The sequence below is a fragment of the Cucurbita pepo genome, chromosome 14 (assembly GCF_057944985.1).
Source record: "Cucurbita pepo subsp. pepo isolate OVF chromosome 14, ASM5794498v1, whole genome shotgun sequence".
Lineage (NCBI taxonomy): Eukaryota > Viridiplantae > Streptophyta > Magnoliopsida > Cucurbitales > Cucurbitaceae > Cucurbita > Cucurbita pepo.
In genome coordinates, this window is record NC_141811.1 from 3,172,371 (window position 1) to 3,406,078 (window position 233,708).

Genomic DNA, 233,708 nt, shown 5'->3' on the forward strand with positions numbered 1-233,708 from the left:
AGGGGACAGTGACACCTTAGAACATGAAGTTCAAAATACACCACCAAATCAAAGGATGTTATTTCAGAGATAAAGTAATCAGAAGGGTCATAAACATGTAAACAATGAATACCATCTATCATTACTAATAAAGGAGATTATTTGTTTAACATGTAATCAAAATTTCCAAACAAAAGTCAAGAAACGAAATTTAGCTCTAGCTGCCCAACTTAATGAACATTGGTATGGACTAAACAGATAAACACAAATGAAAGTATATGACATAAATCTGAACAATCAATATCGAAATGAAGCACGCGACAAACGTATAAAACTTGAGTTTTTTATAGCCTTGACGATACACACCAACTGTAACAAAAAAATCACCCTCCATGTATAAGCAAGCACATGAAATTCTAACCAAAGAGGTCTACTCAGCCACAAAACACAAGTACTATAAAACCCTATAAAGTACAACTCAGCAGGCTTGTAATTTGGTGAGAGATTGAACCATCATATAAGAATACAGACATCCATACAGAATTAACCTAAACAAAGTAAAGTTCAACCGCTTCAGATTCACTATACAACATGTTACCTGCCCACCAAATGACATTCAGATCTTTTACTTTGAGACTAATAGGATTTCTGGTTTCTTATCTTTGCTGGGTGTATTAGCATTAGAAGAAGAATTTGCTGATGCTGCAGCCTTTGCAGCCGCACGAGCTCTGTTGTCAAGTTGAATGAGACTGCGAGTTGCCAATATTACCTGCGGTACCAAATCATGAGATGCCCTCGCATATAAACACCTGACAGCAACTGAAGCGGCATCCTTGACATCTTGCGAATTCAAAGGAGCCAGTAAACAATGTCCTAAAATTCTAAGCACTGGCTGCAAAAGCTCCCACGGCAGCGGAATTCTGAACCTCTTAGGTTCTGGATCATCTGAATTGCTCCCATGTTTCTCAATTTGTAGTTTACCCATTTCTTCTGAAACATCTTCTATCTCATCCTCAAACTCCAACGCCCTTTTCTCCGAAAACCCACTAATTTCCAAATCATCCTCTTTATCAAACTCTCCCTTGCAGCAACAATCTTGCCCAGCCCATGACGCCGCAGATCGGCAGAATTCAAGCTTCGACCAGCTCGGCATATGCGAGATCTGCTTGTAATAGCAATCAAGAGCAACGCCAACAATGCAAGCTCTTTTGGTTGACTTCACCGCGTTCTGTGGTTCAAGTGAAGGGGAAAGAACCCCAACAGACGGCCTGGATTGAGCTTGGGCAACAGAATCGGGCTTATTCCGAGGAGAATGGTAGAGAGAAGGCTGCGAAAGATCAGGAATCGATACCAAAACAGGCTTCCCAGCCCGAGACTTAACCTCAGAGGAATAAAGCGCGAGAAGTACAGCCTCAAAGCCAGCGAGGGAAGGGAGAGAAGGGGAATCGGAGGAAGTAGAATGGACTCGAGAAAGGTATAAGGAGGAAAGAAGAGGAAGGAAAGAAAGAACAACAAGGCGGAGATGGGGATCGGAAGAGAGAAAAGTATCGTAAAGCCAGTGGCAAAGAGGGTCAGAACCAGATCCAGCGGCGGAGGAGGAGAGGGCAGAGGAGATAGCGAAGTAGGCATCATGAGATGATAGAAGAGAGAGGGCCGGGCGGTCGGAATCGGCGACGGAGGAGAGGAAAAAAGAATCGGAATGAGGGGGAAGGATAGAGGAAAGGACATGGATACGAGAGCGAGCTTTGGAAACGGACTCCCACCAGGAGTGCATAGGGTCGCTGTCGGCGGTGGCGGTAGCGGTGGTGGCAGAGACGGAAGCGGAGGGATTGTGAGCAGCGGTGGTGGAGGAGGAGGAGGAGGAGGGGGAGGAGGAATGGCGGTTGTTGAGGGAGGGATTCCGGTGGAAGTCCATTGGGTGTAAAGGCTTCTAGTGCTTCTTCTTCAGTGGCGTTGATCTGAGCCCCCTGCCTCCAGGGGGGCGACGAAGCCAATGGGTCAATCGTGGAGACAAATACACAACTGATTCCTACTTTCGGATTAACACTTCTTTTATTTTTTTTTTTCAAAATTGACCTTCTACTTTTCAAAAGTCTCAAATTTGCCCTCAAACCAAGTTTTTTTTTTTTTTTTCTTTTTTCCCCTCTTTATTTTTCTTTTTCTCAAATTTGACCTTCTATTTATTTTTGTTATTGCGTTAGCCATTTCTTTTGATCCTTCAATTTTAATTTAATTAAATTTTAATTAATGGTTGAACACTCACTTTGAGAGGAAGCATGTGATTGTAAACATAGATGTCGTCTCGGGTGATGATCCTCAATCCTCGTTGAGTATGTGTAAGGATAGTATTTTACCGCTAACAGATATTATCTGTTTTGTTTTAAAATGTGTACTAGGGAGAGATTTCCACACCGTCTCCAACCAATGAGGCAGATGTTACAAAATTTGTAGTTCTCACGATAGGTAATTCGAAATTTCAAAAAGAAATACCAATTATCAACTACAATGATGCTAAATCATGGTACATAGTTTTTGTAGTTCATAAAAAAAAATAATAATAATAACTTAGAAATAGAAACACGAGGCATATGAAGTCATAAGATTTCCTCCTATCCTACACGCCACTTTTAAACTCCTTTTGGCATGAATGGTGTATGCGAGGAAGTTCCACGAAGAAAAAAGGAAGCTTACCTCAGTCAAAAATTCTCTCACCTGTTGAAAACAGCAAAAATACAATAGAGCTAAGAACGCAGAGCAGCCCCGGTATGGAGAAAACTGCTCTCCAGCTTTCTGGACTTGAGAGATCTGAATTGGCAGCCTTCGCAGCTTCCAGTAGTTTTCCAGTTAAATCAACCCCGACGATACCAGCTAACGTACCAGCAGTGTTCGAGACTCCCATGACGATACCAGCATATCGAGGAGCGATATCCATATGATTCACAGCAAATCCTGCTCTCCCTAAAGCTAAGAAACCAAGAGCCACAGATGAGCAGAAGATAGCCCCACCAGAAGTTCTGAAGATGGGGATAGCCATCAGTGCCATTGATGCTACAGCAAAGCCTATGGTATTCAAGAATTTCCGGGTTCGAGTAACAGATAGAATTCTTTTAGTGACCAAGTAATCAGCAGCTATCCCACCGACATTCGAGAATAAGAACATGTTAAGATAAGGCAACATCTTAGAGGAACCCATCTCCTGGAGGCTAAGTTGAAGACCAAGCTCAAAGTAGGTAGGCAGCCAGTTCATCAACACATATAAAGCATAATGGAAGGTAAAATTGTTTACCACGATTGCCCAAACTGGCAAACTCAACAAGATTTTCTTCCACGGGATGTTTGAGGTTCGTGTTGAAGTTCCTCCGCTCTCTACTCTTACTTTCTGGTTTCCTTTGATTGGCAGCAGGGGTTCACCAAAACCTGCAGCAGCAGCTTTGGGATGTTCGGAACGTGGAGGGTCGGTTGCATACTTGAGCCAAAGCACAGACCATGTGGCACCTAACAATGCCTCAGCAGCAAATACTGACTGAGGCCCTCTATACTTTACCAGGCTAGGAAGGATAAGCATGCCTGCAGCGGCACCTAGGTACATTCCAGAGGTTGTAAGAGATACAGATCTTGATCTTTCATGAGGAGGAACCCACTGAGCTAAAACAGTGTGGATTGAAGGAAAGATGAAACCTTGAGCCACACCGACAAGCAACCGAGCAATTACCAAGACCATCACCCTACTCGGATCCAGTGGAACTAATGCACAGGTAAGGGACCATAAAATAAATGAGATCAGAAGAACCCTTCTACCTCCAATTTTTTGAGCAGCCCATCCTCCAGGAACCTGGGAACAGGCATATCCATAGTAAAATGTTGAAAGAATAGTGCCTTTGCTTGATTGGTCTACCCCCACAGCATCAGCTGCAAAGGTATAAGCAATCGAGAAGCCAACACGTTCCACGTAACAAACAGATGTGCAGATGAAGGTTAAAAGAACAATCCAATAACGCTTCGGAATTTTCATTATTGACATACTTCACCAACAAATGTACGCATGCTTTCAAGAACCTTTACTGTTGAAGATGGAGCAAAATCGCCCATGGGTCAGAGGATATTGAAAACTTCATATCTTTGAACAGTATCTAGAATTCTAAAAATGGCCTGAAAAAAGGAGAGGAAAAATATAGGACATGAAACATAAAATGGAAACCAAGTTCTTATTGTGAACAAAATAATTGCACCAAATCAACTACAAGTTACTTTGCACATCAAGGAAAACTAAGCAAACAGTACGTGTCGCACGTTCGTAGGTGATAAGAGAATGTCTCGAGCGAGAGATGAAAGGACACATTTATTTTGAGTCTCACTGCACTTTTCCTCTTAGAAGAACCAGTAGAAAGGATACTACCAAAAGATGGAAATATAGCTGTTCTACCTTTTGTTAATATTGTTCATCTCTTACTTGACTATAACTTAAGTATGAATAAGAAAGTTACTCATTACTTCTCTGCTTAGAAAGAAGATAAGTTAGCACAATAATAGACTAATGGATGATAGATGACTTCTTTCCTCAACGTTTCATTTAAACATTTCGTGTAAATCGATATTGTAACCGCTCAAGCCCACTACCGCTAGCAGTTATTGTTCTCTTTGGGCTTTCCCTTCCAGGTTTCCTCTTAAGGTTTTAAAACGCGTCTGTTAGGGGAGGTTTCCATGCCCTTGTAAGGAATGTTTCGTACCCCACTCCAACCAATGTGAGATCTCACAATCCACCCCCTTGGAGGCCAGCGTCCTCGCTGGCATACCGCAAGGTGTTTGGCTCTAATACCATTTGTAATAGCTCAAGTATACTCCTAGCAGATACCGTTCGGGGTGGATACCATTTGTAACAGCTCTGATACCATTCGGGGCGGATTGTGAGATCCCACGTTGGTTGTAAAGGGGAACGAAAACCTCTCTTTAGTAGACGAGTTTTAAAACCTTGAGGGGAAGCTTAGAAGGGAAAGTCCAACGAAGATAATAACGGTGGGCTTGGGCTGTTACAGAAATATTCCTATCAACAAATGGATTCATTGGCAGATAGTATGATCTTATTCAACACCAGATCTAAGAATTGCAAAAATCATCATTTAAACCCTCTCTGATCAGTAAAGTCGATGGAGTGACTACAAACACATTCATCGAAATCTAGCAATGTGGTCCGGATTTACGAAGAAATGAGAAAATTCCTCTGGAAACGAAAAGTAAAACGGCTCCAGAAAGTAGTAGTGGAATGAATTAGAGGAAGTGCACATCGAGTGAAGAACAAGGACTGAAAAGACACTAAAAATGAAAGATAGTTCATGCTCTAACAATCTAGATTGATCAAACAGACGATTCCTAATCGAAGCGACAAACAAGCAGAAAGCAGACATTGTAAGGGAGGAGAAATAAATCCACGAATTAAAAGTAAACCTCAAGGACGAGGAACAATTGCAGTTCATACCTAAAAATGGTTCCGATTCAGCAGAGGAAGAACACAATTCAAGCAACAGAAACCCAATGCAGAAACGTGGCTTCCAGCAGAGCCAAAACCAGCAAGTCAACTGAGCTCGTTGAATGCTAGAAGAATTCGGAAGCAAAATTGCACTGTGAAAGAACCATTCGAATTCACGTGCAAAAACGCGGAGAAAATAGGGGTTTAAGCACCGCGATTGGGCTTCTCTAGGGGAAAAAAATCAAATCGAAATTGCGACTTTCATAAACAAATTCCAAAAACCCCGTTCAAACCCCGACCCAAACTTTCCCACCTCTTTTACCTCTCAAACAAATCCGGCACCATGCGATAAAGACCCCCCACCGGCGTTCGGCATAAACAAAAGAGCACTGATCGGAGGTATGGCCGGCGGCGATGTCCGGTAGTAAGGAAGAGATAACCGGCGGCAAGTTTTTCTTCCTTTTTTTCGTTTTTGGCACAGAGATCTGATTAGAGAAGGTAAGGGTGGGGCAGAATTATAGGAATTGGGCCCCTTCTCAGGAATCGATTCCCCATGTCTTTGAAGCCAATCCGAGCGAATAAGGCATTAATTTCCATGGTCAAGATCGATGCTTTCATACTCCACCTCCTTATGTATTTGTTCAAGAATGAACTGATGTTGTATTTCTATATCATTTATTTATTTAGTCTAAACTTCAAAAAAAAAAAAAAAAAATTAAAATTGACAGATATACTAAATACAAATTTATATATAGTAAATAAATTATTTTTTTTTATATATAATTTTAAATTTGTTAGAAAGTATTAGATACTTAAAAAGTAAGATCGAAATTAATAATTAAAATATTAATGATAATAAAGTCATTATGGAAAAGATTTGGAAATATTGATGGATAATATCTCCAAAATTTTTATAAATACACCTAATGTATATTTCATTGCGAGTATAAATACTAATAACGAGCTCTATAACTTATTTTAAAATAAAAACAACTCAATCATTAATTTAAATATTATTTTAATTTTCAAATATACTTATTTTAAAATAAAAACAACTCAAACATTAATTTAAATATTATTTTAATTTTCAAATATATTTCTGGACCTACTATTAGCCCGACTCCCTTTGTTTATCTAGAGTGTCATGATTGATAATAGAAAATTCAATAGAAAATTCATTTTCTGTCGTAGATAAAAACATTTCATCAATATATTCATAAAATTGGCAGTATCTGTTATATCTTGTTCAACTCTGTTCTTAGTTTATGATACAGAAGATTCAGAACTAAAAACTCAACTGAGCTTGTAAACTGAGAATCTGTAGCTGAAGAGAAGGTTGAAGCCAAGAACAGCTATTATAACCCAATGGCTAGATAATCAAAAGGCAGAGTTTCACTGGAAAAACATTTTGTTTTTGTTTTTCTTATCAAAATGTGTAACGGCCCAAACCCACTACTATCAGATATTGTCCTATTTGGACTTGGGAGAGGTTTCCACACCTTTATAAAGAATGTTTCGTTCTCCCTCAACCGATATGGGATACAATCCACTGCCTTCAAGGCCCATTGTCCTTGCTGACACTTGTTCCTTCCTCCAATCGATGTGGGACCACTACCAAATTCACCCCCTTCGGGGCCCAGCGTCCTTACTGGCACACCGTCTCGTGTCTACCCCTCTTTGGGGAACAGCCTCATCGCTGCCACATCGCCCGGTGTCTGGCTGTGGTACCATTTGTAACTGCCCAAGTCATCGCTAGCAGATATTGTCCTCTTTGGGCTTTCCCTCTCGGGCTTTCCCGTCTACTAGGGAGAGGTTTCCACACCCAAAAAGGGTGTTTCGTTCTCCTCCCCAACCAACGTGGGATATCACAAAATCTAAATCTAATCTAATCTAATCTCTCAAGAAAATAAAGAAAAACAAGACAGGAAAGGGCAAACGACTTGATGAATATAAGAATATGTACTCTGGGATCTCCAGAAATCAAGATACAAACACTGTTCTTGTATGACAAAATCTAATCCTGAGAGAATAAATTGTGAGAATTCAATGATTCATCAAATTCAATCCATCAAAGTGATGCAATATAAATTTATCAGTAGAGAAGGAAGGGATGCCAATAGATTTATGCAGCATCACTTTATGAGATCAAATTTGAAAAATGAACTGAATTCTTAAAAATTAAAAGAGTTGTTTGAAGGAGGGAGGAGAGTGGCAACCTATTATCTCTCCTGCATTGTGCAACCTTGTTGGTTTGTTGGTAATTTTGATTAGCAACCCCTCTACAAATTTTGCTTAAACTCAGATATGTGATACAAGATGAACAGGGAAGAAGATTATGATAAAATTATTTTTTTCCAGCAAAAAAAAAAAGAAATGAAAACTATATGCACAAATGTGATATATGTGTGTGTATGATAGATATACACATATATCACTTTTAACTTACAGGAGGGGGGCTTCCAGAAATCATCTTGGACCGGACAATTCATCGGGAGGAATTTCAGCAGTAGAGTCGAGAATCCACGTTGCACTCGGGTGGGGATTGCGGCTTACGTCTTGATGAAACCGCTCCTCTTTCTGCCATTCTTCCCATCTTTCAGCTAAACCATCGCCCTCGAGCATCCGTACGACCTCTGACATCTTAGGCCGCTCTGTAGGAGTTCCTTGTGTGCACAACAATGCAACTTGTATAAGCTGCTCGACTTCGTCGTCAGGATATTTTCCCGCAAGATCGGGATCAACTAGTGTTTCCAACCTCTTGTCTTTCAGAAGTCCTTTCACCTGTAAGTTCCCCAGCGTGAAAATAAAAATGGATACTTCCATAGAGTCCAAGCTACTTTGTATGCAGATCAAGTAACTACAAAGGCTGAATGATACAACTATTAAGGCATCCAAATTCATACCCGTCTATTTCGATACTAAGGAGATGAACAAATACTTCTTACGACGCCTTAATGACGTACTCCTAAATGGTTGAGGAAGCAACCTTGAGAGATACTGATAAACTAAATTATGAAAACCCTTTAATTTATTGTACTTGTATGAAGTTGTCACGCTTTAGTGTACTAAACTAATAAACTAAACCATATATTCATAGGTGCCAAAATATTAATGAAGAGAATCCAAAAATATTGAGGTACGGCAAAACATACCCAATCAAGAAGCATGACATCATCATCATTTGCAAGCCGGGCAAGATCGAAGGCTCTCTGTCCAGTTATGAGTTCAAGAAGCATGACTCCATACCCAAAAACATCGGTCTTTTCAGAAGATTTTCCTGTCGAAAGGTACTCGGGCGCTATATGCCCAATTGTTCCTCGTACAGCAGTTGTGACATGCGTATCTTTGTAGTCCATGAGTTTAGCCAACCCAAAATCACCAACAACGGCTTCATACTCCTCGTCAAGCAAAATATTTGCAGCTTTCACATCGCGATGAATAATCTTAGGATCACAATGATCATGTAGATAAGCAAGCCCCCTTGCCGATCCCAAAGCAATGCGTTTTCGATTCAACCAATTAAGTGGAGGCTGTGAATCTCCACGTTCTGCAATAATATAAAACCAAAAACAAAAGTATCATGCGAAAATTCAGCATGTGCTATGAATGTGCAGAACATGATTTTCATTCATTGATCTCGCAGTATGTAATATTTTTTTCTGACTGCAACCCTATTCAGATGTTTAACATCCATAATATATATACAGTATGCTATGAAACAGTACCTCGTAAACACGATGCTACACTTCCATTAACCATATATGGGTAGACCAGCAACCGTTCAGTGGGTGTCATACAAAAGCCACGTAGGCGGAGCAGATTACGATGCACAGCCATACTGATCATCTCTACTTCTGTTTGGAATTGCAGCTCCCCACCCTGTGAACGTTCCTCTTTAAGTCTTTTAACTGCCACTAGAGATCCATCAGCCAGCCGTCCCTTATAGACCTTGCCAAAACCACCCCTACCAAGAATATGTTTGTTGCTAAAATGATCTGTTGCAACTTGTAGTTCACGAAGAGAGAACCTCTTGAGCTGACCAAGATGAACTTCCGGATCCTCTTCGGCTGTAGAAGAATTGAAATGGAATAAAGAATCCTCTAAAATGACGTAGGAACATAACATTGTTATAACTTTGCTGCTAAGTACACTGACCAGGTACATCAAAGAAATGATCTTGTGGTTTCTTCCGACGCCACAGAGCAACCGCAACAGCTGGTGCAGCAAACAGTAAAGCAGCAGCAGCAGCAACTCCACCAGCAATAGCTCCAGTGGCACTATTGCCTAAGGCCATGCACCAAATTGAACAGAAAGATAATAAAGTCATAGAAAGAAGCCAAAGTTAGAGCAAGTCATAGTTTAATCAACAGTGACAAATGACCATATATATCTTTCGTTCTGTTTTTAGAAACAAATTTTTGGTTGATAATTTAGAAGTAACAACAAAAACAAGAAAGTAAACTTCAATTAAGAGAATAAAGCCAAAAAACCCAATTCATAACAAAATTTACGCAGAAAATAAAAATTAATAATAATAAATAAATAAAAGGTTTCGTGTTGTATAGTCGTTGCTGAACAAAGAAAATGAAGAACGCTAAGCAACAGCTTTATTTATATTTAACTACACCCATCTATCACATCACTCAGATTGTTCGTCTCCTAATATCTTATGGGTTATCTCAAACCATATTTCCAAAATAAATTCTTTAACCACATAAAAACTTTTCTTCAAATGCCAAATTTGAACAGTCGAGTATTGACTATAGCTATTTGAACACGTTTAGTATTGTAAATGGCAGCTAGAAGAACACAGGAAATAATTGTGTTCTAAAAAAATGAACAAGGCATATGGTACAGAAGTAAATAAGAAATAATTGAAGTTAAAAGATTACAGTTACTGCCAGCAGGACAGCTAGCTGAGCAAATATAATTGAAGTTAAAAGATTACAGTTACTGCCAGCAGGACAGCTAGCTGAGCAAATATATTTACTGCTTCCATGTGTTTTCACTTCATTCTAAAATGATTAATCAAGTATATCCCTCATATTTTTAAATTGCTAAAATTTATTATATATTAAATTAATGTAAATAGTAAATAAAAATATAAAAAAGAATATCCCCTTCGAAACAACTTCCTGATGAAACAACCACAAGAAAATATCGGAAAATAGAAGTCAAAATGTACTGAGCCAATGACGCATTTGAAGACCTTAAAGCTTTTAAGAGGCTTGGGAACACACACACACAATAAACAAGAACATCAGTAACATATGTGATAACTAACCTGATGAGGGGCTTGGTGAAGAAGGTAAAGGAGGTGGTGGTGTACGTGCAGTCGATTCATTAAGAAGATTATGAGCAAAACTGCATGGAGAAGGATTGTCAGCAACTCTAATGAGCTACTGCAATATGATAAAGAAGACGAATAATACAAATACAAAGCTTATTACCTGATAGGGGTAAAAAGAGAAAAAGAACCATTGACCGGAATATCTCCAGTTAGCTGGTTGTATGAGAGATCCCTGCAGTACAGTTGAATGATAATGTTACCTAAAACAGAAAAAGAGCAAGAATTACTGGTCCTTAGGATAAATATTATTCATATTACTCACAGGACTTGCAAGGATTTAACATTAGTTAATGACATTGGAATCGTTCCCGTTAAGCTGTTGTTGTTAAGACGCCTATTTTCACATATGAAGAAGAAAATCATGTTAGAGATCCACTTAATAGTGAGTTCAAGAAAAGCACAGAAATATAACAAAATAATTGGGGGGGGGGGGGGGGGGGGGGGGTATAAAGCAATCGAGTTGGGCATGATCGAGCAAGAATGACACTTTGACATATAACTTACGAAGCAGTAATTCAGATTTAGGGATGACAAAGGCATGATGTAAAGTAAAGCAGAAAATACTTTTGGAAGTACAACATTATTTTTTCCATCGTAAGCTGGTACAAAGCCCTCCTCTTTTCAGTCACAAACGAAATGCTTCCATATTTGTCATGATAAAAGCCACTTCATAGGAGAAAGCAGAGTTCCCATAGACATCTTTGATTGGATGGAGACAAATATACATATAAAGCATGCAGTGAAGGTGGATGTAGATAATACCAAAATGTATATTCTTTCTCTGGTCTCTTTGCTTGGAAGTAAGCACAAAGAAAGCCATTATGCACTACCCTCATTGTAAAAAATTAGAACATTAAATTAAAAAACATGTATAAGGTAGATGTGCTTGATTCCAACTAATCACATCTTTTTTACGAATAGTTAGAATAACACACATCTACTTTATACATATTTTTCAAATCTGACATTAATTACTACCAAGCCGAAATAAAAGTTAACTACTCTCTTGAAATTTTTTTTCTTCTTCCTAATGAAATCACATTACTAGTTAAAGATTAAACAAAACAAAAATTCATTCTCAAAAAAGTAAATAAAACAGCTAGACCACGTAGCAAAAGCATGAGGAAAAAAGAAGAAAATATAAAGCAGACGCTAAACAAGATTACTAAATGGGGAAAAGATTAAGGATGTGTAACCATACAGGAAACGCAGTTTTCCAAGCTCCCCAAGTGTGACAGGTATTTGACCAGTTAAATTGTTCAAGTAAAGGTCCAAGCTCACCAAGTTTGTCAAAAGCCCAATTTCTCGCGGAATTTCTCCAGTAATATTGTTACTATATAGTTCCCTGTCATATTAAACGAGTTCAAATTATTTGCAACAAAGATAATTATCATAAATAAATTGCATTCCTCACTTTTCCTTTATAAGAATATCCAGTCACTTGGATCTTTTAGATAGTTTCTATCACTTCTTTCTAATCCAACCCTTGATAAAGGCATAAAGACTAAGATGTGTAACAATTATGAGAAATGTAAATCATGAAATTTGGTAAACTAGATGAAAAGATAACCTTCATCAATCAGAAAAAAATAAATAAATAAAACACAAGTAAACTTGATCTATAAATTCCTTGAACCACCACAACCCGGCCAGGAAGAGAGAGGAGAGACAGGGAGAGACATAATCAAGATGGAGAATCAAAAATAAAAAGATCAGTGGAAGCCCAAATTGTTGAACACTCACAAATATTGCAAACTCGGAAGATCACCAAGTTGTGGAACTAACGTGCCAGATAGATTTGCATTTCCAAGATCACTGGACAAATAAAAGGGAAAAGATTGAGGGGCAGCATTCACAATAATAAATTCCAAAAACAACATTTGTTCCAAGCTCCTAGTAGGCGTAGAAGCTTACACTCGAGTGACACTATTATCACTGTCACAGGTAACATGGAACCATGTGCAGGGATTAACAAGCGTAGGATCCCAACTCTGCAGTACACCGTTAGGATCTTGTAAATTTGACTTCAATGCATTCAAAGCATCGCCTGCCCCCATGAAAGTTCATAATAGTTAGTCTAATAAACAAGCACGCACATAATCACAGCCCAGTTCATGCATTCAAAACTTTAACCAAACATGAAAAGTTAAGGGATAAACAAACAAACTTGGTACAATGGCGTTGCAATCTTTAGAAAGCCAGTCTCGAACCAACAAAACTTCTTGTTCGATTAAATTACCAGATTGTAAGGTTTAGCCAATAAATTAGCAACATACTGAAAAATCTCCAGCAAAAAACCTAAACCATGCTTCTCATTCCAAACTGTGCATTGCTATCCCAAAATGTAATCGCATGTGTCGACCTGTACTAAAGTTATGTGCAATATAATGGAACCAAAAGAAAAAATCTAGAACTGTTTGATTTGAGCTATGCCCAGATTGCTAAATAATTCCCAAGCATCCTAATCTACGTATCAGATTTCCGGGCGAGCAAACAAGCGAAACGACACAGATGGGTCACATTCATATTGTCATTATCAACAGCATCAAATGGTCAAACAGAAACAAAACTGAATGAGCAAAGATTAGCCACGCGGATGAGAAACAACGAGAAGTTGAAGAAGCAAATACCTTCGGTATTAGCAGAGAGCAGCGAAACAAAACCGAGCGTCAAAATGATCCACAGAGAAGACGAAGAAGCCAACATCCCCAACATCAGGCAGACCAAAATCAGGCACTAAAATCTACACTAGAAACAAATTCACATAACGAGGCAGAGGGATTTCGAAGGAGGAGGAGCGCAAAGAGATCAATCAAAGCCCAGCAGAATCCTCGAACCAGAGCTCCGCCCTCGTTAACCAAATGATTATGAGGGAAGCTTCGAGGAAGCTGCTGAAAACGTAAGGGAGCCCCGTTGACCGCAACAGGACCAATGAGAGCTGAAGTAGAGAAATGAAGGAAGTGCTATAGGGGAAGAAAAAGAGATGACATTGGGAATATGCAGAGGTTGGAGGGTTCCATAAGGAAGAAGCTGAAATGGGGTAAAGAGAGGAGGGAGAATTGCAGAGAAATTGGGATGGGTTGAAATGAAACGGAAGAAGAGAAGGCTTAAGGGCTTACCTTTCTATTCTGTCATTGTTTTGGTTTTTGGTTTTTCGTTTTATTTTTCCATTCTACCGTTTGAACGGTCAAACCACCTTCCCACCGGCTACCGGCTGCCAGCCCCGCCCTTATCCCTTTTTTCCCCACCGGTGTTTTCTTCTCTTCATCTATTGTGGGTTCATTCTAATAATTGGACTGCAAAATTTAATCAACATTCATGTTTTTCTTATATATATATATATATATATATATATATATATATATATATATATATATATATGAATTTATTAAATATATTTTAGATATAAAATGTGATTTTTAATCTAAATTAGTTTTATTTTATTTTATGAAATTTAATTAAGGAGTAAAAACAAAATGAAATTATGAGCATTTAAAAAATTCCAAAACCACCAAATAAAAATGCCCTAGGGAAAGATTAAACAAAATTATTTAAAAAATGGTTAATTAAATTAATTTAATATGGTAAATTACAAGTGTATTGTTTTAAAATTATTTAATTAGACCTTCCCTCCTAGAATTAACAAATTTATTGAAAGTTAATTCAAACTCATATATCTAATAAATCAACTAATTTTTTTATATAATTAAACACAAAATGGAAAGTTAACTACTTTTTAAATGCAAAATTCCAACATTTGACTTTTAAAATAATAAATACAAAATTCAAACGTTTGACTTCAATATATTTTATGTCTTATAAACGACACAAAACTCGAAGTTTAGAAATTAAATTTGTCGATGAAGAATAAAGCTCGAGATTAGCATGTGAATATTTGTAAATGTCCACTTGGAAGCAACAAATGCGCATGGGAATGGAATTGCTTTTCAAAAAGCATATTTTAGAGTAAGAAAATAGAGAAACCAAAGATGTTGGAATAAACTCACTCTCTTCTTCTTTTGGTAGAAAGAACTTTAAATATTCCTTTTTGACCGTCGCATAATTGCTTCAAAAGAGACGCCAAATTCAGCATTTACAAAACCAACCAACCAATACGGGGAAGAAGACTGCTTCTAAAAATATACCAAAAACATCTTCCGTATACAAAAAGAGATATCTATGTCATTCTGAACCTCTGCAGTCTTGTATTATTACACAAATATAATTATATGCACATCATTTCTTCTATCTCATCGAGAATCAGATGACGACGGCGATGGCGACGACGAGGAGAATGCTACACTTTTCCCTTTCTTATCTGCCTCACCTGCTCCTGAGCTTTCCTCAACTTCTGGTTTACGGAGATGTTGCAGCTGATTCTGTAGGATCTGTTGGAAAACATGAAATTTTGAATTTCAGAAATCCTCAACCTCTACTAAAACTAGTTTGAATGAAGTTGTCAATGACTTTGAAAGAATTGAACGAAGAGCCGTATTTACGGTGAAAGAAAAGAAAAGAGAACGAATGAATTTCATATGCTTTACCTAATAAATACAAATTTATATATTAACAGAACATCTCCTTAAGTATCACAATTTTTTTTTTTTCTTTTTAACTGTTTATGGTAGCTCATTTTCAAACACCCCAACGGTAAACCACGAATATAAAAGCAAAAAAGTTGGCTTCTCGTCGTTGAACATCAGAGGTCAAGGAAACAGCACAAAGGGGAAAACCAAACAACGCTGAGAATCAAGTACCTAAGCACATGTCATGACCACAATTCAATATTTACTCACGGCCATGTGCATACTAGTAAACTACTGTTCACATCATTTGAGTTTTTTTTTTTTTTTTTGGTCCCCTTGAAAAACTGAGCTGAAGAATATACAGAGAGGCCCAGGCAACAAGAGCACAAACGAAACATACACTGACCAAACAAGAGAGTTCATTGGGTAATGATATTTTTTAATGAGAAAAAAAATGAAAGAATACAAGGCAACCCAAAAAAACAAGACCACAAAAGGGAGCCCAACTAGAGAAAAAGGCTCCATCAAGAAGAATGAGACCCAACTAGATAATGTTGATGCAACAATTAAACAACATACCTCAATCTGTTGCTGGAGAAATCTTTGTTGAGCTTCAAGATGTAAGCCTGATACATTTTGACTACTGCCCAATCCGTCCGTACTGCTTCCAGTACCCTCTCGTGGCTGAAAAGGAACAAAAAGATTCTGGGGAAATTGAGTGAAGGACAGGTTGGAAGGGCCGCCAGTAAAAGAAAATTGTTGTGGATGTCCATTTGGTTCTATGTTATTGGAGTCAGGCAAAGGTCTTTCAACCTGAGGAACTACTGCATATCCAGGAGACCTGTAAATAAATAAAATAATTAAAAAAATTTGTCATACTCTTCTCCTTTTGGTGGGTGCGTGTGTGGGATGTTTGCAATAAAAACGCATACCATACTAATGTGCTCGCACAAGGATAAACATATGATTTCTCATATACAGAAGCTGCAGCCGCAGCAGCTCGGACTCTAGCCTGATGATGGCTCAAATTATCATTAGCAACACCTGTATCACTCGTACCTTGCGCGGATGAACTTGTGGTTCCTGCTCCTGTTTTCAACAGAAAGATCAGTCATTGCATTGTATCCAAGTTCCAGCATGGTATAACCCCATATTGAAAAATAATCAAGTAAAACCATCAGTTCAATGATTTGAGTAAAAAACTTCTATTAAAGAAAGCAGATACACTGAAGGGAATGCTTTAAGAATGCACCAAACAACAAAACATTTTAATCCAAAACAATTAGATCATGTAAACTTGGAAATTACTTCTACACCTTATCTAAATTACTCCTACACCTTTTCTAACACAACAAAAAAGTTAAAAACAAAACAAGAAAAAAATGAAGCGCCCAATTTTTACGGAGGACCAGAGGCCCAGTTCAAGAATAATCATCCTTCTCAAAGAGATATGCTAAAGTTCATAGCCGGTTCTTCAAACTATTTCCTTTTGAAGAGATTGAGTTGTAGGACAAAAAAATATAAAAAATAAACGACAACTTCAAGGACAGTCTCATAAGAAAAACAATCATGAATACAAAAGAAATAATAATAGAGAAGAGAATAGAGAGAAAGTCAACAACCATGAAATGAATTGTGAGAGAGACCCAAATTTCAACTCTTTCACACTGATAGGGAGGTATATATATGGAGAAGACTTGGAAATACTATACTGATGCTTATTTTTGCATGGTTATTAATGGTCTAGATTATTTAATAGTTTTGAAACGTTAAACCAAATTGGGTTACTAGATGCCAGATACAAAGCACCACTTGTAAAAAAGAATCAGAGATGCAGGGGAAGCATTGCACAAACAAGATACTAAAAAAGCATTGCACAAACTAATTCGTGGGAGACAAGGCAGGTGGAAAAGATATTTTCCTGTCCCTAGAACATTGAGAAGATTCATATTTCCTATCTTTAGGTTTCTGAATGAAACATAAGCAACATCAAAGAGTACTCTTTTAGCTTAGATCTTCTGGATCTTTCATTCTTTTCCTTAGTCGAAGTTTCAGTTTCCTCAAATGAAAGATTCCAATAAGGTTCACAACCAGATGAAATATACACGGAAGAAATTTATAAACTTATCATAATTGTACAAGATGTAGGATCCTTTAGCCAGGCAGTAAATTGAAATGAATTGAATTCTTATTGGTGCAATTACCTTGTTGGTTAGCATCAGATTGTGGTCCATGATGACCGGCTGCTGTGCTTGAACCTTCAGGTGGTACAACAAGGGCTCTGCAGGTTGGGCAAGTATGTTGTCGCTCCAACCAGGATCGGAGGCAATGGACATGAAAAAGATGTCCACATACTAGTTTCTTTGCAACTGTCATCTCTTCACGACAGATAATGCATGTTGCATCACTTCTACAATTGCATAGAAGGAATTTTAGTAGCCAATATAAAAGTACTGGAAGCATAAAAGAAACAACAAGTTGACCAAGCATGTACACACGAATTGAGTTCTTCAGGCGTTGCATCGGGAAATCGATCATTCATGTTTGAAGTAATCTTTCTGTAACGGATGTAATCTGCAATACGAATCCTAAAATTCCTAAAGATCTCATAGAGCTCTCGGATCAAGTGCAAAGGCACACCATAGGTCCTGCAAGAGCAAAGTCAAAGTCAGCAAAATCAAGATGTGAAATGGGGATGAAGTTGATATGGATGTAACTTCAACTTTTTAGGTTGAGGATTGAACCATCAACCTTTGGGATAGTAATTGACTTATTTAGAAAAACAACTGCCGCTTTCAATCTTAAAAGAGGAAAGAAATTAAGAACAACGACTGATTGGAAATAAATGAAAAGGATATCCAAACAAACAACAAAGACCATGTCAGTCATAAGACACTACTGTTATGACTTATGAGACTTCTCCCACAATTAACATGAGAGCAAAATACGACAGCCATTGATACATGTAAGGACACAAATCCCAGTAACCACATTCGTTTTTTATTGGTTTGCATAGTATTTCTTTAGAAGAACCAATGTTCTACTACTTTAACAGTTGGGCATACGCAATATGAGCACATATATGCAGAAGAAATTAATTCTGAACTTCCAGTTCACAAGAACGAGATAGCTTAACAGGTGTAGCTAGAGTACTTACATGAAAATCACAAGAAAGAAACACAGGTACATTGACAAGTGAAGTAAGTCTCGGATAAGTTCCAAGTAAAATGTATAGACGGGCTTCCTTTCCCATTGTCCCTCCATGAGTACATCACTGACGTAGAAAATATATTTTACAAACGTTGACACAGCCGTTGTTGCAAGAATCATATACCTGAAAAACAAGTCATTGACTTTATTTTATGATGATATAAGAGCTTCTAAGGGTCATAAGAAAACATCATAGGATATTTGAAAACTTAGCTCTAGCAAACAAAGACTACAAGATAGTATTCCAATAGCCGCAATTCTCCACTAAGAACTTAAATAACAAATATAAACAATAGTTTGTGAGTTCATCTAACATGTCCTTGGCATCTCTGACATTCTAACCACAGATAATGCCTTGATGAAATTTTAGGGTACCAAACGTTCAATAAATTTCAAATCTATGAACATCATAATTTAAACTGGTATAAATATAGAATCAAGATATAGACCAAATCTCATGACCAATTATAGGTTAAAAATCCCATGATCAATTGGAAACGCTTTTTGTAATCCATTGGATAGGACTTTCCTCTTGTAATTTCATCATATCAATGAATTATTTATGTTTGTTACAAAAGAAAAATAAAAAAGAAGAAGAAGAAGAAAGATAATATAACATACGGTGGAAAATGACAACTTACTCAAATGAAAAGAAGAGGGAAACCGAGGCCTTCCTTGTCTGTATCAGAGATTCTATCGAATTATAAAAAAACAGACTATCTAGAACAAAGAGGAAGCCTAAGAAGGAAACTATCCGGATATGAGACAACAACGGCACCGATGGAGTGGTTTCCATGTATTCAACCCTCTTCTGAGCCAACCAATGCAAAGCTTTGATCAACAACAGAGCCGTAACCATACCAAGGAATGAAACAGAAAAATCTTGCCGGAAAATAGTTATGGCAAAGAGGATTTCCATCAACTCCTTCCATGATTGCTCGTTGAGCCTCTCAACCTCTGCTTCTCTAAGAGAACCGAGAAATATTTTTTTTGTTAGCTGCCACAAAATGCACATGATGACTAGACCCATATTGAGAAGAAGCACTAGATTTATCTTGGAAGTCGACAAATAGACCAGTGCTGGGTAGAACTGGCCTCTACTGTTGAAGGCATGATAGATAACCACTATGGTTGCAATGAAACTAATCCCCGCATATGTTTGCAGCTTCATCATTCTCGACTGCACTGCCATATGAGAAGTTGAAATATCAGCCAAATGAAACAATATATGTGATGCTAAAATATCATCGGTACCCATCCTAAAAATACAGTAAATTAGTTATTTGTACGTAAGACATTTAAATTTAGAAGTAATGCATAAAAAGCTTTGACAATGTAAGGATTTTCCTTCTCCAAGTTATCCGAGCTTTCCTGGATTGGCTGAAGGAAAGTAGGGATTTTTCATTGATGAAGATCTTCTATAGGAAAGTTCATTCTCTGGTTTCTATCTCATGGACTTCAATGCCAAAGGCTATAATAATTTCCATTTTATGCTTAATTCCGAGATTTGATAACAGGTCGTCAATTACATCTCATCAATCCATAGCGCCAGCCGGGCAAGGCATTTTATTTTCCCTCCAATTTTTTCTAGCCCCGACGTTTCTTCGTTATTGATTCAGGCCGTGTAATGTTTTTGCAACATGATCAGATTAAACTTGGTAAACCAAAAACTCGTAATCTTGATGTTACAAAACCAATTGACTGAGCAAATCCAAAGATATCAACAGAGAAGTTGTTTTTTAAAATGAAATCTTGCCTGATTGATCGGCGTCTACGGCTACCTATGGCCGGCTGGATCCCGACGCTAATCCAATTCGGAGACGATGAAGATGAGACGAACCAGAAATTTTGCAGAATAGGGAGAGCTGAGGAAGAACCAATGTGAAATTCGATGTTAGGTTTTCTCTTTCAATACTTTTTCCGATGAATTCTCAGATGACATGGTCTTTCCAATCAACATCCGCCACGTATGCTCGCAGTCAATCCAACTCACAGCTCTGAGATTTTGATAAATAACTTTTAATTTTAAGTTTAATTTATTTATTTTTTTTCACTATTTTCCCCCTTTTTCCATTTTTATAATATATTCACAAATAAAAAAAATTATAATCATATTTTATGTTATACTTTTTGTATATAAATGGTTTTCTTTTCTAATTTAAAACACCCACAATTTCAAGTATATTATAAAAAATTTGTGTATCTAAAAATATTTAAATAAATAAATATTTGAATCGTCAGTCTAAATAAGTTAAAACCCTAAATCAAATATTTGATTCGTTTATTGAGATGTAACGTCTTGTCACTCAAATTACGTATAAATACATGTTTATAAAACTGTGAATTATTCATGAGTTATTATCCTTCTGATATGAACCAAAAGACATCAATCGTACAAAATACTTATCCTTCTGATATGAACAAAAAGACATCAATCATACAAAATACTTCAATTAAGATGTAAAGAAAATATTGTTGAAATCATCCAAAGATATTTCGATTCATGCAACATTGAAGAAAAATAAAGTTTCATGTTATAAATTTTGGGTGGGTTACAATTTAGAGTAATTTAGAGTTATTGTATTTTATTAATGTATTTTACGACTTTTAATTCACACTTTATGTTACAATTACATAATGGTTAATTATGAGTACGAATGTTACAACTTTTGGAATGTCTTTACTCGTTTCATGTTGAGGCTATATAAAGCCATATATATATTGTATTTGTAACAGACTTGTAAGATATAGTAAAAGAAGCATTGGTGTTTTTCTTAGTCAATGGCTAAATTCCTTTGCAATTCTATATAATTTAGGTTGAATCATTCAAGCTTGACATGTTTGTGGAGTGATTCGAATCTCAAAAGTGTTCTTGCGTTGAGATATTTGATCAACAAGAATCATTCAAGCTAAACATGATCGATCTTGCTCGTGGAGTGATTCGAATCTCAAACAATATTCTTGCCTTGAGATATTCGATCAACAAGGTAATCCGAATCTTACTCCCCTTGTAGTGATTCATCACATATCATTTGGTATCAGAGCTTCAGGCTCAAGATCGGATATATGTTTCATTGCGCTCATCTTTTTTAATTCTCTTTGTAATTTATCCGTTTGTGTAGAATGTTAATATTCTATCACATATATATTGAAATATATTGTATGATTGATGTCTCTTGGTTTATATCACATTAAAAAAAAAATAATCGATTCGAGTTTTTATATATATACACGACTATTATTATTACTTGTAAAAGCAAATTTTAATAATAATAAAAAGATATATTTAGCTTTTATTACAACAAATAAATGATATATTTAGTTCTTGAAGATCATGAATTTTTGACAATGGATGTCCTAATGACGAACAGAAATTGGAAACATATATACATTATTTGCGTGTGTTGTTTTTTGTTGGCTTAAAATGTGGAGCTTACAGAAACAAAACACGAAGCCGTAGCCGTTTAGAGCGTTGGAAGAGTTTGGAGGACAGTTCTTCCTTGTATAAGAAAACCCATTTTCCCTCCTTTCCAAACCCTCCTCTGGTCCCTCACACCCACTTTTCCCCAACCCTCAAAGGCCCCATTTCAGCCCCCTCTCCTTCAATACCCAGAAACCCATTTCAGGATTCAGCTTATTTTCCTGCAAATCGTGAGCTTGCAGCTCAAGGGCACATGGGTACAAGGACACAGCAACAATGCCGAGAAGACAACGAGGATGACCTCCCAAGTGGCCCTGGTGCCGCCACAATTTCGAGTCAATCTGTTTCCATGAGTGGCAGTGTGGGGTCTCCTTCTAGCCGCAGCGACCAAACCATGGCCACGCCTGCCAGCGACAAAGCGTTTCTTCGATTGAACAACCCCGACATCCATGGCGACGAGGCGGGGTCGCAAGGACCTATTGGGTGAGTTTTTTTATGTTGCGATTGTGCTGAAATTTTGCCTTGATGGCTGTGAATGTGTGGTTTTAGCTTTGGTTATTTGAATTGAATTGTGGGTTTGATTTGGTTTCTTGAATGGGATGTTGTTTTGGGATAGTAACGTGAAGAAAAAGAGGGGTCAGCGTGCTGTTGGAGGGGACAAGAGTGGAAGGGGACTTCGCCAATTTAGCATGAAAGGTGTTTGGCTTGAGCCATTGAGCTGGTGGATCGTTATGCATAACATTGTTTTTTCTTCTTATTCTTTGATTGTTTGACTAATTTGGTTTGCTTGCAGTCTGTGAGAAAGTGGAGAGTAAGGGGAGAACGAACTATAACGAGGTTAGGTTGTTTCTTAGCTTCGTTGATTTGTAAGGAAATTCATTGATTTGAATGCTTCTTGGGCGCCATTTCATTGTTCCATGTGCTCAAATATACCTTCTCTTCCCTTATGAGAGGAACTCAGTGGGATTTATTTTGCCTACCTTTGAGGCTACAATTGACTAACTAAACTCACTTATCAGCTCCTAGTTAATTCTAAAGTTAGTCGATATATGAAAATTTTAGATACTTGTGGAAACTGAATTGCTAGTTGTGAGATATCACGTCGGTTGGAGAGGGGAACGTTTGTAAACCTCTCCCTAATGGACACGTTTTAAAACCTTGAGGGGAAGTCTGGAAGGGAAAACTCGAATGAGGACAATATCTGCTAGTGGTAGGCTTGAGCTGTTACAAATGACATCAGAGCTAGACAGTGGACGGTGTGCTAGCGAGGACGCTGGCCCCCAAGGGGGGTGGATTGTGAGATCCCATATCGGTTGGAGAGGGGAATGAAACATTCCTTATAAGGGTGTGGAAACCTATTCCTTCTGGACGCGTTTTAAAACCTTGAGGGAAAGTCCGGAAGGAAAATGCCTAAAGAGGACAATATCTGCTAGCGGTGAGCTTGAGCTGCTACAAATAGAATAAGAGCCTGACATTGGGTGTGCCAGCGAGGATGTTGAGCCCCCATGGGGGTGGATTGTGAGATCTCACATTGGTTGGAGAGGGGAACGAAGGGTGTGGAAACCTCTCCCTAATGGACGCATTTAAAAACCTTGAGGGGAAGTCCGGAAGGAAAAGCCCATAGAGGACAATATTTGCTAGCGGTGAGCATGGGCTATTACAAATAGTATCAGAACCAGACACCGGGCGGTGTGCCCGAGGACGCTGGGCCTCCAAAGGGGGTGGATTGTGAGATCCCATATCGGTTGGAGAGAGGAACGAAGCATTCCTTATAAGGGTGTGAAAATCTCTCCCTAACAGAAGCGTTTTAAAACTTTGAGCGGAAGTCTAGAAGGGAAAGTCCAAAGGGGACAGTATCTACTGGCGGTGGGCTTGGGCTATTACACTAGTAACTATTCATCGCTGTTTAAAAAAAAGAAGAAGATGGTAGAGCGCTTTTTATGATTGTTTCGAGTTGTAACGAGAAAGCTGCTTAAACAAGCATCGAAACTCGACCCTATAATGCATTGGCGCATCGAGATATTTCGTTTCACTTTTCAGTCTCGTGTTCTCGATTACACCATTCTCAGTGTGAGAAATGTGTACTTTTCAGGTTGCAGATGAACTTGTTGCCGAGTTTGCAGATCCGGGCAACGGTCTCGCATCGCCCGATCAGGTTTCTTACTCTTCATATTTTTGCTAGTTTCTTTAACGTGTGTGTGGGAGGTTTGATGTCATTATATCTTTCATTCTTTTTGAACTCAATCCGACAGCAACAGTACGATGAAAAAAACATCAGGCGAAGGGTATATGATGCCCTGAATGTTCTCATGGCAATGGATATTATATCAAAGGATAAGAAGGAGATACAATGGAAGGGTCTGCCACGTACCAGCGCGAATGATATTGAAGAACTAAAGGTTTCACTGCACTCTGCATATCTTGTCTCATGCATAAGCATTTAACTTCATTGTTGCTTATATCGTCTCATTCATCAATGCAGGCCGAGCGTCTTGGACTTAGAAAAAGGATTGAAAAGAAAGCGGCATACTTGCAAGAGCTGGAGGAACAGGTACTAATAGCTGCCACTATATTCTTGCTGTTTGTTTATCATGATTATCATGGTGTTATTCTCTTACCGTCTTAGTATCATGTGTGAGATCCTACATGTGTGAGATCCTACATCAGTTAGAGAGGAGAATGAAGCATTCCTTATAAGGGCGTGGAAACCTCTCCCTAGTAGACGCGTTTTAAAACTGTGAGATTGACGACGTTACGTAACAGACCAAAGCGAACAATATCTGCTAGTGGTAGGCTTGAGCTATTGCAAATGGTATTAGAGCCAGACACCAGACGGTGTGTCACTCTGGCTCCCCAAGGGGGGCGGATTGTGAGATCCCACATCGGTTAGAGAGGGGAATAAAGGGTGTGGAAACCTCTCCTTAGTAGACGCATTTTAAAATTGAGAGTCCGAGGACGTTACATAACGGGCTAAAGCGGAAAATATCTGCTTGCGGCGGACTTGAACTGTTACAAATGGTATCAGAGCTAGACACCGGGCGGTGTCCCAGTGAGGACGCTGGCCCTCAAGGGGTGTGGACTGTGAGATCTCACATCGGTTAGAGAGGGAACGAAGCATTCCTTATAAGGGTGTGGAAACCTCTCCCTAGTAGACGCATTTTAAAATTGAGAGTCCGAGGACGTTACATAACGGGCTAAAGCGGACAATATCTACTTGCGGCGGACTTAAACTGTTACAAATGGTATCAGAGCCAGACACCGGGCGGTGTCCCAGTGAGGACGCTGGCCCTCAAGGGGTGTGGACTGTGAGATCTCACATCGGTTAGAGAGGGAACGAAGCATTCCTTATAAGGGTGTGGAAACCTCTCCCTAGTAGACGCATTTTAAAATTGAGAGTCCGAGGACGTTACATAACGGGCTAAAGCGGAAAATATCTGCTTGCGGCGGACTTGAACTGTTACAAATGGTATCAGAGCCAGACACCGGGCGGTGTCCCAGTGAGGACGCTGGCCCTCAAGGGGTGTGGACTGTGAGATCTCACATCGGTTAGAGAGGGAACGAAGCATTCCTTATAAGGGTGTGGAAACCTCTCCCTAGTAGACGCATTTTAAAATTGAGAGTCCGAGGACGTTACATAACGGGCTAAAGCGGAAAATATCTGCTTGCGGCGGACTTGAACTGTTACAAATGGTATCAGAGCCAGACACCGGGCGGTGTCCCAGTGAGGACGCTGGCCCTCAAGGGGTGTGGACTGTGAGATCTCACATCGGTTAGAGAGGGAACGAAGCATTCCTTATAAGGGTGTGGAAACCTCTCCCTAGTAGACGCATTTTAAAATTGAGAGTCCGAGGACGTTACATAACGGGCTAAAGCGGAAAATATCTGCTTGCGGCGGACTTGAACTGTTACAAATGGTATCAGAGCCAGACACCGGGCGGTGTCCCAGTGAGGACGCTGGCCCTCAAGGGGTGTGGACTGTGAGATCTCACATCGGTTAGAGAGGGAACGAAGCATTCCTTATAAGGGTGTGGAAACCTCTCCCTAGTAGACGCATTTTAAAATTGAGAGTCCGAGGACGTTACATAACGGGCTAAAGCGGAAAATATCTGCTTGCGGCGGACTTGAACTGTTACAAATGGTATCAGAGCCAGACACCGGGCGGTGTCCCAGTGAGGACGCTGGCCCTCAAGGGGTGTGGACTGTGAGATTTCACATCGGTTAGAGAGGGAACGAAGCATTCCTTATAAGGGTGTGGAAACCTCTCCCTAGTAGACGCATTTTAAAATTGAGAGTCCGAGGACGTTACATAACGGGCTAAAGCGGAAAATATCTGCTTGCGGCGGACTTGAACTGTTACAAATGGTATCAGAGCCAGACACCGGGCGGTGTCCCAGTGAGGAGTGAGGACGCTGGCCCTCAAGGGGTGTGGACTGTGAGATCTCACATCGGTTAGAGAGGGAACGAAGCATTCCTTATAAGGGTGTGGAAACCTCTCCCTAGTGGACGCGTTTTAAAACCTGTGAGGCTGACAATGTTACATAATGGGCCAAAGCGAACAATATCAGCTAGCGGTGGGCTTGAGTTGTTACATCATGTGTCTGATATGGGGGAGCTGTAAGATATGGGTTGCTTTCATGCTTCTTCTCGAGTTCTTAAATCCAAAAATAAAGTTATTGATGTGGCAATGCTATTATTTTATGGACCTTCTTTGTACTTGTTTTAATTATTGCATTCAAGTGATAGACAGCAGCTTACGGTCTCTGGCTATCAGTATGTAGGCCTTCAGAACCTAATACAGCGAAACGAACAGTTATTCAGTTACGAGAATGCTCCGAGTGGTGGCGTGTCTTTACCTTTCATCCTCGTGCAGGTAGATTTTCTTTCTATATTATTCAACGCGTTATGGTCCGACCTTTTCGTCAAAACCTTATGATACGTGGGATGCTTTTTTGATCGAACAACTAGTCATCTAAAATTTTCAGAATCTCAAATTCCAAAACGATATCGTAGTTGGTGTGAGATCCCACATTGGTTGGAGAAGAGAACGAAACACTCTTTATAAGAGTGTGGAAACCACTCCCTAGCAGACACGTTTTAAAAAACCTTGAGGGAAAGTTCGAAAGGAAAAGCTCAAAGAAGACAATATCGGCTAGCGGTGAGCTTGGGCTATTACAAATGGTATTAGAGCCAGACACTGGGCGATGTGTCAGCGATGAGGCTGAGCCCCGAAGGGGGTGGACACAAGGGTGGGTGCCAGTAAGGACGTTGGCCCCGAAGGGGGGTGGGTTGTAGGGTCCCACATTGATTGGAGAATCAAACAAGTGCCAGCGAGGACGCTGGGCCCTGAAGGGGGTGGACTAAGGGTGTGGAAACCTCTCCCTAGCAAACACGTTTTAAAAATCTTGAGGGGGAAGCCCGAAAAGAAAAGTCAAAAGAGGACAATATCTACTAGTGGTGGGCTTAGGCGGTTATATTTGAAGCATAGATGCATTGAAGCAAGTACACTCTTGTACACCACATGTCTGCTTCATGCTGGTCTGTTTTTGTTCTTTTTCCTAAATGAGAAGAACTCTAACACATTGTATATTCGTAGAATTTCCATTCGTCGCCTTAGTTTTCGAATGGACGAACATTTACTTGTACTTATATTAAGTTTACTTAATACACATTATCCACCATGGGTCAATTTAGCACGGGAAGAGCACGCTATAAATCGTAGTACTTTGAAGTCTTGTGTTGAAGAGGGGAACAAAACATTATTTATAAGGGTGTGGAAACCTCTCCATAATAGACGTGTTTTAAAACCGTGAGGTTGATGGCGATGTGTAACAGGCCATAGCGGACAATATCTGTTTGCAGTGGGCATAGGCTGTTACAAATGGTATAAGAGTCAAACACCAAATGGTGTGCCAGTGAGGACGCAGCCCCCAAGGGGGTGGATTGTGAGATCCCATATCAGTTAGAGAGGGGAATGAAACATTCTTTATAAGGATGTGGAAACCTCTCCATAATAAACGCGTTTTAAACCCGTGAGGTTGACGGCGATACGTAATGGGCCAAAACATACAATATCTGTTAGTGGTGGGCTTGAGCGGTTACAAATGATATCAGAACCAAATACTAGGCGGTGTGCCAGTAAGGACGCGAGCCCCCAAGACGGGTGGATTGTGATATCCCATATCGGTTGGAGAGAGGAACAAAGCATTCTTTATAAGAATGTGGAAACCTCTTCATAATAGATGCGTTTTAAAACCGTGAGTCTGACGGTGGTACGTAACGGGCCAAAGCGGACCATATTTGTTAGATGTGGGCTTGGGCTGTTACAAATTTGAACTAAATTTCATGTTGTTCTTTTACTTGTAGACACGGCCTCATGCAACTGTTGAGATAGAAATTTCAGAAGACATGCAGCTGGTGCATTTCGACTTCAACAGGTACGTCGACGTTCTGCTCGTAGGAAAGTAACTTCGAAAGTCATTTGATTTTCATTGTGTCATGTTGTTCTTGCAGTACTCCTTTTGAGCTCCACGATGACAACTATGTTTTGAAGGCAATGAAATTTTGCGACAGACCGCAACGCGACGACACGGCACAAAATTTTACTCCGGATGGGGGGGAGGGCTCTAGCATGTATCGACCACACCGGACCCCTCTTCCTTCAATGTCTAACACGCCGATTAGAACTCCAACCTCACCACCACTTCCCGGAATTATAAAAGCTCGCATCAAACACGAACATTGATGATCAGTTAGGCTGAGCTCGAGTTTCTTCTATGTGCATTAATCTCTGCATGATTGTGTATATTCTTCATGTCCTTACTGCCATGGCCTTCTCGATTATTGTTGCTTCATATAGGATGGATAGTTCATTACATCACAAAACTTCATACAATCAAATTCATTTAGCTAACTGGTTGAAGTCAGTTACTGTATTTGTGAGATCCCACGTCGGTTGGAGAGGAGAACGAAACATTTCTTATAAGGGTGCAGATACCTCTCTCTAATAGACACGTTTTAGAACCGTGAGACTGACGACGATACATAACAGGCCAAAACGGACAATATCTACTAACGGTGAGTGTGAATTATTACAATGATATCAAAGCTAGACATTTGACGGTGTACCAATAAAGACGCTGGGCCTCATTGTGAGATCCCACATCGGTTGGAGAGAGGAACGAAACATTTCTTGTCAGGGTGTGTAAACCTCTAGTAAACGCGTTTTATAATCGTGAGGCCGATGACGATACGTAACAGGCCAAAACAGACAATATTTACTAGCGATAGCTACCTACACAACTCTCAGAACTTTTATATGTACATTTAACCTTTCGTAATGATTTTTTTTTTAATAATTCCATGTTTTTTTATAGTAAATAATTTCAAATATTGCTCTTCAACTTTTGGGTTTAGATAATTATTAAAATTTATTCAAAATTTATTAATTTTTAATCAACCTAAAAAAATATTTAATAAATTTTCAAAATTTGATTACATTATTAATCTTATATTCAAAATAATTAAAAAAAAAAAAAATTTATCTATTATAAAAAATTTAAATTTATATCTAATGTAATATTGAATTAAAAAAAAGGTTAAATAAATTAAAAAAACGTATTTTAATAAGGAAAATTTTAAAATTAAAAATTTATCTGGTATAAAATTAAATGTTTAAAGAATTAATAGTTTTTTTTTTTTTTTAAGTTTAGGATTTATTAAATAACATTTCTTTTATGTTACAAAATTTAAAAACCTTCTCAATAAACCCCACATTTAACTAATATTTAATATATTTAAAAAAAAAAAAAAAATCATAGTTGGAGCTTGGAAATTTGGGACTGTGGTGTCTCGATAAACCCTTCACACTCTGCTTCGTTTTAAAGCAGTCCTTCGTCTTTCGTTTCATATAATCTCTACGTATAATCCTTCTCCTTCTTTCTCTCACCTCTCTCTAATTTTTTTTCCCTCCCCCTCCATTGTTCTCTCGCACTCGCATTTTCTCTAGGGTTTGGCAACTCCGTACACTACCCTATATTCGTCTCTACCGCTCGGAGGCTTTTGGTCGGAGTTGGTGCCTGTTTGGACGTTCTCTGTGTGATCTTGAACCATGGCAGCAGAGAAGCTCAGGGATTTGAGCCAGCCGATTGACGTTCCTTTGCTCGATGCAACTGTTGCGGCCTTCTATGGCACTGGATCTAAGGAAGAGGTGAGTTAACGCCGTTTGTTTATCTGTTCTGTTTGTGTTTTGTTCACTTGGAGAAGGTAGGACATTTTCTTTAAAGGGTAGTTCGAGTGCAGCACAGATTGAGGAGTTGCGTTATTAGTATGTGGTGGTTGAGGGCATTGTTTTCTAATTTCGTTTGGAATCCTGGCGAAGAGGTTTTGGAAGTTTAGGGTTTAGTGTGTGTGGTTTTAGGGTAGCAGTTTAGGGTTTTAGTCGTTGTACGAGATGACTGTGAGTTTATGCCAATGACATATCCTCCGCCTCAAATTTTCCCCTCAGGCTCATGCCGCGAAAATGCTCCTTTGTTTGCTTATGCGGCTGTTGAAATTTCTGTTTCGCGTTTTACGTTTTTTTTTTTTGTATGATTTCACATACCCAGGTCCCCTGCCATTGTCGTAGTTCCTACCTTAATTGTTGCATTGTACTTTAGAGTTGGAAAATGATGGTTGGTTGACTCGTATCTGCGTCTACTTATTAACCATGCAATGCACACGCTTAGTGGGAGTCTACCTGGAAAAGGCTATCTATTCCGAGTTCCAATCTCCCGCAATACTTGCATCGTTTGGCAATATCACTGAATTGTCTTCTGTCATCTAATGTGATAATTTATTTTTTTGTTTAAATTATCGACCTTCTAATTTTTCTCGTGCATGTTATGTCTATTCAGAGGAGCGCCGCAGATCAAATTTTAAGGGACCTACAAAACAATGCAGATATGTGGCTGCAGGTTGTGCACATTTTGCAGAATACAAAGAACTTAAATACCAAGTTCTTTGCCTTACAGGTATGGTTCTCGTAAAAATATTTAGTTTTGATGAGTTTCTCCCCCCTCTCTCTTAGCTTTTGGCAATTGGAGTGGTTATCCATGATCTCCTTGTTTTCAGGGAGATGGCTTCTTCTCTCTTCTTTCTGTATCTCTCTGTGTCATAAAATTCAGTTTCTAATGTAAAGAGTTTGGAAACGACCTTTGTGACACTTTAATATCTGAAATGCACGAATTGGAGTTCATCAATTTAGTTTGTTGCTATAATTATTAATTAATCTCTCTAATGTCTTAACCCCTCCTCCTGTACCTTTTAATCTGTCTCCCGTTCATGGTCTCTTATCTTCCCCACCTCCCTTTGAAAACGGGTTTGTTAGTCCAACTATTATCAATAGACTACTAGATATTTACATTCTTTTATTTTTTTAAGAGAGGAATAGATGTGTTTACATTCCTTTATCAGTTGGTCATATATAATAAGCTATGCTGGTTCCCATATTGACAGGTTCTAGAAGGTGTAATCAAATATAGATGGAATGCGTTACCGGTTGAACAAAGAGATGGAATGAAGAATTATATATCTGATGTGATTGTGCAGGCATGAATTGTGTAGTTCTCTCTCTTTTTGGTTGTTTGGTATTGACTATGCTATATTTCTTTTGAATTCATGCTGAGAAATAAGGTTTTGTTCTATGATTGATCCTGTATAGCTTTCAAGTAATGAAGCTTCTTTTCGAGTGGAAAGACTGTATGTCAACAAGCTTAACATCATCTTGGTTCAGGTATTTCTTAGTTTTCTCTCAGAAAGCTTGAAATTTTCTTTTTCATATTAAGGATCTCCTCAACTTCGGTTGCATTAGTTTATAATTTTTATATAATAATTTCCTTTTGGCTTGTCAGAAGTTTTCCCCCTCTCTTGCTCTTTCCCGATCAACTTTTCTGTAGAGGAATAATTTAGGGTGTTTCATTTTTTTTTATTTATTTCTGTGGTATTAATGGCAGTTGAATTGTTGGCTTGATCCCATAAAAACACATCCATTGCTCTTTACTCTTTCCTAGGTGTATTATTTTCAGCTGTTACGTTCAAGGCAGTGAAGACCTTTTCCTCATTTTTATTTAATGACTATAGGGTATTATCTTAATTTTTATCTCATACCTACTGCAGATTGCTAAACTCTTGAATACTTTTGGTATCTCTTACCGATTCCGCAATGGCAATCATGATTGTGTGGTCCTACCTCTTTATGGATGTCTCTTTTAATGAAGGCTTAAAATTTATGGTCTTGTGACTTGTACAACCATGCCTATTGGCTACCTTATGAAATCCTACTGGAAAGGAACTGGAGAACTTTTGAGAATCAAAGTAGAAAATGGGACGATCATTGGGAGATCATCAAATTATTGAAGTTCTGTTGATGCATACTGTATTCATTTATAATATTTTTTTGTAGCTATAGTTACTTCTTTTTTTATGGCAATTAAAGTCATTTTTCTGTGAACTTTGTTGGATTTGAGTGTTTTCTCTCCTCCTTATATTTGTTTGTTGGAAGGAAAGTTTCTGTCATGTTAAAAAAAGAGAAATTTATGACATGCATCGCATGACATGGCCATTGTTAGTAGGGGTTGATGAATGATGAGTTTGAAACTTTGTTTTTGGTGCACTTATTGAGATGATATTTTTATTTGACATCAGATATTAAAGCATGAATGGCCAGCAAAATGGAGAAGCTTTGTTCCGGATCTTGTTTCAGCAGCTAGAACTAGTGAAACAATTTGTGAGAACTGCATGGCGATTTTAAAAGTAGATCTTTAAACTTTTGTTTATTCGACTATATGTTGCATTTTACGTGAATGACATTCGTTTTTGCTTTTATAATTTTTTTCAGCTCTTGAGTGAAGAGGTCTTTGATTTCTCTAGGGGAGAGATGACACAACAAAAAATCAAGGAGCTTAAACAATCTTTGAACAGGTAAATTGCTTGTATTTTTTCTAATACGTTGAATCTCTTGTCAAGTGTTGCTTTGCGTTTCACTTTAGTTCTGTTAAATTGGTTCTGAATCCTTACGCACTGTATATTTCATTGTTATCATTACTTAATGAATGAAACTTGTTAAGTTGGGATGCACACAAGTCCATTGTTGAATTGTCAGCTTCGTTCCAAATTGATTATTTTCAATTCTTGGCTTAAGTTACTACTTATTTATTTAATTTTGAAATGCACTGAAACTGTGATTTTATGTTGTTAACATGGTTTTTAATTTAATCTCTTTTCTGTTTACCTTTCATTGTTCACAGCGAGTTTCAGCTCATCCATGAGTTATGCTTATTTGTGCTATCAATATCTCAAAGAACTGAGCTCATCCGAGCAACATTATCAACATTACATGCTTTTCTTTCATGGATTCCTTTGGGATATATATTTGAATCCCCATTGGTTAGTTTGATATTTCTTCACATGATGAGTTTTGGGTGGACCACTTTGAACAATTATCCACTTTGCATTTGTTTTTGCAGCTTGAAACATTACTGAAGTTTTTCCCGGTCCCATCATATCGTAATCTTGCTCTCCAGTGTCTAACTGAGGTACATTGTTTGTTCAATTTATTAAAAGAATGTATTATCTGATACTCTTGAGAATTCTCACCCTTTGTTTTCTTTATGTGCATGGGTGCCCATGGGCAACTTTAGGTGGCAGCTCTTAATTTTGGGGATTACTACAATGTGCAGTACGTTAAGATGTATAATGTATTCATGGTACAATTACAGGTTTGTTAAGCTTTGTCTCTTGGATCTTCTATGTAATGAGCAGCTATGGTTGTCTCTTGGGTCTTCTCAATGAAAACTTGGTTCGTTAATAAAAAAAATATTTCAGTAATTTTTCCTCTTGTAACCAACCTTTTTTCTTTTGTTCTTTTATTTTTTCGACTTCTGAATGATGCTTCTTTAAAATCAGACAATTCTCCCACCTGGTACAAACATCCCAGAGGCCTATGCTCATGGATCAAGTGAGGAACAGGTATCATTAGTAATTTCTTGAAACAACTGATAATTCTTTTTCTCACTGCTGGCGAAGGAAATTAAATTTGGCTTCTATGTTATTTGACCAGGCTTTTATTCAGAACTTGGCACTATTTTTCACTTCATTTTACAAGGTAATTTTTTTCTCTCTTGATGACGTGATTCGAGAAAGTGAATGTACTAAATTGGTAAATTGACACAGGATGTTCTTTGTATGTTGTCTTTTTATATTTAAGAAATTGGTAAGTTAGATCTTATTAAAAAAAAAAGGAAAATTGTAAGTTAGATAAAAGAACAAAGAGGATGGACTGTACAGAACAAGGCCATATCAACCAAATAGGGCCAGTTATAGAGATGAATATAATAATTACTGGTTCCTTGAAAATGGAGGAAATTTTGAATATCTCAACAATTTACAACAGGAAACCCTAATTAAAAATGTTTTACAAAGCATAGATTCATCCATCCTTGGGAAAACAGTCCCGTTTTGTATTGTAGGGTGGTATGGGATCTGTAAATCAGAGTTTAAATAGCTATGGTTGCACTCCTGATCGATAATCTCATAATGTTAAGATAGGAGTTGGACTCATTTTTATCATTTGTGTTTGTTTTATTATAGTTTGTGGGAACGTTTGTTTTTCCTCAGTTTTATTAACATATTTCTTTTAATTTATGTAGTCGCATATTCGAGTTCTGGAATCCACTCAGGAGAGTGTATCTGCATTGCTGATGGGTCTTGAATATCTTATTAACATCTCATATGTTGACGACAATGAAGTTTTTAAGGTAGCTGATTAGTATTTTTTTTTTTTAATCTCAATTCCCCCACATTCATAAAAGTAAACTTGTATGCATATGGTTATGCAAACAAAATACACTATTTTTTTTAACTTGTGAATATCTTGCTCTTTTGCCAATAAACAGGTATGCTTGGATTATTGGAACTCCTTGGTCCTGGAACTGTTCGAGGCACACCATAACATGGACAATCCAGCCGTGTCTGCAAATATGATGGGATTGCAGGTATGGTTGCCAGTTGCTACTCTGGTTAATGGAAAATTTGTGTCCTTGAATTTGTGCCGCATAAGTTTCTTTGTTCAATTGCTAATCTACCTCAGTTAGGATTTAAGGTGGATTTGGATGTAAAATATAAATGTCTTGCTGGAATAATATTGAATTTTTAAATACCTGCAATGATGAATTTTATTGTTAGTCCATGCTGACCTTTTTATTGCATTGTGTACATGATGCCTTCTTACGTATATTTTCATTCTTTTTCAATAGAAATGACTTCCAAAAAAAATTTGAATCATATGCCTACCCTTTTCTTTTTTAAAAAAAATTTGAAAATACTTTCAAAATACATTCATTTCTCTAGGAACATATTTTCCAACCTGTCCTCTATTTTGTGAATTTCAAGTTCAACCATGATTTCCTCGATGTGGTACATTTGCAGAAATATGTGAAAGTATTTCTTACATTTGAGTTCTCTGACTTCCTCCATCGAATTTGATGACTAGGTGCCTTTGATTTCTGGTGTGGTTGATGGCCTTGGCTCACAACTCATGCAGAGGAGGCAGCTTTACTCTGGTCCTATGTCAAAGTTGAGAATGCTTATGATATGCCGCATGGCTAAACCTGAAGAGGTTCTCATTGTTGAGGATGAGAACGGTAACATTGTTCGAGAAACCTTGAAGGATAATGATGTGCTTGTTCAATATAAGGTTGTCAATCTAAACTACTAGCCAATTATTTATTATTATTATTATTTTGTTGTGGGGGGGGGGGGGGGGGGGGTTGGTTGAGGGAAGTAGTAGTGTGAGTGAGTGATTCACAGAGGTCAAGAATGAACCTTAATCACTTGCAATTTGAGCAACCATGGATAAGGGATCCTTTCTTGAATGGTTTTGAACTCATTTTAGGTTTCATATTACGGGGCCCATTGGCTTGTTATTTTGGGATGCTGGTTTTCAATTTGGCATGATTTTGTATGACATTGTACTTCAGTATTTGGCGCTAGAATGTGCTTCTCTGTAGAAAGCTCCCTTATGATTTGTAGTTGTAAATTCTTTATAAAATTTCATTGCTGCTTCAGTAATGTTTTTCAATATACAATATTCATTTTTATGCGGTGTTCTGCATTTTAAGGATTGGTTTTGCTGTTTTTTTAAGACAAGCGGAATAAGCATTTCTTTTCCTTATCTTTGGTTAATTATATTGTTGTTGCAGAGCATGCGAGAGACATTAATTTATTTGTCGCACCTTGATCACGACGACACTGAAAAGATGGTAACTATTTTACTTTTCGGCTAAACGTACTTTATTTTCTGTCTATTTTGACCTCAGAACATTCCTAATCCATGTATGTTTTTTCCCTTCATTGAAAATGGATGCAAAAGTTATTTATTTATTTATTTTTTTAAAAAACTTTGAGTGGGGCTCTTTGTAGTTTTTTCCCTCTCAATAATGTGTTGATCTATATTAAAATGTCATGGAAGCTCCTTCTTGCAGATTCCTACCACTTTTTAATTTCAAGTTATATAACTTGTAAGGATACTGTATGCTCATGATTAGAATCTCTCTCTATCTTTATTAAATATCAGTCGGTTAAAATATGTTGTTTTGATACAGATGCTGAAGAAATTAAGTAGACAACTAAGTGGTGAAGATTGGTCATGGAACAACTTGAACACTCTATGCTGGGCAATTGGGTCTATCTCGGGTTCCATGATGGAAGATCAGGTATTTTTTCTGCATTTATTTTGGAGAAATTGGTCTTTGGTTATTATTATTATGATTTATTTATTTTATATCATAATTTCTCTATGTTGACTATTTTCACTTTTGGACATTTTCAGGAGAACAGATTCTTGGTGATGGTCATACGTGATTTGTTGAATTTATGTGAAATCACCAAAGGAAAGGATAATAAAGCTGTTATTGCTAGCAACATCATGTAAGGATTATCACGTAGCTCAATGGAGCTACTCCTTTTTTGAGCTGTACTTGGCTCACATGTTTCAAATGGGAACGCACGTTATTTTTTTTTATTGTATGTGTTTCACATTTGACTTTGGCATGAATTCTTATGGGAACAATGCAATATTGTGATGAATAATCAATACGCAAAATCTAAGGATTACTAGTTTCACTATTCATTTTTTTAAAATTTCAAATGTCTTGATGATCTTTTTAGACTACCTATTCACATAAAATGTTCCTTTGGCAGGTATGTTGTTGGTCAGTATCCTAGATTTTTAAGAGCTCACTGGAAATTCTTGAAAACCGTTGTGAACAAGTTGTTCGAGTTCATGCATGAAACACATCCAGGAGTGCAGGTTATTGTTGCTTTTCCTATAGTACTTGAGGACATAATTATTGTCATTTTTTAGTGTTGGTCGTAGGACTTTTTAAGTATTACAATTAGTAAACGTGACAATGCAAACGTCCATATGGGGCTCTTTTGATGCTGTTTTCTTTGCACATTATTTTCCTGATCTGTTTTTCAAGTATTTATTGCTAAATAAATTTAATAAGCCTCTGCTTCTAATTCTAAATTTTCATATATTTCAGGATATGGCTTGTGACACATTCTTAAAAATTGTTCAAAAGTGCAAGCGAAAGTTTGTCATTGTACAGGTATTTCACGTTCATTTTGCGCCACCCTTGGCCCACGTGTTTATCCTTGGTAGATAAAGATTTTTGTCTTTTAAAGAAAAGATTATTTGGTTTATGCCTTTTTATTTGTTTTTTGTAATATGTTTTGCTTCTACTTTTCAGGTTGGAGAAAATGAGCCATTCGTCTCTGAACTTCTTACTAGTCTTCCGACAACAGTTGTTGATCTTGAGCCTCATCAAATTCATGCTTTTTACGAATCTGTATGTCTATAGAATATTTCCTGTTTATAATCTGTTTGAACTATACATTTTAATCACTCAATGCTTGTCCAGGTTGGTAATATGATTCAAGCAGAACCTGATCCACAGAAGAGAGATGAATACCTTCAGAGGTTGATGGAGCTTCCAAACCAGGTTCTTTTTTAACTGAAATTGTCTTGTTTAAAAAATCATTTGTCTCGACCATTATTGGTGATATTTTGTTTGTATGGTTTGTGTGACTACTCGCTGTACAGAAATGGGGTGAAATTATTGGTCAGGCACGCCAAAGTGTGGATTTCCTAAAAGATCAAGATGTAATAAGAACGGTGCTCAATATACTACAGGTATAATTAAACTTGTGAATTTCGTTTGAGGCATCCTCCACAGGAATTAGATAAGTGTCAATAGTGCCTTTTCCAATCCATTTGCTTCTCCAATCAAAGCTCATCAAAGTTAATTCAGTGTGTGGCTTTTAGATGGAATTCATGTCAGATTACTTAGTGCTCATTAAAGTATAACTTTGTTTATCGACATTTTTACATGCAGACAAATACAAGCGTTGCCAGTTCTCTTGGAACCTATTTCTTACCTCAGATATCTTTGATTTTTTTGGATATGCTCAACGTGTACAGGTATCGATAACTGTGTTCATGTCCCATGGTGTCCTCTTGAAATTGCAAGATACTCAAAATACATTTGTCGTCTGTGTTCCTTATCATAAGTGGTTTTGGTACATGCTTACAGAATGTATAGCGAGCTTATATCAAGTAGCATCGCTGAAGGAGGGCCATACGCATCTAAAACATCCTATGTTAAACTTCTACGGTAAAATTTTATGATGGTGATTCTTCTTAAATTCTGCTTTGGTAATTTGCTACCTAAATCTTGTCATGAAAGAGAGAACTGATGAAACAGATCAGTGAAGAGGGAAACTCTAAAGCTTATTGAAACATTCTTGGACAAGGCTGAAGATCAACCACAAATTGGCAAGCAGTTTGTGCCCCCAATGATGGAACCCATTCTTCTTGATTATGCTAGGAATCTCCCAGATGCTCGTGAATCAGAAGTCTTATCTCTTTTTGCTACAATTATAAATAAGTATGTTGGTCTTCTGCTTCATTATTTATTAATATTTACTACTTGAATTAGAGTATGCTTTTGATTTTAGTGCTGTTTTTATTAAAATATAATTGCACCAATTTGCAATTTTTATATCTCGTTGTCACTTTTTTCATAGGTATAAGAATACAATGATTGAGGATGTGCCTCGTATATTTGAAGCAGTCTTCCAATGCACGTTGGAGGTGAGGATTTGTATAAGAGATGGTTGCATGATTGAGAGTCTTACAGAATTCTTTACTTTTGATTCAGTCCAATGTGTTGGTCCTTTTTTTTTTTGGTGGATTATTTTACGCTTAAAATTGTGCTTTGTGCGTTTTTTTATTTTTAATGTGCTTCATTATTCATTTGATGGGAGTGCTCTGATTGTGTGCCTTCACAGATGATTACTAAAAATTTTGAAGATTATCCAGAGCATCGCCTCAAGTTCTTTTCACTTCTACGTGCCATTGCTACGTATTGTTTTCCTGCCCTGATTCGGCTGTCAAGTCAGGTTTTACACAAACATTATCCCTTTTATTGAGTCTGTAAAACTTCCTTACTTGTTGCATTTGCTTACTCTTCTCGTTGAATGCAATTCACTATTATTTTCATCTGGGACGTGGGGTCTTCTCATCAGCAATTAAAGCTTGTTATGGATTCAATTATATGGGCATTTCGGCATACAGAGAGGAATATTGCTGAAACTGGGCTCAATCTACTACTAGAGATGCTAAAAAATTTTCAGGTGGGATGTTTTGATGCATTCAGTTTTTACATGTCCTGATAAATGTTGTCTGATATTCTAAATATTAAATGTTTTTGTTGTGTGCAGGCTTCTGAGTTCTGCAATCAATTTTATCGAACATATTTCTTGACCATAGAGCAAGAAATATTTGCAGTCTTGACGGACACGTTTCATAAGCCTGGATTTAAGTTACATGTCTTGGTCCTGCAACACTTGTCTTGCTTGGTAATTTTTTGTGTTTATGCCACAGCTTATATGATAAAATCATTCTCTTAATAATGCCTTTTTAACTAAAATATCTAGACTGTATGTTTATTTGATTACTTTACAGGTTAATGTTTCATTCATTAATTTTGGATTAAATATATGTTCATGGTTGTTTTTGTGGAAAAAAATATGATGTATCATTTTTATATTTCAGGCGGAGTCTGGTGTATTAACAGAACCTTTGTGGGATGTTGCAACTGTTACTTATCCGTACCAAAATAATGTGGCCTTTGTTCGGGAGTACACTATCAAACTGCTGAGTTCTTCATTCCCCAACATGACTGCAGCAGAAGTATGAGATTTTGGATTGTTCATTTTGGTCCTCTTGTCTTCATTGTTTTGCGCATTCTATTAATATCAACTTTAATGGGAGTTTTCAGGTTACTCAATTTGTGAATGGACTGTTTGACTCGAGAAATGACCTCTCTGTGTTTAAGGATCACATTCGAGACTTTCTAGTGCAATCCAAAGAATTTTCAGCACAGGTTAGCCTGCCTTTAATGTTGTACCCTGTCCCTTTAAAAAAGAGGAAGATATTGTTCTCTTTTTTTGCCTGGTTTATTATTGCTATCATTCATGATGAGTATCCTCTCTTACCAAAAAAACAAAAAAGTGCTCTCAACCCAAGTGTCCTACAGTACTTATCAACTTTGCTTATATTGTGAGAGAGGAAGGGAAGCAATAATACTATCTAGTTAACTCAGGCCAGAATCAAAGGAGTTCATAGAAATATTTGATGGTCGCAGTTCATGCTTTTGGTCATAAAGTAGTAGCATAGGGTGGTAGACAGGCCTCTGTGATGTCCTTGAGCCCTATCTGTTAATCTTCTTTTCTATTTGGGAATGATGCATGCTGAATTAGGTACCGATTCTGTTTGCAGGATAATAAAGATCTTTATGCTGAAGAGGCAGCTGCTCAGAGGGAAAGAGATCGGCAACGGATGCTTTCTATTCCAGGGCTTATTGCTCCAAATGAGATTCAAGACGAGATGGTCGACTCGTAAATGTGTCTAGTTTTGTGCAGAAGCAAAAGCTCATGGACTTTGACGAGGTTGAAGTGGGCATTTGATTTGCAGTCCCCCAAATCTTCTGTGCATGTGAGCTTTATACGGATATTTTTTTGCTAATTAGTTTTTCCAGTCGTCTGCAGAATTTTTTCGTCCTCCACAGATGGAAATGATTTTCTTGAAAAAGACGCTCATGGCACAGTGGCAGTTTGAGTGCTGATGATGAGAGTAATTCCTATAAAAGATTGAATGTAGAGTAAGTATTTAGTATTTAGTTGGCTGATTTTAGGGTTATAACACATCATAGGAGGTGCGTGATTTAGTCGCAGGATTCCCGAGCCCGATTGATATTGTATTGCAATGTTAGATTGCAACGTTTTGAGGGACGACGACGACCCATTTTCCATCTAATGATGATTCATCCTATAGGTGTAACGTATACGATTAGGCCTCGGCGCGGGTTGTGCAGAAATTATTCCCCTTTTGCCTTTTGTTCGTTTTGGTTGAGGATTACTTTTGCTTTACAACGTTGTTTAGAGAAAGGCTGTTCTATTTTTCTTGGATACAGATTTCTCTCTATTGGGTTCACATCTTTCTTTGTATTCAACTATGGATACCCCTCTTTTATAGGTATAATATTTGTTTCAATGCCCTTATCTATCTTCTGCTTCTCTGCTCTCTCGACTCATCTCCTGCTTTATTTTTATTATTTATTATCATTGAATTTTCACTTCATTTATGAACTCAAAATTTATATTTTCTCATATTTTTACGTTTAATTTTTAAATTTATTTGACAATTTTTTACTCTTATCATATTTTATTTTTCTCGAAGTAAAGTTCAATAAATAGAAAATGTAATAGATTTTAATAAATATGTTTTATTTTTGATTTTTTTTTTTCTTTTCAAATTGTTAACCATAGCTTTAAAAGATTATTTTTTTCATGCTTTTACATTTAATTTTAAAATTTATCAAACAATTATTGAGTTCAAATAATTATTTAAACTGAGTTTAATAATTAGAAATTTTAATAGATGCTCTATGTATTGTTCTGATTTAAGGAAAATTTTCTCATTAATTAAAATACATAGTACAGGTTAATCATGCCACGTGTCATAATAAGGTGAGTGGTGAAACCAACATAAATCTTGGAACCTGGCCGCCGTCATTCTTACATTCACCATGTCTTTAACCGTTGCCTTTTCTTCCCACATTAATTTTTCCCGGGAAAATATCAGCGAATAATCGGAGTATTTACAACCATGGATTCCCTGTAACTTTCCCAACCACTCACTCTCCCACTCCGATTGTGAAAACGCGGTTCATCGATTTCTCCTCTTCTCCACAACAAAATCGCACATACGATTTAACCCATTTCCCCCTCGATTCATTTTTGGTTCTGGATCACAGCTTTTTTTAGTTTTTGGATTCTCTTTGAAAGGAGAGTCATCTGCTAGAATGCGCTCATGTCACCTTCCGAGCGCAAGCACAGCCACTTTTTCCACTACTGCGATGTTCCCTCAAAAGTTCTACTTCTGTTTTTCGCCGATTTTCCGGCCGAGGGTACTCGGCCGCTCCGTGAAATTCCGACGCCTTTTTGACCGAATTCGTCCTTTGCCTGTTGTTACTGCATCAATCAACTCCGTCATCGCCTCTGGAAATGTTATTGCAGCTGCTGCAGCCGTGGCCTCCGGCTCTGGATCTGTTCATGGTGCTGTCACTTCTGCAATCACGCATGTTGCTGTTACGGCCGTCGCTATTGCCTCCGGAGCTTGTCTCTCTACCAAAGTCGATTTCCTTTGGCCCAAAGTGGAGGAGAAACCAGGTCCCTTTTCCTTATCCAATTCTATCTTATTATTATCGTTATTGTTGATATTCATTTTAGAAATTGGGACAAGTTGTTAGAACTTATGTCGGTACTGATTAATGTAGGACTTTGTCCACATCTCGACTAGAAAATCAAACCTTCCACTATCTGGTATCTTTGGTTTTATATTCAGGATGCTCTTGAATTCTTCTCCGAAGTGATTCCCCTTGCTTCCTCTTGTTTTACTGCAACTAATCTTTGTTGTGTTAAGTTCTTACATTTTCTTATTTAATATACACTACTCAATTCTTAGAGAGTTCAAAACTTACTGTGAAAATGTTAACCATGATGGAAGCAAGTTTGAATTGGTCCTGACCTCTTAGTAACATGCATATAGTTAATACGCTTGAAAAGTTACTAAACTTTTAATTGTTTTTCATGAACTAATTTTCATTTTTCCTCCTTGTGCTGAAGTTGTTTCTTGCCATAAATTATATGCCCGTACAGGTTCTCTTGTATTGGATGGAGTTGACGTAACTGGACTTGTTATATTTGAAGATGCCAAGGTTTTTCACTTTACTCAAAGCTAGTTTGTGTTTTGTCATGTTCTGCTCTCAAGTTTTCCATCTATGAAGGCAGGTGCAAAAGGCTATTGAATTTGCAAAAAAGGCTCATCATGGGCAGTTACGGAAAACTGGAGACCCTTATTTAACTCATTGCATTCACACTGGAAGAATCTTAGCCGCTTTAGTTCCACCTAGTGGCAACAGGGTGCGTAAAACATAACATTATTTATTATGGTTCTTTTCTGTGGTTGGAATGTCTGAATTGTAATTAGTTATTTTTTGAGAGAGAGAATACCAGAAGCCATATCTTTCTACGTATAACAAGTTGCTGAAGTTTCTGTGAGGCATTCCTTATAAGTGTTTTTTTTTATTTTTTTTAACTTCCTCGGGATAGTGGCAAAAACACATTTTTTTTACAATTTTTTTAAAAAAATTAAAATTGATAGTAAGTGAATTAAAGTTATCTTAAATATGTTGTTGAAAAATAACAGAAAAGTGACATACAGATATTTATATTTGGAGCAGAAGTTGAATGGGAAAGGATTTATGGAATTAAGAAGGAAAGAGATGGAAGAAACATATACTAATTTAGTCTCTGAACTGGCTGATAGTGTACAGCTGATAGTGTGTAGCTTTATTTTCTTATTATGTTTATGATTTTTTGGGTGGATTGCTTTGTTGGACCCTTGAAATTAGCTGATAGTGTGCAGCAGGCAATCTCATAGGAATGCAATTAGGGTATAAGTGAATATTATAAGGTATTAAGGATGCTTTTTTTTTTTTTTTTTTTTTTTTTTGAGCACTTGTTAGTGGAGATTGGGTATAAATAGAGGAAGGAGGAATGAAGGCAAACAATAATTTAGTCAGATTAGGGCTTGAGTTAGTCTACTCGAGAAAGGAGAGGTTCCAAGTACCTCGAGTACTTGGGGAAGTTCGGTTCTATCACAATCTTTTATTCCATGTCACTCTCGCGCTTGCTCTTTCTTATCATGTAATATTCTTGTGCTGCTGACAGCAAATGGACAACTTTTCCTCTCATGGTCTTATTAATTTGAAGTAGTTCACACTAACAGGCAGTTGACACAGTTGTGGCTGGGATTCTCCATGACATAGTTGATGATACATGTCAAAATTTGCACAGCATAGAAGAAGAATTTGGCGATGAAGTAACCAAGTTGGTGGCTGGTGTCTCCAGGTTGAGTTACATAAACCAGGTATTATGAACAGAATATTGAGGTTGAAACAGATTATTAAGGTTAGGTTATATTTTTCATTAATGAGAGCGTAGCGTTTTTCTACTTTCATTTTTTAATTTTTCTAATTTTTAAGGAACAAATGCACGAATATTGTTACAATCTCGAATAAAAGCTCTATTTTTGAAAACTTATCATCTTATCATTCATCATACTATTGTTCATATATATATATAAAAAATTACCCTTTTCCATGTGCACTTAATAAAAACAACTCCTATTTCTTCACCTTGCGCTTTAAGCCCCAGAGGCCTATTTCACTTTAGTGCACCTCGAGCTTTAAACAACACTATGTGACCATATTATATACTTTCTGCAGTTGTTGCGTAGACATCGTCGAGTAAACGTGAACCAGGGTTCCCTAGATCATGAAGAGGTATTGACTGTTAAATTAACCAAATAAGATATGCTGGAACGGTATGAATGAAAATTTCCTCAAAGATGGATAAAGTATAATTTTTACAGTCCAGATTTTTTCTTGTGCATTAAATTACATTGTGTAAGCTTATTTGGATGCTTTTTGTATGTCCCCACTAAATTATATGTAATGCAGATAATATTATATGGAAATATGTTTTCCTATTGTTTGTAGTGCTTAGAACTTAGTTAAACTTGTATCTCTTTTAGGATATGTCTTTCCATGGATCAGAGATTTTAACAAGGCATGCATTTGTTCATCAGTTAGCCATGTACTTTTCTAAGTGCATTTTATTGCATTATGTAAAATTCGGTTGTACCCTAAGATATTTTTCTGAACCTAATGAGCGTGAAAAAGTTTAGGGAAAATTAGTTGGTAAATATACTTATGTTTATTTTTTCCACAACTGCACACACTATTACTACCTTGAAAAAGAACGTTTGGTCAACTAGTAAATTTCCATTTGACATCAATATGTATGGATGGGTTCAATATTCGTCCATCACAATGACCTGATTATATCGTTATAATATGATCAACCTTCTTTAGATATTCATTCTACCCACCTATCTATGACTTCTGGGTCAATCTTTCTCATGCTTTAACTATTCATTTTAGGCAAATAAATTGCGAATTATGCTCTTAGGCATGGTTGATGATCCACGTGTTGTGCTCATCAAGCTTGCAGATCGTCTTCACAACATGAGAACCATGTACTAACTCTTCACTTAGATCTGATAATTCGTTTATGTACAATGGGTGGGATTTAGTTTCCTCCCTTATTTTGTTCGCTTTTCCCTTTAAATTCATGAAGCTAAATTCTTATCTTCTTCAAAATTTTCAACTTTGTCTTTTGGTTTTCTAGAGAAAATGACTTTTTAAATAGATAACATTTGACAGTAACATTTCTTTAGATGATAAGAAATTACAAAAGAAGGGGGATAATCTAGGCTGCATACCAAGGAAGATTGAAAAAAGATTTTCTAATTTTCATCAAGACCATTTGAGCTATTGTAACTTTTTGAGATAGTAATTTTCCATTATCATTTTTTGACAGTTATGCTTTGCCACTGCCTAAGGCTCAAGCTGTTGCACAGGAGACCTTGGTTATTTGGTGCTCACTCGCTTCTAGATTGGGTTTATGGGCACTGAAAGCCGAACTGGAAGATTTGTGTTTTGCAGTTCTTCAGGTTTATCTTAGTCTTTTTGGGTCACAACTTATTTTCACACATATGTATGACTCCCTAGAAAGCTCATTAGAAAAGGAATATTATGACGAAAAATAATTGATTTAATTATATGTACATCTGAATGTAGTATGAGAGGACTTGCTTATATTGATCATTTAAGTACGCATTTGATTTTTCATTTCTTCTACTGCTGTCTAATTTTACGATACTGTTTAGACTTGGATCTCCTGGTGTTTACTATCTGTAAATTGACTCATTTCTCATTGGTCATTTTTCAGCCCCAAATGTTCCTGAAGTTGCGTTCGGAATTAGCTTCCATGTGGATGCCTAGCAGCAGAGCTGGAAGCTTTCGGAAAGTATCTGCCAGAGCTGACTTACCACTGTTGGATAAAGACAGTTCAACTTGTTACCATAATATGCCAGTAACTACGACTGATGAGGCCACAAACATGAAGGCAAGTATCTTGAATGGAGGATAAAATTTTCTTCTTGTTTTATGAACATTTTTTTAGAATGTCTCATACCAAAAATTTAAGCTAAAATGGTCATTTTCCTTTTCGAAGGCACTTCTTTCAGTTTATTTATTTCACAACCTTCTTGTTTACTCACTTTGTTGTACATGACTTCAACATGGTTTCATAAAGTAATGAAAATCATTTTTTTCACTTGTTTCTTCAATTGTTATCCACAATATTCAACTAAATGTTAAAAATTCTATGAGAAATTATGTTTTCTGGGGAATCTTATGCTTGTGACCTAACAAGCTTAAATTTTAGAAATTGAGCATTTGGACGGTATTTGAATGGTCTATCACTGTTTGCTCAGTCTGCCTGGCTGTGGTGTATCTCGTGTATCCACGGGGGATGGGGTGTTGGGGGGGGGGGGGGGGGATTGGGAGCTCAAACTCCTTTATATAGTTTGTTTTGGGTTTGTTTCTTTGGCAGTCCTGTGATGGGTGGGTTCGACCTTTTTATATGGTCTTCCTTTGTACTTTCATTTATTTTATTGAAATCTGATTGTTCATAAAAAAATGTATGCGTTTGAAGGAGAAAACTTGGAACATCTGCGTAAAATGTAATGTTGAGATTTTATAGTCTCTGTGCCCAAGTGCTGGGGCCTGGGCCATATATTTAGTAGTTCTTGAAGAAATATAGATTAATAAAATTTTCATCCTTGCATTCTCTACTTTCAGGAACTTTTGGAAGCTGTAGTACCATTTGACATCTTGGCAGACAGAAGAAAACGGACAAATTATCTAAATAATCTCCAAAGAAGTATAGATACTTGTATACAGCCAAAAGTCGTGCAAGATGCTAGGAATGCTTTAGCATCTCTGTTGGCTTGTGAAGAAGCATTAGAGCAAGAATTGATTATATCGGCCTCGTATGTCTGCATCTTTCTCTTTCTGATCTCTATTTTATTTGTGTGTATAGTGCTGCTCATGTGTGCATTATGCTTCCCCGCCTATGCTTGCAGTTATGTTCCAGGGATGGAAGTAACTTTGTCCAGCAGACTAAAGAGTTTATATAGTATATACAGCAAGGTAAAAATGGAATCGTCTGAAGTTTAGCATTGTACTGATATGACTAAATCGTAATCGATTATTGTCCCATTGTGCGCAATTTTAGGATGGGTGCTGTTATTGCACTTGAAAATTCTCCCTGGAATAACGAACAGGGCAAGTTATTCTTGCAGGATGTCTTCTATCCTCAATTATTCATCCCAGAGACTTTGCATTAAATTTTCACCAAATGTTAGATATGAGGCCAGTTTAGCTCAGACAACTTATTGGATGTTGAAAAGTTGTCTTAAATTTTCGTAGGTTGTTAAGTAACGGGTCGTTGAGTTGAAAGGATTAAAATTGCAGTTTTGGTTGGCTCCTCTCTGGTTCTCATTACATCTCTTCTCTGCGTCCTATGAACTGATTTCGAGTTGGAGCATGATCACCGACTTAGTTTCTCATTTTCCGTCTGATGTGTGACTCAGAAAGGGTTTGGTATATGTGCTCTGGGTACATGTTGAACGTTTCATGACTTTGTCCTGGACTCTATAGACAACGATATTTTTCTGTCATTGAGCACTGGTCTGGCATCTTAGTCGCTAACTAGCAATCCAAACAGTATTAATAAATCAAACATAATATACTCTTTTCATGCCAGTGCTAGTAGTTATGCATAGTTCTAACTTTCGACCATTGAATCCTTTTTGTGTCTCCACTCTTCAGATGAAACGAAAAGATATCAGTATCGATAAGGTATATGATGCCCGAGCATTAAGGGTAGTTGTTGGAGACAAGAATGGAACTCTACATGGACCTGCTGTTCAGTGTTGTTACAGCCTTCTCAATACTGTACACAAGTAAATTGAAACTAAACTTATCACTTCTTATTTACCACGTGAAGTTTCCTCTATCCTTTAAGCTCTATATTGTGTGGATGAACGACTTTACCATGAGAAAAATTCGTGTTGGCAGCTCCTCTTGAACTGAAATGTTAGTTATTATTTTCTAACATATTTTTTACTTTGTGATTTTGAGAAATATATTTATCTTATTTGTTAAAACTTGTTTATACATCAAGCAAACACTTGCAGAAGATGCGAACTTTATTCGATTTCGTTGAATAACATACTCTGCAATTTCTTCATGGCACTGATTTTGATCTGTTAATTCCTCATTGTATTATTTAATCTCCAATGTGCAGGTTATGGTCCCCCATTGATGGTGAATTTGATGATTACATTGTTAACCCAAAGCCTAGTGGTTACCAGGTTAAGATGTTTATGCTTTTTTGTTCTTCTTAACAAGAAATAGCTTCTCATTGATATAATAAAAATGATTAGAAGTTCAAGGGATACAAACTCACAAAGAGAGTGAAAATGAAAAATCAAAAACAGCAAAGACAACCATATAGAGAACAGCCGTGAACAGACCTTTTCATAGACCTAGCAAAACACACTCCAATAAAAAATGACTCTGTTATTGACTTTTGCTACCATTTTGAGAAGCTTGAGAATACTAGGGAGAGCCTTCTACATCTATTGCTATAGCTTTTTCTTTGGACTTAAAAAGGTGGAATAAGCATCATTGACCTCTTACTTGTCATGGAGTAAAATCTTTAACTTCTTTTGAAGATATTCTACTCTCCAAAAAAAAAAAAAAAAAAAAAAAAAAAAAAACCATTTCATGACGAATTACAACTCCTACCATATGCAATCCAAGCTGATAGTTTATGCTATTTTGTTGTTAATGAAGTCATCTTCCTTATGATTAGTGCTTGATTACCAAACAAAAGCCTGTATCTCACCTTAGCAATTTCAATATGTTTTAGTGTTTAAAGTAGATTCAACAAAGTACACTATTAAACAAAGTTCTTTTGGAATATGCATTTTTAAAAAGCATTGAAGAAGGAGCAGGTCCCAATTTTCTTAGATATTATGGAAGAGGTCAAACTTTCGTGATTAACTCAATTGGACATAAAAGATTCTTGAATTTACAAAAATTATAAAGGTCAATATCTTGAAAGTCCTTATTTCATTACCTCGTGGCCACCCTTTAGCAGTTACCAGGCCAATATCTTGAATCATTTGGACGAGGAAGAATCCAAAAGGATAAAGGTCTTTTTTAGACATTATACTTTGCTCTTTTTTTCTTTTTTTTTTTTTTTTTTACTATAATAAGAAATTAATTTCATAGATGAATGTAGTGAGAAAAGGTTCAATCCAAAACTCGAAGGAATTTACAAAAAGTTCTTATGGTGCATAAACTAGAATGAGTTTAATTCCTGTTAGTTTTGCACCCTTTACCATGTACAAAGGAAATGTTACTCAAAATAAATTTAAAAACTACTAAAATTTGGGAATTGAAATATATTAAGCTGCCCCTTTTTTTCTGATAAGAATCAAATTTCATGGGTGTATGAATTTTACAAATGAAGGGTATAGCCCAAACCAATGGAGTTACAAAAGATTTCTCCAATTGGTCAAAAGAGTAAAGAGTTTATATTAAGTTTGTTCTCTGCATATTGTTAATAATAATTTACAACTGTGTGGGTAGATAATGGTTCACATGAATTGAAATCACATAATTTAAGAATTTTTTTTTTTCACTCTGACATGTAGTCCTGATTTATTCGTGGCCTCTGCATAACTTCCAATTTATTATTTCAGTCTCTGCACACTGCAGTAATAGGTCCGGATAACTCGCCTTTGGAAGTTCAAATAAGAACGCAGGTATTAAACTTCTTTCGTGATATAGTTTGTGAGTTTCTTATCAGTCTTCATTTTGATCATTTAATTTTTACTTACTTTTTTAGAGGATGCATGAATATGCTGAACATGGGCTTGCTGCACATTGGCTTTACAAAGAAAATGGAAACAAAATCCCGTCATCAAGCAGCAAAAATGAATCTGAAAGAGATGTATCCCGGTGTTTCTCCGATTCAGAGTTCCAGAATTCCATCGAAGATTATTCTCGTAAGTACGGTTTTCTGAAAGCTGGCCATCCGGTTCTTAGAGTGGAAGGAAGCCACTTGCTTGCTGCTGTTATTATTAGGTATGCCCCTTAATCTAGTTTTATGCTACAGCAAACAATTCAATAAGTTACGTTTACATCTGATAATGTATTTGCAGAGTGGATGAGGACGGAAGGGAACTGCTTGTTGCTGTGAGCTTTGGACTTGGAGCTTCTGAAGCGGTGGCTGACCGAAGATCTACGTTCCAAATAAAGCGTTGGGAGGCTTATGCTAGGTTATACAAAAAGGTTTGGTTCCTTGACTTTCCAGATAATTCAGAACATAATAATGGGGAGAAGTTCGTGAGCCGCAACTAAAGTTTGATCAGGAAAATAATATTTCTGGGAACTTTTATGATGATTTGGTCGGAGGAGTATTAAACGTCTGAATGTAATATGAACTGAAAGCAAGACCGACCAGATTCAAATACAAGCACACTATAAACTGTTGATCTAATGGTCCACTTTACACTCAACTTAAAGCACACCATAAAATGTTCAATCCTGTGTGGAATTCTTTTCTCAAAATTTTTATTCAGATTGAGATTTGTTCCAGTGCTGCTGCTGATTCATTTCCAGGTATCTGATGAATGGTGGTGTGAACCAGGTCATGGGGATTGGTGTACTTGTCTAGAGCGGTATACGCTCTGTCGGGATGGTATTTACCATAAGGTATGCATTAAGATTTATGGGTTTTTACTTCTGATATCAGCTTTCATCTGATTGCTGCTGCTATTCCAGCACAGAAAGTCAAAACTTGGATCATGAGAATCTAATATGTTACTTTACCGGTTTTGTTAGACACTGCTTTGACTAGTTCATAATGATTGGTTTCTGCCTTCTCATGCAGCAAGATCAATTTGGTCGGCTACTTCCAACCTTCATTCAGGTCATTGATTTTACAGAAAGGGAAGAATCCGAATATTGGGCTATAATGTCTGCCATTTCTGAGGGCAAACAGATTGACTCTACTTCGTCTCGGACAAGTTCAGTCTCAGTCGCATCAATTTCCCCGGACGCTAGCATCAATACAAAGGTTTTGTTCTAATCACTAGTCAAAACCATTTTTACTGTCATATACCTGTTTGGAAAACCTTTTGAAAGATCTGCAAAGTACATCATGTAATTTAATCACAGAATCCTATTTTTGCAACATCCACCCACCTTACAACTGCATGAACAGAAAGAAAAATTAAATTTTCATAAAATTGTGATTACATATGGAAGTATTGACGGGTAGTGATATAATGTTTAGAACTTAATTCAGGTACATTTTCTAAGGACAATGCTTCAATGGGAGGAGCAACTACTTTGTGAAGCTAGTAATCTCCGACAAGCAAAACACGGAGGAGAATATTATGTTTGTCGAAGCTCCTTCGCGCTCGAGGAAGTGGTAATTGTTTGCTGGCCCCTCGGAGAGATAATGAGGTTAAGATCTGGTAGCACCGCCGCGGACGCCGCTAGAAGGGTTGGATCCGAGGGGAGGTTGGTCTTGATTAATGGTCTGCCAGTCTTACCCAGTACTGAACTGAAAGATGGAGATGTAGTTGAAGTGAGAGTGTAAATAGTTCTTCAATTGTACAGTTAGGCCAATGGGGGGGAGATCAAGTTGTGGTCTAGTGCATTGCCGGTTGATGTGTGAATATTAGTTGTGATTTACAGCAGGAATAGTTCGAACAATTTCATCATTGGTGAACTTCCCCTGATACTCTACCTTTGGCTGCAAATTTATAGAAGCCATGAAAACGAAAGGCTTTCAGCTTTGAAAGCAACAGGAGCCGCACTGCATACTCAACGGCCTCTTCAATAAGCAAGCGAGTGGAGCTTGGTTATTGCAAATGGTTCATTGGAACTTCAGGTGCCTAAAAAAGAATGTTAAAAGTTTCAAGTGCTTATACTGTGATGTATTTATCACATAGAATTCGACATTGCTTTTTGAACTGTGAATGATATGAATGAATATAAATGATTGTCAAACAGGTGAGAGTTTAATCTTCCACCTGCAGGTCGAGTAATTTCTTTTTCATATATTTTGTATTTATGCTTCAGGTTTCACCTGCATAACCTGAATAACCTGAATGTTTAATCTAATATAAACGACCTATAAAGTCGTAAGACCATGTATGGAAGGCTGATGCCTACTCAGTGCTGGAAGGTCACGGAAGTCCGTGACCAGAACGTGCAATATGCAAAAATTGTAATGGTGGTAGTTCTAAAAATCTTTTGAAAACTGAGCTAGAAATGTAAACATCACAAGAAATCTAAAGACCATATGAAAATGTTCATACTATCCTGCATCCGCTAGATAAATCAGAAGGAATCAACAGTTGCAAAGAGGGCAAACCATTTACATTGGCCAATGGGGTGTGCCATATCAAAAGTTTAGAGGCCAAGAACATCGGTTGTCACTCATATTTAATCAAGAAAACATCCAAGCAAAAACAGTAGCTCATAATTGTTGGCTAATTCCATGTACCAGCGATCTGTGTCGTACCCAACCGCCAAAACTCCCCGAGTGTAAAATAACCATCCCTGCTGAATTACATTGGAATGAAGAAATTGACATATTGAAGAACTATGAATACAATTATAGTTCTTCAATATTGGAATGAACGATCTATGTTGTACCAGCCATGGCTCTTCCCCAAAAGAGATTAGCAGAACTACAGCAGCCAGCTTAAGGTGCGTCATGAAGGCTAAGAATTATTGTTCGCAGCAGAATTTGTTTCAGATGATCCAACTAAGGCTTCCATGTCCATCGTCATACCATCATTCATATCGGCCTCTTCAACCTCTGCCATTACTTCATCCCTGTCTCCAGCTATAGGTTCAATTCCGTTTTCAACTGCATTGGAGAAATGCTTTTGTTCTTCCACAGCTATCTCTGGCTCTTCTAACTCGTTTGGCTTTGAGTCGGAGGACGGTAAACGTGGGTCAGAACTGATGGCAAGCATGGATGTCACCAAAAGATTCTATAAACGTAAAGTTAGAATAATTAGACATGATATTAAGCATTACCTATCAAGATATGAACGGTTATGATTGAATAATAATGCGACCAACATTTAAATACAAATTAGAATATCATAATACTTCCGTTCCTTTTACAAGGAAAGAAAAGTGGATGAAATGGAGAAGCACAAGTTAGATACATGAGGAAGAAAAAGACCTAAATATAAAAGAGAATCAACCCAAACAAAGCTCCCAAAAAAGATTTTCCATAATATTTCCCCTTTATAAAATTAGAAATTTAGTTTACATTAATAGTGAACCAACAAATAAGTATCACCTTTGAAGATAAAACACTACATATAAACAGTTCAATGAGGGGCCACAAATGAGAATTTTTAAATGAACAATGAAAAAAGGAAGAAAAACCAGGCAGCATTCAGATATGCCAAATAAAATACAAAACGAGTCCATAAAAAAAAATAAAAATAAATAAAACACAGAATATCAAGAAAACTCCATCATACCTTTTCCAGAGCAAGCGCAAGCTTTGAGAGATTGGGATAAATGCTACGTGCATCTAATAGGATCTGTTTTGTCATCAATTTTGGAGAACATATTTAAACAATCATGAATATCATAATTTTGCTAAATCAATTTAATACGAATTCTTGTCATGCTAATATGAGCTCTAACTGTAACTTTTTCTGTCTTTGAAATTATTAGGACCAGTGGGGAAGGGGAAAAAAAAATTAAGATATGGTCGCTTCAAATCGATATTTGGCAAAAGATTTTGTAATGTTTGAATAACAAGAACTAACAAATAAGATGTACAAGAGTGCTAAGGTTGGTAACAATGGCATTCTTTAAAGCAATTATTTGCAGTCTCACTGACAATTAATAAACGAAAAAGTAAAAATGAAAATTTATAGGAAGAAATTGCATTGTAGTGAATATGGATAATCACCTCACAAATCCTCTGAAGGGTAAATGGAGGACCATCAATGAAGCTAAGAAGTGCTGCAAAAAAAAAAAAAAAAAAAAAAAAAAATCTTAATTACGTCTGGCTCATAAAGGAAACTTTCTTTTATTGAGATCAATCCGGAGAGCTTTTTGTAATCTCAAATTACTAGGACAACTGTTCGACTGGAATTTGTAGTAAAAGGACCGGTAGTATATTTTATACACTAGATAGGTGACTCCAAAAATGCATGACCACTTGAATGATTCAAAGTGTAGTTTACTGCCCGAACTTGGTTTTTCAAATAAATCTACAGTAAACAATAGGAAGTGGAGAAGCTCACAAACCTTCATCCAGCCGCTTTACCAGTTCCGGGAAGGTTTCTCCTAAAGTACTTTGTTGTTCACCAGACGCTTTAGCTTCAGGATATTCTGACAGCACCTTCAGAGGCAGGCAAGAAAAAAAAGAGTCAAAATTTTCACTAAAAAACTGGATACATCAAATATGATATGCATGCCCCCTATGCAAGAACTTTAAAACATCCACTGCTAAAAGTCACAAGAAATGCATTCATGCGTACCTCCCCATACCTGCTTCAGTTGAAAGGAAAGCATGCTCTTCAATTTCTCCCAATCATGCCTGAGAACATAAAGTACGTACACACATATATATTGTAAGTTCATAACAAAAAGAAAACTTTAAACTGATCCACACAGTTCATATTTTATGTAGCTGATTGTGTGCCATAAGTTCCATGGGTAGACCTACATCCAAAAGAGCATACTAAAGAAACCTCCAATTAAAGTTTCTATAAGGGGACAAATTACAGTGTTACAATAGATTTATTCTTCCAATTTTAAGGGTTTTTTCATGAACAACAATTCTCCTATTCTTTAAAAAAAATAACCTCCCACAAACCTAGTCTAGCAGAATTCAACCAATGAACCCCTTGGCCTCCCTATTTAAATTGCACTTGGTAAGCATTCAACATATCGAAGTGCTTTAGATTCTGTTGTATAAATTCATACACTTCCAAAGTCTGAACTGTATCAGATTTTTGATATAGCGTCTTCATATTCATACCTACATCAACAGAAATTAGGTGGAGAAGAAAGATACCAGAATTTCCCTGCGGATGCAATCGCTTCTAGTGTCCCTCTTACTTCTACCTCAGTGATTTCTTGCTTCTGCTCCATGGTTCTGGAAATTACAGGTACAAAAATACTTTTACAACACAATATATATAACTCACTGGATAAACAAGCCAGAACAGCTGGACATGAAATGCTCATCTTAAAAGTTAAGGATCCTCAAAAAAACCATACTCTATCATCCTCTCTACAAAAAGTTAATCAAAGAACAAAAAGTCGGAAGGCAGAAAGAGATCACTTTTTATGAGTTGCTAAAGGTGTTCTTGGAAAATGAAATGGAATTCTAGCCATTTGAATGTAACCCATACCTGTCCCATTACAGCCGTGCAAACATAAGCCAAGTAAAAACATGCAATTTGAAACTTCATTGCAGTTGTAAATTCACAAACAGAGTAACAAGTATTCTATGCGATTTGGAAGAAGCTACTACAAAAATATAAGAAAACAAGATCACAAACTAACATCGTGAACCAAAAATAAAATTACAGGAAATAAGAGAAATGATGTGCTTATATACCCGCCATTTATGGTATCAGGGAGAACATTATCCAGTTGTTGACGAACGGAATTGGCAGAAGCTGGGAGCTCTGAATCTTCATTTAGTGGCACCTCCATCTAGCGATGTCTACTTTCCACCTGCTTACGATGTAACCAATGATATAAATATTGCAGTTCCATTGGCATAGTGACTACTAAAGCATAGTTTAAAAAAAAAAGTCATAATTATAGTAAGACTTCCATACAGAAATATGGAAGTACAGAGAGGATAAATAACACTGCAAAGGGGGACCCCAACGAAACCGAAAAAAGCTAAATAAAAAGAAGCCTGCCAGAACAAATGAAACGCAATTCCAATTAATCCCGAGGGCACCAATTATATACATCAAGAACAAAGGACTATCAATGAAAGCAAAGAAGGAAACAGAGACATAATTGGTAAGCGTAGAAGCCATTTTGATAACAAAACTCATTTCTCTTTTAAATTCTTCCAATACCAAACCCACCAAAGAATAAAGAGAGAGCCACAGTCTTTCAAAGCACTGGATGACCACCACCATTTACGTTTTTTTCCCCTAACTATTTACAAATGCCGAAAGGAGCTTCTTTAGCGAGCTCTTTTCTTGAATGGGTACATATCTTATCTATTCCCTATTTTTTGCAATTTTAATCGATGGAAATCAGTTCTAGCATCTAACACAACTATTATCCCGTTTTTAGAAGTAAGAATTCGCTAAACCAAACATGAAGCATTAATCTGATCTAGAAGAAAATGAAATAGATGATAGACTAATTCTATAGGAACTCAGGCCTCAAAAATTAGATTATGGAAGAACTTAGACGCCAGATCTCTAAAACTTAACTTGGACCATAATATCATCACTTCAATACAACTGACTAAACCCAAACACAAATATAGAAACAAAATCGAAATAAAAAAGACGCCAGTTCCTTGAAGCTTACAACTTCACTTCACTAACAAAATAAGCCCAAAGCAAACACTATTCATAACATCGCCATCATCGTACAGTATACAGCTAAAATAAAGGGGCACCGATTCAGCAGCAAACAAGGAAAAGATAATTCGTTAAAGCAGCATTTCAATTATTTCTAATTCCTTTACATAGTGACCAGACAGAATCAAGCAAGCGACGGAACTTACCTAGTGAGCTTGAAGATGATCTCAACTGAAGCGAGCTACAGCCGAGACGCTCGGACCGACTGGGGAAGCAAATGAGAGCAAGTCTCCGGTGAGGCGATTTAAGGCCCAGGCCCGATGCCGCCAAAAATTGGGCCAAACTTTTTTCATAGACAGAAATATAAATTAATTTAAAATTTAATACATTATATAATTAATTTAAATTAATTAATAGAAATTAAATAATACAATATTAAAATCTAATTATTATTTAATTTAATATTTAAAATTAAATAATAAATTTTGTACATAATTGAAAATCAACGGCCCCTCAACTTCTTCAAATTTGAAAATGGCCCAAGTAATTTAAAAATTTACAAGAGATTAACTGAAGGGGGTAAACGGTAATTTGATTAAAATTAAGGGCCTAAAACGACAATAAGATAAAATGGTTTAAAAAATAATAATAATAAAATTCGACGTTGACTCATTTACACGTACATCCAAATCCGGTAATCGTTATTTCATCATTTTCATCGAATTCACGTTCAAGACACGTTGGCCCGACTGATCGACCCGACCCGATCGTATCAGACCCGAATCATCGGTTCCTGAGAGTTTTCTTTCTGATTCTTCATCTAATTACGCATGAGAGTGTATGAAGAACCAGTTCTAGATAGAGAAAACGGAGTCTTGAAGGATCTGAAACTTTCGATTGAATTGGTAGAAAGAGATACGTAGAGGGGGATTTTTTTAATCAGGAACCCTAGAAATGAAAAATCCCCAAATCTGAATGGAAACCCTAATCATAACCCGCATCGATCTCTGCGGATCCTCCATCTCCGCGCAGTGTCGGATCATTCTCCGAACCTCACTCTTCTTCGCCGGAGGTTGACCTGATATTGCGTGTTGTTTTACTGAAGCTAGGGGGTTGGGGGGGTGAGAGAAAGGGGCTTAGATAGGTGAAGAGAGAGAAAAAGTTGGACAGAGAATGGGGAGTCCTGGATCTGGTGCGGTTGATTATGCTGTGGGATCGATCGTGTGGGTCCGAAGGAGGAATGGTTCATGGTGGCCCGGTAAAATCCTGGGTTCCGACGAGCTTTCATCTTCGCACCTTACATCACCTCGATCTGGAACTCCAGTCAAGCTCCTTGGAAGAGAAGATGCCAGTGTGTAAGTTAGGATCCTCCTTACGATGTTTGAATTCTCTACTTGTTGTTTAGTGAGCTTCCTCTGTTTCAATGGTTTATGTCTTCACCTATACTGGCTTACCTCTGTTTCTTTGTTTGAAGTTTGAATACTGAAGAAAGCTGGGAAATATCCAATGCGTCCAATAACAAGTTGAGTTTTAGATGACGGAAATGCATATTTAGGGATAGAACCTCATGCCTTAGTATCCAAGATCTGACTATATCATCTCATTATTTGCTATGGTAAATTGGAAAGTAAGAAGAAAAGTATGCCAGAAAGGTTGTGAATAAGTTGTATGCTTGTCTCAGTTTGCGGAGGCTAAGCTGTAGTCAATTGTGTTGGTGAAAGACATCTATCCTTGTGCGAGAAGATGGTGTAAAAACTTAGTTGCTTGTTCTTAGTAGGAATTAGGATTTAGCATTTCATGAAGTCTTGAAATTCAAGCTTTCAATCCCTATGAAGTTCGTTATATTTAATTTCTGTGCCAAGGGAACATTGTCATCTTAGTTAGGCGGTTTCTTTCCAACCAGATAGCTCAATGAGTGCACACACCAAATAGCCACTGATAGGTTTTCCTCTTTTCAAATAAGTTCATGCCAATCAACATTTGTGCCTAGAAAACAAGTGTTTCATAAGATTGAAGCGAAGAATCCAGTAACAGCAATATGGCCCAAAGTTTTTGTTGCTGGCATCCATAGGGTGGACTGGTTGGGTTGGAATGCTATAAGTGTCCCTCTGGGTAGCTTTCCAGAGCCCCTTGGTCTGCTATAGCCAAGTGCAGAAATTTAGGAAAAATAAATTTGGCCTTCAGTTTAGAGGAAAGGAGCCAAGGTCTGGCTCCAGGATTTGGGAAGATCAGTGGCTGCCAAATTCTCCTCTTTTAGTCCTTTGTCTGAGCCTTTATGCTATCGCTTGAACGGTAAATTGGTGGCTGAGGATTTTGGGATTCTAATTACTTAGATTGGTTCTCGATTTAAGAAAGAATCTACAGGATAGAGAGTTTGAAGATTGGCTTTTTTTTATGGATAGATTGTTCTGTTACTACTCCTCACCTACTGTAGCCAAACCTGGTTCTAATCTAGGAAATCCCTTTGCTGTTTCATCCCGTTAAATAGATTTCCGATCACACGTTTGGTAATTTATTGGGTTCAATATCATTTATAAGCAAGAAAGTTGCATACGTAGCTTTTGTGCATCTCTTCTCTTTTTTATTGTTTATTTATTATTTTTACTATTTATTTTTTAATTCTAATAAAATTATTGTTATCATTAGTACATAATCTTCATCTACTTTTCAGGGATTGGTACAATTTAGAGAAGTCCAAGCGTGTAAAGCCATTCCGATGTGGTGAGTTTGATGATTGTATTGAAAGGGCAGAGTCCTCGCAAGGAATGCCAATAAAGAAAAGAGAGAAATATGCACGTAGGGAGGATGCCATCCTTCATGCTCTTGAACTTGAGAAGGAGCTACTGAAGAAGCAAGGAAAACTTAATTTATGTTCTGATCAAATGACTATTGAATCATCCGGTGTCACTGCAAAGAAGGAAATACTTTCTTCAGAACATATAGGAACTGACGATATGAACGATGGGCATTCTGAATCACATCAATTTTCTAAGATAGTAGATGTAAATTATGACAGTAAAATTACGGATCCATGTCATAAAGCAAGTGAAGGAGCTCAACTTAGTGGTGAGGATGACCATTCTGAAGCAAGGCCGAGAATGAGAGGCTTGCAGGACTTTGGGCTCAGAATTACTCCTTCAAAAAGAAAGGTTCCATCTTCTTCTGTTGTCTCAAATGGTTCTGAAATGCTTGCAACTGATACCAATGCTTTGGCTCCTCGTGATGGTGTTTGTAGCATTGGAAATGATAGCGATGCAAACGGTAAGCTAAATTTTAATATATTGAATTGATAGCGATGTCAGAACGGTCTCAAAGTAGACTGCCACAGCTAGATTGACTGCATCATGTGTTTTCTTCTTTAGGGATGCAGCAAATTGATCGTGTGAAGAGGAGCAAGTGTATGTATCTTCCAGCTGATTCTAGTGATTCATTGGAATACAGAGAACCTTCTCTAGGTCAGGTTGAGATGTCAACACCCCATTCAGGAACCCGGGTTATGCCTTCTCGGCCTGATTCCCTGGTTGAAGAAAATGCTTCTGGTTCATATGAAAATGATTCTTCTGACTCAGAGACTGATTCTGATTCTTCCAGGTCAGATCAGGACGTGGATAATGACACGGCTGCACTTTCGGGTAATTATGTATATGTATATCATATATGGATGGATGTTTCTCGTGTGGATATCATTCTACTAATTTGTGTGCTACAGATTTCAATGATGTATTTTACTCGAGTGCTTATCCTAATATGAATAGTATCGTCTCATTTTTTCTTAAAACGATCTATACCACCTAAAGGCACCTATTAAATATTTTGGTCTTTCACACCTCCAATGACTGAGGTACAATATACAAAGTCGCTGTATATTTTGCTTCTAGCATTTGTTTGGTTGAGGTATTGTTCTTGGTAAGGGTAGAAATGGAAAATTTTGAATTACTTACTAATTCGGTGTTCTGGATGCGAGTTTTTTTTCTTTCCCTTCTTTCATTCCTTTGGTTGCAATCTTAACTTATTACTGCAAATGAAAAACACAAGTTAACCTTCCTTGAGCTGTAGATTGTTAGATCTCTCAACTGTAGGATTAGTTTGCAGTTAGTATAGTGTTCCTATTGGTTGGTTAATTTATTCCATATATATTTGGTTTTTTCAGATTCCACTTTGCCTCCAGAAAAGGAGCCGAGTACATTTGAAAGAACGGACGCACAAGAGCATGTAAATATGAGCAGCGAGGAGCCTGATGATTCTGTGCATTCTGGTGACATGTCTCACCTGTATCATCATGAACCCGTGTCTACTAACGAAGCAGTGTCTAAGTGGCAATTGAAGGGGAAAAGGAATGTTCGTAATCTTTCTAAGAGGCCTGTCGGAGTAGACGACGAACCATCAAGCCACCTATGGGTACATGGGAAGACAAGACTTAATAACAAGAATTATTATTTTGATGATAGCATGGAGGGAGATGCTGATGCATTGGAAGAGGAATATTATTTGGCCTCAAAAAGAGTTTCAAAAGATCAGTATCTTGCCAGAAACTATATGCCTGACTGGGAAGGTCAGCCTGCTTTGAAAGGATATTGGGATGTCAAAAATCCCTTGTATGGTATCCGTCATCATTTTGGTGGGAGGACAAGAACTATACTAATAGATGTTGATCTGAAGGTCCATGCAAGTTACCAGAAAGAGCCTGTTCCTATAGTATCACTCATGAGCAAGTTAAATGGGCAGGCTATAATCGGGCATCCAATTCAAATTGAAACGCTCGAAGACGGGTTTTCTGAAACGCTTCTTTCTGATGGTCTAGGCAACGGACCCAGTGAAAATGATGGAAGCACAGCACTTCAACCAGCTTGGAGGACGGCAAGGAGGACAGCAAACGTTCGCATCCCTCGCCCTCATCTGCCAACAGTACTGGATGGTGAAGAAGCTGGCTATGACTCTCCTTTTGGTGATCAAGAAAGGAAAACAAGGTGCAAAAGAGTGAAAACCGGGGTCAACAGTCATAAGGCAGGCGCGGGGCAGGGGAGGGGCCAACCACACATTCCCCGAGCTTCTTCTTCTTCTCATGAGAGAAGGCTCCCAAGAAAGATGGTAAAGAAAGTAAGCATATCATCTAATAACCAGAAGACTAAGACTAGAACTTTGTCTTCAATAGGCGTTGAGCAGAACCATAGTAACATGGCAATACATGATAGTGTAACTTGTCAAATGAATGGATTGATGAAACCAGAATCATCTGGGCCACCAACTGTAGCATGCATACCTGTAAAATTAGTGTTCAGTAGATTATTAGAGAAGATCAATAGGCCACCCTCCAAAGCCACCACCACTAATAACGTGGTATTGTTGTTAAATAATAATAATTCTAATACAGATCCTTGACAAGTTACTCACTTGTAGTGTATACTCATGACAGCCCCAAATAAATGTATATCCCCTGGTGCTTGCAAATTGGTAGTGGATATTGCCAGCCCTGATTCTTGAGAGGATGAAGTTGAACATGATGGCCTATATTAGCTGTAATAAGTAGTAATTAGGGGACCGTATTCTTTTAAGTTGTTAATTGTGGGATTTATATAGGAGAATGTATATTTTTTGTTCAATACAAGATAGTTCTTTGATCTGTCTGTTTTACCTTGTATAGAAGTTCAGCTTCACAAGTCCACAAGAAATCTGGAGACTGAATTCACTGTAAATCTTTATTTAGCTGTTTCCAAGGGCCACTTCATTTGTAAATGACTCTGGCCCTTCGCCTTTTTTCTTTGTTCTTCTTTGTATGATTACAATACAGGCATGTTTTTAGTTTGTGTTCCTTTTACATTCACCAATTGCTTGAGAATGTTTGTATGAACATCTATTATCTAATTCTAATTCTATTCTCATTTCCTTCTCTCTCTCTCTCTCTCTCTCTCCCTTATTTTTTTACTTTTTATTGACATTGATAACTCTGAGTTCTAGATATCGTCCCGTCCCAATTCACTTGCATAATGCTCGATCCCTGACAAAACAATGGCTGGCATCCATTGTCCTTGCTTTCAGATAGAGCAGAGATTCCAAATGAGTGACCGCCAAGCTTGAACTTCAAGGAGTAAATCATGAAGAAGAAATTCAAATTTTGCTCAAACTTGATTACGAATCATTTTGATAATCTTCTCAACTAGATTAATAAGTGGTCAGAATTATAAGATAGCAAATAAATTGTCCATGTTGATGCAACTGTGTAAGCTCACTACTAGTAGATATTGTCCGCTTCGGCTCATTACGTATCGTTGTAAGCTTCATAGTTTTAAAACGCATTTACTAGAGAGAGGTTTCCACACCTTTATAAGAAATGTTTTGCTCCTCTCTCCAACCGATGTGGGATCTCATAATCCACCTTCTTGAGGGCTTAACGTCCACCCATGGCCCGTTGTCTGGCTCTGATATCATTTGTAACAACCCAAGCTCACTACTAGTAGATATTGTCTGTTTTAGCCCGTATCGTCGTTAGCATCACAGTTTTAAAATGCGTCTACTAAAGATACGTTTCTACACCCGTATGAGGAATGTTTCATTCCCCTCTCCAACCGATGTGGGATTGTATAATAGGTAAACTCGGAAGGGAAAGCCTGAAAACTTTGAAAGGAAGCCCAAAAGGGAAAGCCCAAAAAGGTGGTATTTAGGTTAGTACAAGTTCCACTGCGTAACTAAAGACGCGTTTTAAAATCATGAGGCTGACGACGATATATAACAAGTCAAAATGAACAACATCCGCTAATGGTAAGCTTGAGTTGTTGGAATTGATTAGTCTAAAAGATAATAATTTAACATGATGTGACGAGAAAAGAATCAACTATATATGTGGGGACAAAGCTAAAAAGAAATCATCATAAACATATAGTTTCAATTTCTAAACATAAATTTTGTAGTATAAACATCCTTTGGGCGGTTGAATCGGCTATAAGATAAAGGACATGGAGCCAAAGATTTCTCTTGTTACATTAACGTTCTTTGTTTTTGGTGTCATGTTTATTCTTTTCCACATGCTTATTACACTTCGGGAATTTACTACAATCAAAAGGCTTCGTATGTCCGGCAATGCAAATCTACTCACCAACGACAATGAAAGGAAATCAAACATTAGTGCTCGGACCTGTCTTCGAGACAGGATCCGAAGCACCAAAACAAAACGTACTAACTAGCATCAGTAAAGATCTGCATAATTTTTAGACAACAACAACTAATAAACAGATAGCAGAAACAAGTGAGAGTGGGAATTTGACCTCTTAGTTGAGGCCATACGCTTTAACCCGTTGAGTTGTGTTATAAATTTTTTTGTTGGAGTCTCGGTTTACCGATTTCTCATCTTTGGCTTAAGCGCAAAATGCATTTTTTCCATTGAGTTTCAGGGCATTTGGAAGCTTGATGACATGTGTTGTAAAGTACAAAACAGAACAAGAAGAAGCACATTGCTCAGCTATGTGAGTTTGTGGCATACAGAAGCTAAGTACCTAAAGTACTTTACTCTCCAAGCCTTACTGAGTAACAATGGACCCCAAATCCCCCAAAACCCAAACACAAACCCAATTCCCAAACTCAGATAAAACCACTCATCAATAATACTTCCTCCCTCACTTTCTTTTCCATTTTCATTCCCAAATTTTGGGGTCACACCCTCCATTCCGCAGCTCTTGTTTAATGGATCTCCACACAGCTCATTGCCAATAAAGCTAAACTGAGTAAACCTTTGGAGCTGAGTGCCTGTCGGAATTGGACCCGACAAGTTATTGTAAGACAAATTCAAGTAATCTAGGAACGTTAACTCGGACATGGACGGTGGTATTCGTCCCCAGAGTTGGTTCCTTGAGAGATCAAGAGACTCCAAATCCTTCATGCCTCCGATTCTGTCTGGTATGGTTCCTCTTAGATGGTTTCCTGAGAGATTGAGAGACCTCAATGCAAAGAGGTTGGTGATTTCTTCAGGGATTTCTCCGGATAAGCTGTTGTTAGAGAGGTCGATGCTAGTCATGAGTGACAAGATGGTATCATAATTGTGCTCGCTTCCTTTAGTACTCACATATGCATTCTCGAAAAACGTGGAACCGGAGTTATTGCTAGAGATAAGATTACCACCTACTAATAGGTCCCTCTTGGTAGCCATGGACGTAAAATTGCGAAAACAATGAGGTATAGACCCACTTAAGTTGTTATTGCTGATGTCCATGATTTGAAGATCTGAAAGATCACAAAGTTCCTTCGGGATTACACCACTTAACTCATTAGACCGAAGGTTGAGAGTCATTAGTTCCAATAGGCTCGTCCCAATCCATGCTGGTATTTTTCCGTGGAAGGCATTTAGACTGATATCTAAAGCTCCCAACTCCAAGCAACTCTGTAGAGCCTGAGGAATCACTCCGGAAAGGCTGTTGTTTCGTAAATGCAAGGATTTTAATATGGTTAGAGACCCCATGGAGGTTGGTATCATTCCAGACAAATTATTGTTGTCCAAGCTTAGAACTTGTAGTGATTCCCAATTCTCCCAGCAGTCTGGAATGTTTCCTGATAAAAGATTGTTATCAAGATGAAGAATAGTCATCAATTGGATCTGAGAACTGCATAGGAAATGGGTAATGCTTCCAGAGAAGAAATTGTTTGAAAGATCAAGCACTGCAATGTTTGATGATACTACAGGAGGCAATGAACCATGGAGAAGATTGGAGCGAAGGTCCATCCGTATCATATCACCTGTGAAAAGAATATGAGGAAGTGTACCAGAGAGTTGGTTGTGAGAGAGATTCAAGCCACCAAACTGTGAAGACAAGCTCCAAAACCAATCTGGAATGGTGTCTGAAAGTTTAGCATTAGAGAGATCAACCCAACTTAACTTTTTTTGCGATTTGAGCCATTTGGGGAATTGGGGGCGTAGGATGCAAGATCTCAGCCTTACTACAGAAAGATTAAAAGGAGGAATCCATTCTGTTGCAAAATTCAATGTGAAATTATTATCATCCATTTCCAAAATCTCTAGATTTGCTAGATTTGCAAAGTGATCCTCCGATACAGTGCCTTCCAAGTGATTATGAGATACTGTAAGTACTTGCAGACTTGATAGGAATCCCATACTCTTTGGAAGAGTTCCACTTAGTTCATTGTAGTGAAGGTTTAGCGTGGTTAATGAAGATAAATTTCCTATGGACTCCGGAATAGGACCAGTGATCGAGTTTCGAGTGAGGTCAAGGACTGACAACTTTTTTAGTTTTGCAATTTTATCAATCAAATGACCTGAAATTTTATTATTTGACAAATCCAATGAAATCAAACTATCCATGAAACAATCAGAGAAGCCCTCAAAGATTTCTGATATATTGCCAGTAAGTTTATTGCTTGAAAGATTGATTTCTTCCAAGTTGCAAAGGTTTCCTATCAATCTTGATATGCTTCCATCCAGTTCGTTCACTGAAAGGTCGATCGAAACAAGATTTGTTAGGTTAGCAATATCATCTGAGATTCCCCCATTTAAGCCAAGAAAACTAAGAGTCAAATATTGAAGATTGTGGAGAGTGTAGAGACAACTGGGTATGGTTGAAGAATTGAAACCAGAGAATGATAGGTCGAGATATGAAAGGGCTGACATGTTTTGAAGAGCACATGAAATTGGATCTTGAAAATGATTATAACTTAGATCAAGTGAAACAAGACTACTGAGATTTGATATCCATTTGGGTAGGAAAGACATGAAGTTGTTCCTCGAAATGTCAAGAACTGATAGAGAAGTGAAATTGAGATGATCTAGCGGAGCAAAATCAACGAGTTCACAACCCGACAAATGTAATTCTTGAAGTGAGGGAAGCTTATTAATGTCTAATAACCAGGAAAATGCCTTACTAAGGTTTGTATAGCTCAAATCTAGCTTCAATAAAGAAGGCAAACCATGAAGCCATCCAAGATTTTCAGTATATAGCTCTCCGTAGTAATCTCCCAAATCAAGATGGTTCAAGTTTGATAGATTTCCCAGTTCATGAGGTATCAATCCATTAAAGCGTGCATTTGAGAGGTTAAGATAACGCAAACTCACCATTGATCCTAAAAAGCTTGGAATTCGTACCCCTCCAAAATCATTGTTACTAAGATCAAGGTGAGTTATGTACTTCAAATTCAAGATAGAGTCGATTACATTTCCCTTTAATTGGTAAGCTTCCAAGAATTCATTATTTGCAAGTATGAGCTCTTTGACATACCCGGTCGAGTTGTCACACCTGATGCCAACCCATTTGCAGCAATCTTGTTCAACATCCCACGACCAGAGACGATTCAAAGGATCTACAAGCTCTTTCTTGAATCTCAAAAGCGCATCTCTCTCACTTTCAATGCAAAGAACTTCGGATGGATTTCCAGAGCTGCTGAGAATGTTTGTTCCAATGAAGAGCATTAGAAGCAAAAGAAAATTTTCAACCATGTTGCTTTGGAGTATGCCTTGGAGTATGCCTTGGAGTATGCCTTGGAGTATGCCTTGGAGTATGCCTTGGAGTATGCCTTGGAGTATGCCTTGGAGTATGCCTTGTCGAACAAGTATTATTTTATAGACACTTCAGCAAACCTAATTTGATTGGTTATTAGCTCTAATTCAGTCCCAAATAGTAATTTCAATGACTTCAAAAAAAAAAAAAAAAAAAAAAAAAAAAAAAAAAAAAAAAAAAAAGAAATCAGCTGGAGTGATAGGTATATATATGTGTGTACTATTATTTTTCTAAGAATTTATTAAAATTCTTTTTCTTTTTGACGAGTTGACTTAGAAATATCCAAAAACATGAAAATAACTTCTACCCAAACAGATTTTTCTTTGTGACGTATTAAACTTTTATTTTATTTTGTTATCCCATCATTAAATGACTTGGATAACCCGATCTCCACGAACGAAAAAAAATTATTGTGGAAAATTTGATCCCACGCAATGGGGCAAAAAATTCTCGTGGAAAATTTGATACCCACCAACCAGAAATTAATTCTTGTGGGGAACCCAATTTCACGAACTTGAAAATATTTTTTTTACCTTGATTCGGATGAGAATAAATGAATAAATTTATTGGAATGGAAAATGAAATAGGAGGTAGAAATGGGATGAGAAAATCTTCCAATTGGACGAGGCTAAGGATAATTTCACATTTTAAATCTCTATATTATTTCGGTTCTAATTAGATGGACAAATTAAAGAAAAATTAAATTATTAAAATTTCTCTTGTTCTTGGATTCATTTCTTATTAAGAAGAGACGAACACACCATATCAAAAAACGAAACTTGATCAATGAGCTGATTTGGATTCATGGGTTTGTAAATGATAATTTTAAACTTGATATAAAGATGAAACAAAAACGAAAGTTGGTGAATTTCGTAAAGTTTTGGCTGTTAAAGAAGACTTGAGACTTGGTCAATGCACACACTCCTCAACTGTCAACACAAGGGGTATTTGAAGGGACCAAAAAATAAAGGAACCAGTCCCCACATGGCTTCTTCTACTTCGGACTGTTTTCGATATTTAAGTTTCAGACTTTTATATGGAAATTATTGGTGGGAATTTTCTGGGAAGTTTTTTTTTTCTTTTCGATTGTTTATGGTTGAATCAATCTAATGGATTTTGGTCTTTGTTTGGTCTGGGTGTGAGATCCCTTTTGTTTGGTCTGAGTGTGAGATCCCGGGTGGAGAGGAGAACAAAACATTGCTTATAAGATTAAAAACTTTTCCCTAATGTAATGGGAAGCCCAAAACGAAAAACCCACAAACCTTGAGGGCAAACTTGAAAGGAAAAACCCAAAAAGAACCGTATCTGAATGAGTATCAATTCAAAAACATTCTTATCTCTTTCCTATTCCGAACTCTATATGGTAGAGAGAGGACGATAGAAAAGGAAAAAGATACATTTAGAAGAATATGATAAACATCGAGCGATTGAAAGATGAAAGACTGAGGATAGCAGACATCTACTATAGCATAACGATCTCACATAGGAAAGTGGTGATATTAGCATAACCACAAACCAAATATTTAAGAAAGGAATAATTAACCAGGAGGGAGCGTGTGGTGAAAAAAAGTTACTTGCTCAAATTGAAGAACCAGATTTGCCCACACTATATCCCTAGTAATAGCAAATTAGATCAATCAAATTTGTCCAACGTCCACTTGGTTAACTGATAGGCAACTTGTCAAGTTTACTATACCAGGGCCCAAAAAATAGATTGCAGGTGGGGAGGAAGTGAATGGCTTGGGTTTAGCTAAGAAGCATCAATGTCTCTCACAATCATGTAGTTGGAGGTTTCCCAATGAATGAAAATTTACCATTCTTCTACTTTGGTTGATATTGCAGTGGTTGAGCTTACCAACTCGGCATCCAACCTCTGTTAGAGGAAGATACAGTAGATGTTGAAATCATGGATGGAGCGTTGGGAAGATGAGAGGTGTATGTCCACGAAGAAGATTGACAACAAGAGGCTTTCCGTGAGATCCCACATCGATTAGAGAGGAGAACGAAAGATTCCTTATAAGAGTGTGGAAACCTATACCTAGCAGACGTGTTTTAAAAGCTTGAGGGGAAATCCAAAAGAGAAAACCCAAAAAAGACAATATCTACTAGTGGTGGACTTGGGCTGTTACAAATGGTATCAGAGCTAGACTCCGGGCAGGGTGCCAGCGAGGATACCCCACATCGGTTGGAGAGGGGAACAAAGCATTCCTTACAAGGGTGTGAAAACCTCTCCCTAGAAGACTATTTTAAAAGGAAAAACCCAAAGAAGACAATATCTGCTAGTGGTAGATTTGATCCATTTCAAAAGGATAACGGCTCAATAACTATATGCAGAAAACACTTAGCTAACAATCTCGCATTGTATAATTCATCAACAATATAATTATACAGCCAGTATTCTCAAGGCTTAGATCAAGTACAAGCATAGAGAAAGCAGTACATATAACATGATAGACTCACAAAAGCATTCACACCTCAATTATTACATCAACGCAACACCTAATAGCAAAACTAAAATCTATCTCCAAAGCTGATATCAGTCAAAGGTTTCATAGAGATCTCATAATCAAAACTCGAACCGTGCAAGATCTACCTAACACCACAAGGGACAAGCTCCACTTTTACAGCACAATCTCTATAAATGAGTAATAAGGGTAAAGACATAGCACATAATCCAGAAAAAAGTGTGGAAAGTGGGACCTCAGTTACCTAACGCGCATGCACTCAATCCTGGGAGATTCTCCAAATTGCTGGAAAAGGTGGGGTCTTTAATTTCTCAGCATAACCCACCACTATCACATCCCATGCGTTCAAATCTTTGTGACTTTCCCCTGATCTTTAGTCCCTTAAAAGCATCAAACATAATCATGTCTTGTCAACGAATAAAAATGGCAATAATTCATACATTACCGGCTGGGTTCAATGTTATCCAGACATTATACCTCCATTTGCTAACCCATCACAAACTGATCTTGCATCCATCAAAATCCAAAATAAGAATTCTTAAGTTACCACACCATCAACATCTAAATTCGGGGCATGCGATCTAATAGCAGCTCACACCTAGAGCGCTAGCTTCATGTTTTAAGGACTTCAAGTAATCAATAGCTTCATCAATAACCAACAATGGGTCCTTTCCCTTAGCATCAGGAACTAAACTCTCAAGTACTCTCAACGTCTCCTTGATCCTGTCTTTCTTGCAAGAAGAATGGCAAAAATCAACATCTGTTCCAGCCTCTTCCTCATGGACCATGCCACAGCTAGATTCTGCGTCATTGACAATTTTCTGTAATTCAACTCTTGCAGAAGAAGCCGTAGTACTTGGCAGTGATTTTACGTAGCCCCCATCATGCACTCTCTGCCTTTTTCTTGGGCCATTAGAACTAGCAGCTTCGGTAGTAGTTTCTTGACATTGTTCGTCCTTCTCACAATGCTCATGGATCATCTCTGGAGAATGTCCTGTGCTAGTCACTTCATCGTCACTACTACAACTAGTACAGTCGTAGTCTGAGTAAAGTAATGCATCTATTTCTTCCGTGTTTTCATGCATTTCACTCTCTCCATCAGCTACATAATTCTCATTGGACAGAGTATTTGGAAAATACTTGACAGAATTAATGTCTCCAGCTGCCCCTTCTTCTTCAAGCCAACCACAACGCTTGGTTTCAGCAAAAGTTGAGGGAATATAGACAGGAGGACACATAGGAGCATACATCAATCTCTTCTGGTTTCCAGATTGATCAAAGATAAGAAAACCTTTCGGATATGAGCCATTATTTGATTTTGACACAGGCATCCCACTAGGTCCAGCATGAGCATAATGCATAGATTCCTTTCCTTTCTGCCAAGGCATTGGAGTACCAAGTGAGTTCTGGAAATGAGGGGGTAAGCATTGACGTGACTCCTGAACAACATTTAGCTGTTCCACTTTAAAACTGGGTAATGGTGGAATTGCAAACCCTTGCATTCCTCCCACACGTGTGGGAAGTATGCAATTTCCACAGTTGATATTCCTTTGTAAGCTTTCCTGTTGCTTGATCTCTACTGGTGCATTCATGGAATCACGATTGTGCAGTTGCCAAGCAAAATGCTCAAAATCAAGCCGAGAGTTATCAGTCCCAACCATACCGCAAAACAACCACCTAATCAATATTTCAAAATATAACTATTTCGAAACAACCAAAATAACATAAGGAGAATAAACTTAGCAAGCATGTGGCAAGAACTACCTCAAAATGTTGTGCTCTAGTTTGCTATGGGAGTTATCTGCAAAATGCTTTCAGGAACAAAGAGAAAAAGAAGTTCGCAAGAGTCCAGCTTAAGAGAAATAAATGCTACTCAATCTACGTGACAGGCTTAAGCAATTGTCGAAAATACTCGGCCTGGAACAGAAAAAACCAAAAGTTTAATCAATGGTAGTGAATGAGCCAAGTTCAGGGGGAACAAGCAGAGGGATTCAAATAATTCAATTGTTAATCAACAAGGAAAACCACGATGCAGAGACTGAGTTGACAAACCTGACAATTCTGCAAAGGTTGAAAGCATGCGATCACTCTAACAATAATTGTTGGTTTTCCTGCAATTCCATTCTCATGTTTCAATGCCCGAAATCTTGTCTGGGTTGCAGCTTGGCACACCATAACTACTTCTGAACCTTAAACGGAGAATATTCACTGCAGAAAGAACTATTTAACTGGAAATTTAATGAGCTATCTAGATTCCTTGACAAAGGGGCAGAAAAAGTAAGACTAAAACAGAAGACCAAAACCAAAATGGTGTTTGAGGACAGGAAGTTTTTCAGCTAATGTAGATATTACAGGAAATGATAAAAAAGTGATTGGAACCCATGGCTGATTGAAAGAAGGAGCTCAGGGAGGAACAATTCAGTGTTATCTCTACAAAAAAGTGATTTACAAAATAACCCTGCAATAGACGTTCAAATGCACAACTCTACGAAATACATCAATGGATGTGCTCAACCAAAGCATATTATTCTCTCAATACGTAAAGTTAACACATCCACAACTTATATAATGGTGCCCCTGCAAAAACATGAAAAATTACAATAAATACAAAGGATTGAAAATAACAAAATAAAATCTAAACAAGAAAAAAGCAAAGAACTCCAACAATCTACATTCATTTAAATATTTGACAAAAGAAACAGGATACCCAACTATTTGGGAGGAAATTTATAGCTTTTTCTAAGCTGCAAAAGAGAGATATGTCAATGTCCACAGAACATATATACAAAATCCAAAAAGAACTTTAAGAATGTGAAAGAGAATTTGAAGCAGAATAACAATATTTCAATTTTCAAAGAGAAATTTCAGAGAATCTTTTTGGAAAAATAAGCCACTCTTTGATCCCCAAGAAAACGAAGAAATTAGATCTTATTTTAAAACAGAAATTTTAATGATCCGTTTCGGCTTAGTTCCCAAGACAATCAAATCAAAATTTCCATCTAGCAAGCAACAGAACCGACAAAATCATTCGGCATTTTCTACTTCCCAAAGCTCTGAACAACTATTTCCATGTCGATTAATTCTCTTCAGATTCTCAGAAACCTTTGCCAGGCAACAGAATCAAAAAAGCGCGAAAGCAAAAATACACGAGAGAAACAAGCAGGAATCAAGATATGAAATTGCTAGAAAATGAGAAAGAATCTTACAGAAGAAAATCGGAAGAGAATTTCCAGAGAGAGCCAGATTTGCGAAGATGGATCAGATCTAAACCAAACCACTCGAAGAACAAAGGAAAGTATGAAGGGGCCGAACGAACAATCAAAGCCTATACTTCTATCAAAGACAAGACTTTATAGACACTAGATGACATTTTTACCCTTCAACAATCTTTTGAAAAAAATATCAATGAGAATATATGTGGAAGGGTAAAAACGTGAATTTATTGAACAATTGGAATAAATACAATATTGAAAAACATTAATTAAAATAAGTTACCATTTAATATAAAAAAAATTAATCTTTATACTTTATAATTAAAAATTTATGTTTTTTTTCCCTCTCCTATTACTTTTCCGTTCTCTTGGTCTTGTGTAATCATGTTTAACCTAAAAAGGTGTTGGGAGTAAAGAAGACAACATCACTCCCTCTTGATTTGAAGATCCCAAAAGCTCTTCAATGGCACCGAACATCACCTCTTCGAAACGGGAACTAAGCATTCTTCATAAAAATGTAGAAATCTCTCTTTAATAGATACGTTTTAAAATCGTGAAACTGACGACAATATGTAACGGGCCAAAGCGAACGATATTTGCTAGTAGTGGGCTTGAGTTGTTACAAATGGTATCAGAGCCAGACATCGAGCGGTGTGTCAGCGAGGACGCTAGCCCTTAAGGGAGGTGGATTGTGAGATTCCACATCGATTGAAGAGGGGAACGAAACATTTCTCATAAGGGTGTGGAAACCTCTCCTTAGTAGATGCGTTTTATAATCGTGAAACTGACGATGTACGTAATGGGTCAAAGCAAACAATATTTACTGGTAGTGGACTTGTGCTGTTGTTCCAGATGGTATTAGAGTCAGACACCGAGACGGTGTGCTAGCAAGGACGCTGAATGTCGACATGTCGCCCATGACCATTGTCAAGAAAGGGCGATTGTGACACTAGGCCTCTAAGGGGTGGATCGTGAGACCTCACATTCGTTGGAGATGAGAACGAAACATTTCTAATAAGAGTGTGGAAAACTCTCCCTAGTAGACGCGTTTTATAATCGTGAGGTTGACGACGATACGATACGTAACCGGCTAAAATGGACAATATTTGAAATTTACCATTTTATTAGTTTACCTAATTCTACTTTTTTTTCTTTCCTTAAAATTATCCTATTTTTTTCCGAAAAACAAACCAAACACTTTATCTTCTCAACTTTGGTGATCTAATTCCCAAGTTCGTGGCATTTTGTCAATTAGTTGTTGAACTAATTAAACTAAAGGGTTTCTTCAAGATCATATCAAATTACCTTAAACCTCCAACCTATATAAACAAACTCTCATGATGCCTTCCATATATCACCATCTTACAAAACCTTCAAAACCATCTCAATGGCTTCTTCCAAGTTCTTGATCGTTGTCTTCATGGCTACTTTGGCTCTTTCGAGTATCGACATCGGCCAAGCTGCCCGCCATCTCTTGCAAACTACTCCGCCCTTGGTGCCGAACTTGCCCGTCGTTCCAACGGGGATATCTCCATTGCCTGCTCTTCCAAATCTACCACAACCCACATTGCCTTTTCCGAGCTTCCCGGTTAACATCCCGAGCGGGGCTGCACTGCCCCCGCTCCCGACGATGGCGCTTCCAAACTTTCCGTCAATCCCTACCATTCCAGCTTCATTTCCTTCCATCCCATTTTTGTCTCCTCCGCCTGCAGCTTCGTCTTCCCCCTAAGCTTGGTTGGTTATTTGCAGCCATGATTCTTGTTGGGTAGTTTGTGTGTGGAGTTTAAGGTTTTATTATTATCACAATTGTTGTGTGTTTTCAATATTGGTGTCGGTTTGTAAGATTGAAGTTCATTCTCGTTATTATATTGTTCGAGCTTTTAAATTTCGATTCAACGGGATCTCTTTCTTTTTCTAGTTCTCTCTCACACTATAAAAAATAATAGATACGATCGACAACGAAAAATGTTCATTCTAACATGACGATAACTTAGGGTTAAAATGAAAATTAGAAACATATCTTAAAGTTTAATGATATAATTAAAACATGTCACCTTTATTACGTCAACGTGTACCATTATTTTATAGGTCATTGTCACGTTGTTTTTTCATCTTCATTTAACAAAAAAGTTACGTTAATTTAAAGTTTAAAAAATGATATTTGTAAAGGTTGAGGAGTATAATTAAAAATTTAAAAAAAAAAAAAAAAAAAAAAAAAAAAAAAAAAAAACCTCTTCCAAGTTCTTGACCATTGCCTTACATTGTTGCTTTGACGCTTTCGAGCATCGACGTCGGTCGAGCTGCCCGCTATCTTTTACAAACTGGTTCGCCCACGCTACCGAACTTGCCAGTGGTTCCAACAGGGTTGCCGCCGTTGCCTGCCTTGCCAAACCCTACTACTCTTCCAAATTTGCCACAACCTGCATTGCCTAGGGTTAATCTCCCTCCGCTTCCGAGCTTCTCGGTGAACATCCCGACTGGGGTAGGGCTACCTCCGCTTCCGACAATGGCGCTTCCAAACTTGCCTTCATTCCCTACTATCTCCTCCACCAGCAACTTCTTCTTCCCCATAAGCTTGTTTGAATTTGAGAGTGGGATAGCGTTTTATTCTAACCAGAATTGTGTGTTTTCATTCATGTCTTCTCGTAAGATTGGAGCGTTTTTCTCCATAAGATATCGTGTTTCATTTAATGAACCTTATTACACGTGTATGATTGTTTTGAATTTTGATTTTTAAATTGACAAAATAATAGAATTTGTATCAAACGTACGACACACGAACCAAACATCATTCAGCTGATTAAAACATATGTCATCGACCGAATGAAATAATGACATGACAACTAATTATTGTCCAATTGGTCGAGACACATATCATCGATTAAAAAGGTGGAAGTAAAAAAATAAAAAATAATAATAATAATATATAATAAAAAAATATTTTCGTAAACGGTAGCTAACCTACAAATGCTTCCCCCTGGTTGGTAAGCTGATATGGTGGCCAAACTCACCCAACCCTTTTATTTCTTAAGCTATATAAACCCAATGTTAACCCTTGGTTTGCACCATATCCCAACCCACAAACCCAACAAAATGGCCTCTTCCAACTACTTCATCATGGCTTTCATGGCTACTTTGGTGTTTTCAGCCCTCGACACCGGCCGAGCCGCTCGTCGTCTCCTTCAAACCGCTCAGCCGAGCGTGCCAGGGTTGCCCTCGTTGCCGCCTCTACCGCCCTTCCCGACGGTACCGGGAATGCCCTCTATTCCTAATCTCCCACAGCCTACGTTGCCAACTACTCAACCTTCTCTCCCTAAGATGCCTCCTCTTCCTAGCTTCCCCGGTACCATCCCGACCGGAGTGACATTGCCTCCACTCCCGACTCTACCGTCCTTCCCAACGACTTTCCCGTCGATCCCTTTCCTCACACCGCCCCCGGCCGCTACCTCTTCACCTTGATGGAGTCCTAGCTAGTTCCTTTGTGTGATTGTTCTTAATTATACTTATGGTTTTCATATACCATTCTATCCTTTCATGTTATTGGTTATATTTGGAGTTTGTTTAAAAGTTTGTCTTGTACTGTGTTCTATTTTTTTATGATATGATATGGAATTTTCTTTTATTTATTTTTTTTTTTTTTTTGTTAAATACATTATTAAATAACTTCAAAAAAATTTGAGTTCTATAATCTATTAGATCGCGTATTTCTCACTCGGACTGATTATAAATTTATAGAAAGTCAATAAGTAGAAATAAAAATTAATTAGAGAGAAAATGACATTACAAATTTTCAAACACGAGACGTGACCTCCATACTATAAAATTCAACGTCAAGATTAAAATAAATAATAATAATAATAATAATCTATTAGATCGCTTATCAATCCATCATAACCAAGAATGAAAATGAGTGAGCAAGAGTAGTCCATAGCAGCCCAAGCCTACCGCTAACAAATATTGTCCGCTTTGACGCATTATGTTTCGTCATCAGCCAACGTGTCTGTTAGGGAGAGGTTTTCACACTCTCGTAAAAAATGTTTTATTCCTCTCTCCAATCAATGTGGGATCTCACAATTCACACTCCAACGGGGGCCAGCGTCCTTGATGGCACGCCGCCTCGTGTCTGGCTCTGATATCATTTGTAACAACTCAAGTCTACCAACTGATAGTGTCCACTTTAGTCCATTATGTATCACCGACAACCTCATGATTTAAAAACGCGTCTACTAAAGAGAGATTTTCACTCTTATAAGAAATAATTCGTTTTCCTCTCTAACCGATGTGAAATCTTACATTATTTTAAGTTGCTAACGTTAAATTTCAAGTCTCGTTAAATTTTACTTTTAAATCTTTAAACTTTAAAAATACCAAACCGATCTCTAAACTTTTAATTTTGAATTTTTGTGTCCAAAAGGTTCGTGAATTTCGAGCCAGAGAGTCGTCGTAACTGGTTTGGTCACCTACGCTGGTCGAGCCACTCGACATCTTCTGCAGACTGCTCCGCCTTCGCTCCCAACTCTACCACCAATGCCATCGCTTCCTAACCCATCTGCGCTACCCCTTCTTCCTGCATTGCCCATATTGCCAAACCCAACAACCGGATCGAGTATTTCATCGCTCCGTTACCGACATCTTCGCTTCCAACCTTGCCATCCCTTCCATCGATCCCGACTACACTTCCGTCGCTCCCGTTCTTTCCTCCACCTGCAACTTCTTCCCCTTGAGCTGGTATAGAATAGTTGTTGTTCTTTCCTATTGTTTTCATGTATTTCAATGGTGATTCGTTGTGTGTGTTGTTTCACAGTGAGAGATCAAATCATCTGACCACCATCTTTCATTTCAACTTTGCCCATTTAATAAGAATCTTATATGAACGGTTGTGCTTGGGTCGTTAATCTCTATCGATAATGACTAGTCAATCTGAATAGAACAATCTTTCAAAATCATATATTCTCTCTTCATGAAAGAACTACTCAACGTTGCTATCTCTTTATTCGATCTAGACCCAAAATTGGTCCATCTCTAATAACTATTCGATACAAGTTTGAATTACAGTTTTCATATTTCCACGTCGTTCTTTGTGAGATCCCACATTGGTTGGAGAAGAGAACGAAACATTCCTTATAAGGGTGTGGAAACCTCTCCCTAGTAGACACGTTTTCAAACTCTGAGACTGACGGTGATACGTAACGGGCTAAAATGGACAATATCCGCTAGCGGTGGGCTTGGGCTGTTATAAATGATATCAGAGCTAGACACCAGGCGGTGTGCCAACGATGACGCTGGGTCCCAAAGGGATGGAGTATGAGATCCCACGTTGGTTGAAGAGGAGAACGAATCATTCATTCTTTATAAGGGCATGAAAACCTCTCCCTAGCAGACGTGTTCTAAAACTGTGAGGCTCATGGCGATGCGCAACGGGCTAAAACGGACAATATCTGCTAGCGGTGGGCTTGGGCTATTACAAATGACATCAGAACCAGACACCGGGCATTGTGCCAACCAGGACGCTGGGTCCTAAGCGGGTGGATTGTGAGATTTCACAATGGTTAGAGAAGGTAACGAAGCATTTCTTATAAGGGTGTGGAAACCTCTCCCTAGCAGATGTGTTTTAAAACCGTGAGGCTGACAGTAATACGTAATAGACCAAGGTAGACAATATTTGCTAGCGGTGGGCTTGGACAATTACAAATAGTATCAGAGCCAGACATCAAGAGGTGTGCTAGCGAGGACACTGGGTCCCAAGGGGTGTGGAATGTGAGATCCCATATCGGTTGGAGAGGAGAACGAAACATTCCTTATAAGGGTGTGGAAACCTCTCCCTAGTAGACGCACTATAAAACCGTGAGGCTAACGACGATACATAACAGGCCAAAACGGACAATATCTACCAGCGATGGACTTGAACTATTAGAAATGGAAGGTAAAAAAGTGAAGTATAATGCAGAAGTTGTAAACAAGCACAAAAGCAGCAGTCAATATATTCTCAAACTCAATCTTGCTATAAGCAAATTATTCTTCCATGTCTTTTCATCACAAGGCTTCAAAGGCATACGTGAAAACAGAATCATAAGGAACACTATAAAGGGATAGAAAAGCATACTTTAAAAGCTACGACCAAAATTCTCGGTTTTTTACAGCCAGTCGACGAGTATCCTCTTTAACGCAGCTCGCTTCGTAATCAAGAGTCCATTTCTCGAACGTACCGTCGACAAAGTCGTAGTAGCCACCATGAATGGCAAGGCTTCCTTTCTTCACCTTTTCTTCAATCCAAGGGTATGTCAGCAAGTTCAGCAGCGAATTGTCGAGCGATTCCTGCCAACGATGAACAACAAGAACGAGCTTTTAAGGATTGTACTTTCGAGTTTCGACCACTTATGACAAGAACACGACCAAGAACACAGTGTTAGTTCGAACAGTTTTTAAGGATTTTGTAAATAGAGAGACAACCTTTTCACAGTGTCGGCATTGCTGGTCGAAGTTGAGGTTGGAAGCAGCAGCTTTTGTTCTTATTTTTGCAGTCTTTCCATTAATAACCCAATTTGTGATAAAACAGCTGCATTCAGTTCCGAAAAGTTTACTTTTCAAGAATCGTATATAGCGTTTTCAAACAAAAAGTATTGAATTCAGCTCGATCGAACCTCGGTTTTTCGTCTTGCATACTCATAAGTGCGCGAATTCCCCCGCAACAGCTATGACCAATGACGAAAATGTTTTCAACCTACAATCGAACAAAATCGCATGTTCAACGCATTACACAGTTTAATCAACGAACATTGATATCGATATCGTTTAAAAGATAACTTACTTCGAGCGTGTTAACAGAGAATTGCAAAGCAGCTTGTGTTTCTGATGGTCCTTCCTGTGATAATAACAAGACTGAAAAGTTTTAGCAAATAAACAAGATACGAAATTTGTTCGACAGTAATTTATTTTAAAACTTCGACGAATCTACTTGTTCCGTTCGTTCATGAAAAGTTTCTTTGTTTCGTTCCAACAGAGTTACGAAAAAACAGCCACAACGATATGAACTGATGCAATTCAAAGTCATAGACTACGTGCCTCGAAGGGTACAACCAAATTCGCAATATTGCGAACAAGAAAGGCTTCTCCGGGTTGGAAACCTAAAACGTTCGAGGGACAAACTCTAGAATCTGCACAAGAAATCACCAAAAACTGTCTTCAAAATGTCAGTTGACGCGATCGTCTCTTAAGCTAAGAGCAATCCATTTTAAAAGTTGTCTAGAAGCCATTGATATCGGAAGATGAATACTCACTTTCGGAGATTGAGCATCGGAAAGACGTTGAAAATGTTCGAAATTTTTCCTGACAAATGGAAGAAAGTTATTTGCTTTCGAAGTTTTGTAACGCCAAAAGAAGAGTAGCTCGTTGCTTACATATATGTGTTCCTTTTAAAGCTTAGAAATCGATGCTTGATTTCCTCGAATAAGTCTTGCCGCGTTTCGGTTTCTATCACAACGTTCATCTTGTTACTTTCAACTTCTTGAGTCAGTCCAGGGTGGCTGCAGCTGCATGTGGAAAGAAAAAAGTTGAAAGCATGAAACAGTCGAAGTTCTTTACTCGAACCACCAAAAATACTTCTTTCGTTTTTCTTAACGAAAGCTTCGACCCTTTTATCCACAACGGTGAAAATCGCTAAATAACGTAAATTTGAAACTTTAAACTGACAGTCAACGGATGTAACAACCTAAGCTCACCGATAGCAGATATTGTCCTCTTTGGGCTTTCCCTTCAAGGTTTTAAAACGTGTCTACTAAGGAGAGGTCTCCACACCCTTAAAAGAAATGTTTCGTTCTCCCCTCCAACCGATGTGAGATCTCACAATCGTCTGGCTCTGATACCATTTGTAACAACTCAAGCCCACCACTAGCAGATATTGTTCTCTTCGGGTTTTCCCTTTTAAGCTTCCCCTCAAGAAACACGTCTACTAGGGAGAGGTTTCCACACCCTTATAAGAAACGTTTCATTCTCCTCTCCAACCGATGTTGGATCTCACAATCCACCCCCTTGAGGGCCCAGCGTCCTCGCTACCACACCGCCCCGTGTCTAGCTCTAATACCATTTATAACAGCTCAAGCCCACCGCTAGCATCCTCTTTGGACTTTCCCTTCTAGGCTTCCCCTCAAGGTTTTCAAACACGTCTACTAGAGAGAGGTTTCCACACCCTAACAAGAAATGTTTCATTCCCCTCTCCAACCGAGATCTCACAACAAATTTTCAGACATCCTTTTGTATTTATTACACAACAGATAAAGGATGAATGAACACAAGAGAAGCAGCTAAAGAATAAGTAGGCGTTGAAACAAGTTTCAAACTACGATAAATGATGTTGTTCTTAAACTTGTAGTGCACTCAAAATCATGAGCAATTGAGCATTCATGTGAACTTTCCATTCCATTATCACTCAACGAACATCACTAATATACATCACAATGGATACAACACTGTCGTTCTAACACAAAACATGATTAGAACAATCCCATATGTTTGGAATGTAAGTGCACAGATTTCATAAGCTTATTAACATTCTCCCTTATGTCAATTTCACCTAGAATTACAAGGAAAACAACACAAGGAGGTACAAACAGCTAAAGCATTCAAGAAAACAAGCAAATCAAAGAACCAGTTCCAACAAACAGGGGAACTTACTTGACAGAGGTAGCCAATTTCAAATGGGTATGCTCCATTTTCCTCGTTCTCAGCTTAAACTCAAAGATCTGCAACAAAAAAAGAGCCAAGAAATGAAGAACAATCATGACAGAAAAGGAAGAACACAGAACAAGAAGAAGAACCAAAAAGAAAGTACATGTGAGGTATTGAAGAAGCTCCTGTGAGGCTGCTGAGAAGAAGAGGAAAAAAGGGAGTAAGAAACTGAAGAAGAAGCAGAGAGAGCAGTTTCCATGGCAGAGATCTACCAGTTAGCTCAAAAGAGTGAAAAACCAATGAAAGAAGAAGATGGGATCTGGAACATTCGCACAAAGGGGGAATTTCCCTTTAAAGAAGTGGGTGAGTTGGTTGGCAAAACAATGGCCATTTGTTGTTCTCCAAGAAAGACGGAGAACTCGAAGCTCCAACAAATATTAAAAACAGAGAAAAAATCGAAAAAGATTGGGACAAAAAATTCAGCTCATCTGTTGACTAACGATGATAATAATCAAAGCCGCTTGATTTGATCACCGGTAATAATGGAAGCTTCAGATTGTGCTTCGGATCTTCCCTCTTTAGAACACCAAATCGCGCGAGAGACGAATATAAAATGAAGGACCCAATTTTACCCTAATGTCAATTCAAGTTTGAACTCCAGAAAAGATTAATTTTTTTTTCAGATTAATTTAAACCTTAAGTGAAACAATTAATACCTATAACTTATTGTGATTTGATAGATTAAAAATGGGTTTAAATACAATTTTCATTCTACCCTACTTTTAGCTTTTTCATTCTTTTTTGGTTATGTATTTTTAAATTTGATTTAATTTTGTCCCATTTTGGCACTTTCTATAGAAATATAATATAAAACTTAGGGGTAAAAATGAGAGATCGGACATCCCTTTGGGAGATAAACGAAAATTCTTTATAAAATTGTGAGAATGACGACGATGTCTAATAGGTCAAAGCGGATAACATTAAATTAATGGTTTGCTAGCACAAGTCACATTGGACCCACCAAGTGGGGTGGTACACCACCCCAATTTTACGGCTTGTCCTCTTTTGGGCTTTCTGTAAAGCCCCAGATCCACCACTAGTAGATCCACCACTAGTAGATATTGTCATTTTTTGAATTTCCCGAAGGGAAGGATTTTTTGAATTTCCCGAGGGAAAGGTTTCCACACCCTTATAAAGGGTGTTCGACAAAATCCACCCCTTTGGGGGCCCAACATACTTATTGACACGATACCATTTGTAACACCCCAAATCCACCACTAGCAAATATTGCCCTCTTTGGGCTTTAAAACACGTCTACTAGGGGAGGTTTCTACACCCTTATAAAGGGTGTTTTGTTCTCATCCCCAACCAATGTGGGACATCACACTTTCTCTCTCGGGCTCCCCCTCAAGGTTTTTAGCATGTATTGTTCTTTTTAACTTTCCCTTAAGGTTTTTAACGGATATTGTTTTTTTTTTTTTTTTTTTGTGCTTTCACTTTCGGGCTTTCGGTGTTTAGCATATATTGTCTTAGACTTTCCTTCAAGGTTTTAGCAGATATTGTCATTTTTTTTAGTTTTTAGTTTCGTACTTTCTCTCAAGTTTTTAAAATGTGATGATTCGGGATAAGTTTTCACACTCTTATAAACAATGTTTCATTCCCTTCTCGAACCGATATGGAATCTCACAATCCACCCGGCTTCTGTTGTTTAGTCATATCATTCAAAAAAAAAAAAAAAAAAAAAAAAAAAAAAAAAAAACTCAAAAGATAGTTTCTAAATATTTAAAAAAATCCAAAGGTATTATTGTTATTTTTCAAAGGAGTTTTAAAAACAAATATGGAAGTTTTAACGGTATTTTTTTACGATTTAACCCAAAAAAAATAATCCCAATCCCAAGTAGTCTGAAATATTTCCCACCGGTAGAGGCACGCATTGAATTGACAACCCAACCAGATTCTGACACGTGACAGGTAAAGTAGGGCTCGACCAATCACAGATTGCCATTGACACGTCCTTGAGGGCACGAACAGCACCGTCATGTTACGGTTTGTAGGGTTCCATATCGTCATCCTCGCGTTGCCCTTTTACAATTATTAAATATTTCCACTCAGAAAAAATATATATTTATAAACTTAAAAATTTTATTTTAATTTTTGTATTTTAAAATTATTTTTTTTAAAAATACAACCGTAAAATGATTTTACACGTGCTCCCTAATTTTTATATATCACATTGTAAAAAAAGAAATTAAGGAGATCACCCAACATAGCATTAGTCGGAGTTTCTCTTATTCAGATCTATCAATATATTTATACGCCCCTTATTTACTCGAGCGTCATATTAATTTAAATATAATTTTATAAATATCCATAAATTTTTAAATTTGTGTCTAATATTTGACTCACGTACTAATTATTTTTAAATTCACAAATCTATCCGACCCAAAACAAAAATTTTAATTTTTTTTAATAGAACAGTCTATTAAACACAAAACTAGTTCAGAAATAAATGTCTAAATAGATATCGACCCTTAAAAATTAAAAAATAAATATCTAAATAAAAACATATATATATATATATATATATATATATATATATATATATATATATATATATATAATATCTTTTATGACATGTTAGCCCTACCTCTGAAAATGATGGATGAGAAAATTTAAAGATAATTATGAACACAAATATTTCTTTGGATTCTTTTTTTTTTTTTCTTTAAATAGAATTGACTTATGAAGCTGAGCATCACAAAATTTATCTTTTTTCTATTTAGTTTTTAAAAATAAAAAAAAGATTTATATCGATAAAACCCTGTCAAAAAATGTCAAATCCTTAACGTGAAGGAAAAATGAAGAAACGATACCATTTAGGGTTTGAATCGATTATCATCTTCTCTGAAGGAAAAAAAAATCATTAAAATTTATCGAGTATTATCTCATTTTAACGATCAAAATTTGAACTTTGTACCGCACAAAGTTGAAAAAGTGTTTAAAGAATACTGAACAAGCTAGTACGAGACAAACGCTCCCACGTGATGCATACTGTGAGATCTCACATTAGGGTGTGAAAACCTCTTCATACTAGACGCGTTTTAAAATCGTGAGATTGACGACAATACATAACGAATCAAAACAGACAATATTTATGCATAACTAGCTCGATTTTACTCGTTACAAACCACCGAAAAAATACCCTAAAAACACACACAAACAACCTTGAAAATACTCAGAAAATTATCTAAGCTGTACACCTCACAAAACCCTAAATCACCATTCAAAATTTATAAAAAAAAAAAAAAAAAAAAAAAAAAAAAAAAAAAAAACAATGGCAAAGAAGGATGTGATTGGGTACGAGGGTACAAAATTGTCATAAATTATGTCAGTGATAAGCCTGTCAGTATGGCTTACTTGTACGAACAGATAATATTTATTATTATTATTATTATTAATATTTTCCCCCAAAAAAGGTAATTAAAAACAAATTTAATCCATTAATTCAAAATGAAATTCTTTTTCTTTTACCTCTTTTAGCATCACCCATTAACAAATTTGCTCATAAACCATTCCATTCCCTTTCATCTGTCCCAAAAAGGAAACCCTTTTTCCCCTTTTTCTCTCTCCAAAAATCCATGGCACCTGTTCATCAAGCTTCATAATTTGCAGCTCACCACCAAATCTGTAAGGAATTCACCTCTTTTTTTGCTCTCAATCTCTGTTTTCGTGTTCTTAATTGACCCGATCGTTGTTCTAACAATTAGGGTTTTTTATTTTTATTTTCGTAGATCGAGCAAATTTATACGGTTTATATGTTCGTAAATTCATCGTTTTTCATGCAAATTACAGAAAATTTGGATCTGGGTCGAGTTGGATTGAGTTGAATTATGACGAGACAAAAAATTCAGATTAAAAAAATCGATAATATAGCAGCTAGGCAAGTGACGTTTTCAAAGAGGAGAAGAGGGCTGTTCAAGAAAGCTCATGAACTTGCTACTCTCTGTGATGCTGATATTGCTCTCATTGTTTTTTCTGCTTCTGGGAAGCTCTTTGATTATTCTAGCTCAAGGTAATTTTCTCTCTCTCTCTCTCTCTCTCTCTAAAAATTTACTGTTTTTTTGTTTATTTTAATGAATTTGTTCTTGATTTTGGCTTGGATTTAGGGATTATTGAATTAAATTAGTAAGGAATTTGATATAAAGATTGGGTTTTTAGGCTTTTTTTTTTTTTTTTTTTTGTTGAAATTGTGTGTTTTTGTCTAAAAAAACATGTTTTTTTTAGTTAAAGATGTGATTTTTATGGTTTGAATTATTGTAAAAAACATTTATTTATTAGTAAAATGAATTTAATTATTATTTTTTTCAATATAATTCTTTATTTTTTTGATTTTATTAAGCAAATAATGTTTAAATTCATATTGTTTTTATAATTTATATGGGAAAAAATGGTATTTTGAAATGACCTGCAGACACATGACATCATAAGTGATATGTTAATGTCTTAAATTTTGTTCCAAAAAAACATGAAAATTGTTTGCAACTTGTCCAAGAATCTCTCTCTCTCATAATGTTTGGTTTTCTCTCCCTCTAATTATGGGGTTTGTCTGTACTAATTTGTAAATATCAAAAGTTTCTATGTAAAGAAAAAAAAAAAAATTATCTTTTGAAATTGTACGGAAAATTATTTATATAACCAAAACTGTATCGGTTCAAGTTCACTGTTAGTAGATATTGTCTATTTTAGTCCGTTAGTATCGTTATCAGTCTCTCATTTTTAAAACGAGTCTACTATGAAGAGGTTGTCACACCCTTATATGTAATGTTTTATTTCGCTCTCCAACTAATGTGGATCTCGGATGTTATGAATAACCTTAATTCTTACACAGTCGTTGTCATATCATTTTCCGTCTTATTTAATCGAATTCTCGAGAAATATTTTTTAAAATAATTTCAAAGTTCAAAGGAAAAAATGAAAATATTTTTAGCTCGTTTACAAAGGTAACCGGTTAGGTGGACTTTGACTTTTTAAACGCTACGTTGGACCGAGTGAAGAATGAAAAACGTCCGCTAACGCCTTTTAAAAGGGATAAAATCTTTTTTAGATCAGCAGAAATCTCTCTCTAGCAGACGCATTTTAAAACAGTGAGGCGGAGGGCCAAAGTGAAAATATCTACCAGTAGTGGCTTTTAAGCTGTTACAAATTTGAACTCCGACCTTAGAAAAGGAGTATGTATCAATTATCGTTGAGTTATATTATATAGTTTTATCATATTCTCGAAAAATGTTTTTTTATCGCATGAAGCATGCACGAGTTACTTGGAAGACATAATAAGCTACCAGAGGTGAATAACTTTTGCCAACCTCTATCTCAGGTGAGTTCAAATTCGAAACTCCGACCTTTTGATCGATGATATATATATATAGTCATACCCATATGCTTAGGTTGGCACCGTAAGACGGTTGTTGCTTCGGTTAATCGTTTTTAGGGTTTATCTAGCAGATGGAAAAGAGTGTGTGTGCTAATTTGAGAGAGGAATTTGCAGCCAAAACCAAAGAACTTAGGTAACATTACTAAAATCTTTGTAAATTATAAGGAAAAAAGAGTCTGATTTTGTGTTAAAACTATGAACAAGGCATATGAAGGGAGAAGAACTTGAAGAACTTGGAATAGAAGAATTAAAGCAGCTCGAGAAATTGCTCGAGATTGGTTTGAATCGTGTCTTAGAGACAAAGGTTCGTAATTCTTAACAAGTTTTATTCGATAATTAAGCTTATGATCATCAAATTACGTTATAATTCGGAGATTTTGTGTGTTGTTCATGCAGGATGAAAAGTTTCTAAAAGAGATCGATGCTGTTAAGGAGAAGGTCGATAATCGATTTTTGAAAATTAAGCTTATAATCACTACTTCTACGTAATAGAACAGCTTCCGAACTTTGTTATCTACTTTTTTACAAATATAGTTCGAATTTGGCTAAGAATTCAAGTGTTTACATGATTTTCAAGAACAAAATGGATTATCGAAAAGGGTCTTAAATATTATCGAACACGAACGATAAAAATGCGAACCCGCTTCAAATAATACATGAATATTGATTGCAGGAAGCTTTGCTGATGAAAGAGAATCAGAGACTGAGGAATCGAGTGAGAGCTTTGAATAGAGATGAGCAAGAACAGCAAGCAGTGGGTGTTGGTGGGAGCTCCTTGGGCTCAAAGTCAATCACTAGCAATAGCAGCTCCTCACCAAACCCTAGTTCTCAAGATTGTGATGATATTTCTCTCAAATTGGGGTTAGTAGTTTTCTTACATGCACTATATAAAAGGCCTTTGAATCCCGTTTTTTTCGGAGATTAAAAGACGATAGATGAAAGTTAAGGGTCGATTTGAAATGATTGTTTAAGTGTTTGAGAATGGGGTTAGCGTTAAGAAAGAGATTTTTAGTTCATGGAAATAAGACGTTTCAGATAAGCCCTAAGATAGGTTCATTGGTGGTCGAACATTTCTTTAGAAATGGTTACTTAAAGATCTCTTTAGAGGGAAGACTATCTCCACATATCAACATAGGTCATTTTAGTATGTTTTGTCGTCATTTATATGTTTTTTTAGACAAATATGAGTCATTTTAGTATGTTTTGTCCTCATTCACATGTTTTTTAGACTGATACAAGTCATTTTAGTATATTTTGTTCTCATTTACATGATTTTTAGACAAACACATTTACATGATTAAGCATCATTTTAGTATAGAAAATTCCTAGAATGTCGCTCAACATAGAATTGCTCCAGTCAAAGCATGTTTAATTTTAGAGTTTTTATGGTTGAGCCATCAAAAAAAGGGAGGAAGATACACCTTCTTGGTAAAGACAGTAACTTTCAATTTTTTAAGTCTGTTTTAGCTATCACATCCTCAAAATCGCTCTCATTTGGATCTCGATTCATTCATATACCTGTCTTTTACTCGGGTGTCAAATTTGAAATAACTATACCAAATAACAGTTCAAAATGTTCTAGAAAGGTAGCTAAACAACTTTCAAAAGTACTATAACCATTCAAACAAAGTTAGTTTCTTGCAGAGAAAAAGGATCTGTGTGTACAAAGAGATGACAATTAATATATGTTTGCCTCTATATGCAGTCTTTGAAGGCTCAAAGTATGCGATTCTCTGCAGCAGCTTGGCAATGCAAGCTCAGCCTTCTCTAATGGAGCTTTTACTAATCACTGGACTGCCAAAGCCACTCCTATTTGCATACAGATAATAAGGATGTGAAAAGGCCAATTCATTCAATATCATATCATGTTTTCAAAGCAGAAATGAGTTACATACATGAATATTGTTTCTGCATACCAATTGATCAAGAGTTTATTAAACTTTCAAAGGGAGTTTTATAAAGAAAATGACACTTCTCAGACCAAGTAAACGAACCTGCTTGCCTGCTGCCCTTTGTAGCATCTTGAAGAAGCACATACATCATAAATATACTTTTGTAAAGGCCCTAGGCTATCTCTCGCCGATATTGTCATCTAACATGTCTATTAGGGAGAGGTTTCCGTACCTTTATAAATAATACTTTGTTCCTCTCTAACCGATATGGGATCTCACAATTCACCCCCCTTCGGGGCTCAACCTCCTCGCTGGCACATCGCCTAGTGTCTAGCTCTGATACCAACTATAAAGACCCAAGTCTACCGCTAGTAGATATTGTCTTTTTTGGGCTTTCCCTTTCGAGCTTCCCCTCAAAGCTTTTAAAACGAGTCTATTAGGGAGAGGTTTCCACACTCTTAGAAAGAATGTTTCGTTCCCCTCTCCAACCAATGTGAGATCTCACATATGTGATCCTGCTGGATTGAGACCGTTCATCAAGATGTCGCTGGGATTGTGGCTCTAAATCAATGAAGTCACAGAATCAATTTAGAGAGCAAAACACCATTTTCTTGGTCTCAATAAACAGATTCTTTTCATAATACAGCAAGACAATTGTCAAGACAGTCAGAATACATGATAACTGCAGGGACAAATTGTCAAGTTAGACACAATTTACATGATTAGATCTCTATGAGGGGGCAATCATAGTAGAATTAAAAATGAAGCAATACAAATGCTCGTACAGTCCCAGAGGCGAAACGAGAATCGGGTGGGTGCAGTTATATTCTGATGCATGGGGATGTCTTTAAATTGTTTCACACAGAGTCTGAAATGAGCAACTGTTCAAGTTCTTGCTTTTGTCTTTCCAACTCCTGCAACACATTCATGGCTTCCTTAATATCAAATTATGTAAACAAATGGTTTACTAATATGTCTTAATGTATTTCATTACAAAAATGACAAGACAGTGTTAGTATCCCTCCATACTCCCCACTGAGTTATGGAACTATCCGATAAAATAACGGTTACCTGAAGATCTTTGACGACCCTGTCCTTTGAAGTCTCCTTCTCTTCACGAGCACGTTTGAGAAACCCAATGCACAGTATTCCCTTGAGATTCGTGGGAAAAACTAGAATCAGTTGGTTCATGACAGAATATTTCAAAGAGATGCATTATTCCTCTTAGTGTCATCCATGGAAACAAGCATGTAATCACATATTTTATACACTGTTTGCATACTTGCATGGGGATAATAATTAACTGATGTTTGATAGCATAGCGCACACACATATGACTTGGCATCTTGGTGCGCAGAAGGTTCACGAATCAACTTGCACCTTCCATAATTAGTCTAATACATACTGAAACTAAAATTCAGTGCAGTCAAAGACATACTAAGGATGAAGAAAGGCACATATTTTATACGCTTTTTATTTTGCTAACTTGCTAGTGGGCAAGTGCATGAACAGGTAACATAAGTTTTTTTTGTTGAAACTAAGTGAAACACGAGTGTAAAAGTTGTGTTCTCTTGCTGTTAGCCCAACCACAAAAAATATGGAACATACCAAAGAAAGGAAAATATGTAAATCTCCATTTAACCATTATAAATATTGCTTTTCCTTCGGAGTTACCAGAACTACACAGATCACGCAACAAGCAAAGAGCAGAAACATATAAAACATCTTTTCCAAGCCTTAGGATTAAATTAGGAAACAAGGTGTTGTTCACAAGGCTCACCGATACAACATAGACTGCACCGCAGGCAAGGAGGAGATAACTTGCAGCCTCTTGAAGAAGAATAAACTCTCTCTGCTCTACAGAATACGCCGGGAAAGCTCTTGTCATTACTGCAACACTGCAAAAAAAAAAAAAAAACTACAACTTAAAACAAATTGAATATCCATGATACAACAAATCCATGCATTTAATGGATCTCATGTGGAATTTATTTGATCAAGGTGAGACTTTCTGTAACAGTCCAAGCCCACCACTAGTAGATATTGTCCTTTTTGAGTTTTTCCTTTCGAGCTTCCCTTCAAGGTTTTAAAACGCGTCTGCTGGAGAGAGATTTCTCCACCCTTATAAAGAATGTTTTGTTCCCCTCTCCAACCGATGTGGGATCTCACAGTCCATCCCCCTTCGGGATCCAGCGTCCTCGCTGGCACTCGTTCCCTTCTCTAATCGACGTGGGACCCCCCAATTCACCCATCTTCGGGGCCTAGCACCCTTGCTGGCACACCGCCTCGTGTCCACCCCCTTCAGGACTCAGCCTCCTCGCTTCGTCTAGTGTTCGGCTCTGATACCATTTCTAACTGCTTAAAGAGGACAATATCTGGTAGCGGTGGGCTTGGACAGTTCTATATTTATAATCTATATTTATAATCATGGTAAGTACACATCTCTACTGCACAACAAAATCTCCTATTGGAGTAAATTTCAGAAGTCTCAGTCTAACATCCTAGGAAATGGTCATCCGTCCATTGAACTAACAAAATGGCAACTAACCAACAACTGATGTTGCATGTATAGGTATAATTTTAATCGTATGCTTACAATTCAGTAACAAAATAGACCGAGTGCATGCAAGATTCTCAAATAGAAACATATGCGCATAGGAACAAGACAGGAAAATAAAAAGGAAAAAGTTTCAAATGCTAATCAAAATAAAACCTTACAAGATTTGCAACATGCCCCGGCCAGCCCAATATTCCAATACCTGAAATGCACAAACCCAACTGAATTAAATGATGCAGCAGGCAAGTCCTAATTAGACATCATATGCATCTTTGAGCTTCAAAGAATATAGCGAACTTTAGTACTTCATGGCAGACTGCAGTTACAGTGACATCCCAAAAAAATTAGGCAGGGAATAAACTGCTATGAACGAATATATAATTCCACTTGATAATTCCTTCAATAGGAGTTTCTATGCCAAAAAGTAATGTTTCATACTTGCTAGCAGTATGACATCCCAGAGAATGGAAGGGAGTGAAACATTTACCATGAATATATGTATCAAATAAAATAAAGAAATTTTGCCGTAACGGTGAGCAACATAGACTGAAAAATTAAGCCGACCATCGAAACCGTTCGAACCAACTTCGATCAGTTAGCTTAAGTGTATGAGTGAGTCTGGGTCAGTTTTGCAAGGTCGGTTAGTAGGCGAGCCCAATAATGCTCAAACTGACCAACCAACTGATATTCTCTCCTCTCCCTATCAGTCAAGCTGTTTCTCTGTGCACTGTGTCTCCGTATGCTTTGCGAAGTTTCAAGAAAAGTGTAATTGTAACACACCACACCCCCTCCCTCGATTCTCTCTCTCCCCCTCCCTCGCCACTCGTCTCACCCTCTCTGCCATAGCTCTCGCCTCCGTCAGTTGTCGTCCCATTCTTGCCTCCTCAATCATTTCACTCGTCTCCCTCATTGCTTTGTACTTTGCTATCCATCTCCTATATCCAACAGCGTCCCCTCTGCCCAAACAATCCCAAATACACACACACACACATACATCAACTGGTCGGTTGGTTGATGCAATCAAACATGAAAAACCCGTCATTTTCCAATATATGGAAACCAACGTGGTCAGTTTCAGTCGAAAACCGACCCCGACTGACTGCTGCACCTTCAGGATAAATTTGTGTAAAAGAAATGCTTTGTGTTGATAGGAACCGATGAATGTAGAATATGAAAAGGCCATCATAAGTTTCCCTTTTCTTCAATACAAAAAGTCCTCTCCTAGACACTAAATGGACCACCAGACTAATAAAAACTTAAGACTCCCTTAAAATCCCACCCCAGCAGCAAACAAACACCAGTTTTGACATGGAGCCAGAGCACTGTATGGATGGAGGGGGCAGATTTCAAGCTTCAATGATCAATTATTGCCTAGCAAACTATAAAGAAACCATATATCCCTTCATTTCTGATCATTTTAAGAGTAAAATCACTTCAGAAATTAAGAATTTAGGGTTCAAAAGCAAAACCTTCCAGTTGTTGAGAATAAACTCCCATTCTGTCTCAGCAAGAACCACGAAGAACGCGATCACAACTGCATAACACCGAAATATACCATCGAATATCTGCCAAAAAGTTACACAAACACATGATCCCGCTTTCAATTGAAAAAATTACTTAACGAAGAAGCAACAGAGTGAGTACATCGGATTTGTTCTTAAAGGACCGAATCGCAGCGACAACGTTGGAAACAATGCAGAGAATGGCAGTGAGAGCAGTTACAACACTGAAAAACCTGCAAGTTACAAGCAAAGGATCCACCCTCCTACCAGGTCTGCTGGTCTGAGAAGACGATGCCGCCGTCGCCGCTGCCGTCGTCCCCGTCGCCGCTCCCTCACCGCCTCTCTCCATTTTCTGAGTTTCCCTGAATTTCCCTCTTACGGTTCAGCTTACTGATTGGGCAAGATGATTGAATCGACGAACTTTTTCCAAGAATTCACAGCGTTAACGGAACCTGCTCCGCCACGTGTCAAAACATTAATCATCAGATTAACTCTAAAATTAATTTTAACACGATAATAATTCAGTTAATTAAGACCTAAATAATAAATATTTAAAAAAATACCATTTGTTTTCAAAATATCTTGAGATGATAATTGTTATAATCCATGCCAATTGCCAGCCATTGAAGGGTCCCTCCCCTGTCTCTTCCCTTTTTATGCCATTTTATTTTCTCTGAAGTCGTGAATTGTTGTTGAAGAGGAATCGAGAGCACAGTGAAAGATCTGAAGCCATGAATGTCGATGAGGAAGTTGAGCGACTCAAGGAGGAAATTCAAAGGCTTGGTAAGGTCCAAGATGATGGTTCTTACAAGGTATCTACGATTTTTACATCTATAAACAGGATTCCATTCTTCTCTCTTCTTTTTGTGGATCTTTTCCCGTTTTCCAGGTCAACTGTTCTTGTTCCATGTCGATCTCTCTCAGATGCAGAGATTTTTACCAGTTAGGCTTGGAAATTTGGCGGTTCTGAGTTGGATCTGGAATTTGAAATTGAGTTCTAAGATTATTTTTCTCGTAGTTTCAGGACGAGATCTGCCTGCCTATTACCTGTTTGATGTTTTGCTATTGTTGGTTCTGATTGTTTATGGCGAAAAATCTGAACTAAATCGAAACGATTGAATTGTGTTGTGTTACTAGATTCATTGAACCATTTGAAAGCCAGCTTGCCTTGCATTTGGATGTCTTTTAACTTGTGAATCAGCCTCTCTTCATTGGATAGAAAGATTGAAACCCTAAATCTTATGATCCAGATAATGCTTCAGTCGTTTTTAGAACTGAAATGCAACTAGTTCTTTGTTCTGATCATTAATTATTGTCTTGTTCTAATCAAATAACTAGTTCTTGATTCTGATCATTCATTATTGTCTTGTTCTAATCAAATAACTAGTTCTTGATTCTGATCATTCATTATTGTCTTGTTCTAATCAAATAACTAGTTCTTGATTCTGATCATTCATTATTGTCATGTTCTAATCAAATATTTAGAACTGAAATGCAACTAGTTCTTCCGTCTGATCATTCATTATTGTCTTGTTCTAATCAAAGATTTAGTGCTGAAACTAGTTGTTTGCAGCTGAAATGTCAGACATGGATATGAAACTCCTCATGAACCAAAATGTGCATATGCATATGCCATTTCATTTCACCATATGAATTTGGGGTTTTCAATTTGCAGGTAACATTTGGGGTGCTGTTCAATGATGACAGATGTGCTAACATATTCGAAGCGTTGGTCGGGACGCTACGAGCAGCAAAGAAGAGAAAAATAGTGACTTATGATGGTGAGCTGTTGCTGCAAGGAGTCCATGATAATGTTGAGATCGTCCTCAAAGCCACTCCAGCAGCAGAAGTTGCAACCACTGCAGCTGCGAAGGCTTGAGTAGTGATCCATATGCAGCATTTAAAACAGTGTATGCATCTTGAATTTCTATGTTCCATTATCACAATTTTCATTTAATAACATTTTCTCAAATTTGCACTAAAGTTGCCTCGCATTCTAGATCCAATACCATCAAGAACAGCTTTTACTCTTTGATCAAGAACAGCTTTTACTCTTTGTTCCTTGATCGAAATTTCATCAAAGGGTGAATTTATGTTCCTCTTTACATATTCGTATGAGTTCTTGGATTTTGAAGATAGTGCATAAAAATAGATGTTTTGGATTATTACTATTTGACTCGGGACTACCTATACATGCTTAGTATTTCTTTTTTCTAGCCATTATTCGTCATTGATCCCCTTCAACAAGAGATCACATAGTTCCCTCTCAAAGTTCACATTTCTAACATCAACTAGAACGTCCGTTGATCCCCTCAAACAAGAGATCACATAGTTCCCTCTCAAAGTTCACATTGGGATCAACTAAGAGATCACATAGTTCCCTCTCAAAGTTCACATTTCTAACATCAACTAGAACGTCCGTTGATCCCCTCAAACAAGAGATCACATAGTTCCCTCTCAAAGTTCACATTGGGATCAACTAAGAGATCACATAGTTCCCTCTCAAAGTTCACATTTCTAACATCAACTAGAACGTCCGTTGATCCCCTCAAACAAGAGATCACATAGTTCCCTCTCAAAGTTCACATTGGGATCAACTAAGAGATCACATAGTTCCCTCTCAAAGTTCACATTTCTAACATCAACTAGAACGTCCGTTGATCCCCTCAAACAAGAGATCACATAGTTCCCTCTCAAAGTTCACATTGGGATCAACTAAGAGATCACATAGTTCCCTCTCAAAGTTCTCATTTCTAACATCAACTAGAACGTCCGTTGATCCCCTCAAACAAGAGATCACATAGTTCCCTCTCAAAGTTCACATTGGGATCAACTAAGAGATCACATAGTTCCCTCTCAAATTTCACATTTCTAACATCAACTAGAACGTCCGTTGATCCCCTCAAACAAGAGATCACATAGTTCCCTCTCAAAGTTCACATTGGGATCAACTAAGAGATCACATAGTTCCCTCTCAAAGTTCTCATTTCTAACATCAACTAGAACGTCCGTTGATCCCCTCAAACAAGAGATCACATAGTTCCCTCTCAAAGTTCACATTGGGATCAACTAAGAGATCACATAGTTCCCTCTCAAATTTCACATTTCTAACATCAACTAGAACGTCCGTTGATCCCCTCAAACAAGAGATCACATAGTTCCCTCTCAAAGTTCACATTGGGATCAACTAAGAGATCACATAGTTCCCTCTCAAAGTTCTCATTTCTAACATCAACTAGAACGTCCGTTGATCCCCTCAAACAAGAGATCACATAGTTCCCTCTCAAAGTTCACATTGGGATCAACTAAGAGATCACATAGTTCCCTCTCAAATTTCACATTTCTAACATCAACTAGAACGTCCGTTGATCCCCTCAAACAAGAGATCACATAGTTCCCTCTCAAAGTTCACATTGGGATCAACTAAGAGATCACATAGTTCCCTCTCAAAGTTCACATTTCTAACATCAACTAGAACGTCCGTTGATCCCCTCAAACAAGAGATCACATAGTTCCCTCTCAAAGTTCACATTGGGATCAACTAAGAGATCACATAGTTCCCTCTCAAAGTTCACATTTCTAACATCAACTAGAACGTCCGTTGATCCCCTCAAACAAGAGATCACATAGTTCCCTCTCAAAGTTCACATTGGGATCAACTAAGAGATCACATAGTTCCCTCTCAAAGTTCACATTTCTAACATCAACTAGAACGTCCGTTGATCCCCTCAAACAAGAGATCACATAGTTCCCTCTCAAAGTTCACATTGGGATCAACTAAGAGATCACATAGTTCCCTCTCAAAGTTCACATTTCTAACATCAACTAGAACGTCCGTTGATCCCCTCAAACAAGAGATCACATAGTTCCCTCTCAAAGTTCACATTGGGATCAACTAAGAGATCACATAGTTCCCTCTCAAAGTTCACATTTCTAACATCAACTAGAACGTACTTTTATCTAGGCTATCTTTTCTTCTTTTTAGATACCCTCCATCTTAGTCTCGGATCATTATATGATTATGTCATCAAAGTTTACCACTTTGTTCTTCACTCAAAATTGCACCTATAGACATAGCTAAATTTAGGACATGACTTTGATACCACTTGTTAGAATCAACAACTTTCTACATATCTCCATAATGGTAGGACACTATCATGACTTCACTTGTCCTCATATCTGTTGAAATATTTGTTGAAATAGTCATCAGCTCACAATTCTAGTGAGATAATTAGTTAATAACAAATATGTATCAATTTGTTGAAAATAAACAAGTGGTAAGATACGAAAGATAGGTAAGGCTTCTTAACCTTATATTAGATAATTATTACTCATATAAGTGTGTAATATAGGAGGAATTGGCTCCTAAAATCTAAGTTTACATAGCTCATATGATTAGCATTCACACATTAAATCTAAGTCCGATGCTCCACAACTTCCATTTTTGTTTCTCTAAAATCACAACCCACCCTTGAGAAAGTTGATGCAAAGCCTCTTCCATGCTTCCCTATCTGCTTCACCTTCTTCCAAATTGCTCCTCATCTCCTCACCAAACTCATCCTAAGCCCAAAATATAAACTCCATCAACTTCGGCCAAACTAAGCATAGTTCAACTAGTTAAGGCATATGTCATTGGTTAATGATTTAAAAAAATCACGAATAGTATGACCCAATATTCAATATTGAAATTTCTTCGTAATGAACTTACCGTGATGAGTTTTCGTAAGACAAGGCGGTCAATTAGATGTAGGAGAATGTCTTTGGTGTACTCGGGATGGCCTTGAATGCCTAGGATATGATCTCCATACTTGAACATTTCTATGCCATACTTATCTGACCGCCCAATCACTTCGGCCTTGGTCGGAAGCTCATAGATCTATGTCATTTTTTCACGACCAAATTAGAAGATATCAACTTACAAATTTGTATTGTAACCATTAATTTCAATGAATCTTAATTTACAAAATTAAGACCAAGAAAATCTATTTATATTTTTTTGAAAATATAAACACATATTTAAATTACATAAATTAAAATAAAATAAAATAAGAAAAATAATATTTTAACCTAATACAAACCTCATCGCGATGACATTCGATCACAGAGAGTGCCGTGGGTATTTTGAGGGATGAGAAGAGCTTGTTAGATGACGACACGTGTACGGTTGTGATCCCAATGTCCCATCCAGATCTCCCCCTGCCCGTTTTTCCCCCCAAAGCACGTCCCAGTATCTAAATAAATACCAACCCATCAAACAAAATTTATTTATTTATTTTTCTTATAAATTTAATTTCTCTATTAATAAAAACAACAAAATAATAATAATAACAAAAATAGGAGAAATGCAAATGAATTCCAACTTAAATGAGGAAAGCTAACCTGACCGGGACCGACAAAAGTCAGTGGACCATGACCAATCAGAAACGAACACGTCATAAACATTTCTTTAATGAACCACGTGCCGTCAGCCAAAACAACCCCACGTAATTCCATTTGTTCTTTTATGATTTTTTTTTTAAAATAAAAGTTTTTAAATATATTTATTGTTAAATTCTAAATTAACTTTGGTGACATTGATTGATTTGACCTATTAAAGGAAATTAATAGAATGGAATAAAGAAAAAAAGATGCTATATGATAATTGATAACTACATTTTAACTAAATATAAAGAATATAGTTGTAAAATAGCTCGAGAGCTCGCTCAATTGGATAAGATATTCTTTAGATCACAGGATATCACAGGTCCTATTCTAAAATAAACACGGTTCTTACATTCTTAGCTTCAGCTAAATTTTAGACATTTGAATCCCGACTTTACATAATTGTTCAAAATATTTTAAATGAGATCTATTATGCACTTAAAATATAAAAATTCAAGAAACTATTAAATAATTATAAAGTTTACTTATGGGTAAAAGTTTAAATTAAATTTAATTATTTTTAATGTTGGACTTTTTGAAATCACATTTATTAACTCATAATTATCATTTAATTATCATTAACCACTCTTTAAAGTCTTTAATAATGAATATATACTCTAGTTTTTGAGATCGGAATGGGAAATTAAAAGAATTTAAAAAATTATGTTAAAAAGTAAATAAAGTTATTAACAAAAAGAATAAAAAATTTATAAAATCAATTTTAAAAATATTTATTAATCAATTTAAATCAATAAAATTAAAAGGTATTTAAAAAAAAAAAAAAAAAAGTTAAAATTTTAATTATTTCGAGAAAAAACTGAGAAATGTTAAAAACAAATGAAAGAAGGGAAATTACGAAAATACCTGATGGCCGAAGCAAATGCCGAGGATTCGCTTGTTTAAGCACGCCAATCTCTGCAACAAAACGATCAATCGGCGGACCCAAGGATCGTCGCCATGGGCGTCGTTGCAGCTGCCGGTGATCACAAAGCCGTCGTAGGCGGAGATCTGATCGTCGGTCGGAAACTCGCCGGAGGCCACACGGAAAAGGTCCCAAGCCTCGCCTTCTTCGCCCAACATTCTGACGAACACTCCAAAATATCCTCCGTACTTGATTTTCACGTACTCGGAATCTTCTGCGCAAAGAAGCACCGCAAATCTCTTCATCCCTATCCTCCACAATGGATCCGGTTTTGCTTCCGTCGCAGATTCTCTCCGTCGTCTCCGGCCGATGAAATGGGGAGGGGACCTTTCTTAGGTCTCAATGGCCGTTTCTCTCTCTAACTGCGATTTGAGAGAAAGAGAGAGAGAGAGAGAGAGAGGGAACGACAGATGGGTTCTTGTCGGGTTTTTATTTCACATTTAATTAGTCATTGGATCGACACATCGGTTATATGTGTTGTTCATTCGCTCTGAAAATGTTTAAAAATTAAAAGTTTTTTAAATTTAATTTTTAATTTTGTATGTACTTCTAGTTATGCATAGAAATATTTTAGAGATTAAACTTATTCCATTTGCTTTTAAGGAAATGGAAAGGAAGGAATGAGAATAAAACTTTTAATTCCTTTTAAGGTGTTTGCTAACATTGGAAAGAAAAGGCTGGAAACATTGTCGGGTCGGTCGTGTGTGTTTACTTTGGGTCGAATGTCGAACCGAGTGAATGACACCACTTGAAGGCTGATCTTAAATCAAGTGATGCATACATTATTATTGGAGGAAATAACGAAAACATGTAATCCAAACTGTTGAAGCTGACCAAGAGTGTGCAGGACCGAACACTCCATCTATGTTTTTCAGGTCGAAGGTTTTTGCAATTTGCATCTGCCTGTCCACGAAAGAAAGTGGGCGTGTGAGGTGGGTTGGCCCTTCGGTCAAGAGGCGGGATAGCAGAGTCATACATGTGCGAAAGAACGAAAGCAGATCTAACAGTTTCGATAAAACCAACTTCCAGAGTATGAAGTAGTACTAGCGGATCAGTATGCCATCGAACCATGGTCGTTTGTCTCCAGTTTTCTGGGACTCGGATCAAATAGTTAAGCCGAAGCCAAAGCCATTGACAAGTCTTGTCAAAATCAGAAAAGAAAAGAACTTTGCTTAAGAATGGAGGGATTTGCAAAAGGGAGGTCTGCCTAACACATTGCCATTCATTTTGTTTACAATGCAAGTAACTGGTATTGGGTGTGTTTACTAACATTTCTTCCTGATGATCGTTCTTAAAACAAGGATGGCCTGGTAGTAAGGTCCTGTACCCTTTGAAGACCTGAATACACCCTTCTTACTGCACTTTTTAGTGGAGTTAAGTAAGAGCTCAAGTAGTGGAGTTATGTAAGAGCTCAAGTCCACTACTAGCGGATATTGTTTAGACTTTTCCTTCAAAGGCTTCCGCTCAAGGTTTTAAAACGTGTCTGCTAGGGAGAGGTTTCTACACCCTATAAGGAATATTTCGTTCTCCTCTCCAACCAATGTGGGATCTCACAATCACCCCCTTGTAGGTCCAGCGTCTTTGCTGGCACACTACTCGGTGTCTCGATCTGATACCATTTGTAACAGCTCAAGTTCACCGCTAGCAGATATTGTCTTCTTAAGACTTTCCCTTCAAGGACTCCCCTCAAGGTTTTAAAACGTGTTTGTTAGGAAGAGGTTTCCATACCCTATAAGGAATGCTTTGTTCCCTTCTCCAACCGATGTGGAATCTCACAATCTCACATCTTTAAAACTAACAAGAGTTCTAGGAACTACAAAACATAGTGTAGGCAGAATATTAGTTTTAGGAACTAGTAGTCTTTCTAAATTGGGCTAGAAATTTCAAGTGTTCTAAAAGATGCAAAGAACTAAGCTTATTTTCTGCAAAACAGATAGATAAAAGAAATCATTATCAAACAAAATCTCAGATGATATTTACTAGCTCTCAAGTACTGATAATCTTCATTCAAGTGGTTCTTAGTCTATAACAATATCAATCAGAATAAGGGTTCTCATTTCAAAGTTTGGCTGGATGGAATTCATTTCCATTCCTCCAAGCCACTAATACAAGGCTACCCTGTAATGGTTTTGGTTGGGAATGAGGATCTATCAGTTCTGCTAAGATGCAAAGTCCTACATTCAAGACATATGCATTTTCCCTTATTTTTTATCCCACTAATGGAATCGATCGAAGAAATTGCGTTCTCAATCTTCCATAGGATCGAATCTATTAACAAAATGACATTTACAATAGGAAAGGAAGTTCAAGAAAGATGGAGATCAGTTATAGCTTTTCATCTCCAATCAAGATTTTGAATTCAAGTTCTGCAACTATATAGCATCAAATTGTAGAAAATCTATGTTAATACCATATAAAAGTTGTGTTCATGTACTTACATTTCCTCGAGGTCCATGCCGATGTTGTTCATCAGGGCATCATCATCTTCCAGAATGAATTCCATGTCACGTTCGAAGAGGCTTGTACCGTCACCAAATCCTATCAGTTGTAGCTTCTCTTTCGGCCTGCAGATGCACAGTTGCTCGCTCAAGCTTCCCTCTGACTCATATTCCATGATAATTCTTTGCAAACATTCAATAACTTCTTGATGATATTGTTGCTTTTGCTCCATCATCCTGCGAAACTGATTCGCTTGGATTTCGATTGCACTCTTCTCATGTTGCAGACGAAATATCATAGCCATTGCCTCTTCAGCTGAAGTAGCAGCTGCCATTCTTTCCTTCTCAAGCTCTTCAAGAGCCTCCTTCTTGTGCTTCCTTTCAATCTTCACCAATTCTCTTAATTTTGTAACATCGAATTCGCCATCTTCAGAATCTTTCTCGTTCTCTTCATTATGAACATAATCTTCTAAAACTGCACCCTTCTCCTCACTTTTAACATCACCATCAGAATCCACAGTCCATTTGGGGTTTGCTATTAAATTGAACTTACTGAACAAGAATCCATTCTTCTTCAACCAATTCAATCGTCTACTTCTACAAGTTTGCACAGTTTTGGAATTGCAAACCTCAACGACACTAGTTTTCAACCAAATTCCAGCTCTGATATTAGCAGATTTCTCCTTAAAATCACATCGAAATAGCATCCAATCTCCACAATGCCAACTAAATTGCACAATCTTAAAACTGATCCAAAACAGCAGAAAAAGCCCTAGAATGATAAAAACCCGCGGGAAACACCCGAACACCAGAAACCAGCTTTTAAACTCACTGCTCTGTTTCAAAAGCTTGTTCAATCGCGAAGAGAAATCCATTCTCCAAAAAATAAAATCTCAGCAGCAAAACAACAACAATCAGAGACTTAATTTCCGCACATACACACATACAACTTCCCCCAACAGAATAGCTTCCAATTAAAAAAGAACAGAGAGCCAAAAACTCGCAACAAAATCCTTCGCAATAGACACTCAAACTCGCAAAAGAAATCAAGAAGAAAAAAAAAATCGACCTAGCGATTCATCCAAATATCCAAAGATAGGGCACAGCGAAAGCGAAAGACGAGCGGAATGAGTCGGAGATTGAGAAGACAAAACCGAAACGCCTAATTTGATAGCAATGGTCGACTGAATCAGTGGATGCTTGGAGAAGAAAAGTTCAGTAGGGCTTACCTCCGGCGGAAGAAAGATTGGATAACACGGAAGAAAACGAGAGAATCATATTGCCTGAAACTGCAACAATGAACATGATCGGAATCGCATGCAAAAACGGGATAATACCGTACGATCGCGACTTTGAAGGCCACACGTGCGACGTGGGAATATCTCTCTGTCACTCTCTCACCAACACACAACTTTTTTTTTTTTTTCCTTTTTCAATATATCTTTTTTTTTTTAATTTAAAATTCCAATTAAATTATGCTCATTAATTTATTTTTTTCAATCGATTAAATTTGAGTATTTATGACTTTTAATTATGATTATTAAACCATAATTGTTGGAAATATTGGATGATTTGAATATAGCTCGATTAAATCTTAAATTCCTTTATCTTATTTATATTTAATTAAAAAATGTTTTAAAATTAAATTTACAAATTAATTACTAGTTAATCGAGCTTTATGATTCTAATAATGGAAAGAAATTCATGCTTTTATTTTATTAAGATACATAAAGAAACAAAATATAAGCTAATCACAAATTAAGTGTCATTATAAAATAGTAATTTCAATTTTTCATTAAAATCTTTCTATTTTTATTATTAATTACTTAAATTCAATTTTTTTTTATCAATTATTTCTTATTATTGAATTTGTTAAAAATATAAAATATAATTAGATATGCTCGAGGAACCGATAAGGACGGAAAAGTTTTCATTTCTCATCTACTGCGGGTATTCCCGAGTAATTTTTACATGTTTAATATTTTTTAAAAAAATAGTTAATTTAAATTTTTTATTTTTTTTAATATAATCTTTATTACAAATTTGTTAAAAAAAATCTAATAAATAAATATATTTCACAAGCAAACACACATCCACATATATATATATATATATATATATATATATAAATGTTTTACCAACCTAATTTCTAAAATTTTGAATTTTAATATTATAATATAATCTTTAACCGTTAAAAGTTTAAATATTACAATAAAATATATTTATATTAAGCGAGACGGAGACGAGGACGAGGACGGAGAATATAATCTCATCCCAGCGGGAAAAACATGTTTCCCACTCCCTTCCTCATTTTCCGTCTAAACGGGGAATCCCCTTTCTGTTTCGAGCGAGTCCACGTGAGACCCAGTTGATAAAATAAACATCTCTAAATATAACCTATAAATATTTCATCCAAAATGCTAAAGTTAATAATTAAGTATTCAATACATTTTTCATATTAGTAAACAAACAAATAATATTAACTAATAAAGATTTTCATTAATAATTAAACATTAAAAGAATTGTTTCAAATAAACACATTTTCGTCTCTAATATTTAATATTCATACTCATCAAACAAGACAAGACCAAATAGAAGACAGAACATTATGGTTTACAATCAAATGTAAATACAAATAAAGCTTTCTTCCATAACAAGATATGATGATGAAAGTATATCACAAAGAAAGATATTGGAAGGCCTTTTCGGCGCTTTTTCCATCGATCTCTGAGTGATGTGGGAAATCAAGAGGCAATTTTGCAGCAGAAACTGATGTTTCATTCAGTACTTTCTCTAGTTCTTGGTGCAGAATTCCATTGCCTTCTGGCGTGAAATGCAATCCATCCCTACATGTAAAACACAAACAATGCCTCACTACTAAGTTCATACGAAACGGGGGTGGGGTGGACGTTCATTCTAGGAATTCTACTTCTTCGCTATGCTTGTGTGACCGTTCGATTTAGAGTTTAAGCTATCGAGTTAGAATAAGAACAGTTCAACTGTAACAGCCTAAGCTCACCGCTAGTAGATATTGTCTACTTTGGCCCCGTTACGTATCATTGTCAGCCTCACGATTTTAGAACGTGTCTACTAGGGAGAGGTTTTCATGCCCTTCTAAAGAATGCTTCGTTCCCCTCTCCAACTGATGTGGGATCTCACATTAACTCACAAATTTCAATGCACAACAATTAATATCACTTGAAAGTTGAGTTGAATGTAACGGCCCATCCACCGCTAGCAGATATTGTCCTCTTTAGACTTTCCCTTTCGGGCTTCCCCTCAAGGCTTTAAAACACGTCTGCCAGGGAGAGGTTTCTACACGCTTTTAAAGGGTGTTTCGTTCTCCTCCCCAACCAATATGGGATATCACAATCCACCCCCCTTCAGGGTCTAGCGTCCTCGCTAGCACTTGTTCCTTTCTCCAATCGATGTGGGATCCCCTCAAGGCTTTAAAACGCGTTTGCTAGGGAGAGGTTTCCACACGCTTTTAAAGGGTGTTTCATTCTCCTCCCCAACCAATGTGGGATATCACAATTCACCCCCTTCAAGGCCTAGAGTCCTCGCTGGCACTTGTTCCTTTCTCAAATCGATGTGGGACCCCTACCAAATCCACCCCCCCTTTGGGGGGCCAGCGTCCTTACTGACACACCGTCTCGTGTCTACCCTCCTATGGGGAACAGCCTCCTCGTTGGCACATCGCCCGGTGTCTCGCTCTGTTACCATTTGTAATGGCCCAAGCCCATCACTAGCAAATATTGTCCTCTTTGGGCTTCCCCTCAAGGATTTAAAATGCATCTGCTAGGGAGAGGTTTCTACACGCTTTTAAAGGGTGTTTCGTTTTCCTCCCCAACCAACGTGGGATATCACATTGAAGAACATTGAATTATTTATAATCTTCATTAACAATCCCTCTCACTCGTAGATATCAAATTTGATTCATGAGACTAAGGATTGATTTGGAATAACTTTTTAAGTGTAGTCGGACATATAACATTAAAGATAACAGCAGCCATATTTAAAACATGAGTAAAACTTGTGAACTAGGAGTTGGATTCACTGACCTGAGAAATTTTTTCTGCCAACCCTCCGTTTCCTGCAACTTGGACCATAGATCAATGGCGAGAAGACCCATTTCCTTAGCTAGTTCAAGGCATTGTTTCGCGTAAAGCCCAGTTACTTCATTTGATCTCTCAGGCAATTCTCTTGCTTTATCACCATAAAGAGATCTGATAGATTAACACACAAGTTCATTTTCACAATCAAGAATTAATTGGCTTTTAAACAAGTAGAGTTGCCTTGGTCTGAGTAGGATAAAAAATCTCTCTTCAGCATATTGATGAAACTTTGAACTTAAAATATATAAGAGAGAATAGAGTCCAGGGAATTTCTGGAATGAACCACACAGACTAAGCATTTTTATACCATGCTGAAGATTGTGTTCCTAGACCACCTTTAAATGCCAATATCGGTGATGATCTGCAACGAAGGCGTAATAGGGGCATAGAGTACATTTGGACTCGACAGGTTCAAACATTTACACAGTAGGTTCAAGAATGAAAAAGTATATTCTGGTAATACTCGATATATAACTTATATGTTAATATGAAACTAGTGTTGGGTTATTATGGAGTCATCTGCTATTATACATGTAAAGTTATATATAGGATAAATAACATGTAAAGTAAATGATCATATTAGAGGTTTTATTATATATGGTAGATAGTTATATATAGTAGATGACTATACCTAGAGAAAAGTTATATATAGTAAACTGAACCATAAATATTTCCCTTAGCGCTACTCTGAAAATGTACTTTATGTACACTTTGTATTCTCTCTTACTGTACATATTTGAAGTCATCAATATAAACATCCATCCAAGATTTTTCCTTGCACTTTCCTTCTCCTGTTCTTTGTGTTCATAGTGTGTGTTGTGCGATCCTAACAACTAGTTGAAGGAAAAGTAGAAAGATGGAATATATAGACAGTTGTACGTACCACTACACCATAAAAAGGCTAAAAAGTTTGAGCAGCGATTTGAAACAAAAAGTCATACCGTGCATATTCATTACGCCCGTCCTCGTCGACAGGAGGAGGAGTAATAAGTATCACCAACGTGGTTGGGGAGTACTCCTGCAATCAAAATGCCACAATGCAATGAGATGTAAATGGGGGAGAAGTGGATACAAGAAAATAATCCAACAGGGTTGAATCAAAAGAGTGCTACAATTACATAAGAAACTGGGAAGAGTGCACCAGAGGAACGAAAAAGAAACTTGACTCTTTCGAAACCTTTGAATTGAGCTCATTAAAGGCCACATGATTTCTTTCATTTCACAGCACCCATAATTAGCTATAACCCTGGTTGAAGTGGTGATTTAACATTGTATCATAACAAAAGTCGTGTGTTTCCTCCCCAATTAATATTAATTTCTACTTGTTGGAGCCTTCTACAAATTTCCAAACCCACAAGTGAGGGGAAGCATTGAAGTATTGAAATAATTTATTCCTATAAGAATCTGAAAAACATTCTCTAATAGAATTAAACACCGTTATAAACCTTTAAACCTTATACCAAACGACCCCTAAAGGATAGTTACAAAATAACTTCGCTACCGAAGCTCATAAGAACCTCCATTTCTCACGAAAGAGCGACTGAAGAAGGATCTCCTTGATCATCTCTCTACAATCCCGAGATTTGACAAAGCATAAGCCAAACGCCTCAAAGAAACAATTTCAAAAGACTCGTGCAAAATCACAACTCGTAGGATGTTTATTATCTAGATAGGAGGTCACCATGGTTTGAACTTATTATCTAAAAAATACGAGTTTACCAAATGTCTAAGACAACTCGGCCAATTAACGGTGGTTACTCAATGCACTAGTGACTAGACTAATCTAACCTATTTAGATGTAACATGTCTGCCACTTAGAAAGGTAGATCTCGCCCTTTCTATAACTCGATTCCAAAATGTTTAAACTCCTAAGATTAGTTCCCGGGGCATATCCAAATAGCTAAATAGCCAAAACTTTTTTCAGTACAATGGAGACTTTCTTCTTAGTATCACCATTCATGCTAATCTCGACAAGCGTGCACTTAATTCAGTCTTCAATACACCCTTACATGAAATATCTAAGTATGTATAGTCTGAAGTGTTTTAACGATCTCGTGAGCACGAAATAGTTGAGGGTGGCTCTGTCCTCTCCAATCCATTAGTCTTCAACAATTTCAGAATGTACCAAATTAATGGCCAACAGAACAAATCAAAAGAAAATATGAAAGTCTATTAAAGCATTTCCAGTAATTGTAAGTTGTACTCCTGCTTTGAACTAATTCATAAATATATTTTTTAACATCTCTCTTCCTGAAGCAACTACCTTGTCAATGGGGAACTTATAAACAGATGAAATAAAAAAGTGATGGACTAATGTCTTACAGTCATTTAAATCTTCAAAAAGAATATTAACACAGTATGCTCGAAAAGATTTCGAGCAGTGAAGAAAGGAGTCAGTACCTTCAAATGATTTACCATCTTTTTAAGATTATCCTTGTACTCGTCAAGAGGTACGTGTTGTCTCTCACTTGTTCTCCCAAAAATAGCTGCATCATTGGCCCCAAAGAAAATTGTCACAACAATGGGGGCCTTTGGGATATCCTGCATTACAAGTGATGCAAATTATTTGGAATGCAAATATACAAGAAACATCATTTTCGGAAGCCTACAAAGATGTTTCTACCCATGACTGTGTAAGCTAGTACAAAGAATATCTACTGGTTCCTATTTTATGGTCTCAAAGGGGCATGAAAACACAGACTTTGCAATGAGGCAAGGTTGAAAACCCCCAATTCGAGAGGCACTCCTTGTGAGCTGAGCATCAAGAGATTAAGCTTTTTGGTGAAGGCAAGTCAATTATGGGCCACTAAACCCGGCATCCTACGTATCTAGGGGCCAAATAATTCAACTATAATTGGCTCTTTGCCACAAGAATTCTGCACACCATCCCATGGGAGATCCCACATCGGTTGGAGAGGAGAACGAAGTATTCTTTATAAGAGTGTGAAAACCTCTCCCTAGCATATGCATTTTAAAAAACCTTAAGGAGAAATCCGAAAGGAAAAACTTAAAGAGGACAACATCTACTAGTGGTAGGCTTGGGCTGTTACATCCCACCAGGTACGTATTTAGACTCCCAAACATGTTCATGTACAATATCATTAACTGACAACAATACTCCAAAATCTTTCACACAATGTGTTTGGTTTGTAGTTCAATCTCATCTTTGAGTTCATTGTGTGATCTCCCTGTAAGTTTAGCCCCATTGAGCAAAACTTTCCAATTTTTCCTCAATTAAATTGAAATCAATTGTAAGAATCAGAAACGGGCACAATTCCCACAACATAGCTACAATGATAGGTTGCATTACAAAAAAACGCCCAAAAAGTACTAAAAATGCGAATAATCACCAAGATCACTTACTGAACATAACGAAACAAATTCAAGTAAAAACAAAGTCCTCAAAATCAAAGTAGAGAAGGAACAAAAAGCGCACTATAACACATACCAATGGAAAAATGTGATGAAGTAAAAACAAAGCCCATCGAGTATTGTATCCGCCGTAGCCACGAACTAAGACATCGGCCTGTAAATCAGTCAAACAAGAACCCACTTACGAACACAAAAACTTCAAAAACTTGAACGAAAACACAAATTAAAGAATGAAAGAAAAGAGAATCCACCTTCCGAGAGTAAGTGTCAGCAAGCGCAGCTCCCCATCCGCCTGAGCCGAAGGATTGCGCAGTCAAAGAATCCCCAAATAGAACGATCTCAGGCCTCATAGTCTGCTATTTCGAAGCTCCGATCAACCCTTCGAGAACGAAAATGGGCTCTTATCAATCTCTTGCACACCGATCTTACAAGCATTCGAGTCTACTCGTGAAATTGAAGTTTCCTGAGGTTGTACAGGCGCGAGCACCAGGCTTCGGCCCGCGAAAAAAAGAAAATAAAATTAAACACGCGTTAAACGCTAGCCACGTGTCATTATTTAGCCTTCAATTAATCCAAATAAATTTATAAATGCTTAAAATTATTTCAAATATTTAATAAAAAACCCAAAATTAATAATTTTATTAAATTATATAAATAGTAAATTAATTTTCAAATATTTCTTTGTCGCTATTAAAATTTCAAAAAAAAAAACAAATTTATAAATTTAATAAGCTTAATTATGCTATTATTTTAACACCAACGTGAATCAATTAAAAATACAATTTTATTTTTTCTAATTTAAAAAACATGCATTATTGCATTATTGTTTATTTATATTTGGTCAAAGTTTCCATTGCTTATTAGGAAAAAAATGATTAAATATAAAAAAAATAAAAAAAAAAACGAAGTAAAAAAATATGGCTCAAACGAATTTGCTTTGGCTAAATGTTGGCTAGGTATAAACCCTTAGACCATCAATGTGGGGCTTTGGGTTTCCTCAAAATGCTTCACGATCTTCCACTAAATTTACCCATGTGGGACTCACTCCCAATAATCCTCATCAGATCTATATAGACAATTTTCAAGGATTTAAACGGAAACACATTTTTTGGAACAAAAATTTATTATTATTATTATTTAACTCAAATAATATTTATATTAATTTATATTAAAGTTTATGGGGAAAGATTCAAAAATAATATTTTTTAAAAAAATTAACTAAAATTAACAAGTTTTATTAAAAGGAAAACCAGCACAATAACGGTAAGAAAAATATTTAAATATACTCCCCGTACGGAACCAGCTGACATCATTCAATAATTTATGGTTTTAAAATATTTATATTAATTAATCTTATTTTATGCTTACCAGCTCATCCCAATTTCTTAATTTCTCTTTTTTTTATTTCTTTTTAGAAATTAATATATAGTTGACTAAAGAAAAAGAAAAAAAGGTTAACCATAGAAAATTTGTAAATTCTAACTAAAAAATAAATCGTGAATTAATAATTAAAAAAAAAACGAAAAATATTTAAATATCTAAATTAATATAAAAATAAAAAAGTTGGGATTAAAATAGAATTTAAAATTCATTATATTGTACGATGGTTTCGATAAATACTAGGTGGTGGCATATGTGCAGGCAGATCTAAAGGGATATGTGACATGCACAAAATTCGAAGTTAATATGAAAAATACATTAATTAATTAAATTAAAATTAAATAAAAGTGGAATAGCTTTGAAGTTTGAGCTTTATTTTATTTAAATTACTGTAATAATAGATTCGTTTTGATACGATTTTCTTTTTATAATTAAATAAATTCCTAAAATTTAAAAAATAAAAATAATTTAACCCATCTTCCAAAAATACAGTGGATACCGTTAATTGTAATAAAATTATTTGAATATTTAATTTGTAATTATTCTAGAATTTTTAATTGTTTAATTTTCCACCTTTTTATTTATTTATTTATTTATTTGTTTGTTTAATGTAATAAATATTAAAAGCTCCAAAGTGGCCAATCAGGTGGTGCATGCTGATGTTTATTATAAAATTATAATGTTGATTTAGGAGTGCGAGGGGGCAGAGGCTTTTGCTGGTGGTTATTGCATCAAAGTCAATGGAATATTTATTCCATTTATTTTTTTATTTTTTTTATTTTTTATATAAATAAAGCAACAATTCAATTCCTCAATTATTTGCTTCTCACTTTTCTTTATTAATAATCACGTTACGCCCTATGAAACTCGTCTAGTAGGACCCGACACTAGCCAATAGATCCGCCACTAGCAAATATTATCCTCTTTAGGCTTCTCCTCAAGGCTTTAAAACGTGTCTGATAGGGAAAGGTTTCCCCACCCTTATAACTGGTGTTTTGTTCTCCTCTCCAACCAATGTGAGACATCACAATCGACCCTCTTTTGGGGTCAGCGTCCTCGCTGACATTCTTTCATTCATCCAATCGATGTGGGACTGCCACCAAATCCACCCCCTTTCGAGCCCCAACGTCTTTACTAGCACACCGCTTTATGTCTACCCTCCTTCGAGAAACAGTGAGAAAGCTGGCAAATCGTCCGATATCTTGGCTCTAATACCAACAGTAACGACCTTAAATTAAGTATAAAATTTTGGGTTGTTACACATCCGATAAAATTGGAGGGTCCCACATCGATCTGAGAAAGAAACGAGTACCAACGAGAACGCAATATCCCAAAGGGAGTAGATTATGAGATCCAACTACAGTTGGAGAGGAGAATGAAACATTCTTTATAAGGGTGTCAAAACCTTTCCCTAGCAAACGCGTTTTAAAAACCATGAGGTTGACAGCAGTACGAGCTAAAATTAACAATATTTGTTAGCAGTGAGCTTGAGTTGTTACAAATAGTCGAAGTTTCCACACCCTTATAAATAATGTTTCATTTCCACGGTCACATATATAATGAAATTCATTAAAAATATTTATACAAATCTAGAAAAATAAAAGATGCATTAAATGGGAATATGGTTCATACCTATATAGCTAGCTATGTATATATATATATATTATAGAAGTATATAGTATATAGTATATGATAGGGAAGTGGGATTATTTAATTAATAATATATTAATTATTCCCTTTTTTTTTATTCCTTTCCTTAAAATATATTCTTTTGAGAATTTTACTGTGGATGAAAAAAAAAAACTAAAATTGTTTGTACTTTTTCTTTCAACATAGGAATTTGCTTATTCTGGAAACTTATACTTTTATGGCAAAACCCTTAACCAAACCCAATAAATTTTTCCATCATATAGTAATTAAAGTCACATTATATTTTAATTTGTATAACCCAATGTTTTCATCAATATATAATTATACAATATGATATTGTCATTTCATTAATTAAATCTTCACTATAGCTTGAATTATAGCATAAAGTTTTATTTGTCGGTGGGCTCCATCTTTTCATATTATTTACATTATTCCGTACCATTCTTTGGTTGGTCATCAATTTCCTAGAAACTTTGACCACTCCTAGGTAAATTAATTCCCTTTTTCAATATATTTTTTAATTCAATTTTTATGAATTTAATGGAATCCTATTAATTATGGTTTATTATTAATTAAAATCATTTTTCGCACTTAAATGTGGATGATATATCCTCGAGTATTCTTTGTTTATAAATCCATGATCATTCCCTAAATTAGCCGATGTGAGACTTCTATCATCCAACACCTCCCCTCGAACAAAGTGCGCCTCCCCTTAATCGAGGCTCGACTCCTTTGGAGTCTTAGTCATTTTTTACTGCCTTCGAGGAGGCTTGACTCCTTTTCTTTTTGGAGTTCTTTGTTCGATATTTGAGAATTTACCAATCTATTGGCACGACTAAGTTTAGGGCATGGCTCTGATACCATGTTAGACGAACACGACTCTCCACAATGGTATGATATTGATTATTGATATTAAGAATTAATCGATATCTTCGATTTTTTTTTTTAAATAAACGGAGTATTAAAAAAATATAATATATTTATTTCAATATAAATATGTATAACTTGAACTAAAAATAACTTAATTATTAATTAAATACTTTTTATAAAATTAATATTTTTTTATATATATATAAAATCTATTGATAATGATATTTTATCGATTTTCTATCTTAATTACTAATTTTGTCTAACTCAATATAATAATAATAATAATAATAAACATAATAAATTAATTAAGTCTATTAAAATTAATTATTAATGATATTTTTTTTAGCTAAATTAATTAAAATTTTATTTAATTAAAATATTTTATAATCCCCACAATATATGATATGAGTCATTGGTTATATTTATTCCACATTACAAACTTTGAGAGATTAATGTACAAATTTCTAGGGTTATATTATAAATCATACTTAGGATATGTATTAAATGAAATTACCATATAGTTTACGGGAGCGTCTATGTTAAGCTAGCAAGAAAAAAAACGTACACGTTACGTTAACAAGAAAATTAAGTATATTTTTTCAATAAAAGAGAAAAGGACATCGGTAGTACTATTTTTCATGTTCGAGTGAGGTATTAAGATTAGTTTATAGTACGATTAAATATTATTAAAATTGATAATAATTAAAGCGACGACTCCGAAAACTATGTAAAAGTTTATGGATTATAATAAAATGACTTCTTAGCTGTCACTTATAAATAACGCTGTACAAATAATTAAAATATGTACCTGACACATGAAGATAATATTTTTAAAATTTTAATTAATATTTAATTAAATAAGTTTGATATATTGAATTAATTTTGTGTTCCGTACGGCTTTCAACTTAGAAGCTGTGAATAACTTAAGCTGACTTACTCACTTAAATATATATATATATATATATATTACGTATATAATAATTATAAATAAAATAATGAATGATTTTTGTGGAAATTGTACATTGTAAATTAGTTAATTATTAATATAATAATGAGAAAAAAAGGATTTATTTAAATAAATTAAAAATAAATAAATAGGACATTTCTAATTATGGCATGAGCTCCATAATTGGGCTGAAAATGTTCTTAGCCGGCGCGTTTGATTGGCGTAATGTAAATGGAAAGGAAAGCTAAAAGGAAGGACACGTGGCAGACGGAGAGATGAAGTACATACGTGGACATCCTAGAAACGGCAACAGTGTATAAATTCTCTCTTCTCGGGCGCCGCGAGCGACGTGTCGGCGATCTATTCGACAAAACAACTTCCAAACATCTTTTTGCTATTTCCACTTCTCATGGATTTGGTGCGTACGAGGAAACCACAGCCTCCACGCGGAGAATAGCGCGTGGAGTAAACGCGCCACGTAATGTCGACACCTACGCCGAATCACAGACTCGGGATTCTGTGTCGGAGGTCAGGGAGTCTCGGATTGATTTACCGAAGCAAAATGTCAGCTGGAGAACGCGAGTACAAAACCTTTTCCGTACTCGCAGCGGTTAGCTCGAATCCACAAAACTTAAAAAACAAAACCACTAAGCGGTTTTGAGCTGCATACTGGTCGAATAGAAAAACCGCTTTCAGCTTTATTTTTTTTTTTCAAACTTCTTGAAGCATATAATGCAATAAATAGAAAAAAAAAAAAAAAAAGTGTGTGTAGAGAGAGAAAGAGAAGAACTTATATCTCTCTCTCTCTCCAAGAAGGCCACAAGAAGAAGCAAATCAGCAATAAAAATCGTGTCTTTTTTTGCTGTTGTTCTTGAGGTGTGTATGAATTTTGGGTAATTTTTCATCGTTTTTGGATCTGAAAATTGGGTTTTTTGAGGACCCTTTTGGGCATTTGGGGATGGTTTTGGGTTAGAAATTGAAAAGAAAAAAAAAAAAAAAAAAAAAATGGGAAGAGGGAAGATAGTGATAAGAAGAATAGACAATTCAACGAGCAGACAAGTGACGTTTTCGAAGAGAAGAAGTGGGTTACTGAAGAAGGCTCGAGAGCTTTCGATTCTTTGTGATGCTGATGTTGGATTGATCATTTTTTCAAGCACTGGGAAGCTCTATGACTATTCCAGCTCCAGGTCCGATCCCTTTCTCTCTCTACAATTTCTCTCTCTTTTATTATTTTTCTCTTCATTTTATTATCTGGGTTTCCCTTTTTTTCTTTTTTAAATCTATTATTTGTGTTTTTCTTGTGTAATTTTATGATTTATTTACAAAATTTTTGGTATCCAAGATCGTAACTTTGAAGCAGTATAGCTTATAAAAAAAGGCTTGAAATTTATGGTTTTAATTAGAAGAGGATTATCAAAATCTAAAGATTGAATTATTTCTGCACGTAAATTTATTTTTACTTTTTTTAATTTTGCATGGGATTATCTTATATGTTGATATTATGAATCCATTAATTTCATTTCTGCTGTAATTTATACTTTTTATTGTTGTTTTTTTTTTAAATATTAATGTTCTTTTTTTGGGATTGAAATTTGGTTTTAAGGATTAATGGTTTGAGATTTCACATAATTGTCGTTGTTTGAATGTTTTGTTCCTATTTTTTGATTTGTAAATTGTTGGAAACATGTAATGTGATTTAGATTCTTATTATCTTTGCCTATATTTTTTTTTTAGGGTTTGTGTTTGCTTTCTCCTTTTTGTTTTATAATATTCGTTTTTCAAATTCTATATTTTTCTTCTCGTACTTTCTCTCGTGACCCTTTAAATTCTCTCGAGTAAGGTTTAATGAAACAATTTTTTTTAATTTTTCTTTATAAAATTCTCTATTTATGTATTATTTCATTGCTTATTTTACAAAAATTTATAAGAAGCCGAACTTTCCCAATGAAATATGAATTTTTGAAGCGCGTTCTACATCGAGTTTAAATATGCATACATGTTTTTCGTTCTTCGTCGTTCATTGAACTTTCATAGTGTTGATGTTTTTTCAGTAGTATTTAAAAAATATAAATAAAAAAAATGGAGATTAAGTACACTTTTTACTATTAAGGAAAATAAAATAAAAAATAGTTTGAAATAAGTATTTACAAATTAAAGAAAAATCAATATGGAAGCTTATTTGTGTTCTTTGATAGTTTTATTTTCATTTATATTTAAAATTATAAAACTAATTGATAGTTTTCCTTTACATACAAGTACTGTGCTTTTGTAATTAAATATATTTTATATATTTTAAAAAATAAATTTAGAATTTTTATATCAATGTTTACTTTGAGAAATGAAAGTAATTAAACTATGACATAGTAAGATGTTAAGTTGAATTGATATTAGGGTTGAAAATTTTGTGCTGAAAATTAAGAATTATTATTATTATTATTTTTCATTTTAACTAAGATTTAAAACTTAAATAATTACACTTTCACTTAATATGTTATTCTCTTAGCTTCAAACATTTATATTTTTCACCTTCAATAATAAATAAATAATTTTGAATAAATAAAAATTACAATCCTTGATTTGAACAAAGTAAATCATTGAGTCTTCCCTCAAATAGTCATCTATTCATCTAGCACTCTAGTGCTAGATAATTCCTACAAGACTTGCAACTTCTTTGTTTGATATTTAAGATTCTATCGACATGGCTCAGAGAAGATAAGAGCATGACGATACTTGATAGAACACGACTTTTATAATAGTATGATATTATCTACTTTAAGTATAAACTTACGTAACTTTACTTTTGATTTTTCTAAAAAGTCTCAAACTAATGGAGCTTGTAACTCTACTGACTTAACCATGTTCAAGAATTATGTTCAAGAATTAAGCTAATTTAACCCTAATTGTATATGTCATTCCCTATAATAATACTCAGATGTTCAAATGTTTGAATTTAGACATGCATGAACGATTGAATCAAAGTTTCACACAAATTATTCATTGTGGCCGACAATGTATACACAGTAGATTAAAAGATCTACACGCTCCCTAGTAACTATCATGTAAAAATTTGAAATATCTCTTATGATTTTAAGAGTGAAATTGTCAACCACTTGGCAGCTGCCTCAGGCGGTCGTTTGTCGTCGTAAAGTGGTCCCCGCGAAGCTTTCAAGAGGAAGAGTAGTCTTGTGTGTAAGAATAGCACTTCTGGTCGAATCTGCCCAACCGAAGAACCAAACACCGAAGAACCAAACCTTAGCCCCAAATGGCAAAAAAGAGTGAGCCAAAAAGAAAAACATTGACCATACTCACTGATCCTCAACCATAGAATTACCAGAAGTTTATACATTGACCATAATCACTGATCCTCAACCATAGAATACAAACGTCGTTTGTATTCTCGTAAATCATCTTATAGAAAGACCTATTCTTGTGTGTAAGAATAGGTCGAACCTGCCCAACCCAACTAAGAAAATTAGAGGATCATCTCAACTCCACTGCAGTTTCTAGTTCTACATTTCATATTGGATAAAGACATCAAATGATGCTCCCTCTAAATAAGGTTATGGACAAGAGTCAAAGCAAAGCCATGCGATAAGAAAGTTGGTTCAACGCAAGTACATTAAAAACATGGTTTGAGAAACTGAAAGGTTTGCATGAGGGAGGAAACAGTAGAAGATAAAATTAAAATGAAAGATAATGATGAGTATTACTAGGATACAAGATGGAGGATAAATGTTTTCGAGAAGAATAGACATGAAATATGGAAAAGAAATGTTTGTAGAGTGAAATAAATCACGGTCTTTCTATATCCATGCGTGTTTGAGTCAACGTACATGCACCTCGACTACTCTTATTAGATAAGAGATTGACCCTATGACCCTATTTCATTTAGATGACAAGAAAATTTGTAAGATATAAAATTCTAGGTAGTTAGCAGGCTGTTTATTATAGGCCAACCCATGATGGATGTGAAAGAAACCACAACTAAGAGAGAGAATAGAAAAGAAACAAGAAAATAGAGTAACCAAAATAGTCTTTAGCATATTCCGTTTATATCTATTGTTGCTGAATTTTCTCTCTTTCGTTTCTAAATACAAATGACAGATTGAAACGATGTTTGTACCTATATATAATTGCAACATAGAACTTGTACTAGATATTTCCTTGACCTATCATCCATGAAAACACAAGGCACCGTTCCTATGTTCTGAGACAACACCGTGAACTATCACAGCCCTCTAGCAACAAAACAGATCAGAACCCTTCCCACAAACTACTGCCTAAATTGGGACTAAGTTGGGAAAACTCCAACAATCCATGTTCATAATATAATGTCTTTGTCAGGAGTTCCATGATTTGTGAAAGTGCACGAGCAGGTATCATTGCTTTTTTAGGTAGAATTTGAATTATTCTTTCTAATCTAAAATCTTATGTGAAGATATGAAGAGTTTGGATGAATGTCAATGAAAACACGCAACTTCAATGCATTTATACAACTCTCTTATCTTTTTCCCGGTAAATAGGTATTTGTTTCTTTCTGCTCCATTGGTAAATAGGTATTTGTCTCTTATCTTTCATTCGGTAAATAAATAGGCTGAGATTACCTATGGTCTCACAGCTAGATTTTCTCCTCCTCTTTCTCTACTCTCTCCTTATTCATCAAGTAAAGACTTCTTATGAAGCTTTGCTCCCTTTTGGGTCAGAAAGGGGTAGAGGACCAAAATAAACCAATAACTCTTATGTCAAGCAATAAGCAGACTATTATTGGTAACTCACGTATTGATGTTTATGATGTTTCATGGAATGGCATGGCACTTAAAAATTCCAGATTTGCTTTCAAGAGTGTGATTATGTACTGAATAATCTAATAGTTTCTATCTTATCAGCATAAGGTCAATTACTGATCGCTACAACAAGATGAAAGAGGAGCAAAATCAGTTGATGAACCCTGTTTCAGAACTCCAGGTAATCTTTCTTCGTTCATCTGCAATGGCAATTTCCTCGTTAACATGAACATCTGCATGTTTGCTGTACTTTGAATGAAGCACAAACTTTGAATAGAGTTTCCAACCAATACATTGAGACAACTATGTTCCTCAAAGATGATATTTTTCCAAGGTGAAATTCGATGGCTTGGATCATAAGATGGTACTCCATAGGTTATGCCTCAGTGAGAAGCAAAATAACGACGATGGGGATGATAAAGTGAGAAAAAAGGCCAAAGACATTAAGAAAATAACTTCTGTGACAGACTCTCGATCCCTGCTGCAACATAATTAGAGAACTTGTTTGTGTTGTGATCTTCAAAACGTTTATGAAAATTGGATCCATATGAATTAACGATATGCTTCCTTAGGCAATTACACAAGGAGATAAGAAGGGGGGCAGTAAGGAGAGTAAGGAGATATCGAGTGGGGGAAGTAGTAAGAAGGAAGAGATAAAGGGCAGGACCCATGTAACCATCTGAGAAGCGTTTAAGTTGTTTGAAAAGAAAAAACGTGAAGTGTTTTAGTAGTTGAGGGCAGTGGAGAAAGGGGAAAGAGTTAGAAGGTTATTCTTTTGGGAGTAAGAGGAGCTCTAGATTTCTCCTAAATTGTACTTCACTTTTGCTCAGAAATGAACCTTCTTTTAATCTTATGGAAGTTGTATGAGAGAAGTGAGTTTGTCGAAGAATGATGGAAAATAAAAAGATGGAGAATCAAAATAACGCTGTGGTTGAAAGTTTTCCAAAGTTGAGGAAATTTTCCTTGGTTTAGGGAGGTTTATTATTTCGACTTTATTAACGGAACCTCTACTATGTCCTTGGCCCTAATTAATGTATTTTGTGAAAATAAGCTATGGACTTGAACGACCTTTTGTGACTTCTCCTTTTGGCTTCCAAACCTTCTCAGGCATCAATGGTGTTGAGATTTTAATTTTTTGAATATCCACGAGTGTGTTAGTTTGCACATTAGTTGCCAAAACAGCTTACATATGATATTAAACAGCTTGTAGGTTATAGTGGTAAGTGACCATTATAGCTTAAGCTCATTTCCTCTAAGTTGATTACTATTTATAATATTCCTTATTGACCACTAGATCAACCAGAGGTGGTTGAGAATATGTATAAAAGATTAAATATATCATAACCCATCGACTTAAGTTTTACAGTTCAATGGTAATTCAACAGTCTTAGAGGACGAAGTCCAATGTACTTTGCAACATTGTTTCCTCTCTAATTGATATCAACCTATTCTAAGCTTTTGGAGTTTAGTGTTAGTAATGATTTAATGGACAGATATGTTTTCCTTTTTCCTCACTTGCCCTTGTTCTTGATGGTTAGCAGTTAGGACAACTTGTAAACTATACCTAGTGTTCCTGTTTATTATGTGATCCCTGTGTCTTGGGTGGGTTGGTCTGGCCTTTCTTTTCATTTTTTCAAGTCTACACAATCCCCAAGGCTCAAATCTAGAGACATCAACGGTTTTTCCTTCTATTATACTTTCACTTATAAAAGAAGGAAACAATGTGGCATAATAAAACCCCTATGATGTAAACTTATCAACCTTGGAAGCACCAAGAAATCTCAAAACAAAATACTTCCAATAATAATGTGTATGAGCACATTGAGATTAAAGGTACCACTGCAAGAGTTATTTAAAATCATGGATGTAGACTATAGCCCAGAATAGGACTGACAGAAAAAATAAATCCATTTACCCCAAAATCAGTAAGTACAGCACATAAATAATAGTTTCTTATGCCTTTACAATGTTTTTATTACTTGGTTGAAATATATCCCTTTTGATTCAAAATGAAGTAAAGTCATGCATTCCAAATAAATTAGTTAAAATCATTCGAATGGTTCAACATACCTATGCCACAAGTAATACTGTAACGCTGACCATCTGTTCTACAATTGTTAGTTTTGGAAAAGAGAGGCAGCTGGTTTGAAGCAACAACTGCATTACATGCAAGAATGTCACAGGTACTCCAACTCTTGCTGTGCTCTATATGTTATACAAGGGAAAAAAAATCAGCCAAAGATGTTTAAGGAGAGTAAATATTAATATATGTTCAACAATTGCTACATTTAAGTCCTCAGTGCTATTATCTCATCAGAAAGTTGCTGAGGAATCCCAATCTCCAATTGTAGATTCAAATGACAAATATAAACGATGCCTGAGTAGAAATTAGTAAAAGTCCTTGAAAATGAATTTCTGTAAGAAGATCATGTTCCACCGAACAAAAGTAATTAAAAAAATTAGGTGTTATATTAACTTATTTTGCAAAATGAAAATCAATGAAACTTTGACTAGAGGTCCTAAATTTTATCATTCTGAAAACAGAAATTAACAATATTGACATGCTTTTTAAAGACAATATTCCAACGCAAAAAAGTTCTCAAATAAATACTATTAATGACATTTCAGCCTAGACACTTGCTATTATATCAAAGTGGGCAAAACCCAAGTGATCCTCTATTTCACAGGTCATTCACAGAAAACCAATGTTCTTAACAATCCAGTGCCGAAATATTATACGATGAATGAGAAAAATGGCAACGTTAATTTAGGAGCTAAAAAGATCCCTACCAAAAAGTTATGAGATAAAAAGATAGGTGTTTCTCTCTACTACAAAGGCTAAAATCCTTCCAATCCAAAGAATCAAATAAATGATTGACAACATGCACATAGGCATCAATAATTGCATATGTTCTGAACCCTTGGTCGAAAGCATATGCCTAAAATTTTAGAACTTTATATTCAAAGAGTAAGAGTAACAACAGAATTTTTAGAGAAAGGGAGAAAACTTGGGAAGAAGTTTGGTTAGTAGGTTTCATACCTCTCTACGAGCCCCAGTTAGTTAATATTGTTGTAATTACCTTCTAACAATTATTTTACTTGAGTGGAGCCCCTTATTATTTTTGTTTGTCTCCCTATGGAGGTTGATTTTTTTTTATAAAAAAAAGTTCCCCCATACTATTTCATTTTTGCACAATGAAAGAATGATTTCTCAGCATATACTAGCCTATCAGTATCATAGGGCTCTAAATCCACTTTCCATTGTCAGTGCTAGAATAACTTTATGTGGTAAGTGATAATTTCATAACATATTTTAAGCATGAGTGGTAGGCATCACACAATCCTTAGTTCTGTAAAATTTAAACTGATCATTTGATTATCATGATAAAAGGTGGAGTACTTAAAATTTTACCAACACCATAAGTTGTCATCCATGCTCTATACCATAATTAAGACATGCTAATGAGTGGGATAAATTAAAACAATTCAAGTCTGAATCTGTAGGGAATGGTAAAATAATTCAACATTGTACGCAAATGTGCAAAGGAATTCCTAACATATCCACGCTTCTATATTTGCAGACAATTAATGGGTGAAGAACTATCTGGCCTGAGTGTCAAAGATCTACAAAATCTGGAAAGCCAGTTGGAGATGAGTTTGAAAGGTGTCCGTGTGAAAAAGGTATAAACTATGAAGAGAGCTCAATAAAACATACACTGTATACGGATGTTTATGTGTTTTTGTATTTGTCTTGCAGGAAAAGATTTTAAGCGAGGAAATTACTCAACTAAGACAGAAGGTTCCCCCCACTGTAAACATCCATGTATCTTACTATACCAAGAAGTGCTGTAACAACAGCTAACTTGCAATAATTATCTTGCAGGGGAACCAAATGCATCAAGAAAATCTGGAACTCTACAAGAAATTAGATATGATTCGTAAGGAAAATGCAGAACTGCAAACGAAGGTAGAGATACAAAACATATGTTGAAATGCTTCTTTTTCTTTTTTAATTGTAAAAAAAGGAACTTTTATTGAGAAAATGAAAGGGCATAAAATACAAACCCACAAAAAAAGAAGCCCAATCACTAACTAAAGAAACAAATAACAATCCAAGAGGATTCATAGGCCAGGTAATAGATGCTCATAGGGACTCGTTATACCTAACAAACACCAAAACCTCCTCTGAAGATCTCTCGACATCCCTAAAAACTCTGTTACTTATTTCAATCCAAATCCCCCTCAACAAGGCAAAGAAACAAGACAGCCACAAAAATCTTCCTTAATCCTAAAACAGGGGATTCAAGAGCCCTCCACAATCGTGGGGCTGCGCTCTCTACCACGAGCCAAACATAGGCCAGATGTTATTGAAATGCTTCATTGTCAACTTTTTCACAAGCCTTTCTTAGTTATAAGAATTCAGAATTCTTACAGCTTATTTTTATCCGATCAGGATAATTTTTGGGTTTCTTCCATGCACCATTCTTTCTTGTTTTCCCTTTTCTTTGCTTATATATGTGTGTGTGTATATATATATATAGATATAGATATATAAATACACTTTTGGGTGGGGAGTGGGTTATGGGTGGGAGAGGGAGAGGGAGAGGCGGATTGCTGACACAGGAAAGGGACTTATTTTCCTGATAAATAAGCTTGACTGTGCGTTTTTTAAGTATCAGGTCTATGGACCCATGGAAGTGGATAAAACGAGCAGTAGCACAGTTCATCAATTCACTTTTGCCAATAGATACGGTATGCCTGCTCCCGTCCATCTACAGCTAAGACAGCCACAACCACAGAACAACGAAACATCAATACCAGGGATAAAGCTGGGGTATGTTCTAGCAAACTGTGTCATGACATGAATTAAATTGCATATCACATTCATCTGAATTTCAACCTATACTACACAACTTTTACTCCCAGGCCACACTGAAATAGATTTATTGAAACTTGTAACAGATTACAACTGCAATAACAGCATTTGGATCATGGATGATTTGTCCATGGTCATTTCACCAACTTGTCATAAAGTACGCTCATGTTCAACATCAAGGTGTCTCCTGCTTCAGTCACTAGTGCATTAACATCACCAGATCCATCACATTTGGTATGCAATTTTCTTCAAACACTATATGTGATAAACTTAGCAGCCAGACCAGCTACCTATGTAAGTTTACCCATAATGACAATGCATCATATGTGCCATGCGTTGTTCTACCTGTTCTTATAGTTTGTTGTGTTAATTAATTAGACCAGACTCTGAAGTTGTGATGCCAATTAGCTGAATATAAATTAATGTTTATCCAATTTTATATAAGGTGGTACTAAGCTGGTTGGCAGTTGAATGCATAAGAGATGCCTATAGTGTGGGCTTCTTTTTGAGTTGCTAAAATCAACCATATGAAATAATCCTTTATCCTAAAAAAGTGAGCTGTTTTGGGGGGTTAAAATAACCGTTCACATCCTTTGCTGATACTTCACTTGCGTGTATTCTCAAACTTGACTAAAATGATCAATGAAGGAGATCAACAATGTAAAGCCGCTGTTAGACCACAGAATTTTAAACCAGCAAAGGAATTTAAAGCTGAAGTTCTCTCTCAATTCACTTTCATAATCACCAATCCTCAAAACTTGAGTTGTTAGCTTATGATTATTTTGTCTAAATATTTAAGCACTCCGCAATATCTGCCCTGTCATACCCAACTTCAAGTAATATTATGTAGAAATGTCAATCTATGACTAATCCTTCAATTGATTTTTCTATTTAAGATATTTAAGCTTCAAATATGGCTAGAATGGTTGATTAAGAATCTAAAAAAACTATGTCAGAAACTAGAAAGTGTTGGTGGAGTAACCATTTTGCAATTTTCAAAAGAAAGACATTCATTCATTTCATCTTTTGGATATATTACATGCTTTCCCCCATTTATATTCCGCTTCAGGGTATTTTTACTTGTTAAGGCAGGTGCTAGGTTTGCTACCTCCTTTCAATAGCCCAGAAGTTGGTTTTTGTAGACAAAGAAATCTTATTCGTTCAGCTCCATGGTAATGTTAACCCTCCTAGAGACCTTAACCCTCCATTGTAGAAAAAGAAATCTTAACCCTCCTAAAGACCTTCCAGAGAGGAGATGGCATCATTTCATCTTACTCAAACCAGGATGCAACTTGGCTTTGTAACCCTATATGTTCGCATTATACATATATATCTTTGTGCATGTACGGTTGAGAAACAAGGATATTTCAGCTAAATGGATATGGTGATCCCATCAGTTGCAACCAAGTATTGTCCACACCCTTTTGAATAGACCGTTGGCACTTTTAGAAACCTATGGAAAAAAAAAGTTCGGTTGAACTTCATTTTCTTTCCCAGTTTGCTTAGAGTATGGTGGGAGATGGGAGGAATACTCACTTTTAGGAGGATGAGTGATGGGGGATTGATCCCTTTGCTCCTTATACCCCTATTCCCCTGTTCAAATCAATTGCCCTCTTCTCACTCTGACAATCAAGCCACGATGGTTATTCTGACACTGTTTTCTTTGGTGGGTAACTTTCGCTTTAGCCTTGGCAAGATGGATGTTTGCCTCTAGAGTCTGTCTATCCAAAGGCTTCTCTGCAATTCTTTCTTTCGAAGTTTGGTTAGAGGTCATCGAGTGGTTTTGTTTATTCCTCTATATGGAAGGTAAAAATTCCCAGAAGACTTAGTTTATCGTGTGGCTAGCTATGCATGGAAGTGTTACCACCTTGGATCGAACCTCGGTCAAAGAGTCCATTTTGGCCCGACAGCTTTGTTGTATTATTTGTAGGAGGGCGGCAAAGAACCTCAATCACATCTTCCGGAGATTTGGAATAGTTTTTGTAAGGTGTTCAATTCTTGCTTTGCCACTATCAGGGTTGTAGCGAGACAATCAAGGAGCTTCTTCTCATTCGCCATTTGATGAGAAATGATTGTTCTTGTGGCAGGTCCGGGTGTATGCTATTTGAGGGAGCAAGAGCAATAATAGAATCTTAGAGAGTGGGAGAGGTCTTCAAGTGATGTTTGGTCCCTTGTTAAATTCTATGATTCTATTTGGGCTTCAATGACAAGGCAATTTTTGTAATTAGACTCTGTCTTGTGTTGCCAGATTAAGACTTTTTTTGTACGTTCGATATTCTTTCATTTGTTCTCATGAAAGTTCAGTTATTCATAAATTTAATAAAGAAATACGTGCAAAAGTATAATCATATGTACGATATAATCAGTATAAAGTAGAAATCAAGCTAGAGATGCAAAGGTAAGTGGATTAAAAGAACGCATACAATACCATCCTGATTGTAAAGCTGTAAACTGGTTTGATATAAATATACAGCACAGAAACAAGAACTTCCGCTTCTGACAGATTAAATATAGGGAAGTAAATATGTATGATATACAATATAGCAGAAATTATAAATCTACACGCCCCATAGCACAATTGATCAAGGTATACATAATAAGAGGAATCACCAGTACTAACATGAGAGATAAATAATTTTAACCCACAAGTAAATAAGAAAAACGTCAAAGGAAGACAAAACAAAAACCAGCAAAGTAAATAGCAGTGGAGTATGCATGTAACGCTCAATACTAGCATGCCTGATCGATAACACGCATAAGCACCATGAATTTAATATCAAGAAAATCTCACTTACAAATCATTCAGCCATAAACATACCCACAATCATGCTTGACATAAACCAAGTTTACGAGCAAATATGAGATATAAAAGCAAGAAAATAATTATTAAATTTCAGAAATAACAAAGTATCAAACACATTAGATGGTTCGATATAAACTATGAGCTACTGTTCATAAATATACTCAACCCCTTACCTTATGAAGAGAGGTACCCTGCCTAAAACTTGAAGTGTTACTAGATTAAGTTCTGAAACTAGCATGCCATTGCTGGCTCTTTAAAGGCATTACACTTTCCCATACAAGCACAAGAACGAACAGAACATCAATAGTCATTAATATTTGCCCTTTATTGTATGTGCTATAACTGCACTAGACGGATATCACTAACTCACAGATTTGAAAAATAAAACAAAGGCAGAATCAATCTGTGAAACGAAATAATAAAATCATTAAATGTACTAAGAATAAAACCATTACATTATTAATGACAAAAATCAATGAATTATCAAGAAATAAAGAAATAGGACTTCTTAGACCTTATTAAGAGTTGAAGTTGCAAATCAAGAGATAAAATAAAAATCAATGATTAAAAGCACTAAAGTCCTTAGTCACAAAAACTCAAAGGGAGGCCCAAATACCCCTCCCCAAGCTCTCCACTACTCTAAGGGACTCTTATTTCCCTTCAGATTAATGTTCCAAAAGAGTTAAAAAAACGAAAAGGAAGTGTTTGCCAAAGAGCTGCCCCTATCCCGGAAGGAGGGTGCAACAACACCTCCTCCAAACCTACTCTGCTATTTTCCTTCCAAATGCCTAAAAAAGGTTCAAATCACGTCTACAAACTGATCTCCAGAAAATATGCTCCAAATTCTTCAAGGCACTCTTACAAATAAGCAGTATTGAGGTCCCCCAAAGGAAAAGAAGACAATAATTGCATAGAGTCAATGGTGTTAATCCTCCCTTGAGTGGCCTGCCAGACTAATAATCTAACCTTTCAAAGCAATGAGAACAGAAGGTGGTGGTGGGGGCGGGGGTATAGAAGAACCCCACGAAAAAGATGGAATGGAGCAATAGGAGAACTCTCGATACAAATTAATGGTTCAGAATTGAAGATCCCCAGCCCTCAGGAACATGAAAAAAAAAAACAAAAAAAAAAAAAATAATAATAATAATACTAACCACGGAAATATATACAAAGACTCCTAATCAGACAAAGAACACCCAAACCAAAAATGTACAATGGTACAAGAGGAAACTCCGAAAAAGAGAAGGATAGAATCCACATAGGCAAATTTTAAGAAGGATGAATTCAAAAGACAAGGACATAAGCATAAGTCTTTCACCACCACAATTCCTCCTAGAAATGAATCATTGAGACATTCCTACGGGAGAACCTCTACAAAATGCTATAGAGAGTCATATGCCAAGAGATGATAGATTTCCACAGGTTGCTACGAGTGCCTTTGACCTTAAAATTTGTAAACCACTTATAAAAATGGGTCATTATTGTCGTTGTTAGCCAATCATTCTTTTTCCTTTCCCCATTTATTCTCTCCCGCCTTGCTCAACAGCTTGGTCTACAATCCTAGTCCCTTCACTGGTTGTTTCCCTCGACATTCGACAATTTCAACCAATTTGTGTCATTGGTCGTCTTTTTGTTTTGCCTTTCATCAGTTTGTTTCATAAGCCATCATTATGTTGGTTGCCCTAATGTTCTGGGTTTTCTTCATCCATCATCTAGTTTGTTTTGCATTCTCAATGGATCGTAGTAGTTGTTGAATTAATAAGAGTCATTATTATATTTGGTTTGAGAATGAGTTCTTTTGAATCAAAGACATGGATTAAGTCAATTATTCCTTATTCTCTCTCACTTCATTGGTTTGAGAAACCCATGGTTGAAATTATGCTTCACCCCAAGACTGTATTTTTCCAAATAAGATTGAAATGAGCTTGGTACTACCAAAATATAGAAACGTTGGTTTTCTTCAGGAGAATTGATTGATTGTATTGTTGGCTAGCATCCGGTGGAAGGAAGGTAATTAGTATTTCTTGTGGTTTCTTAAAGCGTGGTTGTGGACATTGTGAATTCATTCGACCTTCCTCCTCTATTAGTTGCAAATTTGTATTGTTCAAAGCCCTCCATCCAAATCTTCTTTCTAGGTAAGAAAAGATATAGAAGCTAATTTAAACTGAAATTCCTTGCTGGTGGTTTTTCGATTAAAGTTGCATGTGATTGGAAAGATATTTATAAGGCAAAGTCACTTTGAAACCATTTTTGCAATTAATCCTTTTATGGATGATAAAGCTTTACTTCAATTGAAAGATACAAAACAATCGAACAAAACATCGAGACTACAAAAAGACGCCCCCAAAAGGAGGCAAGCAGTTAAATACCAATTAATTGGGGGAGGAAATGACTATACACTCAAACTCAAGTTCACCGCATTGATACTATGTTAGATCCCCAATTAACCCAAAAACTTAAGTTGATAGGTTATGGTAAACTTAATATTATATCAACACTCAAATACAAACTAAACTAGGTCCTTAGACACAAGCGCCCAAAGCAAAGCTTTAAACCTAGCTTAAGACAAACCTCCACCCGAATTCTCTCCATGTACCATGATAAAAATAGAACAATAGGTTGGATGGCGAAAGAATCAGTGTAGATCAGGACCACTTTTGGATTACAAGTTAATGTGTTTCAAGAATTAGGGTAAAATATTTATATACATTCCTATATACTTAGGTGCTATTGAATTCTTATATGCCATCAATGATTTTTTATTATGATTTTATTCTAGGGTTCTGAAAGATTAAAATTAGAAAAATATTGAACAGCTAGACAAAATTCAGATCAACAATTGTGGATTGCAGAATACACTTGATGGATCCATAGAGATTCTATTGTGAAGGGTTCTACATATTTTACCTCCACATGGTTTTTTAAGTGTTGACTTCTATTATCCTATTATCTGCAACATGAATTCAGATAGTGACATCAACCAACTTCTCCAATATCTCTAAATCTTTTAAATATAGATCTGACCTATGCATATGAATACTATATCCATTTCCCAAATCACAACTGGTCCTGGAAGGTAATATGATTATATATAATTAAAACAGTGATATTAACAAATAAGAAATATAAGAAGGAAAATTGATCGCACTCAAACATGATATGTATATAAAGCATTAATCATATAAGTAGAAATATTTGATATCGACCAAAAAATAACAAGAATAGTTGTATAAGTTACCAACGTCCATATCTGTCATAAAAAAATCCTTGTTAGATAGACATAAAACTTGGTACGGGGCATCTAAGGCACAAGTAGGCTACCCAGAATGTGAGGTTCCTGCCGTTGCAGGGTCCAAGAATATCGGTTAACAATATAAAAGGTAACTAATGGTTTTCCTACAGTGCAAGACTGAACAAGAATATTAAATTATACAAGATGAGGACACAAATCCTACAGGTATAAAATGGAGACATATTTCCAGATCATACGGTCTCCTTTCGTACCATTAAACTAATAGTTTCATCCATTGGCTTCCAAATATCATGAATCTTCTATAACCTTACACCAAGTTCTAACAAAAAAAGTGTCTTCAAAACATCAAAGATCAAGAAAAAAAAAAAAACAATAACACTACACATAACTCCTTGCATTAGGTGCTAGGTATCTTGGCAACCAGTTCAAAAGTCACCAAAAACACGCAAAAAATTCAAGTAAATGAATATTGCAAGAGTACCTTTACTTCACACCCATTTTCGAGGTGGCCAACCAACAACAGCCAGAGCTTTCGTCAAAGTTTCAAACGATAATGAGCAAGTATTCCAGATATTGATTTCTCGATTAAATTTCTGGAAACGACTTAAATGTAAGAAAATAGAATGGATGCAATGTAGCTGGTGCTGCATTCTGTGAGAAAATCAGTCAACTAATCATGCAATTGCAGTATATAAAAGCACGTAAGCTAGCACGTTATACACAGCGCATCTATATTCTAAACAAAACAAAAATAAACTCTCAAACGGTTCGTCTGAGAATCGTCCGACGCCATTACCCAAGCCATGCATCCGTTGGATACGAGAAACTCAACTCCCAAAAAGAAAACAATATACAACTATCGAGAATCAATATCATCTACTACGAAAGGCAGCTGCACCACCACGTAAGAACACGTAACACCGTACCAATCTAAGCAAATCGAAAATGAGAAGATAACTGAGGGAAAACGTTATTACAAGCTGGAAGCACAAACCTCGCATGAATAAAGTAAATGATCCAGCCTCCAAATCAAGAAACCGCCATTGATGATTCCGAACAAGCAGCAACAACTCAAAGCTTAGATAGCGATGAAGAATTCCGAAGAGAGATAGCATCATATACAGAACGCGATCGATTTTCCATGGGACTTTCAGCTCTCTTTTTCCCGCGGATTGAGAGAAGAATCAAAAGCTCACTGCAACGAGGAGAGAGAAGAAAATATCTCGGCCAATTTCGAGCAAGGAAATAAATAATGTCCTAATTCTAATTCTCTACAACTGAACCCACGAAAGAACCGTTCATCAGTACACCTGGCGAATTTTCAGACGTTGATTTGAAACTAAAAATGACTGATTTGACCCGAATGGTGGACTCGGAATAACTGTGGCGTACGGAAGTTACAGGAACTGATTTTGCGGGGCCCACAATTGCAAACTGAGAACACGTGGACCCGACAGATCGGACAAAAGGGAACCAACTTGACAAGTTGCTGGAAATTTTGGCATATGCTTCAATAATATTTATTATTTATTATTTTTATATTACATGTGGGAATTTTTTTTTTTTTTTTACTTTATTCCTTATCATTTTAAATGTGATTAAATATATATTTTGCCATAACGCATTAATGAAAATAAATATAAAATGCATTTTCTTTGATCATAATAATTATTATTATTTAAAAAAAATTGATAAAATTATGGACTAAATTTAAAATTTATTGAAAACCCTGTTTAAATTTAAGATTTATTAAAAAAATAAATAGACTAATTATTACAAATTAACGAAAATATGGAGAGACTAAAATAAAATTAATTATAAAATACATGAACAAAATTATAATTTTTTGTTATCATAGTATTATACGTTAAAAAATACAGAGACTAAAATGATATAAAATATTGGGACGAAATTATATATATATATATTTATTTATTTATTTATTTATCTAACTGGGCAGCTATCAACCAGAACGCCCTTGGCTGTAGGACAAGTAGCCAAATCACAGTGCTCGCCTGCAGTGCCCCACCAATCCACACTCCTCTCTTCCATGCCAACTGAGAAGTACAACAACACAGCCATGAAGGCCATGCCGCCATCCAAGGCAGCTGAAAGAATGTAATTGTATCTCTGCCACCACTGCTTCCGATATCGAAACACGACGAAGTTGAACACGGTTCCTATCAGAACCCAGGAATTGTAGTTCACTGCTGTCGCCGGGGGCATATACGCAGTCGCTCCGAGCAACACCGGGAGATTGATTAGAGGAATCCAAGTTTTTTTTGGGAAGGCTCTGTGGAGTAGCCATACTAGAATTGGCCCAATTGCACCACCAAGGAAGAACCAGTTCATGGTACCGTAGAATCCGTGTGACCCGAATATCCGCTTTGGCCCGATCAGTCCCCATATGACCGATGCGTCGAAGAAGACACGGTCGCTTGGACACGTCCATGGACTGTTGGGAGGAAGGAGTTCCACTACGCATATATTTGTTATGGAGGTTAGTAACCACCATGCCACACAAAGGTTGATGGTTCCAGCTAGTATTGTACCTATGAACTACATTACTCATTCAAAACAGAACAAGTCAGCAAGTCTACTAAAAGGCTTGTCGTTTTTTTACAGTATACGGGGATGCGAACTCGAACCCGAGACCCATAAACATTATAGATGTTTTAACCACTAAGTTTGTAACAGCCCGACCCCACCACGAGTAGATATTGTCCTCTTTGGACTTTCTCCTCAAAGTTTTAAAATACGTCTACTAGAGAGAAGTTTCCACACTCTTATAAGAAATGCTTTGTTCTCCTCTCCAACCGATATGGGATCTCACAATCCACCCCTTTGGGGGCCTGCATCCTTGCTGGCACACCACCCTGTCTGGCTCTGATATCATTTGTAACGGCCCAAGCCCACCGCTAGCAGATATTGTCCTATTTGGGGTTTACCCTCAAGGTTTTAAAACGCGTCTACTAAGGAGAGGTTTCCACACCCTTACAATGAATGTTTCGTTCTCCTCTCCAACTGATGTGGGATCTCAAAACACATCCCCCTTGGGAGCTCCACATCCTCGCTGGCGCACCGCCCGGTGTCTAGCTCTAATACCATTGTAATAGCCCAAGCCTACTACTAGTAGATATTGTCCTCTTTGGACTTTCCCCTCAAAGTTTTAAAACGTATCTACTAGGGAGAGGTTTCCACACCCTTACAAGGAATGCTTCGTTCTCCTCTCCAACCAATGTGGGATCTCACAATCCACCCCTTTGAGGGCCCCGCGTCCTTGCTGGCACAACGCCCTGTGTTTGGCTCTTATACCATTTGTAACAGCCCAAGTTCACCACTAGCAGATATTGTTCTCTTCGGGCTTTCCCCTCAAGGTTTTAAAACGCGTCTACTAGAAAGAGATTTTCACACCCTTATAAGGAATGCTTCGTTCTCCTCTCCAACCTTTGTGGGATCTCACAAAGTTATGCTAGGTAAGGGAAATTAACAACAAAGACTGTAACAAGTATCAAGTTAGAAGATCAAAATAGGATATTCGAAAGCACGAGAACCAAAACAAAATCAGTCTAACATCTTCGAACGAGTTGAACGAACCTGGACGAGGAACATTGATTTTGGAGGAATCTTCATATAATGTCCAAGCTTGAAGTCACTGAGGAAGGAGACAGCTTGAGCCATGCTCATGTAGCCATATGTTTTAAAGCATACATTAGCAATTGGTCTTCCTGGATATATAAGTCCAATGACATACTCTGTAATGATGTTCAGTCCTGGTGTCTGTTTTTTATCCAAAGACATTTGAACATGTAGAAAAGATGAGCTATCAAATACACATTGTGGAAACATTCATTTTTTGGATAAAGCTTTTACATAAAACCGTAAACTAAAAACGGTAGGCATTATCGTCAACCCGAGCTGTAACACCCCAGATCTACCGCCAGCAGATATTGTCCTCTTTGGGCTTTTCCTTTCGGGCTTCCCCTCAAGGCTTTAAAACGCGTCTGCTGGGGGAAGGTTTCCACACCCTTATAAATGGTGGTTTGTTCTCTTCCCCAACCAATGTGGGACATCACAATCTATTTGTAACGCCCCAGATTCACCGCTAGCAGATATTCTCCTCTTCCCCTCAAGGCTTTAAAAGCCGTCTGCTGGGGGAAGGTTTCCACACCCTTATAAATGGTGGTTTGTTCTCCTCCCCAACCCATGTGGGACATCACAATCCACCCCCCTTCAGGGCCCAGCGTCCTCGCTGGCACTCTTTCCTTCCTCCAATTGATGTGGGACCGCCCCCAAATCCACCCCCCTTTGGGGCCCAGCGTCCTTACTGGCACACTGCCTCGTGTCTACCACTCTTCGGGGAGCAGCGAGAAGGCTGGCACATCGTCCAGTGTCTGGCTCTGATACCATTTGTAACGCCCTAGATCCATCGCTAGCAGATATTGTCCTCTTTGGGCTTTCCCTTTCGGGCTTCCCCTCAAGGCTTTAAAACGCGTCTGCTAGGGGAAGGTTTCCACACCTTATCAATGGTGGTTTGTTCTCCTCTCCAACCAATGTGGGACATCACACGAGCATAGCTATAGGAATGATACTAAGGGCATATTAATAATTAGCTAGGGGCGTTGTTGTGGTATCTGGTTAATTACATAATCATAGCTTATAGTTCAACTGGTTAAGGTATATACTACCGAACAAGAGGTCAGAGGTCCCTCCACCTTTCTCGACAGGCATTATCAAAATACACCTATTTTTCAAAGAACTCGTGTCGTTGCATAATCCGATGGCAATTGAGGTAATTCAAGGGGGAACAAATGAAAAGTGGCTTTATCCAAACTAACCTGGTTTGTAGTGGCAGTAATAATACTGATGGGAAGAGTGAAGAGAAAGGCCATAACAGCAGCAAAGATAAGCCCCCACCATGGAAGTTGAACTTCATGTTTCAAAAATATGCAAAGTATTAGAGAAACCAACACTGTCAAAACAAGCAACAAGTAAAACCACCAGGAAGGTATGTCTTCATATCTCTTCATCAGCTTGGTATGGATATCTTCTTTGCCTTTGTACGAGGCGCGGTACCGTTCGTAGATCTCCCTATCCATCGTTAAAAAACATCGTTAAGCACCTAGTTAGCGTTTCTCGTTTCATTTGCACAAGAAAATATTCTACCGCCTAAGCTCACTGCTAGCAGATATTGTCCTCTCTGGGGTTTCCCTTTCGAGCTCCCTCTCAAGATTTTAAAACGCATCTACTAGGGAGAGGTTTCCACACCCTTATAAAAAAATGCTTCGTTCCCCTCTCTAACCGATGTGGGATCTCACAATCCACCACCCTTGAGGGCCCAACATCTTTGTTGGCACATCGTCCAGCCTGTTTCTGATACCATTGTAATGGTCCACGTCCACCGTTAGTAGATATTATCTTCTTTGGTCCGTTACATATCGCCGTCAGCCTCACAGTTTTAAAATGCGTCTACTAGGGAGAGGTTTCCACGTCCTTATAAGGAATGCTTCATTCCCCTCTCCAATCGATGTGGGATCTTACAATCCACCCCCCTGGAGGGCCCAACGTCTGATGTCTATCTCTGATACCATTGTAATAGCCCACGCCCACCACTAGCAGATATTGTCCTCTTTGGACTATTACGTATTGTCATCAGGCTCACGGTTTTAAAACGCATCTACTAGGGAGAAATTTTACACCCTTATAAGGAATGCTTCGTTTTCTTCTCCAACTTCAACTGATGTGACCCTCTAAAAAGTTTGAAAAAGGGAACAAACCAAAATACCTCATTTTCGCTTTGATTTCACTATGTCGTTTTGAGCATAACAGGTCAACCGTTAACTCATTATTTAACTCCAGTTCGTAAGACAAATCTCTACTTAAGAAATAGATTCTAGAAGCTAAACAGACTAATCAAGTTCGATTATTGAAGATCCATACCTTCCATAGAAGAAACCAACATGAGTGAGAGTAGCAGCCACAGTGGCAAACCCAAAGCCATAAGTGAGAGCAAAAAACATGCTCAAATGAATCTGTCCATGCTCCTCGTACTTAGCCAAATCAAGCTCAAACTTGTCATTAACAATGGCAGTGATGTTATAAAGCTGACCTTGAGCAGTGAACAATTTAGAGGAAAAGATGGGGAAAGTGGAAGCACTGTAGAGGTTAAAGCCCCAATATGCAATGGGGACAGCAATGTAGATGATCAAAGTGTAGCCCACAAAGACATTGACAATGGAGAAGAAAGGGCTAATGAGAGGGCTGTACAAGAAGGAGGACACAGCCGACCAGTCAAGGGTGAAGGCCCCAAGGCCAAGGCCTTTCATGCCTGACCCAAGCTGTTGAGCTGTCACTGAGCGGGGGAAGGCCCAACACACCCAAGAGATGCTTGTCAGGGTGGGGAACAGGTAGCCTGGGATTACATACCATGAGAAGCTACAAATTAATGCTATTAAGAAGAATTTTCCTCTTGACATCCGACAGTCTTCTTTTTCATGCAAAGCCCTGTGGTCAAGATAGAAACCATCGGCTTTTGAAATGATAATAATGACAAGCGTATAATCCGCTTCGTTAGAACCGAAAAGAAGTTACTCAAAGTCAACCATTATATTGTTTATTGTAAGACCGAAACAAGAATCTTCATTGAACCATGCTCAAACAGACAGATCAAAAGGACACGTGTTCTATTTTATTATTATTATTATTTAGAAGTCTAATCACTTGGTAAAGAGTGGACTCACCGGAAGAGGGAGACCTGAACGAGTGTACTGGGCCACCACATGTGGGCCGGCTCGACAACGTATTTTCGCAAAAGCCCAGCCCAACCATAACCCAACACCTGCAAATCGGGTCAACCCGTGACCCGACCCGTAACCCTGAATATAAGTCTTCGTTGACCCTTTGGATAAATAATTTTGCATCCACCCAATAAAATAAGGCTTTTTTAAAAATAGCCCTCACGAGCCCCAAGATGTTGACATAAATAACCTTATAAATGAACTTTAAAATATATAAAAAAAAACCTTATACTAAAAATAAAATATTAAAAAAAAACCTTATACTAAAAATAAAATATTAAAAAAAAAAACCTTATACTAAAAATATTAAGTTTTTCTTAATATAAAATAACAAACCATACCCTCAAAATTCCAAAATAAATTATATATATATTAGAGGTAATGTTATCATCCTAATCTCTAAATTAATTTAAATATTTGAATAATTAATTATGTGTTCACTTATTTTTATTTAAAATTAGCTCAAAATCATTTAAATCAAATTATTATTCTAAAAAATATCATGGTAGCAACAAAAAAATTATTATGTAATTTCTTTAAAATAAGTAAATAAAATGGCGGAAAATGAAGAAGAAAAAGTGCTCCTATTTATTTAATTATTGTATTTATCCCTTATTTTAAATCTCATAATTAATCTTTTAAAGATTTAAAACCTTTTTCCAAAAAACCAATTTACAAAAATGCCCTTCCAACCACCGTCACCATCATTATCCCCACTACACAATAAGCAAAGCAAGAGGCCCACCTTTTCTTTTTTATTTTTTCTTAAATTAATTAAATGAAATGAAATTAAATTGTCATTTTGGTTGACTCCTTACATTTCTAGTGTGAAACAGTCTTAATTTCACTAATTTTAAAATTATTCTATATAATTTTTTTTAAAAAAAATATTAAAACGAGTCTTTCAAAATAGGGCTAAAATGGTATTTTACCTGAGTAGTGACGATGAGAAGCCAAGCCGCGAGAAACGAGATGTTGCGGCGGTAAAACGCCTTGATAATATTTACAATTCCGACGGCGTAAGCCGAGCCGCCGCCAAAGGCGGTCCCGGCATTTGCGAATATCGATATCAGAACGTGCTCCTTCATGTTGAATGGACCCGGGTTGAGCGAAAATCGTCTCGTCCCGAACCCGGGTAGTCTGAACCGGCCTGCCGGCAGAACCGCCGCCATGAATTGGCCAATCGGAAGAGTGGCGACTTGGATAGTGATCTGAGTGATGATGAGAGGCTCGGTTCGGTAATAGAAAAATTGGTTCAAAAAGGAGAGAAGAGCGCATGAGAGAAGGCCGAGAGTCCACATCCGGAAGGTCCAGACCGGAAGCGTCGGGTCGTCGGAGTTCGTCACCGTCAGCCGGACTTCTTCGATCGGAGAGATCTCGTCGTCCTTGTCGGAGACTGACGGCGGTGGTTGCGGCTCCATTGGTTGCTGCTAGATGAGCGGCGGCTGCCGTATGGATGAAAATGAACGGAGTACTGAGAATTGGCTTTTTTAATGGAAATTCTTCTTGTGGAAAAGGCTTAGCGGCTCAGAAAAGGGCATATTTGAAATTTCCAATACTAAGTGACTAGTAAATTACATTTTTACCCTCGACATTCGTGACTTCGTTTCGTTGGATTTTACGTAAATGGAGGAGAGAATCGTCATTTTTCTTCAACTATAATTGCCAAATTTACTAGTTTAGTCCATCAAATTTTTAATTTTTTTTATTTAATTCCTAAATTTTTAAAAGTTTATAATATCTCTATAATTTTTAATTTTAATATTAAAAAAAAATACGAATCAATGCCTAATTATTTCAATTCCAATAATCTATTAATCTCATTTCTTCCCTCCCATGATTGGCGTCATACTTCATCAACGCATGATGAATTGACAATAATGCCCTCCCTAGATTCCAACTAGCTTATTTTGTTAATTTAATATAAATTACGTCCAACCAGATCTTAACACATATGACAATGTTCGTAAATGTTTTTATCTTTAGTTACATGGGAGGGACGTGGAGAGGATATACGAGTATAACTCCGTGTATAGAATGGGAAACAACCTAAAGTCTCGGTTACTCGAAAATATTGTCACAATGGATACATAAAGAGATATTACAAAAACCTCTTCTCATGTTAAGAAAGCGTAGAGGTATTCATCAGGGGACGTAAATTTGAACTCGAGCACACGTCTTAACCCAAGGTTAAAACTCGTCCAATTTTGTACTGCTTATTTTCTAAACCCGACCAAAAATTGTAAGATGCGTAATTCCAATATCTACTCAATTCTGCACCTTCGTCGTCCTCCTTGTTCTCATTATGTACCTTCGATCGGAATTTAGTCAACTCAACCGAAATTTGTGAAATTTAAGGTAACCTAATTTTATTTATTTATTTATTTTTAATGAAAATATTTTCTCCTAATATGAACTGTATTTGCATATGTTGTTAGTTGGAAACGTTGGTGGGAAAGATGAACATCGTGCTAAATTCGCGTTGAATTAACTAAAAACCAACGAACTTTTTTAAGAACTCCCAAATTTAAGAAATGGAAATTTTATGGAATTTACCCAATTACTGGCGGCCGAGGTCATCAATGGCGAGTTCCATCCCAACAAACAAAAGATTTCAAAGTAGATATGATTCAAACGCCATATATTTAGATTCTAACGTCTTATCAACAAATTCATAAACAATTGTTCGTGATTGGAAGTGATCCAGTATCATACAGCGCTGCAACTCGTTTTCATTTCAACTTCCTCGAAAAACGACGGCCCGACGAACAGTTTTTGTTTAATCCTCGGCATTTCGCATTACGGAAATTTCATCGTCTGCGAATTCATGTTTAGTAACCTACATGGTTGTTGAATGGGCTTTGACAAGGCAGTGAAGGTTGCTTTTCAAAATTTGGCGATTGCGGGATTTCTTGTCGATGTTTTGCAGCTAGGGTTTTCGAGTATTTTGAGGAGGTAATTCTTTTTGATTTCCGATTCCATTACATGTGTTCGTTTCTTTTGTTCTTCTGGATTGCTCTACTGATTTCAATCTGCGATTCTTCATAACTCATTATTCCATCGATTTCTCTCCGTTACTTTTTGAAATGTGTTCTTATAGAGCTACGGAATCTTAGAACAAATTGATGGGGAAATTAGAACAGATTTTGGTTTAATCTGTTAGTGATGTGGTGTTTGAAATTCCAGAACAAATCCATGGAGCTTGCTAATGGGGAGCCTGCTGCTAAGGGAGAATTGAATGAAATGGAGAGGGAGCCTTCAGGACGGCTTCTTTTGCGGGAAGGTGGTCTGTCTCGTACGCATTTTCCCGGCATGGTGAGGAAGAGAGCTTACATATTTGATGGAAACGACAACTATTATAACAAGGAATGGGATCTTACTGAGGGTAGAGGAAAGGAGTTTTGTTGGTATCATGTAGAACTTCCAAAAGGGAATCAAAAACTATCCCAATCTGCTCAATATCTCATCGATGTTCTTTGCCCGCCTTTGAATCTTCAAGATATTCTCTCCCTTGTAAGCAATGGACCCTTTTGTGGACATGTTAATGGGGCGCTTGTGTTTAGAGTCAATTCACCTGGCCCTGCATCTAGTGATTTTACATTCAGAATTGCTGCTAGAATTACTAAGAATTCTGTCATCACCGTGTCTTTGGGCCGTGTTCCGAGATTAGGATTCTCACCGGTCGGTCAGTCTCTTCTCTCGGAAGTTCCTAGTGTGGAGAACCCCTCTCACTTGAGAGGTGAGCAGAGAGAAACTGGAGGCACTGTGATTAGGGAGCATGTTCTTGAATTCTTGTTGACTATGAATCACTCGGAGGAGGCTGATAATCCTGTGCCAGCATCCCTCTCAAATCTGGTTGTTCATATTATTGATACTCATGTGGATCATCTTCAAGATGTTGTGACTAAGCTTGAGATTGAGTTGGATTCTGTGGAGCTTGAAATGGATAAAGGTATGCTAGTTCTTTCTCTTTCTCCTTTCCCTCAACTTAGATTGAGATATAAAATCATTGGCTAGATGAAGTACTTTTGTATAGAAGTTAATGCGTAGTTGCTTTCATGTTGCATTCTATTAGAATTCAATACCATATGTCTACAAAAATACTACAACTCTAGATGATTTGGAACTTCCTGGATTGTTGTTCTTGTTTACAGTCCATTAGTGAGCTATGTTGAACTTTCCAGATATATTTGAAAGATGAAATGGGAAGAATCCAAGATTACAGTATATTACCTATTTTCATGAGCTTCTATTCTTGTGCTGTTTTAGGTGGATTCACTTCAAAAAAACAAATGCTCGATGACCGAAGATTCCCCAAAATGAACCTTAATCTGCAGCGGCTCCTACAGGTAGTTTCTCTGTTAATTTTTTTTTTACTCTCTCTCCTGTTTTAGACTAGGGTCGGTTGGAGAGAAGAACGAAGCATTCCTTGTAAAGGTGTGGAAACCTCTCCCTAGTAGAGCGCTTTAAAACCGTGAGGTTGATGGTGATACGTAACGAATCAAACCAAACAATATCTGTTAGTAGTGGGGCTTGAGCGGTTATAAATGGTATTAGAGCCAACCATCGGGGGGTGGATTGTGAGATCCCACATTGGTTGGAGAGGGGAATGAAGCATTCCTTATAAGGGTGTGGAAACCTCTCCCTAGCGGACGCGTTTTAAAATCTTGAGGGTAAACTCGAAGGAAAAGCCCAAAGAGGACAATATCTGCTAGTGGTGAGCTTGGACTGTTACATACGACAACCCCAAACTGTGCATACTCATCGTCTTTGTCTTTTTCATCGAGAGCAGGTGATTGCACATGGGGAACAAGTCTTTCCACGAGTGAAAGAAAAGTGTTCTTCTAAACAATGGTTTGCCAGTAAAGATATCAGCTCGCTTGAAGAATTAATTGGACGGTTAAGACGGTTGAAAGAGAACGTGGGATTTCTAGCAAACCGTGTCATTGCTATCCAGACCGGTCTCGATAGCTGGCAAGCCGAGCAAATTAACAGGAAACTCTATTATCTTTCATTTCTTTCAATCATATTCTTACCATTATCAGTCATTACTGGAGGTAAACAATCTCTTTTGAAAAAAAAAAACAATTTCTTGCCATGATCCATTTGAAGAAACTCATCCAATTGTTTCTGAACTATGTCCTGGCAGTATTTGGCATGAATGTTGGTGGAGTACCATGGACCGAGCAGAGAAATCCCGAGCTGAAAGAGGGATTTCGCAACGTCATGCTTCTCTGCGCCGTAATGCTTATATTGGTGCTTCTCTGCTTCAGTTTCCCAGCTATTTATACCTACTTAGTTATGTGGAATCGGCGGAGGAAGATGAGAAAGAGCTGGTCTCTCAATAGAAAGTCTTTTCTTAAGAGAACTGTGAAAAATGGTGCTGGCGACAGAGGTGGAGGAGGAGGCTATCTTCGGATTTGATAATGTGATATCCTTTCCATGTGCTTGGTTTGTCCTACTTGTGCAAACCGAGCACTGCGGTCTCGATCTCGAATGATTTGTAAGTTAAACCATCTAACTACCGATGTCTGTCGGATTCCGATTATCGTCGATAACTACTAATGAAATATCATACATTTCATACTGAATCATCCTCCCTTTCCATGGAAGACTTGAAGGAACTGGGTTGCAGTTTGTTTCAGGTTCGTGAGGCTAACCAGTTTTATATATCCCCTAACAGTTATTTTTCACCATTTGTAAGCTATTTACATGTACAGTTTCTTTCATTCTTTTCTTCTGTTTTTCCTCACTTTCTGTGTATGGGAACATTGTTGTGCATTTGCTGGTTTTTGGCAGCATGAATGCTTTGATCAGGTTCTCATCACCTGGAACTACTGCTGTACTTGTTAACGTTCATCAATGATACTTCCCAACTGTAATTATTCTAATATTCTCGTGTTGTTTTTAGGCTAGTTTATATGTATCTCGACTCACTTACGGTAAGATCCCATATCGGCTGGAGAGGCGAATGAAACATAAGGGTGTGAAAACATCTCCCTAGTAGACGTGTTTTAAAACTGTGAGACTGATGGCGATATGTAATGAGCTAAAATGGACAATTGATTGTAGAGGGAAACAAAACATTCTTTAAAAGGGCGTAGAAACCTCTTCTTAGTAGACATGTCTTAAAATTGTGAGGTCGACAGCGGTATGTAATGAGCTAAAATGTACTATTGGTTGTAGAGAGAAACGAAACATTCCTTAAAAGGTTGTAGAAACCTTTCCCTAGTAAACGTGTCTTAAAACCGTGAGGTCGACGCGATATGTAATGAGCTAAAATGTACAATTGGTTGTAAAGATAAACAAACCTTTCTTAAAAGGGGTAGAAACCTCTTCCTAGTAGACGTGTCTTAAAACCGTGAGGTTGACAGTAATATGTAATAAGTTAAAATGTACAGTATGTTGTAGAGAGAAACGAAACATTCCTTAAAAGGGTGTAGAAACCTCTCCCTAGTAGACGCGTCTTAAAATCGTGAGGTCGACAGCGGTATGTAACAAGTTAAAATGTACAATTGGTTGTAGAGATAAACAATAAAAGAGTGTAGAAACCTCTCTCTAGTAGACGTGTCTTAAAACCATGAGGTCGACAGCGGTATGTAATGAGCTAAAATGTACAATTAGTTGGAGAGAGAAACGAAACATTCGTTAAAAAAGTGTAAAAACCTCTCTTTAGTAGACGTGTCTTAAAATCGTGAGGCCGACGACGATATGTAACGAACTAAAACGGACAATCGATTGTAAAGGGGAACGAAACATTTCTTAGAATGACGTGAGGGTAACGACAATAGGTAAGGAACTAAAAGTAAAACATATAATATTTTTAGGGGTGAGAATTAAAATGGGTTAATTTTGTACCTATTTTTTCCCCCCTAAAAATGAATTTATATTTGAGAAAAAAGGTTGAGGCTATTTTTAGGTTTAGGTGTGGATGGAATAGAGATCTAGAATGTTCCACGATAACCTACATTGCTAGAACCTTCCTTCCACTTCTCATCACCGCCTTACATTAAATCATCTCCCATTTCTTCTTACTCCCAAAAACCCTAAACCCTTCTGCAAGCTCCAATCAACAACCTCTCTCTCTCTCTCTCTCTCTCTCCTCAATTGATTCCTTTTCCAATTGCTTTGGCCATGGCCACCGGTGCGCTGCTCCGTTCTCTTCGACGTCGCGATTTAGCATCCTCCTCCCTTGCAGCTTACCGATCAGTATGTCTTCCTCTTGCTTACGTGGTTATTCAATTGTTTGATTTATGCTGTCGATCCTTGGCTGGAAGTTTTTGAGTGTTGCGAGTTTTTTTTTTCTTTCTTTTGGACATCTGGAGCTGATTTTGCTTGTTAATCTATGCGTCTTTTTTGAATTGTTTGTAATAATATAATTTGGTTGTTCATTTCGGTTTTGGTTATGGTGTGGAATGCGAACTATGATCGGAAACAAGGCTTGGGGCTTCTGTTGTGCCCGTCCCTATTGGATCTATGTACAACGATTTTGTAGTGATTATTTACTATTGTACGGGGAGGGAAGTGGCTTCGTGGTTAATACATGAAGAGACGTGGGTGATCATCGCGCTTTTGAGAAGATTAGCACGAAATAGTAGGAAGTTGTTTGATTGGACTGTCATCTCAATGTAGGCTAGCGAAGATGTTTGGATTTAGTTGTGGTAATATCATTAATCATTCGATGCTTTGACGTGGTTTTTTCCCTTGTCGAGTTGAGATGGGAAGAGGTATAAATGCGATGCTGCGGTTTCCCTAGTCGCGCTTATTCACATGCCTTATTCACATGCCGTGATAACACATCACGGCACCGCCCAACCCCCAGTGCAAATTCTTTTTGGCTTCAATTTCTGGCCAGTTAAAATTTGTTGACAACTTTACTTGATGGGGTTTTATTTTCTATCCTGGAATTATATATCCGCAATCAAGGTTCTCAGGTTAACACACTTGTGTTTATGATATTGCAGTTAACAAGCAATGCCAAGCCATCATGGGGAAACTCTCACCTTAGCCAATCATGGGCTACTTTGTCCAGGCCATTCAGGTTCTATTGTCTCACAAAAATTAGTTATTTCATTTTCTGTTGGTTTTCCATCGTCTGATATATACCTTGTCTGCTCTGTGCAGTTCAAAGCCTGCTGGGAATGATGTAATTGGTATTGACTTGGGTACCACCAATTCTTGTGTTTCTGTCATGGAAGGGAAGGTAAGTCTAGCCTACAATATACACGTGATTGATTGATGGCCTGAGTGTGTCCTTTTTATGCATGCCTGATTCTGGTTATATATCTGTAGAATCCAAAAGTTATTGAAAATTCAGAAGGCGCTAGAACCACACCGTCCGTGGTTGCTTTCAATCAGAAGGGCGAACTACTTGTAGGAACACCAGCAAAGAGACAGGCAGTGACAAATCCAACAAACACTGTGTTTGGAACCAAACGTCTGATTGGTAGACGCTTTGATGATCCTCAGACACAGAAGGAAATGAAGATGGTGCCATACAAAATAGTCAGAGCTCCAAATGGAGATGCTTGGGTTGAAGCAAACGGACAGCAGTACTCACCGAGTCAGATTGGTGCCTTTGTTCTAACAAAGATGAAGGAAACTGCTGAGGCCTACCTTGGTAAGAGCGTGTCTAAGGCTGTGATCACTGTTCCAGCTTATTTCAACGATGCACAGAGACAGGCAACAAAGGATGCTGGCAGGATTGCTGGTTTGGATGTTCTTAGAATTATCAACGAGCCCACTGCTGCTGCACTTTCTTATGGAATGAACAATAAGGAGGGTCTAATTGCTGTTTTTGATCTTGGTGGTGGCACATTCGATGTTTCCATCTTGGAGATATCCAATGGTGTTTTTGAGGTTTAGATTTTCTCTATTACATTCTTTTATTAATATGAGTTTTACGTTCTTATTTTTCTTTTCTTTCTAACATTTGAGCTTTGCTAACTTTTGTTGACTTTTTAGGTGAAATCAACAAATGGTGACACATTTTTAGGTGGAGAGGATTTTGACAATGCTCTCTTGGACTTCCTAGTGAGCGAGTTCAAACGAACTGAGGGAATTGACCTTACCAAGGACAAGCTTGCCTTGCAGAGGCTTAGAGAAGCTGCAGAAAAGGCAAAGATTGAACTATCATCTACATCACAGACTGAGATTAACCTGCCATTTATCACTGCTGATGCATCTGGTGCAAAGCATCTGAACATCACTTTGACCAGGTCGAAGTTTGAAAGCCTTGTTAATCACTTGATTGAAAGGACCAAGGCCCCATGTAAAAATTGTTTAAAGGATGCCAGTATTTCTATCAAAGATGTCGATGAAGTTCTTTTAGTTGGTGGAATGACTCGTGTACCAAAGGTGCAAGAGGTTGTCACAGAAATTTTTGGAAAGAGCCCCAGCAAAGGAGTGAACCCTGATGAAGCAGTTGCAATGGGAGCTGCAATTCAGGGTGGCATTCTTCGTGGTGATGTCAAAGAATTGCTTCTATTGGATGTTACCCCTCTATCGCTTGGTATTGAGACACTTGGTGGGATCTTTACACGGTTGATCAGTCGGAACACTACCATTCCAACTAAGAAGAGCCAGGTAAATCCTTGAACCTATCACTATATTTAGTGTGTGCATGTTGGTGTGACAAGTTATTCCTCTCCTCATCCCCACATTTTTGTAAGTGAGAGCATGTTCTAGAAACGAATACCTTCCACATTGACCGATAACTGTAGTAGGTAGGGGTCAATTGCTCGATCAAGTGGGATTTAAAGTTACAGATATTTGTCTAATGAATCAATTAATTTAATCAACAACAGTAGGTTGAGGCTGATAATTTTTTCGTTTGTAATTGTTTGAATTCCCATCATTGCAGGTGTTCTCAACAGCAGCTGACAATCAGACCCAGGTGGGTATCAAGGTATTGCAAGGTGAGAGGGAAATGGCCTCTGACAACAAGCTTCTAGGCGAGTTCGAGTTAGTTGGAATTCCTCCTGCCCCAAGAGGACTGCCTCAAATTGAAGTGACATTCGACATCGATGCCAATGGTATTGTTACCGTCTCTGCAAAGGACAAGTCCACCGGTAAAGAGCAACAAATCACCATTCGATCTTCTGGAGGACTCTCAGAAGATGAAATTGAGAAAATGGTGAAAGAAGCAGAGTTGCATGCCCAGAAGGATCAAGAGAGAAAGGCTCTTATTGACATCAGAAACAGTGCAGATACTACCATATACAGCATCGAGAAGAGCTTGGGTGAATATAGGGAGAAAATACCAAGTGAGGTTGCCAAAGAAATCGAGGATGCGGTGGCAGAGTTGAGGAAGGCAATGTCAGAAGACAACGTTGAAGAGATTAAGTCGAAACTTGATGCCGCCAACAAGGCTGTTTCCAAGATTGGGCAACACATGGCTGGTGGTTCCGGTGGTGGCTCCGCTTCTGGAGGATCTCAGGGTGGCGAACAAGCCCCCAAAGCCGAGTACGAAGAGGTAAAGAAATAAGCCAAGGCACAACTTATTTTCACAACCAAAGGTGCTCTCCATCTTTAATCTGTGGTAGGAGTAAGAAATGTAGCGGATTTTGTATCTAAACGCGGAGGTTGGAGAATATGGTAGAATGTTCCTGATATAGTATATGATTGCGTTTGTTGAATTGTTTGTTAAAGAGAAAAGCTGTTCTGGATGTGATTGAACCCTCCCCGTAAAAAGGAATTGGGTTATTAGGTTATTTTGGTAATACACGTTTTCGATCTCTTTTACTGCCAGTACACCATTGTTCTCGAGAGTAGGGACTGTCTGCTCTGTCGGCTTATTTCCATGTTAGAATTACTACTACTCTTCCAGCGATAAATTGACCCAGACAGCAGCAGGAATCACAAGTCGAGATTTGCTTTACTTTGTATACCATTGGCACCAAAGAAGATCAGGGAGGGGGCGGCGTTGTTGTTGTTGTTGTTGTTTGTAACCACAAAACAAACTGACAACAACCAAACAATTAATGAAGCCCTCAAGTAGTTTGGTGGCAAGTTTCTGGGCGTATTGTTTCCCAGGAATTTCACATTGGCCCACATGGGGGGGTATGCCTGAAGTTTTAATTGAAGTTTCCAAATCTCCATTGACAGTCAGAGAAGAAGCTTCAAAGCTATTAATTTAATATAGTTGATGGATCCAGGCTTTATTTGCTCTCCCTGGATTCAAGGGTTAGATAAGTATTAGAAAGAAAAAGCTGGATTATCTAGGAATATCATATTAGAATCCAAGTTTCACGCCCCACAAAAGCTTTGCACTTTGATTCACATTGAAACGTATGTGTATATAAGTGTAATAATGTGTACACGAAAAAAAGAGTACAAAAAACTCAAAAGACTCTAAACCTGATCTAACACTGCTCCCTCCTCATTTTCAAGTCTCTACGACATCCCCCTCCTCTTCCCCTTTCTCCCTTCTTCTTCAGGGCCATAGCGAGGTTGAACCCGACCTCTATTATCTGGAGATTTTACAGCCCTGTTGTTGTATCAAAGGTTGATTGATTCACAATTGTGTAGCAGCTGAAGAGATTGCAACTTGTAAATAATGAACAGATTTAGTACCTCATTCAGACAAATCTCTGCCCAATACGTGCAGCGCGAGAGGGATTTGTTGTAGCTCTCCGTTTTGGGTGTCTCAATCACTTTCAGACACCTCCTTGTTGCCATTCATCAAAAGTCTTCACCGCTTCATTGTGCATTGTCGTCAGAATCGCTTCCGGATGAACTGCCGTCGGAATCCGAATCTGCAAGGATGGTACCCCGTTAACCTCTACTTTTGTGGAAACAAATCCCAAATCTCAAAACATCCACCACTTTTAGAGATGGGTTATACCACTGGAAGAGGATGAATCATCACTACTTGAACTACTGGAGCCGCTGGAGCTACTGCTAGCATGCCCTCCTCCAGCGTCCTTCTCGATCACCACTGGTGGAAAATCACTTGCAGGCATCTCATCGCCAATGTCCACATCTTCCTCACCAGCCTCCCCTTTCCGTTGCTTCTTTGTTTCAGAACCCACTTCGAATTTCTCAGGGATCGCCAAAACCTGCCGTAATTCATCATATAAAAACATTAGGAACAATAGCTGAATTAAGAGGGCTCATTAGTGAAAGGCCGATGCGAATTAAGTAATTTACCCCATTCTGGTTCATAGATGCCGCATTGATAAGAGCTTGTCGTTTGATCTTGCTCATCATCTTCTTCCAGTTAGTCACCAGTCGATCGAGCTCCCATAGTGTTTCGGTATCGACAGCTTCGATGTCGAGCTCAATCTCATCCCCATCTTGCTTCAAATGACCATTTCTCTTCTTTATGATTTGTACAACTTGTTCCATTTTCTCCGGCGGCAAACTCTGCAACCCAATTCCCAACTTGTGCTTCTCTTCTAAAGTCATTTCTCTCTTATTGGGATCTTTAGCTCTTGGCTTCGGCTGCTTCACTGGCTTTACAGGGGGCGCTCGTAGAGGCGAGGGAGTTTTAACAGGCGATTGTATCATTGGCGGATTAGAAGAGCTTGACGGAGCTTTGATCGGCTCCGTCTTCTTCACAGTCTGCATCGGGGTATCCTTCTTCACTGTTCTTTCAGCCTCCGAATGATTCCAAGAACTCGCTGGCAAGTCTTCCTGATAGTCACGGTACCGCCGATCTTCTTCTTCCAAGGCTTCATTTACTGGTCGAAACAATTCCTCAAATCTCATCAGTAATTGCTCCGCCATGGCGTGTACATCGTGGCCCTTGGGATTGTAAGTCATTGCGTTCTTGAAAGTCAACCTCACGTCGGATGCAAAATCGAACGGTGATTCATACGCATCTTTGCCCAACTTGGCTTTCACGGATCCCAAATCCATTGGACGCTTGACGATGTCATAGTAATCGTGAAGACCCATCCCAATCACATCGACTGGCTTGTTGAAGATCCAGCCATGTTTGTGCTTCATAAGTTTCATCAAAATCTGCGAACACATCTTCATCATATTACCGTTTTCTGAATTAGACCGCTTGAACTCCTTACCGTTGCTCGACATCGGCAAAGGCCGCTTGGTTCCTGAGACTTTCGACGATTTCTTCTGGTGTTTTGGTCTAAAATTTAGTTCTCCTGAATTGATGCGACTTTTTAATTGCCGAATCTGTTCTAGCTCGGAGATTAACCTTGTCTTCAGCTCGACCAGCTCTTTCCTCGAACACGATGAAACGTCGAAGCTCACGTATTGACTAAAATCCACACCGTTGGACAATCTGCGATGATGATTGATCGACGAAGCATCATCCGACGCCGACTGAGCCTCAGCCAGTGAGTCGTCCATCTGAAAACCGTTCACCTCGCCGTGAAACTGTTTCTTGTTAAATTTAGGGTTAGGGTTTGAAAAAGGTACTTTCCCCATGAATCCTTCTTCCGTACCGCGACCGTTACCCCTCAGCTGCGGCCAATTGGATTCGTTTCGGTTAGCTAAGACGACGGAAGCCATCCTGTACGGAACCCCAAGTCTCTAGTAGGACTCCGACAGGAACCCGTCGAGTATTCCCCAATGTGGTTGAAGGATTAAACATGAATCTCCCTGAACGCCCTTACAACGCGCCGAAAATTCCCTCACGCGCCGCCGCAGAAAAAGCACTTCAACGGCATACACAGAAAATTGAGGAAAAACAAAACGAAAGAAGAATCGTGCAGCGCGAGGGTTCGAGGATTTTGGTTGATCCTGACTTCTGAGCGAGGAAGAAGAGGGGCTAGGGTCTGTTCTTAAAGGCGCGGAGATCTGCCCCGAAAAACTTCGGGCAGAATCGAGACCGTCGATGTACTTCTCCATGCAAATCCAACGGTCTACACTATCTCTCCCGTGCCGATAAATTGACCAAATGACCTGGCATCAACGGCCAGGATTGAAAGCCAGATACACGTGGACGCTTAGGGATCGTCGGACCGGGCCGAGATTTGGGAATATGCGTTTGGGGTGAATTTGGGCCGAATTTGTCGTGCATTTAGGGTTTCGTATAAATCACTCAGTTTTTTATTTTTATTTTTTTAATTATTTTCGTGGGCCCCACAGCTTGCTGATGTCGACCGAAAGGCGATTGGCTGATTTTCTTCACTGTGTGTGAGAGGTGGGCCCAGCTGTGGGGTCGGCGAAAACGTGTGAACGAACCCCTCTTTTCCCCCTTTCCCTTTAATAACACTTGGTCAATTAAGGGCACTTTGGTAAATTCACTCTCTTACTAATTCTTTTTTCTAAAAAAAGAAAAAAAAAAAGAAAAAAAAAAAAAAAGCTGAGCCTGACCTGACTGACCCGACGCTTCTTCTATTTAAACACCACATGTTCCCTCTCTACACCCACCTACCCACGCTTCCCATCTCTTCAAATTTGGATAATATAAAAATAATAATAATAATAATAATAAATAAATAAAACAATTACTTGTAATAAATATTTTTTGTTTGTTGCATTATTTTTACTAATTAATTCATTGTAAATTTAAAAAAAAAAAAAAAATTCAATTTTCAATTTAAAATTTTGGAAAATTAATTTATATAATTAAATTCATATTATTATTTTAATAATAGTATTTTACTAGCATATAATAATTAAACTCATTAAATAATAATGGATAGTGAAGTTTTAATTAATGTTTTCCCTCTTTCCTTAAACTTTAATTAAAATACTAAAATAGACTTTTGAATTGAATAAAAAGTGAGTCAATGTTATTTTATTAAGATTCTAATAACTTCCTATCACAACACTATTTTATTGATTGAAATTAACCATATATTCCTTTTATATCAATTTATTGATTGAAATTAACCATATATTCCTTCTATATCAATTTTAGTAGTATTATGTTTTAAAATATTGCAATGGGAATATTGGAAAAAACATAAATTAAGAAATTATATGACACTTTTTGAAAATTTGAAAGGGAGAATCGTTTTTTCCACTGTTTGTTCTTTCCACTGTTTGTTCGTTGACTTGATAAGTCTAGCCTTGACATTATCGATAGTCTACTCAGGGCTTCAACCTCAACGGTTGGCAACCAACTATGAGGGTTGTGATCGTTGCAGGACTTAATCCAACACCTTATGGCACGAGCTGACGACAACCATGCACCATTAGTGTTCGCGTTCTCGATAGAACTCTCTCTTTCAAGGGGATTCGCGGCATGTCAACCCCTGGTAAAAGTTCTTCGCTTTGCATCGAATTAAACCACGTGTTCCGCTTGTGTGGACTCATCAATTCTTTTGAGTTTCATTATTGTGGACGTACTCCAAAGGAAAGATACTTAACACGTTAGCTACAATGTTGCACAAGTCGATACGCACAACGCCTAGAATCCATTGTTTACAACTAGGACTATTGGGGCATCTAATCTCATTCGCTCCCCTAGCTTTTGCCTCACAATGTCAATGTCGACCCAGCAAAGTGCTTTCGCCGTTGTAGTAAAAAAGCGGAGATAACATGACTAAATAGCTAATTGTGTTAGTATATACCAAGATTGAATACTTTTGGATACTTTCTGTAAAGCTTTAAACAAACAAAAACAAACTATTTAAAATTTTGAAGAGAAGCATCCAAAAATAAATAAATAATAAGGAATAGAATTATATAAATGAATATTTCCAAAATAATAATAATAATGAGTATTTCCAAAATAATAATAACAATAATAATTGGTTGGTTATAGAAAGTACTTCACACCATTTAAAAGACATATATTTAACTATTCTAGATTGAGCGTAACAAGGACTTGGGCCTCCAAAGAGATGAATTGTGAGATCCCACGTTGTTTGGGGAGGGGAATAAAATATTCCTTAGTGTGGAAATCTCTCCCTAAAAGAGGCGTTTAGTAACTTTGAAGAGATGCTCAGAAGGGTTTAAAACTCCAAGGAAAAGCCCAAAAAGAAAAACCCAAAAAAATACAATATCTGCTAGCGGTGGGCTTGGAACTCAAGTGATCAGGTAACTTGGATGAAGGCTACAACTTCTAACGGTTCTCAATAACGTGTTAACGTGTGAGGATGGAGATTCGAACTACAGATCTTATACTCGATGACAAATGGGATAACTAGTTGAGTTTATATTGGGGTTCATAGATTAGCATTCAACTTCACCAAGTGGCTATTCTAGGATCCACAAAAATCCAAAATCCACAGCCAAAGTTGCCAAGAAACATGTGTGCGTGGATGCATGAATCCTGAGCTATGACCAAGAATCTACGAGATTTATCCTAGTTTTCAAGGGTGAAGCCAAAAATAATGTGCAGCAATCGGTATATCAATTCTTCCTTAATCTACTGAATATTCACCACACGAGATCCCACATCGGTTGGGGAGGAGAACAAAACACCCTTTATAAGGGTGCGGAAACTTCTCCCTAGTAGACGCGTTTTAAAAACTTTGAGGGAAAGCCCGAAAGGGAAAACCGAACAATATCTGTTAGCGGTGGGCTTGGGCCGTTACAGATTCTACTCCAGCCAACTCATAATGAAAAAAGGAAAAAGAAAATTCATATATTTAGTGCAGACTTTGTAACTCAACTGGAGAAATCCTCAGAGCACAAATTCTTGAAATGCAGATATCAGAAGTAAATATATAGGTGTTGTGCTGTGTCTAGATAAAGGCAGTTTCAAAAATACTTGTTTGTATAAATGACACAGATCTATAACCGTATAAGACTTACATATTTTCATGTTCCTTCGGTTCAGAATCGACTGGTTGTTTTGCTTCCTTCATGCTTTTGTCATCCACAGCATCACTAGGGATATCCAGCCCCGGAGGTACCTTTCCAGGATAATTAGTTGTCGAGGAATCCGACCCGACCATACTGGCAGCACGAGAAACGTGATGATCAGGAAGAGGAATTTTCTTTCAAGTCTACAAAAGCTCATAAACTAAACTCACCTTCTATCTACTATGACAATGGATCGAAGCTCGCAATTTGCAAATCTGCAAGTAGACATTGCACACATCATTGCAGAGTCGATGCATTCAAACGTTCCCTAATCGAGAGCCCGCCAATGTAACCAAGCCGAAAATGAAATTAGTGAATGTAAACATAACCAAGAAAGAACATGCATTTTCTGTTATTGTTGGTTTAAACACAACCAAGCCAAAGGCATCTGATAGAGGACTGACATCTTAATGAGAATACGAGAGCAGCATACACGATACGCTAAAGGTTACGATTAACGCAAAAGTCAGTGTCGATGAAATTTAAATATATCGAATAGTTTCGAAGTAGAGGTGTATTGGGTTCACTAACTGTGTGCATATTTCCTTTTTCACCGAAGGGTGACAGTCATTTCCAAACGCAGTTAGAGTATGAAACAAAAATCCACTATGAGTAACAACGGCTATCTCCTTCTCCTTCCTTGTCCACAACCTGCAAGAAAGGAGCAAAAAAGCTATACCAGATTAACAAACAAGGTGATATCAGTGGAATAGTTTTGTTCTATTGTGTTTTATCTATCTTTGGAGTAAAAACAAAACCAAATTCTATCCATATGATATTTTCATTGATAGAAAAACAAGCCTAACAAGAGAAGCTAAAACCAGAACAGAAAATCTCAACACCAGTTACAGAAGAAGACTCCAGTTATCAATCAGCATGAACAAAGGAATATCCTAGATAAACGGGGGACGCTTTGTTGTCCATTATAAAGTCCATGCCCGACCCCGGACTCGAGGTTTTGTAGTCAATCTCAAGTACATAAAAGTCCCTAGTTGCTTATAAACAGGAACAATGAAGATGATAACTGTGGAGTGCAGCTAGGTATAGAAAAACTGTAGGTTGCACACTAAAAGCTATTCAATCCGGCCTCCAAATGAGTCAAGATTTTGTAACTAAAAACACTAATCATCTTCAGATTTAAGACCACTGAAAACCACATCATGTAACGGTGACTTGTGGTAAAAAGATAGCTGACAACATTTCATTGCAATAGCTTAATTCTGGAGTGTCCTTCATTTAAATAGACTTTGAGATATGCAAGCGGTACGCAAACATTTCCTTGTGCTCACATTTTTTTATATCAGCAGGGCATCCTAAAGAAATCAGAGTAAAAAAAACGGAAGTCTAATAAACAAAATATTCACCAATTCAGGAATTGCAAGCCTCTGGCTGCCAGCTCTTCCTTTGTCTCTCTAATGTCAGCCTTCCACAATACATCCTCGTCACTTTCTATCTGCATGGAACTTTTGAGTGTTAATCAACAACACAAATCATCCACCATTGTTACATTTTCTTGAATGAAAAGTTTCCTAAAATGATTATAAATAACAAATTTCCCACAGCTCATTGTAACATCCCAGGTACTTGCCAGTGAAAAATCAACTGCAGGAAAGAGGAATTGATAGTCGCTGATGTTTCTCCTCTTATCACAAGGATGAACTCCCTGTTAGATATAGAACACATATAAGAACTACAAATAAAATATATAACGAAAACAATAAGTCTCTGCTAAATAGTTCCCTCAGAAGAAAAAGGGGGAGATCGAAGGTATAATAAATTAGAAATCGATGAACACTTGGGAGGACCCGAACTTTATACTTGACACTGCATCGTGCAAAAATAGGAAGAAAAAAAAAATTTCCTCGACATACTTGCATATGAGGTGCATTAGCGGATTTCTAATATCGATAGCATTGAATAACAGACTCATACAAAAGACTGCATGTATCAGTAAAGTTAACTAACCCCCAGCCCAGATTTAAGTCATTTACATTCTAAATCATGAAGCAATCTAACACCCACCTGTTGCAGCATACATAAGCATAACTGAGAAGAATCAAATTTATCTAACACATACCAAATGTTCACGACAAAGCTCAACAGCAGCAATAGGTGGGCAGTTTAGACTTGAAATTGCAGCTCGTGCACTATTGCCTGCATTTGCAATCATTAGTGGCAGCACGTCCATTCCAGTTGTGTAGCCTTCACCACCAAATACTCCAACAGCGGTTTGTAGAGTCCTAGAAAATAATCAACCATAAGAAAAAATCTTCAGATTTTCCATGTTGGTATATGATTCCTTAGATATCTAACTTGGGTTACTATCGACTTCCCAGCAAAGTAAACATGAAGTAACAATTAAAATAAGCATTGAAAAGGAAGAAACTGTATTCTGAGGAACTCAAAACGTTCAAGTATCTACTTTGCACTTGAAGTGGAACAAACACGTTCATCTCTCCTCTTTTTATCATCCGAGACACAATCTTTCATGTAAGGCATTGCTCTTTCAGCTTCTTCTTCAGTAACTAAAAACTTCTTATTCCAAAAAATTCTCCAATCTCTCTGAGTTAAATTGATTTAAATTAGGGACTACTGAGACTTCGTAGTCAAGTAAATCGTGGGAATTGCATGTCTCACATAATCATCATCAAGGGCAAACTATCTCAGTTGAATTCAACGGTTCTTACTACCCAAGAAGAAAGTATGTATGGGTGTGTGACTGAACTTGTCAAACCATGAAAAGATAAATTTCTTCCAAGATTACTAATATCGGTTAGAAACAAGAATTTTGTGAGATCCCACGTCGATTGGGGAGGAGAACAGAACATCCTTTATAAGGGTGTGGAAACCTCTCCCTAGCAAACGCGTTTTAAAACCTTTGAGAGAAAGCCCGAAAGGGAAAGCCCAAAGAAGACAATATCTGCTAGAGGTGGGTCTTGGCCGTTACAAATGGTATCAGAACCAGACACCAGCCAATGTGGCAGCGAGGAGGCTGAGCCCCAAAGGGGGTAAACACGAGCCGGTGTGCCAGCAAGGACACTGGGCCCCGAAGCGGAGTGAATTTGGTGGGGGTCCCACATTGATTGGAGAAAGGAACGAGTGTCAACAAGGAAGCGAGGCCTCGAAGGGGGTGAATTGTGAGATCCCACGTCGGTTGAGGAGGAGAACAAAACGCCCTTATAAGAGTGTAGAAACCTCTCCCTAGCACACACGTTTTAAAAACCTTGAGGCAAAACTCGAAAAGGAAAGCTCAAGAAGGACGATATCTGCTGGCGGTGGGCCTTCGCTGTAACAAATTTGATATTGTTTAATGTTCCTACCCTTATTGATCTCCTCTTTTTAAAATATTGGTGAGGCCAACAATGAGAGTCAACATCATGAAACGAGAAATGACGGGGAGGTTTTACACATAAAGTTGTACATAAAAGAGTGTTAACTGCAGATAATGACATTAATACCTGAGCAAAGGGGATGTTACTACCAATTCAATCTTCCTGGAAAGACCAGATGCATGAACATGCTTACGCAAATTATCAATCTGTGACAGTTAAAAGATATCATATCAGTAATTTTCTCCCAATTGACTCTACTTTTATCTTCTTTACAATTTAAATTTTTATGACTCCCGTCCTGACCTGCTGCCATCCAAGCTGAGTAATGTGGGCATCAAAAAATTCAGGACGCATATATGCTTTATAGCTCTTATCTCCATCAACATTGTGGATTCCTTGCGCATGCCTGACCTGGATGCATTGTTTTATAAGAGCCCTTGATTTGCGAGCAAAAGCCAAGAAAGAAGGCCATCTTGAATGCCCTTCAAGTCAAATACAACCTGCTTCACATCTGCAATACTCATTTGATATAAAACCAAGAAATTTTCAAATTTGATACTGACCAGGTGAATTGTTTTGCATCGATGTAGTGGATACAAACTGAGACCTGCACCGTTGTCCATATCTGCAGAAGAATAACAATACTAGCTCAGAGTCAACCAAAGACTAAAAACAATCATAAGTTAAGTTCAAGGTTTTAAGACGGGTCTCTCAAGTAGATGTTTCCACACTTTTATAAGAAATGTTTTGTTCCCTTCTCCCATCCCTACCCTCACAAGGAATATTTCGTTCCCTTCTCCAACCCTCTCAGACTAATGTGGGATCTGGTTGGATGGTTGGATGAGGGATACAGTGAATGGGAGTTTAACCTGATTGACGACAAACCTCTTAAATGCTAACTCAGCTGAACAACTATTTTATGAGAAACCTGCCTGGAGAATGATGCAATTTGAGAAAGCTAAAAACAGTCTATAGACGTCACTACCACAAACATAATGATTGATTCCATTTTCCTTGTCTGATCACTGCAACAGCTATTACAACACTGGCAACGCAAAATCAAACCCCAACACGTGATCACCATTAATCCAACCCGAGTGACCGCTTTAATGAAGAAAATCAACACAATACGCAAAAACAAATCATAGACCATAATAAATGCCAGTACGCCATGAAACCCAACGATTCAATGAATCCACTAAGCAAAAACTCAAAAAAGATAGATTAAAAAACAAGAATCAAAGAGGTTAGGATCACGGAAACGAAAGCTAACCGATAAGAGAGACGGAGGAGGAGGAGGAGGAGGAGGAGCAACGAGCAGCAAGAGGTGGCTGAATTGAGGTCGAAATGGAGGTGGGTAAGAGGAGAGACTTGACAGGTTTTGAAAGAAATGGAGTCTGGGTTTGACTAGTGGGTGATATGATCCGAATATCAATATTAAAGGCGACGATGCCACTGATTGTCATGTCGCTGCGATGGCGAATTTGGGCGCCCTTTGTGTTCGAGATTTGTTTATTGGCTTTTGGGGAATTGGCGTATTCGCCAACTGTGTGGACTCCGGATCAGGACCATCCTCCGCACGTGACTGTCCTTCGCTGGCCTCTGCCATCTAACTAACTACTATGCTTCTCGGTCGTTAAGCTGCATCAACCCAACCCAATCCAACCTACTTTTCGACGGTTCAGTCGATTTACTTGTAAGAATACATGGGCCGGTGAGCCTCAAGAACAAGGAGCTAGCTAGCACTACAGTATCACAGTTACATTCTTTCGTTAACGAGACAGCAAAGAAGTCCATGTAAAAATCGTATTTCGTAGACAAGAGAAAATGTTTTATAAAATGTGAACGACGAAAATCATTGAAAAAGTCAACTACATGTAAAAAAGAGAGACGATTATGTTTAGTAGGAGTTAACATGATTTCGTCGAACGATCGTATACATATAAATATATGACTAATATCATTATACAACATGAAAACAAGTTACGGTCAGTTCATTGTATTTATGTTATAGATACAAGTCTATACAACATGGAAACGCAGGATGCCCATGATGTGTACGTGTGGGATGAATTAAATCCTCGTTGAATTTGATTTTTCCATTAGAAGGAGCTCGTATATGTTATGCAGTCCAGCCTGTGAATATTCCACCATACTTAGTTGAGCACCCGGTTACTGATATACTGACCCGCAATAATATCTATGACTTCTCCCAATTCGACCTGATCCAGCGAGTAGGAGATATTTTTTTATTTGATGTCAAATTGAGATATTTAAAAAAAAAAAAAAAAAAAAATGGGAGAGGAGAGATTTTTATTTTTTATTTTTTTGGAGTATATTTTATTGAGAACAAGTGAAGAGCGTAAGCAAATGGGATAATCTTGGCGAACCTTCGAATTTTGGTTCAATCGCTCTCTCCCTCCAGCCCGATTCTCGTCGACTTTTTCCTGCAAATCTTTCGATTGAAGCACCTACGAAGAGAATTCTCTTCAAATGATGTTCGCAATCAATCTTCGTTTTCCTCGCGTCCATGGTCAGATCCACAATTTCCAATTTCAATCTTGGCCGTCGCCGGCCCTTTCTAGGAGTCGGCTGCCATGCCAGATCACCTACTGCAGAAAGAAATTCAGCGACGCGGATCTCGCCTCCGATCTCGCTATGGAAGTGGCGAAAATCAACACCAATTTGATTCAGGGAGAGGAGGCGATGACGAAGAGCAGAGAAATTTTGTTCACAGAGCTCTGCGGATTTCTAGGGCTAAAATCGGAGGAGACGAAGAGATGCTGGAAGAAGATGGACGAGGAGGCGAAATTGACATTGGTCAAAGAGTTTGTGTCCGAGTGGGGGTTCAATTTCCAACCATTGTCGCCTAGGTCTGCGAAGGAAATGGTGGAAGAATACGTTATTAATGGAGAAAATTCGCCGGCAATTTCTTCTGCTTCGTCGTTGATTTCTTCGTTGAAGAAAACGATGGGATTGTGACGAACTTTGCATTTCGATCTTCAATTCCTGCATCCAATGTAAGCTGTTCTCTGCAATTTTTCTCTTTAATGGATTTCGACTCAAATTCTGTAGAACCTTTTTATTTCTTCTTTCCAAAAAAGTTAAAATTTCTTCGAAGTAATCGAATTTACCAAACCCTAATTTACATGTTAGTGGGCCGAAGTTCGATTATATTTAACAGAGACTTTCTTTAGAAGAAAAGGAAAATTATTCAATTGATCGATACTTTAGTAGGCTTTACGAGACAAATTTCCTTTTCTATAACACAACATATATAGAATGTTATATAAGATATATGATGATCAATTCCTTTTAGATGTTCTAACAAGATAAGAACTAACAAGCTAAGAATGTGTCAAAATTTGTAGCTTCTCAATCATAACGTTTATTTTTGTTGTCTATATAATAATATGTAATAACTTAAATCTATCCTTAGTTGATATTGTCCACTTTGACCATCATATAACGTTATTCTCTCCAATCGATGTAGGATCTCACAATCCACCCCTTGAGAGTAAGTGTCTTCACTGGCACACTGCTAGAAGTTTCTGTACCCTTATAAAGAATTTTTCGTTCTCATCTCCAATCGATGTGGGGATAAGTTTCTGTACCCTTATAAAGAATTCTTCGTTCTCATCTCCAATCGATGTGGGGATCTCACACACTGAGCAGTGTGTCAAGTGTGCCAGTGAGGACGTTGGGCCTCGAGGGGGGGGGGGGGTGGATTGTGAGATCCCACATCGGTTGGAGAGGGGAACTAAACATTTTTTATAAGGGTGTGAAAATTTCTCCCTCTCTAACCGATGTGGGATTTCACATACTGAGCATTGTGTCAGCGAGGACTCTGGTCCCGAAGGGGGGTGGATTGTGAGATCCCACATTGATTGGAGAGGAGAGCTATGGTCCCGAAGGGGGGTGGATTGTGAGATCCCACATTGGTTGGAGAGGGGAGCTAAGCCAGATCCCACATTGGTTGGAGAGGGGAGCTAAGCCAGATCCCACATTGGTTGGAGAGGGGAGCTAAGCCAGATCCCACATTGGTTGGAGAGGGGAGCTAAGCCAGATCTCACATTGGTTGGAGAGGGAACTAGCATTCGCAGATCCTGGTTGGAGAGGGGAACTAAGCATTCGCATTCTTTATAAGGGTGTAAAAATTTCTCCTTAGTAAACACATTTTAGGGGAAGCCCGAAAGGAAAAGTCCAAAAAGGACAATATCTACTAGGAAGAGGCTTGGGCTATTATGGTGTCAGTGTAGACCGAAATTCATATACTACGGAGGCTTTACAATATTTGACTGGTCACAATTTTGAATACTATTAGAAGTTGTTCTAGATAAAATGTAACTTGACTAACGACTCGAGTCCACGCAAATGTGAACGCTAATGGGATTAATTTTTTTATTAAATGTTACGAGAAAGCATGTGGGAATCCCCGAATGGATAAGTATGTCAAAAACCACGTTGTTGTAAATTTTTTTCCAAATGGATTGCCGTGTTTGGCCGAACCAGCTGCCCACAGGATACACTAAATCTGCCGGTTTTCAATCCCCCTTGGCCCCTGATTCCCCCTCCATTTCATACGTACAAAAACAGAGCCTCCCAATTCCAAGCCACAACCAAATCTCATCAATGGCGCCCACTGCAGCAATGCTTACTCTCTCTCACCACCATAGCAATACCCACGATTCTTCTCAGCCCATCTCCGGCCACCCACCGTCGGCAACTTCCTCCGCCGTGCAATTCTCAGCCTGGAGACTGCTCGAGGCACTTTCAGGTGGCTTTGGCAAAGTCAAAGGCGAAATTCAGGCAATCGGCAGTGGCGGTGACCGTTCGTCGTCTAAAACGAAACTTAGTGTTTCAGAGGCATTTGAATATGGTAACTTTTGGGGTTGGTAGGAAGTTCATAACATGTAATTGAGTTAGTTTAATTTGTTTTTCTTTGAGTAATAAGAACATGTAATGGTGGGTTTATAAATAAAATCAACCACCTTTATTTAACAATTTAACTCGTACTTAAATCATGATTCGTGGTTGGAATATGCTCTTCTCTTCGTACCCCTACAGATGTCGAGATAATTGATTACTCAGTACCGTGGGAAGCTATCTGCTTAAAAGAGCTATAAATAAATCGCTTTTAACCCTTCTTTCATTTAGTAAAGATCAATTTTTTTTCGAGGTCAACTTGAAGTGATTCATAATTCTATTGGGAATAGGTGCACGATTGACATTTCTAAATATCACCAATTTGATACCTACCTATTGCTTAGGACGTCTGACTAGGATTAGGAACTATCTCGAAGTTAACTATCGCATTAGTTTATCTTAGTATACGGTAACTTTCTTTAATCTTAATTTACTATTTATGTAATATTTAAATGTTAAATTTTTTGAATAAACAAATGGTGTCGTGGTGTAGTTGGTTATCACGTCAGTCTAACACACTGAAGGTCTCCGGTTCGAGTCCGGGCGACGCCATTTATTTTCTTGCTTTTTCTAATTTTCCTAACTATTATTTATATTATTAATTATAATATATTTTGTGCAATAAAATAAATAAATTCTAAATTTTATTATCAAAATTATTTTTATTTCTATATGAAAAAAGATAATAACGATGAAAATGGAGCAAGCTGTAAATGGGAATCGAATATTAATAATTAATTGTCTTTTACTGTCTAACTGGTTGGAGCTCATGCTAATGGTCTTCACCATTGACGATGAGGTTGTTAGGCCTTTGCCCTAACAATTCCTTTGCTGCTCCTCTGCTCTCCTTCGTCTCCAATTCGCATTATCGTCACTGTCCTCGCCTCTTCCCCGTCTCTCGTGTTTCCAACCATTTCTGCGTATCAGGTTTTCTTCTCCACCATTGTATCTCTGTTACTGGTTTTGATTGTCTCTTTCTCAGCGTCTCCTCTCGTTCTTTAATCGTTTTTCATCTCATATTTAGCTAGTCTATAACTGTAACATCTTGCACTTGATTTGGCAACTTGGCTTTCTTTCTGTACTAGTTTGTTTTCCAGAATGTTAATGGAAAAACCATGGCATCGGTTTGAAATACTGATTTTAGAATCTTTAATGTTCATTCTAAACTCTGGTTCATCTCTTTCTTTGTAATCATCGAATTTACCAGTTGACTGATGGGAGGAGGTTGTTCGTTACATTTTTACCTCAGACGTTCATTTCCGCAAGTATTGCTTGGAACTAAATACTAAAACCTGTTTTATAATCATTTAATTTTTGATTTTTTGTGTTTGAAAATTAAGCTTCCAAACATGAATTTCATCCATAATTTCTATTTTTTTTTTTTTATTATCCACTTTTAGTTCTAAAAAATAAGTTAAATTTTGAAAAATTTAAAGATATATAATTTTCAAATGATTTTTTTTTTTTTTTTTAGAATTTGAATAAGGAGGTAAAAACTACAATTGAAAAATTGGAAAGAACAAGCATAAATTTCGTAAACAAAAAATTAAAAACGGAATTGTTATCAAACTGCCTAATTGTATGTAGTAATTTTTCTTTTATTGATTTGTTGTGGAGTTTCTGATAGGGAAAAACTATTTGACTGTTGGAATTGAAATTGCAAGATGCGCATGAAGAAACATATTCGAATCAGATAGACTGAAATGTATTTCTCGAGAGTTATCGTTTGATCATCTGAATTTTATTTATTGTTTTCAAGTGAATTGACAATGTATTTGCAACTCTTCTTTTGGATTCTGAATCATCTTTTCTTGAGTTATTTTATCCAGTAGAATGGAGTGGGAGAGATACGTGGTTCAGAAATTCACATGGTTGTATTTTGATGTTGCAGGGGGAAAAGGTTTGGTGTTAGCAGCGCAGTTCGGCTATAAGAGCGATAGTCAGAGTGAGTTCCAACGAAAGGACTTGATGGCTGGAGAAAAGGAAATTCCAGGAATAAACAAAACCCCTTATCCACCTATTGAGCCATACAGTACTGGTCTTTTGAAAGTGTCGGATCTTCATACTATTTACTGGGAGCAATCTGGGAATCCCGCCGGTCATGTAAGTTCAGAAAATAATTTTCTATTAGTTTCATATTTTTCTTCTGAGATTTCTGCCAATATATTATAATGAACTCTTGATTAGGAAAAAATATTTGTCTCCAGTAAATCCATTCTAATACGACTATCCCTCATTTATGGTGATATACACTCGAGGTAGTTACTAATGTTACTTGGTTGTTGAGACTGTCGTGCAAACAAGTTGAACAAATTTTTATTACCTTTGGTTGGAAATATATATCTGAATGCATTTCATCCAGTGCAAGCTGCAAGTAACAATGAAAAATGATAAACATGACGGATGCAGCTTGCTGCGTAGTTTAGGATTCTATAAAAATGGACATGTTCTTGCAGTGATACAGTGTTAAGTGCACGTTTTACAGATATCATTGCTCTAAAACTAACCATCTTATGTTCTTTTTGCGTGGCCTTATCAGAGATAGTAAATTGTTGAATATGTTCACTTCGGATTCATATTAATAATCATCTTATTTAACTGATCTTGCAGCCAGTGGTCTTTCTACATGGGGGACCAGGGGGAGGAACTGCTTCAGGCAATAGAAGATTCTTTGACCCAGATTTTTATAGAATTATCTTGTTTGATCAGGTTTTGTTCTCAATCTTTACTGTGTATCATTAGGATTGTCTATCTCCGAAGTTAGAAAAATGTCTCATTTCTTGCAGCGAGGTGCAGGGAAAAGTACCCCACATGCTTGCTTGGAGAATAATACCACGTGGGACCTCATTGCTGACATTGAGAAGCTAAGGGAACACCTGAAAATTCCAGAATGGCAGGTCACAATTTCTTGAACTACTCCTTGTTTTTCCAGACTTCTGGATACCGTAATCACAGTTCCTGTTTTGAAGGTTCTGTAATCATGTCAGTGTATTCAACAATGTTTTTTATTGAGTGTAAGACTCAGTAATATATGTGGTTGTGTAGGTCTTTGGAGGTTCCTGGGGTAGTACGTTGGCTCTTGCTTATAGTCAAACTCATCCTGAAAAGGTGCAACTGTTGCCAAGTTTACCGTTCTCCTCCTAGTGAAACTTCTTATATTTGAGAAACATGCCACTTTTATCAGCATTCCTGCAGTTTTAATCATATGATTTTTCGTTTAATCCAAGGTTACGGGATTAGTTCTTAGAGGGATCTTTCTTCTGCGGAAAAAAGAAATTGATTGGTTTTATGAAGGTGGTGCAGCTGCTATATATCCTGATGGTAAACTTCTTCAGTTATTTTGTTCTCACAAAAGTATCCTATGACGTGATCTAAGAAATTTGTAATTTAAAAAAGCATTATCATTTGCAACATCTGTAACATATTAAATCAAATTTGATATTGGTCCAAGGGTATAGATTTTTAGGCACTTTCGAAATAAATTGTCTGAAAACTGTTCTGTTCACTAGATTTTTTATTCGAATGCAGCTTGGGAGACTTTTAGAGATCTTATTCCTGAAAGTGAGAGAGGATGTTTTGTTGATGCTTATTGTAAGAGATTAAATTCAAGTGATATGGAAACCCAAGTAAGTTCTATCAACTGATTTATTAGCTGCATGATTATTACTCTTTTCTCTTACCTAGTTGGCTGGTGACACTCATTTTCGGATGATGAGTTGTTTTCAACAAACATTCACTCCAAAATGTTGATTCATTTTCCAGACTCTATAGCCTTTCTTGGAAATGAATTTCCTAACAATGCCAAAAAAGCTACTCTCTGTTGTCATGTAATATGACAGAATGATATGAGAGATTGCTCAATATTGTTTCATTCACTAAATTCTTATGTATGACCTACATAAAAAGCCCTAAATTTAATAATAGAGTGTAAGATTGTTACAGAGACATTTTTGTAGCAAGGCCTCCCGAAAATTAACTCCGCTCCAGGTTTTTGAGAAAATTTTGCAATTTCATATATATGCATGTCAGAGGCAGAAGCTCTGTGGACAGTCAAATTAATCAATGCTCATTACAGTTGACTCTACGGAATGTCACTTGTAGTATGCAATGAAGATTTTGCTAAAAAGCGATGGCGGCACTTCATCTTTATGACTTATAAGTGCTGCATGCATAAGATTGAGTTTTGATGCCAGCATATATTAAAATTTGAAAGTTCATTTTGTTTGTTGGTTTATCCATGTAACTATTTTCTGTTCTTTCTGTGACTATATTGCATTTGATGATAAAGTTAGAAGCTGTATCAATCATGATGGAAACTGTTAAAATATTGAGGATAGATCAATTGTCAGCCACTCTATCTGAACCTAATAAATATAAAAATTTAATCTTATAATACTATTTTTAGAACTACAATTTTACTACGATTGTTGAACTGTAGCATATGCTACTCAAGTATGCCATATATTAGAAGAGGAAATTACAGTTTTCTCGTACAATTTCTTTTAAATCATGAGTTAATGCTTCTATATTACCTGTTTGTTTGCTAAAACTCTCCACTAATTTGCTAGTATGCAGCTGCAAGAGCGTGGACCAAATGGGAAATGATGACTGCTCATCTTTTGCCAAATGAGGAAAACATTAAAAGAGGGGAAGATGATAAGTTTTCATTGGTAAATTGTTCTTTGCTTGTAAATTCACATTTGATATCTAGAAATCTCCTGAACTGGCAAAGCTGTGTGCTTGAAACGCTTGCAAGTTGTGTGTGCATGTATGCTTTATTTTCCCTACGATTGAGAACTGCGATGGAAGTATTTTGTTTCAGGAGGGCTCCGGCTTTTCTACCGGCTGTAAACCTGCCAAGGCCATTTAGCGAAGTTTTTCTTTTCAGTTCGTGTTTTCATGTCTTTCATTTGAGGACTTAGATTTTATGAGGCACTTGTTGTGTTGCTAGGAGCTTTTTGGAAAAGTTTTGTGGGGGAAGAAAACCATTAAATAAGTTCTTGTTTGGTGAGGATTTTCCTTTGTACTGTCCCTGCTAATTTTCAAGGTCAAGTGAGAGAGTAATTCTTTTTCATTGATTTACAACAGATACAAGGTCTAATTAAGTAGAAGAAAGATCTAATATATAAAAGAAAAAAATCTTATACACAGAATCACACATTGAATACACCTAATAAATATGATAGATATATTATAGGAATAAACTAACAGTCCCAATCTTTTTTTGTTGTTTGGGAATTTTGCGTGCTCATTACGTGAGTAAACTTTGTAACTTCTAACCTATGTCTGGAAAGATGAGATGGTACAGATATAAAAATTTTGATGTCGTTTTTTGTTATATTCTACAATTATTCTTCAGTTATTTCGTGGAGTTCTTCAACTTGAGTGATGTTATAATTCTGCTTGTAATGCAACCCATAATTTTGTTTTTCTTTTACCTTTTGGTTTGACCCAGGCATTTGCAAGGATCGAAAACCATTACTTCGTAAATAAGGGGTTTTTCCCTTCTGATTCCTTTCTGCTAGATAATATTGACAAGATACGACATATCAATGCTGTAATTGTACAGGTAAATTTGCCTGTCCCATACAACATGTTGGCTTGGGTACCTCCGTTACATATTTTGGTTTATTGTATGGGTTATTCAATCTTTTCTTTTACTAATGAAAGGTTTTTTGTTTCCTAACAAAGGAAAAAAGTTCGAGAATCTGAGTCAATCGTTTTAATCTTTTGAGTTTAACAGCGTTTTGTAGTGCATGAAACAGAGGGTATTCTATCATGCCTTTCCATTCCCTCGTTAACGCTATAAATATTAAGCTTCCTTCATATCTTTTGTTATGGTTGTCAATTTGTTTTGTCTTTCCTCCTTTTGTTTCCATGTCATATAATCAAGTTAATAATACCATTATTATACTTAAGTTTTGTATCATTGATCACACCAGATGAGAATCAAGTAGAATCCGAGTTTGATAACAAGATATGAAACTACTACTTATCTTCATTTTGCAGGGAAGATATGACGTTTGCTGCCCAATGATGTCGGCTTGGGATCTTCATAAAGTGTGGCCCGAAGCTGAATTAAAGGTAAAAGAAACTGCTGCGTTCTATTTCTTTGTCTAAAATAGGTTCCTATTTCCTAACAGTTCCCTTTCATTGGGATAGAATGCGAATATATCAACTGAATGTTTCATGTTTTGCCCTATGCACTCCAAATGTACATGTGGCTTTGAAGAAGGTAGAGAGGTCTTGACATGAGAATTAGCCTCTAAATATCAACATGGAACTAGGCATTTACGGCATGATATTTGAACTATTATATAACTTGATCTCCATACTTTTGAGTTATCATTTCACTCTGCATCAAGGACGAATAGAGAAATTTGGATTTATGAATTTTTCATTATAGACAACATTTCAATATAACGTGGATGTTGCCTGTATTCTAACTGCCTCAAACTGATCGTCTCTCGGTTAAGAAATAATTTTCCAGAAGATATGAAATTAGTGTGAGATCTTACATCGGTTGGAGAGGGGAACGAAACATTGCTTATAGGGTTATGGAAACCTCTCCCTAGTAGGACACATTTTAAAACCTTGAGAGGAAGCCCAAAGAAGATAATATCTGCTAGCCGTGGGCTTCGGCTGTTACAAATGGTATCAGAGCCGGATATCGAGCGGTGTGCCAGCAAGGCCGTTGGGCCCCAAAGGGGGTGGATTGTGAGATACCACATCGGTTGGAGAAGGGAATGAAACATTGCTTATAAGGTTGTGGAAACCTCTCCCTAACAACCACGTTTTAAAATCTTGAGAGGAAGCCTAGAAGAGAAAGTCCAAAGAGGACAATATGTGTTAGCGGTGGGCTTGAGTTGTGGGCTTGAGTTGTTACCATTAGTTTCAAAAGTGGGGAGGAAAAGTATATACAAAAAAATTATTCCAGTTGATCAAAGAAGAGTTCACGAGTATAGGCTTATATTCTTACTTTCAATTCAAATGATTAGAGAAACAAAGGGCTTCAGTTGAAGTAGCCATAGGGGACCTTCTTGAAGCGAACACTGTGGAGCCTATTTACCATGCATGTTCCTGTGCATATATATATATATATATATATATATAGATCTATGATTAGAAAGTAGTTGCTGAATCTCATTACCTCTCTACGCAGATCATTCCTGACGCAGGTCATTCTGCTAATGAGCCTGGAGTAGCTGCTGAGCTCGTGGCTGCGAACGAGAAGCTGAAGAACATCCTGCAGAAGAATGGACCATAACGAGACTCCCCCACAAGTATATTTCTCACAATTTTACTCATCAAATAAGTAATCAATGTCTGAAATAATAGATTGGGGATGCCAAATTATTGTGTATTGGCATGTGTTAATGCTTGAACATTGGTCATTTCTGAATGCCAAAAATTTGAGAACTTCCAAGGAGATTATAGTGTCAATCCCTATGCGTTGAATTTCCAAACGGTCCATCATTCTTAATGTTATTTTATTGGTTCTTTTTTTGAACTTTATGTCTAATAGAATTCTAGATTTTTCTCGATGGTTGCTCTCGTTTTAGCTTTTACCCACTTTTGCTCATTGTTCTCACACTCTTTCACACGAGAAGACTGAAAGAGAATAGTAGTTTTACTGCTTCGCTTCTTGTAATTTCCTCTCTTACATTTGTTGACGAATTGTGAAGCTCGTGGCAGACTTTTCACAAGCTATGCAAAGTGGCCGACCTTACTTCCAAGGGTTATTCTCATCTTCAAGCAAAGAAATGACATATATAATCAGAAGGACTCCTTTCTAAGATCAATAACTCCGATAAGTGTTTCATCTTGCTTTATCAAGCTTTATCAACTTCCTCTACACTTGATTCGCTCGGCATCTAGAAGAAGAAATAACTCTACTCCTAGTCGCCAAAGGAACAAGATAGAGGCGAGAGTTGGACGAAGGTGGGGTGTTTAGAGTCGACCAATTTTGTGTTTATTATATGATTTAAATATTATATATTAAAATTGAGTTATAATTCAAAGTTAGTAAATAAATAGATAAATATTTATAAATTAATATTCTATTTTTATTAAAAATAAAATTGTGAATAAATAAGAAGATTGAGTTGATAATTTAATAAATATTCGGGTTAAAATCCGACACACGGTACTTGTAATTTTACCCCAAAAAATCAAAACATTACTTTTAGTCTAAATTACGGAAATACCCTCATCTGTGACCGAAACACCTAGCCATCAGCCTGGATGTATGATGTATGATGTATGTATGATGTGACTTACTAGACCTCAATCTTCGCCGGAACGCCGAGGCGCGCGCATGGCGGCGCGATTGACTCTCTCTCTCTCTCTCTCTCTCTCTCTCTGCTGCCTCCATTTTCAGCTCTCTGAAGCTCCGATCTGCATGTTCCGCTTCAATTTCTAGGTTTGTATGATCTTTAGATATGTATTTTTGTATTTGCATATCGATTCAGGCAATGCATTGCATGTAGGCTCTCATCTCTCTCTCTCTCTCTTTTCTTTTTCCTGTTCTTCGCTAGAACCCTAATTTATGTAATTCAAGCTCGATTTAGATTTTAGAATCATGTTCGGAAGCTGCTTGGTGGTTCGTAAGTTCCGTTTCTTTTAGTTTTGTAGCCGCGTTGATCATAGCTGAATTAGAAGAAATCATAATAGGAAGAATCAACTCTGTTTTAGTATGTTGCGAACGAAAGAACTTCTGTTTACATTTGAGAGCATTACTTGTTGGCTAATCTTTAAGCTCAGGTACTTCTACATGCTTGTACGTTCTCGTTTTCCTTGCAGAAACTCCATGTTTATTTTCAATATTCTGTACATTTGATCTGTTAGCTAGCTGGAGATTTCTGTTTTTGCTCTAATATGCTTTCTTGTAATCATTTTTTCCCCTAATTTTATCAAGTTAAGTAAAACCATGTTTAAAAATGGCTGTTTCAGACCATTTGCCTGCTTATGAGAGCTGATTTGTGAACATCCCATGAGTTTAATAAACGTTGCTTGGAAACAATGCCCTGAATGACTTCATTGCACTAATGGAAAGGGAAACTTCAATGAATTGGTTCTTATGCTGAGCAAGTGGTTCACATGGAGGATCATACATTTGTTGTAGGTCAAGAGTTTCCTGATGTCAAGGCATTTCGAAATGCCATTAAAGAAGCTGCTATAGCTCAGCACTTCGAGCTACGAATTATTAAGAGTGACTTGATACGTTATTTTGCAAAATGTGCTGAAGAGGGTTGTCCATGGCGAATTCGTGCTGTTAAGCTTCCTAATTCTCCAATCTTCACAATTAGAAGTCTTGAAGGGGCACATACCTGTGGACGAAACGCCCAAAATGGACACCATCAGGCCTCCATAGATTGGATAGTGAGTTTCATAGAGGAACGGTTGCGGAATAACATTAATTACAAACCGAAGGATATATTGCACGATATCCATAAGCAATATGGCATCACTATACCTTATAAGCAGGCCTGGCGTGCGAAGGAACGAGGTCTTGCCACAATCTTTGGTTCTTCTGAAGAAGGTTATGGTCTTCTTCCATTGTACTGTGAACAAATAAGGAAAGCCAATCCTGGGAGTGTTGCAGAAGTGTTCACTACTGGTTCAGTTAACCACTTTCAGAGACTCTTTGTTTCGTTTTATGCATCGATCTACGGGTTTCTTAATGGTTGCTTCCCTGTGATTAGTCTTGGCGGAATCCAGCTTAAAAGCAAATACTTAGGTACTTTACTATCAGCTACTTCTTATGATGCTGATGGTGGGATGTTTCCACTTGCTTTTGGTGTAGTTGATGCTGAAAATGAGGAAAGCTGGATTTGGTTTTTGTCGGAGTTACATAAGGTGCTCGAGATGAACGCTCGGAACGAACTGCACCTCACATTTTTATCAAATGGTCAAAAGGGAATTTTAGATGCCTTGAGAAGGAAATTCCCAAATTCTTCATATGCATTATGCATGCGCTACTTGAGTGAAAGTATTGGAAAAGAGTTCAAAAACTCAAGGCTTGTTCATCTTTTGTGGAAAGCGGCGTATGCTACAACTACAATAGCTTTCAAAGAGAGAATGTCTGAGATAGAAGAGATTTCACCTGAAGCTGGGAAGTGGATACAGCAATTTCCTCCATCTCATTGGGCATTAGTTTATTTTGAAGGAAACCGATATGGTCATCTTTCTTCAAATCTAGAGGAGTTCGCTAAATGGATTCTCGAGGCACGTGAGCTCCCAATCATCCAGGTGATCGAGCGGATCCATAGTAAACTAATGGTTGAGTTTGAAGAGCGGCGTGCAAGGAGTTCATCATGGTTTTCTTTCCTGACTCCATCAGCTGAGAAACGAATAGTGGAAGCAATTACCATTGCATCGTCGTATCGAGTTCTTCGATCAGATGAGGTAGAGTTCGAGGTTTTATCAGCTGAAAGATCATATATAGTTAATATTGGAAAGCGATGTTGCTCGTGTCGTGAGTGGCAGCTTTACGGAATGCCTTGCTCTCATGCTGTTGCAGCCATTGCCTCATGTAGGAAAGATGTCTATGCCTTTACAGAGAAGTGTTTTATGGTTTCTGGTTACAGGGAAGCATATGCAAAAGGTATATACCCGATTCCCAGAAGACTTGAATGGAAAAATCTCGATGGAACTCCGATGGATGATGATACACAGATTGTGCGGCCACCCAAGTTTCGTCGACCACCAGGACGACCCGAAAAAAAGAGAATTTGTGTAGAGGAACTGAATCGAGAAAAACATACCGTGCATTGTAGTCGATGTAATCAAACAGGACACTACAAGACGACCTGCAAGGCAGAGCTCATGAAGGGCATTGAACAGTTCTAGAACTCTATTTTGTACATGCCTCATTTTGTCAAGTGTACAATATTTATTTTCTGGGTAGCAGTTGGCTTTGGTTCTTAGATATGTGTAGAATAGGGAAAATCCCCAATCTCTGATGTATATGTAGACTCACTGTCTCTGTGAGGATGATTAAGTATGCTGCAATATCAGGGGATTCAAGTCACTAGTTGTACCTTCCTTTGTTCGCTTTATACCCGTGTCGTAGCTACATTAAAACCTTTTCTCCCTTATTATCTGGATGAAACTCGTGAAAGATCTCTCTCCATTAGTAAGAGGTCATCATTTTCTAGCTACAAACGATCAGGTATTTGCCCTCCCTTAGTTTGTGGCTCCAATGCCTTTGCGGCTCCAATGCCTTTGAAACGGGGTGAGTTGGAAGTTCAAGTCGAACCATCGTTCAACTAGTTAAGATATATACTTTCAATCAAGAGGTTATATATTCGTTCAACATTGTTGCTTCATTGAATTTGCTTCAGGTTCACAATTCGACTTTGATCATTATGGACTGGTACCAAGATCTATTGCTATGCTACAATTACAGGAGAGATGTTCAAAATATGTTATTACTATGCTATTCTTATAATATTGTACGGGGAATCGATAAGTTAATATGTTATTACTATGCTATTCTTATAATATTGTACGGGGAATCGATAAGTTAATTCCTGTCGATGTGTATTTGCCAGACTATTATAAATGCAATACCAAGGGAGTCTCATAAACTATAAGTCTTTATATCATACCTGCTGCAAAAAGTGTTTAAATTTTCATAGTCCATTGATCCCATTTGAAAATATCTATACGAAATTTTCATTAGAAATTAGTTTTTGTATGGTTCAAAATTAATGCTTCTTTCTTAATTTTCAATCATCTCTTTCAAAATTTTGTACCGTCCATTTGCAGTTGACGTTGTAAAATTCGTTTCGAACCCTAAAATAAAATATACCAAAAAAAAGAAGAAAAAAAAAAACTCCATTATTTAGTATAAAAAGAAAATTTCCATTTTTTGACCTTGTCTATATATGGGGAACTCGCAAAGATTGGTCTACGAGATAATAGTATTTCTCAAATTATTTAATATAAGAAATAATTACAAAAACGAAAAATTTAGAGTTTTAGTATTATTTGAATTAATCCATGAAACTTTAATGATATAATTCAAAACAAGTATCTCTTTAGTTGTTATCATATTCAAAATAACTACTTGAAAGAAAATTGCTTAGATGTTCTCGAATGTTAATTATCAAAAAGCTTAAGCTGATGGATGATAGTAAGTTTAATCCGTTCATATTCTCAATATCCTGAATTTAGCCATCAACCTTAATAAACAAGCAAATTTTATTACCCCAGTACTTCATACAGCGCCTCAATGCAATAGGCGTCATTTGCTCCCCATGCAAAGAAACCCCTCCAACAAAAACGGCAATGCTTTGTTCATTTCAAATGAAATTGAAATGTCAAAAACAAGAACGCAGAATGATAAGAGTTAAAGAACAGAAGGATGATTACCTGTAAACTTCAATCTTTCATTCATTCCCCAGCATCACCTTTTCCCTTCTTTCTTTCACTTGTATAGCTGCTTGAATCTTCTGCAGGCTTCCAAAACATTTTCCCTGTGACCAAAAGCACTTACCCTGATAAATCCTTCACCACCGGGTCCGAAACCACTTCCGGGGGTTGTCACGACGTGTGTTTTCTCCAGTATCTCAGCAAATACATCCCACGAACTCTGGCCGGGGAAATTAACCCACACATATGGTGCATTCTTCCCTCCATACACGTTATATCCAAGCGAGTTAAATGTGTCCATTATGATACTAGTATTTTCTTTGTAAAACCCGATAACCCCACGCATAGCCTGCAAGTAGAAATTCGATAAATTTCATGATTTCCAGGGTAATTTGTTGTGCATACATTAAATATGAATTGTACTGTGTTTAATAAAAGTGATCCAAATTGTTGTTGATGATATCGCTTTGTGTTTGTTGAGCTCAACATGGAGCACAAGGACAACTTGGAAAATATAATTAGGGGTATATAAGGTCCCATTTGAATACTTAGCGAAATTCGAAATATCTTAACTAAACTCTTTGTATGGGCTTGCCGTGCACTTGTATGGTGTGGGGAAGCTTACTGTCTTATGTTTTGCAAGGCTCAAAGAAGGTGCTCTTGAATTCTGACATGCTAGTTTCTTTGTAAATTTCTGGAGCATTTGGAGTGAGAGGATGTATGGGATGTCTATTATGGGTGTCTATTACTCTGTCTTTTTGTAATTATGAGCTTAAATCTGGTTCTTTTGGATTGGGGTGAAGATTCGGTAGGTTAGTTGTGATGTCCCACATTGGTTGGGGAGGAGAACAAATCTCCTAAGGGTGTGAAAACCTTCCCCTAGCAGACACGTTTTAAAGCCTTGAGGGGAAGCCCAGAAGGGAAAGCCCAAAGAGGACAATATGTGGCCTAGGTTGATACATTAGTATTAGACCTTTTTTTTTTGGGAGGGGTCTTGGTTTTCTTGTATGCCTTTGTATATTCTTTCATTTCTCTTAATGAAAGTAGTTTTATTATACATATTTAAATCTATTTTAAGAAAATTAAACATGGTAGAAGGGGCAGAAGAAACTATAACAAGCAGACCGACCTCAAGGCCTTCTGGTGAAAGACAAGCCAGGCCTCCAGCTTGAGCAATGTTGGATGCACCGTTGAAGCAAGTAGAAACAATGCGGTTGAAATCTTTAGCAACGGGAAATCCATCAGAAAACAAGAGTTCCTTAGGAACAACAGTCCAACCAAGACGAACTCCAGTAAATCCAGCGTATTTGCTAAATGATGATGTCTCAATTGCAACCTGCACAATGAAAAAATAGACCATGAAATGAAAAATAGGGCATGAACTGGCTATCATTTCTCAACTAATGCAAAAGTACATAAATAACGAACAGATCAGCCAATTAAACAACCAAATTTCTATCTTAACATTTAAGATAAATTATAAGCTAAATGTGAGATCCCACGTTGGAAAGGAGAACGAAACATTCCTTATAAAGATATGGAAAGCTCTTCCTAGTAGAGGCGTTTTAAAATTGTGAGGCTGAAAAGCAGACAATATCTGCTAGCGGTAGGCTGGGCTGTTACAAATGGTATCAGAGCCACACCGGAGGGTGTGTCAGCGAGGATGCTAAGCCCCCAAGGTGGTGGATTGTGAGATCCCACATCGGTTGGAGAGGGAAACAAAGCATTCATTATAAAGATTTGGAAACCTCTTTCTAGCAGACGCGTTTTAGAACCATGAGGCTAATGCCAATACGTACGGACCAAAGCAGACAATATCTGCTAGCGGCGGCCTTGGGCTGTTACACTAAATCTCTTATGATACATAATTTCAAGCCTCCCCAAGGACATATCTGATTTCCTACTCTATCATCATCCCCGTTCCCTACTAATGCTTCGAACATTAATGTTCCCATTTCGGGGAGACTCTAGCAAAAGTATCTTGAGAGAAAAGTCTCTGCCAGCTATTCCTACATTTAGCTCATGACCTAGTACGTCTAAATGTTCTCATCAATCATTGTGAATTTACTCCAGCCTGCAGATTCGTGGATGGTTGGATCCAATAACATTTTGATTTTCAAGAATAGTAAAGCAATTTCATATTTAGCAAGAGAATTGCCGTTATTTGATTTTTCTTGCATTAAATAACACATGTACGCAAGCTCTTATTAGGCTTTCTGAATGATAAAATTGGAATCTAATGATGAGACCAGACCGTCACAGGACATAAACAAGAGAATCCAAGCAATATAGTGGAGCTATACATAACAATAGGGTAACCAGAGATGCATATTTGAACTTTGAAATATTAAAAACTACGACACAAATGTATTGCGATGGAATTAGAATAAAATGACCAAAAAATGTAAATCTAATAATATCAAGTTCAGACATCGAAAAAGTAATCTTAATGAAATTTACCTCCTTTGCTCCAGGAATTTCGAAGATAGATTTTGGATTATCGTCTGATATATACATTGCATATGCAGAATCATAGACTATAATTGACCCATTCTTTTTAGCAAACTCCACCAGTTGGGTCAACTGTTCCCTAGTTGCAGAAGAGCCGGTAGGATTGTTCGGTGAACAGAAAAATATGATATCTGTCCGGGAAACCTTGGATAAATCGGGGAAAAATCCATTTTCTGGAGTACACCTCATGTATTCAATATTGCCATACTTTTCAACATCCTTTTGGTACAGTTCAGTCTGCCCCAAAATGACACTCGAGTCCACATAAGCCTACATTTCCACAAATTCATGATTAGAATTCAAATCGGCAGAGGTTGGTATGAAGTTTTACAGCCTAAACAACGCATGCCTTTCGATGTTACCACATAATTACCTAGATAACATTATCCAAAAAGAGAGAGAATGGAGTAACAAAAGTACTGGTCTCAAATATATTATCTAAATTCTTTTTTCAAAAAAAAAAAAAAAAAAAAAAAAAAAAGCAACAACAGAATTAAAGTATTATTTATTGTTTGAGCTTAAGTGAACTTATCCGTGAGCTAAAGCGACTAAACCAACAAGGGAAGTTACATCTAAGGACGAAAATGCAAATACGGCTTGCATAACAGTAAAGATGAGACCGCTAAATGCTTCTCAAAAGAAGAGCTCGATATTTTTAAAATGATCATTTAACTATGTATCATATATAGTTGGATTGGAAAACTTTATAAGTGTACTAGTTAAACATCTAAATTTTTCAATAACGTGAAGAGCAACTCACCGGGTATGATGGGTCTTGCACTGCCATCGACACATTGGATCCAAAAACAAGCTGCCAAAAGTGGGAAGAGAAGTTCATTAGTAACAAGATGACAGGCAAAAGGTGTAATATATATTTAACTAAGTTGAATGACTAACATAAAAAAAATTATATAAAAAAGTTTGAAAATAGAAAGAATAGAAAGATTACATGGACAAAAAATGTTCCAAACTAAAACAAACCATACCTGAAGACGTGTTATGTCACATTTTGCACCATCAGAAACAAAGATATCTTCCTCTCCTATGCCAAGGTCGCTATAAAATGTTTTGCTAATTAAAGCTCGCACTGGCTATACAAATCAACAAGTAAATTAGAAATTTCAATCATGGGAAGATATGACCCAAGAAAAGTCAAATCATCAAGTCAATTCGAAAATGATGTGGAACACTTGTTAACACAATAAGGCAGCTATTACTACTATACTTCACTAAGTATGAACAAGTTACTGACAGCACTTAATTTGAAATTAAACAAGCATTAAGGTGGCAAAAATTTCTGAAAGAAATCATTGCCAGAGAGCACAGCTTGATGAAAGAGGCATGCCATATCGAGAATAACATTGCCGGACCTAAACCAAAACAAAGTGAGCAAAAGAGTGGCTTGGATTTTCTCACTATTTATACCCAAAATTCACCGATTAGGGAAGATCACTAACTACAAAACCTGAATGTTAAGTTACACAAATCCAGGAAACTTTAAGGCAGACTCTGGATAGAATATAAGCTCTCCACCTCCGCTGATAAACTTTCGGACGTCTCTTATTTCTTCTCCTCGGTTCTCTTTTTGTTAGATTTTTCTTCTTTTTCGTTAGTTTGTGTGTGGAAGGTGTTGAACTTCAGAAGTTTTTCCAAATACGAGAAACTTCAGCATAAGATGTCAAATGCACAACTTCACTTAAAAAGGCAGCACGAGTAATAGTTTTTCAGGAACTGAATTGTACACCTTTTCGCCCTGCTCAGCTCCGTAGCCACTGTAACCCTCCAGAGTAGACAATGCATGTGATCTCTGCCAAAGAAAGGAACAGGATAGTAAAAAACGGGTTAGCAACAGTTGTTTGGCCCAAAATGCATAATAGTATAAGGTGTATGGTCACCAGGAGGCTCTTATCTTCTGGCATGAAAACAACTCCAGAGAAGCCCACCAATTCAATGCATGCAGTTGAAGAAAAATGTAATGTGTAAATTGGATACCATAGAATAGTTTTATTTCATAGAACATAAACCTTTGTAAGGAGTTTCTGAAAATCGCATAAAATTCAGTTGAATGAAACCAAACTTTACATGCATATGCGTAAGAAAAAACATACTAATTTCAATGTGAATGAGATGGCAATGCAGTGTTACTACTTTAGTGAGCCGATAATAGAAAGACGAGTCTGTTCCAAGTAAAAATGATCGGACCAAATGAAAGACAAGACCGATCACAGGCAAGATCCATATTTCCATAATGATGTTAAGCTAAATATTATAAAGATTATGACCAACCTTTCTTCTCATACAAATTACATAATCCCTAAACCTAAAACTACCGTTCAACAGATTGGCCAATCATTCTAACATTTCGTCTGATTTGAGAGTTGCGATAACCATAATCAGGGATTTGAGAGTTGCGATTCGTACCTTTGCCATGGCCGACGTAATAACCTCAGGAATAGGCTCAGTGGTGTCACCAATTCCAAGGCTAATTACTTTCGCATCAGGATACTTTAGCAAGTGCGCATTCCTTCTTCTTGCAATCTATTATTGGATATACACATAAACTATTACCGCTACAACCAATGCACAGCGATGACATCGAGATTAGCAGATGAAAAGAAAACTAAAAATCTGGAGCATTCGAATTCATCAATAACAAAGTGCTAAACCTTGAGCAAAATGCACCACACACCTCAGGGAAAAGATAGCCAGCTTGAAGTTTGGCGATGTTCGCATTTCTAGAGACCGCTGTTTTGTAATCTTAAGAACAGAAAAAACAACAGAACGCCAATAAGGAGATGAAGTAGAAGCAGCTAAGTTCTCATTCTTGTTACAGTTATCGAAACATGGAGATCATTTCTTTCATCAACCGGCATAGCAAGATTAGTTTTAAATTGAAGTTTCATATATCTATCTATACATGCAAAAACAAACTGCCATTTCTACAATACCGGTTTTGGAATCTTGAGATGTCGCAACACACTTGCAAACGCCGGCGCTTGTTCTCGGCAACGATACCGTCGGATTCCTGTAGCATAAACGAGACAGTTTGCACGATAAATCTAAGCAATGAAACACGACAAACAGAGAAGTGTCAGGATTGATGTAAAACAAAAACAAAACGAAACAGAGATTAAAGAAGAAGTACTTGACATTGAAGTTGAAACGCGAAAGTAATCAGATGAAGACGATGAAAGCGGAGATGAGGACAAATTCTGCATAGCTGCCATTTTTTCTTGTACTAGAAGAAATGTGTTCGGTTGAGTAATATGAGGAACTCTTCGAAGTTGACGGCTTTTTAAGCGCACAAACCCTATGCTTTTTCAAATTATTCGAATAAAATTAAATAAACGAATTAGAATTACTTTAATTAATTACTAAAATATAAGTAAATTGGTTTTTTTTTAATAGTTAATATTATTAAGTAGCAAATAATACCATTGAATATTTTTAATTAAAATTAATTTCAATAATTTAATTGATAAAATTCATAGTATATTATTTGAATAATAAATATATGAAATAATTTAAAACATTATCTTACCGATTTAAATTTTGTACTTGGTCTGTTAAAATGTGTAGTCTCACTTGGAGAGGTAAACAAAACATTTTTTAGAATGTTGCGGAAACATCTCCTTAGTAGGCATGTTTTAAAACTGTCAGACTGACAGTCCTAAGTAACGGGTCAAAGCGGACAATATCTGCTATCAGTGAGCTTGAGCTATTACAAATGGTATTAGAGATAGTCACCGGGATGGTGTGAGGCACTGGTTGAAGTAGGGCTTGGGCTGTTACAAATGGTATCAGACCTAAATACCGGATGGTGTGCTAGCGAGGACGCTGGACCTCCAAGATGGGTGGATTGTGAGCATTAGTCGGGGTAGGGTTTGGGTTGTTACAAATGATATTAAAGCTAGATACTCGATGGTGTGACAATAAGGACATTGGACCCAAGGAGGTGGATGGTGAGATCTCACGTTGGTTAGAGAGAATAACAAAACATTACTTATAAGAGTGTAAAAACCTCTTTTTAGAAAACGCGTTTTAAAACCACGAGTGACGGCGATACGTAATGGGACAAAGAAAACAATATCTGCTAGTTGTGGGCATATTCTAAGATTTTTAAAAGTTTCAATAATACCTTTAAATATTTTTTTTTACTAAAAATTTAAACGTATATTTTTTCATTTTTTTTTCACTTTTTAAAAGAATTAAACTTTTTATTAAAAATACCTTTAAATATATATATTTTTTTTTTACTTAAAAAAAAGTTTAAATGTATTTTATTAATAAAAGTATTTTTTTTTTAACTATTTAAAAAGGTTTGAAGGTATTTTTCTAATAAAAATTTATAAAATTTGTTTTATTTTTTTTTAAAATATGAATTGCATTAAAATTTTGAAAATCCCTCTATTTTGTTCCTTCTAACCTTTGGCGAGGGGGAAACGAACACGTCGGATTCGTCAAAAAGAAGCCAGGCCCGCAGGAATCTAGCATCGAAACCCCTCTCCGCTTTTCAATTTCAGAGATCGGAGCTTGATCGATTCTCTAGGGTTTCTGAGTTCGTGCAATAGCCAGTCGGACGACGCGCGAGGGCAAATCTTCGCCGTCCTCACCGTCTAGATCGAGTTCGATTTCTGCCACTTCAATTTCATTTGTTCTTCCTCACCTGCAACCGTCGTCTGTTTCGGTTCCTCTTTGATATCGAGGGCTTCTTCCACAGAAGAAAGCTGATTGTGGTTCTTTGATTCATTGGTTTGAGGACTAACAATCAGAAGACTCTGCTGAAGAGTGCTGCAGCGGTAAAGTTTGGCTTCTAAACCCTGATTTTGAGTTGCAATTTTGAGATTTTCTGTTGGGTCTTTGATCGACTGTTAACGATAGCATTAATTTCAGCAATAGAATCAGTGTTACTAATGCTTTGTTTGGCATCTAGAATGTGAAGGAAATTATTTGAAATTTCTTAATTTTGTCTGGAACCCATGAATTTCTATTCTCTCCTATCTCTCTCGCTCCCTAGCAGCAGCATGTACTCATCGATCTCTGATATCTTCTTTTCTCTTTATCGCTATCTGCCGCTGGTCGCCAGCACGCCCCCTCACCCACGGCACTTCTTATTTCTTCTCTTCTTATACCCCCTCACGCCAACCGTGTTTTCGGCCGCAGCCCCTCTATTCTCGATTGCTTGCCATGGAAGTCTGATCCGGTCAATTTCTTTTTTCTTCTTTCGTTATGTTTTCTTATTTCTTCGATTCAACCACGCCAAAAACACTGTTCCAACGGATTAGTGGGTAGCTGACTATAAAAAAACCAGGTGGAAGAACGAACATTTTCATTTTCATACTGCGAACAGTGTGAAGTTCCAAGTGGTTGGCAATTAAATTGGTCATCGAGATCTTGAAGACGTTGGTTTTGGTCTGAAAACTGATTGTATATTTGTATGTCATGTCTAGTTTTTATGTAAGACACCTGGCTACATTGTGAAATTTATCTTTTGTTTTGCTTTGGATGCTGTTATATTCGTTGGTTTGAATGGTGAAGATACTTACATTTTGTAACGAACATGCTCAGGTGACTAAAATGGATCTTGAGACAGAAAATAGAGTAGCTGCAATTCTAATGAGAGAGGCGGCAGAATTGCGTCGCCAAGCTGAGAAAGAAGGTGTGGATGCCTATCTACGGCATCCTAAAGTCAGGGGTCGTCCTAATTCTCGTTTCCTGACTGCAACTGTTCTTGGCGTACAACAAGGTTGTTTGTTCAATTCATGTTCTAACATTTTCGTTTCTTTATGAGATGATCTTTATGTTTGATGATACGAACCCTATTGCTATATACCCTCCTGGCGTTTTCTTGGTTTTCTTCAAAGATTGCAATCAAACAATGACTGGCCTTTTCTGTACTTTTGTTTGGGGTTTGAGGAGTGCATTCTATTTGAATAGTTGCCCTTTTGTTGCTTCAAGCTGATATATATACTTTTTATTACAGCAAATAAAGCTGTCGAAGTGAATGAAATGTGGAGAGTTCGTCAAAAGGAGCTCGAACTGGATGACAGGCTTAGAGGCAAGTCAAGAGAGGGGAACAATGGCTCTGGGAGCCGCAGGGGCTTCAAACCATCCACAGATTTCAGTCATGACATTCCCAGTAGTTCAAGCCCATCTAGTAAAAGAGATTATGAGGATTGCGACTTAAGGGAGAATCAAGGATTAAAAGATGAAGAACTTGAGGAATTTTTACACTCAAGGTATCTCTCTCTGTGTGTTCTTCTAGGAAATACATGATTGTTTGTTCGTCGGCGAGATACTTCAATTAATATGCGACTGGGATAACAATTACTCTAGAACGCTTTTAGTGGCTTGACCTTGACATCAGTTTTCTCATTTTGTGGCAGGACAAAGCGTGGGAGAGGCGCAGTTGGGTCACGAATGGATGAAACTGGTCCATACCTTGCCCCTTGTAATGAGACACATTCGAGTTGGCCAACAAGCTCCAATGTTACAGATAGACATGTTGTTTATGGGCCAGAGAAGCCTAATTCTCTGAGGTCAGATGGCTCTTCCGAAGAGGACTCAGACAGTGATCGGCGAAAACGGTCGAAAAGAAGTTCACACAAGCAGCATAGCAAGGACCATAAGTCAAAACACAAATCCGAGAAAAGGAGGAAAGAATCAAAGAAAAGCAAACGCCGCAAATAACAGCCTCCATGATCGTTACTTGCAGCTTTACTCCATGCCTAAAGGTACCACACACTGCAACTATTGCATCATAATTATAGATTTAACTGCAAGTATGAGATTAGGGAATTCTTACTGGTTGGATTTCTCCAATGCATCTGTTTTGTTGGTTACAGGGCTCCATGAAGAACGGTTTGAATTCTGCATAAGTCGAGCTATTTAACGAAGAAGGTGCATCTCGTTTTAAACTATATTTAAGTTACATTTCTAGGCTCTGTATATAACCCAGGACAAGCTCATAGAGTCATAGCTCAACAGCTCTCTTTTTTCTCTCTCTCTCACACTGAATTTCACTTTGTTAGAAAAAAAATAGCCTTTTTCACTATGATGAATTTAGTTGTAGGAGCAGCAATGTGTATCTGAAAACTTTCTCGAGTGAACTCTTGGGGTTAGATAGATTGAATGACAGAAAGTCCTCTGTTTCTCTGTACACATGCTGGGATCATTAAATGAAAATTGAGATGTGATATGTCCATGGATTATTTTTCTTAATCAGGTATTTGAGATCTCAGATTATGTATGTATGTATTTGTCTTTGGGATTCGTCTTGCACGATGTTTTGGTGAACTTATGCTCAAGTCTCTTGTCCTGTTCTTTAAAAATGGTTTTAGAGAATTGGGTCGGAGAAAGTTTTAGAAACGTCTCAAGAGTAATTTTGAGATAGTAATGTTATAAGCTAGCAAGTAATATAAAAAAAATGATTGATAGTATCTAACTTTAGTGGGAAGAATTGACAACTAGTCGCATATTATATTCAAATATAGATATCATTATGATCGTGATACTTGATGGTAAAGATTATTCAACACGAGAGTATTATCCAATTTTTATTTTCTAATATAATTTGTGGTACACTATTATATTCAAATATCACCTTAACAATTATGTCTCAAAGAATCATTTAATTGTATCTCGATTTTGATCATTATAATTAATAAATATTATGCTTTTTATTGTTTTGTACGGGCAATTTTCATTAAAAATAAAATGTTAGACAAAAACAACCTTAGAGAATAATTTTAAGTTTAAAAAAAAAAAAAAAAAAAAAAAAAAAAAAAAAAACAAGATTGTGAAAGGAAAAAAATATTAAAATATGAAAAAATAAAATAAAAGTTCTCCAAATAAAATAATAATAATAATAATAATATTAAAATATATATATATATATATATATATATATATATATATTTTTTTTTTTTTTTTCAATTTTCATAAATATTTCAAAAATGCGATGAGAAATATATAAAAATGCTAGTGAATAGAGATGGAATTCTCCGGCTCCGGCCATGGCGGGAAGGGAGAGCCACCATCATCATCACCAAGCGAAGCAAGTTCCTCTTTCCCCCTTACTCTCTCTTATCTGCTTCGTTTCCATTTTTCTTGCTCTCTCGGTATTCCGCAGAACCTCCGTGACACCACAACCGCATCAGAGCTTCCAATTCATCAATGGCGTTAGATCCGGGAGATCGGACGCGGCTGGGGGCAGCTCGTGCGATTATTCTGATGGAAGTTGGTTCCACGACCCGAATTTGAGAACCTCCAGGTACAATCACACCTGCAAAGAGATTTTCAAAGGCTGGAACTGCTATGTGGCGAATAAATCCAATGCTCTCGAAATCATTCATTGGCATTGGAAGCCGAAGCAATGTGATCTTCCGCATTTTGATCCGGTTTCCTTTCTTGAGAAGTTTAGAAATACTAACATCGGTACTCGCTTGGTCTCCCATTTATCCATTCTGACAACTTATTTCCGCGGTTTGCTTTGTGTTTATATTTAACTGTCATGAAAAGTATGTAGAAATTCAAATGCAGGACCTTCTACTCTTAATTTAGTACCATGTTTATATATTATGGTATATTTGATCTTTTATCTATATTCTTGACATATTGAATGCTTTTATATTTGATCAATTTGTGTCTATTATTGTGCTAGATATGAACTTTATGAATGTTATGCAGTGCAGGGTTTGTCGGCGACTCCTTAAATAGGAACATGTTTGTGTCACTCTTTTGTTCTCTGAAACATGTGCCGGGTGAAGTGAAAAAGTGGCGCCCAGCTGGTGCAGATCGTGGATTCTCATTTCTGAAGTACAATCTTACTGTTGCATATCATAGAACAAATATTCTGGCACGATATGCTTGGTAAGTAAGTAGCAATCAAACTTTGATTTATCGTTTAACATCATTTCTCATATTGTAACCATCAAAACTTCTCTGTTTCTTCATCACCTTTCATCTTTTAGGAATTAAGATATTATCCGCCCCTAGCAATTGTTAGGTCCTTCCATACTATGCATAATGCCAAGCTTGTCTCTATAGCATTTACACCAAATGGTCTATCCTTTTTCCATCATTTTGGGATTGGCAATTTCATTGTTCATCAACAGAGAACAAAAACTGTAGAGATGAGAAGAGCTGATGGGATTGAATGGTCTCAGGATTGCTCTTGAATAGAATATTGTTATGTATAGGAGTTGCAAATTTGGATTAACTATTTCGGGGTATCATATTTTGTAGGTTCAATTTAATGAAGCAAAGAAAATGAGGAAAGTCAGGATTACCATTTTTCTCAATTTGCTCTTTCGCTCAAAAATGCTGGGAGAATGTCTTAGTTGAGTTTGATCTGAAGTGGGTTAATGACTCTCCCTCTTTCTTTTGCACTGTCATTCTTTAATGAAAAACTTTGTTCATTAACAAAAGAAAATATATATATATATATATATATATATATATATATATATATATATATATATATTTGAGGCCACTGATTGGTTAATTTGCTATGTTCTCACTTCTCTCATTTGCATTGTACTCTCCACTTCCGTCTTTTAGTAGTATCTGTTCTTGCTTCTATTTGAGTCAGGTGGTCAGCTAATGCTGACGGTGGTAAATTGGAATCTCTGGGTTATAAAGAAGGATACAGAGTTGATGTTGACATTCCAGAAAGTTCATGGATCGAGGCTCCAAATTTTCATGACATCTTAATCTTTAACACAGGACATTGGTACGTACATTTGTTTTTTCAATTCATTTCAGCTATCATGTTATGAATGACAACGATGGTTTATTTATTATACAATTCAAAATTGGGGACTTCATGGAACTTCGCATAACGAAGAAGTCTGATAGTGTATGAGAACCGCATCATGACAGGACTAAATTCTGGTGATCTCAAGAATTTTGTTATTGCAATGGATTCACTGGAATTAGGTTGACAAAGACTAATCCAATTAATCGATTTTACTTCAAACCTAAAACAAGGTTCGAAAAGAAAGATAACACCGGTAGGATTTCAAGAAAACATAAGATTTTTGTATTCTACCATGATTTCCAAACTTAAATATTAAATGTCTTTGAATAGGCCAAAAACATAATTCAAACATAATGGTAATTCAAGTACCGACTACTAACTATCAATAAAACTATTAGATTAAGATTGAAGAAAATAAGACATGACATAAATAGTCTTAAAGGGTAGTTCAACTACCAAAGACAAATCACTTTCCAATGTCTAGTGATATTTACTGTCACTCCATTCTTTTCTCGATTTGATACTTAAATCTTCTTTGACTTGTTTCTTGTAATTGCTCCTTCGGATACATGTAATCGATTAGTGGTTGGATTCATATCATATAGTGATGTTTTTATCGGTATGGATAGTAGGATATTTTAATTAAGAAGATTTGATTGTAACAGGGTGCTGTTGGTATTTTGTATTAGTAGTTCAAAACTATGTTCACCTTTTTCTTAATCTTCGTTTCTTATAAACATTCCCATCCAAATCCATCGACTATCAAGTTTTCCTTCATTTTGTTGATAGATAATTTGAACTTCTTTGCTTGCTTCAAATAGGTGGTGGGCGCCTTCAAAATTTGACCCTGTAAAATCACCCATGCTGTTTTTTGAGAAAGGTCTCCCTGTCATCCCTCCGGTACCTCCTGATGTTGGCTTAGACATGGTTTTGAAACATATGGTACATAATTTTTTTCATTTCTTCTCTTGGATTTCATTTCGATCTGTCAACCATTCATTCTAAACTTGAGACATTGTTCACGTGTTGATTATGAACAATCTTAACTGTAGAAATGTATTCTGTCAAGGAACTGAAATTCTACAACATACGAGGAAGAATTGTGCTTTATCTCATTTTTGCTTTTACCATTTGGTGAATGATCTGTTCTTCATCATAGATATCATACGTGGAGAAAAGAATGCCACCCAGTGCAATCAAATTCTTTCGTACGCAATCACCTAGGCATTTTGAAGGAGGTGACTGGTACCAAGGTGGTTCTTGCCAGCGGCAGCAGCCTCTAACTCCGCAACAGGTGACAGATTGACATTTTTTTCTATATTCCAACAAAATCTCTGATAGACTTAGATTATTAATTTGTGCCTCTTCCTTGTGAACGAAATGAAACCTGTGATATCTCACATTGGTTGGGGAGGAGAACGAAACACCCTTTATAAGAGTGTGGAAACCTTTCCCTAGCGGATGCGTTTTCAAGGTTGAGGAGAAGCCTGTAAGCGAAAATCCAAAGAGGACAATCTCTGCTAGCGGTGGACCAGAGGCATTACAAACCCATATCATTTTTGTTTTCAGGCTGAGGATCTGTTTGCACCGAGGAATAATGGAACCAATGTCGAGGTTCGTCTCGTAAACGAGCACCTCGTCAAGGCCCTCAATGGAACTAGTTTCCATATTTTGAACATAACTCCCATAAGTGAGTTGAGGGCAGATGCACATCCTGCCTCAGCTGGTGGAAAGAAGCACGACGATTGTATGCATTGGTGCTTGCCGGGACTCACCGACACATGGAACGACATGTTCATACAGCATCTATACAACATAAGAAGTTAGTATAATTTTTCCTTTAACACCCTGAAATTTCATTCTTTTTTTGATCTGTTAGAAGTGTTCTTGGATCATATTTATTGAAACTTGGTAGGATTGAAGAGAAGCGTTCTTCCTGCAAATTATATTCTCAACTTTGGTTATAAGGTTTTAAATATTCTAAATTATATAAAACAATCATGTTGTATATAGTTTAGAATATAATTTTGTTGACATTTACTTCAAACCATTCCCTCCCCTCCCCTCCCTAATCTTCATCAAAATGTGGACTCAAAACCTTCTCATGGCCGTCTTCTTAGCCACTGCCACTGCCATGCTCTTAATCCTAAGCCAAACCCAAGCTCAAAACTCCCCCCAAGACTACCTTGCATTACACAACCGTGCTCGCACGGAGGTCGGTGTCAGCCCCGTGACATGGAATGACACCCTCGCCGCCTTCGCTCTCGCCTATGCCAACCAAAGGAAGAACGACTGCGCCATGGTTTACTCAGGCGGCCCATATGGTGAAAACATAGCGGCAGGCTCTTTGAACACAATAGTTTGTTTCTAAAAACTTATCAAACGAGTATAAATTATTTGTGATTTCATCAAAAGTTCAAATAAAAAAAATGCAAACTCTGTTTTTTTTATAACTAAATAAAAAATGTACTTTCCTGCCTCCTATCTCGATCAACTCATCTCATCTAGATTAAGAAACTATATTAAACATTAAGATTTTAATAAATGGTTTAACGTATAGTATCTTGTCCATTCATAAGAAATTTGTTAGCTTCCTGAACTATAAAAAAAAACTCGATCCCGAACAAAAAACACAAGTATATTTATACATCAAGCATCGATAGAGATATATATTACCATATGAAAAATAACAAAAACGAACAAAGGGAATCAAAAACGAAGAACGGTATGGGGTTTGGTTGATTTAGTATTTGGGAAGAGAACATTCCTTAGGAAGTTGGCCATGGAACCTCAAATTGTCTTGGCAATAATCATAAACCAAATGGTTCTTTCTGACCCATTTGAAGAGCCTTCTTTGAGAAGATGATAAAGTGCTGTATTTGGGCAAATTCCACCAATTTTTGCTTGAAATTTCTCTGCAAAACCTTGCATTCCCTCTCCAAGTACAAGCATCAAGCTTATAGTCCCCAAAAGAAGCAATAAAAGGCCCTTTTGACCAATCAATTTTGTCCTTTCCACCCCCTGTTGCCCAGCTGCTACCGTCCCATAGGCTCACTTTTAGGCTCATTGGTTGCCACCTTGGGTACCCCACCCCCTTGTCTGCATGGTTTCTGTATACCCTGATTGGCACCCAATCCACCATGAACCTGTCAAAAAAACAGAAAAAAAAAAACTCAATCTATCCTCTTATTTATGGTATGTTTCTTCTCGATGGCGAAACGATTATGTTATCCAAGCACGAGTTTTAAAAATCTTGAGGTGAAACTCGAAAGGAAAAGCCAAAATAAAACAATATCTATTAGTGATGGGCTTAAGCTGTTACAAATGGTATCAGAGCCGGATACTAAACGATGTGCCAGCGAAGAGATTGAGCTCCGAAGGAGAGTAGTCACAAGGTTGCATGCCAGCAAAGATGCTTGACCCCAAAGGGGAATGCATTAGGGGGTCCCACATCGATTGGAGAAGGGAATAAGTGCGAACGAGGATGTTAGACCTTGAAGGAGGGGTGGATTGTGAGACCCCACGTCGGTTGGGAGGAGAACGAAACATTTGTTTACAAGGGTGTGGAAACTTCTCACTAATAAACGCGTTTTACAAATCTTGAAGGGAAGCCAAAAAGAGACGGCTAGTAATGGACTTAGGCGAAAAAAATTAAGAGGCAGAAACCGAGAAGAGTTGATAAGAGTGAATTTCTTACACAATTTGGTAAATGTTCCACAGAATTGAGTATGTATGGAAGTCTTTTGTTGGATCAAACCACAAGTTAATCCTTTCTTCCCTATCATCAAACCCATCAGCAAAGACATTAGTTTGAAGAATAATTGGCTGCCCTTCCACATTGCCAAGGAACTCGAAGTCGATTTCGTCGTGGTTCGGTTGATCGGACGTCAGCTATGTATATATATATACACAATTCATCAAATAATGTTTCACATAAACATCAAAAAAAGAAATCATGTAAAGACATGAAAACAAGACCACTTACATAATAGGCCACAACTATGCCAGCAGAATCGCCTGGAACTAGCTTGATCTTCATGTCCATTTGACCAAATAAGAACATCTCATTTGATGCAAAACCAGCTCCTATGAATCACACAAAAGTATCTTAAACTATTACGATAAGGACTCGTTTTATCCCGAGCGTAAAGTCCCAAATGATATTTTAACCTAATATCTAACTGTGAAAATCCCACATTGATTTAGGAGGAGAACGAAACACCTTTGTAAGGGTGTGGAAACTTCTCTTTGGCAGACGCGTTTTAAAGCCTTGAGAGGAAGCCTGAGAGGGAAAGTCCCAAGAAGACAATATCTACTAGTGGTGGGCTTGGACCGTTACAAATGCTATTAGAGCCAGACACCGGACGATGTGCCAGCGAGGAGGCTGTTCACCGAAGGGGGTAGACACGAGGCGATGTGCCAACAAAGAGGCTGTTCCCCGAAGGAGGGTAGACACAAGGCAATGTGCCAGTAAGGACACTGGCCCCGAATGGGGTTAAGGGTGTTTTCACCTTTCCCTAGCAAACGCGTTTTAAAGCCTTGAGGGGGAGCTTGAAACCTAAAAGGGAAAGTCCAAAGAGGACAATATCTGCTAGCGGTGGACTTAGGCCGTTACAAATGCTATTAGAGCCAGACTCCAGACGATGTGCCAACGAGGAGGCTGTTCCCTGAAGGGGGTAGACACAAGGCAATATGCCAATGAGGAGGCTGTTCCTCGAAAGTGAGTAGACATGAGGCAATGTGCCAGTAAGGACGCTAGGCCCCGAAGGGGGGTGAAACATCCTTTATAAGAGTGTTTCCGCCTTTCCCTAGCGCGTTTTAAAGCCTTGAGGGGAAGCCCGAAACCCGAAAGAAAAAACCCAAAGAGGACAATATTTACTAGCAATATACTCGGAGGATCAATAACGATAGAGAACAAGGGAAGAAAAAAAGAAAGTTGAACAAAATTTTGAAGTCATTAAGTTTCTCGAACACCCTTACCGGAATCATTATCGAGCTTCAAGTTTCTTGCTCGACCATCGACCGAAGTGTTCACATGGGACGGAGACCACGTAACAAAGAAATCCTTATTATAGTCCCCAGTTGAAACAACAGAAGCAGAAGAAAATTGAATCAAATATGCAAAGAAAACTCCAAAAAAGATGATGGTTTGAACACATTCAAACATTGCTTTCTTTTCTCCTCTAATGATCAATGCCTTGGTTGCTTAATACAAAAACATGAAGAAGCTATTTGTATATATAACATTTGTAAAAAACATTGAGAAGCCTAAGAAAACAAGTTTTTGTTAAGAAAGAATATCTTTAGAGAAAAGCAAACAAAAATGCTGGTTGTTAGAATCCTTGTAAGATGTGTTGTCTTTTTTTCTTTCTTTTTTAAAGTTTTTAATTGATTCCTTCCCTCCTTTCGTTGTTACGAGTATTTCGGTTTTATTGTTCTTATTTTATAGTTTTTTCGGTTGCACAGTTGGAGTTAGCTCTCGAGTATTATATATAGTCATTGAGGACGATGACTAATTTAAGTGGGAGAGAATGTCACAACCATATTATAAAAACTAGGCTGTGACCCGCATGTCGAGTCAAGCAAAGCAGCGACACTCAAGAGACGCCCATTAGGCCACGCGAGGGTTATCATATAATGCGTACACTGAAGTGGAAACGAGACATATGTAAGATATGGGTAATGAGTAGACATGAGCGTTACATATAAGGTTGTTGAAGGGTCGGGTATAACTAGAATAATAAATAAATAAGAAAAGGTATATGGTAATTTAATTGCTTAATAAGAGTAATTAATTAGTGTAGGAGTTAGAAAGTTTGAGTATCTTCCAAACTAAGCTTTGATTTAATGATTTTAATTAAAAACAAAACCTAAGGCAAATAATATTTCCTCTCTAAACAACCAAATAATATTTAATAATTCATTCATATAATAGAAATAAATTCGACAAATAATTGAAACTCGGCTAGATAATAGTGGAACCAAGTGGGTCGATTGGCTTAGCCCACTAAGTAAGTCCCATAAGCCCAATAAGAAGTCCCATAAGCCCAATAAGCCCAATATAGCTTGAGGAGGTTATTTGCCCGGTCTAAGCTACGCTAACTCAAAACAAGTATTCAAACATATCACATTTTTGATGTCACTGTTAGTAGATATTGTATGCTTTAGTCTGTTACGTATCATCGTCGACCTTTAGTTCATTACATATCATCGTCAATCTCACGTGTCTACTTGGGAGAGGTTTTCACCCTTTATAAGACATGTTTGGTTTCGTTTTCCAATCGATGCGGGACCTCACTCCCACACTATAACTGGCTTTGATATTATTTGCAAAGTCCGAGACCCAATATATTTAAATACAAATCTCGGGTTCATGTACATATAACCAAATCACACAGCTAACCATCCTCTTCATAGAGCATGAATATTGAGACGAGTCAACCATTCACAAATCCCAGTTGGTGCAAAAAAAAATAATATCAGTTAGCATTGAAAATTTGAACACTCAACACAGATCCATGAACATGGGATACCTACTTCTCATTAAACTCCACAAAAAAAAAAAAAAAAAAATAATAATAATAATAATAATAATAAAAATTAGAACATTTCCATTTTCATGCATCTTTTTTCTTACTTCAATCAGCCAACAACTCCAATTAATGGCGGATGGGGTAATGGGTCACGGTTGTTTTGCTTTTCAAGGTCAGGCAAATTGCAATTCCATCCTCACAATATTTGATCCTTTTTCCTCAAATTTTTTTAAAGAAAATTGCAGTTTCTTGGTATTGAATCCGATCTGTTCTTCTCCCACTACACGAACTTTCGTAGTCTCTCCAACTCCCGCCATGGTTGAAACGGTGAAGATGCTCTGATTGCCGCATCTTCCTCGCCATTATTGCTAGCTCTGATTCATCTTCTTCCAGGTACTTCTGGCTTCAGCCCCCCTGTTCTTCACTATTTACGCTTTACTGTTCTCGTCAAATTTCCTACTGAACTATTTAGCCTTCGAGTTTTCGATTCTTCTTGGAACTGATTTCGTTTCAGATTTTTAAATTTTGCTTCTATTTGCTTCATTTCTTTGTGGATGGAAGAATTGTGGAGCTGATTTTGGTGTTTTGCTTATCTCCTTCGGTTAGGGTTTATGTAGGAGTTATTGTTAAGTTTTCTTTAGAGATTGGATTGTGGTTGTAAGGATTTATTAAGCACTTTACATATTGTAATTGTTAGTCTCTCATGATTGTGATAGCCTCTAAAATCTGTAAAACTGGAAAGTTGTGAATTCAGATGTCTTTTGAAACTCTGTGTCTTCCTACTGGGATGTAAATATCCAACAAGTTTCTGGCCTCTTGGCACTGTAGCCTTGGCGTTGGCTTGCACCCAAGAGCAAGCAAGGCTATGGTTTTCTTGGATGCCGGGGCGAGGCGGGGCTGGGCGGGGCGGGGGGTGGTCGAAAATTGCTTTTCCAGTTGAAGTAATGTCTTTAGTTTGGATGGTTAGATTGCAGTTTTGACTGCAATGGCTTAGCTATAAAGCGTGTAGAAAGCTTGGTTGCCTATTGTGACACAGCTCAAGCCCACCGTTAGCAAATATTGTCCACTTTGGCTCATTACATATCGTTGTCAGTCTCACAGTTTTAAAGCGCGTCTCCTAGGGAGAGGTTTCCACACTTTTATAAAGAATTTTTTTGTTCTCTTCTCCAATCGATGTGGGATTTCACAATTCACCCCCTTGGGAGCCCAATGTTCTCACTGGTACACCACCGGTGTCTAGCTCTAATATCATTTGTAACAGCCCAAGCCCACCGCTAACAAATATCATCCGCTTTGGCCCATTATGTATTGCCTGACGATTTTAAAACGCATTTGCTAGGGAGAGGTTTTCACACTCTTATAAGAAATGTTTCGTTTCCCTCTCAAACCAATGTGGGATCTCACAGATACTCTGCTCGTCTTTTCGATTATTGAGAAATCTAAAAGAAGAAAAGAGTCTGAAGTGTGTCGAGTGTCTCGTTTCGAAGGGGAGTTGAAGAGATGCAAGAGACGTTTTTCGTGGAAGAAATACGACTTTGCTATAAAATTGGTGTTCCTTTTCTGCTTTATTTCTTAAGTTAAAATTGATATTCTTTTACTTCAGTTGAGCTTAGTTGCAGGGGCCAAATCAGAATCAGATTCCTTTGGATATGTAATTAGCAACACTCCATTGTTTTCTTTGTCTCCTCTGTTATTGGTGTAGTCTTGTTCAAAGAAGAATGTTTCTAGGCTTCTGACGTTTGATTATTTTGTAGAAAGAAGTAAAAATATAAGGGTTTCGACTCGGGAAATTCATCATGTTGAAGAAATTACCGGGTCGGAGCAGCAGGTCGAAAGGCATCAAAGTGAAGCATATTCTGCAGATTGTTCTGTTGGTTGGTGTTTGCTTTTGGTTAGTTTATCAGGTGAAGCGCTCCCATGACAAGAAGAAAGGATTCGACCAGAAAGATAATGAAATAACGATAAGAACTCGGGATGGAGGAGATGTTTTGAAATTTGGAAGGAAAGAGCTTCACCCACATGTTGAGGAAGTTCATCCCGACTCGAAGCAAGAGGACGATGAGGAGGAAGACTCAAAGCATGAGGTTGAAGAGGGACGTGAAGAACTGAAAAACGAGGCAGTCGATGAGGAGGAAGACTCGAAGCATGAGATAGAAGAGGGACGTGAAGAACTGAAAAACGAGTCAGTCGATGAGGAGGATGAAGGAAGCAAGCATGAGGTAGAAGAGGGACGTGAAGAACTGAAAAACGAGTCAGTCGATGAGGAGGATGAAGGAAGCAAGCATGAAGATGAAGAGGAGACCGATGATGATGGGAGAGGAGGTGGCGATGACGATATGAATGAGAATAATCGAGAGAAGTCCGATAATGAATCCGATCATGAAGGTGAGAATGCGGACGATGAGAGATTGAAAGAAGACGGTGATGAGGAGGCAGGAGGAGATGAGAATTCTTCTGATGAGCAGGAGAACGACAATGGTGATCCGATCACTCATGAGGCACGGGAGGAAAACTACAAGGGGGACGATGCATCTAGTGCCGTGGCCCATGACGACCACTCTACCACCTCGACAGACGACGTGAGTTTAGAAAGTTCAAGTGAGAACGCAGAGCTGAATAACAAAGAACAGAACAGTGAATCAAATGAAACCGAAGCGATTCGTTCACGGTTAACCGAGGAAGTAGATAAAACGGCTAACAATGAAACTTCAACGAACGAGAATTTCAGTGATGTGAAGCTCAGCAAAAACACGTCCTTCCCTACTGATGTTTCAGTTCAAGATTCAATCCCGACCGCTCAATCCGATGATCAACCTGAATCAAGCAATAATACATCCTCTGCAACTACTGATACAAGTAATGTAGAGAATGCAGATTCTTCTCAGCAGAAGGAAACAGAAATTGATTTGAATCATACTCAAAATGAAATCATAGACAATTTGGCTGCTAAGAATGAAACATCTCTTCAGTCTATACTCACAGATATGAATGACAAGGTTTTGGAGAACAGCACTTCTGAATCTCAGCCAAATGAGGTTGAAGGCGAGACCCGAAACATCACGAGTAAGCCAGATCTTACTGTTTCAGACGACGAGACATCCAAAACGAAGAACGACAACAGAACAAACGAATCGGAGAATGTCTTACCGACCATGATACCCAAGGAGAATAGTGAAGCTACTCATAACGACAAGTCGGAAGACGATGGTGAATCCAACGACGATAGCTCCAACTCGACAAACCACATTGACGACCCAGTTCAAGACGATCGTTTTGATTCTAACGACTCCCATGTAACCGAACGGGTGGATCTAGATACGCTTCCAGACATCGAGATTGACAATAGTGAAGAGACTGCAGCATAATGAGGATTGCTGCAGAGTGTTTGTCTTGTAATTGAGAATTTGATAATTTATACTCAGAAGATGAGCCATAGGACGAAGGGATGTGCACGTGGGTGGCTCGTAGAAACGTTTTAAAATTTTGAATGGAAATTGGAACGTACACGATGGATGAACTGGACCAGTGTGGATATGTTCGAGTCTCAGTTCACACGTTTCTTTTTACAACTTCCTTAGGATCCATGGCTACATATCAAACGACGTTAAGATTTTTTATCTTGCAACAAAGTAAATACGTTTCTCAAACGTTTCTAAATATTTTAAAGCATTAGACTTTATGTTATATTTTATAATATAAAGTTTAATACTTTGATAGTATGATTAGAAACTATATTATATATCTATTATTATAGAGATTTATAGATTATTTTTGTGATACAGTACAACCACCAACATAGGATTCTTAATCCTCCAATTCTTCTCATGGGTTTGCTTTATAATATTACAAAAATAAATAAATAATATAATATAAGAATCGTGCATCTATTGATCTCTCCCTCTGTACAAAAAATACAACTCAACTATTGAAAAATAAAATGACTATATAAAAATTCAAAAATGTCTGAAATTCCAAAACGACAAGCTCATTCACGCGAAACGACAATAGGCCTTTTCATTGCCTCAGCTCCTTCCTTAGCTTCTGAGAGAACAGCCTGCAGGCGTCCATACTCAGGTCCACCGCCGCCGCCAACGCCACAAACACCGCGGCGTCCTCCGTGCATGTCACGTGCTGTACCGCCACTTCCACCTCTGCCTTCCTATTCTTCTTCTTCATCCCTTCCACCTTCGTCGACATCACAAATCCTTTGTACTGATACGCCGTCAAGTACCCGAAATCCCCGGATCCGGATCGGGATCCTGATCCAGACCCGAGATCGAAGCTTCCGTTAGGGCTGATCACTGGCGACGCGCTGCCGGTCTTATCGATCGTGAACTTCCCGCCGCTGCTCGAGCTTATGGTGGAGTTCGCTAACGTAGCGGCGGCGGAGGTCGCGGGGAGGAGCTCGAATCGGTAGCCGATTGAATCTGAGCCGCCGCTCTCCCGCCATGCCTCGAGGCGGCCCCACGGGTGCCAGCTACCGTCGACCGGGCGGAGAATTAGCCAGGCGCCGGGATTTGACCGGCTTACACGGTGCGAACCTGGCGACGGTACGAATGGTGTCACCATGGACGCGGCGGCGACCGGCGATCCGGAAAGATCGTGGATCGTTATGGACCATCCTTTTCGTTCTTTCGCCGATTGGTCCCTCTCGGATCCGATCTTCGGTAACCAACTCCTCGAGGTGCTACTTTGCTCTGTAATTGACGACCTGCAATTAAGATTTAGCGAATCGAGATTCAGTAACAGAAAAACAAACGACATAATTTTCTCTCTCTGTTCGTCGATTTTCTTCGCACGTTTCTTGCATTTTCTCGGGAAACAAACAGAAGATCACGAAAGATTCGTGAACGCACCTTGAACGATCCCAATCACGCTCGTTTCTAAAACCGAATTTGCAAGTAAAAACCGGTTGCTGTACACTTCCTTGCACCTGAAAAACCTGAGGACTGCACTCCGGTTCACCGTCGAACCGAAACACGAATCTCGGGTCCTGCTCAGCGCGAACCGTCAAGTGCAATTGAGCCGATGAGTAACCTTTTGTGCCTCCACGGATTCCGGTCCATCCGTTCTGGAACACGCACGGTTTAGTTTCTGACAAACTCGAACCAGTCACCGGCACAACGATTCGGCCGAGTAACTTAGCGGAGCTTCCGAAGAGGTCACCGCCGCAAGTAACCGGACCAAGACGGCCGGTGTAGACTTCAATCTTCACTAACAAATCTTTCCGCTTAGAAACAAGCTTCTCAATCTGAGATTTATTGAGGCTGAAGCAGGCCGCGAGTACAGAAGAAGAACTATTCACGCCGGAAGTTTCGCCGTCGACGACGAGAGGAACAGTAGCGAACTGCGTCGGAAAATCGCTCAGTTTAATTTTACAAAAGCACGGAGAACTCGATGGATGCACGCCGGAGAAGGACGGTTTGGCGGCGACCGGAAACTTGAGGGCTAAGTTCCCGACGAGAACCCGAAGAAAGGGGCAGGGATCCATGAGGAAGTCGATTTAGGCAGTGCCGGCAGAGAACGCCGGGAGAAAAAGAGAAGGTAGAGGGAACAGAGAGAGTTCGCCGGCGAGAAGTGAATGGGAAGAGAGAAGAAGGGGATTGAAGATAATAAGGGAGCATTGAGGATGTGAAGATGAAACAGGCTGGAAGCCATAGCTGGCTGTTTTCGGATACAGCAGAGCTACTGTGAGGCCGGTCCCACAAGCCCACTAAAATCCCCTTTTTTTTTTTTTTTTTTCTTTCCAAAAATATTATTTAAATAAATATTTAAGGAAAATGGTTAAATTATATGATCTTAATAGTCTCCATATTTGGAAAATTGGGTCAATTATTCTTTTCCAATTCTTCTAGCTTCAATATTTAATTAAGACTAAATATTTTTCTTTTTATTTTTTTATTTTTTTTATTTTTTTATTTTTTTATAATACAATATCCATATGGTAAAAAAATAGTTTAAAAGGTTGTATATTAGTGGGTCTTCCTTTTATGAGTTGTAATGTTTTAATTAATTTTTTTGGTTATATTTTGTAATATATTTTTTTATTTAAAAAATTATTGACATATTAGTTGCTAAAAGCAAATAAAATAATAGGACTGATTTCTAGAAGCAATGCTGCTTATAAAGTGCCTAAATTTCCTCCATGTCAATCATCTTAGCAATAACATGTGACAACTTGTTGCACAAAATTGTTCAAATTTCTCTAATGAAAAAGGGTGTTTTTGTTCTTAATGTTTAGATTAATCTAGCGATTATTAATCTCGGCTTGTTTTAGTACATAAAAACAAAGATCATGGAGGGTAGCTTCACGGACTTAAGATGGATGATCATTTGAGCCAAACATGATGGTAAGAGTATACATAACATTATTAGAAGCCTTCACGTTTTTTATCAGGTATGTAATTAACGAAGGAATGCAACTCGTTTTCAGGCTCCATAAAGAGCTCATAGAGAATCAAACGGTTTCAATCCAATATGGGTGAAGGCCCGCCTCAATGGGTAAGAGGATGTCGTCAAATAAGGTCATCTCCCTATTAATTTTCACGTGAATTGAATTGAATGATATGACGCTGATGAAAAAATTATCTTTATAAAATATATATATTCTTTGATTGATGAAATTTCATTTTTAATTTTTAATTTTTTTTTTATTCTGATTATTTTGAATATGTATTATTATTAGTAGGATGGTTACGTTTTATGGATTAAAAAAAATTAATATCCATATATTTAAATATGTTAATAAAAGAATGATTAAAAAATAAATGGTTGGACACGTGGCGGAAGAAGGGAGCAAGCTCACAGAGGGAAGAAATCAGGCGATTTGACCTGGCAGCTGAGGATGAATAAGGAAAATATATGGTGGGAGATTCTAAAGCAAAATGAATATACATTACATTTATAATAAAAAGATTAATTAATTAAAAAGAAAATGAGCTGGAAAAGGCATTAGCTAAAGACTTCCGCACGTACGCTGCCATACGACCACGTCATATCCGACCAAGAAATGTTGTCGTTTTCACTATTGCCACGTATGGAAGGGGCCCACACATGTCAGTATCCAACGTATCTGGGACCCACTTCAAGGTGGGTTTGATCTCTGACACCCAACTCAGGTCGACATGTCGGCTGGGGATGTGCTGTGTCGTTTTCTGAAGTCGCAAGTTCTGTTCTTCTGAGTGCCCCTCCCGCTGATTGCGTTAAGGATCAGAACGACACCTCCAGAATTAATTAATTTATTTATTTATTTTTGTACGACACTATTTTTGCACAGCTCAAGCTGTCAGATCAGCTCCAATAAAAAATAATAATAAATAAATAAATAATGTTTTAAATATTTTATTTTTTTCCTTTTTTTGAATTACAATAATTGTAAATCATTTACTACTACTTTTACTGCTTTGGTTTCTTTTTGTTGGTATTTTCTAAAATAATTTTAGAAATAGCTTTCAATTTTTATTTTGGTGTTAATCCTTTATTTTTCTTTTTTCTAATTTTTTTAACAAAATATTTAGAACCCATAAAATATAAAAACTCAAATTATTTTTTATGTAGAATATTACATCAAATTCAAACCTACAAATGACTCACGAGACCCATATATTTTATTAATGTTTGGACTTAATTATTTTGTTAAATTAATAATTTAATCTTTTAAATAGAATTTTTGTATATTTAATATTTAAAGTTTCAAAATTACAAATTTAATTTCTAAATTTTAAATTTTTTTTAAATTTACTAATCTAGCTACCAAATTGACATTTTAGAATTCTATTAAACATAAAATTTAAATTTTATATAAATAGATCAATTAATTCATAAACATTTTAAATTCGTTCATAACTTATTAGATACAAAAAAGAAAATTTAACGACATATTAGACATAAAATTGAAAGTTTAGAAACTTATCATACACTCTAAAATTTAAAACTTTCAATGACTAAACTTGTAATTTAATCTAATTATTTTCTAAATTTGACCTACTTTAGAATATATATATATATATATATATATATATATATATATATATACACACGTTCATAATGTTCATAAAACCTTATAATATCACTGAAAATTTAACAAATTTAATTTAAAGATTAATGAACAAAAGAAGAGTGATTTAAGAGGAATTAAATGCAATGAAAATCATAGTATCGTTAGTAATTTATTAGTTAATAAATAATTAAAAAAAATCCTGACAAGACAATTAATTCCCCAATATTTCTCTTTATTGATTACCTTTTTATGGTAAGAGAATCCAAGCAATCTGCACACCCATCTTCTTATCCACATGCTTCTACCTTTTGCTTGACAACCGATAATCGCCTGTCTGCACCAAAACCACAAGCACCAAAAACGGCCCAACCAAATTAAAAGACATTAAGGAACAGCCAAACACAGCACACTATACCTATATGCTGTATATGACATCAAACTAAAACGCCCATCACTAAATTAGGTCAACATGTTCGACGTTTTAACTAGAAGAACTCCGATCCTGTTAACGGGATTTGATCAACTTTGTTAACTTATAAAAATTTTGTGTTTATTGTTCATCACATCCTAACACGGATTCAAAATATGCAAGGCCATTGAGTCGAAAAATTACGGGCGAGTGAGGTGAATATAGAATTTAAAAGTTGAACCGAACCAAACTGGACGAGCACCTGAATGTAAACTTATTGGTTCTGATATGATAAATCCTTGAGTTGTTGGGGATCTACTTCTGAAGGAGCTTTTGTGAGGGCACATTGTGCTGTTGTTGTCTTTGGGAAAGCTATGAAATCCCTAATGGAATTTGCCTCTGCCAATAACATGACTAATCTGTCCAACCCATAAGCAATGCCCCCTGCACCAAGGGGAAAAAAGGTTAAAACAAAAGAAATAGACATATTATTAATGGGTATGAGGACCACTAGTCATGTATATGAAATAGAAGTCAATATGAGCCTAGCTTAGTAGAGATAAACGCACCGATTATTATCCCGAATAGAATACACCGTTCATCTATTTAGTCGGTCCACTCCCGCACCGATATTCATATTGCACTTCCTTTTTCTGTTTCGTTCTTTCTTTTGGTAACCAAGTATTTGAGGACCCACTTTGTATTATGCTCACCACCCACTAATTGAGAGATCCCGCATCGGTTGGAGAGGTAAACGAAACATTCTTTATAAAGATTTGAAAACCTCTCCCAGTAGATGCGTTTTAAAAACCTTGAGGGAAAACCCAAAACGGAAAGCCCAAATAGGACAATATCAAATGGTATCAGAGTCGGTCACTGGATGGTGCGAAGCACCAGTCGGAGTAGGGCTAGACCCTCTCCATAGAAAATGCATACCGGGCTAAAGCGGACAATATCTACTAACAGTGGACTTAGACTTAGGTTGTTACACTAATTTTCGAGGAAGCTTCACCCGAAACCAAATTCGGAAGACAAACAAACAATTTAGATCATTAAATCTTCCACATGGGGCCTTCAAAGATATCTATGGTCATTTCAAGCCCTACTGAAAGGCCCACCCCTGGCTGATTTTCCAATCCTAGTCTCCTAGAGGTTGAATAAATATTGTAAACTACTTCGTAATCGGACAAATAATCTATAAATCTAACATAAACACTAAGTAGAAACTCTCCATAATCACTTGAATAGAAAGCTCTTTCCTCATCTTATTCTCTCATAAGTCAGATCAGATGCAAAAATTAAAAAAACCTAAGAAAGTTTTTCAAGTCTCCCCTAAAAGAACTTATAAAAATAAGTAAAGAACCAGATTTAGTATCAAAATAGGCAACCCAATATTAAAAATTTCAATATATTATTAGTACTAGCATGATTGAAATGCATTTAAACAATAAGGATGACTTAAAGTTTTAGGCACTGGAAGAAAGCTTTAATGGTTAATACCATGAGGGGGTGCACCCATGTCTAGTGCCTCCAATAAATAACCGAACTTCGCTTCTGCCTGCCAAGCCAGAAAAGAACAAGAAAAACTAATAATATTGAAGGAGATGATAATATCTTCTCTGGACCAGCTGAACCAAACCAATCAGTTCGGCCTCATAAATTAATGGGACCAAACCAAATTAATGAACCATGAAACCCTTTTAAGCTTTTACCTGTTCATGAGAGATTCCCACAATCTCCAGAACCTTCTCTTGAACTTCACGTTTGTGAATTCTCAAACTCCCTCCACCAATCTACAGCAACAAAAGCAATGAACACAATTTTAACTCGAGAAGAGAGCACGTTTTTTGGGGTACGACTCGAGAAGAGTGTACTAATTTTGAGAGTAGAGTAAGCTGTAGTAGAGATAGACTCCTTTTGTTTTTTTATTTTTATTTTGACCATTTTATGTTTCCATTCCAGTGGAAGCTTGAATACTCATGTTTTTTAATTAAAAAAATCTGGGTAATAGTAGCTACCTCTACTCCATTGTAAACCATATCATATGCTAAGGCACGAGCTGAGGGTAAATCATCGATGTCTTCAGGGTTTGGAGCTGTAAAAGGGTGGTGCAAAGCCTGCCAAAGAGAAAATTGCATTGTAGGTATATGAGCCGAACTAGCGCAAAAATGTGAGGCTACACAAGATACATTGTAGGTATACGAGTCGAACCTCAAGTCGTTGCTCGAGATCGTTCCATTCAAACATTGGGAAATCAGTAACCCACAAAATTGAATGCCTAGACTAAATGGACAGAAACGATAAATAAGTGAGAATGGAAAGTAACATTTAGCATAAAACTAATCAAAATATTTTAGGCACAAACTTACATGGTCGACCAAGCCCAGCTCATTAGCTACATATAGTCTAAGCCTATCGAGAGTTTTATTAACCGATACTTGATGGCCCACGGCAACCAAGACTAGATCACCAGGTCCAGCAGAGCATCTACTTAGAAACTCCTCTCTACCTGCAGGATCCAAACTTGATACTAGGGAAGGAATCCCTTCAATGCCACCTGAAAGATTTCCCCAAAGAACGAGACCCAGACTCGATCTCAAAAATCGACATTTTAGGCATATTGGAAATCTTGAAGAGAAAAGAAATAGTACCATCGTCTAAAATTTTCAAAAAAGGTAATCCTTTGGCACCAGATTTGATCGCCTCCGAATAAATGTCACCCTTTTTAAGAGCTGTGTTTGAATACCTTTTAGCACCGGAGGGCACACACAGGACTTTGATGATTCCGCCATTAGACAAGGCGTCTGCAAAAACCTTAAATGAAGAATCTGCAAAAACATCAGACACCTGCAGCTCCAAAGAGAAAATCTATTACTAGCTAATTCAAAGGAATCTTTAATTCATACAAATGACTAAAACTCTTTTAATTTTTAATTCATGGATTCAGGCCTCAACGTGGTTCAGTTGAATGATGAAAGTTTTTCCAATCAAATCTGCCCAAATGCCAAAAACAGTACCCAAAAAGCCATATTATGAAAAGGCCAATCCGATTAGAATTAATTGAATGAAGATGTTAAAAAATCCTAAAGTCATTCAGATTTGTATGAACAATGAAACAAGAAGAAAACGGCAAAGAAGATAAGAGATTCAACAGATAAAAAAGTACTGAATATTCTCCAAAGTAATGCAATAATAAAAAATTTGACAAGTCGGACCAATAGGAAACTGCTTTTAAGGCACAACAAAAGCCAGAAGGTTTCATCTTCCAATGCACAGTCATTGGTTCAAGACATACGTTACACAATAAAAAAACAACTTCATTTGAAAACTTAATCTTGAAAGTCAGAATTAGATCCAGAAGTAGAAAAGGAGAGAAGTTTACATCTTTCAATTGAAGATCAAATCTTGTATCTGGCCTATCTGATCCATATCGACTCATCGCTTCAGAATAGGTAAGCTTCGGGAAAGGATTTGGCAGCTGAACACCTTTTACTTCCCAAAAAACCTACAAATATAATTTTTTCTTTACCATCAGAAGCCAAAAAATAGGAGGGCAAAAGATGAACACCTTTGAACTTTTCTCCTCTTCTTGGATGTAGTTACTACCTCTTACAGACATAAGTTATTACAAGTTTGGTGGTAAGAGCAAAAGTTTGTGGCAATTACCTCTGCCTCTTTTAAAATATTTTAACAGTGTCTTCCTATAATAATGGATACAAGCATTCTAACATTCAATCATCAAGTCAATTCTAATCATCAAAGTCTACCTTTCTAATCAAATCTTCGTTGAGTTTCAGCATGTCTTCCAAAGTTGTAAATGCTAATTCCATATCAAGTTGTGTAAACTCAGGTTGTCGGTCAGCTCTTAGATCTTCATCTCGGAAACACCTACAAAGAAAGGGATATGAAACTGAAGGTCAAAATATGATGTCTGTTACATACTTAAAACAGCCATCTGATTCTCACAACTCAAAAGGGAAAAGCAGAAAGAACTTAGCTCCTAATTTTGATGAAAACAATCATACTACTTGTCACTAAATCTATATGCAAATTTTCCAATATATATATATATAATTTCTTTTGGAAAGAAAAGAGAATAAATCAACACAAAATGAGACGATAAGCATGATGGAAATGGTGCTTGATGATACAAACGTTAGTACCTTGCTATTTGATAGTATTTATCAAAACCAGACACCATCAACATTTGCTTAAACAGCTGTGGACTTTGAGGCAAAGCAAAAAATGTTCCTGGCTTTAAAATACACATTTAAACTGAATCAGACCTGCAAGCCATGAAAAAACACGATCGTATAACAAACAAAGGTAAAGAAACACAACTATGATGTACGTTTTGTATGAAAAACAAAATTATGTTATATTTGTTATCTTCTTTGTCGGGAAACAACAATTATGTTTTTTTTTTTTTTTTGAGGAAAAGGTAATTAGTTACATGAAAACTTCACCACCTCAAAGAATAGGCATTCTGCGAATACAGAAAAACATAAAAAATGTGGACCTAACTGCACTTTCTTAACACCTCCATTTCCGTTTATAAACTTTTGGCACGAAATGTCTTAAAAGGGAATGAATATTATGCTCTACAAGATACTTACCACTTACTGTGATATGAATTAACAAGGTATACCAACTACCCAAATAAAAAAGCAATAAAGAACATAGCTAGAAACTGAAAATGGCATCACATTCAGATTTCTCAAGAAAATTATTTTAAGTTTTTGGATTGAAAAATACTAGTTACCAAAACAACCCGCCTCGAGAGCAATCAGAATCAATAAGAAGTTGAGTCAATATAGGCTACCTGAACTCTAGACGGCACTAGATAATCCCGAGCACCTTCTGGAGTAGATCTAGAAAGGATTGGCGTCTCAATCTACCTTATAACCATCAAAAGTTCAGAATTGAAGTATGGCTATAAAAAGTCAATTTCTAACCATCCTTATAGTACAATGTGAAATTCTAATGCAGAGAATTATTCAAGAAAACATCAAAAAGGCCAAAAATGTTAAAAATTATAAACAGAGCTGTACCTCCACAAAACCATGTACATCCTCTAAATATCTACGCATGAGCTTCACCACTTTATGCCGGAGCATTATGTTAAAATTCATTTGCTTCCTTCGTAGATCAAGGTACCGGTACCTATAAATGCTCAGCTCGTTTTAATCTAAAACATAATTTTGCGTTCACTAAGAAAAAACAAAAATATGTGATCACCTCTAGTCCATGAGTAGTTTAGATAAAATATGGGCCCAGGCCAGGGCCAGAAATGATAGTATATCAAATAACTACCTCAGTCGAATTTCCTCTTTAGCATAATCCTTTGCATCATCAGCAGTTGTAACTAAAAAGGGCAACTTTGATCCAACAGGATTTAATATTTGAACATGCACTGCAGCAACCTGGAATATATCGCGAAATTAACACCATCATAATAACTGAATAAGCAAAATGATTGTTAATTAGATTGTTCTAGAAGAAAAGATCTAAGATAGCGAAGAAAAAGGTCCAAACTCCATACTATTTCAACCGACAGCAACTACCCTTCAACCCATTATCTCTTTTTATTTTGTGAAAAACATTACTTTTCATCCAATGGTTGAGAAGTTACAAGAAGAGAAACACCATGGGAACTTGTAAAAAGTCACTCCAATGGGAATTGATTCAAAATCATTATAAATACAAACGAAATAGTGAGAATAATCCATGAAGTGCCCACAAAGTCAACTAAATCCCATCTTTTTTTAGGAGTAAAGTGATGTTGATTTCATTGATGAATGAAATGTACAAAAGGGCTCGCTCCTGGTGGATACAAAAAAGATTTCCAACAAGTGAGTGAAGTAGAAAGACTTTAATCCTTAAAGAGATGTGAGGATTCACACCAATAAAGAGCGTGACAAAGAACGATTTCCATAAAACTATCAAAATGAGATGACTTATCATTGAAAATTCGCTTGTTCCTTTCACAACATAAAACTAAATCCCACAAACCCGATCTCTATCCCTTCCTTCAAAAATTCTGAAGTTTCCCCTTTAAAAAGGGTGCTTTAATGGCTACAACCTTAGAATGCTTGCCTTCAAGTTGAGATAAATATACCATGCTACCAAAACAAGTGTTCCATGCTAGCAGCATTTATGTGGCGACTCCAGGAAACCCAAAATAACTAAACACTTCGACTAATCTATCTTTAACAACCGTGACCAGTAACTCTCAGAATTGTTTCTTAGCAAGAATGAATGAATTTATTTTGCAAAGGCTTGGGATGTTCGGAAATTCCTCCAACATACTAGGTTCAAGCCTGAGATTAATACTTGAAAATTCAAAATCTAGCTTAAAATTCTTGTTCATTCGGAGATGGCCATGGGGACCGTGGAGGGCAGGCATGAGCATAATTCAACGAGCGAGAAAACTGAAAACATTTCCAATCCAATGCCAGGCTACATGAACAGTAAAATAAAATCAAAGTTCTTACATACCTCTATCAAGCCTGTTTTCATATTTACATTAACTGAATCGCCAGGCCGAGACCGTACAGTGCCTTCTACAGCAACAACATACTCAAGCCGCAAGTCATTAATAGTCGAATGAGCATCTGGAAACTCGTTGGGGAGCGTAGTCACCTAATTCAAGCAGTAAAAACCAATTCACAACAATAGAACTTGCCAGTCCCAAGAACTCAAACAGAAGCAACAAAAACACATAAAAATAAGCACCTGAACAATACCACTGTGGTCTCGAAGATTGAGAAACGTTAGACCACCGTGAACCCTATGCAGGGCGACCCAACCACACAGCCGAACCCGTTTCCCAACATCGTCAACCGACAATTCACCGCAGAGCGCAGTACGATTGATCCACTGAAGAGAGTCTTTAAAAGGCAACTGAGAATTCGAACTGGGAACGAACGTTTCGGCGGCGGAAGCTGACAATGAGGAAACCGATCTCCGAGTTCTGGAAATGGATTTGGCAAGGCGGAGATGGGAAATGTGGTGGAAGATGGGGAGAAATTGAGGAGGCTTGGGGCGAAGAGTGGAGAAAGGAAAAGCTCGGAGGAGAGAACGGGACATGGCGGAGGGTTGTAAGGTGATGTAATGGAAGATTGGTGGAGGCGGTGAACGGAGCTGTGCAGGGTTTAAGGATTCTAAAAATGGAGGGAGGAAGGTCGCGGTGAAGAAGACTGCGTGTGGATGAAATGAAACATTAAAGGGATTTGGCGCTTTTTTTTATTTTTTATTTTTTATTTTTTATATATTGTTATATAAGTTTAAATATGATTTTTGTCTTTGTTTCATACTTTTCATATTTTAATATTTATACTATTAACAAACCTTTAAGATAGTATAGTTGATTTATTATTTTATTTAACTATTTAATAAAAAATGTATTTTATTGAAATTACGTATGTTGATCGATAATATAAATACTAAATTTAAACATTTAAAAATGGACGAGATCAAAATAAGATTAAATTAATAAATTTGATCCTATAATTTAGAGAATTAAAATTTATCTTAATATTTTTAAATAAATCTCTAGATAAATAATCTATTTATGAAATCATAAAAATGAAATAATATTTTTTTAAAATATAAAGATATTTTTTTAAATTATAAAATTAAAATTGTAATTTAACATAAGTACCATTCTTATTGGTAATGACGGGTAATTCTGGTGGGAGAATTTTAAACGATTTTTTAATGTAATGCACATTTGTAGGTTTAGCGTCAACAATATGAAGTCACGTGTATTCAAAATTATTTGTGTCTTTTAACAATATGCTTAACATTGTTAAATTAAATTTCGAACATAAGCTTACCTCGTTTAAGCTAAATTTGCTAACAACAAATAAAATAAAATAAAAAACAAAATCGCAAAAAACTCACTAAAAATATATATTATCATTGCTTTATGCATTTTTTTTAATGACATATTCACTATTATTTTCGGGCATTGAAATTATTATTGTTGTATAATTAAACTTAAAATAATTAATGATAATATTTATAAAAAGTATATCAACTATAATAGTATATTAATTAATTATCTTTTTTCTTTTGAAATAAATTATGATCATGGAAGGGAAATTATTTATAAAAAAAAAACATGGGCGGAAGGAAAATTCTGTCAACGGCTACATGCATGGATCTACTCAATCCGTAGATATCGATCCAACGGCTATAAACGCTTCTATTCCTTCCCAAATTCGCACGCTTGCTTACCTATTCTTCGCAACTCCAACGGTCCAATACAAAACCCTCTATTTTTGAAATTCCAGAAGATCCCTTCATTAAATTTGAAAACTAGCCGTTACTAACCAAGAAGCTAAGGAATCATCTTCACCAAAACCCCCCCTCTCCCCCCTTAAATATTTTCGCCGACATTTTCATTTCTGATCCAATTTGAATCTCTCAAATTTCTCTTTTCCTTTATATCTGAAATCTTCACCCAAATCCATTTTAATGGCGCTGCCGTCTAACAGATCGTCTTCACCGTCGATGGTGACCGGAAGAACAAGCCCTATTTCGAGAAATTCCGAAATCGGCAACCCTGTCTACCGGAGCTTCTCCAGTAATCCGTTTTCGAAGCCGTCGATCGCCACCAGTTTGAAAAGCTTGAATCCGATCACTCCGGCGAATAGTCCCTCCGGTTTGTTTGAGTTTTCTTCATGCTTAGTTTCTTTCCTGTGATCTTAGAGTGGTTTAATTCTGTTTGGTTGCTGAGAAAGTGGCTTAGAATATCTGCTTTTCCTTTATGTTTTGCTCTGATTTTGCTCTGATTTTGCTCTCTCCTTGCTTGGTTTCTTCCTTTAGAACTGGAAATTTGTTTGGGTTGCCGAGAAATTGGATGAGAAAATTTGTTAGGGTTAGGGTTACAGAATCAAAGAATCTCTGATGCTCACTAGCATAGCCATTTCGATTCTTCCATCGATATAATCCGTTCCTTTCTTTGTTCTTCTAAACATGATGATTTCCATCTCCAACGTTTCTGTGATCTTTGTTCTTATTTGTTTCTTTGAATCAAAGTTGCAGATTATCCGCCACAAAGGAATTCTGTGAGCAGAGAAATTTTATTTACTTCTCGAGACAATGAGGATAAAGAAAATGGGAAAGATCAGAGTCCGAAACTCACCCGAGTCCGTTCGCCGACGGTCGGAAAATCGATGAAGAATTTCATGTCGTCTACAATTTCCGCCGCCTCCAAGATTGCCGTCTCTCCGAAGAAGAAGATTCTGGGCGATCGGAACGAGCCAGTTCGGTCGTCTCTTTCATTTTCCGGCATGAAAAGCTCTTCACTCAACTCGGTGAATCCAACTCCTGAGGCATCAATGGCACTCGAATCCGATACGAATCCTCCAATGCCTCTGATTTCAAATCCTAAATCAACAAAAACAGTGAGATTCGGTGGTGTTGAGGTCATTTCTGGTTCGTACGAGGATTCAGAATCGACTTACCGATATGATTTGAACCCGGAGTTGGTAACAATGGCAGCTGTAACCGATTCGAAGTCTGGAATTGTTCCGATTACTAAATCTGCCATTGCAGAAGGATCTTCCAAATCTTCTAAAACTGTGACATTCGGTGGTTTTGAGGTTATTTCTGATTTCTGTGACGATTCGGAATCCACATACCGACATGGACACGATCCGAACCCAGAAGCTGTAACAGTGGCTGTTGAGGCCATCGCAGAGCCTGAAATCGGTCCGATTTCAGATTCCGACATTGCAGCTGTAACTCCCGAAGCTTCAAAGATTATGAGATTTTCTGATTTCGAAGCTGTCTCGAACAACGCTTTAGAGTCTTCGGTTAACAGTAATTTAACTGAAGAAGTGGATTCTGTTAATCTTGACCCAAGTTTTAACATCAGTCCAGTTTCTTCTCCAATGATAGCACCTATAATCACTCCTTATGATCCTAAAACTAATTATCTGTCGCCAAGGCCACAGTTCCTCCATTACAACCCAAACCGAAGAATCAATCGACCAGATGGTAGATTTGAGGAACTCTTTTCCTCTTCGGAGGAGACTGACTGTGAAGATCCACAGAAGGAATCTGATGAAGTTTCTTCTAATGAATCGCAGATGAAAGAAGAAGAAAAAGAAGAAGAAGAGGTTAATGTTTCTGAACAAGGCCCCACGGAAGTTAAAAAGTCGTCGAAGCCTCTGTTGTCTAGGATATTCAAGATCAGTTCTCTGCTTTTGATTTTGTTTACTGCTTGCTTGTCGATTTGTGTTGTGAATGTCCATGATCCAACTATCTTCGAAAGATCAACCTTGTTAACAATGGGGGATCAGTCTGAGATTTTCGAGTCTGCTAAAACGAATTTCAATGTGTTGGTTGGGAAACTTGAGATTTGGCATGCGAATTCCATCTCTTTTATTTCTGATGTGGTTTTCAACTTCAGAGGAGGGCCGCCATTGATACATCTGAACCAAACTGAGTTTTTCTACGGGGATGTCAATCAGGATGAACAGTGTCTTGTATTATCTCATCAGAACGTGTGGGAAGAAGAAAACAATTTGATGAATGCAATGGAAGCCATGAAGGAGAGAGTAATTGATACTTTTGAAGAGCCTATTGACAGAGAAGGTCAGAATAAAGAGGGACAAGAACAAGAAGAAGATGCACAAGAGGTTGAAGCCATAAAGGTGAGAGAAATTGGCATCGAAACCTTTGAAAGAGAATCTCACAATGAAGAAGTAGAAGAAGAATCGTTTCAAGAGATTGAGGCTATAACCAATGATTCAGCAGACATTGAAGAAGAGAATAACGAGGCTTCTGAAGAATCATTACAAGAAATCATTGAACATATTGAGGGAGAAGGTCAGAATATAGAGGGACAAGAACAGCAAGAAGAAGCACAAGATACCGAAGCCATGAAGGTGAGAGAAATTGGAATCGAAACTGTTGAAAGAGAATCTCAGAACGAAGAAGTAGAAGAAGAACCGTTTCAAAAAGACAGCGAAGAAGAGAATGACGAGGCTTCTGAAGAATCATTACTAGAAATCGTTGAAGAAGAATACGTTCAAGAGAAAACCGTAGAGAATTTCAAAGCTTCTTCATCGTCTGATTTTAAATTACATGATGAAATTGAAAAGGCAGCAGCAACAGGGGAAACACAGGAAGAAACGAACACAGAATTTCAATACCAGTCACGTCCAGTCTCTTCTCCTCCATCTGAACATCAATCTGATGTTGAAGAAGAAAATGGCGGCAAAATCGTCGATCTCATCAGAACAGCCACCGGAATCTCTCGTGATTTCACACAGAACACGGCTGCAATAATATCTGCAATACTGCTAGGTTTATTTCTTATTACACCTGCAGGACTGATTTATGCAAGAAAATCAAGCTCAAGACGAACAACATCCTCCACGGCGGCCATTGCTGAAGAGCAGCAAGAGGAGCCATTGCTGAAAGATAAGAAGACGAACCAGAGTATGGTGGAAGAGGAAGAAGAAGAAGCACTGGATGATGATGATGAAGATGATATGGCTGGAGAATTTTGCTCTTCTGAAACGAGTAGTTTTTTCCAGTACAGCAGCGTGAGAGAAGGAGAAACAGAAGCAGCGAAAAGATCGAGTGAGTTTCAAAGCCATAGCCATGTGAGGAGGGAGAATTCAAGAAGAGAATCCATCGCTGAAGCAGCGACGAGATCGAGTGAAGTTCAGAGCCATAGCCATGGGAGGAGGAAGATTAGGATGGAGAATTCACGAAGAGAATCCATGGCTTCTTCTTCTTTGGATGATTACTCAGTGTCCTCTTCGGCTTCTCCATCTTATGGGCGTTTCACAACTTATGAGAAGATCCCAATCAAGCATGTGAGTATCTCAAAACTTTTTTTTTCCTTTTTTCCCCTTAAATCAGTGATTTAAATTATATTATTATTTTAATGTTTTTACTTTATTTTATTTTTTAAATAGAAACTATATTTATAACGGTTGAAATTTAAATAGTACAATAATAACTAATAAAATTTTTGTTTCTAATTAGCGTGGCATTTTTTTTTTCTTTTCAGAAAAATGGAGATGAAGAGATTGTGACTCCTGTCAGACGCTCTAGTAGGATTAGAAATCGACACAATAATAGTTGATTCGTGTATTAAATGAAAAAAAAAAGTGCTTATATGTTAAACTTTTGGAGTGTTTTTGTGCATACATTTAACCTCGAGTCAAATGTTATGAGCAGAACTCCGAGAAAGCAAGACAATAGTAGTTAGAATTAGAAAGCAATGCACAACAAATTGCTGGAATTTGAGAGTATTTTGTGCCGATGCGTTTCATATTAGAGCAACTTTTTATTGCATTTTTTATACGAAATAATCATGATGATACCATATATATTTGGATAGAGGGAAATTTAATTTATATATTAATTTTAAAATTTTAAGTTACACGGTTTATGACGATTGAGGAGAATGAGAGTTACAACAAACATGCGCTTATTCATTTGAAATTTTTGTGTTTAGAATTTCATGCTATAATCATTCAAGTAGTTCTCATCAAATTATATTGTGGAGTAATTCAAATCAGGAAAGTAATTTTAGTTGAGTAATAAAAGAAGGGGAGACAGCTGTCTACCACCAACTGGGTAGATCCAAAAGGCATTTATATTGGTGGGTCTTGCATAATGCCTTCCGTACATCTTTGTCCACTCCCTAGTCCCTATATATGTTTTATTGATAATTATTTTTTATCTATAATTTTGCATTTATTTTTTTAATTTATTTCCTCTGAATAAACGCATTTGAATTAAAAAATAAAAAATAAAACATTTTAAAAACTATTTTATTACTCGTTTTGTATTTTGAAAACATTGTTGCGTGGCAAAATAATAATAGAAATAAAGGTATTATTATTATTCCATTATTTAAAATGAAATTAAGACGAAATTTATAATTTAAATTAAATAAAAAAAACATGTTTAACATTTTAGAAAATTCAAAAAATTTCAAAAAGAAAAGAAAAGAAAAGGCAAGAAGGTTACAGCATAAGACAAAACTGCAGGAAACAGTGGCCGGCCGCCACGTGGCAGAATCAGACAAAACGCCGGGAAAGTTAGTTGACCGGTAAGTTTAAATTAATTAATATTGATCAGCACCTAACAGAGCGCCAAAAGTCTTCAAGATTTACAACTATATTAGGGTTTTACGCGATAAATCTTCTAGCCGAATATTCTTCTTCTGCTTTTCTTGTAAAATCCACCATTGTTCGTTACCGCTGGTCCAAACTCGGCGGACAATACTATTCGCAGGCTATCCAAGGCCTGTTGCTGAAGAACGACGAAGATAGCTGCTGAGCTTTTTTTTTTTTTGTTGTTGTTGCTCTTTGTCAATGGCGGAGGTAAATGCTATGATGATTCGTGCTGGTTGCAATTTTGTTTCGAAAAATCCTGTATTAGATGTGAAGCGTTCGGGTTTTGGCATGCCGGTTTTCGGTCGAACAGTTTGGTGCAATCGAAGGAGGACGACGGGGAGAGTTGGAAATGGGGTGAAGGCGGTAATGCAAGTGGATTTGGAGGATGCGGAGAGATTGAGAAGATTGGAGGGCTTAGAAGCGACATTAGGGCTTGATATTGTAGCGGAAAGGGAGTTGAAGGAGAAAGGATTTTTAGGGATGAGGAAGACGAAGCTTGTATGTACTATTGGCCCTGCGTGTAGTGCGATTGAGGATCTGGAGAAGTTGGCATTGGAAGGTATGAACATTGCGAGATTGAATATGTGCCACAATTCGAGAGAGTGGCATTGCGATGTGATTAGGAAGATCAAGAAGTTAAATGAGGGGAAAGGATTCTGTATTTCGGTGATGATCGACACTGAAGGGAGTCAGATTCATGTGGTTGATCATGGAGCTCCTTCCTCCATAAAAGTAGAGGTAAATGTTATGTCTCTGTTATTTTTTGCTGCTATTTAACTGAAATATGATACTATGTTCACTGTTTTCTTCTGTAAACTAAGAACACCGAGTCTAAATTTTCTGGCCATGATTGTTCAGGATGGTTCAATCTGGTTGTTTACTGCTGAGAAATTTGAGGGCTCTCGTCCATTCACTGTTCAAGCGAGCTATGAAGGTTTCTCTGAAGGTGTGTCTTGAATCTTTTGTTTCTTCGTCTTCTGGATTGTGATTAGAAGAAATATTTGAATCCCACAAGTTACTTAGAATATGAGTTTGATGTTGATGAGCTTTCTTGTATGAGTTTGGGCAGGTATTCAAGTGGGTGATTCAGTTGTAATTGATGGAGGAATGGCAACCTTTGAGGTTATTGAAAAGATTGGGAATGATTTAAGCTGCAGGTGCACAGACCCTGGTTTGTTTCTTCCTCGAGCAAAGTGCAGCTTTTGGAGAGATGGGAGGGTTGTTGTGAGAAATCACGAGTCTCCAACGCTGTCGAGTAAGGTAGGAACGTGTCTCTGCTGCATATCAATACTCATTCTGAGAAATTTAGTTGTGATGAAATATGTGAGTTGATTTTAGTGTGAGATCTGACGTTTGCCGGTGATGGGATGGGAACGAAACATTCCTTATGAGGGGTGAAAATCTTTTTCTAGTAGATACGTTTTAAAACCGTGAATCTGATGACGATATATAATAGGCTAAAGCGGACAATATCTGCTAGCGGTGGATTTGGGCTGTTACGAAGGGTGTTAGAGCCAGACACTGAGTGATGTGCTAACAAAGACGTTGGATCGCTAATGGGAGTGGATTGTGAGATTCCACATTAGTTGGAGAAGGAAACGAAACATTCCTCATAAGGATGTAGAAACCTCTCCCTAGTACACGCATTTTAAAACTGTGAGGTTAACGGCGATACCTAACGGGCCAAAGTGGACAATATCTACTAGCGGGGACTTGGGCTATTACAAATGGTATCAGAGCCAAACGTCTGGTGGTGTGCCAACAAGGACGCTGGCCCGAAGGGGTGGATTCTGAGATTCCACATTGGTTGGAGAGGGGAACCAAGTATTCCTTGTAAGGGTGTGAAAACGTCTCCCTAGTAGACGCGTTTTATAACCGTGAGTCTGACGATGATACGTAACAGGTCAAAGTGAACAATATCCGCTAACGGTGAGCTTGGACGGTTATAGACAGAGAATGAAGTTGAAAGTTTAAAATATGATGTATTTTATTGATTGGCCTTTTCATATTAATGCATAAACATGAGTAAAAGAACTCAATTAGTCATGTCTTCTTGGATGATGCCGGATCTCGTTTAAACCCTGTTTTTTCATGGTGTATTACAGGATTGGTCGGACATTGAATTTGGCATTGCGGAAGGCGTCGACTTCATTGCCCTTTCCTTCGTGAACAGTGCAGATCCTGTCAAGCATCTAAAGAACTACCTATTAACAAAATCAGCAAAGTAAGCATAAGAAGTCAACTTTTACCATGAATTGGGTTGAACTATCACTATCACTATCACTATCACTACCACTACTATGCATGAACGATAAATCCCCATGTCCTTTTCAATAGAATTTTCATCAGCACAGCTACAATTATAGAGACATTCTTTTCCTTGAAAATTTTCTGGCAAAATATTGTTACTGAAACAGATAATTTGGGTAATTTAAAAACTGAATTTAGTGATGAAGGGGAAAATCTGTTTTCATGCACAGATCCGTAAGGGTATTGGCTAAGATTGAAAGCTCGGAGTCTCTTCAGAATCTGGAAGAAATTATAGAGGCCTCTGATGGAATCATGGTAGCTCGAGGAGATCTTGGGGTTGAAATTCCGCTGGAGCAGATACCAGCAGTCCAAGAGGAAATAACTAGTGTTTGTAGGGAACTGAACAAACCAGTGATCATAGCTTCTCAACTTCTAGAGTCGATGGTTGAATATCCTACACCAACACGAGCTGAGGTATGAAAATTTTATTTTCGGTTTCTAATTTCAGGCATGTTTGGAACGATTTCCAAAATGATTGTTGAAGACTATAATGATGATCCATTTTGGTGGGGTGTTGAATAGGTTGCAGATGTTTCGGAGGCTGTCCGACAGTATGCTGATGCATTAATGTTATCTGGGGAGTCTGCCATAGGATCATATGGACAGAAAGCGCTTTCGGTTCTACAGATGGCCAGCTGCCGAATGGAGTTATGGAGTCGCGAAGAAAATAGGGAAAATTTCCTTCCCCACTATCAACTTGGGGTGTCATTGCAGGATCGCATTGCAGAAGAAATTTGCAATTCTGCTGCTGAATTAGGTAAAACAGTTTGGTTTTTCGCTTTTATTCAACCATTTTTTAGAGAATATATGGTCGGTTAAATTCTAAAAGATTTCTACTTCAACCTTTGTAAAAATGAAGAGTAATTTTTACAAGCACAAGAATAGCTTTTAAATGTCAATGAACCTGTGAGACTTACCATTCGTATGGAAGACCGTTAGAGATATTTAGTTAAATTATAAGTTTAGTTCCTAAATTTTTAGGTTTGTGTTTATTGGTCGCGGGTCTTTCAAAAAATGTCTAAAAGTTCTTAAACTTTCAATTATGTATCCAGTAAGCCTTTGAACTTTAAAGAGTGACTAATATATTCATAATCTTTCCGTTGTATGTTTGTTAAGTTTATTAACTTTAGAAAGTGTCAAATATATGTAATTTTGTATTTAATATGTCAGAGCATATTAAGTTCGCTGAGCTGACAGAATTAATTAGGCACAAAAGTTTAAGTTTTGAAGTTTATTACATGTTTTTGTGGTATAAAGCTGTTGTAGAACTGATCCTTGCACTTAATTAGGTGTCAAGAAGTAAATTAATTACCTTTGAACGAAAACTACTGTTTTGTTTGAGTGTTGCTAATTGCATTTGGCCCACGTTTCCACCAAAACAAACATCTCCATGTTTTTGGCAGCTAACAGGCTTTCAGTAGACGCCATATTTGTGCTCACAACGCAAGGACACATGGCATCTCTTCTATCCCGCAACCGCCCAAGGCCGCCTATATTTGCATTAACCGATGATGATAGCACAAGAATGGCTTTGAATCTGCAATGGGGAGTGTTTCCTCTGCGCATTGAGCTCTCAGAAGACATTGAAGCAAACATCTGGAGGGGCATCGAGCTTGTGAAATCAAAGGGGTTGGTGAAACAGGGGGACTCTGTGTTGGTGGTCTCTGAAATCTCTCCAGCTCGAGCTGCATCAATGGCGTCCCAATCAATCCAGCTGAAAACCATCGCGTAGGAGAAAGAGAAGAAGAGAACCAACCAATCCAAGAAACTTCAGTGATTTATGATTGCATGTACCATATGTGGAGGTTATTTATCTACTTATTATTTGTGGCCCTCTGTTTATAAAGACTACTTTGAAGCTTGGATAGGCCGTTTGTTGTTTTGTACTACTAGTAGCTAATATTTGGTCATTTGAATAACTGTACTGAAATTGGGTATTCTAGATTTATTTGGTAGAAACAAGGGACCAAGCGAGCTAGGTTACCGGGAGAAATCATCTTCTCTTGGTTTATGCTAATCGATTGAGTAGTCGTATTCAAGCTCCTGTAAAGGCTGATTGCTACTGTCCTACTATAAGAACAATAAGCCACAATGTTATAGATTGTCTTTTAAATATGATTAGTCGGTTTTCGAAACAGTGATAGGTAACTAATGAAGATTTGAGGTTGATTTGGATAGGAGAAGACCCAATTGATTGGATCGATCGGAGCTTCGAGTTCAGGTGAAATTAATAAAGGTATATGCAATGCCACTAGAGAAGTTGATCGAGCATATGGTTTTGACGATCGATAAAGAGGAGGTTGCTAATGATGAAATAAAGAAAAAAGACTCGAGGTATCTCGAAACCCTAATTATAAATCATTTATAATGCATTTTTTTAAAAATTAAAACAAAACATTTAAAGCCGAGTGACAAAAGGAAACAAACAAAACTATTTATTTATTTATTTATTTATATTCTTAAATGTCTTATATTTTTGTTGAAATAATAATCCCTTAAATAATGAAATGCCCCTTGTGGAACTTTCTACACCAAGTGTTTTCAATCATTGTTATCCCCACACATCCCTGTCTTCTCTCACTCCTCTTTCAACTCTATTTTCCAATTAAAATTAATTTAATTAAATTAATAACATAAAATAAAATCCGAGCCACAAGCAAAATCCCATTTCGGGTCCCACATGCGCAAATTAGTTTTTAAACTGGAAGTTTGCTAAAATGCGCACCAGCTGATGCGTATACGCTTTTATTCCTCGCCTCCGCTTGTATCTCATTTTATTTTGTTGTTTTCTGAAAACTGAGATGAAGCTATTTCTCCCATTGAATTCACTGGGAGAAAGAAAGCTCTAGCTACCCGAGCTATGGCTGTTCTGCAAATTCTTAAATCAACTGTCTCTCCTCCTTCAATCTCTCAGCCGAAGTTTGGCTCTCAATCAAGCCGGTTCTTCTTGGAGTTGGATTCCACTAGGAGGTTTGTACTGCTCCATGGCCGTCGGAGGAGTTTGCGATATGGCTGCGTTCGTAGAAGGTTGAGTTTCCGTTGTGCTGCTCAGGATTCTGATAAGGAAAGCAACGGCAAGTTTTGACCGCTCTTCTTCTTCTTCTTCTTCTTTTGTTTCTGCTTCTGCTTTTTGCGGTCTTCTTTTTCTCATTTGTTTTTCTTTCTCAGCGCATTTTCTTGATGATTTGTTGTTCGTTGTTGTAGACTTCGTCTTGTAATATTGAAAGCGAGAGATGGAGAGGCAACTAGTTAACTGGCTTAGATGAGGCAATAGTTACTGATGTGGTTTTATTCCGATAGTTTGTCATTCTTAGTCCTAAACTATCTCTCTTTGTAGACAATCGTGTGAGAATCCATCCGGCTATTCGTCCGTCATTCCTGGTTTATCTCTCTCAATGTGTTTGCCTCGCTCGGATTTCTTCATGAATTCATGTTCGTCATAATTGACTTAAACGAGATAGAGAGACGGTATGCAGCCTAATCCTTCGATGAGGCCGAAGTTGCATGGTGTAGTTTGCAGCTCAGTTGGTCCGTCGCTTCTGAATTATCTTCTTCTGTTGACAGTAGCTCAATCACGTCGCAAAATCGTGAGAGATGAGATTCATCCAGCTATTCGTTTCTCATTCCTTAATTCTCTTACTCAGTGCATTTGCCTTGTTCGGATGTCTTGATGAAATGATGTTCGTGTTTGTTAGTTGTTTTCATAGCGAGAAATAGAGACGCAAATGCACCGAGAGAGATAATTCGGGAATGATGAACGAATATTGGATGAAACTCGCATGATTTTACTCGTTGATTGTGCTGCAGTCAACAGAGTAAGATAGTAGATGTTCACTATCGTAGACATCTTCTTGCTTAAGAGAGGCAGAAGTTGTATGTTGTAGTTTGTTGTTGAGATGGTCCGTCATTCCTCAGTTATCTTGCTCTGTAGAAAGTAGCGCAATCATGTAGCAAAACTGTGCAGTATCCATCAAGCTATTTGAGTAAACGAGTGATGGAAAATGCTTGCGGCTGCAAACGAAGATCACTTAGTTGGCCGTCCAGTTCTTTTTAGAGATTTATTCTTGAGTCAATATAGGCATGGCGACGAAGATGAAATTAAATAGGAATTTGAAAATTTAAGTTAAGAAACGTTTTCTTAGAAAAATTTAGAGGACGAAAGTAGAATTTTGGTTGTTCAGACAGAGAACACTTGGCTGACGGATAAAACCTTCATTCCTATCAATATCAGGATTAACCATCACCTGAATCTACAATCCTAAATTTGTATTGGTCCAATTTTTATAGTCGAAGCTTTGAAGAAGCGACAAGTCTGTGCCAAGCCAACAGGAGTATTAGCTGGCCATGCTTGTTTAGATTGTTTGAACAGCTTTCGCATAGGGCTGATTGCTCCTTTAAGAGACGTTTACGTTTCGTATGTTTGAGTTTTCTTCAGCTTGTGTAACAATGGCGTGGTTAGCTTTGGCCCTCCAATGTGAAGGCCCAGAACGCCTTCAAGCTTATTTTCCTAGCCAGTCACTTTTGTATGCACCATCTTCCTACTACGTTCACATCTGGCCTTTCTTTTCTTGGTCCATTATAGAAGAACTTTTACTTATTGAACCCACTTCTTGACTATGTGAAGAAAGAGGTTCGATGGAGCAGCAGTGGATGTTGGGGGTTGTCTCGAATTCCCATCGACGTTTTTTCTTACCCTCCTCAACGAGGTATTGAAAAAAAATGTCTAATAGCTCGCATATGTTAGTGCTATACCTGGATGGAATTTTCGAGATTTGTTGGCTCATAGCCTAGAAGCTTAGGTTCTGGTGGCGGGTGGGCAAGCCCATCAAGCAAAGCTTTTAGCGTTCATCTGATTAGATGTTCCAACCAAGTTTGTATCTGCGTCACAGTTATCTCTAATAGTAGGTCTTAGTAGTAGGAATTTTCACATTCCTCATCAGGAACCTTAGGATTCTCTTATCTTAACTGTTTTCGTATACTTTGTTATGTAAGCCATACGTTCACATGCATATATTTTCTATAAATCAAGTCTGCCACAAGTAGCTTACTAGAAGGCTGTAATTTTTAGTTAGGGACTGGTTAATCACCCTGTTGTAGGTTATGGAAAATGATTTTAGTTTTGAAGGATTCTGTGTGTTTTCCAAGGTTAGAGAAAGTTGCTTTAACTACACCCAAGACCTCTATAGATGCCAGGTACGATAGAAATCTTTCGTCGATCTTATTTGTCATCAAGTTGACCAACCATACTGTGACCTTATTATTCACTGCTTCCCATCCTTTGTAGTTTGGATCAGTCTAACCATTGTAATTAGTTTTCTCATTTAGTTCGAGAATAGTTGCAACACCTTCAGAAACCATCACTGACGTGTGTGTATGTAGTACATTACTTGAGTTGAACGTATTCAAGAATGTTTTTGTGTTTGATACCTTCGATTATGTCGATTTAAGTTACTTCACATTACTTTCTTCAGGTGAAGAACCTCCAGAATCATTGTTCATGAAGGAACTGAAGAAGAGAGGTATAACTCCTACTTCCTTGCTCGAGGATACTAGCAACACTGACTTCGGACTTGGTGGCGAGATGAAGGGAGAAAACAGAGATTTTTCCCGTAGAAGTGCTGTTTCAACTGAAGTTGACAAGAGCCTATCCAATCAAAGGGAGCGTTCGATGCAATTGAACAGTGAAGGCCTTGAGGTTAATTTCCTTATGATTTTATTGGAGTATATTGAATATGCTATTTGAATATATAAATTCATGTTATCTTTTCGTTATCATTTTCTATTGTTCCCATGCTTGAACGAGTTATGACCAACATAACCAGAATTTGGTGAGCAGTCGAGGAAAATATTATTACTATCCCACCAAGAATATCGAAAGACTAGCCAGCCACTCAAAACCGAAGTCCAAATAAGGGATCTGTAAGAAAGAATTACAAAAATTAGCTCCAAACGTTGAGAACCATCCAAAACAAATGGACGACCAAAAATTTTCTGAAGCAAAAGCCTAAAGGGAAGCATTACAGCGGGCCAAGCTTTAGAAATCCTCCCATGACCTCTCTGTCCTAGAAGTCCTTGTTCTTTCTACTAAATACTCCAAATAACAACAACATAATCTGCCGGCAGAAAAACCATGTCGTTGTTACGAAAGGGAAGATGAAAAATAATCTCCTCCACACATCACTAAGTAGGTAATCAGAAATGAAAAGCATGCTCCAGGTGCCCGAAAATTTTCTTCCAAAACCTTCCCAGAAAACATGCATCTGAAGTAGCTCTTCGGATGAACTTGCAAAGATCACACCATTGAAATCAAACCACCGAGGACGATTTTAAATAAATCCATGATATTGATTCTCCCACAACCAGCAAAGAGAAGAGTAGAATTTAACCTTCTTCAGAAGCAAGTCCTTTCTAGTTTAGCAACAAACAAAAAAAAAAAAAAAAAAAAAAATCCGAACACTTATATCCTAGTGATTAAGAGATAAATACAAAACCCTGGTCGATGTTAAGCTCTGTTAAATTAAGTTTTCTTGAAAGTGAAGTTAATGGAACTAAACTGCCCAAAAGAAGAAAAGAAATCAACTGAGGAAATTTTCTTCTTTGAAGAGGGAGATTATAGAGCGGGAAAATAGACTTTAAAAGGCCACCGCCAATTGAATGGCCTTCCTAAAAATAATGATGAAGCCACTCTCAAATGAAAGATTAAACGATATTTAGCATGGGTACAACGAAATAGATTTCCAGTGCTTCCTAAATGTAGATTGTATTTTCTGATATCGATCTTGTACTGCAACATAGGCTTTGGTTAATAGAGCAATAGTTGTGAAAGCTAGATTTTCAATGCCCAAACCACCCTCTTTTAGAACAACTCAACAAGATAATGACCTTCCCCACACCCCCCGAGAAAAAAGAAATGAAGTCATTGAGTTTAATGATCAGTGGTTCAAGCTTTGAAGATTTCAGTTAAGAGGAATCCCACTCAAAACCAACTAGATCAGAGTAAGTCTGCCACCCTCGGAGAGAACTTCTTCCATAACAACAGGTGGTTTTCCTCTTTGTAATATCTCTTCTAGCCCCAAATTTTAGCCTCGAGTATACAATCAATTAGGGTAGAGATATTAACTGAATGCATACAACTATTTATGAAGGCTTAACATAGAACACGCTGAACCAACCTCTTCTGTTAGACCGTTGATATAGTACCAAAATATGGGAAGAAGAGTCTTCTCTTCTTGAAAAAGGCACCCTTCACCAACCTTCGCCAAAATGTGGAAAGCAATCTATCAACCAAGTAACAATTCCTAACTCCCAGAGTAAATCAGCAGCACCAAACTTTCCTTTCTCAAACACAAACTTTCTTGCATCCGTAATTCTCAATTAGAAAGACTTGCTTTCTATTGTAAAGCACCATCAAACATGAAGGCAAATCAAAGAAGAAAGTACCAAATCCCTTTTCCTGGTCCTACAGTCATTCAACAATCTCCCGTTTTTTCTGTACTTATAGCTTAACAGCATCATGTGCCTGCTATTCTCTCATACATCATTTGTCTTAGTAATTCGTATATGAAGCATACTAGTAATTTTTTTAAAAGTCTAACTTCCACAAGCCAAAGCTCATAATTGGAACCAATGATACTGTTTATCTTAGCTAGCAGCATCAGTTTTGGAATGGTCAATCAGTAGAGAAACACCAACATATCTGAGCGTAAGGTTTAATATAGAAGTCTGCAGTATTTGAGTTCTACATGCACTGAAACTATTGATGTTGATATTATTGTTGCTGGAAAACTGAAGCTTATTTCTAATTTCGTGCTGGAAGGAACAGAATAAACTTTATCGTGCATTTATGTTTTCTGCGTGATCCATTAATTGGATCTTAATATTATGTTGATATTATTGGCATAGGATTGCCCTAAGAATGATGGTCGGTTGTGTCTGTTTGGTCTTCGAACTGTTTTAACATTTACAAATTTAGTTCCTGATCTTCAATAATTTTTTATAATCAACAAATCTACTAAATACAAAATTAAACGTTTAGGATTCCTAAACAGATTGATTATATTCCGTTCCATTTCATTTCTATCATTTGAACTGCATATGTCAGCTTTAATTCATTTCATTTGGTTTTCAGGGGTTGATCCCTCGTGCTAAACTTTTGCTAACAATTGGAGGAACGTTCTTCTTAGGATTCTGGCCGTTGATCGTCGTCACTGTTTCGTTCTTTTTTGCTTTATACTTTGTAAGGCTCGTTTCTCTTATTACTGCTCTAATTTCTGTTTGATATCCAAGTACTTAAGAGGAGGTCGAAACCGACATCTTTACTCTAATACTATTTTTATGCAGTTTCTTGGACCATCTTTTGTTCACGATGGCACCAAAACGCCAATATCACCTCCACCGTACGTTGATCCATATGCTCTTTTAGAAGACGAAAGAATTTCACAAATGGCTCCTCGTGTAAATTGACGGACGCATAATCTCCTAATTGGTTGGTTTTCTACTACTTTGTTTTCCCTTCCCAATGTTAATTGATGTTCCTTACTATTATTATTAATATATCTAAATGATTATTAGCTAGAATTTTCTGGTTTAATTTACGTTTTCAAGACTCATGCTCCTGCTGCTTTTTCTTTTTGGCTAGGATTTACACATTTTAACTTGTGGGTCAAATTATTTCTCATAATATAATAAAATGATTATTAGCTAAAAAAATTCTTTTTTGTTCTTTTTAGTTTTGTGTTGCAGTTTTCATTTATTAAATTAATTTTCTTTTTTATTCCTTTTAGTTTTGTGTTGCAGTTTTAATTTATTTAATTAATTTTCTTTTTTATTCTTTTTAGTCTTGTGTTGCAGTTTTAATTTATTAAATTTTGGGGGAGGGTTTGAAGTTTTATAATAAAGTGTTTTTAAATTGTGAAATTTGAGCTTGCTTGTGGACCCGTCTTTTTAGGCAAATTTTAGCATCAGTGTTCACCACATGACTATATTAAAGGAAGTACATGAAAAGGTTTTTTTATTAATTTATGCGCCAATTATTCGTATTTTCAATATTTAAATGTTCATAAACATTTTTAAATAAATCCTCATGCTAGAATTTTCCGTTGGCTTGAATTAATTTGGAAGTTATATTTTGGAAATTTTATTACAATTAACAATAAAAGAATATATTATAATTTTTTAGCACATTTCAAAATAAAAAATAAAATTCCATGACAACTTTTGAAATGGCAAATTTGATTTAAAACATAAATTGATTCACAAAATGCTTTGCAAACCAGAAGTGTCGCAACGATAACAATTCATATAATGAAAAGAAAACGGAACGGGAATGACAGACCAACAATGAGAGCGCCCACTCCTAACAAACAATAAGGCGGGATCTGGCAACATGCTGCTTAGTAATCCTCTCCTTCATCATCCTCACCCTCAGCCGACTCAGCACCGACCTCTTCATAATCCTTCTCAAGGGCAGCAAGATCCTCTCGAGCTTCAGAGAACTCACCTTCCTCCATACCCTCACCAACGTACCAATGCACGAAGGCGCGCTTGGCGTACATGAGATCAAACTTGTGGTCAATCCGAGAGAAGACCTCAGCAACACTGGTAGAGTTAGAGATCTTGCAGACAGCCCTCTGGACACGAGCAAGATCACCTCCGGGGACAACGGTAGGTGGCTGGTAGTTGATACCACATTTGAATCCAGTGGGGCACCAGTCAACAAACTGAATGGTACGTTTGGTCTTGATGGTGGCAACAGCCGCATTCACATCCTTTGGCACAACATCACCACGGTACATCAGGCAGCAAGCCATGTACTTACCGTGTCGGGGATCGCACTTGACCATCATGGATGAGGGCTCGAAGGCACTGTTGGTGATTTCAGCTACTGAGAGTTGCTCGTGGTAGGCCTTCTCGGCTGAGATCACTGGTGCATACGAGGAAAGCATGAAGTGGATTCTGGGGTACGGGACCAAGTTGGTCTGGAATTCGTTAACATCCACGTTCAATGCACCATCGAACCTCAAACTGGCAGTTAAGGACGAAATAACCTGAAATAATACCGATCACGTTAAGCACAAAAGCTAATAGTTGATTGTAATGGAACCATACAAGATCTGATCCAAAACGGCGATTGAGGTTACCTGGGAGACTAGACGATTGAGGTTAGAGTAGTTGGGACGCTCGATGTCAAGGGAGCGCCTGCAGATATCATAAATGGCCTCGTTGTCAAGGAGAACGGCAACATCAGTATGTTCCAGGAGAGAATGGGTTGAGAGGACACTGTTGTATGGCTCAACAACAGAAGTGGAGACTTGGGGAGAGGGGTAAACAGTGAACCCAAGCTTGGATTTCTTTCCATAGTCAACCGATAAACGTTCCAAAAGGAGGGAGCCAAGACCAGAGCCAGTACCACCACCAACAGCGTTGAACACAAGGAATCCTTGAAGACCGGTGCAGTTGTCAGCCAGCTTTCGGATTCGGTCCAAGCAGAGATCAACAATTTCCTTTCCGACTGAAGAGAGATAAAGGAATAGGTGAATACAAAGACATTGAATATATATCCATTGACGTAAAGATCGAGAAATTACCGGTGTAGTGACCACGGGCAAAATTATTGGCGGCATCTTCCTTTCCGCTGATCAGCTGTTCAGGATGGAAGAGTTGGCGGTAAGTTCCAGTCCTCACCTCATCAATAACAGTAGGTTCAAGATCAACAAAAACCGCACGAGGAACATGCTTCCCTGCACCTGTTTCACTGAAAAAGGTGTTGAAAGCATCGTCCCCTCCACCGTGAGTACTGTCGCCTGGCATTTGGCCATCGGGCTGTACAGATATTAAAGACAAGAATTAGAGAATTCTGTTTATTCTGACGAACGGAAGCGCTTCTTAACCTTCGGATTTCAGACGTAACAACAAGAAGACTAATATAACAGAGATACGAATAAACAACGACTAAAATAAGCAACAAATTATCTTCGCATACTACAAAATCAAAGATCCGAAGCCAGTTTATAAGAAATTCAGGCAGTGTTGATGCAATGGAAAATGAAAAAAAAAAAAAAAAAAAAAAAAAAAAAACACAGATTCGACAAGAATCATTTTCTATTTCAAGATCCCGAGGTATACATCAGCACATGTTACACTTCTGTTAAACGACAGGGAATAACGATGGTATTCAACGCAGATTTAGCGAACTTACGAATACCAAAACAAAGATTAACGAAGATCCGTAAACACAATCAAATAAGCAACAAATTATCTTCGCATATTACAAAATCAAAGATCCGAAGCCAGCTTATAAGAAATTCAGACAGCGTTGATCCAATGGAAAATGGAAAAAAAAAAAAAAAAAAATAGTACACAGATTCGGCAAGAATCAGTTTCTATCTCAAGATCCCGATGTATACATCAGCACATGTTACACTTCTGTCAAACGACAGGGAGTAACGATTGTATATCAGAATTAACGAAGATCCGTAAACACAGCGAAAGATCTCAAGTACACATCGTGCTATGGGAAAAACACGGAGTAAATCAGAAAAACAGTAAAGATCCACATAAACCACTGGATGCGAGCGAAAAAAGACTCGTGAATCTAACAAAACACCAAAGCGTAGTCCACACAATGCTAGATGAAGAAATGCCGACAATTCGTTACAGATCGAGTGAACAAAAGGAAAAAAACAAATATCTTAAAAAAAAACGAACTAAAAACAACAAAACTCGAGCTACATCAATGCTAGATACAGAAATGACACAATTCCTTGCAGATCGAGTGGATATAAGATGAAAACAATAACTCTTAGAAATCTAACAAAAATCAAGCGCTAGATTCAGAAATGTCGATAAATCCATACAGATCGAGCGAACGAAAGCAAAAAACAAAAAAAGAAAGGAACAGTAGAATACCTGAATACCATGCTCGAGGCAGTAGAGCTCCCAGCAGGCATTGCCAACCTGGATACCGGCCTGACCGATGTGAATTGAGATGCACTCTCTCATTTTGGCTTAGAAATGGAAGAACGAAGAAGAGATCTGAGCAGGAAATGGAGAAAAAAACTCTCGCGAGGAAGAAAGACGTTTGTAAAGACGCCTTCCCCTTTGAAACCCTTTTTTTGGATGGATAGATTTAGGGAGAAGATGGAAGAGATGTATTTATAGTGGGAGCCGAAGCGAGCGTAAGGAGTGGTCTTTTTTTAACCGTTGGTGGAAAATTGAACGGCAGCTAAGCCAGAATTGGTTTACTCTGGTTGGTTGAGAGTTAACCATGGTTAGGGATTCGCTTTTTTCTCGTCGGTTTCATTTTTCAAATTTGAATCCGAGATATTGGCGGGTAATGGGCTGAAATCGTGGGCTGGGCTTTGGGCTTTGGGCTTGGATCCGGTTCTTACAGCTGGATCCGGTTGGCACTTTGTACTCTTGTCGACTTTTTTCCCTCTCATTTGGTTAAATTTTAAGTTTAATTTTTCATCTTTCCAATTTGTGGTCTTTTTTTTTTTTTTTTTTTTTTTTTTTTTGTGAAATTCAAATTTATCTCAACTATCATTTTTTTTTTAATCTTTTTTAAATATGTCAAAACTTTAAATAATAATTGATCTCGGCCCACCTTATAGTTGTAGGAATTAATTAATTGATCTTTTAGGATAATTCCAAATAAATTTCAATGAAAAATGTTTTTCTTTATGCATGAAAAAAAAAATTAATTATAGGATGAAAAATTTTAATTTTGCGTTTGATAGAACTATAAACTTTTAATTTCATGTTTTGAAAAACTTTAAAAAATGTTAAATACAAAATTAAAAATTCTTAGATTTATTATACACAAAATTAAAATTTAGAAATTTATTAGACATTTTTCTTAGAACTATAAACTTTTGATTTTAAAATTTTTAAAAAATAAAAAAATGTTAAATACAAAATTAAAATTTCTTAAAAATAAAAAAAATGTTAAATACAAAATTAAAAATTCTTAGATTTATTATACACAAATTTAGAACTATAAACTTTTAATTTCATGTTTGTAAAACTTTCAAAAAAAAAAAAGTAAAAAAAAAAATGTTAAATACAAAATTAAAAATTCTTAAATTTGTTATACACAAAATTAAAGATTTAGATTAGAAATTAACAAAATTAAAGATTTAGATTAGAAATTTTTTAGACATTTTCTTTAAGAAATTCATAGATCCAAAGAAATTCATAGATCCAATCAATATAAAATTGAAAGTTCCTTGACCTATTTGATACAAAAATTAAAATTAAAATTTAATTTTTTAAACAAAATTACTCGAACCTTTAAGTAACCCACAAAACATTAGTTAAACGTCTTTTTAAACAAAATTACTCATCCTTTAACCACAACGTTAACCCACAAAACATTAATTAAATATCGTGCGTAGATATATAATTGATCTTTTTAAAACCTACTTTTTAAACAAAATTACACACTTTTTAAACAAAATTACACACTTTTTAAACAAAATTACACGAACCACACACTTTTTAAACAAAATTACACGAACTTTTAACCACAACGTAACCCACAAAACATTAGTTAAACGCCTTTTTAAACAAAATTACTCATCCTTTAACCACAACGTTAACCCACAGTGGCGGGTAGATATATAAAAGCGCATATTTTTTTTCGTTCTTTTAATTAACTCATTAACTCAAACAAATGACACATAGACTACCAGCTACAAATTGTGACATGTTACAAAAATACCATGGAAGAAGTGAGACTAAAATTATAATTTAACTTTTTGCATATAATAATTACTAATAATTTGAACATAATAATCCCAGCAACATGTTATCAGTTATAAGCAAAAACTACATGATATTCCACTTTATATTTGAACCCAACTAATAAAAATCCTTCAACCGAAACACAATCAACAGTTATAGAACTTTTCTGCTTAAACAAAAGAACTGATAACATTCCAGTCTACAGTTGAGGTAGCAAACATCATAAAGAAATATCTCTATTCAAGCAACAAGAAGAGCTTTGAGGCAAGCAATATTTACAAAGATCCATGGCCTAACCTGATATCTCCATTCTGGCAAGATTTCCCACACCTTATTCCTTTACATAACGAAGCACACAAAACTATAATAAAAACTGCCTATAGATGGAGCGCAGATTCGATCCTCATCGTCCTATCAAATCGTAATGTGGAATGAAAACTTGTCGACGCCTCGGTGTCCACCGTAACGATTGTCCAGGAATTCCATGTGTAGGGAGCCTGATACTAGGCACAATATCATAATCTCCCCCAATAACATGAGGAGCTGGGAACGTATAAGGGGGTCGACGCACCGGCCACCCTAAACTAAGAAAATCCCTCACATGGTTAGTTCTCCTGCTTCTCAGCTTTTCGTTTTCGTAATGTGCAACAAATTGTGACTTCCATAGCCTTTTTCCTGAAACGCTGTCCTCGGAACCAAACTCTTCGGTGAACTTCATCTTCCATAGCTCATTGCTGGAGGCCAAGTAAAGCAATTCAGTACACACACATTCAACTCTTGCAATATCAACACCAGGAAGAGCCTCTAAGATCTTCATCTTCAGATCAGCTGGGAGTAGCATAAAGCTTGCAGGAGTTGGTAAACCAGTTTTTTCACAGAGATCAATCAAGAGTGGCAATGCAAGAGCATCCTTCACTAGCTTCCAGAGTTCAAAAACTTGTTTATCTGGATCCCCTTCTTTTTCATCCATTATGTAGCTGGATACTGAATCCACCCAAATCAGATCAAGATTTGGTGCAAATTTTCTCTCATCCAAAGATATTCGATAAACACTAGATCCTCTACTGCAGTTAAGAGACCCATAAACATTAACAAAGTGCCCCAAACTCTGAAACTTCAATAAAACTACTTCAGTCATGGTAGAACTCTTGTCCTCCTTGGCCAAAAGTTTAGGTAGGGTGTACCAAAGCGACATCGTAAACGATGGGGAAGGCCAATCTTCCGGCATACGGAAAGGATTATCCTCAGAACCTAAATTAGGATCAATCAGCACAAATCCAGACTCCAGAAGTACTGCGTGAACGGCAGTTACCAAAAGCTTGTGAGCATTACGATCATAACCTAGCTCCTCCTTCAGCACTCTCCTCAAAAAGATCGGCCTCGAACATTTCTTCACCACATCAACGACTGGATCTTCCTCAACGTCCATTTCTTCACAATCCGACTCCAAAAATTTCTCCCCGTCCTCGACCATGCCGCCTGTAGTCATTTCTGCATCCAAGGACTTGGATTCTTTGGATTCAGGCATCGAATTCTCCAACCTAGGTTTTTTAATATCACAATCGATACCTTGAATTTGCTTTCCTGGTCGCGACGAAGACGAATCTTGTGAAGAAGCTTGAATCGACGTACCTCCTCGAGAAGAAAACCCCGAAGGTTTAAAAGTGAAGAAAACAAGGTCACCTGAAGTGATACCAGTGGAGTGCAGCGAATCCTCCGGCGACGATCCTTGGAGCTCGTCCTTCCGATTGAGAGATAGGTGAAGAGAATCAGCGGAAAAGGAAGAAGACAGTGCCTGGAGAAGCGTCTGTTTCAGGTGCTCGATGGTAGATTGATCGGGAACTTCAATTCTGAGAGTCTCCTTGGACTCTACGGATCTCAGCCTCAATTTCATGGTTGAATTTAGCCCTTTCTCCTCAGATTTTGACAATTAGGGTTCGAACTTGCGAAGAAAGAAATGAAGACGCCCGTCGATTAGGGTGGGGGATATAAATTCTGCGGAGCCTCTAAGACGGTGTAATTTGCGATATTTCCATTTTATTTTTAATTAAATTTATTCCCCCTTTATTTTAGGGTCTTTTTTCGACCGTTTGTTTCGAGGAATTTAAGGACGCTCGTGTTGGAAAATATGTTTTTCTCCCATTTATTTTAGGGTATTTATTACTTTTTCTCTCCCATTTTTATTTCCATAATTCAAGGAAATTTGAAGTTGCCATTTCAGCAATTTTCTTCCTTTTTTATATATATATATATATATTTAAAACGTATATTTATAAAAATTGTTATTTTGAAGCTTTCTTATTTTTAAGGCCACGTATGAAAAAAATTATTTTATGTAAAAATATATTTATTTATTTATTTATCCATCAATATTGTAGCTTAAGAGTAGACAAAATATTAATAATTACAAACTAGAGCATATAAAACATATAGCACGCACGTCGTCCTGTATGTGCATAATCAATCATTTGTGATTCTAGCCGACTTGTCTCTATACTAAGCCACACACGTCAACCTTCGACACATGGGCAGAGGTACAATGTCGATGCACTCCGTGTCGTCCAATACTATCATTGAAAAACTCATTTCAAAGAAAGCCACTTGAGATACTTCTCAGTTCTCTCGTAACCCTGACATGCATATGTGTTATAGGGTAGCTCGTTTAGGTCGCAAGATCTAGGAGTGGTCGAGAGTTGACATTATGCCTCCTCTTATAGTACATTTTTAGACATTTCTAATTATTATAGAGTATATATGATTTTGGCAAGCGGTCATATAGTCTCACGGAGTATTTGTCGGGTGTCCGGTTGACACTAAATTTGGCGAAAATTCATTTTTTTCATATAGATAGGCTTAACTCCAGAGT

At 37.2% G+C, this 233,708-nt stretch overlaps 41 protein-coding genes, 2 long non-coding RNA genes and 1 other non-coding gene across 92 annotated transcripts; 21 read left to right on the top strand and 23 right to left on the bottom strand.

Moving 5' to 3' along the window:
• Positions 1–302: 302 nt before the first annotated feature.
• On the bottom strand, positions 303–2,011 carry LOC111809964 (hyccin). Its single transcript, XM_023696462.2, has one exon. It carries the CDS (start codon positions 1,892–1,894, stop codon positions 605–607), a length of 1,290 nt encoding a protein of 429 aa, XP_023552230.2. The 5' UTR covers positions 1,895–2,011; the 3' UTR covers positions 303–604.
• A 451-nt stretch (positions 2,012–2,462) lies between these two features.
• On the bottom strand, positions 2,463–6,056 carry LOC111809965 (putative anion transporter 5). Of its 3 annotated transcripts, none has more exons than XM_087117425.1 (2): positions 5,766–6,056; positions 2,463–4,128 (listed from the first exon to the last, which is right to left on the bottom strand). In XM_087117425.1, exon 2 carries the CDS (start codon positions 3,998–4,000, stop codon positions 2,672–2,674), a length of 1,329 nt encoding a protein of 442 aa, XP_086973551.1. In that variant the 5' UTR covers positions 4,001–4,128; positions 5,766–6,056; the 3' UTR covers positions 2,463–2,671. The 3 variants fall into 3 exon arrangements, with proteins under 3 accessions (XP_086973551.1, XP_086973552.1, XP_086973550.1); XM_087117426.1 differs by having other exon boundaries at positions 2,463–4,040; positions 5,453–6,056; XM_087117424.1 differs by having other exon boundaries at positions 5,453–6,055.
• Positions 6,057–7,372: 1,316 nt separating this feature from the next.
• On the bottom strand, positions 7,373–13,935 carry LOC111810885 (BRASSINOSTEROID INSENSITIVE 1-associated receptor kinase 1). Of its 3 annotated transcripts, XM_023697712.2 has the most exons (12): positions 13,424–13,935; positions 12,708–12,840; positions 12,537–12,608; positions 11,995–12,138; positions 11,056–11,127; positions 10,894–10,965; positions 10,728–10,807; positions 9,599–9,727; positions 9,169–9,510; positions 8,596–8,990; positions 7,890–8,224; positions 7,373–7,722 (listed from the first exon to the last, which is right to left on the bottom strand). In XM_023697712.2, the coding sequence occupies exons 1-11, from the start codon at positions 13,506–13,508 to the stop codon at positions 7,910–7,912; spliced, it is 1,839 nt and encodes a 612-aa protein (XP_023553480.2). In that variant the 5' UTR covers positions 13,509–13,935; the 3' UTR covers positions 7,373–7,722; positions 7,890–7,909. The 3 variants fall into 3 exon arrangements, with proteins under 3 accessions (XP_023553480.2, XP_023553479.2, XP_086973549.1); XM_023697711.2 differs by having other exon boundaries at positions 7,373–8,224; XM_087117423.1 differs by lacking the exon at positions 11,995–12,138 and having other exon boundaries at positions 7,373–8,224.
• Positions 13,936–14,783: 848 nt separating this feature from the next.
• On the bottom strand, positions 14,784–20,446 carry LOC111810887 (ERAD-associated E3 ubiquitin-protein ligase HRD1B). Of its 2 annotated transcripts, none has more exons than XM_023697713.2 (8): positions 20,286–20,446; positions 19,171–19,714; positions 18,477–18,653; positions 17,818–17,967; positions 17,524–17,729; positions 16,252–16,408; positions 15,899–16,160; positions 14,784–15,181 (listed from the first exon to the last, which is right to left on the bottom strand). In XM_023697713.2, the coding sequence occupies exons 2-8, from the start codon at positions 19,701–19,703 to the stop codon at positions 15,044–15,046; spliced, it is 1,623 nt and encodes a 540-aa protein (XP_023553481.2). In that variant the 5' UTR covers positions 19,704–19,714; positions 20,286–20,446; the 3' UTR covers positions 14,784–15,043. The 2 variants fall into 2 exon arrangements, with proteins under 2 accessions (XP_023553481.2, XP_023553482.2); XM_023697714.2 differs by having other exon boundaries at positions 19,171–19,709; positions 20,286–20,445.
• A 1,517-nt stretch (positions 20,447–21,963) lies between these two features.
• On the top strand, positions 21,964–28,860 carry LOC111810889 (transcription factor-like protein DPB). The gene is made up of 9 exons (XM_023697716.2): positions 21,964–22,433; positions 22,567–22,646; positions 22,744–22,787; positions 24,043–24,105; positions 24,203–24,349; positions 24,433–24,501; positions 26,722–26,820; positions 28,314–28,384; positions 28,461–28,860. The coding sequence occupies exons 1-9, from the start codon at positions 22,204–22,206 to the stop codon at positions 28,690–28,692; spliced, it is 1,035 nt and encodes a 344-aa protein (XP_023553484.1). The 5' UTR covers positions 21,964–22,203; the 3' UTR covers positions 28,693–28,860.
• A 971-nt stretch (positions 28,861–29,831) lies between these two features.
• On the top strand, positions 29,832–41,609 carry LOC111810881 (protein EXPORTIN 1A). Of its 2 annotated transcripts, XM_087117421.1 has the most exons (33): positions 29,832–30,156; positions 30,842–30,958; positions 31,443–31,535; positions 31,648–31,719; positions 32,631–32,738; positions 32,824–32,906; positions 33,233–33,371; positions 33,452–33,520; positions 33,626–33,703; positions 33,891–33,953; positions 34,045–34,089; positions 34,634–34,741; positions 34,880–34,978; positions 35,476–35,679; positions 36,185–36,244; positions 36,587–36,697; positions 36,814–36,911; positions 37,185–37,293; positions 37,529–37,594; positions 37,736–37,834; positions 37,907–37,987; positions 38,089–38,178; positions 38,381–38,466; positions 38,579–38,659; positions 38,750–38,932; positions 39,072–39,138; positions 39,336–39,446; positions 39,573–39,680; positions 39,768–39,905; positions 40,102–40,239; positions 40,328–40,432; positions 40,828–40,997; positions 41,097–41,609. In XM_087117421.1, exons 1-32 carry the CDS (start codon positions 30,058–30,060, stop codon positions 40,948–40,950), a joined length of 3,231 nt encoding a protein of 1,076 aa, XP_086973547.1. In that variant the 5' UTR covers positions 29,832–30,057; the 3' UTR covers positions 40,951–40,997; positions 41,097–41,609. The 2 variants fall into 2 exon arrangements, with proteins under 2 accessions (XP_086973547.1, XP_086973546.1); XM_087117420.1 differs by having other exon boundaries at positions 40,828–41,609.
• A 569-nt stretch (positions 41,610–42,178) lies between these two features.
• Positions 42,179–52,724, top strand: LOC111810883 (uncharacterized). Of its 2 annotated transcripts, none has more exons than XM_023697705.2 (18): positions 42,179–42,779; positions 43,269–43,327; positions 43,401–43,532; positions 44,401–44,541; positions 44,900–44,956; positions 45,617–45,711; positions 46,056–46,188; positions 46,467–46,643; positions 47,381–47,571; positions 47,665–47,731; positions 48,413–48,546; positions 48,891–48,957; positions 50,356–50,418; positions 50,502–50,740; positions 50,818–50,947; positions 51,278–51,370; positions 51,549–51,734; positions 51,966–52,724. In XM_023697705.2, the coding sequence occupies exons 1-18, from the start codon at positions 42,413–42,415 to the stop codon at positions 52,260–52,262; spliced, it is 2,628 nt and encodes an 875-aa protein (XP_023553473.2). In that variant the 5' UTR covers positions 42,179–42,412; the 3' UTR covers positions 52,263–52,724. The 2 variants fall into 2 exon arrangements, with proteins under 2 accessions (XP_023553473.2, XP_023553474.2); XM_023697706.2 differs by having other exon boundaries at positions 42,698–42,779; positions 43,397–43,532.
• A 236-nt stretch (positions 52,725–52,960) lies between these two features.
• LOC111810890 (serine/threonine-protein phosphatase 4 regulatory subunit-like protein) lies at positions 52,961–57,556 on the bottom strand. Of its 5 annotated transcripts, none has more exons than XM_023697717.2 (8): positions 57,420–57,556; positions 56,277–56,395; positions 55,728–55,808; positions 55,199–55,247; positions 54,956–55,049; positions 54,615–54,667; positions 54,175–54,237; positions 52,961–53,670 (listed from the first exon to the last, which is right to left on the bottom strand). In XM_023697717.2, exons 2-8 carry the CDS (start codon positions 56,372–56,374, stop codon positions 53,395–53,397), a joined length of 714 nt encoding a protein of 237 aa, XP_023553485.2. In that variant the 5' UTR covers positions 56,375–56,395; positions 57,420–57,556; the 3' UTR covers positions 52,961–53,394. The 5 variants fall into 5 exon arrangements, with proteins under 5 accessions (XP_023553485.2, XP_023553486.2, XP_023553488.2 ...); XM_023697718.2 differs by having other exon boundaries at positions 56,277–56,398; XM_023697720.2 differs by lacking the exon at positions 57,420–57,556 and adding an exon at positions 57,221–57,397.
• Positions 57,557–58,015: 459 nt separating this feature from the next.
• LOC111810884 (Tudor/PWWP/MBT superfamily protein) lies at positions 58,016–63,100 on the top strand. 2 transcript variants are annotated; one of them, XM_023697707.2, is made up of 5 exons: positions 58,016–58,568; positions 58,688–58,735; positions 59,885–60,474; positions 60,576–60,845; positions 61,364–63,100. In XM_023697707.2, the coding sequence occupies exons 1-5, from the start codon at positions 58,387–58,389 to the stop codon at positions 62,590–62,592; spliced, it is 2,319 nt and encodes a 772-aa protein (XP_023553475.2). In that variant the 5' UTR covers positions 58,016–58,386; the 3' UTR covers positions 62,593–63,100. The 2 variants fall into 2 exon arrangements, with proteins under 2 accessions (XP_023553475.2, XP_023553476.2); XM_023697708.2 differs by lacking the exon at positions 58,688–58,735 and having other exon boundaries at positions 58,017–58,568.
• A 1,462-nt stretch (positions 63,101–64,562) lies between these two features.
• On the bottom strand, positions 64,563–67,735 carry LOC111810364 (receptor-like protein EIX2). Its single transcript, XM_087117422.1, has one exon. It carries the CDS (start codon positions 67,643–67,645, stop codon positions 64,667–64,669), a length of 2,979 nt encoding a protein of 992 aa, XP_086973548.1. The 5' UTR covers positions 67,646–67,735; the 3' UTR covers positions 64,563–64,666.
• A 2,312-nt stretch (positions 67,736–70,047) lies between these two features.
• On the bottom strand, positions 70,048–73,518 carry LOC111809968 (transcription factor bHLH143). 3 transcript variants are annotated; one of them, XR_002817341.2, is made up of 5 exons: positions 73,378–73,518; positions 72,224–72,748; positions 71,936–72,088; positions 70,416–71,848; positions 70,048–70,341 (listed from the first exon to the last, which is right to left on the bottom strand). XR_002817341.2 is itself a non-coding variant. In XM_023696470.2 (4 exons), the coding sequence occupies exon 4, from the start codon at positions 71,830–71,832 to the stop codon at positions 70,753–70,755; it is 1,080 nt and encodes a 359-aa protein (XP_023552238.1). In that variant the 5' UTR covers positions 71,833–71,848; positions 71,936–72,088; positions 72,224–72,748; positions 73,378–73,518; the 3' UTR covers positions 70,048–70,752. The 3 variants fall into 3 exon arrangements, 2 of the variants coding, with proteins under 2 accessions (XP_023552238.1, XP_086973304.1); XM_023696470.2 differs by having other exon boundaries at positions 70,048–71,848; XM_087117178.1 differs by having other exon boundaries at positions 70,048–71,848; positions 72,224–72,379; positions 73,378–73,498.
• Positions 73,519–74,758: 1,240 nt separating this feature from the next.
• LOC147789377 (uncharacterized) lies at positions 74,759–75,268 on the top strand. Its single transcript, XM_087117747.1, has one exon. It carries the CDS (start codon positions 74,771–74,773, stop codon positions 75,110–75,112), a length of 342 nt encoding a protein of 113 aa, XP_086973873.1. The 5' UTR covers positions 74,759–74,770; the 3' UTR covers positions 75,113–75,268.
• Positions 75,269–76,427: 1,159 nt separating this feature from the next.
• On the top strand, positions 76,428–77,012 carry LOC111810366 (uncharacterized). Its single transcript, XM_023697072.2, has one exon. The coding sequence runs from the start codon at positions 76,429–76,431 to the stop codon at positions 76,840–76,842; it is 414 nt and encodes a 137-aa protein (XP_023552840.2). The 5' UTR covers position 76,428; the 3' UTR covers positions 76,843–77,012.
• Positions 77,013–79,333: 2,321 nt separating this feature from the next.
• Positions 79,334–82,673, bottom strand: BCA5 (beta carbonic anhydrase 5). 5 transcript variants are annotated; one of them, XM_023696096.2, is made up of 10 exons: positions 82,548–82,673; positions 82,211–82,243; positions 82,054–82,121; positions 80,781–80,912; positions 80,661–80,709; positions 80,446–80,559; positions 80,192–80,245; positions 80,025–80,104; positions 79,834–79,939; positions 79,334–79,698 (listed from the first exon to the last, which is right to left on the bottom strand). In XM_023696096.2, exons 3-10 carry the CDS (start codon positions 82,089–82,091, stop codon positions 79,495–79,497), a joined length of 777 nt encoding a protein of 258 aa, XP_023551864.2. In that variant the 5' UTR covers positions 82,092–82,121; positions 82,211–82,243; positions 82,548–82,673; the 3' UTR covers positions 79,334–79,494. The 5 variants fall into 5 exon arrangements, with proteins under 5 accessions (XP_023551864.2, XP_023551863.2, XP_023551862.2 ...); XM_023696095.2 differs by having other exon boundaries at positions 82,211–82,240; positions 82,320–82,668; XM_023696094.2 differs by having other exon boundaries at positions 82,320–82,668.
• A 2,901-nt stretch (positions 82,674–85,574) lies between these two features.
• LOC111809847 (MADS-box protein AGL24) lies at positions 85,575–89,467 on the top strand. Of its 3 annotated transcripts, none has more exons than XM_023696287.2 (8): positions 85,575–85,734; positions 85,900–86,119; positions 87,352–87,421; positions 87,547–87,611; positions 87,683–87,782; positions 87,875–87,916; positions 88,152–88,339; positions 89,184–89,467. In XM_023696287.2, exons 2-8 carry the CDS (start codon positions 85,938–85,940, stop codon positions 89,188–89,190), a joined length of 654 nt encoding a protein of 217 aa, XP_023552055.2. In that variant the 5' UTR covers positions 85,575–85,734; positions 85,900–85,937; the 3' UTR covers positions 89,191–89,467. The 3 variants fall into 3 exon arrangements, with proteins under 3 accessions (XP_023552055.2, XP_023552057.2, XP_023552056.2); XM_023696289.2 differs by having other exon boundaries at positions 87,550–87,611; XM_023696288.2 differs by having other exon boundaries at positions 85,580–85,734; positions 85,839–86,119.
• A 509-nt stretch (positions 89,468–89,976) lies between these two features.
• LOC111810200 (uncharacterized) lies at positions 89,977–93,841 on the bottom strand. 2 transcript variants are annotated; one of them, XM_023696813.2, is made up of 6 exons: positions 93,572–93,841; positions 93,397–93,492; positions 92,089–92,129; positions 91,151–91,268; positions 90,442–90,542; positions 89,977–90,284 (listed from the first exon to the last, which is right to left on the bottom strand). In XM_023696813.2, the coding sequence occupies exons 1-6, from the start codon at positions 93,776–93,778 to the stop codon at positions 90,218–90,220; spliced, it is 630 nt and encodes a 209-aa protein (XP_023552581.2). In that variant the 5' UTR covers positions 93,779–93,841; the 3' UTR covers positions 89,977–90,217. The 2 variants fall into 2 exon arrangements, with proteins under 2 accessions (XP_023552581.2, XP_023552582.2); XM_023696814.2 differs by having other exon boundaries at positions 90,442–90,522; positions 93,572–93,839.
• Positions 93,842–94,030: 189 nt separating this feature from the next.
• LOC111786589 (costars family protein) lies at positions 94,031–95,412 on the top strand. The gene is made up of 2 exons (XM_087117450.1): positions 94,031–94,241; positions 95,105–95,412. Exons 1-2 carry the CDS (start codon positions 94,161–94,163, stop codon positions 95,306–95,308), a joined length of 285 nt encoding a protein of 94 aa, XP_086973576.1. The 5' UTR covers positions 94,031–94,160; the 3' UTR covers positions 95,309–95,412.
• A 2,300-nt stretch (positions 95,413–97,712) lies between these two features.
• On the bottom strand, positions 97,713–100,109 carry LOC111810368 (gamma-glutamyl peptidase 5). Of its 2 annotated transcripts, none has more exons than XM_023697074.2 (4): positions 99,715–100,109; positions 98,508–98,660; positions 98,138–98,305; positions 97,713–97,989 (listed from the first exon to the last, which is right to left on the bottom strand). In XM_023697074.2, the coding sequence occupies exons 1-4, from the start codon at positions 100,015–100,017 to the stop codon at positions 97,888–97,890; spliced, it is 726 nt and encodes a 241-aa protein (XP_023552842.2). In that variant the 5' UTR covers positions 100,018–100,109; the 3' UTR covers positions 97,713–97,887. The 2 variants fall into 2 exon arrangements, with proteins under 2 accessions (XP_023552842.2, XP_086973817.1); XM_087117691.1 differs by having other exon boundaries at positions 97,906–98,042.
• Positions 100,110–102,010: 1,901 nt separating this feature from the next.
• On the bottom strand, positions 102,011–103,534 carry LOC111810125 (zein-binding protein (Protein of unknown function, DUF593)). The gene has a single exon (XM_023696708.2). The coding sequence runs from the start codon at positions 103,083–103,085 to the stop codon at positions 102,207–102,209; it is 879 nt and encodes a 292-aa protein (XP_023552476.2). The 5' UTR covers positions 103,086–103,534; the 3' UTR covers positions 102,011–102,206.
• A 1,155-nt stretch (positions 103,535–104,689) lies between these two features.
• On the bottom strand, positions 104,690–110,192 carry LOC111809752 (SGNH hydrolase-type esterase superfamily protein). The gene is made up of 6 exons (XM_023696157.2): positions 109,949–110,192; positions 109,774–109,851; positions 108,726–108,866; positions 107,267–107,343; positions 106,272–106,436; positions 104,690–105,056 (listed from the first exon to the last, which is right to left on the bottom strand). Exons 1-6 carry the CDS (start codon positions 110,045–110,047, stop codon positions 104,888–104,890), a joined length of 729 nt encoding a protein of 242 aa, XP_023551925.2. The 5' UTR covers positions 110,048–110,192; the 3' UTR covers positions 104,690–104,887.
• Positions 110,193–115,302: 5,110 nt separating this feature from the next.
• LOC111809989 (MADS-box transcription factor 23) lies at positions 115,303–124,647 on the top strand. 5 transcript variants are annotated; one of them, XM_023696512.2, is made up of 8 exons: positions 115,303–115,730; positions 119,430–119,508; positions 121,449–121,510; positions 122,909–123,008; positions 123,085–123,138; positions 123,211–123,294; positions 124,001–124,161; positions 124,290–124,647. In XM_023696512.2, exons 1-8 carry the CDS (start codon positions 115,549–115,551, stop codon positions 124,303–124,305), a joined length of 738 nt encoding a protein of 245 aa, XP_023552280.2. In that variant the 5' UTR covers positions 115,303–115,548; the 3' UTR covers positions 124,306–124,647. The 5 variants fall into 5 exon arrangements, with proteins under 5 accessions (XP_023552280.2, XP_023552277.2, XP_023552278.2 ...); XM_023696509.2 differs by lacking the exon at positions 124,290–124,647 and having other exon boundaries at positions 124,001–124,246; XM_023696510.2 differs by lacking the exon at positions 124,290–124,647 and having other exon boundaries at positions 124,007–124,246.
• Positions 117,512–131,480, bottom strand: LOC111809991 (uncharacterized). Of its 6 annotated transcripts, XR_002817346.2 has the most exons (6): positions 131,254–131,480; positions 130,741–130,852; positions 121,614–121,704; positions 121,398–121,532; positions 117,853–117,993; positions 117,512–117,757 (listed from the first exon to the last, which is right to left on the bottom strand). It is a non-coding gene; the product is annotated as an uncharacterized LOC111809991 (long non-coding RNA). The 6 variants fall into 6 exon arrangements; XR_002817345.2 differs by lacking the exon at positions 121,614–121,704 and having other exon boundaries at positions 117,875–117,993; XR_015411640.1 differs by lacking the exon at positions 121,614–121,704.
• Positions 131,481–132,039: 559 nt separating this feature from the next.
• Positions 132,040–138,566, bottom strand: OPT4 (oligopeptide transporter 4). The gene is made up of 6 exons (XM_023696701.2): positions 137,989–138,566; positions 137,000–137,097; positions 136,200–136,763; positions 135,098–135,350; positions 133,857–134,039; positions 132,040–132,818 (listed from the first exon to the last, which is right to left on the bottom strand). Exons 1-6 carry the CDS (start codon positions 138,475–138,477, stop codon positions 132,204–132,206), a joined length of 2,202 nt encoding a protein of 733 aa, XP_023552469.2. The 5' UTR covers positions 138,478–138,566; the 3' UTR covers positions 132,040–132,203.
• A 1,033-nt stretch (positions 138,567–139,599) lies between these two features.
• Positions 139,600–142,947, top strand: LOC111810122 (uncharacterized). 2 transcript variants are annotated; one of them, XM_023696705.2, is made up of 5 exons: positions 139,600–140,011; positions 140,243–141,008; positions 141,326–141,405; positions 141,849–142,113; positions 142,206–142,947. In XM_023696705.2, the coding sequence occupies exons 2-5, from the start codon at positions 140,252–140,254 to the stop codon at positions 142,478–142,480; spliced, it is 1,377 nt and encodes a 458-aa protein (XP_023552473.1). In that variant the 5' UTR covers positions 139,600–140,011; positions 140,243–140,251; the 3' UTR covers positions 142,481–142,947. The 2 variants fall into 2 exon arrangements, with proteins under 2 accessions (XP_023552473.1, XP_023552472.1); XM_023696704.2 differs by lacking the exon at positions 139,600–140,011 and having other exon boundaries at positions 140,037–141,008.
• Positions 142,948–144,046: 1,099 nt separating this feature from the next.
• Positions 144,047–147,693, top strand: LOC111810872 (heat shock 70 kDa protein, mitochondrial). Its single transcript, XM_023697690.2, has 6 exons — positions 144,047–144,265; positions 145,021–145,097; positions 145,181–145,259; positions 145,349–145,915; positions 146,021–146,641; positions 146,919–147,693. The coding sequence occupies exons 1-6, from the start codon at positions 144,191–144,193 to the stop codon at positions 147,540–147,542; spliced, it is 2,043 nt and encodes a 680-aa protein (XP_023553458.2). The 5' UTR covers positions 144,047–144,190; the 3' UTR covers positions 147,543–147,693.
• A 32-nt stretch (positions 147,694–147,725) lies between these two features.
• LOC111810873 (transcription factor GTE7) lies at positions 147,726–150,759 on the bottom strand. Of its 3 annotated transcripts, none has more exons than XR_002817464.2 (4): positions 149,207–150,759; positions 148,902–149,115; positions 148,415–148,812; positions 147,726–148,228 (listed from the first exon to the last, which is right to left on the bottom strand). XR_002817464.2 is itself a non-coding variant. In XM_023697691.2 (3 exons), exons 1-3 carry the CDS (start codon positions 150,533–150,535, stop codon positions 148,757–148,759), a joined length of 1,599 nt encoding a protein of 532 aa, XP_023553459.2. In that variant the 5' UTR covers positions 150,536–150,759; the 3' UTR covers positions 148,302–148,756. The 3 variants fall into 3 exon arrangements, 1 of the variants encoding a protein (XP_023553459.2); XR_002817463.2 differs by lacking the exon at positions 147,726–148,228 and having other exon boundaries at positions 148,302–148,544; positions 148,631–148,812; XM_023697691.2 differs by lacking the exon at positions 147,726–148,228 and having other exon boundaries at positions 148,302–148,812.
• Positions 150,760–153,541: 2,782 nt separating this feature from the next.
• On the bottom strand, positions 153,542–158,781 carry LOC111810720 (phosphoglycerate mutase-like protein 1). 4 transcript variants are annotated; one of them, XM_087117436.1, is made up of 10 exons: positions 158,393–158,767; positions 157,683–157,744; positions 157,423–157,530; positions 157,246–157,325; positions 155,865–156,027; positions 155,372–155,450; positions 155,152–155,236; positions 154,319–154,438; positions 153,958–154,002; positions 153,542–153,880 (listed from the first exon to the last, which is right to left on the bottom strand). In XM_087117436.1, the coding sequence occupies exons 1-10, from the start codon at positions 158,583–158,585 to the stop codon at positions 153,733–153,735; spliced, it is 1,083 nt and encodes a 360-aa protein (XP_086973562.1). In that variant the 5' UTR covers positions 158,586–158,767; the 3' UTR covers positions 153,542–153,732. The 4 variants fall into 4 exon arrangements, 3 of the variants coding, with proteins under 3 accessions (XP_086973562.1, XP_023553244.2, XP_023553245.1); XM_023697476.2 differs by having other exon boundaries at positions 155,152–155,240; positions 155,376–155,450; positions 158,393–158,759; XM_023697477.2 differs by having other exon boundaries at positions 155,152–155,240; positions 155,376–155,450; positions 157,423–157,601; positions 158,393–158,540.
• Positions 158,782–159,457: 676 nt separating this feature from the next.
• Positions 159,458–162,143, top strand: LOC111809798 (uncharacterized). Of its 2 annotated transcripts, none has more exons than XM_087117277.1 (2): positions 159,458–160,139; positions 160,559–162,143. In XM_087117277.1, exon 1 carries the CDS (start codon positions 159,613–159,615, stop codon positions 160,099–160,101), a length of 489 nt encoding a protein of 162 aa, XP_086973403.1. In that variant the 5' UTR covers positions 159,458–159,612; the 3' UTR covers positions 160,102–160,139; positions 160,559–162,143. The 2 variants fall into 2 exon arrangements, with proteins under 2 accessions (XP_086973403.1, XP_086973402.1); XM_087117276.1 differs by having other exon boundaries at positions 160,613–162,143.
• Positions 162,144–162,523: 380 nt separating this feature from the next.
• On the top strand, positions 162,524–162,597 carry TRNAV-AAC (transfer RNA valine (anticodon AAC)). Its single transcript has one exon. It is a non-coding gene; the product is annotated as a tRNA-Val (tRNA).
• Positions 162,598–162,779: 182 nt separating this feature from the next.
• On the top strand, positions 162,780–169,555 carry PIP (proline iminopeptidase). 2 transcript variants are annotated; one of them, XM_023697016.2, is made up of 11 exons: positions 162,782–162,972; positions 163,937–164,148; positions 164,656–164,754; positions 164,832–164,942; positions 165,091–165,153; positions 165,273–165,366; positions 165,574–165,671; positions 166,614–166,715; positions 167,501–167,614; positions 168,055–168,129; positions 169,208–169,555. In XM_023697016.2, exons 1-11 carry the CDS (start codon positions 162,840–162,842, stop codon positions 169,310–169,312), a joined length of 1,206 nt encoding a protein of 401 aa, XP_023552784.2. In that variant the 5' UTR covers positions 162,782–162,839; the 3' UTR covers positions 169,313–169,555. The 2 variants fall into 2 exon arrangements, with proteins under 2 accessions (XP_086973586.1, XP_023552784.2); XM_087117460.1 differs by lacking the exon at positions 167,501–167,614 and having other exon boundaries at positions 162,780–162,972.
• A 728-nt stretch (positions 169,556–170,283) lies between these two features.
• On the top strand, positions 170,284–173,077 carry LOC111810721 (uncharacterized). 2 transcript variants are annotated; one of them, XM_087117458.1, is made up of 3 exons: positions 170,284–170,467; positions 170,672–170,808; positions 170,998–173,077. In XM_087117458.1, exon 3 carries the CDS (start codon positions 171,145–171,147, stop codon positions 172,894–172,896), a length of 1,752 nt encoding a protein of 583 aa, XP_086973584.1. In that variant the 5' UTR covers positions 170,284–170,467; positions 170,672–170,808; positions 170,998–171,144; the 3' UTR covers positions 172,897–173,077. The 2 variants fall into 2 exon arrangements, with proteins under 2 accessions (XP_086973584.1, XP_023553246.2); XM_023697478.2 differs by lacking the exon at positions 170,672–170,808.
• A 1,157-nt stretch (positions 173,078–174,234) lies between these two features.
• LOC111810428 (LL-diaminopimelate aminotransferase, chloroplastic) lies at positions 174,235–180,226 on the bottom strand. Of its 3 annotated transcripts, XR_002817398.2 has the most exons (11): positions 180,080–180,226; positions 179,883–179,993; positions 179,624–179,691; positions 179,356–179,472; positions 178,679–178,741; positions 177,921–178,025; positions 177,695–177,745; positions 176,884–177,204; positions 175,553–175,759; positions 174,424–174,772; positions 174,235–174,342 (listed from the first exon to the last, which is right to left on the bottom strand). XR_002817398.2 is itself a non-coding variant. In XM_023697132.2 (10 exons), exons 1-10 carry the CDS (start codon positions 180,159–180,161, stop codon positions 174,479–174,481), a joined length of 1,419 nt encoding a protein of 472 aa, XP_023552900.2. In that variant the 5' UTR covers positions 180,162–180,226; the 3' UTR covers positions 174,235–174,478. The 3 variants fall into 3 exon arrangements, 2 of the variants coding, with proteins under 2 accessions (XP_023552900.2, XP_023552901.2); XM_023697132.2 differs by having other exon boundaries at positions 174,235–174,772; XM_023697133.2 differs by having other exon boundaries at positions 174,235–174,772; positions 179,883–179,959; positions 180,085–180,194.
• Positions 180,227–181,354: 1,128 nt separating this feature from the next.
• Positions 181,355–184,145, top strand: LOC111810429 (G patch domain protein). 2 transcript variants are annotated; one of them, XM_087117266.1, is made up of 5 exons: positions 181,355–181,738; positions 182,503–182,680; positions 182,918–183,173; positions 183,321–183,668; positions 183,780–184,145. In XM_087117266.1, exons 2-4 carry the CDS (start codon positions 182,512–182,514, stop codon positions 183,622–183,624), a joined length of 729 nt encoding a protein of 242 aa, XP_086973392.1. In that variant the 5' UTR covers positions 181,355–181,738; positions 182,503–182,511; the 3' UTR covers positions 183,625–183,668; positions 183,780–184,145. The 2 variants fall into 2 exon arrangements, with proteins under 2 accessions (XP_086973392.1, XP_023552902.1); XM_023697134.2 differs by having other exon boundaries at positions 181,356–181,733.
• A 756-nt stretch (positions 184,146–184,901) lies between these two features.
• Positions 184,902–188,710, top strand: LOC111809817 (protein trichome birefringence-like 13). Of its 2 annotated transcripts, none has more exons than XM_087117720.1 (6): positions 184,902–185,206; positions 185,623–185,805; positions 186,527–186,667; positions 187,516–187,636; positions 187,854–187,988; positions 188,264–188,710. In XM_087117720.1, the coding sequence occupies exons 1-6, from the start codon at positions 184,950–184,952 to the stop codon at positions 188,519–188,521; spliced, it is 1,095 nt and encodes a 364-aa protein (XP_086973846.1). In that variant the 5' UTR covers positions 184,902–184,949; the 3' UTR covers positions 188,522–188,710. The 2 variants fall into 2 exon arrangements, with proteins under 2 accessions (XP_086973846.1, XP_023552020.2); XM_023696252.2 differs by having other exon boundaries at positions 184,902–185,370; positions 185,628–185,805; positions 188,264–188,707.
• Positions 188,711–189,316: 606 nt separating this feature from the next.
• On the bottom strand, positions 189,317–191,912 carry XTH10 (xyloglucan endotransglucosylase/hydrolase 10). Its single transcript, XM_023697227.2, has 4 exons — positions 191,675–191,912; positions 190,680–190,780; positions 190,392–190,585; positions 189,317–189,840 (listed from the first exon to the last, which is right to left on the bottom strand). Exons 1-4 carry the CDS (start codon positions 191,859–191,861, stop codon positions 189,438–189,440), a joined length of 885 nt encoding a protein of 294 aa, XP_023552995.2. The 5' UTR covers positions 191,862–191,912; the 3' UTR covers positions 189,317–189,437.
• Positions 191,913–193,327: 1,415 nt separating this feature from the next.
• On the top strand, positions 193,328–197,166 carry LOC111810437 (myb-like protein X). Of its 3 annotated transcripts, none has more exons than XM_023697142.2 (2): positions 193,328–193,620; positions 194,930–197,166. In XM_023697142.2, exon 2 carries the CDS (start codon positions 195,024–195,026, stop codon positions 196,590–196,592), a length of 1,569 nt encoding a protein of 522 aa, XP_023552910.2. In that variant the 5' UTR covers positions 193,328–193,620; positions 194,930–195,023; the 3' UTR covers positions 196,593–197,166. The 3 variants fall into 3 exon arrangements, with proteins under 3 accessions (XP_023552910.2, XP_023552911.2, XP_023552909.2); XM_023697143.2 differs by having other exon boundaries at positions 194,986–197,166; XM_023697141.2 differs by having other exon boundaries at positions 193,329–193,620; positions 194,982–197,166.
• LOC111810646 (uncharacterized) lies at positions 197,093–198,793 on the bottom strand. Its single transcript, XM_023697387.2, has 2 exons — positions 198,084–198,793; positions 197,093–197,938 (listed from the first exon to the last, which is right to left on the bottom strand). The coding sequence occupies exons 1-2, from the start codon at positions 198,716–198,718 to the stop codon at positions 197,242–197,244; spliced, it is 1,332 nt and encodes a 443-aa protein (XP_023553155.2). The 5' UTR covers positions 198,719–198,793; the 3' UTR covers positions 197,093–197,241.
• Positions 198,794–201,295: 2,502 nt separating this feature from the next.
• LOC111809797 (aspartate--tRNA ligase, chloroplastic/mitochondrial) lies at positions 201,296–208,854 on the bottom strand. Of its 2 annotated transcripts, none has more exons than XM_023696226.2 (16): positions 208,371–208,854; positions 208,134–208,277; positions 206,949–207,058; positions 206,687–206,798; positions 206,458–206,529; positions 205,799–205,890; positions 205,403–205,523; positions 205,018–205,140; positions 204,287–204,482; positions 204,005–204,192; positions 203,847–203,918; positions 203,654–203,752; positions 203,348–203,428; positions 203,136–203,193; positions 201,898–202,079; positions 201,296–201,556 (listed from the first exon to the last, which is right to left on the bottom strand). In XM_023696226.2, exons 1-15 carry the CDS (start codon positions 208,722–208,724, stop codon positions 201,910–201,912), a joined length of 1,992 nt encoding a protein of 663 aa, XP_023551994.2. In that variant the 5' UTR covers positions 208,725–208,854; the 3' UTR covers positions 201,296–201,556; positions 201,898–201,909. The 2 variants fall into 2 exon arrangements, with proteins under 2 accessions (XP_023551994.2, XP_023551993.2); XM_023696225.2 differs by having other exon boundaries at positions 201,296–201,560; positions 208,371–208,853.
• Positions 208,855–209,716: 862 nt separating this feature from the next.
• Positions 209,717–214,060, top strand: LOC111809647 (uncharacterized). Of its 2 annotated transcripts, none has more exons than XM_023696021.2 (3): positions 209,717–210,303; positions 210,681–213,475; positions 213,673–214,060. In XM_023696021.2, the coding sequence occupies exons 1-3, from the start codon at positions 210,117–210,119 to the stop codon at positions 213,745–213,747; spliced, it is 3,057 nt and encodes a 1,018-aa protein (XP_023551789.2). In that variant the 5' UTR covers positions 209,717–210,116; the 3' UTR covers positions 213,748–214,060. The 2 variants fall into 2 exon arrangements, with proteins under 2 accessions (XP_023551789.2, XP_023551790.2); XM_023696022.2 differs by having other exon boundaries at positions 210,687–213,475.
• On the bottom strand, positions 210,296–211,246 carry LOC147789378 (uncharacterized). The gene is made up of 3 exons (XR_015411714.1): positions 211,109–211,246; positions 210,787–211,031; positions 210,296–210,707 (listed from the first exon to the last, which is right to left on the bottom strand). It is a non-coding gene; the product is annotated as an uncharacterized LOC147789378 (long non-coding RNA).
• A 709-nt stretch (positions 214,061–214,769) lies between the features above and the next one.
• Positions 214,770–219,029, top strand: LOC111810746 (plastidial pyruvate kinase 1, chloroplastic). Its single transcript, XM_023697515.2, has 7 exons — positions 214,770–215,527; positions 215,648–215,735; positions 215,859–216,049; positions 216,895–217,013; positions 217,270–217,513; positions 217,622–217,856; positions 218,503–219,029. The coding sequence occupies exons 1-7, from the start codon at positions 214,988–214,990 to the stop codon at positions 218,829–218,831; spliced, it is 1,746 nt and encodes a 581-aa protein (XP_023553283.2). The 5' UTR covers positions 214,770–214,987; the 3' UTR covers positions 218,832–219,029.
• Positions 219,030–219,866: 837 nt separating this feature from the next.
• Positions 219,867–225,676, top strand: LOC111810239 (uncharacterized). Its single transcript, XM_023696887.2, has 4 exons — positions 219,867–220,173; positions 222,571–222,794; positions 225,228–225,335; positions 225,440–225,676. The coding sequence occupies exons 1-4, from the start codon at positions 219,960–219,962 to the stop codon at positions 225,560–225,562; spliced, it is 669 nt and encodes a 222-aa protein (XP_023552655.1). The 5' UTR covers positions 219,867–219,959; the 3' UTR covers positions 225,563–225,676.
• Positions 225,677–226,313: 637 nt separating this feature from the next.
• Positions 226,314–229,233, bottom strand: LOC111809983 (tubulin alpha chain). The gene is made up of 4 exons (XM_023696495.2): positions 229,007–229,233; positions 227,686–227,920; positions 227,239–227,609; positions 226,314–227,145 (listed from the first exon to the last, which is right to left on the bottom strand). The coding sequence occupies exons 1-4, from the start codon at positions 229,097–229,099 to the stop codon at positions 226,492–226,494; spliced, it is 1,353 nt and encodes a 450-aa protein (XP_023552263.1). The 5' UTR covers positions 229,100–229,233; the 3' UTR covers positions 226,314–226,491.
• A 1,762-nt stretch (positions 229,234–230,995) lies between these two features.
• LOC111810203 (F-box protein SKIP22) lies at positions 230,996–232,862 on the bottom strand. The gene has a single exon (XM_023696827.2). The coding sequence runs from the start codon at positions 232,734–232,736 to the stop codon at positions 231,246–231,248; it is 1,491 nt and encodes a 496-aa protein (XP_023552595.2). The 5' UTR covers positions 232,737–232,862; the 3' UTR covers positions 230,996–231,245.
• Between the last annotated feature and the right edge of the window lie 846 nt (positions 232,863–233,708).

What these genes read in the sequence shown, in the direction of transcription:
- LOC111809964 (XM_023696462.2), bottom strand. Translation starts at nt 1,894, where the DNA reads ATGGACTTCCACCGGAATCCCTCCCTCAACAACCGCCATTCCTCCTCC.
- LOC111809965 (XM_087117425.1), bottom strand. Translation starts at nt 4,000, where the DNA reads ATGTCAATAATGAAAATTCCGAAGCGTTATTGGATTGTTCTTTTAACC.
- LOC111810885 (XM_023697712.2), bottom strand. Translation starts at nt 13,508, where the DNA reads ATGTTGGGGATGTTGGCTTCTTCGTCTTCTCTGTGGATCATTTTGACG. An exon ending in CTTGGAAAACTGCGTTTCCT is followed by an intron (nt 11,128 to 11,994) that starts GTATGGTTACAC and finishes ATGTGAAAATAG; the next exon opens with GCGTCTTAACAACAACAGCT. An exon ending in TCTCTTTTTACCCCTATCAG is followed by an intron (nt 10,808 to 10,893) that starts GTAATAAGCTTT and finishes TTCTCCATGCAG; the next exon opens with TTTTGCTCATAATCTTCTTA.
- LOC111810887 (XM_023697713.2), bottom strand. Translation starts at nt 19,703, where the DNA reads ATGATGAAGCTGCAAACATATGCGGGGATTAGTTTCATTGCAACCATA. An exon ending in ACGCCTGAAGAACTCAATTC is followed by an intron (nt 17,730 to 17,817) that starts GTGTGTACATGC and finishes ATGCAATTGTAG; the next exon opens with AAGTGATGCAACATGCATTA. An exon ending in ATCTGATGCTAACCAACAAG is followed by an intron (nt 16,409 to 17,523) that starts GTAATTGCACCA and finishes TGTTGAAAACAG; the next exon opens with GAGCAGGAACCACAAGTTCA.
- LOC111810889 (XM_023697716.2), top strand. Translation starts at nt 22,204, where the DNA reads ATGGGTACAAGGACACAGCAACAATGCCGAGAAGACAACGAGGATGAC. An exon ending in GGGTCGCAAGGACCTATTGG is followed by an intron (nt 22,434 to 22,566) that starts GTGAGTTTTTTT and finishes GTTTTGGGATAG; the next exon opens with TAACGTGAAGAAAAAGAGGG. An exon ending in GTCTCGCATCGCCCGATCAG is followed by an intron (nt 24,106 to 24,202) that starts GTTTCTTACTCT and finishes TCAATCCGACAG; the next exon opens with CAACAGTACGATGAAAAAAA.
- LOC111810881 (XM_087117420.1), top strand. Translation starts at nt 30,058, where the DNA reads ATGGCAGCAGAGAAGCTCAGGGATTTGAGCCAGCCGATTGACGTTCCT. An exon ending in GCACTGGATCTAAGGAAGAG is followed by an intron (nt 30,157 to 30,841) that starts GTGAGTTAACGC and finishes ATGTCTATTCAG; the next exon opens with AGGAGCGCCGCAGATCAAAT. An exon ending in TATTCATGGTACAATTACAG is followed by an intron (nt 33,704 to 33,890) that starts GTTTGTTAAGCT and finishes CTTTAAAATCAG; the next exon opens with ACAATTCTCCCACCTGGTAC.
- LOC111810883 (XM_023697705.2), top strand. Translation starts at nt 42,413, where the DNA reads ATGCGCTCATGTCACCTTCCGAGCGCAAGCACAGCCACTTTTTCCACT. An exon ending in TATATAGTATATACAGCAAG is followed by an intron (nt 47,732 to 48,412) that starts GTAAAAATGGAA and finishes TCCACTCTTCAG; the next exon opens with ATGAAACGAAAAGATATCAG. An exon ending in CTTGCTGCTGTTATTATTAG is followed by an intron (nt 50,741 to 50,817) that starts GTATGCCCCTTA and finishes ATGTATTTGCAG; the next exon opens with AGTGGATGAGGACGGAAGGG.
- LOC111810890 (XM_023697717.2), bottom strand. Translation starts at nt 56,374, where the DNA reads ATGGAGGTGCCACTAAATGAAGATTCAGAGCTCCCAGCTTCTGCCAAT. An exon ending in CCTGATACCATAAATGGCGG is followed by an intron (nt 55,809 to 56,276) that starts GTATATAAGCAC and finishes TGTAATTTCCAG; the next exon opens with AACCATGGAGCAGAAGCAAG. An exon ending in GGTAAAGCGGCTGGATGAAG is followed by an intron (nt 54,668 to 54,955) that starts GTTTGTGAGCTT and finishes TTTTTTTTGCAG; the next exon opens with CACTTCTTAGCTTCATTGAT.
- LOC111810884 (XM_023697707.2), top strand. Translation starts at nt 58,387, where the DNA reads ATGGGGAGTCCTGGATCTGGTGCGGTTGATTATGCTGTGGGATCGATC. An exon ending in AAATGATAGCGATGCAAACG is followed by an intron (nt 60,475 to 60,575) that starts GTAAGCTAAATT and finishes TTTCTTCTTTAG; the next exon opens with GGATGCAGCAAATTGATCGT. An exon ending in TGACACGGCTGCACTTTCGG is followed by an intron (nt 60,846 to 61,363) that starts GTAATTATGTAT and finishes TGGTTTTTTCAG; the next exon opens with ATTCCACTTTGCCTCCAGAA.
- LOC111810364 (XM_087117422.1), bottom strand. Translation starts at nt 67,645, where the DNA reads ATGGTTGAAAATTTTCTTTTGCTTCTAATGCTCTTCATTGGAACAAAC.
- LOC111809968 (XM_023696470.2), bottom strand. Translation starts at nt 71,832, where the DNA reads ATGGTTGGGACTGATAACTCTCGGCTTGATTTTGAGCATTTTGCTTGG.
- LOC147789377 (XM_087117747.1), top strand. Translation starts at nt 74,771, where the DNA reads ATGGCTTCTTCCAAGTTCTTGATCGTTGTCTTCATGGCTACTTTGGCT.
- LOC111810366 (XM_023697072.2), top strand. Translation starts at nt 76,429, where the DNA reads ATGTTAACCCTTGGTTTGCACCATATCCCAACCCACAAACCCAACAAA.
- BCA5 (XM_023696093.2), bottom strand. Translation starts at nt 82,306, where the DNA reads ATGGAAACTGCTCTCTCTGCTTCTTCTTCAGTTTCTTACTCCCTTTTT. An exon ending in ATTTGGTTGTACCCTTCGAG is followed by an intron (nt 80,246 to 80,445) that starts GCACGTAGTCTA and finishes TTATTATCACAG; the next exon opens with GAAGGACCATCAGAAACACA. An exon ending in TCTCTGTTAACACGCTCGAA is followed by an intron (nt 80,105 to 80,191) that starts GTAAGTTATCTT and finishes GTTCGATTGTAG; the next exon opens with GTTGAAAACATTTTCGTCAT.
- LOC111809847 (XM_023696287.2), top strand. Translation starts at nt 85,938, where the DNA reads ATGACGAGACAAAAAATTCAGATTAAAAAAATCGATAATATAGCAGCT. An exon ending in TTTGCCAACCTCTATCTCAG is followed by an intron (nt 87,422 to 87,546) that starts GTGAGTTCAAAT and finishes GGGTTTATCTAG; the next exon opens with CAGATGGAAAAGAGTGTGTG. An exon ending in TCGATGCTGTTAAGGAGAAG is followed by an intron (nt 87,917 to 88,151) that starts GTCGATAATCGA and finishes TATTGATTGCAG; the next exon opens with GAAGCTTTGCTGATGAAAGA.
- LOC111810200 (XM_023696813.2), bottom strand. Translation starts at nt 93,778, where the DNA reads ATGGAGAGAGGCGGTGAGGGAGCGGCGACGGGGACGACGGCAGCGGCG. An exon ending in CCTTTAAGAACAAATCCGAT is followed by an intron (nt 93,493 to 93,571) that starts GTACTCACTCTG and finishes ACTTTTTGGCAG; the next exon opens with ATATTCGATGGTATATTTCG. An exon ending in TTATTCTCAACAACTGGAAG is followed by an intron (nt 92,130 to 93,396) that starts GTTTTGCTTTTG and finishes TGTGCATTTCAG; the next exon opens with GTATTGGAATATTGGGCTGG.
- LOC111786589 (XM_087117450.1), top strand. Translation starts at nt 94,161, where the DNA reads ATGAATGTCGATGAGGAAGTTGAGCGACTCAAGGAGGAAATTCAAAGG. An exon ending in AAGATGATGGTTCTTACAAG is followed by an intron (nt 94,242 to 95,104) that starts GTATCTACGATT and finishes TTCAATTTGCAG; the next exon opens with GTAACATTTGGGGTGCTGTT.
- LOC111810368 (XM_023697074.2), bottom strand. Translation starts at nt 100,017, where the DNA reads ATGAAGAGATTTGCGGTGCTTCTTTGCGCAGAAGATTCCGAGTACGTG. An exon ending in GCATTTGCTTCGGCCATCAG is followed by an intron (nt 98,661 to 99,714) that starts GTATTTTCGTAA and finishes GTATTTATTTAG; the next exon opens with ATACTGGGACGTGCTTTGGG. An exon ending in TCGAATGTCATCGCGATGAG is followed by an intron (nt 98,306 to 98,507) that starts GTTTGTATTAGG and finishes AAAATGACATAG; the next exon opens with ATCTATGAGCTTCCGACCAA.
- LOC111810125 (XM_023696708.2), bottom strand. Translation starts at nt 103,085, where the DNA reads ATGGATTTCTCTTCGCGATTGAACAAGCTTTTGAAACAGAGCAGTGAG.
- LOC111809752 (XM_023696157.2), bottom strand. Translation starts at nt 110,047, where the DNA reads ATGAGGCCTGAGATCGTTCTATTTGGGGATTCTTTGACTGCGCAATCC. An exon ending in TTCATCACATTTTTCCATTG is followed by an intron (nt 108,867 to 109,773) that starts GTATGTGTTATA and finishes CTTGTAATGCAG; the next exon opens with GATATCCCAAAGGCCCCCAT. An exon ending in AGATGGTAAATCATTTGAAG is followed by an intron (nt 107,344 to 108,725) that starts GTACTGACTCCT and finishes TTTTGATTGCAG; the next exon opens with GAGTACTCCCCAACCACGTT.
- LOC111809989 (XM_023696509.2), top strand. Translation starts at nt 115,549, where the DNA reads ATGGGAAGAGGGAAGATAGTGATAAGAAGAATAGACAATTCAACGAGC. An exon ending in AAGGTGTCCGTGTGAAAAAG is followed by an intron (nt 123,009 to 123,084) that starts GTATAAACTATG and finishes TTTGTCTTGCAG; the next exon opens with GAAAAGATTTTAAGCGAGGA. An exon ending in GACAGAAGGTTCCCCCCACT is followed by an intron (nt 123,139 to 123,210) that starts GTAAACATCCAT and finishes ATTATCTTGCAG; the next exon opens with GGGAACCAAATGCATCAAGA.
- OPT4 (XM_023696701.2), bottom strand. Translation starts at nt 138,477, where the DNA reads ATGGAGCCGCAACCACCGCCGTCAGTCTCCGACAAGGACGACGAGATC. An exon ending in TTCTCATCGTCACTACTCAG is followed by an intron (nt 137,098 to 137,988) that starts GTAAAATACCAT and finishes CCCGATTTGCAG; the next exon opens with GTGTTGGGTTATGGTTGGGC. An exon ending in GTTGGTTTCTTCTATGGAAG is followed by an intron (nt 135,351 to 136,199) that starts GTATGGATCTTC and finishes AACGATGGATAG; the next exon opens with GGAGATCTACGAACGGTACC.
- LOC111810122 (XM_023696704.2), top strand. Translation starts at nt 140,222, where the DNA reads ATGTGGTGTTTGAAATTCCAGAACAAATCCATGGAGCTTGCTAATGGG. An exon ending in GGAGCTTGAAATGGATAAAG is followed by an intron (nt 141,009 to 141,325) that starts GTATGCTAGTTC and finishes GTGCTGTTTTAG; the next exon opens with GTGGATTCACTTCAAAAAAA. An exon ending in ATTATCAGTCATTACTGGAG is followed by an intron (nt 142,114 to 142,205) that starts GTAAACAATCTC and finishes ATGTCCTGGCAG; the next exon opens with TATTTGGCATGAATGTTGGT.
- LOC111810872 (XM_023697690.2), top strand. Translation starts at nt 144,191, where the DNA reads ATGGCCACCGGTGCGCTGCTCCGTTCTCTTCGACGTCGCGATTTAGCA. An exon ending in CCCTTGCAGCTTACCGATCA is followed by an intron (nt 144,266 to 145,020) that starts GTATGTCTTCCT and finishes ATGATATTGCAG; the next exon opens with TTAACAAGCAATGCCAAGCC. An exon ending in TATCCAATGGTGTTTTTGAG is followed by an intron (nt 145,916 to 146,020) that starts GTTTAGATTTTC and finishes TTGACTTTTTAG; the next exon opens with GTGAAATCAACAAATGGTGA.
- LOC111810873 (XM_023697691.2), bottom strand. Translation starts at nt 150,535, where the DNA reads ATGGCTTCCGTCGTCTTAGCTAACCGAAACGAATCCAATTGGCCGCAG. An exon ending in CATCTATGAACCAGAATGGG is followed by an intron (nt 149,116 to 149,206) that starts GTAAATTACTTA and finishes GAATTACGGCAG; the next exon opens with GTTTTGGCGATCCCTGAGAA. An exon ending in TGATTCATCCTCTTCCAGTG is followed by an intron (nt 148,813 to 148,901) that starts GTATAACCCATC and finishes CCATCCTTGCAG; the next exon opens with ATTCGGATTCCGACGGCAGT.
- LOC111810720 (XM_087117436.1), bottom strand. Translation starts at nt 158,585, where the DNA reads ATGACAATCAGTGGCATCGTCGCCTTTAATATTGATATTCGGATCATA. An exon ending in CTCAGCTTGGATGGCAGCAG is followed by an intron (nt 157,326 to 157,422) that starts GTCAGGACGGGA and finishes TAACTGTCACAG; the next exon opens with ATTGATAATTTGCGTAAGCA. An exon ending in GTAACATCCCCTTTGCTCAG is followed by an intron (nt 156,028 to 157,245) that starts GTATTAATGTCA and finishes ATTATTTTCTAG; the next exon opens with GACTCTACAAACCGCTGTTG.
- LOC111809798 (XM_087117277.1), top strand. Translation starts at nt 159,613, where the DNA reads ATGATGTTCGCAATCAATCTTCGTTTTCCTCGCGTCCATGGTCAGATC.
- PIP (XM_023697016.2), top strand. Translation starts at nt 162,840, where the DNA reads ATGAGGTTGTTAGGCCTTTGCCCTAACAATTCCTTTGCTGCTCCTCTG. An exon ending in CAACCATTTCTGCGTATCAG is followed by an intron (nt 162,973 to 163,936) that starts GTTTTCTTCTCC and finishes TTGATGTTGCAG; the next exon opens with GGGGAAAAGGTTTGGTGTTA. An exon ending in TCAATGCTGTAATTGTACAG is followed by an intron (nt 167,615 to 168,054) that starts GTAAATTTGCCT and finishes TTCATTTTGCAG; the next exon opens with GGAAGATATGACGTTTGCTG.
- LOC111810721 (XM_087117458.1), top strand. Translation starts at nt 171,145, where the DNA reads ATGGAGGATCATACATTTGTTGTAGGTCAAGAGTTTCCTGATGTCAAG.
- LOC111810428 (XM_023697132.2), bottom strand. Translation starts at nt 180,161, where the DNA reads ATGGCAGCTATGCAGAATTTGTCCTCATCTCCGCTTTCATCGTCTTCA. An exon ending in CGTTTCAACTTCAATGTCAA is followed by an intron (nt 179,994 to 180,079) that starts GTACTTCTTCTT and finishes TTCATTGCTTAG; the next exon opens with ATTTATCGTGCAAACTGTCT. An exon ending in GTGACATAACACGTCTTCAG is followed by an intron (nt 177,746 to 177,920) that starts GTATGGTTTGTT and finishes CACTTTTGGCAG; the next exon opens with CTTGTTTTTGGATCCAATGT.
- LOC111810429 (XM_087117266.1), top strand. Translation starts at nt 182,512, where the DNA reads ATGGATCTTGAGACAGAAAATAGAGTAGCTGCAATTCTAATGAGAGAG. An exon ending in TGTTCTTGGCGTACAACAAG is followed by an intron (nt 182,681 to 182,917) that starts GTTGTTTGTTCA and finishes TTTTTATTACAG; the next exon opens with CAAATAAAGCTGTCGAAGTG. An exon ending in GAGGAATTTTTACACTCAAG is followed by an intron (nt 183,174 to 183,320) that starts GTATCTCTCTCT and finishes ATTTTGTGGCAG; the next exon opens with GACAAAGCGTGGGAGAGGCG.
- LOC111809817 (XM_023696252.2), top strand. Translation starts at nt 184,950, where the DNA reads ATGGCGGGAAGGGAGAGCCACCATCATCATCACCAAGCGAAGCAAGTT. An exon ending in GTTTAGAAATACTAACATCG is followed by an intron (nt 185,371 to 185,627) that starts GTACTCGCTTGG and finishes TATGCAGTGCAG; the next exon opens with GGTTTGTCGGCGACTCCTTA. An exon ending in ATCTTTAACACAGGACATTG is followed by an intron (nt 186,668 to 187,515) that starts GTACGTACATTT and finishes TGCTTCAAATAG; the next exon opens with GTGGTGGGCGCCTTCAAAAT.
- XTH10 (XM_023697227.2), bottom strand. Translation starts at nt 191,861, where the DNA reads ATGTTTGAATGTGTTCAAACCATCATCTTTTTTGGAGTTTTCTTTGCA. An exon ending in GCATAGTTGTGGCCTATTAT is followed by an intron (nt 190,586 to 190,679) that starts GTAAGTGGTCTT and finishes ATATATACATAG; the next exon opens with CTGACGTCCGATCAACCGAA. An exon ending in TGGAACATTTACCAAATTGT is followed by an intron (nt 189,841 to 190,391) that starts GTAAGAAATTCA and finishes TTTTTTTGACAG; the next exon opens with GTTCATGGTGGATTGGGTGC.
- LOC111810437 (XM_023697142.2), top strand. Translation starts at nt 195,024, where the DNA reads ATGTTGAAGAAATTACCGGGTCGGAGCAGCAGGTCGAAAGGCATCAAA.
- LOC111810646 (XM_023697387.2), bottom strand. Translation starts at nt 198,718, where the DNA reads ATGGATCCCTGCCCCTTTCTTCGGGTTCTCGTCGGGAACTTAGCCCTC. An exon ending in CGTGATTGGGATCGTTCAAG is followed by an intron (nt 197,939 to 198,083) that starts GTGCGTTCACGA and finishes TCTTAATTGCAG; the next exon opens with GTCGTCAATTACAGAGCAAA.
- LOC111809797 (XM_023696226.2), bottom strand. Translation starts at nt 208,724, where the DNA reads ATGTCCCGTTCTCTCCTCCGAGCTTTTCCTTTCTCCACTCTTCGCCCC. An exon ending in ACGAAGATTTGATTAGAAAG is followed by an intron (nt 205,141 to 205,402) that starts GTAGACTTTGAT and finishes TTATATTTGTAG; the next exon opens with GTTTTTTGGGAAGTAAAAGG. An exon ending in CATGGGTGCACCCCCTCATG is followed by an intron (nt 202,080 to 203,135) that starts GTATTAACCATT and finishes CCCTTGGTGCAG; the next exon opens with GGGGCATTGCTTATGGGTTG.
- LOC111809647 (XM_023696021.2), top strand. Translation starts at nt 210,117, where the DNA reads ATGGCGCTGCCGTCTAACAGATCGTCTTCACCGTCGATGGTGACCGGA. An exon ending in TCCGGCGAATAGTCCCTCCG is followed by an intron (nt 210,304 to 210,680) that starts GTTTGTTTGAGT and finishes TTTGAATCAAAG; the next exon opens with TTGCAGATTATCCGCCACAA. An exon ending in AGAAGATCCCAATCAAGCAT is followed by an intron (nt 213,476 to 213,672) that starts GTGAGTATCTCA and finishes TTTTCTTTTCAG; the next exon opens with AAAAATGGAGATGAAGAGAT.
- LOC111810746 (XM_023697515.2), top strand. Translation starts at nt 214,988, where the DNA reads ATGGCGGAGGTAAATGCTATGATGATTCGTGCTGGTTGCAATTTTGTT. An exon ending in CTTCCTCCATAAAAGTAGAG is followed by an intron (nt 215,528 to 215,647) that starts GTAAATGTTATG and finishes ATGATTGTTCAG; the next exon opens with GATGGTTCAATCTGGTTGTT. An exon ending in CAATTCTGCTGCTGAATTAG is followed by an intron (nt 217,857 to 218,502) that starts GTAAAACAGTTT and finishes TGTTTTTGGCAG; the next exon opens with CTAACAGGCTTTCAGTAGAC.
- LOC111810239 (XM_023696887.2), top strand. Translation starts at nt 219,960, where the DNA reads ATGGCTGTTCTGCAAATTCTTAAATCAACTGTCTCTCCTCCTTCAATC. An exon ending in TGAACAGTGAAGGCCTTGAG is followed by an intron (nt 222,795 to 225,227) that starts GTTAATTTCCTT and finishes TTTGGTTTTCAG; the next exon opens with GGGTTGATCCCTCGTGCTAA. An exon ending in TCTTTTTTGCTTTATACTTT is followed by an intron (nt 225,336 to 225,439) that starts GTAAGGCTCGTT and finishes ATTTTTATGCAG; the next exon opens with TTTCTTGGACCATCTTTTGT.
- LOC111809983 (XM_023696495.2), bottom strand. Translation starts at nt 229,099, where the DNA reads ATGAGAGAGTGCATCTCAATTCACATCGGTCAGGCCGGTATCCAGGTT. An exon ending in TGCCCGTGGTCACTACACCG is followed by an intron (nt 227,610 to 227,685) that starts GTAATTTCTCGA and finishes ATCTCTCTTCAG; the next exon opens with TCGGAAAGGAAATTGTTGAT. An exon ending in TCAATCGTCTAGTCTCCCAG is followed by an intron (nt 227,146 to 227,238) that starts GTAACCTCAATC and finishes GTATTATTTCAG; the next exon opens with GTTATTTCGTCCTTAACTGC.
- LOC111810203 (XM_023696827.2), bottom strand. Translation starts at nt 232,736, where the DNA reads ATGAAATTGAGGCTGAGATCCGTAGAGTCCAAGGAGACTCTCAGAATT.